This window comes from Podarcis muralis, chromosome 16, assembly GCF_964188315.1.
Source record: "Podarcis muralis chromosome 16, rPodMur119.hap1.1, whole genome shotgun sequence".
Lineage (NCBI taxonomy): Eukaryota > Metazoa > Chordata > Lepidosauria > Squamata > Lacertidae > Podarcis > Podarcis muralis.
The window spans coordinates 18,102,980-18,315,287 of NC_135670.1; the positions used below are offsets into that span (position 1 = coordinate 18,102,980).

General features: G+C 46.9%; 3 protein-coding genes and 1 long non-coding RNA gene across 15 annotated transcripts; 3 read left to right on the forward strand and 1 right to left on the reverse strand.

Annotated features, from left to right (window-relative positions):
• Positions 1–20,452: 20,452 nt before the first annotated feature.
• Positions 20,453–44,811, reverse strand: MEX3A (mex-3 RNA binding family member A). The gene is made up of 2 exons (XM_028710441.2): positions 43,976–44,811; positions 20,453–25,420 (listed from the first exon to the last, which is right to left on the reverse strand). Exons 1-2 carry the CDS (start codon positions 44,550–44,552, stop codon positions 24,315–24,317), a joined length of 1,683 nt encoding a protein of 560 aa, XP_028566274.2. The 5' UTR covers positions 44,553–44,811; the 3' UTR covers positions 20,453–24,314.
• Positions 44,812–49,952: 5,141 nt separating this feature from the next.
• LOC144325751 (uncharacterized) lies at positions 49,953–56,809 on the forward strand. The gene is made up of 3 exons (XR_013390940.1): positions 49,953–53,021; positions 54,621–54,976; positions 56,144–56,809. It is a non-coding gene; the product is annotated as an uncharacterized LOC144325751 (long non-coding RNA).
• Positions 56,810–86,905: 30,096 nt separating this feature from the next.
• Positions 86,906–131,653, forward strand: LMNA (lamin A/C). 2 transcript variants are annotated; one of them, XM_028709786.2, is made up of 12 exons: positions 86,906–87,396; positions 119,119–119,275; positions 120,997–121,122; positions 121,336–121,506; positions 122,741–122,866; positions 123,214–123,434; positions 123,732–123,945; positions 124,832–124,939; positions 125,120–125,239; positions 126,449–126,541; positions 129,199–129,447; positions 131,454–131,653. In XM_028709786.2, the coding sequence occupies exons 1-12, from the start codon at positions 87,047–87,049 to the stop codon at positions 131,478–131,480; spliced, it is 1,962 nt and encodes a 653-aa protein (XP_028565619.2). In that variant the 5' UTR covers positions 86,906–87,046; the 3' UTR covers positions 131,481–131,653. The 2 variants fall into 2 exon arrangements, with proteins under 2 accessions (XP_028565619.2, XP_028565620.2); XM_028709787.2 differs by lacking the exons at positions 129,199–129,447; positions 131,454–131,653 and adding an exon at positions 127,354–128,008.
• A 4,859-nt stretch (positions 131,654–136,512) lies between these two features.
• On the forward strand, positions 136,513–210,577 carry SEMA4A (semaphorin 4A). Of its 11 annotated transcripts, none has more exons than XM_077920838.1 (18): positions 136,513–136,629; positions 141,334–141,401; positions 147,763–147,928; positions 149,188–149,348; positions 176,615–176,779; positions 188,986–189,146; positions 190,837–190,899; positions 192,498–192,596; positions 193,636–193,747; positions 194,097–194,204; positions 194,443–194,573; positions 196,999–197,168; positions 197,804–197,954; positions 200,060–200,249; positions 201,290–201,405; positions 201,570–201,727; positions 204,685–204,803; positions 205,747–210,577. In XM_077920838.1, the coding sequence occupies exons 5-18, from the start codon at positions 176,683–176,685 to the stop codon at positions 206,415–206,417; spliced, it is 2,346 nt and encodes a 781-aa protein (XP_077776964.1). In that variant the 5' UTR covers positions 136,513–136,629; positions 141,334–141,401; positions 147,763–147,928; positions 149,188–149,348; positions 176,615–176,682; the 3' UTR covers positions 206,418–210,577. The 11 variants fall into 11 exon arrangements, with proteins under 11 accessions (XP_077776964.1, XP_028565608.2, XP_028565609.2 ...); XM_028709775.2 differs by lacking the exon at positions 136,513–136,629 and adding an exon at positions 161,757–161,850 and having other exon boundaries at positions 140,880–141,401; XM_028709776.2 differs by lacking the exon at positions 136,513–136,629 and having other exon boundaries at positions 140,880–141,401.
• The last annotated feature ends 1,731 nt before the right edge of the window (positions 210,578–212,308 follow it).

The following is a 212,308-nucleotide window of genomic DNA, read 5'->3' on the forward strand; positions in this document are numbered from 1 at the left end:
TAGGCATAAGCATCATTTAAACAAATGACACTTTTGAAAAATTGGGGCTGCACCCCTGCTCACATTGCTTGCCAACCTTGCTTATCACTACATCCCTTAGACCTCGCCAAACATCCTACCCTGCCTCCCCAGGTTACATCTTCTCAACCAACCACCCCTTCTCAGTAAGCAACAGCGAGAGACCAATGGAGATCCACCCCTGCTATAGCTGTCAACCGTCCCTTATTTGGCGGGAAACTCCCTTATCCCAACGCCGTGTCCCGCTGCTGTCCCTTATTGATGATGTCCCTTAAATTTCCCAGGTTTCATACTCGCCCGGCTCGTGAGGGAAGCAGCGGCTCGGGGTCCTCCACCGCGCGCGAGAGAGAAAGAGAGAGGGAGAGTGCACAAGCTGCGCATCTCCGTCTCTGCCTTTTCCCCCTCGGGGGTGCGTCATGAGGAGACAGGTGGCGGCGGGCGGGCAGGCAGCCCCTCTCTTGCCAGACTTCTGCCGTGCTACCAGGGGAAGCCAGAGGCAGCAGTGGCGGTGGTGGCTGAGGAGGCAGCCTGGGGGAGGAGGAAGAGGAGGGGATGGGGAGAGATGCAAAAGGGCGGCGCTTCCGCGGCGCCACAACCGCCTCATGCCGGGCTCGTGGGCGAGAGTCTCTCTCCCTCCCCCCCCCTCTCTCTCGGGTGAGGAAGGGCCGATGGAACTCCTTGCGCCAGGACGATGGCAGCCCCGACATGCTGCTTAGCATACCCTCCAACCAGTGCAGCTTCTGTATAAGCTAAGCCAAAATCCCTTATTTTGGCTGCTGATTCCTTATTTTCGAGGCTGCTGGTCCCTTATTTTCAAATCTGTAAGTTAACAGCTATGACCCCTGCTATCTCATTGGCTGCTACTGTACAACTTGCTCCACAGTGCACAGCAGCTGAGAGTGGTAGCAAAGCAAGAATGGAGAGCAGTTGCTGAGAAGCTGCTGTCCCGAGTGTTCCTCCATAGCTCATCTGGAATGATGCTTCCTCACGCTTTGCCATTGCGGGTCCTTTTCTTGGTGAGGAGAGCTATTTGCCATGCTGTAGTTCACAGCGCCACCTGTCTGTGCCCAAGCAAACTGCAGTGTGATGGCACCCTTAAGACAATATATAACAGGAGAAAACATTTGATTTGCACTTCACCTTACCCTGGAAAATCAGATAACTCAAAACAGCCTGTTACACACCTGCATTCACTGTTGGTATAGAAGCTCATTAGTGTAGATCCTTTTTGGTGGGTGTTTTGTTACATGTGTGGTGGTGTTTCGGTGGCTGTTCTCTAGTGCCACATCCGCTGCTTCTGTCTGCTCCTTACCTGGGCATAGCTTAGCCATTTTGTTCCCGGTTGTCCAGATGATACAAGTGTGCCTTTTCCCAGTAATTGTCACACACTGGAGGTGCATTTGGATTTCAGAAACATGATTTGGAGGAGCTGTTCTCTCAATATCGCCACATAGCATAGACCTGAATTGCAGGACATACTTTTGGCTTGTCTATTTTAAACACAGAGAACTTGCACAAAATAAATAAATAAAATAAAATAAAATAAAGTCAAATTGAAGGATACTCCCCAGCCCCCAAGCACAAGCAATGATTTTGTCTATTGTGAAACATGATAACTGGCTAGAAAACACTGGTTGTGTTCGCTATTGTGCACTTCCTGGGATCATTTACTTATTTACTTTAAAAGGTGTGTGCACCCAGGTGCAGAAAAAGTTGTGCACATGCTGGGAATGGGAAAAGGGGTGGGGAAGGTGGAGAAGGAGTGACTAAGGCAGCAGCGCAAAAAAACCCAACCAACCACCAGGCTAGATGAAGGATGTTTGCACACCATACCCTTAAAGCGCATTCAAACATAATAGCATAATGTATTGGTTGGAATGTCAGACCAGGATCTGGGAGACCAGGGTTCAAATCCCCCCATTACCATTAAGCTCAATGGGTGACTTTGGACCACTCATTGGCTCTCAGCCTAATCTACCACCTAGGGTTGTTTGGGGGATTAAATGAACACTACCTTGAGAAATCCTGCCAACCTAGCAGTTCGAAAGCACGTCAAAGTGCAAGTAGATAGGTACCGCTCCGGCGGGAAGGTAAACGGCGTTTCTGTGTGCTGCTCTGGTTCACCAGAAGCGGCTTCGTCATGCTGGCCACATGACCCAGAAGCTGTCTGCAGACAAACGCCGGCTCCCTCGGCCAATAAAGCGAGATGAGCGTGCAACCCCAGAGTCGGTCGCAACTGGACCTAATGGTCAGGGGTCCCTTTACCTTGAGGGGGGGGGAAGTTGAGATATAAATGCAATAAGTAAAGCAGATTCCCCCCTCCACAAAGAATCCTGGGAACTGTAGTTTAATCCGCACTCCGCTAAAACTCCCAGCACCCTAAACGGGCTACAGTTCCCAGGATTCTTTGAGGGATGGGGTGTGCTTTAAAGGAATTGTGTTTGTACGCAGCCTGACATTCTCTCTCTGTGCACTGCTGCAAGCAGCAAGTGGACGAATAGCAACAAATATCCGTGGAAAGCTAGTATGTCAGAGATGCACATACAGGGGTGGGGGGAACTAGATCATTTGTGGTCTGGTCTGAACAGGTCTAGCCTGGTTGTGATATAATGCTGTGTCCATTAGGTGGAGCCATTTTGCAGCTTTTTAAAAAGAGACAAAGGGAAAGAGACCTTGGGGCACCAGCGGCTAATGTCACCTTCTATATGTTACTGAACTACTAACCCAGGGGTCAGAAAACTTTTTCAGCAGGAGGCCGGTCCACTGTCCCTCAGACCTTGTGGAGGGCTGGACTATATTTTTTCGGGGGGGGGGGGAATGAATGAATTTCTATGCCCCACAAATAACCCAGAGATGCATTTTAAATAAAAGCACACATTCTACTCATGTAAAAACACGCTGATTCCCGGACCGTCCGCGGGCTGGATTTAGAAGGCGATTGGGCCGAATCCGGCCCCCGGGCCTCAGTTTGCCTACCCATGTACTAACCCTTGTCTGGGACAAATTGATTGATAAAAAATATTTATATACCACTATTCATTATATGGGACGCGGGTGGCACTGTGGGTAAAAGCCTCAGCGCCTAGGGCTTGCCGATCGAAAGGTTGGCGGTTCGAATCCCTGCAGCGGGGTGCGCTCCCGTTGTTCGGTCCCAGCGTCTGCCAACCTAGCAGTTCGAAAGCACTCCCGGGTGCAAGTAGATAAATAGGGACCGCTTACTAGTGGGAAGGTAAACGGCGTTTCCGTGTGCGGCTCTGGCTCGCCAGAGCAGCGATGTCACGCTGGCCACGTGACCCGGAAGTGTCTCCGGACAGCGCTGGCCCCCGGCCTCTTGAGTGAGATGGGCGCACAACCCTAGAGTCTGTCAAGACTGGCCCGTACGAGCAGGGGTACCTTTACCTTTACAATAAAACCCATATAGAATCGTTAAAATCAGAAATCAGCCAGCAGCTATTATGGAAATATGTATTCTTAACTGCCTGCATAATCCTGGCAAAACAGAAAAGTTTCCAGGAGTTGAAACAGAAGGTGCCTGCTGAATCTCTAGTGGCAGGGTATCCCACGGTACAGCACTGGGCCAACCACATGAAATGCTGCAAACACTGGTCCGTGGTGGATATCTCCCCTCCTGAGCCCCAATTATGATTTGAAAGGGAGGCATTGTGCTATCTTTGTGAGCCCCTGGGCAAGAAACCCTAAGATAAGAGCCCCTGCTGGATTTGCCAAGAACCCCAGCATTGGCCAGCCTGGTTCCTTGGAGAAAAGCAAGCTATGAACCCAGCAACAGGTGTCCAGATCGCCTTAGAGCCTGGAGGCTTCATATAGCCACTGTGACATCTTCCTCCTCCAGGAAAGTATCTAAACCCCATGTAAAGCGATCTAACCTGGCCATGACCTCTTGGGGCAATGAGTTCGGCGGGTTAATTGCACAATACGTCAATGAGAACTTGCTTCAGCAGTGCCCTATGGGGCTCTTTCAATTGTCTCCAAAACTTTTACATTGGTTGCCTCCTCAGCTGAGAGACAGCATTTGCCAAGATGGGGAGGTGCCAGGTTTTGGACTACAATCCCATCAGCTCCAGCCAGCCAGCAAGCCATCTGATGCCATGGCTGGTGGGAGTACGGGTGTGCTGACTGGGGCTGATGGGAGTTGTAGTCCAAAACGTATGGGGAGCAAGAGGTTGGGGAAGGCTAGTCAACACCCACTCAGGCTGCCTTCATCAGCCAGGATGGGCAAGGGTCAAGCAAACAAATTGGTGGTCTTGCATCCCTGAGAATGGCCCTACATCCGCCAGTTCTTGAGCAGGCCGCATCCTTAGGCTGCTCAAGAACTGAGAAGTAAGCATCAAAATAGGAGAAGCAGCTACCGAAGCTTCATCTTGCTCCTTTGCACCAAGAGGACTCAGAAACTCCCACGTGTGAAGGATTGTGGCCAGGACTTCCAAGCAATGCATTTATGGGTTTTTGTAAATTAAGCCCTTCTAACACCAGCTACTGTTGCTGGCCTCGTAAAAGAGATCAATTTACCTCTCTCTTTTTGCACCATGCTCACTGTCCTTTGTTCTTCCTCTCTTTATTTACTGTATTTGTTTTTATTATTATTATGCTGCCTTTCTGGGTAAACCGTCCCCTCCGGCTCAGATGATGACTTTGAGTTTTTGTTTAGCAAGCCCTTACCCTTTTCACATTCCTGGAACTCTCCCTGCTTTGAGTCAGTGTTTCGTCAGCCCGACTGGGTTCTGTTACTATCATCACCCATCTATATTTACAAGGTGAGGTCAGAGAAGGACCAGGAAGAGAGAGAGAGAGAGAGAGAGAGAGAGAGAGATTAGGTGTGTGTGTGTGTGTCTGAGAGCGAATTTGGCATTTCAATAAGTTGTGGCCATGTGGAAATGGGGGGATGATGAAGACTTGATAGATGGGAGGTTACCTATGAAGCTTTGACCTTGTGACGCTTCCCCTAAAGGTAAAGGTAAAGGGACCCCTGACCATTAGGTCCAGTCGTGACCGACTCTGGGGTTGCGGCGCTCATCTCACTTTATTGGCCGAGGGAGCCAGCGTACAGCTTCCGGGTCATGTGGCCAGCATGACTAAGCCGCCTCTGGCGAACCAGAGCAGCGCACGGAAACGCCGCTTACCTTCCCGCCGGAGCAGTACCTATTTATCTACTTGCACTTTGACGTGCTTTCAAACTGCTAGGTTGGCAGGAGCAGGGGCCGAGCAACAGGAGCTCACCCCGTCGTGGGGATTTGAACCGCGACCTTCCGATTGGCAAGTCCTAGGCTCTGTGGTTTATCCCACAGCACCACCCGCGTCCCTGATGCTTCCCCTTGAAGTCCACTATATATGTTCCTTGCATCTAGCGATGCCTGGAGATTCTTGAGGCTTGCGTAAACTGTACAAACCCAATGTAGTTTAAATAGCTTTGAGGTGTACTCAATGCTCATCCTACCCAATTCAAAGTGCTCACCTTAAAGCCCTACATGACTCAGGCTCCAAATACCCCAAAGACCGCCTCCTTCACTATAGACCCACTTGGGTGCTTAGGTCCTCAGAGGGGGCCCTCTTGGTCGTTCCATGACCCACAGAAGCTCAGGGGGTTGGCAGCTTGGGAGAGGGCATCCTCTGTGACAACCCCTAAGTTGTAAAACTCCCCACAGAGGTGTGTCTGCCTTCTTCACGAGACAGGTTTCAGCAAATTCAGCAGAGGTGCACTGCTTCACCCTGGTCTGAGACACAACATTTTAGGACCCACCTTATTTCTGTGATTGCAAGTTGTTTTAAATTGTTTTTAATGTTGAGTCTTAATGTTGTTAGCTGCCCTGAGACCTTGGGGTGGGTAAGTAGTAATAACAGTGACTGTCAAGCCACTAGCAGCAGCTCGCCACTCTGCCCACAGGGCAGTTGTTTTGGACAGGTTTTAATACCAGTATTGTGTTTTAATTGTTGTAAACCACCCTGGGATTTTAGGGTGAAGGGAGGTAATTAATTAATAACGATGGTGATGATAGTACCACCAGGGTCCGAGCCTCAGCAGAACGGAAAGTACTTCTCCCCACCGTAGCCACACAAGTCAGGCCCCCACTGTGCAGAGAAGCAGCCCTAGGGTCCTTCTGCCAAGCAGCTTCAATCGGACAGCCCTGGTCCCTCTGGCACGATGCTGTCTGGAAGCAGCCGGGCACCCGTGCCATGCCCACCATCTGCCCTAGCTGTGCCTCGAGCCAAGCGGTGATGTCAACACACCCAACAAACTCTCCACATGAAGGATGGGGGAGGGCAGGGAGGGATGAACTCATATTCTAAAAATCTTCAAAATATGTCATCACCTATTCCTGTGGAGGAGAAGGGGCAGCTGGGCTGGGCCCAGCCCCTTTTCCCTACCCTTAACCTTGGGCAATGTAGAAGTTCCTGCTTGGAGTAACTGGAAGTTGTTTCCCCAAAAGAGCAGAGCAGGTCTGGTTGCCTGGCCCCCTCCAGCCAGCCAAGACATTTTGTGGCCTGAGGTGAAGGACAAAGTGGTGCCTGCTCCCCAAGGGTTCCATTGGCAGCTGTGGAAGAAGCTAAAAAACATTTGACGTTGGAAAGTGAGGAAAGAGCTTCTTAAGCAGGAGCAGTCTACCTCAAGAGTGAGAGCTCGGGATCTCAGCAATCGGAGCTTTTGGGAAGGGATGGGCAAAGGATGTTGCAGTGGTAGAACACATGCGTTGTGAGCAGAAGGGTCAATTATTGGCATCTTGTGGCAGGGCTGGAGGAAGCAGCTTTTCTGAAACCTTGTTCTTTAACCTTTGGTCCAGCAGAGGCTGGTCCATTGGGGTAAATGGGGCACTGTCTCACCAGCTGCAGTCTGCACTCAGCCAGCCTCCTCTTTCCTATTTACAACAAGTGCAGGTTTATTTCCATATTGTGGAAGACCGTTGCTATTTGGTGGCATGGAACAGTGCTCCCTACATGCCCAGGAATCCTGTGGACCCAGGCCTTTAAGTGGTTGTTGATCTTGTTTATTTCAAAAATAGTTTCTCATAGTCAGTTATATGTTGTGAGGCCTCTCACCGCTGGCACCTGGTTTGCAAAATGTAAGAATTTTAGATAGAAAGGAGTATCTGTTAGCCTAAACCGGTTTTGAGTCCCCAGATGTTGTTGGACTACAACTCCCATCACCCCTGACCACTGGTCCTGCTAGGTAAGAATGATGGGAGTTGTAGTCCAACAACATCTGGATATCTATGGCTGAGAAAGGCTGGCCTAGGCAACGTTCTTTCATTTTGGTGGGAGCCCCATGTACAACCCCAACACCAGGTGTGGCTTGTGTAATAACCCCAACCAGTGTAGAAGTCCAAGGCCATCTCTCTTGGTCAGATCTTCAGAGCTGGAGAGCTTCAGAACTTGAGGACTTTGATGCAGGCTAGGTTTGGGAAGTGCTGTGGGCTGGCCACCGCTGCAGGAACCACATCCACTGCTAAGAGGAGATCCCAGCAAGCAGAGAGCGGAGACGTAAGGTTATGGCAATACCATGTAGCTTTCTTTGGGCTATTTAATAAAATACCCAGTCTTCACCCCATTTGTGTGTTTATTGTTCCAGATCCTAGGAATACCTCTGCCCCTTGACAGAAGAGCAGTGTGCGGCCCAGGCTGTTGGCTTCCTCTTCCTTAGGCCACATTTACACCAGGCACTTAAAGCACTAGGAAACCACTTTTAATAGTCATGGCCTTTCCCAAAGAATTATGGGAGGCTCCTGAGAGTTTTGAGCACACACACACACTCACTCCCCTCCCAGAGCTACAATTTTCAGAGTGGTTTTACAATCGATCCTTCTGCACAGGGAACTCTGGAAACTGCTGGAAGGGGATTAGGGGTCTCCTAGCAACTCTCAGCACCCTTAACAAACTACACTTCCCAGGATCCTCTGGGGGAAGCCATGACTGCTTAAAGTGGTATCACAGTGCTTTAAATGTATGGCGTGAATGTGGTCTTAGTCTCAAGTGTTCCCTTTGTGGAACTCAAGAGGACAAAGCTATAATTGGTTGCTTGGCTTTGCATGTCATTGGCTCTGGCTCCATCTGCTCTTGTGGGCATCAGCCACCACTGCTTGGGTCCACCACCCCTGAACACTGGCTAAACTGACTGGGGCTGATGGCAGTTGTCCTCCATCATCATCAGGTGGTGATGCCCCCACCCACCCAAAGTTGGAAGAACATTGGCTTAGATCAAGCATAGGCAAACTCGGCCCTCCAGATGTTTTGTGACTACAACTCCCATCATCCCTAGCTAACAGGACCAGTGGTCAGGGATGATGGGAGTTGTAGTCACAAAACATCTGGAGGGCCAAGTTTGCCTATGCCTGGCTTAGATGGACCAGCGACCTGACTCAGTATAAGACAGCATCCTTCATTTCCCAAATGTCTGCACACAATTCCCAAGCCACCAAGTGCAAGTTTACAATGTGTGCTTAGCAATTGGGACCTCACCGGAGTATCAAAATAACTGGTTAGGACAGCCTCTGCCAACCTAGTGCTTTGACAAAGCTCCCAACAGCCTTTGTCTCACACAAGCAATGTTGGCTGATGGGAGTTGTAGTCCAGCGATATCTGCAGGGGTAACAGCTGTTACACCATCATTGCATTGCAAAGCGGGGCAGGGGGAGCAAAGAGAGAATGGAAAAACTGAAGCAATGAAGACCAAGACCCTGCATTTCTTAAGTAATAATACTTTAATAAAATTAAGTTCTTAATGTAATTTAGCACATTTAATACAATAACCCTTTCCCTTCTTTGTTTTCCTACAAGTTGTGCAACATCATTATTTTCTTTTCTTTTTTTAACTTTTAAAAAATCTTCTCTTTACTATATGCCTCCGAACTCAAGACACTGAGTCTAACTAGTAATCATCTTCTTCTCTTTATGGATGGGTTAACATTTCTTAGCTTCTCTCTCTTCCTCTCTCGGGTTTTTACAGAGCGAGAGAGAGGAAGAAAGAAAGAAAGGGGTTGGGGAAAACCAGGTAACAACTGATAAAATAAAACCCAAACCCTGGATGGAATGCATGACCTGCTTCCAAGGACTGATTTCCTATGACAAAAAAGGAACACCAGAAACTGAGACAAGAATGGTCCAAGGTAAGACAGAACTGTTTACAGGTGGAGAATATATATCCTGCACTGTGTTGAAAAAGAAAATCGAAGTCCACAACAGCCCTCCAATACGTGCCCGAATATACGATGGAATAAATTGCTGGATTCAGCTAAGCTAAAGAGTTTGCTTTCTCTGTTGCACATCTGGGGGAGGCATCTTCATGGCAAAGTTATGCCAATTTAACTGGCATAACCGTTCTCCCACCCCCAGCTTTTATTCTGCAGTATAGTGAAGGTGCTGAGAGAGTTCCTACTTGTAGAATAGACCCATTATTCCCCAGGAAAAGGGTACGACAAGCACCTTCTCCCTAGGTAATCTGGGAACTGCATTAAAAATGGTTATTTTAAAGTCTGTAGCCATCTTTGCCAACCTTTTGCCCTCCTGCTGTTCTGGGAATCTTGGTCCAAAACAGTGGGAGGGCACCAGGTTGGCAAAAGCTGCTCAGCAGCAGAGAGCTGTTTGACCTTTGAAGTGGTGCTGAAATGGAACCAAGGTTCAGGATGGGGTGGAAAGGAATAGCAGAGTTCAGATGGGGAAGGAAAAATTCATTTGCAACTTCATGCAGAAAATGTCATTATATAAGCACCGAAACAGTTAAAATGAATGTTTCCCCCCAAAGAAGTGCAGATCCATTTTGACAGAAGGCAAACAACCTCACATTTCCTTTTAAGCCCAGACAGCTGCAGACTTGTCAAATGAAAGGCCAAAACAATTTGGGATGCAAAAATCCCATGGCTGGAGGTAAAAGCAGCTCCGATTTGGACCAGGCCTGTGGTGCAGGGGGATTTAACCCTTTGCTCCCTGCACAGATTCCTTGAGACAAATTCCAACCCTCCCTCCCAAAGCTGCTATTAGCCACTGATGAAATGCACAACTCAATGCAGCTTTGGGAAGGGGGTTGTCACAGACTTGGTATGGGGCCAAAAGATTTAACTTCCCCAATCTAAACTCGGATGCCCTCCTGAAGAGAATACCTTCTCACCCAGTGAGGCTCTCAGCAAATCCTTCTTAGTTGGTTGTGTTCTGGAGTTGTTTAGAAATGTGGAAGATTGTGGAAGAACTTTAGAAAGATTGATTTTTTCACTTGCAAGGATAAATCTGTCGCCATTGCAACAGTTCCAGAATATGCCCCAATGGATATATTCCCATTTGTGTCAACATTACTAGATTGGACTCTTGGGTTGTATCCAATGCTAGCCCGACTCAGAATAAACCCACTGAAATTAATAGATATGATTAACTTAGGTCCTTTAATTTCAAAGGGTTACTCTTGAGTAGAGCTTAGTAGAATACAACTCCTTGGTGATTATGGTGGAACTCCAGTTGTCTTCATTGGAATTCTCTTACTTGGTAACAAGGGGAAATATTATAGGTTTCATCAAATCCAGTACATGAATTCCACACTAATTTAAAAGGCAAAAGCAGTTCCTCCTAAATTGAAATTACTCTGGACCAATTCCTTAATGACATGAGTGAAATAATGGCTGCCATATCCAGTTCATCAATAACTGATTCCCCCGCTCGCCTGATGTCAGTGGCACCTATATTATACCCTAAATCAGATTCAGTTTACACTGAACAGACAACAAATCTGAATTCTCTCACATGACTCACAAGGTGAAATTCTGGTTCCAAATGCTGTACTTGACTTCCCTTCTACTTCAATAGCAACTGGGGAAAAATTGGATCTTACACGCCAGAAGTTTCACTGATGCTAATGAGATGTCTTAACAGTGTATACAAGTACTAACAAAAGTGGACCCTGGCTTTTAGTTATGACTAAAAAGAATAAAGAAAAAGGAATAGTAAAAATCAGAGCACAAATCATTCCCAAGAACTGTGAAATGTTAGCATCCGCTAGATCAACTCCTCCAAGTCACGGAAACCAGCAAAGAAATATGTTGGCCGTTCGTTTGACTGAAGCAAGGATGGCATCTGCTGACTAGTATACAAATATTAGAAACTATCTACTCTACAAATTTAAACCGGATTATCATCATGGTTTGTCCCACATGAAATCCTGGGGGAAAGGCCTTTAAGAGAGTTCTCAGCACCTTTGCAAAAATTGCATTTTTTGAGGTTCTTTGAAAATTTCCGGCAATTAAGCTGGTTTGCAACCGGTTTAAATTTGCTGTATAGACATAATGTAGTCCTTGCCAACTTAGTGCCCTCCAGAGGTTTGGGATGGCAACTGAGGAGTTGCAGCCCAAAACCTCTGGAGAGCACCAGGTTGGCGAAGAGTGGTGTGATCTATAAAGTGCATCTGAGTTTCAGTCCAGGGCATTATCTGTATCACCATTCAAGTATCAAACCAAAAGAACAAATTGAGGTAAAATAAAAGAGCAAGTAAACAAAAGAATGAAATAAAAACAAGGAGCTGGCCTGTCTCTTTTCTTGGTCTGCTAGTACAAATGCCAGCTGCCCAAACAAATCAAAGGAGATTCAGTAACCTAATCCTGTTCCAAACTGGATTCTGATAATAGGAAATGGTTTCCAAGATTGGATTCACAAATTAAAGGTTCCAGGGGATACAGCAGGGGTTTGTCAAACTGTTACCTCGCAAGTAATTGTTAAAAGAGATCAGGTGTACCCTCAGGTAAGAGAAAGCACTGCTAAGAACCCTAACCAACTTAAGCAGGACTAGCCTATTCAGAAAGAGGTTTGTGATGCCATTATCTGTACCAGTTTATAAGTCAATTTGATATGGAGGAATTGCTCAAGGTTCATACTGGCCTACTTGGAAATGAGAGAAGATGGGGTAACAAACATGCTAATTGAGACCAGGGGTGGGCAAACGGTAGGTAAGGACCTACTGGTAGACTACTGGGTGCTTTGCAGGAAATTGGCAAGGGACCTTGATTCCCAAAACTATGGCAACCACAAAAGGGCTATTCAATTAGACTGCTGAAACAAGGCAATTCTGGGAAACCAGGAATTAAACTTTATCCAAAAAGGAATTGTGAATGCAGTTCAAATTCCTGGGCTCAGTATGTGCTCAGGGGACCCAGTTCTTGAATTCTGTCTATGCATCTTTTGTACCTGGGACCTGGTGCATGGATCTTGGGTTTCTAAGGGGGGGGGGGGGAGCAAAAGAAGGCGATCTGATAAGAATGAGGTCTGAACCTGCACAAGGAGGAAAGATTTGAGAATGGGCAAGACACTCCAGAGCTGCCCAACCTGTGCTGGTTAATCCCTGGCCCAGATAGCGACACGACACTTGTATGCTCTGTGAAAAATGAGTCCAGTCTTGCTCCTGAAGTATCAACATCATGGAGCACAACAGCTCTTGAGGCTTGCCAAACCAAAGGCACCACCCACCTTGAGACTCTGCAGGTGCATCCCTCAATATCTGACTTCCCTTATTGCAGAACAAGAAAATGACTCGACCTAAAAGAAGCCACTCCTAAACTTCTCAGAGACTTAGTTCAAAACCACTCTAATAATAGTACCTATATACTTTAAAACTATGTTATTATTTATTATAATAATGTCATATAATATTGAAATATTTTGGAGCAGCAAAAGCTGCTGATCCCAGCTACCCCGGGAGATGATACTCGGCGCAATATGTTCTTCAGGTAAGAAGGCTCAGAATGTCTAGAAGGGAAGGAAGAGGCGGGCCGCTGACCACTCGGCAGGGGCATAGGTGACCTGGGGGCTCTTAAGCCCCTTGAAATCTTCACAGACACGAAGAATTCAATGTACACATTTGGGACCTTCACTGAGTATTGCTCAGTCTGTTCTAAGTGGTATACTCATCTCACTCCTAAAAATATCCAAATTCCATTCTCTGTCTGCTGGGCATAATTTTTCCTACAACTATGGGTCTGGCTTGTCAAAAGCACTGCGTTTTGTTGGGGAGCACAAAACTGGAGGGATCAGGGCTTGGGAGTGGGGAGGTCAAACTCTTATACACGAACACCCCAGATTTTCTTTTATACAAATGCTATACATGCCAGTTAATTAAATTGAAAAATGTTGCTAGAGAAAATGATCAAATCTGAAGGCACTCAAATTTGAGATCAGTGCCTAGGTCATATATATTTTTGTAGCCCTGGCATATAAGCTTGGAAGAGAGGCAGTTGGGGAAGGAGAGGCAGGGGCAGAATGGCTGTCAGCTTAACAGGACTGTCATCTGTTCAAATAAACCTTAGCTGATTGGAAGATGTAGGAGTTTTAGGGCTTATTCACACTAACCTTTTGCCCCACTATTTTCAGGCCTGTGTATTAAAACTCCATGGTGCATACTCCCCCCCCCCCCCCGTTTGCTCTGGAGCTTTCCCCACGAAAATCCACTCTTTAAAGCTGAATCGGAACAAATGACAATTCGGGTTTTCCATGGATTGGCATTTGCTCTGACTAAGCTTTAAACAGTGGGTTTTCACGGTGAAAGCTCTGGAGCAAAACAAAAGGGCACTTGGACATAGTTTTAAAGCATGGGCCGAAGCATGGAGGAACGGTAAGTGTGGATAAGCCCTTAATTGAGCCAATTACCTAAATTAAACCCCACAGCTTCTGGAAAGAGGCACTGGAGTCCCGCCTCCTGAAGTTTACTTAACAAAGCTGTTTTCCCACATGGTTCCACCTTCTACGCAGATAAACAGTGGGCAAGCCCATTTTAATCCAGGGTTGCCCTTAAAATTCCAGGGAAGTAATTTGTTGTTGTTGATGCTGCTGCTGCTGCTGCTACTGCTGCTATATATTCATCAAGAATGGAAATGGACAGGGCCAAACAGGTAAGGAATATCAGCTAAAGATTTCATCCACTTTGATCACTGAGCCCCAGTGCTCTGATATCAACCATGTTCAATCACCTAATTTAGATGTAGAATATAATAGCTATTTCAACCAGCGTGTTGCAAAGGCCTTCCAAAACTCTTTTGATATTTTTGAGAAATTTTCTTTCTTTTTTTTCTCTGAAGGAAAACACCAGCTTTTCCTTTAAAGAAAAACAAAACCTCATCCTCTCAAATGTTCCAATTTCTGTTCAAAACTCAAACCCTTCCTAGCACAGTGCTGGAAGTCAGAATTAAAAAGGATAAGTCTAATCTTTGTTTCCTTTCTAATGTATTGGATGGATATTCTTTAAAAGATCAACATAAAAAACCACCAAAACTTAATTCTTTTTTTAAAAAATACATATTATTAGATCCCACAATTTCCCCCCTATAAAAAAATAACATTGCAGCTTTGATTGACACAAAGTTACTAAACTGTGGTTCAAATTTCAGCTAAGGAATGTAGTACTGGGTGGGTGGGGGGACATAGCATTAGCAGGAAAATTAATAAAATGAAAACAAACCTGACCTTGGTTAAGAGTTTATTTTACATTCTGCTCAGTCTGGGATCGTCAGTTTCCTTATATTTTATATTGATATCATCTACTATTTATTTTTATTATTTTCTATAGGATTATAAGAAATACATTAGAAAGTTTTATACTTTTAGAAAGTTTTTTTTTTAATATACTTAGTGATTCCTCTTCCCTCCCTTTCTCCCTCTCTCTCTCTTTTTGGTTAAAAATTACAAAATGATTCTGTGAGCAAAGGCCAACAGAGCTGGGGTGTGTGTGGTTTTCTTACCTTAAGGATATTTTGTTGAAAGGCAGAAGACTCATAAATGTCCCTGTCCTCTAAGAAAAGTAGATTCTGGATACTCATGGCTTTTTAAAAAAACAAAGAAAAGTTTGCGAGCTCTATGGGGTTGCCAAGATAGTGCCATTCAGTTGTTGGGATTCCAGCTCCCATTAGGCCTATTCAGCATGGCCAATGGTCAGGATGATGGGAGTTGTGGTCTAGCAACATCTGGAGGGCATTATGTTGTCTGCCACCAGGAGGCATACATCTAAAACAAATGTCAGTTTCATACCAGTTTGTCATGGCTCCTGCCCCAGAGAATTATGGGGATTGCAGCGTGGTGAGGGTTTCTTACAATCCTGTAAATACAATTCCTAGCTCCCTGACACAAATAATATACAGTCTCCCAGGAAGAGTGAATGAAGGCTAATCTCACTTAAGTCTGTTGTGTAGAGATACACTTGGAGGGTTCTATGCTGCACAGTGCTGGGTACTCAATCACCAACAAAGTACATTGAATCTCTAGCAAAACAAGGCAATTGACCAGCAACATGTGGGAATAAACTGTTACCTGGATCATTACCCCTATGCTTTTAAGATTGTAAAAAATATATATTTAAAAATAAAAAATCAATGCACAAGCTTAAGAATTTTGTGGTAGGAAATTGCTTTTTGTCTTTCTAACACTCTCCACAGGGGCAGAGAAGGTCCTCTTTGGATGACTCAAAATACTTAGCCCACCAGTAAAGATGCAGGATAGATATAGACAACCATTTACAAAGCAGTAATTTACCATGGTGTGGGTGTTATTAGACAGCTAAGGGACTGGCAGAATTGTTTCATTTCCTGGATCCCCTGGATTTCTAATAGGAAATTATGGGGAAATTCTCCTTGCTGCTTGATATGGGACAACAGACCGCCAGGTGACCAGCAACAGAGACAGTGGCTGGCTGCCATTTTTATGTCTCTTTGCCCAGAGTCATGTTCTGTTCACCATTTCCCAGCTTCTGTGGTCGTACTCACCCTGCATCTACCTTCACGTTTAAAGGGAAAGGGTTGTGGTCCCTGGTCCAAAACTGTCCTGATAAAGACTGCATAGGAAGAGGCAGCAGCTGAGGAGAGTAGTGACAGGATCCTAAACTAGCTTAAAAACATACGGTCCTGCTCTGCTAAGCCAGGGCCGGACCCAAAAGGATGTCCTGAGTATTCATGCAAGCTAGACCATCTCGAATCCCACACCTGCCTGCTCATTAAAGAGGATGTATTGAGGGAAGATTTCTGGTACCCCAATGGGCCTGAAGAGAGCTCAGAGACAAGGACCTGCTTAGTGTTGGTCTGACAATTTGCCCACAAAGCCCTTGATTCTAACTCTGCAAACATGGACTCTATGACTCCACACCAGCCCTTGCCAACCTGGAGTCCTCCAGGGACTGTAATTCCTATGGAATTTGTACTCCAGGAACATTTGAAGGACACTAGGATGGCATAGGCTCATCTAAGCAGATCCACTAAGAGGCAAGTATGCCAACCCAGCTTCACCCAAATTTGTTCTATGCAGTTAAATTCTTAAGTGTGTGCTTATTTTTTAAACATCCAATAATAATGAAAATTGCATACCCAAGTGTTGGTGAGCTGAGGATGATTTTAAACCAAAGGCAAACATTTACAGTTTTAAAAGTGGCATTTCTTTTGTCCGATTTGTAATGTTCATCACTTTTAATCATTTTTAAATACAACTTTGTGATAACTATTTTTTTTCTGGGAAGGGCTATTCTTACTGTAACTACCCACTGATACATACACACACGCACGCACGAAAAAGAGGAAGGGGGAAAGAAAGAAACATATATTAAAAACACTTTTTAAGCAATACTCTGGATACAAATGTATTTTCAACCTACATATATTCTAAACATTCTAATCTTTTTAAGGATCACTTTATCATAAAATAAAATATCCTTTGTTCCTTATAATAAATTACCTAATAAAAAGTATTTTATTTAGCCCAGTTCCTTACTACATTTACATGTAATAAATGCATTTATTAAAATAGAAATATTAAATTATAAAGAAATGTTCTAATTTTTTTGTCTTCCCCCCTCTCCATTAAAAAAAACAACAACAACCAAAAACCTCAAACAACCAGGCATGTAAATGCATCATCATCATCATCATCAAGGCAAAAACAAATGAAAGGATTAAAAGATTGAAATGTTTGTTGCTGTTGACTTGATTCAGGAGGGTTTTGAGATTTAACAGTCATAGCCTTTGCATTGTTGGAGATTTTTAAAAAGTGTGTGAGAGAGAGCATGTGTGTGTGAGGGAGGGAGTGGGGAAGGGGCGGGGAGAAATCAACTTCCCACCAGCTAAAAATACTTCTGCAACTAGTCTGGCTAGGAGAGCCACTTCGATAATGTCTCCTCATTTAAATATAAATCCAAATTCATTTCATCATTTTAAATGCATTATAGTAATACTATTCTCTATATAATTTATATCCATGAAGCTGTTATCAGAGTATGATACTTGGAAATCCCCACCCCCAACCCCAATTACATTTCCTACCACCCTTTTACACAAACACACAGATACCTCAAACAATGGCTTCGAATCTGACCACAGATGTTGGCGATTAACCCCATTTGGGGAGAGCTGAAAGGAACAACCTGCTACTATGTCTCACACTGCTGAGAGATGGCATTCAAATTTGAACTTCCCGGGATTTATTTATTTATTTTTATATTTTTGCTAAAGGTTGAAATCCAAAAGGAAAAGATTCCATGTCAAATATAGCAAATTCTGATGCTGACAAAGTTTCAAAGATGTCAGCAATTTTAGGGCAGCATCCTTTAGGTTGATTAATTGGGTTTAAAAAATTAATCAACTAAAAAGGTGCCTTGATTATCTAGTTAAATTACTTTAGCGTTACCTTTAATACTAGTAACCTCTGAAAACTGGCAAGAAGAGGAAGGGCTGTTGTGGTCCAGTGGGGGAGCATCTGCTCTGCATGCGAAGGGTCCTGCGTTCAATTCCTGGCATCTCCACGTCCAGCTAGAAAACGACGCCCCACCTGAAACCCTGGAGTGTCGCTGCCAATCCTTAGCTAGGTAGACCAATGGTTTGACACAGTATAAGGCAGCTTTGTATTTAAACCAGCCCTTTATTCAGAACCATTGGGGCTAGCTAGAACATTAATTCATTTTGAGGGGAAGGATAATATCACAGTGGTGGAGCGCTTGCTTTGGCATGCAAGGGGTCCCAGGTTCAATCCCCAGCATCTCTGAAGGGGGCTGGAAAGACTCCCTGTTTGAAACCCCAAGAGAGCTGTTGTCAAGCTGTGAAGATAGTTAGCTAGTATAAAATCTAGCTCATTTTAAGGCTGCTGCCTATGTTCCTAAGAGCTATTCCCTCTTGTGTGAAAGAGAACAGGGACTGCCTCTTCTAATGCCATGACATGTATGTGCGTTTAAGTAAAAATACAGAAACCACTTTTTGTTCTCTAAAAGTAGTTTTTTTAAAGTTTCAAATCTATGCAGATTGAAACACATATGATTAATCAGCCAAGATTTCCTTAATCCGGTGACTGTGCTTTTTTATTCGTTTTAGTTGTAATATCTTTGCAACTTAAGATTTTGGAGCAAAGCTGATACAGTACCTTCAAAATGCTGCCTTTTGTTGCCAATAAACTGGTGCGTTTCAAAGAAGTTCTGAAAAATCTGATGTTCCAAAATCCACTTTTTGAATTTTCTCAAGATTACGATTGGTTCCAGAAGTTCAAATACCTTCCCGCCCCCTGTTGCCACCTACCTCACGGCATGCCATGGAAACGCTTGGAAATTTTAATTTTGCCAAGAAATCAAGGAAGTTTCTTCTCAAAATCTCAGAATCTTCCATTGGGACCCTGAATATTAAAATGGTGACAATCTTCTAGTCTCATCTGAAAACTTTTACAAAGACAAGTAGGAGAGGTGCCTTTGCAGATAAATCACATCACCCAATTACCACCCTGATGGGGTCCAAATGGCATGTCACTAGTTTGGGATTGTAGCTAGCTAAGCTGGCAAAATCAAATTTGGGCCGGGATAGGTGCTGTGGGTGCCTTTTCCAACAAAGGGCATTTTTAAATGGTATGCCCGCACTACCCATCTCTTGATCCACCTCTTTACTCTCAAGGTATATCAATACCATCCTATTATACTGGCTTTATATCACAGCCCCCCCCCCCGAATCGTAGAAACTGGGGTGCTGCTATCCAGGCCTGACTCCAGTTCTGGTACACTGCAGCCGCAAATGTCTTAATGCCCAAATGCCCAGTTTTTGTTCTCTAGGCTAAGAAAGATAGAAAGGTGGAAACAGAGCTGACTCTGTTGCATTTATGCATTTGGCAAGAAAAAAAAGTGGGAAGGCAGAGATCCCCATCAAATGAGCAGCCTAACCTGTGGCTGGTGTGAATTTTCAAGACACAGGTGCCCCCCCCCCCCACATGCTACAAGGTAGTGGTGATTATGAGTGGTGGAGCTTAATTCTTCCTCAGTGCAGCCCCATCTTATACTGGGATGCCTTCTACTGACCATTAGTCCATCTAGCCTAGTACTATACTGATTGGCAGCAACACTCCAGGGGCTCAGGCAAAGATTCCAGGGATTGAATTGGGGACCTTCTGTGTAGAAAGCACACCCTTCAGCACTTAGTTCTGGCCCCTGCAGACATCTTTACTTTGCGGGGGGGAGGGTGGTGTTTTCTTGACAATATCAGTGCAGATTTGGGGATTGGCACAGACTGGAATTTAAAAGCTCCCAAATGATCCAAGAGCTCATCTGATCATACTGGAAGAGTTGACTTTAAAAAAATTATTATTTTTTTTTAAAGCTATCGTAAGTTTTTGTCTATTGCTGGTGAATCAGACCAACAAGCCATCCCTACATACCTATCAAGGAAGATACATGTCAGAGGAAAAAATTAAGGTCATGGGCATTTTTCTTTTTTGATTTATATATATACATATATTAAAAAAAAGAAAAAGGAATCACACAAATGTATTCCCACCCAATTCCTGTAAGGGGTCCTGGGAATTTCAATGTGTGAGGGTCCTCCCCTCCCCCAACAACAGTATGCAGCCCCCCTCTCAGACCAGAGGTAGCTGTTGGGTTTGCAACTGAGGTTCTGCAATTTGGGGTTCTCTTCTCTCTCTCTCTCTCTTTTTCTGGCTACATTAAAAAATAACAGGGAGGGCAAGTGGGCGGAAATATATATATATATATATATTTATATTTATATATATTTTTTTAAAAGATGGGAGTTAAAATACTGCTATTAAACTAGAGTTGCTACATCAGGCTTTCTTTTAATATATATGTATATGTATATATAGATTAGATAGATAGATAAAAGGTTATTGGAACTAAGAAAAAGGGTCTTTTTTTTCTCTTTTAAAAAAATTAACTGAAAAGAGGCAAGACCTGCCTGGTTCATGAAGAACATTTGTTCTAAGACAGGATACATACCCCTTCCATTTCTAATTAGCAAGTGTGGATGTTGGTTTGGGTTTTATACTCTTATTTTCATCTTATTTTTTAAAGGGGGAATATCCATTGATTTTCACCATGCGTGCATGTGTGTTGGTGGGGGTGGGGAAGAGTGTTTCAAATGTTTGTTTTAATAAGAAAGACAATGGGGGGGAAAGAGGGTAGGAACAGATCCACATGCACCTCCCCTGCTCCCGGTCGCCATTCTTCCACCCTTTTACTACTCACCCCATAGGGCCAGAGCTAAAATCTGCCCCAACCTCCCAATAAGTATTTCCCCACGTAGGGAGACCTCTCCTCTTCCTCAGTTATCCTTTCTCCATTGCCTGGCATTAAAAGAATTAAAAAAAACATTGACCGAAAACTTTCTCACATTAACTACGAAACAGACTTCACTCCGCCAAGAACAACTAAATCCAAAGAATATATCCAGCCCCGAATGGGGCGCAACGTTGTCAGAGGGAGCACCATCAGACGGGGGGGGGGCCATCCTTCTGACCCCACCCTTTATTCCTTTGCCACAAAGTCTGGGACACCCTCTTGCTCATCCTCCTCCTCCTCCCCCTATCCCCTTTTATCTACATGAGTGGGAGAAGGCCAGGCAGCCCCCTCCCACACCAGGAACAAATGGAATCACGTCAGTATCCGTTCGTTTCCTTTTGCATTCTCTTTCTTTCTTTCTCCAAAAAAAGAAAAATGTATTTTTCTCTCCCCACCCTCCTCCCCCCAGCCCCCATTTCCTTTCCCCATTTCTCATACCAGGAGTCATACAGTCCTATTTGACAAAACAGGCACCAGAACTTTTCATTATTATTTTTTAAAGAAAAGGGGAAACTGTCAGAATTTGTGGTGTCCATGAAGGGACTTGTTTTTAAGAAGAAGGGGGTTGGGAAAGCTGGTGAGGCCAGTTACCAAGTATTTCAAAAGCCTTTGCAGGCTTTCAAAAGGAATGCATAGAAAGTTGTTTTGCTGGCATGCCAAGGGATGTGCCAAGGACGGAAGAGGGCAAGCCGCACACTTCACTTCCCACGTGGTGTGGAGATCAAGCTGCTTTGAAGGCAACTCCAGATGAATCTTGATGGCAAGGCCAGCCTTTGCCATCTGGAGGTACTGGGTTGGCCAAGGCTGACAAGGACACTTTTGCCAGATTTGGAAACTGAGAGGCTGAAGGCCACCTGAATCAGCTCCATCTCGTCCACTGGCAACCATCCACATTTGCTTTCATAGAGAAAAATTCACCCGAGTTTGTCATGAACGGATTTGGCATGCTTAAGTTCTAATTTTCCATGGTGGTTGACCCAATCCAGTTCAAGTTGTGGAACTGCCATCAGTCCAGCACCATTTAGAGGCAGTTATGTATTGGAATTTGAAAGGAGAGCAGGCAATTCATGTTGCCAAGCTCACCTGAATGTAAAAAAAAATGCAAATAATTTTGATTGGGGTGGTTTTTGTTTTTTGGAAAACACCCAGATGCCTGCACAAAACTGCAATGCAGAATGAAGCCACTTCAGCATCAAGGGTAGGTAGGAAGTCCCAAGTAAAACTGACAGTGTCCCCTTTAGCAGAGCATTGTCTTTTGAATGTTATGTTAAGAACCTAGGAGGTGATCGCCCTTCATCTTAACCCCTTCTTCTTCCAATTCCAGGACAATACATGTTTTGTCATCATTTAAAGCAACACCTTCACCCCCAGCTCCCTCCCTTCAGACATGGATTATAGTCACTTGTTACATTCAGCAGAATGCAGTTTGGGTTTTTGCCGAAATAAAAAAATGGTAGAGCTGCAGGGCTGTGTGTACTCTCTGAAAGTAGGGATAAAGTATAAGAGGTGGAATTTGGCATCATGAGAAATCAGGATCCAAGGAGGCTTCCCAATGGGACAACATGGGAGGGAGTATATGTAGCCACAGCCCAACCTCCTCTGGCCAAGGGATGAAGCTTTGGTGTTGCACATAGATAGCCCTGTGATTCCCAAGGCTAACAGCTATGTCAAATAATTTTTGCAAAATCTGGGGTGGAATCTGAAGGGATTCTGTTTAGCACAAGAGCACACCCAGCCCTGTCAGTGGATGACTTGAGGGCCATGTAGGACAAATCAATAGGACAGTATTCGGGGGGAAGAAAAAGAGGGGATGGCTTCCATCAGGAAGCATGTTATGTGATGATGAAAGTCATGTTTCCTGCAACGTATCATACAAGGATAAAAATTGAGAAGCTCTCATCTTCTAGAACCATCTATAAGAAGCTGCAAAGTTTCTTGTTTCCAACGTTTCCTTCTAAATAAGGGTCCAAGAAGTGTAAGCATATGTAAAAACGGGAATGGGAAGGAGAGCATATACCGTGTGTGTGTATGTGCGTGTGTACATACACACATGCACACACTTAATGCATATAACTCTGTTATTTTTAATCCACCCCTCTGAATCTTGGCAATTTGGCATCCATGTAGCAACTTGAAAAAACCTGACTACATTACGTTGCTGAGGGCGTTGAAATTGGCAGGGAAGCAAGTTTGAGCGCTTGTCTCTCCAATTCCCAACAGTTTGATAAAGTATCCTATGTAACAAAAGCAGGAGTCAAATGTCTTGAAATGATTAAGGATGTTTAACAAGGCAATTCAATATTATTTTTTCTTTCTTTTTTTTTGAGCATGTGTCTGTTTGCTTCATTGTGAAAAAAATATAATATATAAAACTAGGGCAACCTCAGGAAGATCCAGATGAGGACAGCAAAAAGAGGTTTTGGTCCATAAGGATATACTCTCATTTTATCTCTTTATTTGATTTTGTGTAACAAAAGTTTTGGTCCATTTTAAAAAGACGACAAAATTATATATAAACATGTTAATTCGTATATATATATTTTTTGCTTTCTGTCGGGTTGTGGGTTTGTTTTAAGTGGGCTTCGCTGCCAGTATTGCATGATCATCTTTCTTAGGTTTTGGTGCGAAATTGTCGTTGTTGAAATGAAGAGAAACAAAGGAAGGAAAAAACAAGGCTTGTCTTTTTGCATGAATGTTTGAAATTGCATCGCTTGGCAAGTGCGGGGAGCGAAATGCAGAAACCTGGATGTCAACCCTCACCAAATCCCCCTTGAGTGGGAATATGGAAGCGTTGATTTGTGGTGTGGGGGGTTTGTTTTTGGGAAATACCCTGTTAGTGACTCCTGATTCTTATTAGATGAATCCCTGCTCGAATAGGAAAAAGAAAAATCAAAGTTCAAGAGTTTTGTGGTGGCTCAGAAGATTCAAAATGGAAAAATAAAACGGTGGCCAGGAGGATTTTATCTCGGGGCTCTTCTAACACCCCCATTTCCCCATTTCACTGGCTCTAATATTATTTTTCATTTTAATTTTTTTTTCTTAGGAAAAAAATAGAGGAAAAAGAATATAAAGATCTTTAGCTGCTTCTTTTTCTTTTTAAGTGTTTTGAGGTAATACAGTTGTGCCCTCGTTTGATCAGGTTCCCAGAGGCTGATGGTTTCTCTCATTATTCTTTCTTGTTTCCCTTCCTGATTTACTTCTTTCTGAGCTTTTCATCCACCAGGCAGGTTGAAGGGCCCAGCAACTTCAGACCACGTTCAGACCAAGACCAAGGCTGGGTTTGCGGGATGAGAAGACGACCCCTGACCTGTCCAGTAATGACTTCTCTCTGTTGCCGGCAGAAACCACAGGCCCTGCCCCAAAATGCCACCACATCGTACCTCCCACGTTGCTTGAGAATCACTTGCGTGTGTGTTAAAGAGTTTCTCGATTTAAAAATGACACTACAGGCTTTATAGTGTAGTGATTACCTTCCCAAATATTCCTGGCTTCTCCATTTTAATTTTATCATCATCTTTATTATTTTCTTTAAAAATAACCCTACATTGCTCCTAAAATAATTTCTTTCTTCTCCTTTAAATTAATTTCATTTTGTTTTCCCCCCTAATTCGTTCATTCTTCAAATTATTTCATATCTGTATTTTTCTCTCGCTCTCTGCTGTCCCCTCCCTCCCGTCCTGTCACCCACTCCAGTTCCCCCTATGTTGTCTTTTCCCCCCTCTCTCAATCTCTCTCTCTCTCTCTCTTAAGAAAATATTCTAATGGCCTGAGTGGCTGCTGCATGGCACACGGGGCATTCTGGGTCAGTCCGCTCACAGATCCGCACGGCACACTCCATGCAGAAGAGGTTGTGGCCGCAGGGGACCAGAGCTGCCGTCACCTCACTCTCAAAGCACACCATGCACTCCCGGCTGCTGGAGATGGACGTCCGGGTGGCAGCAGAAGCACCCAGTTTGGAAAACCCTTGCAAAGGCTCCCCCTGAGACCTTCTAGGAAGCCCAGAGAGGGTAGGCTCTTGTATAGATGAGGATGGGGAGCGGTGCGAGTTGGGATGGATGGTGCCTGTATTGCTAGATCGCTGCTGCTTGGAGAAGAGGACCGAGACAGGGTTGGTGTTCTCCTGCCCAGCCCACAAAGGAGCACCAGACTCTGACACGCCGTAATACAGATCTTGTTTGTTGACACCATAGTTGGGGAAGAGGTAACTGTAATTGAAATCGTTTTGGTCATTCAGCCGGGGTGTCTCATAGGCAGGGTCCACAGAGCAGTCGCCAATGCACCCGAGGCTGTTCTGACGGAAGGTGGAGAGAGGCTTGCATCCAGGGGCTGGAGTGTGAACCCGCCAGGCCTCTGAGTATCGGTTCTCCATGCCCGAGTCAGGACTGCTGGACAGGAAGTCATTCTCGTTGTTGTATTCTAGGATCTTGCCTGTCCGGACGGCTATATGAGTTTCAATCTCCTCTCGGGCCCGCTCCACGTTGCCTGGGGCTCCCGTGATTTCGAAGACAGGGTCCCGGTCCCGGCTGGGTGTGATGATGTAGGTGTTGGTCTGCTGCTGGATCCGTTTGATGGTAGCTCCTTTAGGCCCCACCACTAAGCCTACCACGCGGTATGGGACCCGGACTCGGATGGTGACTTGCCCCGGCAAGGTTGGAGCACTGCCGAAGGTGGTGCCAGCCTTGTTACGAGAAGCGCGGATCATGGAGAAGTGCTCGGCTGCAGAAATAATTTCCCTCCTTGCCATGGCGACGTCCTCCCTCCGCCCAGTCACCATGAAGACAGGCTCTTCCCCACGTACTGGAGTCTTGATGTAGGTGTTAGTCTTTGCCCTCAGAGCTTTGATTTTGCAACCTTTAAAGACAGAAAAGAAACAAAGGATATACGAGTTAGTGGTAGGCCCAGTTTCGAAAGGCACTGAGGATATGTGCAATGTACAGTTCTGGCCACCACAAAGTCCTTAAAGATGACATTGAAGAATTGGAGAAGGGACAGAAAAGAGTAACCAAAATGATCAGTGCGCTGGAGCAATTACCCTAGAAGGAAAGGTTACAAACAATGTTCTGGGCTTTTTAGTTTAGCAAAAAGACAACTAACGGGCTCATGAAATGATGCGCCATGTGGAAAAATGGGAAAGAACATACTCTGTGGTAAGCCCTAAATTGTGGAACTCCCTCCCCACAGAGGTGAGTCTGGCACCTTCAATATTCCAGAGAATACTGAAGACACATCTCTTTACCCTGGCTTTTGACACGAAGTGTATATTTTCAGGACCCACCTTAATTTTATGATTGAAACTAGTTTTAAAGTGTTTTTAATAGGCCTCAGAGAAGATTATTTCTTCAGACAACAACTAAGGGGATTTGTTGGAGAAATGTGTGCTGATAACCACTATTCTATGTGGCTTTAGGAATGTAAGAAGAGTCTGTGCTGGATCAGACCAAAGATCCATCTATTCCAGTCTATGGGAAGGAGGGCATGAAGGCAGGAGCCCCCTCCCCAGCAACTAGTTTTCAATGGCAGACTGCCTCTCATGTTGGATGTTACACAGAATCCTTATGGGGATCGGACAAAGTTATGGAAGAGAGATTTTCAATCACCATTTGCCATGATAACAAAATCAAGTCTCCATGTTCAAAGATAGTTTGCCTCCAAATACCAGTGGCTGGGGTAGGTCACTGTGGGGAACCGGACTAGCTGACGCTTTGGTCTGATCCAGCAAGACAGTCTCTTGGAACGCTGTGAGTAAGGTAGCATTTCCCCCCTCTAGGGCTGGATCTAGACACATCAAAGAAGTGTTTCAGTTAAACATGTTGTAAATTTAAACAGGGAAAACAAGTAGAGAAAAATGGGAGTCCACATCACCATCTGGTGGCACAATGCTATATCGCATATACAACACATGTAAATTGCTTTTTCTTTACCAATCTAGCAGAGTCCTAGGTTACATTTCTCCTTTCCAGTGCTAACATTCCATGATTTGTTCCCCACAAGCAAAATGCATCCATATGATGTCATCATCAAAATGCTGCCCCATATTACTTTCTTACTAAATCTCTAGTTTCTTTTTCTATGGAAAATCTTATAATTCCCCCCCCCCATAGTAAATCTGGTTTAAACTGGAATGGGGAGGGGGTATATACTGGATTTTGATTGGGTTGATGTCATGTGGATGCTGTAAAAAGCACTGACTCCACAATAAACTACTGGGTGTAAGTGCCCTAAGTCCTTACTTTTGACTAACCCATGGAGGATCAGTGGCTACCAGGCATGTTAGCTATGTACTACCTCCAGTATTGGAACCAGTGCACCTCTGAATACCAGCAGCTGGGAATCTGGGAAGTTTGGAGAGATCACCTGGATGCAATTCTTTGCCCCATGTATGAGGCCATTTCAAGCACAACTCCATTTTATAAAAGGTCTGATGAATGCTAGTGGCAGAAAAAAGAAAATCCCACTGAACAAGGATGGGAAATCTGTGGCTCTCCAAATGTTGCTGGACTTCAACCCTCATCATACCTGATTATTAGCCATGTTGCCTGGGGGTTTATGGGAGCTGGAGAACAAGAACATTGTTAAACTACAACTCCCACAATCCCTGACCAGTGGCCCTGCTGGCAGTGGCTGATGGAAGCTGTAGTCCAGCAACTCCCAGAGGGCCAAAAGTTCCCCATCCCTGCCCTTATGGCACAACATCATTAAACAAAGAAATGAAAAGTAGGATGTTCCAAGACGAAATATTCTAGAGACAAAAACTTATTTCTTCCCTCCTCTGTATTCATGGAACTGGGATAAATAATTTATCCCAAGAAAGACTTGAGGTAAGGTATGTTTTCAGAAATCCCAGTCTAGATGGCAAGCACTGGCAGAAAGCCAGAGAGCCCCACTCACTGCTGCTTTGCGCCTTGGGAGGATACAAATGCAGTGCAGTTGGGGGGAGGGGGGAATGCTGCCCCTAATGGACTGATCTCTCTCTCTCTCACTGCACCGAAAGGATCAATTTCATTGGGGCCGGGAATCTGCATTGTGAAAATCTGCCGACGTCCAAGGCCTGTTTAGGAGACAAAACAGCGGCGACCCGATTCTTCTCCCCAGATGTGTTCAGCTAAGATAGACACGGAGGCCCTCCCTCATTTAATGGGTAGTAGTGGTGGTAGTGACTGAGTGGAGCTAGAGGGAGGAAGAGCAATGAAAGAGCCCTCGTGTAATAGGAAAGGTGAAACAAAGGGGTGATGGAGACGGGAGAGACAAAGGATGGGGAAGCCCATGCTGGGCGCAGATGGGAAGGAAACCAAGGCAGAGATGTAATTGGGGACAAATGTTGCTGCACAAGGCTCTCTGGGGAGGGGGGAGAAAGGGATGCAGGCAGGGTAAAAAATAAAAAAGAGGAGGGGGACGCTGCAGACCAAAAGGCAAAAGGGACCCTGACAAGGAGAGCGTAGAGGAGGAAAGGGGGAGGGGGAATCAAGGAACAGACAAAAGGAGGCAGGCAGGCAACCATGGGTGGGGGAGGCTGTGACTGGCCCAGAAACAGGACAAAGGGTGCCGCAGAGTCAGACAGATGGAGGGAACCCTTCCTCTTGAAACAGAGTTGGAGGGAGGGGAGACCCCCCCCCCACATGAAGGAAGCAAGAAGTACACATCCCTGCAGATTCTGCCCCATTCTCCCAGCCCAAGCAGGCACACTACTGAGTAGTAGGTGAGCTGAAGACAATATTGATGCCAACCTCTTTGCACGTGGAAGTGGTCTAGAGAAATTGTTAACTTTTCTTGCTAGGTTTTGCCTGGCAGGGCTGGAATCGTGAATGCTTGCCACCCTGTCATGTATGTTGTTTCTGCCATGTCCTAGGAAATTGCCTCAAAGTGGAATGAATAGGGTGCGGAGCTGCAAACATGACTTGATGGAGGAATGCTTGCAAGAACAAGTTTGCTGTGTTAAAAGTCCCCCATACTCCAAAGAAGCCTGAAGAATGGAATCCCTTTCCAAGTAATTGCACACCTGCAATGTGGCCCAAGTTACTAATTCAACTGGATTTTTGTAACCTAACCGTTTCAGAGCTTGTTTTCCTCTGCTGTGAATTTGGGCTGAATTGTTGGGGTAGGTTTTCCCACCCATTATATCCATACTCAGAACATATCTGCAGTACAGTCTTGAATGTATTTTATAGTCATTTCCATGCTCTGGGCATCTGTAGTTCTGATATAGGGGTTTGAGACTCTCTCGCCAAACTACAATTCCCAGGATACTGTACTTTGTGTTTTTGTGGGGAGGGACACATGACAACCAAATTGGTATAAAACCAATATACGTTGGTGGAGTAGATGTTCTCTCAACCTCAAGTGGAGCTGTGGGATCTTCCCCCACTTCTAAACAAGAACTCGTTAATTAAGGGCCTTGTTAATTATGGAAACCAAGCCATATAGCAAAGCTTTTTGAGTTCCAGCGTGCCAAAAAGCAAAGGAAAAAAATCATTCATAGAATCATAGAGTTGGAAGGGACCTCTAGGGTCATCTAGTCCAACCCCTTGCAATGTAGAAATCTCAGCACAGTGTCCCTCATCTAGTTTGAAACCATACCAGAGCCTGCTTAGCTAACAGTTTTATTACTGCACCACTAGGAGCATGAAAGTGAGAGAAATTGTGTGCACATCTGAATTGTTTGTTTCTCTGGACATCTCAAATGACCATGAAGACCTGTATGATTAGGCCTTGGTTCCTGGGGCCAATATAGATGCAATGGGAAGAGCATGATATATTTAAATACTAAACTACCCCTGTTATGTATCAAGTGAGTGTGTCTGTGCAAGTTTAAAAGCAAAAGGAGGTGAGGAATGCTGAACTCTCTCTACTTGGAGCTGGCAGAGAGGCTGTAGAGAAGCACACCATAAGATGGGGGCTCACATGTTTGCCCTGCCCCCATTTTAAGAACAGGACCCCACCCCCATTCCTGCTCCTATGTGGTTGGGGTAGTGCTAGGTCAGGACACACATAACAGCTGCCATCATGTCAAGTTTGGCCCTAAATGAAGTAGGTTGTACCATTTCAGGCTGCAGCTCATGTAACTGAATGCTCCCTGCACATAGAAACCTAGCATGTCAGGTAGAAATGAAGGCAGAGACCCTTCTACTTGACACAATAGTGCAGTAAGCCAAGCTTTGTAAATCCACAAGTTACTTTGCTGCATGAAATATCTTTTAAAATAATCTCATGAACTCCACGCTTGTCTCTATCTTGCCTTCTAAGGATGTTTGGACTCTCCAAAATTTCATCCGAACAAGTGCACTTAAATGCACTAATAAATGCATGCACATGGACACAAGCAATCTGTCACAGTCAGTTCGTACCTACAGCCAGAACAATTGTTAGGTTATACATTCTGATGTACAATTTGAAGTCTTTAAAAATAAAGACTTAAGATCGGTTTAATCATGTTTAGCAGGTGGAAATGTGAAATGACAAAGGGGGGGTGTCCTCCTGTAGTTGGAGAGCAAAGCTGTTGCAGTTATGCAGGAACTTCCCTGTTTTCCTGCACAATGTTGTCTACAGAAGTACACTATGAAACCTAATGTAAACACAAACACCAGTCAAAATCAGGATAAACAAACTCAGCATCAATAACAATAGTCTGGGAAAGGTTTTGTGTGTATGAAGGTTGGTGGAAGAACAAAGGAAATAGCTTGGTGGATTTTCCCAGGCAGTGAATTCCGAAGGATGGATGCTATAATGGGAAAGGCCCTGTGTCAGATCCCAGCCTCTTGCTCCTTGTAAATTTGGAGTTGCAAGGGGGTGGGGAGAGAGAGAGAGAGAGAGTTTGAGATACAAAGATAGAGAGAAGGATGAAATCAAACAGGAGACAAACAGAGGGGACAATACCAGCTTGACAGGGGCCCAGTTCAAGGGTAAAGCACCAGCATTGCATGCAGAATATCCCAGCTCAACTCCTTGACATCTCTATTTAAACAAACCTTAGGTGGCTAAGAAAGGAAATGCCTTTTCCTGCGACCTTGGGACAGCCACTGCCAGTTAGAGGAGGCAGCACTGGGCTAGTGACCTGGTTCTGCATTAGGCAGCTTCTTCTGTTCATAGAAATAAACAGGAAGGTGAAAATCAGCAGTGTGATCCTACATGGCTTGTCTCCAGCCTGGAAAGGCTAAAGATTACTCTTTTAAGGATCTAATTATTCATAGGTTCAAAGCAGTTACTTGCAAATTTAGCCAATGATGTTTGGACTTCCATTTTTCTTTGGTGAGTGAGGGAATGTATGTCTTGATTTATACTGTGGGCTGCTTGACACTGCAACAAAGTCAGATAGATAGGGAGCCTGAGGCGATCCTAGGGAGGTTGCAGCACCCCGATATTACCATGATGTTTTCAAACACCTGTTTGTCATATTCACACTTCATTTTTCTCAGTGTTCAGAATATATCTCAGGTGTGCATCCATTCTACAAAGTATAATCAAAATCCCTTTACTTGGCCAGACAGAGGCGGGCATCTTGAAAATCTTAACCCTGGCTTGCAGCACAGGCTGAATAATAATTAGAACGATTCCTTTATGAAATAAACATATCTAGGCAAGGGGGGGGAAAAATCCTATTATGCTCCTACAGACTTTGTAAAAATAAATAAAGGTTATATATATCTGCTGTACAGTTAACACATTTTTGGGGGGGGTTAAGCTAAACAAAACCTGGAGATGATGAAGATTATTATTATTATCATTAAAGCATGTGCTACAGATCGCCAGCCAACCATTGGAATATCTGTGCCTCACTGCATTGCCAGTGTAAACTGTTGTTGCATGAAAAAACGGCACTGCCAGCAGCAGCAGCAGCAGCAGCAGCAGCCAGGCGCGGATCTTGAATGTATCGCAGTACAGTAGAAAGTGGGTGTGTCGCTGTTGGGATGGTCATCTTGGACACATGTTTTCCATGCCCGACCAGGAAGGGGAGGGGGTGACAACAGGAAAGGAAGCTTGGGCAGGTGCAAAGTATAGGGGGAGGGGTCCTGAGGCAAAGGCGTTGGGTTGTTTTGGGGGGGGGGGAGGAAATTGAATTAAGCTGAGCTTCAGGAGACAATTTCCTACTGCCCTAGATTCTCAGCCAGGCTGATCTGCAGAACCAAGGTTTGCTTGAATTTACTAGAAATTTTACATGCTCATTCACGGACTTTTCTTCCTCCTCAGTGCACACTCCCCACTCTGGTCTGCCTCTGCGTGGTTTTGTTCACATTACTAAGAGGCACTCAAGTTGCCAATCTATTTTGGCTCTAGATCTACTGTATTGCAATGGGAAACATTGAATGAGTTGGGCCTGCCTCAGTGGGGCATCCGTTATTTCACTGGTCTCAGTGGGAGTTCTGGACCTGATTACCTGATGGAGGTATTGGGGCTGCTTGTGCACTGTGATTCTGCAAAAGCGCAGCATACAGTACTAGGTGCAAATTAACATTCCTAAGAATCTGAGCGCTCTCTCCTTCTTTTAAAGAAAGTTTCTGGCTGTTAGGGTTATGAGTATTTGCTTCATAGTGAAACTCAGATGGCTGGCAAATTGCTGGTTAAAGTTTTCAGAGGTTGGGAGACTCCAGAGTCCTCCATAGCTCCTTCCCATGACAAGAGGCAGCAGAATGCCCAACAGTAAAATGGTGAAATAAATTGTGTAAAATGAAGCAAGTTTGTCACTCAAATTTGCATTGCCAGGATGCAGAATGCAGCTTCTCTTGGTACAGACCTGCAGTTACTATGGCACAGAATACACACACACACTATCCAGAGCAATGGCCTTAATCTCTTCTGGAAATGAAGCCGTAATTTAAAAAGAACCCTCTCCTAGTGGAATAATCTCAGTGACTACCACAAGATCCATTGTTTGTAAAACATTGACTAATTTGTATGTTAAGCGGGGAGAAAAACAAAAACCAGGTCTGCCACTGAGTTGCAGCAGATCTCTGGTGTGTATACCAGTATGATAGCAGAGCTTTCAAAACACTGCTTTGTAGCTTTCATGCCTTAACCCAGGACTGTTGATTTCAAATGTGTTTATTCACTCACTGAGCAGATACCTGGAGGTCAGGCCTTTAACCCCCTCCCCCCAGTGTGCACAAATTGACACCAAATTAATAATCCCACTGTTTAGGGTTGCCAGGTGACTAGCTGCTGTAGCCCAGCTGACAGAAAAGAAATAGGTGAGACTCCTTTTCCCCACCCCAAAATACTTTTTTAAAAGTGGTGAACTGAATATATAGCTTTTGTTTTCGTTTCTATCTTGCAAAAGAACGCATTTGCAGCATATTACACTTCTTCCAATGATCTACTAAAAATCATTGGCCCCTGCTCTGTAGTGCCTGGGTCCTCCTCTGGGCTCTGCCCTAGTTTGATTTCAAGAATGGCGTGCACACATACACAAACAACACTGAACAATTATTGCATGTCACCTGTTTTTAATAATTTATAGCATCAATCTTCATGTGGTGGGTCAGAAGAACCCTCAAGTGGGTCACATCCTGGCTTCAGGCGGGTCACTGTCACACCATGACACTGCCACCATTTTCTTTGCACTTATTTTGGTATAAAGGTCTTTTGAGTTTTTTAAAAGAAGACAAAATGCAAAGGAAAAAGACAAGGAAACAAAACATACAGAAAAACACTAAGCACACAGGGAAGACAACTTATGATTACATTTACCTGGGAGTAAATCCCACTTAATACTATTTCCAAGGAAACATGCTTTGCATTGAGCTGTGCGGATAGGTTTGGAGTATGACCATACTATCTTTTCGGTACGGTTGTCCCATGAAATTTTGCTGCCTGAGGCAAATAACAAGATGGTGCCCCTTCCCAATTCAATGTATAGAAAAGCCACTGCACTAACACTGAAATCTGACTTCAGCACTGGTGACAGGTTAGCTGGTCAGATTAAGGGGCCTAGAACAGGCTGTGTGGCAACAAAAGGGAATTCAAGAAAAGCAATTGTGAGCTGCTGATACTCAGCAGCTTCTGCCACCTGAGGCAGATGCCTCACTCTGCCTTATAGTAGAGCTGGCCGTGGTTTTAGCCTGTGTCTAAATAAATAAATAAATACTGTCCACTCATATATTGCTTGACTATTAATACTCATTTAGCATCTACAGTACTATCTACAGCAGTGCATATTGTTTTTAATTCCTTCACTTTGGCGTCACATGTCTTTTATTGTTTTAGGATGATTGTTTATTGCTTTTGTGAACTGCTTTGGATATTTTTTATTTGTGTTTTCAATAGATGGATAAATAAAAGGTTGCAGCCAAGGGGTTGAAAGAGGCACAAAATTTTGAAGTTGACTGCCTCAGCCAGCATCAGGAGCTGGTGACCTCTGGCAGAGCCCAAGACGTCCAGGCCCACCTCAAGTGAATGAGTGGTTGCAGTGCTGAAGAGCCACTGCAGCTGCCCTCACCCCCTTGCTCTAGCCCTTGAAGGGACATAGTGAGGGCTGGGCCTACCAGGCTCAATTTTGGCCACCATGAAAGAAGGAAGAAACCTAATATGGGGGACCACCACTTGGAAGGAGAACAGGCAAGCACTGACCAAGTGGTGGCTGCTGCTTTTCTTCCTCAATGCTGCTGGGTCGTGTGCATGGTGGCTCTTGGGGCAGGTTTGCTGACAAGAAGGTCCCACGACCATTAATAGCATCCTGTTGGGCCCCCTCCAAAAAGATGGGGGCTAGCCCAAACTGTCAATTTATAGAACTGTGCTCTCCAGGAGTTGTTTGTTTTTTTTTAGGCTGGAGGTTTGCATCTTCTAGGCACAATACAGTGGTACCTCGGGTTACATATGCTTCAGGTTACATACACTTCAGGTTACAGACTTCACTAACCCAGAAATAGTACCTCGGGTTAAGAACTTTGCTTCAGGATGAGAACAGAAATTATGCAGCGGTGGCGCGGGAGTCCCCATTAGCTAAAGTTCAGGTTAAGAATGGACCTCTGGAACGAATTAAGTACTTAACCTGAGGTACTACTGTACCCTTTTTATCAGCTAAGAAAAAAAGAGGGTGGGGCATAAGAAGGTAAAGCAGAAAGACATGGAGAGGGCCTGAAAAATGGTGAGGAGAAAGAGAAGCAGGAAAATACAACCTTAAAATGAAATTAGTATAGCGAAAAGAAAAATGGATCCCAAGTTGCAGGTTAGAGTTAAAGATGGGTCGTGGTATGAAAATGCTGCTTTAGAGTGCATGTCAAGAAAGACAGCGCGATGAGAGGCTCTTTCTATCAGTTTCTGAGCCCCAAATATATTTCAGTCATTTGAGTAGCAGTTGGGGTGGCCCCTAAAACATCCCAATAAAGCTTTATGTCTGACACCTCTTTCATAACCCATCTGGAGGAAGACAAGAGCTGTTTTCATAAGGTGGAAGTGTATCACTTGCATGGGGCCTATGCTCTTGCACCCAAACATATACAGTCATACCTCATGTTGCGTCCACTTCAGGTTACGTTTTTTCAAGTTGCGTCCTGCGGCAACCCAGAAGTACCAGAACAGTTACTTCCGGGTTTTGCCACTCATGTATGCGCAGAAGCGCTAAATTGCGCCGTGCGCATACGCAGACACAGTGCTTCTGGATGCAAACGCTTCGAGTTGTGTACATGCCTTCAGGATGGATTACGTCTGCAACTCGAGGTTCCACTGTACAGCCTCCTAAACATGTGATTTGTGACTCTCCATTTTCCAGAGAGGAGCCTCAGGTTAAGTACTTAATTTGTTTCAGAGGTCTGTTCTTAACCTGAAACTGTTCTTAACCTGAAGCACCACTGTAGCTAATGGGGCCTCCCACTGCCGCCGCGCCGCCTGCACAATTTCTGTTCTCATCTTGAAGCAAAGTTCTTAACCCGAGGTAATATTTCTGGGTTAGCGGAGTCTGTAACTTGAAGTGTATGTTACCTGAAGCGTATGTAACCCGAGGTACCACTGTATGTGTTTGGGTGCACATGCATAGGTTCCTGAAAAGATTACCTCAGAACACGGGGAGCTTGCAGGGTGTAACCAGAGACAGGACATTCTCAATGGTGGTACCCTCTCAATTCCCTCCCAAGGGAAATCAGGAGGTCTCCCTCTTTACTTGAATTCAAAAAACGTCTAAAGACTTTCTTATATGTCCAGACTTTTGGCTGATAATTTTATGAAGTTTTTACTTTTGCCTGTCGTGTGTGCTGCTTTTAATTGTTCTTATGTAATTTTATTTCTGTGAGATGCCCTGGGCTCCCTTTGGAAGGGCAGGCTATGAATTTGATACATACAAACATACACACACCCCATGTGCTCATTAGTGAACAAAAAATGTATGAAAAGGGCCAAGCCCTCTGGGAAAGCTGATTTCACTCAGGCTCTCATATACAGGCATGCAAGAAAGCCATTAAAACCCAGCTACCATGTTCTGTGGGCAATTTTGAGGGACTGGTTTGGCCCTTCAGAACCTTCTGGAAGGGAATTGTGATCCAGCCTCTGATGTTGTGGTGCCTCCACATGAGGTAAACATGAGGTAAAAATGAAAATATAAGAGGGTCCCAGGACTCTTATGTTCTCAAACCCTCTCAGGACACAACTTCTATAGAGAATTGGGAGAGGGCTGAATAAATGGGAGCTGAGGAAAAGACTCAGAAAGGGCCAGAGACACATATAGAGGTCTGAGAAAACCAAATTAAAGTTGCAAGGTGAAGGAAATAACAGCCCCACCCTGCTGAAGCTAGTCCACCCTCAGAATTCTCTGTCAGGACCTCTTCTCAGAATTGATTCATACTTGACAACCCTATGCTCTTTTCTTTCTTTCTTTTGATATGCCGCCTTGCTGCCAAGTCAGTTCACAATTTTGAAATACTAAAACAAATGAATGGTATAAAATACAAAGCAACAGGCTTCTCTCAGGCAGACTGAGGACGAATCCACACCATACATTTAAAGTGCTATGATATCATTATAAACCAGGAGAATCCTGGGAGCTGTAGCCTGTTAAGGGTGCTGAGAGTTTTTAGGAGGCCACAAATTCCCCTCACAGAGTTACAACTCCCAGAGTTACCTGTGAAGAGGAATTGATTGCTGGGTGGGGTTTTGCCTGCTTGTTTTTTTTTTTGTTTGTTTGTTTTTTTTTTTGCTAATTCTACTTATTTTGCAGTGTGTGTAGATGTTTCGCTTTGCTGTAGGTATTCTGAGTATCAGCAGTTTTTCTTCCATTAAAGGAATATTTTGTGGTGTCCATGAGTTTCTGGGATTTCCCAGTGTGTCTCCAGGCTCATAAGTGTTGGGGGCCTGTTTTAAACAACAACCCCCCCCCAAAACACATACATTTAACAAATGTGAATTATCCATGTGACAAACCCAGGTTTTCAAACCTAAGTGTCAAACACATGGTTTTGCTTCACACATACACGTATATTACATACACTTCATTAGTGAACACTTGAAGTTTGGCAGCTGAAATGTATAAACTGACAAGTATTGTTTAAAGATAGTGTGAGGTGAAATGGAGGTTCTGCCTGTGACGACCCAGTTACACATGCAGTTCCTCACTTGATTTGCTATCATGTGTGAACCGTCTCATTCAGGAGCTAGTACTGGCAGCTTTCTGGTGGCAAGTTGGGAATTGCTATGTTACTATATGAACAACCATCCAGAATTCTCCTCAAGATGTGGAGAATGTACAACTGGCTCTCAGGTGTGACTCAGAGGCTCTGGTAAAAATCAGCTTTCTGGGACTTACTATCGTCAAAAAAGTTACATTTGTTGAAATACATGTGATAAAATTTGGCATGTATACCTAATAATAATAAGGTGTGAAGCAGGCAATAGTACTGTACTGTTATCTTTTCCTTGCTGTGACACATGGGATCTGATATACCAGGGGTGAGAAACAAATGCAAATGTTACTTTTGTACATTAGGGTATTTTCTTCACACGCTCACACACCCCTTGCTATCTTTCATTGAAGCAAGGAGGAGACATTATTAGAGTTCAAGGACACATTCCAGCAAGGCATTAAAACACTTAGGCTACAAAACAAAGCCAGTGAGAGTTTGGCTCCTGTGGAAAAAGTACCAGAAATAGAGGCTTAGGGGCCACATTTGTCCTCCAGGCCGGAGATTCCTCACTTCTACCTTACACGTATAGAAACCTGAAATAAGATTTGCCTATCTTTTTCTCATGAGCACCACTTAAATTTCTAGAAAAATAGGTCTCAGGATTCAAATTTGCTGGAAACGCCACTTGCCGATTTGGAATACACCCTTCACCAATCCCTAATGTGCAAGGACAACGTAAATATTCACTGTCAAAGGAAATGCATTTTACATATGTGAAGGAAATGCTCCCTGCACCTTCTCAACAGCACTTTCATCCATTTTTACCACATGCATTCTAGAGCTGAGTCTTGGCACTAGAAAAAAAAAAGCCAGGTCTAATTAAGCCAAGTACAAAATTACGCCAATTTTTGCAAGCCTCTAAACAACAACATTCTAAAACTTCTCCAGGCACCTTCCTCCAGCACAGACATGCCAGGAAGTTTGTCTAGAACTGGTGACATTTTTTCCCTTTTCCACTCTCTATACTAGATTTCACCAACCTGGTGCCCTCCAGATGTTTTTGGACTGCAACTTCCACCAGCTCATGCCAACATAGTATTGGTGCAACTCCCTCTCCCTCAAATAGAACTAGGGGAGTCCCACTCTAGTTGTGAGGGTTGCTGTAAAGTTAACCAAGATAGCATAGCTGAAACACTTTATAAATCCTAAGTATTATTGTTAAAGAAGAAAGCATTATTTTGTTGCAATCATGAGGTCTAGAAACATTTTTTTAAACGCCCCACACCCTGCTATTTGTGCAGTTCAATCCACTTGGTGTTGCACAGGAGTAAGCTCCAGGATTCTCCTGGGAAGTTCTCTGGTTTTGTGCTAGAGAACAACCACAGTTAAACTTAGCAATTTATTTGCCATACTACACAACTGCAGAAGAGGTGGCTCCTGTTAAAATTAGGTCATGGTATATAAATCACTGGTGCAGGTATGTGCAAAAGTGAGTGTGGGGAAAAAGCTAAGACCAAACCATGGTGACTTTGGCTGGCTGAAGCATCATTCACAGCCTGGCATGCTCCACCCATTATGCTGTGCAGAGAAATCAGGGTTTTGACTTGCAGTGGGCGGGAGTATAGTGCTACCAGCTTCAGCCACAATGCCAAGGAGGATAATTTCACCAACAGTATGGTTTCTGCTAAAAGTCAATGAAGTTACAGCTTTCCACATAACTCCACCACTTTGACTGAAACATTCTCTCTATATACTGTATTACATGACACTATCACCACATCATTAATCCATTGAGCTGAACAAAGGCCTCCTGCACTCAAAGTCATGCATCTCATGATGACTCCAGCAGTCCCTCTTAAAAAAATAGTGAGGTTCTTCTTTGGCTGTTCTTGACGCACCTGAATATCCAAGATGCTCTATGTGATCAGATAAAGAGCTATACTGCTTCAAAATGCTCACTAGATGGATGCAATGCAAAGACAAAGAGTTGTATTCAACGCTAGTTCTACTCAGAGTAGCCATGTTTATGTTACTAGACATGACTAACTTAGGGTCATTAATTTTAGTGGGTCTACTGAGTAGGACTTAGTTGACTACAACCCATAGCATGCCAGCAAGAAGGCAATGACAGAACCCTTCTCCTTTACATACTAGATTTCCACAGGGAGGGGTTTTACATGTTATCATGCTCAAGATTCACACAACCTTCATTCTGAAGGGACAGAGGGTTGCACTGCATGATTCTCCTAACGTTTAGCTCAGCCCATAAGATAACACATTCAGCCTCATGTTCCATCACCAGTTTTAAGACCAACCCAGAGCGCCCACTGTCTATGCACCAAGTCCATGCAGAAAGGCTACGTGGAGGGTTGCCTCACAGCAATGGAACTGTTTTTCTATAAAATGTCTATAAAATGTATTTCCCCCCAAAGGCTTGAAACTCCTCAATGGCTGTTAACTAGGTATTTGGTAAATTGAACCTGTTTCCACAAACATTTGCTTTTTGTGCATTTGTATATCTTTAACACCTTGTTTTTCCTTATGTACTATTTCCCTGCCCAGGAGCTGCTGAGCTGGAGCAGGGTGGAGATCAGGATGGATAATTAAAGAATTAATAATTAAATAAAGTGCCCTTGGCAGATGCCTGCACTCAGAATATGAACTTATCTTGCATCCTTTATAAATCCCGTAACTTGAAGGGCCGCGTTGTTTTGCTCCATGATTAAGTCGAGAGCATACAAGCAGCTCTTTTAAAAACACAGTTTCCATGGAGCGTGCATATGCTCCAAGCAGAACTTTGCCTCTCATGGTGCCTTTTGCACAAAACAGATCCATGCTTGGGTACCTCTCCCAAAAACCTAGATGGGGGGGTCACAGTTTTTGCTCATCAAAATAGCTACACCTGATTTTCATTTTTACATTTAGGGATGGAGGACTCCTGGACTCTTTATTCCTGAAGCCCAGGATGTGGGAATGGAAATCAACCCCATTGTCAATGTACTTTCAAGGGCAACAGGGAGGCAAATCAGTGGGTATTTATGCTGCTAATTAAAAATGCTATTTAGCAATGTCACTGAATGGCCCCCTTTAACATGTATGGTAAGCCATCCCAACACTGGATATTTTAACAATCTATGCTTTGATTGATGAAGAAAGCTACTTAAGCAAAGGAAAACCATGATTGTATTTAACCTGGGAGTAGATTAATGAAGGCCAAACATTTATTTTGAGCAAGCTGAATATTTGCATTTTTATACCCCTGTAGGTTTTTTTTAATAGCCCCCATCTTCTGCTTCAACTAGCCATGCCTAAATTTAGTTTTCTCACTCACTCACTCGAAGACTTCAAGCCAGTAGATATTCTAGTAATCCTCTGTTCTGTGGCAAAATCGAAAATGGAAGGGTTTCGTGGTAGCAAAACAAGATGCTGCTATTGTGCTCTCTGGGGTAACCCTGTTGACCCACACTCGATAGGCGGAGGGTGTGTGTGTGTTATTGGCACGGTATAGAGCAGTGTGCTTAGGAAGCCATGGTGTCTGCCTTTGGCAAAATGGATTGGTTAGATTTTCCAAAGATACCCAATAGCAGGCCCCATGAAGAACAATGGGGCTGAGAACCCTTTCTTTGTTGAGGTGAAGGGGGATGTGGTGGAGCCCTTTTCAGAGCCAGCCTTCAGGAACCTAGCCTTTCCTGAGCGATGCAGACACCGCGACTTCCATCCCAGGCCTTGTTAGTTTATCTGCTTTTGAGTTTCAGGTTTGGGGCAGTGCAAAAGTAGTCCCACTCCATGGGAAATAAAAGAAACAAAAAGATTTTGAGCAGTGCTGGTGCACGTGAACTGAGGAGCTGTCTCATACCTGTTTATTACGGTTCTAAAACTGTGGGAGGAAGCCCACTTCTCCTCTTGAGGAAAAACCATTAGTTTTCGCCAGCCCTTCTCTAAGCGCACTGCCGTATGCCATGCACACACCCCCTTCGCCTGCTGAGTGTGGGTCAGCAGGGTTACCCCAGAGAACACAACAGCAGCATCTTATTTTGCAGCTATGCAACCCTTCCATTTTGGATTTGGCTTAAAAGGCAATTTTATTTTAAAAACAACACACACACACACCTTTCCACACACCCCCTCTAAGAACCCAGCATAATTAAACAAAGAGAGGCCTATCTTTCGCTGCAATGCACCTCACAACAGTTCTTCGCCTGCGCCACCAGTGTTGAGCACCTGGGCAAAACAGGACTTGTGGTAGTGTGTCGATGTGGACAATGAACAAGATGAGGAAGAGGTGGGCACCTTCGGTGGGTGCACACCCACCCACCCACCCTTTCATGTGTTGCTCCATGCGACCTTGCTCTCCCCCCCCCCCCATTTTTCTTTGCAGAGGTTTTGAATGAACTCTAACTGACTTTGGGAATGGAGGAAAGGTTTGGTTTGCTTTATTCCCTGGGGAAGGTTGGAGATAGTGGCTTTACAACCAGGACAGTGCCGATACACAGTCTCAGAAAGGTGTTGCTCCCATGGATATGGGGGTGAAGGCTCATCTCTATGCTGCAGGGGCCCAGCTGCTGAGCCCCAAAGTCTCTAACAGTTTGTTTTGTTTGTAGGAGGAAGACCTGCCATTGCTAGCTCCATTGTTCTAATAACATGGCTCTGGTTTTTGCGGTGAATCATCCTTTCACTCCTCTGCCCCATAATCCTGCCCCCCTCTGCCACACAATTCGCAACTGAAACCCCATTTCCTTTCTTCCCTCCCGAGGCCCTATAAAACTTCCCCACTTATTGTGGTACATACAACTGGGAGTTGCAACCACATCTCCAGGGCTGACAACACACACACATGAGTATTAACAACAACAACTCAATGTGGAGACCCCCCCCTCCTTCTGAAACAAGGCAACTTTAGCAGACTCTGGCACCTTTGTGTTGACGAAGATGGGGGGGGGGGCGGTAGACAATTTACTGGCCATCTTCCTCCTGGGCTATGGATAGGACATAACACACACATGGGGTGTAATTTTTTTTTTTTTTTTAGGGCTCTCAGCTGTTGTCTATCATGTAGCCAGAGCACCACTTAAAAAAAGCCACAGGATAGAAAAGTGTTCATAAATGAAGACAAAAGGAGGGCTTCTAAAACATAAACTGTTGTCTCTACACAAGCACGCACACAAACACAGGCCACATATTTCTATAACAAGTTCAACTTTTATTAATCTGTTTTTCAATCCTTTATTAGGCTCCAAGCATTCGCCTCCTTTCTGCACACACACACACAGCCCTGCGCACCAGCCACTATTACAGTCCAGAAGAGAACCACACCCCCTTTTGCTTCCAGAAATGCACTCAACAAAAGGGGGGATTTTCTCAGCCTTCCCCACCGAGTCCCTAGCACCAGCCCATTGAAAATGGCAAGTGCACCAAATCTTCAAGACGGAAACTGTAATATTTGTAAGACCAGAGAGATACAATATAGATCTGGATGCAATTAAAAGTAACAGGCGTGTTTTCACAGTGTCTTGGGGGCACTTCAGATTTTGCATTTCCATTTTTGAAAAACAGAGCGAGAGACAAGACAAGACAGAAATCACACAGAGAGAGGGGAACTTTCTGCCATTTTCCCCTCCTATAAATTTAATGCATTTTATTTATTATCTAGCTTAGAGCGATAGAATCCCCAGTGCTTTTTATTTCTACAGTGCACTGTGCTGCTAGTAAAATGTATGGATTTGTGACCCTTTCTCAAAAGACATCCATTGCCTTTCCCCCCATGCCTAATGGAGAAGGACCCCACCCCCATTTCCACCCCCTGCAGTGGCCATTATTCATCTTAAGTGTGAGATGAGAAAATCTAGCAAGTGGCCCTGGAAATGATTTATACAAAGCAAAGGCAGATTCGAAGTGGGCGTGGGGGTGTGGTGTGTGAAACACTATTTAACTTTGCATCCACTGATATCCCCCTCTTCTAAGGCAGGTCAACATTAAGTGTCTCAGTGGGAACAAGAGTAGTGTTTTTTTTGCGAGGCTAGAGAAAAGGGCAAGTTGAACTTTTTTGAGAAGGGGGGGGGGGGAGAGAAGAGAGAAAGAGATGGCGGGTGGAGGAAAAGAAGAGGGATAAAGGAAAGTCTGAAAGAAACAGGAGCGACGGGGTAGAAGGGGGTGCAGCAGGGAGAGAGCTGGAAAGGCCGGATAAAAGAAAGGAGCAGAAAACGAAAGAGGGACGAGAAGGGCAACATCACCAGCGCAGGAAAGACGTGAGGTGGGGTGTGGGAGACAGGACAGAAGTGGGGTGCTGGGATGAAGGTTCTCAGACAAAACTGGGAAAGACGTGGCGGGGGGGGGGGAGCGAAGAGGCCAGAAAAACAAGTGCAGCGACGGTAGCAACAGCAGCAGGAGGAAAAGACTTACTGGAGGCACAAAGAAAGGAAGGAGGGAGGGAGGGCGAGGAGGCGAACATCAGTGGAGGGGGAGAACGGTGGGACTCGGGACAAAGGAGGGGCGGGAGGAAGAAAGAAGAAAGAAAGATGGAAGGAAAGATGGAACGAGGAAGAAAGATAAAGAGGGGGGAACCGGTGGGGAAAGAGAGAGAGAGAAAGTGAGAACTGGGAGGAAGAAGAGCGGAGGGGGGAGTGGCACTTGACAAAGACTGGAGAACAGAAAGAGAGGGAGAAAGCGGAGGGGGTGCGCAAGAAGAAAGAAGGACCCCCGTCCGGCGCAACGCCTGCCCAGCCAGCTAGCCAGCCTGGAGGCGGTGTGGGCGCGCTGCTGGCGGGCGGGCGGGCTGGGGTTGCGCAGACAATGGGCAACGCGGAGGAGCGCGGCCCCCTCCCCACTGCAGTCCCGTCCGGCGAGCCTCTCTCGCGCGCGGAGCGCTCACCTTGCCTGCCCACGATCTCGGCCACGTGCTCGGAGCTGGGCACCGGGACGCACTCGGTGGTGTTGGAGCTGCTCTTGAGGCGCAGCTCGGCTTCTTTGTACAGGACGCAGAGCTTGCCGGCCTCGGCGGCGCCGGTCGGGGGCGCGGGTGGCGGCGGCGGCGGAGGTGGGATCACGGCCACCGCCGAGGAGCCTTTGGGAGCCGCCTGCGACGGGGGCTGCTGCTGCTGCGCTGCTGAAGCTGGCGGAGGAGGAAGCGGCGGCGGTGGCGGCGGCTGTGGCAGGGGCGCTTGAGGCGGCTGGGGCTGCTGCTGCGGCGGGGGCGGCGCCGGGGGCTGCGCCGGCTGGTTGCTGCTACCGTCCTCCACCGCCCCGCCACCGACCCCCAGGGCCGAGGCGGAGGGCGCGGCGGCGGCCGAAGGCTCCCCCAAGCCCAGTAGGCAGAGCTGGTCCAGGGCCAGCTGCAGCGCCCGGTCATCCTCCAGCAGCGCCCTGTCCTTGCTGCTCCCTGGGAAGCAGCCCAGATCCCCGAAGCCCCCGTTCCTTTCCATTATCCCTGACACTACCAGGCTAGGCATGGCTAACAAAGGCTGGGGAGAGAGGGGGGTGGGGGGGCGCGGCGGCGGCGGCGGGATGGTGATGATGAGGATGGGGCTCGCTGCTGCTGCTGCCTTTGCTGCTGCTGCCGCTTGGATGGGGAGGGGGCGGGTGGGTGGGAGAGGAGGAGGAGGAGGGGGAAACAAAGAGCCTGCTAGAGAGGAGGGGGGAGAGGCACAAAGAGGTAGGGGGGAGGCGAGAGAAAGAAGGAGAGACCCCCGCCCACCTCCCCTCTTTTCCCTGCTGGCCAAGCCCCCTTTCTCCCTCCCCCCTCCCCTTCACCCCGACCCCTCTCTTTTTCTTTCTTGCCGATTCTCTCTCTCTCTCTCGGTTCCTTTGCTGTAACCTGATCCCTTCTGCCCAGTGTGGCTCTTGGGCGCACAAAGATCCCCCTCTCTTTCCCCTTTTTCTTTTTAAAATGCTCTTGCTGTGCTGTCGCGCAGACCCCGCCTGGCCGCCGAAGTGGGTGTGGAGATGGAGAGAAAGAAAGAGAGAGCTAGTCGGGGTGGGGGGGCGACGGCAAAAAAAAAAAAAAAGCAGGAGCGGGGGGGGGGGGAATCCGGCGGGATGGAAAAGCCCCCAAGTCACCCCCGAGCGCGCGCGTGCGAAGGAGCCAGCAAAAGGCACGGTGAAGGGAGCGCCTGAGTCCCGGCGAGGAGCAGGACGAGTCGATCGCGGCACCAGCAACAGCAGGAGAGGGGCGGAGGGAGAGCGAGAGAAGTCTCTTTTGTTTTAAATTCCCTGGCTGCAGCGTGAAACTGACACTCAGGAAGAGGGAGGCCCGGGGGCTGATGGGGGATGTAGTTCCGCGCGGCGGGGAAGGCGCACACACCCCCTTTTCTCGCTCTGGCGGCGGCCTGAGTGCGCTGCCGGGAGGGAAGGACGGGAGCGGGAAGAGGGGGGGAAATCGCGAAGGAAACAAAGAGAAGTTAAAGAGACTGAGGTGGAAGGGAGATAGGGAGAGGGCCACTGCTCAGTGCATGGAGAGCAAGCGGCTTTGCATGCCCGAAGGTGCCAGGTTCAATCTCCGGCTAGGGCCGGGAACAAGCTCCGCTTGAAACTCCCGGAGAGCAGTGCAGATGACACTGACCTCGGTGTGACGTAGTGTAAAGGAGCTTCCTGTTTAAATCAGCCCGTTGCTCAGAGCCATGCGGACTAGAAGCTTTTTATTTTGCGGGGAAGGGCCATAGCTCAGTAGCCGGGCGTCTGCTTTGCAGGCAGAAAGTCTCAGCTTCGGACCCCGACATCTCAAGGACAGATAGGGCTGGCCAAAATATAATAATAATAATAAAAATAAAAATTATAATAAATACTTTTTTTATTATTATTATTCCTGGAGAGCCACTAACAATAGTGTCAACGATCTTGAGCTAAATGGAGTAACGGCCCGGCTTGGCCGCATAAGGCAGCTTCCTGCGTTCCTGTAATGTAGAAATTTGGCCGACAGAAGCGAGAAGGCGGCACAAACCCTCTATGGCTCCTTTACTAGGAATCCCCTAGATGAGGACCTGATGGGAGAAGGGGTAGCGAGGGTTAACTAAGCCTGGGTAAAATCTCGCCCTTTGGCATTCCATCGGAATGGAGTCTAGTCCCGTCTTGCTGGGCCAGAGGGCACGTCCCCCCCCCCTCCAGACCAGGGTTCCTGTTTGCTTGGAGAGACCCACCTGAGCCCAGTGGAAAATGTGAGTGGCATGTGCAACGGGGCGGGGGGGGGGCATGGAAACACAGAGCTCCCTCTTTACCTGCCAACCCAACTTTGATGCAGGAAATCTTTGGAATTGTGTAGAAGCAACCTTTCAGTCAGTTGCATTTGAGTGGGGGTGTGGTGTGCACAAGGGTCCGAGTTGCTTTGCATGACCCTCATTCCGAGAATTGGCTTCAAAGGAAGCACTTTTAAAAATATTCCCACAAAGACACAGACATCATTTTCTGGCCTGGGTCAGAGCAACCCTGATTACCTTGATTCCACATTTTTCGTTAAAGGTACACCTCCAGTTTTGCATGGCCGTTGAGAGGAGAGGGGTGGGTGGGTCTGGTGTGGTGAAGCATTTGTGTGAAGACTCAAGAATTACTGGGAAATCTTTTAAGAGATGGTTACTCAGGCATGCGTCACTGGGTTCACAAGGGTAGCTTTTGCATCAGAATCAAACACAGCAAGCCCCAAACCAGCTTGTCGTGATTTAATGCAGCCTTTGCTGACCTGGTGGCCTCTAGATGCCTTGGACTGCAACAGCCCAGCTTCGCTGATATGGGCTGATGGGAATTGGAGTCCGAAACATCTGGAGGGCATTGAGTTATTAAATGGAACCATATTTTTTAACAATAAAATGGCAATTCTGATTCGCCACTGTGATACTTGCCAGGATCAAAATGGGACTACAGACTCTTGGGTCTGTATACTACTGTATATGCCACAGACAGAGGCAGTAATGCTTCTAATACCAGTTGCTGGAAACCACAAGGGGGAGAGTGCTCTTGTGCTTGGGTCCTGCTTACAGATTTCTCAGGCATCTGTTTGGCCATTTTGAGAACAGGATACTGGACTAGATGGACCCTCTTGGGCCTGATCCAACAGGGATGATCTTATGTCATTGTGACAATGCACTCCAAGAAAGGATAGTCATTGCCATTCACCAGTGAGGTCCAGCAAGGCTTTGGCTAGACTGCTTGAGTAGCCTCCTTCCAGGTTTCTCTGCTCTCCACTCCCAACCTCCTTTTTGGCTTCACTGTACCCATATTCAGACATGGCAATGGAGGTCTCTGGACTGCCTTGACTTCCTGCCCCACTACTGTCCCTACTGGCTGGAGGTGGGACTGCAGGCACTTTTATTATTCATTAGTCTTAAGTGCGAATACTAGTTGGGTTTTGTTTTGTTTTAAGTGGATGTGTGACATCAGGGCAACAGAGCACTTCAATTCACTTTAATTGTGCGAACCTAAATTTTCTGGTATGCACCCGAATCCCTCCTGCAAAATACCAACAGCCTGGAGGTGATCATGCAAACAGAATAAAAATACAGTGGTAAAAACATAGCACTGGTTAATACACTAATAAGACAACCATCTCAAGAATCACATCTATGGTTACACAGAAAGAAACAATAGCAGTGTATGGGTAGTGGTAACACATCACCCTCCCCCAAACATCGGGGGAGGGGGAGAGAGTATCTGAAACTGGCTCTGATTATGGAGAGCTCTCCCCAGCAAAGCCCTCCTGGCACTGACACTTTTTTGGTGCCAGTCAAAAAGGTTTTATTTTCCTGTACATTGGGACAATATCTACCTGGCTCTGCAGTCCCTCAGTGGGGACTGCCATCTTCCCCACCCTGCTCCTGCTGCGGCTGTTGGGGGGGACTGCTGTCTCCTCCACTTGGAGGACTGCTGCTGCTACAGAAGCAAAGAGGACTGCAGAGAATACTGCAAGGACCAGGTCCCTGGGCAGGCAGGCAAAGTGGGAACAGCTGCTGCCCCAGCTGGGCTGGGTCCAGCTGCTGGGGCAGTGTTACAAAGCCTACCTGCGTAGGGGGCGGGGCCACCCCGGTGGGGGGACACCAAAGGGGGTCATCCCTTGGGGATGGCCCTTTGGGGGTGAGGCAAGGGTGAGAGACAGTCCCCATGTGTTAATGTTATTAAGTAATTATTTTAATGTTTTTAGGCGTTTTAAATAGCTTTTAATCTATGTTTTTTTTAATTTTGATTTTGTTGGGGGTGGGATGGACATTTGGCTGGGGGTGGGGATTGGTTTAATTTTAGTATGATTGTAAATTATTATTAATTGGGTTTTTTGTTTGTTTGTTTCTACTGTTCTATTGGTTTGTTGTATGGTTTGTGTTCTACAGTGGTACCTCGCAAGATGAATGCCTCGCAAGACAAAAAACTCACTAGACGAAAGGGTTTTTTGTTTTTTGAGCTGCTTCGCAAGACGATTTTCCCTATGGGCTTGCTTCGCAAGACGGAATTTTCCCTATGGGCTTGCTTCGCAAGACGATTTTCCCTATGGGCTTGCTTCGCAAGACGGAAAGTTTGTTTCCTTTTTCTTAACACCGTTAATACAGTTGCGACTTGACTTCGAGGAGCAACTCATAGAACGCGGTGTGGTAGCCTTTTTTGAGGTTTTTAAAGACTTTGGTGATTTTTGAAGCTTTTCCAAAACTTTCCCGACACCGTGCTTTGCAAGACGAAAAAAATCGCAAGACAACAAAACTCGCGGAACGAATTAATTTCGTCTTGCGAGGCACCACTGTATTCTTAAGGGGAGAGGGTCAGGGCTGCCTGGGAGTGGGCCCCAGCCAACAAAATGACTGGGGCAGGTTCCACAAGGAGGGATGCACTGGGACACCCCATCTCAGTGATCACAGGTAGGAGGAGGACCATGTCATTTCTGAGGAGGCAGGTTTAGTCATTGTTTGAGGACTATCCCTGCTTCCGGGTCTGGTCTTGACCGGAAGTATACTGGAATTAGCAAGGGAGACCCACATGACCTTAAGGTGCTGCTGTGCAATGCCAGGTCAATGATTCACAAGACAGCTGTCATCCACGACTTGATCATGGATGGAGGACTTGACCTGGCATGTGTGACCGAGACTTGGTTGGATGAAGCAGGTGGTCCTGTTCTTGCCGCTGCTTGTCTGCCAGGTTTCTCTTACGCACAGCAACCCAGGTCATGGGGGGGGGGGGTTGCAGTGATTTTTATGAAGTCATTATCTTGCACCAGGTATCCTGTTGGTTTTCTGAGTGCATTTTCTGGAAGTTGGGCAATAGGGGCAGTACAGAATTCCTTTTGGTGTCCCAACCTCGCTGCTGCACCAAGGATTCCCTGCCCGAACTGCTTCAGGTCTGGCGGATATTCTCCTGGAGACACCTAGTTTGGTTGTCCTTGGGGATTTTAACACCCATGCCAACTCGACCTTACAAGGGGCCGCTTGGGACTTCATGGAAAGCATGGCCTACACGGAGTTGTCCCTGAATAACTTTGGCCTAACTCATAATTGCAGGCATGCCCTAGACCTGGTATTCACCTCTATGGATGTGGGTGATCTGACACTAAGTAAAAGCAAAACAAAAGAAGTGCCATTGTTGGATTACTTCCTGGTACAACTGGACTTTTCTGCGACCCTTACCCTCTGCAGGGAGGTGGGACAGATTCGGATGGTCCGCCCCCACCACTTAATGGATCCAAATGGCTTCCAGAGAGTGGTAGGCCAGGGGATGTTTTATCCCATGTTGTTGGCCTTTCAGCTGATTCCCTGGTGGCCCGCTGGAATGATGAGTTAACCAGGGCTATCAACTGTCTGGCTTCGAAGTACCCTCTCCCCAGAGCTGAGGGCGACGAAACAATTGCTGAGACGACTAGAGCACCGGTGGCAGAAAACTCAACCAGACACTGATTAGAGCTCAACGTCGAGCCTACCAAGTGGCGATAGCGACGGCGAAGAGGACCGTCTTCACCGCCTCTATTGCATCTGCAGAAAACAGCAGTAGGAAACTTTCAGGTGGTTCGCAATCTAATGGAACCACCACCACCATCGGGGCCTGGTAAGGACCCCAAGATTTCTTGCAATGATTTTGCAAAGTTTTTTGCAGATAAAGTTGCTCAGAATTGAAAGAGGTAGACTATACTGTGGGAGCAAGGCAGGGGCGGGAAAGTGCTGGAGTCCGGTCTAGTCAAGTTGCATGGGATCAGTTCCAATCTGTTACCTCTGAGGATGTGGACAGGCTGCTTGGATGAGTGAAATCGACCACCTGTCTCCTTGACCCTTGCCCATCCTGGCTCATAAAAGCAAGCTGGGAAGGGCTGGGCAATGGGCTTTCACAAAGGTGAAAGCTGTTTCCTAGTTCTGCTGGATCTCTCAGCGGCCTTTGATACCATCGACCATGACGTCCTTCTGAACCGTCTAAGGGAGCTGGAGGCACTGTTATACAGTAGTTCTGCTCCTTCCTCCTGGGCCATGTCCAGAAAGTGGTGTTAGGGTATGAGTGTTCAGACCCCTAGGCTCTCACTTGTGGGGTGCCTCAGGGTTCATTTATTGCATTTATATCCCACCTTTTTCTCCAAGGAGCTCAGTATGGAGTACATGGTGTCATTTAATCCCCACAACAACCCTGTGAGGCAGGTTAGGCTGAGAGGCAGTGACTGGCCTAAGGTCACCCTTGTGACCTTCATGGCCAAGTAGTTTTGAACTCTAGTCTCCCAGGTCGTAGTCAGATGCTAACCACTATGCCACCACTGGCCCCAGTTATGTGTTAGACCAGCAAGAGGAAAGGGCTATTGGCTTTGCACCCTACCTCCACTGCTGGAAGCAGTAATGCATTCAAATCCCAGCTGCTGGAAGCAGCTCAAAGTGAGAGTGCTCTTGCGCTCAGGTCCTGCTTATGGGCTTCTCATAAGCTTCTAGTTAGTGGCTATGAGAACAGGATGCTGGATTAGACGAGCCATTGGCTTGATCCAGCAGAGCTCTTCTTATTCTTAACAGGTCAGGGATAGGTAAAGGGAGAGTAAAAACAGGCCTGGTGCAAGATGTTTTGGTGCTCAAGGCAGAGCAATTGAAAGGACCCACCCACTCACTAACAGAGATCGCCACAGTCCATTGGGAAGCTGCACTCCCATTCATTCAATGTGCCATAAATTGATCCTGTGGGGTTTGTTCTTGTTTTTACGATTCTACAATTATTGAGGAGAGAAAAAATGTGTTTGAAAATCCTCATCGTTTGGGGTGTGGCCTTTTTGTTGTTGTTGTTACACTTGGCTTACTTTTCAGGTGGCCAAGAGTTGTTTGCCCATGTCCTTCCTTTGATAGTACAAATTTTCTCCCCAGTAGTCTATGCTCTGAGTTCCTGGGCTTTAAAGAAGACATCCAAAAAACAGACACACAACCAAACCTTTATTGTTATGGCCAATGACCAGCACTAAAGAAACTAAATGAGAAGCACATATTATCCAAATGTGCATGCTAAGATAAGAGAAACAAGTAAAACAAGGTAAATAAAAGATAAGTAAAATAAATAAGTAAAATAAGATGGGCATTGACATTTTGGAAGTTACAATCATGTCACAAACTCCAAAGAGGAAAATTACAAAACATGTATGGTCAGTCTCTGGTGGGTTTTGCTACAGCAACATGAAACTTAGCCACACTGAGAGTTATAGGTGCACACACAGCACCCTGGGCCACCTTGCAGCAATAAGGTAAGCTCAAATCTCCACCCCTGCCAAAATGCTAAAGAGGAAGGCATAAAAACTGGAATCTTCTTTCATTTATTTAGTTAATTTATGTACAGTACTGCTTTATATTCCAGTAGAAATGTCTTAAGGGGTTGACAAATCCCCTCAATAAGGAATCAATCTTTGAAATGCAATACAAATGCCGCATTCAGAAACAAACGTTGCTATTACTAATAATCATCACAATTGCACATATTAAGTAATGTAATTAAGTATCTTTCACGAGAGAAGAAAGCGTCTGAGAAAATTGGAGGGCAGATTTCACCACATCGCTAATTCACAGCGTGTGCTCTTCCCATTAGGTTATAGGCCCTCTCATCCACTTGTTTCCATGATCCATCTACTTATCTGTCTGCTGCTATATACTACAGTATATACTTGCAGTATATATATACTGCAAGGGGTGTTGGTTCTAAAATGGGATTCAGATTCCTCCCCAAGGAAACTGGCTGTTTATGCTGGTGAGTCCTGTCGGCAACTCTCTTACCCCTTCCCTCCCCAAGGCTGTAGGGGCAGTTATGTTCCCCCCTCTAAACCTTTGAAAACTGTGATGACCTTATCGAGATGGGCAACATTCAAAGAGGGGGTGGTCCAGAAATGATGTGTATGTGACACCCCAGCATTCTGCCGTATGTAGAATAATGCAAGTATGAAAGAGACCCCCTCTGCAACTCAGACTGGCATTTCCCCTCTTCCCCCAGCTGCCTTTTAAACATAAGTGTTGCTTTTGCACCCTTTTCCGAATGCAGAAGCTTAGGAAGGGCTGGGGGATGGAAAGGAAGCAAATGTATTTTTTCTTTCTTTATTGAAATGAGGGGGTGACTCAGGGATGGGAGGTTTGTTTTGTTGTTGGCAGTGGAAGGCTCCCCCCTTCCACTCCCCTTTGAGTCGAAACAGATGTCTCTCCCATAAAATGAGATTGTATGAGCTCATGGAGGAGAGAGAGAGAAAGAGAGAGTGAGGCAGAGAAGCAAGGACCCCCGCATCTCCCATTCAGACTCTGGGTGTGTTGCAGGTCCAGCTGGAGTCATTCTGCCCTGCATCTCCTTCTAGATGGAGAGGGATGGATGGAAGAGAAGTTATTGTTTGACTAAGCTGAAAACCCTGTAAATGCCCCTCTCTTCCTTGGCCTTCAACCGCTTCCCTTCTCATGTTTTCACTCTTGATTCTGCAGCCAAGGGTCTCAACTTAATAAGAGAATTAAGCAGACACTCTTCCATTCTACAAGGTAAGGCACTGCTACAGTTCTGTCTCTGGCTTGACAAGGGTGGTGTGGGTGGTTCCCTTGCACATGGAGCTGAGCTGGGGGGGGGGAGCAAAATGATGATGATGATGATGATGATGATGATGATGATAAATATTAATAATACCTATATTTATACAGGTACCTACTCAACGTACCAAAATGAATTATTGTAAAAATAAGAAATCTTTGAGGGGAGCGCCGATGAATTTTGTCCTCCCTCTGGGTGCCATATTACCAAAGTCTGTCACTTCTTAGTTTAGGAAAAGAGAAAGTCTTCCACTTTTCCCAGCTGGCCTGGTCACTGATCCTCATGGAAAAGCCAGCAAGAGTCTTGTGGCACCTTTAAAGGGCGATAAACCGTCAGATCCACCTGTACTACTTGGTGGTTTTTTGGTTTTTGTAACAAACTTAAGGCAACTACCCCTCCAGAACAAGAAGCTGGGAATCCAGTGGGCAGCATGCGGCAGCTCATTTCTGAATATCCGGAACTAGGCATGTGCTCCTTTAGAGCATAAGGACATAAGATACCATAACACTTGTGAGTGCTACTGGGAGCCAGGGCTATGGCATTCCCACAAATATTTCCAAAGGAAGCTTCACACACTATGGTTCTCCCCTCCCCACCCCCAGTTTTGAGAGCTGAGTTGGGAGGTTAGGGTAGAGGTATGCATCAAATACTTCTTGCATGTCATTAGAACCACTAACACGTGTTTCTGGGTGCATGTGTCATGCATGTGCATGCATGGAGAGCCAGGACTAGCCCCCTGTTCCCTGTCCTGTGTGTAAGGTAAAGGTAAAGGGACCCCTGACCATTAGGTCCAGTTGTGACCGACTCTAGGGTTGCGGCGCTCATCTCGCTTTACTGGCCGAGGGAGGCGGTGTACAGCTTCCGGGTCATGTGGCCAGCATGACTAAGCCGCTTCTGGAGAACCAGAGCAGCGCACGGAAACACCATTTACCTTCCCGCAGGAGCAGTACCTATTTATCTACTTGCACTTTGATGTGCTTTCGAACTGCTAGGTTGGCAGGAGCAGGGACCGAGCAACAGGAGCTCACCCCGTCGTGGGGATTCGAACCGCCGACCTTCTGATCGGCAAGTCCTCGGCTCTGTGGTTTAACCCACAGCGCCACCTGTTTGCAAATCCACATTTGCTGCTAAGCTATGCATGTTTAGGCCTTTGTATTGTAGCTGGATTTTAAGAAGTGCTTTTAAAACAAAACAAAACAAAAACATTCTCATCCTCTGGACTTGACTGTGGTTCCCCCCCTCTTTTTTCTTAGCTGCAGTATATAAAAATGTGCAAAGTAGAAAAAATGGCAGCGTACAACAGTGGTGAGAGCTTTGGACTTGGATATTGGGAGAGTGGGTGCCTTCAGATTGGTGGTCTGGCTGCAACAAGCCATTATTTGGACCGTGAGGACCCTTGGTGGTCTGGCTGCGACAAGCCATTATTTGGACTGTGAGGATCCTCACAATAAAAAGTATTTGAAAGTTGCCCCTCCTCAGCTTTCTCACACAAAAAGCCCCTAATGTGCAGGCAAGAAACTTACAAATTTTGCAACGTGTTTTTAAAACCTTAGAAAAACAAACAAACAAAAGCAGAACCAGGGGGATCAGAATGCAAGATCTGTTCTGAGATGTCCGGTGCTTTCGCAATCAGCAGCACGGAAAGTGGACCTTCCATGGTGCATACGGATGAGAAGAAAGGCAAGCAAGCAGGGTGCAGCAATATCTCCCAGCTTCTTGGCCTGATGGACACGGGGCGGGCTGTTCCCTGCCACCTCTGCCGTGGCGGCAGTCAGTCCACAGGCCGTCCAGACAGACAGCAGCTGCCGAGACCACAAGAGAGGAGGGCTGGCATTGAAACAACAAAGACAGCTGGAGAGGCAGTGCCAACTTTGTGATCCTAGCGGATGCCAACCTCTTTGTATTACAGGTAAGCTCTTGTTTCAAAGCTTAAGGCAGTCTTCCAGTGTCTCTCTGTGTGTGTTCCTTTGACGGGAAGTTCTAAGGACATAGGAAGCTGCCTTATATTGAGTCAGACCATTGGCCTATCTTGCTCGGTATTGCCTACACTGGTTGGCAGTGGCCAGGGCCGGCCCACACATGAGGCAAGGTGAGGTGACCGCGTCTGGCGGCAGAATCCACAGGGGCAGCAGATCCCGATGTAGATCTTTCTTTCCCTCACCCCTTCTTCCCTGGCAGAGAGGTGGACACCATTTTGGAGGCCCATCGCAGGTGCCAAAGTGTCTTGGGTCAGCCTTGGCGGTGGCTCTCCAGAGTTTGAGGCAGGGTTCTCTCTCAGCTCTACCTGGAAATGACGGGGATTGAACTTAGCAAATGCTCTACCACTGAGCTGTGGCCCTTCCCCTAGGAGCAGAATTTCTGTCTAGACATGCCAGAAATTTATGAATGTCATGTGTCTGTGCACCCAGTAATTTATCCCGGAATGTGCCTTGCTTACACGTTACACGAGTGTACATTCAATGTGTATGTGGGAGAGAGCGAGAACATTCCTGTCTGCAGTCGCTAGCTTCTTGCATGCCCCCTACATGTGTTCAGCATAACTTGGGCAAGAATGCACATGTAAGACCTGTACGCACATAGAGGATTCCTGGTGCTGGCTGCATATGTACCGTTTGCATGTAGAAAACACAGCTGAACGTGGACAGCAAGAGCCCATGAGTGAGATTCTGCTCATCCCTCTGCATGTGCTGATATGCATAATGTCCCAAGGTGACTAAATAATGGATTCTCTTCAACCCCTTCCTTAAACAGTGAGTGCAAGAAGATAATATTCCAATGCCCTCAATGTACATGGGCATTGACAACCGCAAAAGGAAAGCAAAATTGCCTTTCTGAAGGTGCTTGTGGCACAGAACCAGGCAGCAGGGGGAGAGAATGGAGGGATGAGGAAGTGGGGAAGGAAACCAAGTTGCTTTTTCTCATTCCTGTTTATCATGTTAGGGAGAAGTTAGCTCAGCCTTGTGTGACCTGGTGCCCTCCAGATGTTTGGGTTATGCTCTGCTGGCTGGGGCTGATGGGAGTTGTTGTGCAAAACATCTGGTTGTGGAAGGCTGAGGTGGCTTATTCCTCCACACAGCTGCCTGATGATTCTCACAAGGCCAGAGGTCCCCAGGAGTGTCTTACTTGCTCACAGACAGCATCTGTCCTCCTGGGAGTCTGGATTGGAGACAGCTTAGTAAGAGGACAACACCGGAGGAGCCCCAGAGGGTTGTGTGGTGCCAAGGTGAGAGAGGAGCCGAGGAAACACGTGGCGGGTGCCAGCTTTGTGCAAAAAAGAAGGGGCTTTCATTCTTGTTCATGGTCTCACCTGTTTATGTCTCACTTCTGTTGTAAAAGGGGCAGGAACCAGAGAGCCTTTAATGCTGGAGGTGGCAGACCCTGTGCTAACCTCTGCATTCTGCAAATGAGCAAAGGGGGAAGTAGGGATAGGACTGGCTCTTCCAATAGGCAACTTGAAGCAGCTGCCTCAGGCTTCCTCCATCCTCAAGCTAGCCTGCGGCCCTCAGGTACAGTAGTGGACCTGATCCTGTCCCCAGTGCTGAAAGAAGATTCCATGGCCAGGCCAGTCAGCCGTTGACATGGCACCATCTTGTTCTTTGCCCCAAGCACCAGCATGTTTGGGGCTAGCCCGGAGGAGGGGCAGCCCACACACCTCTTCTTCTTCTTCTTCTTCTTCTTCTTCTTCTTCTTCTTCTTCTTCTTCTTCTTCTTCTCCTTCTCCTCCTCCTCCTCCTTCTCCTCCTCCTCCTCCTTCTCCTCCTCCTCCTCCTCCTCCTCCTCCTCCTTTGTGTTTTTGGTAGTTCTTGTTTTTACCTGTAAGTTGTCTTGAGTCCTATCAGAGAAAAAGGCAGGGTATAAACAACTTCTTCTTCTTCTTCTTCTTCTTCTTCTTCTTCTTCTTCTTCTTCTTCTTCTACTTCACAAGATTGCTAGGGTAGCTATATCATTTCTCTGCTCAAAACGGACTAAATGCTTGTCCTGCAACCCTTGTTAGAATTAGTTATGAGCAAGATTTGTTCCTACCAAGCCATGAGTTACACTAACTATAGACTCCAAACCATGGTTTGTGTTTTAGATGTTCAGGCAAACTGGTTTCCTTCTTTCTGCACTTCCCTGAAGAACCCAAGGTACTGTCCCAAAGAACAGCATCTGAGGGTGAAGCAATGTGCCAAACCATGCTTAGTTGTAGTGGTTATAAAGCCAAGCCACTGTATTCCCCCAACCATGGTTTGCAACAGTTTCACGCTACAGTTTCAGATCCTGATTTGGCCATTCACAAACCTCAGCTTGTTAGGTGGCATTGCTTCAAGCATTATGACAAATTCCGTTTACGATATCACAATCCATCCCATTGTTTCAATCACAAATAACTAGGCTTGTTTGATTTCAGTGGGACCATCACAGCAAACTTCACCTGAATTGGGGCCACCCGCTCTCTCTACACTTCTTTTCCACCCTTCGAGCACCTGATTGTCTTTAGCAGCGAGGTGCTTATTTACGCTCACAAGGGGAAAGAAATGCACACCACAATACAAATTCTACTGGGGGGGGGGGTAGGAAGACACAAGAAAACACCTAGGATAAATATCTGCCATCTGGATGGGAAGGGTTGGACTGTGCCTTAATTTACCCTGATACAAGTTTGGTCATTGTGGAGGGGTTTTTAATAGCTTTATTTTATCCATTTGCGCTGTACTGTTTGGATATGGTGCATAATGGGGCAGGGGTTCAGTGTGGTGGGGCTGGGAAGCTAGGGTGTGTGTGTGCTTCATAGCCATGGCTGGAGAAGAGGTAGAGAAGGCAGGGCCCATTGTTCCAAATCGGCCAAGCTAGCGGTGATGGCAGAGGGAGTGATTAAACCTTCCTGCCCCCATCTCTCCCCGTAGGATTAATCTGATCCCCCTGACATTTCAGGTCCAGCTGCTTAGGAGGGTGAGTGTGCTAAAGACAGGTGTTGAGGAACAAAAATACGCGTGTGCAAACACACACACACACACACACACACACACTGGAGGGGGGGAGACAAGGAGAAGATTTGTTTCTCTCCCCCCATGCTTATGTGCCCCCTCCCTCCCATTGCACAAACAGAAAAGGTATATGCAATTATTATTGTCTAGATGGGGCCCATAGGGGAGGCTTGGTGGTGTAATGTTCCCACAAGGGACACGCAATTGCCTCTCTGCAACACCCCCAAAGGGAGCCCAGGAGTCTCTGGCATGCCAAGGCCCAAGAAGCACAAAGGAAAGAGATGTCAGAGGGGGGTGGGGGCTCAGAGTGGAGGAGAGAGAGAGACAGAGAGGGAGAAACTCCCCTTTTCCATCCTGGGCTTGTTCAACTAATCTCGGCTCCGTTTGAAGTGTGTGTTTATGTGTGTCGGAGAGAGCTTGAGAGTCACAAACGCAGGCCTAGGTGAGGTTGATTTTGCTAAATGACCACAGCGCCTGCTTGAGCGCCACTGAGCCATTCTGAGCCTCCTGAAGAAAAAAGGGTACATTTTGTCAGCCAGAACTAGGGTTGCCAGACAATTAGTGCTGACCTGAAGTCTCCAGGTCTGCCTGCTCCCCGGTAAAAGATGGAGGGCTTGACTCTCCAGGTGGGCAAGGGTGACTTATTATTTGTAATAGTATTTAAATTAAGAAGACTACGTGTGCTGCTTGCGAGCTTCAGCCTGGCAAGGGCTGGCTGCAAATTATTATATAGACTCTCAGAAGGTGGCGGGGTATGTGTGGGGTTTTGTTTTTGTTCTGGAAGGACATGCTCTCAGAGACTGGTTAATGTGTAACGTGTCTTGCTTATTGACATCTCTACTCTGTGACATCATCAATACCCACCATTGCTGAAGGCTGTCCCTCGGTCTCAGGTTTGAGCCCTGAAATCTCATGGTTTGACATGCTCCCTAGCTGGGATGCTGAGGTGGCGACATTCCCCCACCATTTCTTAGCTGGAATAGGGCGGAGCCTGGTTGTAGTAGTATCATCCTACTCCTCTCATCAAATATCACTATCACTAGGGTCACCTCCTCCCCTGTTGTGCATTGTTGGGGCCTCTTTGCTGTCTCAGGCCTTTGGCTGATTAGCATTCTATGGCCTTTTGAATCTGTTTGTGGGAGGGGGGTTGTTAGCTTGTTTTCGTTTTATTATTTTCTGTTCCCATATAGTCTTTTTATGTTGTGAACCACCCTGTTATCTTCGAATGAAGGGCAGTACAGTGGTACCTCGGGTTAAGAACTTAATTCGTTCTGGAGGTCCGTTCTTAACCTGAAACTGTTCTTAACCTGAAGCACCACTTTAGCTAATGGGGCCTCCTGCTGCCGCTGCGCCGCTGCTTAACGATTTCTGTTCTCATCCTGAAGCAAAGTTCTTAACCTGAGGTAATATTTCTGGGTTAGCGGAGTCTGCAACCTGAAGCGTATGTGACCTGAAATGTATGTAACCTGAGGTACCACTGTATACAAATTTTAACAACAAGAACAACAACATTTATATGAATAAATACACATTTATTCTGCAGATAGCCTGTGCGCCATGGATTCAAGCACCAGGAATGTGTTTGTTCTTTGGAGTAAAGACACCCTAAAATGTGCCATCGGCAGTTCATACCATGCCTTGACAGCCTCAGCGGCAGGGTATGTGCTGCATGGTGGGTGCCTTAGTGTTCATGTGTGTGCATTGATGGGTATATGTGCTGGAGGCAAAATACATCCATTTGGCGTGTAGAGATTTCATTTCCAGAACAGTCTCTCCCTAATTGTGATCCCGGTGTTGCAGGGAGTTGGACCAGATGACCCTTTGGGTACCTTCCAGTTCTGCAGTTCTATCATTTCTAAAGCTATGTACTACCTCAACCTATGTACCACCTACAGGTTCCATTTCCAGTGCTGGGGTTGGACTCTAGAACTTGTGAAGCAACTCTAGAGAGCATCTGAGCATAGGCAGAGTCCTATTCCCATAACAATGGCCAGTCCCCACATGCATCTGGGAGTAGAGGGGGAGCACTCCAGGGCAGAGTGTGTGGGCAGCAGGACACTCTTTTTGTGCTTTTAGAAAGAATTGCCAACTTCTGAACTGGTCTGTGTAGTGGCCAACTTTTGAACTTACCCTTTTAGGAGCAGTTTGATCTGCAGTTGAGTTTGGCTTCCACGACAATCTTCACTCTCTACAGATGAAACAACTCCTAGAGGCTGAGGAACAGTTCAATTTTGAGTTGCTCTGGTCACTAGGCAACCTTAGTTTGAAACAAATGATTGGTTTTAGAAGTAGCTGGAAGGCATTAAGCTGCCTACCCCCAAATTATTATGATCATTTTATTATTTAATGTGTTTATATCCTGTCTTTCTCCCAAGTGGGGATTCCAGAAAACTTACAGCATTTAAAAAAACAACAAAAATAGTTACATCAAAACACATTTAGTATCAGCAATGAACATCTGGTTTGCCCTGACAGCATCCCAGTGGTGGTCGTCATCATCTTTCCCTTCGTTTCCAAATACCTGCCTGCCTGAACAGGAAGGTATTGGCCTGCCAGCGGAAGGATAGCAAAGAGGGGGCCAGTCCAATCTTTCTTGGGAAGGAATTTCACAATCTGGGAGTGGCCACCGAAAAGGCTCTGTCTCAGCTCACTACCATTTGTGCCTCCAATGTTGATGGGAACAAGAGAAGGAGCTTAACAGCTGGGCAGGATTGTAAAGGGAGACATATTTCAGGTAGCCTGGGCCCAAGCTTTAGAGATCATAAATAGTACTTTGAATTGTCCTTGGAAATGCACGTGCACTCTGTAATCAGCCACAGCCAGCATTCTGGCTGCAGCATTCTGGACTAGCTGAAGCTTCCAAACACTTCAAACGCAGCCCCATGTAAAGTGCATTACAGTAGTCCAACCGGGATGTAACCAAAGCATGAATTAAATGTTTAAAAATGATGCCATGTGCATTTTTTAAAAGGATCTCAGTCTTCTGAGGCAGAAGTAAAGGAAGCTTGTGGGCTTCCCCAGACAGCCTGTTGATTGAGCATTAATCCTGATTTGCTCACACAAAGCTCACACAGAGGTTAGACTATGTCTGGTCTTTATTGAACATTCATCCAGATTTGCTGGTGCGATGGTTCTGGGTCCTCCCGTCTGCCTTTCGTTCAACTCACATTTTCCCTAACTGCAAAAAGGGTGTTTGAAAAACAACAGTGGATTTGCTGTGCCAGGAAGGCAGAGCCCTCTAATCCACTTTGATTGCGTGGACTTAAGTTTCCAGTACGTCCTTGAATCTCTTCCACAAAATCCTGAGTCTGGAGGTGACCTGTGTGATAACATGATAGGGGAATGGAAGTGGGGGCCAGATTCCTGAAGAAGTGTGCCCAGTAAATGCCAGCCCCATCGCTTGTGAGGGAGGGGGACACAGAGAGCTCTCCTACAGGCTCTGCTTGTTATAAATCACACCCACTTGGCCTTATTGATTTATAAATGGTGGGTGAAAATGGTTCTGTCATCTCACACTTCCTCCCCCTTCCTGGTGTGTCATTCGCTGGGAGATGCAGGTCACTGTGGCTCTCAGCAGCTTTTATGCAACCCATTTTGATTAAAGGACTGCAGGCTTTGATTAGGGATGTTCCAGGGCCTTAACTAGCTGATCAGCAGGCAGAAATGCAATACCTTGCTACCCTGACTTGCACACAGGAGAAGAGTTTGCCTGTTAGATTCCCGCCTATCGTACCAGCCTGCTGTTTGGAACAAATCAGGATTTTTTTAGATTAAATTTTGATAACTACAAACAGGTTACAGGAAAAAAAGAGGAAGAGCGAGGAGGGAGGATAAGTTTTTGCAATTGACAATAAAGAAATATAGGATACAGCTTTGCGATATACTGAGTAAAAAAACAGACCAAGAGGGAAAAGATGTGTACTCTGTAATTACAAAAGGATCCTGTGGCCGAAATAAAAACAATTACCATTTTTATTTCAGAAAAGAAGGTGAAAAAATAACTCTGAACTGCACTAAATTTAGACAGCAATGAGCTGTTGTGTTGGTGTTGCCACCTGTTGACAGCCATGTGAACTGCGGAGCGTGATGACAGTCTACATTTTTATGTATATAGGAAGATATTGTTTTCACTAGTTGTGAGATTTCCATGCCCCAAACAATTTTTGCAATAAGGGAATTCCTTTATTGGGGCGGCTTACCTCTGTTCAGCAACATGCAGCATTCTCCAGGGTGATTTATAGTGGAAAGTTACAGAGCTTTATTGCAGGTTGCTGGTAATTAGTGGAAATTGTCCATTTTAGCATTTTGGGAGCTTGAGGGTGAGGAAGGGTGTTTCCAGTTCATTGCTAGAGGCATATCTGTGGGTTGATGAGGGTGGGGCGTTCTTTGGCTCCACCTCCAGGCTCATAGAAACGCTGCTTCTTAAAGTTAAAAAGACTTAGCAAATCAAGGGATACAAAGAAGCATGAAAAATGAACATCTGTAACTCATAAGGACGAGTTCAGACCGGTATGTTTCTTTCCTTTCTGCCTAGAGATTTCTAATCACAAAATCTGAAAACATGTACTTATATAGATGTGCCCCACATAGCAAAAAAAGAATTAACACCCACCCACCCCAACACATACAATTTTACTAGTTGAGCCCTGTGGTAACCCAGATGGGCAGGGTATAAATAAAATTATTATTATTATTATTATTATTATTATTATTATTATTATTATTATTATTATTTATTCCCTTCAGCCAATTTGGTCATAAATCAAGCAACCATTTTCCCAACAACCATGTGGACTTGAAACTTGCTTTAAAGAAAGAAAGAAAGCAGAGATCACGCGAATGCCAAACCCTTCATTATATTTCGCAGCTCCATCTGGCACCCTTGCCCAACACACACAGAACCCGCATGGTCCTGGTGTCATCGTTGTCGAGCGCTTTACATTTCAGGAGGGTATGTTTTCCCCTTGCAAAATAAGAAACCATCTGGCAGCTTTGGGTGAGCTCAGCTGGCCCAGGGGAAGGCGTAAATTGAACTATTCTTCCCCCACCAGCTTGAGGGTGACTCAGCTTATGAGCTGCATGGGGGCGGTGGTGGGGAGGAGAGGGAGAGAGTCGCATTAATGACATTCAAAACCAGACCCTAGCGGCTGCTTTCCCTCTCACTTGGCTGGAGTTACTGGAGCCTCTTTGGCTGAGGCCTGGGCTGGTTGTGGGGCTTGACGCCACCTGCCAGTTGGTGGCCTGGCTGACGGGGCCTCCCTTGCGATCTCATTTCATTCACCAGGTTGCAACCGGAGAGGCCTGTGAGCGTTCCCAGTTTCCTCTAGGGATGGCTGATGTGAGCGCTCCCACAATGGAGCTGCAGTATGGGAGCACAGGACAGGCTGCCTCTCAAAATGGAGAGTCAGCAACTGGCAAACGTGAAATAAGAAAGCAACAGTCGTAGAATTACGTAGAATTAGAGTTGTAGAAACCCCAAGAGTCATCTGGTCCAACTCCTTCTATGGAGGAATTGCGGATAAAGAATACCTAACAGACAGAGGCCGTCTAACCCCTTTTTAAAAACCTCCAACAGAGGAGAGTCTACCACCTGCCAAGGGAGTCCTTTCCACTGTCAAATGGCTCCTATCCTCATGAAATTCTTCCTAATTTTTAGTCAGATTCTTTTTTTCTTGTCATTTGAATCCATTGGTTTGAGTCCTAACCAGCTTGCAGGTGGCACTGTAAACAAAGGCATCTTCTTCTTTTTGGCACCTTCTATGTGTATCTTCAACTCCTCTTCCACCCCTGGCACCACACAACCCTATGGGGCTCCTCTGGTGTTGCCCTCTTATTAAGCTGTCTCCGATCCAGACTCCCAGAAGGGTAAACACTGTCTGTGAGCACGCTCCTGGGGACCTCTGGCCTTGTGAGAATCATCAGGCAACTGTGTGGAGGAATAAGCCGCCTCAGCCTTCCACTGCCAGATGTTTTGCACTACAAGTCCTGTCAGCTTCATCCAGCATGGCATGCCCCAGACATCTGGATGGGACCAGGTTGCAGCTAACTTCTTCCTAACATGAAATGAGAATACCCCATAGCCAACTGAAATGAGAATACCCCATAGCCAAAGAAGTGGCTGGTGATTTCAGATCAGGCATGCAGATAATAACCTCCTTTGAGTATAGCCTCCTGACCACCGGCGTCTCTTCTCTCTGCCCAATTCCTCTCCTTTTTCTCTCTTGCTCTTATTCATTTGGACCAGTCAGGGCCTGAGTTGTTCCCTGCAGCAGTGAATGCCATGAGGAACCCAGAGTGGCAGAGTGAGAACATCTCCAATCTATGATGTCCTTACAGGAAGCCCATTCAGACTCTCAAGACCTGGTAGGACTATACCGAGACATTGGCATAGGCCAATCCAGACTATGTTTGACAAGGACAGCATACCTTGTCCTGAAAAATTCCCTTACCCTTGATTTTTGAGAGTTTGTATTTTACAACATGCAGCACAACAATGAGCTCTGTGTAACCTGAATGCTCCCATACTATATTGGAAACTGGCTGTTGGTCCAAAGAAAAGGCATTGAGTTAACTTGTGCCAGTAGCATTTTGTTTCCTTTTAAAACCATTACTCACCACTAGATGGTGGTATTCCTCTCTTTTGCAACCAGACATTGAAAGGTTTTGACTACCACTGCAATGTCTGTGATTGTGTGTGTGAGAAGGGGGGGGGTGTGTCCCTATTTTAATCAAAGAAATGTTGAAGGGTATGGAGTTATGCGACCCCTGAGCCCAGGAGATAAGTAACGGTACAACCTTTAGAAGACATCTGAAGGCAATACTGTATTGGGAAGGTGTTGTTTTTTTTTAAAAAGTGTGTGTGTGTGTGTGTGTGTGTGTGTGTGTGTGTGTGTGTGTGTTGAAAGCTGCCCAGAGTGGCTCGGGCAACCCAGTCAGACGGGCAAGGTATAAATAATGAAATAATGAAATTATTATTATAGAATAGGACATTCCTATTTTCATTGGAGAAATGCTGGAGGGTATGCAGTCATGGAATCCTAGGTGCTTCAGTTTGCCCTCATGGAGCTACAATTCCCAGAGTGGCTTAGCAATCAATCCCTCTTCACAAAGAACTCTGGGAATCATAGTGCTGGGAAGGGAACAGGGGCCTCTTACCAACTCTCTACATCCTTTTACAAACTGCAGCTCCCAGAATCCTTATCGGGAAGCCATTGCTGTTTAAAAGTGGTATCACAGTTCTTTTAATCTTTGGTGTAAATGTGGCTATTGGGAGCCTTTTCCTCCCTGAGTTTCTTAACCTTCCCAAACAGAGAAGCGTTAGAGGTTAAAGCTGTGTATGACCACTACTTTGATACTCACAGAAACAGTTTTGCCAAAAAAAAAAAAAAAGGCTTAATAGCTTTTCTGTCTGGATTTTCACCAGTTGAAGTATGGCAACCCTACAAAGTGGATGGCAGTGGGGAGGAAGCTGCCTTTCAAGTCAGCCAGACACGTGGCAGAAGATCTGATATTTTGCCTCTTTTTTCTTGAGAAAATAGTATGGGCAATTGGCAGCAAAAATCAGCAGGGAAGAGGGACGAATGAAGCACATGTACTGATTTTGCACGCAAGTCTGGGCTTGCAGTACAAAACTTGCCTTTTGGTGTAGTTTGGTGATGGAATTGCCTGATATGGATTGAAGGGGTTAGGTGTGCAGGTGGCTGATGAGAGGGCCAGCCCAAGACCTTTTGGCCCTTGAGGCAAACATACTGCATATATAAAAACAATCAAAAACCACAACAGATATAAAAACAGTAGAATCACAGAACTGCAGATTTGGAAGACACCCCAAGGACCATCCAGCTGAACCCCCAGCAGTTCAGGAATCAAAACTAAAGAATCCCTGCAGGTAGCCACCCAACCTTGGTTTAAAAAACTCCAAGGAAGGAGAGTCTACCAGCTTCCAAGGGAGCCTGTTCCACTGTCAAACAGCTCTTGCCATCAGAAAGTTCTTCCTAATGTTGAGTCGGAATCTCCTTTCTTGTAATTTGAGTCTGTTGGTTCAGGTTCTCCCTTCTGAAGCAGCAGAAGACAAGCCTGCTCCATCTTCCATGTGACAGCCCTTGAGATATTTGAAGGTGACTATCATATCTCCCCTCAGTTTCCTCTTCCCCAGGCTAAACATACCCAGCTCCCTCAACCCTTCCTTATAAGACGTGTTTTCCAGACCCTTGATCATCACCCTCCTCTGCACACCTTCCAGCTTGTCAACATCCTTCTTAAATACACAGTATTCCAGGTGTGTTCTGACCAAGGCAGAATAGAGCGGGACTATTATGTCCCTTGATTGGGACACTATATTTCTGTTGGGGCAGCTTAGAATTGCATGACTTTTTGTGTTGCTGCATCAAACTGCTGAATCTCTATCTCTATCTCTATCTCTATATCAATATATCTATATCTATCATCTCAAATCCGGTACGGATAGTGACATCATCCTGAGCAAATAAGTTCTGGCTTACTTGCCTTTGCGGAGCACATGATCAAGTCATAGATTTGCTCCTCTGTAGCAAATGAACAATTTGGGGCAGTCAGGGCACTGCCCTGTAAACTACCATGTGCAAACCACTCACTGCACTGTTCGCACACAGTAGTGCTCTTGCGCTGCTCCAGGGAAGCTCCCTGCAGACTGAGGGTGCTGTCTCCAGCAGTTGTTTTTGGAGTGTCGTGAAAGGGCAGCCAGTTGTTAGTAATAAGAACATATGAAGAGCCTGGTTGCTGGATCTGGCCAAAGGCCCATCCTGTCCAGCTCTCTGTTCTCACAGTGGTGTACTAGGTGCCATTTCTGGGGAGTCTGCAAGCAGGACCTGAGTGCAACAGTCTTCTCTCCACCTATGATCCCACTGCAACTGGTATTCAGAGGCAGAACATGGCCATCATGGCTAGTAGCCATTGGTACTGTGTTACGATTGCAGTCTTGGGCACTGTGCACTGTGACTTGGGGGGTGTTGGGGGTGGTATCCCTCCTCCATTCACCATATCTCCTCACCAGCCCTGATGGTTACATTTAACTAGGGATGGAGAAGAAATTTGATTCCGTTCATATTTAAAGATGGAATTATTAGTAGTATTAGTATTAGTATACCACCCTTCATCCAAAGATCTCAGGACGCTACATAAATGCACACTTTCCAAAACAATATGCAGACCAAAGCACAGCCATCCTCTGAAATTCACACCCTGAATTTTGCAGCTTTCTACACAAGTAATGCACTTACCAGGGTAAAGTGTGCATAGAAATAAATAGTGAAAAATCACATTTCAAAATGAAATCTGTTAGATTTGCACAAATGTGTACATTGGGGGGGGGACGCATTCGAAGATATGTACGTTATGGAGAAAACTGCTCTCCAACTCTGAAGAATTTTCACAGGAACTTCATTTCTTTAATTGCAAACTGATGCGGTGGTGTGGAGAAGTGAATTTAAGATTGGAAAGATGGGGAACTGAGAGAACCCAAAACTGACGAATCCTTCCATCCTTACTGGTGAAAAAGTATTGAATGGAGTTTCGCTGAATGTGCTTGTGTGGCCCCCCTCCCCGTCTTCCCCAGGCACATGACACTGTGCTCAGGAGACATGTGATGTGGTATATCGAAAACCAGATGCTTTGGGGTTTCCCTCTTGTCACTAAGGAAACCACCTCAAAGAGCCAGCAGACCAAAAAGAGAAGCCTCTGAGTCACTCAGCCACCCAGAGGAAGGAGCTGGGGATCAGCTCTTCGGGGCAGGGACTGGGACTGCTTTATTTTTAAACTCACATCTGATTTCCCCCAAAAAAGAGAAATTGATGGGGGTTTTTTGCAGAGGGAGGGAAGCAGCCATGAACGAAGGCTGCTCACTGCTTACAGAGTGCTCAAAATTACTAGGGCCCCCGGACAAAGCCAACCCCCCCCTTCTAATATTTCTGGGGTATACCTCTTGGACCACACAGTGCAGCACTATCTTGTTTGTTTAATAAAACTTATAAACTGCTTGATTGTCCTCTTTTAAAGCCATCAAAATGGGTTGCCATCATTGTCTCCTGTAGGAGAGAGTTCCATAGTTTGACTACGTCAAACTTTCTTTTATCCGTCTACTTCCAGCATTTAGCTTTCTGGGATGTCCACTAGTTCCAACATTGTGAGAGAGGGAGAAAAGCTTTTCTCTCTTCATTTTCTTCATGCCAGGCATAATTTAATAAACTACAGTCATGTTACCTCATTTTTATGATGAAAAATAATTGAAACAAATAAAACAATTGGGGAAATCTAGTGACGGGAAATAGGGGGAGAGGGCATTTCCTCTCACACAGTTCAGGATCCTAAGATACTTATTCCTTGATCCCTAGCATGCAATTTGCTCTTTTTCACAGCTGCCACGTACTGGGTTGAGGATTCCACTGAGTTGTCCACGACAATGAACCCAAGATCCCTTCTCTGGTCTGACCCCCAGCAGTGCAGATGCAGATTCACGCAGGATAAAGCTGTCCATGGCTACGACTTGTGATAGCCATGCTCTGCCTTCACAGTCGGAGGCAGCAATGCTCCTGAATACCAGCTGCTAGAAACCACAAGAGGGGGAATTGTTCCTGTGCATGGATCGTGCTTGCTGGTTTCCTGCAGGCATCTGGTTGGCCACTGTGAGAAAAGGATGCTGGACTAGTTGGGCCATTGTCCTGATACCCAGCAGGCTCTGCTTATGTTCTTACATTCAATTGCCATCCCTTCTCCTTTCTAGGATCCCTGTAAAGTTTTGGTTTTTTACAGGATCATGCCATTTCAGCAGCAACAAAGCAAGCAAGGAGCCCCAGAAGATTGGGGCTTCTTCTGTGATGGATCCAGCCTGTGTTCCAGCTTGCATTGGGCCTCCCCGCCCTTTCCTTGGCAGCTAAGAGGGGTGTACTTAGTTTTCGCAGCCATCGGGCAGGAAATGGTGCCAACGCAAGCCGTTTTGCTGCTTGCCAGCTCACATCTCCACATTTCTCTGCCTTGTGCAGCGATTAGAGAAGCCTGTGGCTGGGAGGAGAGTGGGATGAAAAAGAGGGGCGGGAATCTTTTTGCTGGAGGGTGTGATGAATGAAGATCCTTGATCCAAACACTCTGGAACGTTGTGGGGCAGGTTGGAGGAAGCAAATGCAAAATAGCCAACCCTTCACAGCAGCACTTCGCCCGCTTGGTGCCCTCCATAAGTTTTGAACTACAACTCCTTTCAGGCTCAGCTGGCACAGCCAGATAATACTGAGGCTGATGGTGGGCAGAGAGAGCATTCTGCAGGATGTAATGGATGCAATAATAAGAGCCAGTGTGGTGTAGTGGTTAGAGTGCCAGACTAGGAACTTGGAGACCAGAGTTCACATTCCTGTTCAGCCATGAAGCTCACTGGGTGACCTTGGGGGTCAGCCACTGCCTCAGCCTAACTCAAATAGAGAGAAGGAGAATGGTGTACACGACCTTGATCTCTTTGGAGAAAAAGTGGGATATAAATGTAATAAAATAATAATAAACTAAACAAAGAACAAAAATAATACTGTGCTGATGGTGGATTTATAATGGACCATTCATACACATCATTCTGCTTTATTTGCTCTATGATGCTTCCCGGATACTTCCACATTATGGCCACAAAAGCAGAACTCGCACACACCCCCACACACAACCAAACATTTTATTAATATTATTTATACATACATACATACATACATACATACATACATACATACCCCACCCATCTGGCTGGATTTCCCTAACCACTCTGGGTGGCTCCCAACAGAATATTAAAAACATGATAAAACATCAAACATTAAAAACTTCCCTAAACAGGCCTCCTTCAGATGTCTTCTAAAAGTCAGATAGTTGTTTATTTCCTTGACATCTGATGGGAGGGCGTTCCACAGGGCGGGCGCCACTATCAAAAAGGCCCTCTGCCTGGTTCCCTGTAACCTCACTTCTCGTACTGAGGGAACCGCCAGAAGGCCCTTGGAGCTGGACCTCAGTATCCAGGCTGAATGATGGGGGTGGAGACGCTCCTTCAGGTATACAGGACCGAGGCCATTTAGGGCTTTAACAGTCAGCACCAACACTCTGAATTGTGGTCAGAAATGTACTGGGAGCCAATTTAGATCTTTCAGGACTGGTATCACAGTGGTACCTCGGGCTACAGACACTTCAGGTTACAGACGCTTCAGGTTACAGACTCCGCTAACCCAGAAATAGTACCTCGGGTTAAGAACTTTGCTTCAGGATGAGAACAGAAATCGTGGCGCGGCAGTGGGAGGCCCCATTAGCTAAAGTCGTACCTCAGGTTAAGAACAGTTTCAGGTTAAGAACGGACCTCCAGAACGAATTAAGTTCTTAACCCGAGGTACCACTGTATATGGTCTTGGCAGCCACTCCCAGTCACCAGTCTAGCTGCCGCATTCTGGATTAGCTGTAGCTTGCGGTATACAAAGCTCCAGGATTCCTTCAAGAACCTATGGGACATGCACTGACTGGAAATGAAGCCACGTGGCTGACACTAAACTTTTGTATTGAAGGCTGGACCATATCTAACCTCCCTGATCGTAAATAAACACAATAAGAAAACATTTAAATGGCGTGTCTGGAGCTCCTCCCCCAGTGTGCACCGTCATCACCATACTGAGAATTTCGGCTTCCACTAAAAACAAAACCATAAAACGCACACAAAGTGTCTGGTTGTTATGGCTACAAATATAAACTTGAAAAACAAGGGAGTCCAGAGGGAGGGGCTGAGCAGTAGTTCAACGTCATGGTGGCCTCAGTCTCCTCCACAGTTTTTCCTGTGGCTTGCAAAAGCTGACTTTGAGAAACTTAAGCAAATATATGCACATAATTACATCGTTCGCATAGTGTGTGCAGGTTTTAGAATTCTACTTTTCTTTCTTTCGTACTCCCATAGTGGAAGAGGTTGATTATGTTGTGCCCTGCAGTGAACAAAAGTTTCCAGGATACAATTGGAAGGAGAGCCTCCGTTAAACTTTAAACACGGAAGAGTTTCTCCAAACTTGATCTTTTCTAAATCTGATCAGATACAATTCTCTCAGGGGTGCTTCCAGATGGGGCCTTAATATTCCAAATGGGTCACTTGGATATTGCAAATGGGTCATTGCAACCATTTTTTAACCGATCGGATTTCACCCTGGAAAGGGCAAATCCAGATTAAATGAGGGTGGATATGGACTGGCATTTAACAATATCATATGAATGCATGAGGAGCCCAGAAGATGCAGAGATTTAGTTATATATTAGGAAGCTCCTCTGGAAATGTCACAAACTCCAGGCTAGAGTCAGTTTATTTAAAGCATTTTACTCTGCTCTTTAGTCCTAAAGACCCTCAAAGTGGTTTACAAAGTGAAGTAATAAGACAGTTCCTGCCCAGAGGCATGCAAATTTTAAATGGCATAACACAGAAGGAAAAGGGAAGGAGGAGGAAAAAATATGCTCAGGCCCCAGTTATTTAAAGTCACAGATTTATAACAGCAAGCTGGGATGGAAACAGATGCGGGAGACTGATGGAATGGCTGCAGCTAGATGGCATTTGAGGAGGGCAGAAGGCAGCTGGTTTCTGAGCAGAGGTGAGGCAGCACCACCCTCTGAACTGGCTGTGAGAATGTAGGCAGCCATTGGGAGGCTGGCTAAAGGCAGGGGGCGATTGGTGGGGCAGTGCCCCACTCCCTGAACAGACAAGCCACTCCTGGCCCTCATGAGAAACACATCCATTGAGGGCCAATAGAGTACAGGTAGGGAATCATCTGGCCTGATGGACCGGATCCTCTTAGTCAGGCTTCCTCAACCATGGCCCTCCAGATGTTTTGAGATTACAGTTCCCATCATCCCTGACCACTGCTCCTGCTAGCTAGGGATCATGGGAGCTGTAGGCCAAAAACATCTGGAGGGCCAAGGTTGAGGAAGCCTGCTCTTAGTTATGTTTCTGCTGGCAGGCTAACATCTTCCCATTCAGACAGGCCTTTGGAAACTAAGGTGCCAACACTGCTGATCACTCGGCTGCTGCCAGAGCAAAATGGTATTTTAATGGCTAGTCTTAACATGTTCTGATGTATTTTAATTATTGTTTTTAACAAGTTTCCCCCCCCCCTTTGTATTTTATAAATGTTGAAAGCCACCTTGAATCCTAGCTTGCAGGAAAGGTGGGATTAACTGGATAAATAAAACAACAACATTCACTTCTCCCTCCCCACTGTGGGCCGGTTCGTTCAGCTGCCAACGCAGGGAGATAGCAACCAAGCAGGATTGAAACCTCGCCCCATTTTCACCAGCTGACTGAACAGGGAGATCCACTCTGCTTCCTGCAGGGTTTCGGGTGAAGAAGTGCACTCCTGCTTCCCTCATGCATTGGCTGCCTAAGAAGCCAATCCAGCTGTGTGTCTGCGTTCCCCATGCCTGACATAGAGAGATGCCGCATTTGGGAGATTCGTGGATATGTTCTTATTTTAACAGCAAACGTTTAAGGCCATGGCATACGTGTTGGAGGCAAAATGAAGGAGACCCAGATGCTGGAAACCACAGCAGGGCGGAGTTGCTGTTGTGTTCAAGTCCTGTTTGCAGGCTTTTCGTAATGGTCATCTGGCTGGCCAGTGTGAAAAGAGGATGCAGTACTAGATGGGCCATCCTCTTGTGTTCTTATTAGATGCTGGGCTAATATAGGTTAGCCCTGACTCCAAACCATTAAAAAAAAGCCACCAACTTGTATTTGCACTTAGATCCTTTCCACAGAGAAAAGTGGATATGGTTGGTGATACTTTGTTTTTTTCTGGTACTTAAAAAGCATATTCCTTAAAAGAGGAGAGCAGAGTTCTCCCATGCCTGGGAATACGTTCTTGTACATGGATCACGTTGTTTTAGCTACATAAGCTTGCTTAGGATTGCTAGGTATTTTGTGGAAGTGAGAAGTGTTTTCTAAAAGGAAGCTGGATTTCAATAGAAGAAGATGGTAGAAGATACAGCTGCTCTGGCCTAGCAAGACGTAGGAGAGGCTCTGGCTTGATTTGTTTTATTTTATTTTTTGCTTCCCACTTGGCTTGGCATTTTTTGGTAAGAATGAGTCACATCCACTGGCTTTGTGAATTGGCCCCCGTCCTGATCCTCTGCACTCTGAATTCACAGGGGAGATCTGGGAAGCAGATGGATGGGAAGGGTCTTGGCTAGGAGGAAAGTGTGGCATTGGGTGGGGTGACTTGAAACCCCGATAAGGAGACAGACAGACAGAGAGCAACGTTTGCTCTCTTATTTATTGAAAGTTGAATCCATCTTAGATGGAAACTGAATGAGAGCTGGCCAGAGCAAAAACCTGTTTTCCGTTAAGCACAGTGGAACAGTTTGTATTCCTGTGGCTTTGGCACATGGCCTTTCTTTCTTTCTTTCTTTCTTTCTTTCTTTCTTTCTTTCTTTCTTCCTTCCTTCCTTCCTTCCTTCCTTCCTTCCTTCCTTCCTTCTTTCCTTCTTTCCTTCTTTCCTTCTTTCCTTCCCTGTCTTGTTTCTTTTTTTTTTACAAGCATGCATGTCCCATATTCCATCTAATTCCTAATGACTTTGGTGTCCCATTTTACTGCAAACAGTGTGTGTGTGTATATATCTATGTGTGTATCCCTTCCAGCTGTGTTCCAAAGAACTGTTCTCTTCATCTGCCAAGGGCAGTTTGCAGAAATCCTCAACCCTCCAGCACGTTGTAAACATATGCATCCATCTCTCCATGTAAACATCATGCTCATTTTCTGCTGTATTTTTAATCAGTATGATCTACACATATATCAAAAGGGACTGGTAATATTTCTATACAATCAGCTCATGGGGGCGCCGTCTTGTGGTCTTCGGCCGCTCGAGGCAGTTGCCTCACCTTGCCTCCTGAGAGAGCTGGCTCTGATACAGTGGTACCTCTGGTTACGAACTTAATTCATTCCAGAGGTCCGTTCTTAAGCTGAAATCGTTCTTATCCTGAGGCATGCTTTCGCTAATGGGGCCTTCCATTGTGCACACGCCTCTGGCGCATGATTTCAGTTCACATCCAGGGGCAAAGTTCACAACCAGGAGCAGCTACTTCCAGGTTAGCGAAGCTCGTAACCTGAAGTGTTCGTAACCAGAGGTACCACTGTATTTATCCATATCTGGGCCGATTGTAATAGGCAGGCAGGCAAGTGGAGGCAGCTGAGAGCAGACAGAATGATACTAGGGCTGTGTCCCATTTGCCTTCATGGGCAGCCTCCACTGTCTGAATTCCAGTGAACTCCAGCTCAGTGGAAGAGCATCTGCTTTGCATGCAGCCAATCCCAGCTTCAGTTCCCCAAGGGTGCCTCCATCTAAACGGATCAAGGTGGATGGTGATGGGAAAGAGACCTTTTCCTGGTCTGAGATTTTGGAGGGAAGCTGCCAAGTCAGAGAAGACAACACGTTAGGAAGAACTTTCTGACACAGTAAAAGCTGTTTGACAGTGGAACAGTACTTTGGACTACTCTCCTTTCTTGGGGGATTTTAGGCAGAAGTTGGATGGCCATCTGTCAGAGATTCTTTACCTATGATTCCTGAAATGCAGGGATTGGACTGGATGACCCTTGAGCTCTCTTCCAACTCTACAATGCTATGATTCTAACATTGTTCTAGGTGGGCCAGCAGCCTTGTCTGGTGCAGGGCTACTTCCCCTGCTCTGAAATTCAGAAGCAGATCCTCCGGAGGCAAACTCCAAAGAGACTTCTTACTTTGACAAAGCTAAGCCCTGGTTTCTTTCAAGCCCTCTAATTTTCTTTTAATTGCTCCAGATCAGTTCCTGTCTGAATCTGCAGTTCCAGCTTGTTCCGCCCCCCACCCCCACCCCCGGGAAGTCAAGGGCAAATGAGAGCACTCTGGCTGGGCTTTTCAATCCCAACTGCTTTGGTTCCACAGTCGCTGTCTGCAAAGATGCTCCATTGTTCCAGACTCAAGACAGAAGCTGTTGTCTGTGCAAACAGGAGGATCACAATTCCCTCTTGCCTGGAATGTTCTTTGATTTGGCCCGGAAAGCAAAATGGGCCTGATTCCAAGCTGTTTCCAATCCAGGTGAAAACCTGTTGATACCTGAATGGTGAAGTCGGGTGCTTCCTGAGCCAACTTTTCCATCCCATGTTAGGTATTCCACCTGGCAGGAGCTGGCAAGATCCACAACGCTGTTGCATAATCCATGTTTTCTGTGCTGTGGTTTGTGGGTGCTGGGACTTGAACAAGGGGAGAGCTGTGAGAATGGGTACCATGTGGTGGTTGAAAGCATCAGCTGTGAGCCAGGAAGCTTCTGATTAGGAAGATAGTCAGAGTCAGACCATTGGTCCATCTAGCTCAATATTGTTGACATTGGCCATCAGCAACTCTCCAGTGTTTCAGACAAGGGTCTCTCCTAGCCCTACCTAAAGATGGTTGTGGCTTGAACATGGTAGATGCTCTACCATTGAGCTACGGTGTGCTCCCTAAACTTAAAGTAAGACTCTAGCCCTTATGTTTCCAAATGAAGGACCAAATTAAATAGGCAGCTGCCTTATGCAGAGGCAGGCTATTGACCTGCCTAGCTCAGTGTTGACATTGATTGGCAGCAGCTCTCCAGAGGGTTCCTTAAGCTCTTCCTGGAGATGCCAGGGATTGAACCTAGGACCTTCTGCATGCAAAACATGGGCTCAACCATTCTGCCACAACCTTGCTGCAGATGCATATGCTGTGCATATATTAGTGAAAATATATACTTATGGAAATGTGATATAGTAGGGGAACATGCCTACAAAAACACAGTGGAACCCCGGTTGTCGAACGCTTCAGAAGTCAAACGTTTTGACTTTTGAACACAGACAACTTGGAAGTGAATGCTTTCGTTTTCGAACGCACCTCAGAAGTTGAATGGCTTCTGAGGCTCGTTTCTCCATTTCTTCAATGGGTTTTGCCGACCGGCAATTGCGCCTCGGATGCCGAACGTTTTGAAAGTTGAACGGTCTTCCGGAACGGATTACGTTCGACAACCGAGGTTCCACTGTATGTATGGCAGAATAAATTTGCACCCGAGTGCTGAAGAATTTTTATGTTGACTTTAGATGGGGGTGGGGGAAGCATGTGGAAATGTGGAGAACTTTTTTTAAGACTAGAAAAAGAAGAAACCGAGAGAAACTGAAATTGGCAGATTCACCCACCCTTCTAACCACGGGGATTCCAGTTATTCAGAACAAACCCCAGAATGTGTAAGACCTGCTGCCAGTCCACCTCTGCAATCCTCCACATTGACTCAACCTGGATGGGCACAGAGCTCTGCCCATGAGCTGTCCTTCCACTTGTGGCAAGGCTCTGCGGCTATGTGGTTTCTTTCTTTCTTGGGGAGACAGGCATATTTGGGGAAGGTTTCTGAAAGTTGCAGAGAGGATGCTGAAAGCGTGGAGTCCGAGACTGGTTATGTAGGGAGGAGGAAAACGTTTCTGCTCATTGACAACTGGTGACTCATTCCTGCCATGAGTGAGATATATTAGATTACTCGTTCATAAAAGGCTGTGTGTGTGTCTGCGTGTGTGTGTGTGCGCGCATGCATGTTGCCATGGCGCCGGAATGAGTCACTCCCGTGCTGCTGGGAAACCAGATGTGGGTTTCCCCTTTATTTTTAATTAAGGTTTGGAAGGGATGTTTGGTCTCCTTGTTAGCAGCCTGGTTGATAGGTCTGCTTTAGCAGCAGAAGGAGAGGATAGTGTGGGCTGTACCATTACAGGCTGCTGAGGTGGGGGTGCATCATTTTTTTAATGCTCTCCCTCGGTTTGTTTTTTTGTTTTTTGAACACAACCCAGCAGCTACCATTTCCAGCAAGTAAAAAAATATTAACACACCAGGAAGTAAAGGTTTTTAGGTTAAGCCAGGCTGCTCTGCTAGTTTTTTGTTTTTCTTGCAGGGTTTTTTGTTTTGTTCTGCACATTGTGAATGAGTTAAAAAGAGAGAGAATGATCCCCTGCCACAGGCAGCCTGAAGTGGTACAGCCCTGCCATGCCATCGAATTCAGCTGCAATGTGTAGACTCAGCCACACCTTGGAACTGCTCAGGCTCAGTTTTATTTATTTTATTTTTATTTGATTCATGACATTTATACCCCGCTCGATTGCTTAAAAAACAAACAAACCACTCAAGGTGGTCTATGAAAAAGAATAAAATCAGTGAAAACAGTTAAAACAGTTAAAACAATTGGTGGTAAGGTAAAAACAGATTAAAACACATGCAAGCATTCTACATATCTGAGTGGGCTTATCTGAACAATAAAGGGTATTAGCAGGTACCAAAAAGAGTACAGTGATGTAAGTAGGCAGGGAGTTCCAAAGTGTAGGTGCTGCTACTGTAAAAGATGCTTTCACAGATAGAAATAAGGATATGTTTACAACATCCCTCTTATTATATGAAGGAAGGCTGTTTGACCACACACACAGGGGCACCAACCCCAGGTGTGTGCCCAGGCACCCACAAAACATTTTCTATGGGTGCCCGGCCTCACCCTGCCACTGGTTATTCTCACAGTGGCCAGCCAGATGCCTGTGGGAAGCCTGCAAGCAGGATCCGAGCGCAAGATCCCTCTCCTGTCCTGTGGCTTCTAGCAACAGGTATTCAGAAGCATTGCTGCCTCTGACCATAGAGGCAGAGCATAGCCATTGTGGTTGGTAGCCACTAATAGTGTGATCCTCCATGAATTTCCCGTGTCTTCTTTGAAAGCCATCCATGTTGGTGGCCATCCCTGACTCCTATGGGAACAAGCGCCATAGCTTAGTTATGCGCTGTGCCAGGAAGTCCTTTCTTTTATCTGTCCTGAATCCTCCTATAAATCAGCTTCACTGGATGTTCACTAAGAATAAGAATAAGAATAATAGTATTATGAGAGGGAGAAAAACCTTTCTCCATCCACTTTCTCCACACCATGCAGAATTGTATCAGATTCTGTCATTGTCGCCTCTTGCTTGCCTTTTTCTCTAAACGAAAATGTCCAAAATTGCCGAGTATACAGTGGTACGTCGGGTTACATACGCTTCAGGTTACATATGCTTCAGGTTACAGACTCCGCTAACCCAGAAATAGTGCTTCAGGTTAAGAACTTTGCTTCAGGATGAGAACAGAAATCGTGCTACGGTGGCAGCAGGGGGCCCAATAAGCTAAAGTGGTGCTTCAGGTGAAGAATAGTTTCAGGTTAAGAACGGACCTCCAGAACGAATTAAGTACTTAACCTGAGGTACCACTGTACAGCCCTTCCAAAGTAACTAACAAGAAAGAACAAAAGCAAAGAGTTGGTGAAACCAGCGCATTTTCAGAAAGGCGATTCCTGTAGACGTGACTGACATGTTAGCTTACGCCAGTGGTGGCCAATATGGTGCCCTCCAGATATCACTGGAATGCAGCCTCCACCATCTCTGACCTTTGACCATGCTTGCTGGGGCTGATGGGAGTTGGGAGTCCAACACCATCTGGAGCAAACTAGGGGGGTTACACACATTCCTGTTTTTTCAGTCATGGATATTTGTTGCCAGGGCCGGCCCACCCATGAGGCAAGGTTGAGACAACTGCCTAAGGCGGCAGGCTCCACAGGGACAGCAGATACGGATGTAGATATTTTTTTCCTCCCCAGTTCCTAATGTGGATCTTCACTAACCCCTTCCCTGGTGAGGAGTGGGGTGCCATTTTGTGGTTCGCCTCAGGTGCCACAATGTATTGAGCCGGCCCCGTTTTTGTTGTTATTCCATACACACCAGTGAGTAGAGTTTGATAGAATATAGGTGGGTTTCCGCTCCCTTCTTTCTCTCCCTTCCCTCAGTCACTCCTTCCCCCTCCCCTCTGCTGTTTTTTCCCCATTCTGGCAGGCAGGATGTGCACAGGTAGTTTTGTACCTGCATGTGGTGCTTTTGGGGAGTGGGGGTGTTAAAAAATGATGTGCTAATTCTCATATGCTGAGGAGGAGGATTGTCATGGGTGCCAGCACACAAAAAGAGAGAGAAGTGATGGTATTCTGTACCATCTTTGAGTGCTGCCACAAAAAAGCACTGACTGAATGTGCACACCTTAAAAAATAATGAAAACCCAAGTTTGCAAGAGGAAACTTTACCATTCCTTATTGTGTTTCACAATAGGAAAATGGGGGCTTGTGTCTCTGGAAAATCCAATTCTGTTTGTGTGGGGGGTTTTTCATTTTCATTTTTAAACTGAGGTCTTGCACAAAAGCTGTATATCTAGCTTTATATATATCTAGCTACAATGACCTGCTGTTTGATTTGGTGGGGTCATGGCTGGGTGCCAACATCCAGGAACATGAGGAGCTTCCCATAGGTCCCTGTAATCATTAACAGCACAACCACACACACACACAAACCCTCACCAAAAAATAAAATTAAAATCACTTCCGCAAATGATGAAATAAGGACAAAGAGGTCTTGTGCAGGACCATCTTATTAAATAAAATTTCTAAAGGGTGTATTGTGATTACGGTAGTTGAGGTAGTTCCTCCCTGCCCCGGACATTATTCTGTAGAGATCTTGACAGAACAGCTCTTCCAAACTGGGTTCACTGCAATGTGGGTGAGTTTTCAGCATGCAGCAGTTGGCATAAATTGCCTTCTTTCGTTTGTTCGTTTGATATTGAGGGCTATTGGATACAAAACGGCTAGGCTGTGCTGAGGCAAGGAGCAAATTGAAGTTGGGGTGCGGCCAGTGCTTTTTTTTTTTCCCTTAAAAAAATCTTTAGGGGTTGTTAAATGTTCGGAAAAGTCAGAAGCCCAAGGCAGTATTAGTTCCTCAACTACGTTTATTCAACATTGACAGTAAAAATGGCTCATAGGGGGGGAAAAACCCAAACTCACAGGACTTCACAATAAAAAGCCCCCAAAAGAACTGACTGTTGACAGTTGACAGTTAGAACATGCCTTGTAACATAAACAGTGTTAAACCCAATACAGTGGTACCTCGGGTTACATACGCTTCAGGTTACATACGCTTCAGGTTACAGACTCTGCTAACCCAGAAATAGTACCTCGGGTTAAGAACTTTGCTTCAGGATGAGAACAGAAATCATGCTCCGGCAGCGTGGCAGCAGCGGGAGGCCCCATTAGCTAAAGTGGTGCTTCAGGTTAAGAACAGTTTCAGGTTAAGAACGGACCTCCGGAACGAATTAAGTACTTAACCCGAGGTACCACTGTACATAAACACTCCTCCCCCCAACTTCCTAACAAAAGGAACAAACATAGTCATCAAGGTGTGCCGGCCTTTTCCACTCCCACTGGGACCATTGCAGTTCCTGTGCCCGAGTGGGTGACCCAGGAGGTTCCTCCGGTACCCGCGGTCTGAGTGGGGCGGTCAGCGAGACCGGCTCCAAAGGGGTCACTGCCGATGGAGCCACTGAGGATTCTGGCCTGAAGTCGTCCTGCTGGGGTAACTCAATCACCAGCAACCCGTCTGGTTCCCACCCTGGCCTGGGCACAGAATGTCCCAAAGTACCCATTTCTCTGTCCTCTGGTTCCGCTTGAAGTTCCATTTTCGGAGGTGCCCTGGCTCTGATCTGGTCAAGGTGTCTCTTCCAAACAATTCCCCCCTCCAAACCTACCTCATAGGAAACCGGACCTGTACAACGGGCAATGATACTGGGACCCAACCCTGTCCGGGCCCATAGTTTCGGACGTACACAGTGACCCCCGGGGAGAACTCTCTTGGAGCCCCCTGCACCACTGTGGCCATTCTCCAAGATGGCTTATATCGAAGTCCAGTAGCGGCCGACTATGACTGGTGGCCAATCTCGGACCTGGAGCAGTCACTTGTGCGATTGTGGGTGGTTGCGAAGACGTGGCAGGCATGGTCTCGTTTCCGGGACTATTTGCTGAGTCCAGTGTGGTGGTGAGGTCACGTTTATGACCTCCTTTGTCACGCTTATGACATTTCTTTGTCCTTTGGTCCAGTCCACTTCATCTCCTGCCCCCAAACTCCAAATCAGAATCTTGCCACCAGGCTTTATCTAGTGGTATCCCAATTTAGAATTCACTGGCCTGCCCCACCCAAATTGGGGGCCAGAAATCCCCCCTTTGCTAACTCCCAGCATCTCTGGAACGCTTTATGGAGCTAAACAAGGGGACATAACCCAGTAATTCTTGCTCCCCAATCCCACAAGACTTTGGGTGACCCTGACTGTTGCCCCCAGCATTGGAACTGCTTCCCCATCCCACCAGGCCATATTGGGGCACCCAAGGGGCAAAATCACTGGTGACCTTCATCTCACCCAACCCAACAGGAGTCTTCTGCACTTCTGATGCACATAGACACACCTCTTATTGGAGCTTTCCTTGCATGTTCTCCCCACTGCAGGAAACACTGCCAGACTGCTTTCTTCCTCCATCACAAATCCAGCAGGAGCCTGTGCCCCCCCCCCCCGTTTTCTCCTTGGGTGAACAAGAAACCACTGTCTCTTTCATGGGTACACAGTGTTGTAAACAAAAATTGCCCTTTTCCCTTATGGGGTATCCAAGAGCCCATATAGAGTCCTTACATAGGTTTCCTATTGGTAGGAGAAAATAACAGAGGCCAACCAGAGAATATTGAGAAGCAAAGCAGCTAATAAGCTTGATCTTTATTGATCTGTTGCAACAGGGTGCTCCCCTCACCCGCAGGAGAGGAGGAGGACGCAGAAAAATGGTGTACAAGGCCTTATAAAGACTTTTGAAATTGCCACCCTGTAGATGAAGACCACCCCAGAAACATCATAGAAGGGGTGTAACCTAAGACCACCCCTCAGATACATCACACCTACATCACAGAAAAGGCGGTCTAAAACAGAAATTTGAATATTGTTTTTCTCCTGTTGTTGTTTATCTCCTGTCTGGCAGGTTACTTGATTGGATTGCCTGGGGAGCCCGCCATTCTTTTGTAGTGATAAATACTTAGTTCTTGGGCCAGGTCACAGGCTCACACCCTATTCATATCTTAAATGTGTCCTTAAGACAGGATTTGTGAGGAAAGAGACAATGGGGAGGTTTCCCACTTTGACCTTGCAGAGAAAACATTTGGTCAGTTTAGGAATCAAAATGGTTCCAGGTTGGCCTTCCTGTGCTGATCTATGTATGTGCTTGGTTGGTACACTTATGAACATTACCATATATCTAAGACCATAAAATTCCTATCACAATTGGAAACTGCTGCCTTCCTTGCAGGTGCTGGCTTCTCCCTCCACCTCTCAGGAGCAACTTCCAATCCTGCAGGAGCTGATTATTCCAGCCCATTCATCCTGCTGTAAGGCTCCCTTGCCTCCAGCTACTGACTTGCAATCTGTGCCCCCCCCCACACACCCCTAGGTCATTTCTAGCCCCTTGCAGCATCTCACCAGGCGTTCCTCCCGCCGCGGAGGGGGTCACACTTTTCTCCCCAAGGAGACTTTCCATTTACTCTGCTTGCAACCTCTTCACCCGCTGCTCAAACAGCTGGAGCTGCTGCTGGATCATGGTGTCAAACAACTGGCTCCACTCTCTCAAGTTGTTTGCTCCGCTGACCCCTCAACAGCTTTAGCTGTTCAAGGAGTGTTGCTGTTCCTCCCTCCATTTTGTCTCCAGACACCCTTTGCTTGCAGGCCTTTTCTGCCTGAAAACACAGATCCCACATCTGACACCAGTGTTGCTGGCCACCCAGATCTCTGCTGAGCGGTGCATGGAATTCCAGGGCTCTTGGTGCTTAACCAGGGTTTGTTATCTCTTTGGAAAATTAAGGCACAACAGAGGCTATAGTGTCTTTATGAAATATGGTACTTTGCTCCATATTTGTCTCTTAATGACACCTCTGTCATCCAACCTTCCTGAGCAGTAAAACCGGCATAGGCATCTTCCCTTAATGCTCCAAATATTAGTTAAATTACAACATTTACTAACTTAAGAGGATCTGCTCCCTGCCCCCAAACTCATAACATCACCATCCATGCACTTTTTAAAGTGAACATTCCCTAGTAGTTGCTGACAGAGATTTATATGGTGCTTTTGCCCATCAATTGTTCAACTTACCCTTTTCAATCTTCGTAACACAATTTAGTTCCCACCAGCTGTTTAGATTTTGTTGGGGGCAAACTTGATTCCCAGCAAGGGTTTTGTATAAGAGGAAAATTAATCCAAGCTTGTTTCTGCAGCTCCAGAGGAGAGGACCTGAACCAATGGGTTCAAATGACAAGAAGGGAGCTTCTGAGTAAACGTTAGGATAGGGCTGCCATATGTCCAGATTTCCCCGGACATCACTGTGATTTCAAAGATGGAATTGATGTTTTTGCTTTTTGAAATATGGCAACCCTACGTTAGGTGGTGGACTCTTTAGCTGTGATTCCTGCATTGCAGGGGGTTGAGCTAGATGACCGAGAGCCAGTGTGGTGTAGTGGTTAAGAGCGGTAGTCTCATAATCTGGGGAACCGGGTTCGCATCTCCGCTCCTCCACATGCAGCTGCTGGGTGACCTTGGGCCAGTCACACTTCTTTGAAGTCTCTCAGCCCCACTCACCTCACAGAGCGTTTGTTGTGGGGGAGGAAGGGAAAGGAGAATGTTAGCCGCTTTGAGACTCCTTAAAGGGAGTGAAAGGCGGGATATCAAATCCAAACTCCTCCTCTTCTTCTTCTTCTTCTTCTTCTTCTTCTTCTTCTTCTTCTTCTTCTTGCGGTCCCTTCCAGCTCTACAGTTCTATGATTTTATGATTCTAACTCTCCAAAGCACCTTATTCCCAGAACTGTAACTCAGAGGAAAGATCTAGCTGGCTGGATTGGAAACCTAACAGTATGATTTCCAAATGTCTCTGTTTACTAGTGAAATAAGAATAAAAATGGGGTCCCTTCAAGGGGTTCAGCTTCTTAAGGAAGACTGGACCTTCGGAGAGAGCGTACCTTTTAAGGCTCAAACCGGACGGGAAATGAACAGAGACCAGACCAGGATATACAAAAGCAAAGTGGCTATAAGCCTGGTCTTTATTAAAGCTGTTGCAACAGGGTGCTCCCCCCCCCCCACAGGAGTGGGGGAGGGAACCAGGACAAAGGTATGCAAGCCCTTATATCAGGGCTCAGCAAACTGTCCCTCACACCTTGTGGGAGGCTGGACTATATTTTTTTTGGGGGGGGAAATAATGAACAAATTCCTATGCCCCACAAATAACCCAGAGATGCATTTTAAATAAAAAGACACATTCTACTCATGTAAAAACACGCTGATTCCTGGACCATCCGTGGGCCAGATTGAGAAGGCGATTGGGCCGAATCCGGCCCCCGGGCCTTAATTTGCCTATCTGTGCCTTATATAGACATTTTAAATGGCCTGTCCCGGAGCCCAAGACCACCACCCAGATACATCATACCTACATCACAGAAGAGGCAGTCTACAGCAGAAAACCTGTCTTCCAGGTTACCTGAGAATGATAACTGATTACATTATTTGGGCTCGCCCTATTCATATCTTAAATGTGCCCTTAAGACAGGATTTGTGAAAGAGACAATGGGGAGATTTCCCATTTCCTTGGACCTTGCAGAGAAATATTTGAGGTCATTTTGGGAGAGAGAAAATGGTTTCAGGAGTTTTCTGTGGGTTTCAGACATGTGGTTTACATATTTGTACGTGTTTGCTTGGTACATATATGTACAGTACAGATAGATGTTCATAAAATACCTTAAAATTCTTATAACACTAAGGACAGTACCTGGTAAATCATCTTGTTTCTTTTCCTTTTGGGGAAGGCCGTATGAACATTTTGCCAGACTTCCTCGCCATTCTTCATATTTTCACTTCCCTTTTCCTCAGATCTCAAATTAAATCTGTGAGGTGTGTGTGTGTGTGTGTGTGTGTGTGTGTGTATATATATATGCTTGAGCAGTGATTTTGGATCCCTGCATCCAAAGCTGTGGATATGCTTGGAATCTGACTCCTTGTCACAGCTTTATGTGGATGTAAGCTCCATTGAACCTAGTGAAACTGAATAGGCTCCATCTTTTGCCCTATACATTTAAAGCACCGTGGTACCACTTTAAGCCATCATGTCTTCCCCCAAAGAATCCTGGGAAATGTAGTTTGTTAAGGGTGCTGCGAGTTGCTAGGAGGTCCCTATTCCCTCCACAGAGCTATAATTTTCCGAGTGGTTTAATAACCAATCACTCTTCCCAGGAAATTCTGGGAATTGTAGCTCCGTGAAGAGACAATTTCTCCCAAGCGAAGGCATATTTGCATACCAAAATTATACTAGATGAATTATAACGATTTACCATCCCTACCCCACCCCACCCTGGAATTGTGGGAATTATTGTTTAGTGAGTGTGCTGGCCTTTTCTATTACTGATTTGGTCCCCTTCAGAAAACTACAACTCCCAGGGGGTCCCTGAGGAAAGGGAAACGACTCTTAGACAAATTAAACCAGCCCCATCTTTTGGGCACTGAGGACAAAGCAGTTTTAAAGTTTCACTTGCCCCCCCCCCCCCCCGCCGGCGCCCTGCTCCAGTGCCAAAAAGCGCACTATAGCACCTGAAGATGGCAGCCTCTCAAGGCTACCTACAAGCCAAGTGAGAAAAGGCAGAAACCTTTAGCAGGGTTGACCCAGCGTGGACTGTCATTGGCTGCAGAATGGAGGCTGCAATGAGAGTCCTGATAATTTGGAGCAAATTGTTCCAGCTGCGGGGCTTCCAACTACAGTTAAAGCACATCTCTCACACACTAAACAGTCTCTGCACTGCCAGCCTCTGAATCCTGGAGCAGTAGTGAAGGCTGCTGGGAACTGTATCCCTGTGACAGGTAAACTACCGTTTCCAGGAGTCTTGGGAGTGTTTAAAATGCATGGTGTGCGGCTGTAGCGTGGAGTCGTCTTCTCTTTCAGTTCTTGCTACTGGTCAGGGGTGGAGAATGGGTTCTGGCCCTTTTAATGTGGAGAGTTGAGAAAGGAAAGCTTCTTAGCTCCTTTAACGAGAGGGGTAAGTACACCGGCCTGCTCTCCCGGGGGTTTCCAGAGATGCATCTATTTTGGTAATGTGGATCTGCTTTTGGGGCTGCGGTATAAGGTGTTTTTTCTTTGTTTTTATTTTGGAGTGGGGAGATCCAGAGTAGCACTCCCGCCAACCATGCTGTCCTCTAGATATCTTCGCCACCCCCTTTCAGTGTAAGACCTGCACCGTTTGCATTCCTGCTTCCCATACCCGCACAGAAACAACTGGCCCTTATTTATTTGTTGCATTCACCACACCGCACCATTTTATTCTCCAAGGAGCTCGAGGGGGCGCACATGGTTCTCCCCCTCCCACCTCCTCACTTAATCCCCAACAACCCTGCGAGGTAAGCTAGGCTGAGAGCCGGCGACTGGGAGCTTCCCTATGAATGGGGGATTCGAACCCTAGCCTGGATAGCTCAGAGCGTGATGCTGCAGTTAATGCCAAGGTTGCCGGTTCGATCCCCGTATGGGGCAGCTGCATGCACCTTCCTGCATTGCAGGGGGTTGGACTAGATGGTGCTTCCAACGAACCCAGCCTTTCTCAACCTTGGGTCCACATACGCTGTTGGACTACAGCTCCCATCATCCCTGACCACCTTCTCTGCTAGCTTGGGATGGTGGGCGCTGCATTCCAGCGCCGTCTGAGAAAAGGCCGCTCTAACCACTAGGCGCACAGGCTCCTTGCTCTCTGGGTCGTCGAAACACCCTGAGCGGAGGGGAAGGCAAAGCAGATCGGGAGGAAGGAGGCGGACGAAGACGGGAAGCATCTGAGAATGTGATGAAAACCCAGTCCTGGGCAGTTTTCCTTTAACTATGCAAATAAGGGGCTGGCTCTATTTGCCTAGCCCCTCCCCTCCTCCTTCCCGGCCTCCCCCGCCTTTTCCCAAAGCTATATGAGCTGCCCTCCAAGCCCGTGACTCAGACCGCCTGTCACTTGGAGAGCCGAGGTGCGTTGGAATTTTGCTGTTTCCTCCAGTGCCTCCTCCGCCGCCGCTTCTCTCGTCCTCCGCGTTCGCCAGGGCCCGAACCCCCGCCTGCGCCATGGAGACCCCCGGCCAGAAGAGGAGCACCCGGAGCGGGGGCACCTCGACCCCGCTCTCGCCGGCCCGCATCACCCGCCTGCAGGAGAAGGAGGATTTGCAGGAGCTGAACGACCGCCTGGCCATCTACATCGACAAGGTGCGCTCCCTCGAGTCCGAGAACGCCGGGCTCCGGCTGCGCATCACCGAGTCCGAGGAGGAGGTGAGCCGCGAGGTCACGGGCATCAAGTCGGCCTACGAGGCGGAGCTGGCCGACGCCCGCAAGACGCTCGACTCGGTGGCCAAGGAGCGGGCGCGCCTCCAGCTGGAGCTGAGCAAAGTCCGCGAGGAGTTCAAGGAGCTCAAGGCCAGGTAGGGCGCCCGGGAAGGGGCTGGCTAGGGGCGCTCGCCCGGGGACCCGGGGTGGGGGTGGAGGGAACCCTCCTTGGTCCAAACAGCGTTTTCCTCAGCTCCCCTCCCCCCTCAAAAAAGAAAAGAGAAAATCCCACAAACACCTCTGCACGATTTGGAGTACGTAGTCAGGATTGCGTCAAAAGCGTAAGCCCAGTGGATGGTGGCCCACAAGGATTTTGGGCAGGGACCAAAGCGGGCATGGAAGCTGGCAGCCATCATATGAGCTGGGAGGGCAAAAAATGTCATTCTCCAGCTGGGAAGACTGCGACTCTGTTGTGGGCACAAGAGGAGGCGGCATATTCTTCCCCAAGCCCACGTTCAGGCTTGACAATGAACACTTTCTTTTCCTCTTTTGTGGGCAATTGGTTGTGCGGTTGGCATTGTGGTATCTGTCGCGGCTGCCTGGAATTCCCAGTTTGGCAGTGGAAAGTTTACCTCTGTGGTATGTGGCCAGCATATCTTAAACAATAGTTGGATGGATCCCCCAAACTTAGAAAGGGAGCTGGAGGCAAGGACCCCAGCTTTATTCTCCTTGGCACTGTAGCTGTGTTCTGTTCAGAATATCTTGGAGTAATCAGAATTTTTTTAAAAACTGTCTTAAATTTCCACCAGCGGCCATCAAAATTAATATTTTGTATCCATGTCTTGGTTTTGGGTGCAATGGGGAGCAAGCACAGTGGATGGCTTTGGTGCCGGCAATGAGGCCACGCACAATAGTCTCCATTAAGATTGCATAAATTGCCCCCTCCTTGTGTTGACCAGATTACGGGGTCCTCAGTGTGGTGCTCTCCAGATGTTTGACTCCAGCTCCCTTCAGCCCTAGTCAGCATGGCCAGCGGAGAGGAACAATGGGTGTTCTAGTCCAAGAACATCTGGAGGGCACCACATTGCCTACTCCATTGAAATGAATGGGCATGGCTAAGGTGGCTCCATTCATTTCCGTGGGTTCACTCTGAGTAAGGCTTGGTTGAAAACAACTCAAGCTGGCTTAAAACACAGCTGGGTCATTTGTTTTCTCAATTTGGAGCCAAGCTGGTTTGGGGGAAAGTGCATTAAAATGCAATATTTCACAAGAAATGTCAGGATAGATATGGATTGTGGCTCGTGTTGCGCGCACACCGCTTCCCTTACCAGCAGCTAGGAGCGCATTGAGTGCAGACTTGAATGAGTGTGTATACTGTACACAGCTTAGTCTCCACTCCAAATTGGGCAAGGACTATTTGTGTTTGTGGTTGTCTCATGAATTGTCTGAATGGTTTGCCAAAAGCCTCTGTGTGGCAGATCACCGTTGGGTTTGGGGGCCGCAGGAAATGTCAGCAAGCTCTTGGGGCAGACTGTGGGATAGGTGCTTCTCTTATCAAGGCACACCCTTCATTCTCTTGGAGGATTCCCTGGACTTAGCAAGTTCTATCTTCAGTAGAACCAAACTATGTTTGCTGCTCTGCTGGTTGGAGAGGAGAACATTCTGTTCTGAAGTGCCCACCTATGACCACTTATACTCAAGCCGAACCCTTTTCCATCCAGGGGTGCATCTGATTTAACAAACTGCTTGCTGAATTTGCGCCCGTTCTGACCTTCATTGTCTCCGTTTTAGATTTTTCCTACGCAGCCTTTTCTGTGTTGGCTCAAATAGTCGATTCGGGTGTGGTGGAGGAATTATGCGATTATATATTTTTTCCACTCCGCTCATCCTAAATTTCTGCAACTGGAATAAATGGTGCACATTGGGCAGATTGCGCCACACGCTTAGTTACTGTGCGTTGGCTGCATTTTTGTGGTGGGCCCGGGGGTGGGGAATGCATCTCCTCCACGTTTCTTAGGCATGTGCTGGAGAATGTGAGTTCAGACTTGCAGAGAAACAGGGTGTGCAGAGGGGAAGACCTGGTGGTCATAGCAAAGGAGCAGGAACTATAGCGAGTAGCAGTCTGTTGTCCCGTCCCCGTCCCCCCGCCGCTTCCTCACCACCTCTAGTTTCTAAATAGTTTTTTGTGTTCTCTCAGTGCTGAGTTGTTGTATTTTTTGGTGTGGTTTTTTTTTTGCTCTTGAACCAGGAGGACTAGGAACTTCAAAACTCAACATGGTTTTTTGTTTTAAAGGAACCAAGGTGCAGCTGTAGTAACTGTGTTCTGCCATGCATGGTTTGATAGTGCTGTGCTTGCATGCTGAACAACTGTACCCTCTTTCCTCCTGCCTTCCCTGCCAGTATTCGGCTTCAGGAGGTAACTGAACTCTGATAGGCAGCAGGGAGTGTGGAGGCTACAGCAGCCTTATGCCAAAGTCTGCAGGCCAGTCTCGTTTTCCTACAGCTTTTGGCTTTGCTGTGGCTTCCTAGCCTTCTCTGCTGCGAAGCCTTAGAAGTGAGGGCGGGGGGGGGGGGGGTGAGTCGTTGGGTCCTTTCTGAGTAAATTGCAGAGTCCCTTTCCCAGAAATAATGCCTTTTGCAGATGCCGCCTGCATGCAGCTCAGTTTTATATTTAACCTCCATGTGTCCCATTGCAGATCCCGCTTTAGATAACTTTGTGCTCATCTCAATGGCAATGCGAGCCTGTCTCCATTTAGATCCTGGGTCTGTTGTGCTATGTGTGGCAGAATCATTTTAAAAGGCTGCAGCACTAGGTGCTGAGCGGCTGTTCTTTATGTGGGCATTTTTTTGAGGGGGGGGAGAGGCTGCATTCCCCCCCCACTTGTAAGTACTCCATAAAGCACTTCAAAAAACAAGCCTGAACATAAGTTTCATAAATGCATGCATGTAGCATACTAGGATAAAGTTGCAGATTACCCAAGATAACCTCCCCCAGCCTGTTTCACCCTCCAGATGTTTTGGACAACAACTCCCATCAGCCCCAGTCAGTGCAGCCATTGCAGCACCGATGGGAGTTGTAGTTCCAGACGTCTGGAGGACGCCAGCTGGGGAAGGCGGGTGAATCTGCCTTGCCTCAGATTACCTCTGAAGTACTCGGATGAACTTCCCAGGTTGTGACTCAAGCTCCCTGGGTGGCCTTGCAGCCCAGACCCACATGCGTAATTTTCACATCTAAGCCCCATTTATTTCAGAGGGGTTTGCTCCCAGCTGTCTGTGCTCAGTGTTGCAGCCTTAGTTGGTCTTTAGCTTGGTCCCTCATCTGCCAATTTGGGATGATAGGCCAATATTTCTATCTGATAAGGCTGTGGTGCAGGTTACTAAAACAATGTCTGCAAAGCATTTTACAGATTTGAAATGCACTGTGTGAATGACAACTGAAATAATAATAATAATAGTAGTAGTAGTAGTAGTCGGAGACTGGGCAAGGAATGGTTTGCAGTTAATTCCACCCAAGTTGCTGCAGCGCAAGGGTTTTTGTTGGCTTGTTTGCCTGCATAAACCCATGCTTTCTGGCCAAGCTTTTATAAAGACCTGCCTGGTCATCTGGTGTTGATTCCTGATCACCCCAAGTGAGCTGTAGGACTTAATATCCCTTACTGCAGAGCTTCCAAACTTTTCATGTTGGTGACACGCATTTTAGACATGCATCATTTCGCCACACAGTAATTCAGTTTTACTAGCAAAGCAGAGGTTAAACTAACCCCTTTCCATCCCCGGGAGAAGCACAGGGAGCTACATGTGCACTTGAGACACAGGAGGTAGGGACATTACAGGTGTGTCTTTTATTCTTCTCTGCCCCCAACCTGGTTGAAGATTCATCGGCATTGGTATGCTGCAGCTGATATGATTCATACTGCAAACCTCAGATTATGGCTTGATGGCAGTTTGGTGTGTTCATGGGGTGTCTAACCACAGTTGCCACTTCTTTAATATGCCCCTGTGCTTAACTACAATTTAATGCAAAAAGAAATGGTTGTTGTCAACTGCAGTTGTATGTTCTGTAGCTTTGCTTCTCTTCTGTAGGAGTAGACAAACTCAGAGCAGCAGGAAATAATTTTGGAAGTCCCGTCTAGCTGCCAGGTGTCTGTTTTGTCAGCCATTGTGCTGTGCCCCAGAAGCAGGCAGGCTTTGCAGCCCACGCGTCGGGTCTTGACAACCGTGTGCTTTGTGCCACAAACAGCAGCACATGGGGCCCTTTTGCGCCTCCTCCCGTGGGGCGCCGGCTACCTGTCTTTCTGTTTTTGCAAGGCTGGTTGCAAAAGGTTTTCCTTTGCAATTAACCTGTTTGCCTGCCTGCCTCGTCCGACAGCTCGGCAATAGCGGTTGCCAGGGGAGGCAGCAAATGTTTTGAGACTGCAAACAAGAGGCAGTGTGAGTCAGCCGAAGGGAAACTACAATCGTAATTTATTGATTTCGAAGGACAAATAGAAATTCCCTGGTGGAGCGGGGGGGGGGGGGGAGAGCTAGACATTGCGTGGGGGTGAGGCAGCTGGAGGGCCCCGCCTGTGGTCGGAAGCAAAGTCCTCTACCTTGCAAGCTGTTCCCCTTTTAGTGGTAGCTTTACAAAGATCAAAGCACGCTGCGTGACGAAGTCTCCCCATCCGTAACAATTGTTTCCCCTTTGAATATATCGCTCGCATTGGAGTCTCTAGAATTCTTGATTCACCAGCTTTCAGTTCCTTTCCATTTATGCCTTCCACTTTGATGTTTGGTGAATAATAATAATAATAATAATATCATCACAGTTTTGCATTGCACTTGCCCTGTCTCAGGAATGGATTTTCTCTTTTTGACTAGCCTGTGGATCCCCCTCGGGGTGACTTTTTAGTAGTTAGGGTGCCTTACTTGCATTGCATGCTAGGCCCCACAGAGTGCAACGGGGCATACAAGTAGGCATTCAATAATATCCAGGAGTACATTAATCTGGAGGCTGGGTGGAAACAGCCACTCAGTATCTCTGCCACCCAGACTCGGCTTGCACCCTGGCAAGGCAACTATCAGCCTTGTGCAGCTGGATTTCTTCTCTTAACCGTTGTCCAAGACTCTTGTTTGAAAGCAGAGAGGCAAACAAATGGTTCCCGCGGGTAGGAAGCTGGGTAGGATGTGGTCTGTCTCTTCGAGGGTGGTGTGCCCCTAGTTTCTGATGCTTTTGTTAGCTTTCTCCAGCTTATCATTGTGACCATGAGAACCAGAAGCGAATACATCAGGACTTGGCGACAAGCACGTATTCTGGCATTCTCCATCAAGTAGCTGAGTGGAGAGGAGCCCACTTTAATTTTTCTTCCCTTTTTGCCACTGCCAAATCAGTTGGCTCTTGGGGGTCTGCATCAGGCCTCCCTCCTGGGTGAGAGGTTAGCCACCCTTGCCATAATCAATAGCCCATCGTAACTTTGATCATGTTGAAATACCCACCTGTGCCTGGGCACAAATGGGAGACATTCGTCCCAATTAGAGTGCGGTGGCAGATACACAGCGGATCATGCTAGTTTTCAACCTTTAATTTTTGACTCAGTAAAAAAAATGAGCTTCTTTGCAGCTCTTCCCTATAACAGCAGATAGTCTTCCCAACTCTCTTGCTTACCTTAACACCACAATGCACCACACACAGCCTCCCACCCATTCCAGAGATCTTCCCTGTGGCCACACTGATCTTCAGCTTCCTTAAAGTAATTCTTACCCCAGCAACATTTCTTGAATGACCCTTCCCCTTTGGCAACATCAACATTCAGGCAGAATAGCCCCCTTGAGTAGTGGCTGGCGAAGGAGGTAACCAGGACTCCCAAACAGGCCAGTACAAGTTATATCTTGGTGAACCGCTCGCTGCCAGAGTTCTTGGTTGCCTAGAGAGTCAGACCGGCAGCTCAGTTGCTTAGAGCGTGGTACTGATAACGCCAAGGTTGCAGGTTCGATTCCCATACGGGAATCCCATATGGGTTGCATATTCCTGCATTGTAGTAAGTGGACTAGATGATTCTCGGGGTCCCTTCTAACTCCACAATTCTGTGATCTATGATCTGTGTTGGAGGACTGTGTTTTTTGAGGACTTTTGGGGCACGTCCAGGTATGAGCTACAAGAAAGGAACACAAGGAAGCTCCAAACAGCCATAGGCTGAGTTGTCATTAAACAGCCTGGAGAGAGGCCAGAGTGGCTGAGCAGGTTTGCTGCAGCAACAAAGCCCCTGTGGTTCTAAAGGAGCTTTGTAGTTAACTTGGTGGGGAGCAAAAATTTGTTCATGTATGCTCAGAGGCACTTTTTCTTTGTTGGCATGCTCTATGCCTTGAGCCCTAACACTTGAATCAGGTTCCAGGCTCCCCTTAAATCTTAGGGCCATGTGCACTGTACTTTGAATGCCTTGTTCTATTTGGTCCAAAGGCCCAGCCTTCTGTTTCCAGCAGTGGTTAGCCAGAAGCGTCCAGGGAGCTTATATGCTGGGCATAAAAGGGTGTGTGGCTTCCTCTTGTCTATCCCCAGCATCTGATATCCAGGTATATTGTGCTCATATTATAACCTCTTGCTTGCTCACCTGTGGTGAGTAAGGATTGTTTCCAGGTGAGCAGGCAAGGAAGTTTTACTAAACCTGATGAAGCTGGCTGCTCCTCAACTCCTGCCCCTGTTTTCAGGCTGTCAATTTGCCAGAAATGCCTTATGTTGGTATGGGTGGGCAGTGATACTGAAATAAATTGGCTTTGTATGTAAGTCAGACTTTGACTCTTACCACCAATTGCTGTTTATCAGACCCTCCCCTATGTGGCTTTGTTTGTTCAGCATGATGTATGGAATGGCCTGAAGCTGGGTGGTAGAATACAAGTTTTCCATGGATCAGCTGGGTCTCAAAACAGAAGTGGAACATAGGAAACTTCCTCATGCAGAGTCAGATCATTGATCCATCTAGCTCAGGGTTTCCCAAACTTGGGTCGCTAGCTGTTTTTGGACTACAACTCCCATAATCCCCAGCTTGCAGGACCAGTGGTCAGGGATGATGGGAACTGTAGTCCAAAAACAGCTGGAGATCCTGATCTAGCTCATTGTTGTCTACACTGACTGGGTAGTGGCGCTCCAGGGTTTCCAACAGGGCTCTGTCACAGCCCTACCTGGAGATGCCAGGGATCAAACCTGGGACATGCAGACCACCGGAAAGCCATCATTGCTGCTGTCAGCCAGAATAGACAATTCCAGGCATGGTGGGCCACTGGCCAGACCTGATAAGAGGCACCTTCTTCTGTTTGTCTTGGTTGCATGTGTCACCTTTTTGCAAAATTCTACCTGGAACGTGCGACATTCTTTAAAATGCAATTACCTGTAACAGATGTAAAAAGCGCAGGAAAGGCCCCATAGCTTGTGGTTTGTGGGCATGGGTGAGTGTCGCCATTCTACAGGGAAGCTGATCAATGCAAGATGCACCCCTTCCCCTCTTGGGTATCTGTAGCAGGTTAGAGCAACACTGAATAAATTTGAATCATGCCCTGCGTGTACAAAGTTGCATTTGTCTTTGCAAGTACCCTGCAAAGAGTTTAGGACTGGAGTGCATGATTTGGACAAGGCTGTCAGGATTGGAACCGGCATCTCTATGTGCTACTCTTGGATTCTAATCTCCTCCCTGCAGTAAGAGTGAATGGGTTTTATGTGCTACGTACTCTGCCTTCCTAAAAACCTCACCGGGATGCATGTTAAAAGCCAGGCAGTAAGGGAGCCTGGAAAAGTATGAAAGCTAGGCAGCAGGGGAGCCTGGTAAAGGCATGGCACTTCAAGTCTTATGCCAGTCCCCAGGCAGAAATGGCTACAGATCTTTGACATGGCACAGACAAAGCCAGGGCAGCCCTGCACCCCTCACGTGTGCCTAACGGGTGAGGCTTCCCATCAGCCCCTGCTCTCGGCATCTTCTAGTGGGCCAATGGGAACTAGGGATGCTGCTGTGGAAGCTCTGGATTGGCCACTCCATAGAAACCAGCCAGCGGTTTGGATTTGAAAGGGCGGAGCACATGCTTGGCACTCTGTGCCAGAACCGTTTCTGACTCATGGCTGTGGCCAACGCCCTTCTGCTCCGGCAAGAAGCGTTTATTCCAAGGATTTGGGATTCTTGGTGGCTTGTTGCTGGCAATCCAAGATCCTGCCTGTTCACGTGCCGTTTTTAAGCAAGGCGGGTTGGTGGTGTTGTGTGTGTTCCCTCCAGTGCCCCTTCTGGCGCCTCCTTCCTCAGAGAGGCGAAACGTGACATTCAGCCATAACGATGGGCTTGGCAAAATCTCTTTCCTGGCAGTTTGAATCCATAATCCAATGCCTTGAGTGCATTCTGGGGCAAACATGGCTGGTCATGGGTGGGGGAATTCAGCCGCTGAAAACCAAATCCTGTGGGAAGGAATGGTTCCCCTATGCAAAACTTTGGTTTGGATTGTGCATTTCCTTCCCTCTTATATGCCAGGAACCTTGACAAAATATCATCCCACCATCACCATGCCACAATTTTCGGAAGCTCCTGTTTGTGTCTCTTGTTTACCTTCCCTCACAAAGCCTTGATGCTGCCTGTTTATTTTCATGCCAAGAATAAATTCCTCGAAGCACTTAACTTGCCACCTTTTCATCCCTGAGGTTTCTCTGAGCCCAGGGCCCTGTTCTCTTCCTTTATACTGTATAGACAATAGAATGAGGCTGCATGTGTGCCATCGGGCCAAGGCATCACTCACAGGAGCCCTTCTCAGGTAGCTTCACCTGCCGCAGTTTCAGAACTTGCTCCCCCCCAGGTTCTGTTACACCACTGGCAGCAAAGGGCCATAGCTCTGTGGTAGAACATCAGCTTCGCATGCAGAAGGCCCCTGGTTTAATTCCCAAGATCTCCAGGTAGGTCTATGAGAGATCCCAGTCAGAAAACCTGGAAAGTGAATGTCTGTTTAATTTAACAATGGATCCAGTTTGCGCTTTGCTGAGAACTGCTGCTCCGAGACAAGGAACATGATAGTACGTAACGTCTACAATTGGTATCAATATCTGCCCATGAGTTGTTAAAATAACACCTCTATGTGATATTAGACACATGGAATGAATGGGAAGAAGCAAGGGAGGTCTAGGAAGTTCCTTTGAATTATACAAGAAAAGAAAGAAAAAGCACCCTTGGGAGGCTGTAACTTTGACTGGAAGAGCGGTAGGGTGAGGGCGATGCTTAATTTTTTATCCGATTGGCTGCTGTTCTGCTCATTCCTTCAGCCCTTCTTCCACATGCCAGGGTTTCAGATGCATATTTTAGCCCTAAGCATTCAGCTGGAGCCCTGCAGGGGCACAAGCAGCCAGCGTAGGGGGCTAGATCTTGGGGCATGAAGGAACTGTGAGGAGAGGGTTAAGCAGCCCCTCCCCTGCTCTGCCTCCTGTTTGATGCTGCTCTTCATTTAATAATTCACCAAAGCCATTAAGAATTCATTGTGACGCATTTGGGTGCCATGGCACTGCTTGCCCCTGAGTTACAGTGGTTCTGTAGCAAGTGTAATATGTAGTCTGCGTCCTCCCAATACAGTCAATAAAATTTATTAGCTGGTACAGGAGCTACATTATTTTAAAAAGTTAACCTCCTGAATGCCCCCTTCTCCCACACATAGACAAAATCAGGGTAGTTATTTGCCCATGACAAATAGCAGGAAACGAGGAAACCAACCTTTTACTAACAATAATAGAGTAGTAGTAATAGTAGTAGTAATAAATAAAATATACAAAATAAAAAAGCAGTTTGTAGCTCTCCCAGTCCTTGCCTGAGCAGCTTCCTCGATGGCTTTTGGGTGGGGCTCTTGTTCAGATCCTAATTGATTCCTTCTGCTTTCTTCCCCTTGCATCCAAAACCACACTTTGGAACAGCCAGTTCTTTACCAGGGATCTGCTGCCCTCACGTTTCAGCGGGTGAAGAGGAGAGAGGGGCCCGGGGTGGGAGTGTAGAGAGAGCTTTCTTGTGTTTCCTGACTCCTCCATTCTTCAAAGCTGTGCCTATTTACCTTCTCAGAGAGACAGAAATGTCCGAGTGCAATTCTGGAGATCCTTTCTCATTGCCCCTTTGGGTTGCATCCACACTTACTAAGTTTTGCAGAATGTGGATCTTTAATATGTCATCCTCACTCTAAAAAAATATTAATCCCAGCATGGGAAGGTAGCTCAGACCATAGCCAACGAGTCCCTTATTTTGACTCCGTAATTCCAGAAGGTCATTGATTATTCTCCATCTTCTCTGTGGCCCTGAGAACAGAACGGTTGTTTTGGTTTCTGAGAGTCCCAGCTCCTTATTAAAGCCAAGATTGCAGTTCTCATTATAAAGGTGTGAATGCATTCAGACCGTTCTCCCTGGAAGAATAAATGTTGGAGGAGACAGGCTCGCCAGCATTATCTCGGGGCAGGTTTCCTCCCATCGTGGTACCCTCATCTTTATCTCTCTTTATCTGGAGAGAAGAACAGAGAGCTGGTGGAATACCATCCACTGCATATCATGAGATTTTGCTCCCACCTGCACAGAGAAACTTCCTGAGACCTCTGCTGAGTTTCGAAAAGTTTGTTTTTAAAAAGCTTCCAGCCTTTTTTGTTGTTTGGAAATGCTTGGAAGCACGCCATGAGTAGTTTGCAAAAGCCTGAAAGTGTTGTGAAGTGACAGCAGCTGCTTTTGTGTCACATTTCTGCTACCTGCAACAGATTTCCCCCATAATTAACGTGACACTGAATTTGGAGGTTGGCATATGTGTGCGGAAGCCTGGGAGAAGAAGCTCATCCCTCTGGGATGTTTTGCAGCCTGCAAGGAGCTGGGCCCGAGACTCGCACTGTTGGCCAGCCCTTCCAGGTAATCGTGCCTCCAGCTGCTTCTTTGTTTGAATGGCTTGTGGGTCTGTTCTGCTCAGGAGGCTTAATAGGATGGGGAGCCAGCATTATAATGGATGACAGCTTTCCCCAACCTCACATGCACCCCTAAATGTTTTGGACCTCAACTCCCATCAGCCTCAGCCAGCCTGGCTGTCCTTGTTGCGTTTGCTGGGAGTTGCAGTCCAGAACATCTGGCAGGGGACACAGGTCCCCCAATCTCTTCTATAATGGGACACATACTACTAGGACCCGGGAGACGAGGGGTCAAATCGCTGCATCTCAGCCTAACCTACCTTGCAGGCTTACTCTGGGTATTAATTGAGGAAGGGGGAGAACCATGAATGCCACCTTGAGCTCCTTGGAGAAAAAAGTGGGATACAAATGCAACACATAATAATAGCACATTGTGGGTGCTGCCAAGCAGGACATGCTGTGTCAATAGGTTGGTCTCTTGGCACCTAGAACTAAAAAGGTACACTGCCTCTGGGCAAGGAGGTTCTACTCATGGTGAATGGTGGCTTCCCTACTTGGAGCAGAAGGTAGCCATTCCTAAGACAGTGTAGGCTATGTAAGGGAAAATGCAGGAAGACCAGTTTTCACCCCCACCCCACCCCAATATCTGCATCCTTTCAAAGGCAACAGAAATGTTGCATTACCTATTTCAGAGCTTTTGCCATTCCTGCCCCAAACTGATGTGATTCTCCCCCCCCCCCCGCCGTCTGTGGCGAACACAAGACGTTGCCTTATATGGAGTCAAACCAAGTGTCCAACTAGCTCAGTAAGGGCCATGCTGACTCTCCAGGGGACCTCCCCAGTGTTACCTGGGGCTTGAACCCAGGACTTCTTGCATTCCAAAAGCTTTATAGGAGTTTACAGAGCTCTCTCTCCCTTTGGGGTGATTTCTTCCCCTGTGTGACGCATGGGACAAGCATGCTTCCTTCCCGCAGAAACGGACTCTGCTCTCTTGCTGGGTTTGAATGAGCCAATTGGCTACGAGAGGCTTTCTTGCAGAAGTTTGAGCTCTCGGAGCGTGTTGATTTTTCTTTTTCTTTTTCCACATTGGAAAGCTCTTAAGGAGCGGTCTGGCTCGTGCAGAGTTGTGCAGATGAACTGTCTCATTTCTCCAAGGAGCCTGGTGTCCACACCATACCTGAAAAGCACCTTTAAAGCACCCGGCTTCCCCCAAGTAATCTTGGCAACTGTACTTTGCTAAAGGTGCTGGGAGCTGCAAACTACAGTTCCCAGGTATCTTTGAAGGCAGCTGTGTATGGTGTTATGGATGTCACCTAAGACAACCAAATGTAGTCTGGCGCAGTGTTCAAAACTCCCATTGTTCTAGGCGCATTTTGCAACGGGAAATTTCATTAGCGCGAGCCATTTCTGAGCTCTGGGCACAGTACTGCGCCTAAGATTTCTGATTAAAACTGCAGAGTGGAAGGAAAGGACGGACTTTTTCTGCCTCACCACTTCCAGCTACAGTACTCTCTGAAGACTGGAGAAGAGACCCTCTTAAGAATATTTGGGGTGAGTGGGAGGGGAAGGCTAGAGCATGTGAAAAAATGAGCATAATATTTTAGCTGCAGTTCATTCATTTTCAGCTTTGTATTTTGGTTATTGGGGGGGGGGGAGTGCACCTAGTCATTCCGTTGTTTCGCCCATAACCCTAGAATTAAGGTGCCATTTATCTCCTAGCTTTCATATCTCAGTTTCTAGTACTGGTCTGGTGTTGAGATGCAAAGGTGGTGGTGTTGAAAGTCTGCTGCATTAAAACCTGCATTAAGCAGTTTTAAAAGAAGTGGGAGGTTAAACGATCTTGGCAGAGCCTCCAGAGTCCGTGACAAGGGAGAGAAGGTGGCGATGGTAAACTGAGCAGAGAAATTCTGCAGGAAGCAGCAATGCCACCACAGGTGAGTGTTTTCAGTCTCTCCTTGACATTGTCACCATATATATTTGAAGCACCTTGATACCATTTTAAAACAGCTATGGCTTCCTTCCCAGAATCCTGGGAGCTGTAGTTTGCCAAGAGGTGTTTAAAGACCCCTGTTTCCCTCATAGTTATGGTTCCTGGAGTTCCTTGTGAAGAGAATTCCTGTTAAACTGTTAAACTACTCTGGGAGTACTACTCTTCCAAACAACTCCTAGCACCCTTAGCAAACTCCAGCTCCCAGAATTCTTTGGGGGAAGCTGTGTTTAAAGTGGCATTACAGTGCTTTTAAATTTTTATTATTTTATTTTGACAAAGTAATAATCATTCCATTGTAACTATCCAACCTCCCAAAATGTCAACACCTCTTGCAATGGTTTGACCCTTTTCCATTTTAACAGTACAAATTCCACAAACACCTTCCATATCTCCTCAATCATTTCTCCTGCATATTCCCCAACTTACCTTAATGGCCCATGTTAATTTATCATTAATAGCTATATCCCACACCTCTTTATAGCATTCTTCCATTCTATATTCTGCTTGCCCCTTCCACTTCCTAGCTATAATAATTTGTGCAAGCTGTCAATAAATTTGCGAGCAAGTCCTTCATAGCCTGCGAATCTTCCACCCCATCATAAATTGATAATGCTATCTCTAGACTTTCGGTCAGCTTTAATCCAGTTTCTGTTATTTCCTTAAACACCCTTTGCCAGAAAAATTGTACATGTTTATACCCCACCACATGTGAGCATAATTCCTGGTTTCCTGGCATCCCCTCCAACATAACACTGATTATTCCTTGTTTATTTGATTTAATCTGACTGGTGTTAAATACCACTTCCAAACTAATTTATAATAATTTTCTTCTTATAGACAACATTTTCAATGTACGATTCTCCCATATTTCTCCCCAGCTTTGACTATATCTGCCCTGTTGTCTCCTTTTCCCACACCTCTTTCAGTTGATCTTCTTGATCCTCCATTTCTACTAATGTTCTATAAATTTCACTGGTTTCGCACCATACATTTAAAAGGGGAAACAGTGCTTTAAATATATGGTGTGAATGTGACCTAATGGCAGGAGCAGGTAGCCCAGGCACAGGTTGTTTGCTTCAAGATCTAGGCCTTTGTCTCTACACAGACACACTTCTCAGCAGTTGAGGTCCTTTCAGGAGACAAGGGAGCGAGTGAGGAGAAGGAAGCAATGTTGGTTGTGTGTGTGTGTGTGTGTGTGTGTGTGTGAAATTGTTGGCTTCTGGCTATGTAAGGGGGGTGTTATATATCCACAGTGGGCATGTTTCAATTGGCAGGATGTGAGTCAGAGCAACAGATTATCCCGCACAGCTCTGAAGATTTGGTTGGGGATGAGGACTTGGCTCATTTTCTCGGGGAGGGGGGTGGGAGAAGAGGGTGGCAATGGCAGGCCTGTGATTAGAGGGACAGAGTATAGAGCAGGCATAGGCAAACTCGGCCCTCCAGATGTTTTGGGACTACAACTCCCATCACCCCTGACCACTGGTCCTGTTAGCTAGGGATGATGGGAGTTGTAGTCCCAAAATATCTGGAGGGCCGAGTTTGCCTATGCCTGGTATAGAGGCTCGGGTGGAGGGAGGGAGGGTGGAGAGAGAATTTTGCTTCCTCCCACTTTCTTTTGCCAAGTGCTTACTTCAACACCCTTTTACCAACATACTCAAATGGAACATCCATGTATAAGAGCAGTATTTCCAGAGAACCAGCTGTTAGTTCTCTGTTGGGACTGGGTTTCATGAAGCCAGGTTGCTTGTAGGACTGAGTGCCACTTGAGCAGCTGATCTGACCACAGGTTTGTGTGTTTGTGTGGTTTGTTCCATGTGTGTGCTGCTTGCTGCGTGAGGAGTCTCCGGTGACTTACAAAATAAGGGTTCAGGGTCTCCCACAGCTTCCACCTGCAAGCACAGGATTCGGCATCTCAAAAGCACCTTGGCTTTCCTCCAAAGAGCAAGATTTCTAGGATGCGGCTTTGCTCAAAAACTTCTGAGTAAGGTCTGGTGGGAGATTGTAGGGCTGCCTTGCTGCCTTCTCTGCTCCTCAACTCCCAGCCCATGACTAGCCAGGCAGATTTTTGCAGAATGAGCAGGTGATGTGCAGGACCAGATGGCATCCCCCTTCCACACCTACCTCATTCCTGCTACTGGCACTGGCAGCTGAAGCATAAGCACATAGGAGCTTGCTGGATCAGGCCACTGGCCCATCTAGTCCAGCATTCTGTTCCCAAAGCAGCCAACCAGATGCAGGACCTGAGCAAAAGAGCATTCTCCTCCACTCTCTGCCTCATTCCAGGACCGGCCCTGGTGAATTCCGTCATTTGCATAATTTTTGCAGGTTGCGGAATTCTGCTTTCCTTGATGGGGCGTCTGGATGGTTCAAAGCTCTTGCTAATGCAGCATCTCTTGCTAATGCACCAGGCCAGAAAGTTCTTCTAATCTGCAAGGGAGCTGGCAGTGCATCTCCCACCTGCCTTATGATGGGTGGAGGGGCTATCAGTCCTCAGATCTCAACTCCCACTGTGTTTATTTCAAAGTAGCTGCAGAGAGACTCTCTGATAGCAACTGGAGCCTCCTCCCCTTGCCCAGCTGCTTTGAAGTTTTAAAACACACACGCACACACACACACACACACACACACACACACACACACACCCTCCCTCCCTCCCTGTTGGGAGAGCTGACCTCCTGCACTAGGGTTGTTTCAACACCCAGACTGACTTGTTCTCTGGTTGTGCTTTCTTCAACTTGGTGGAACCATGCTCTTGACAGTCAAGATTGAGCTGTGTGAGCAAGTGGCCTATTATGGAACTATGTGGACAAATACCTTTGCCTTGATCTGCTAAGATAAAAAAGGCCTTTCCCCAAGCATTCTTCTCCATTTTGCACAGTCTGTGCTTCTGTCTGTCTTTCATCCATAGCCTACATGCCTCTTGCATTCAGTCTACCCAAATCCCAGCAGCAGCAGAAGGGTTTTTAAATGACTTGTAGATCTTGAGCTATCCACCTGTCCCACAATTGCTGCTTCTCTTTCTCCTCCTTCAATGGGTCCCTTGTGTCAGCCGGAACAACCGGCTGCTTTCCTTCTTTCTCTTCTCCTTCGCAGCTGTGGCAACTTTGGAATGCACCAACTTGTGTCCTAGTGAGGGTTTCTGTGTCTCTGGTGGTAGCTCCAACCTTGGGAATCCAGGGGTGGAATCTCCTAGATAGGGAGTGGAACGTTGTTGGGAGTGGAAGGTACTACACCAGGGCAGAGCATGGACAAGGTGGGTACCCCAGGGTGCAGCCCAGATGGTTCATGAGGAAAGAGAGTGACTAGCAAAGCTCTCAAGCCAGGCAGAAAAACAGAGTGCCCTCGTGGTTTCTCACTTTGCCTGGCAATTTTAGTCCTCCTGAGACATGGAGGAAGGCAGTAAGACCCTTGAAAGCACAGGTCAAAATCTTGACACCTGGCTAGATCACATTATTTGGGGCTGTGGAAGTTTCCTGACTGAAACTCAACTGAGACTGCTTCTAGTGTTGCCCAGTTCCACATGGGAGGCAAGTGCTGTAGCTATGGAGGGGTAGCCATTTATATATATTTTTTGCCCTGGGTGAAGCCTCCAGAGGGGTGCCGTTGAGTCTCCCAGCCTGCGTGTGTGTGGTGTGGTGTGTGTGTATGCAAATGTGCAAACAGAGTCTTTGACCCTGGTGAAATAAAGCCTAGTTTTGCCCCTAATGGACACACAGCTGTGCAACCCCCCCATCACCCTGTGTTCTGCCCATACTATAAGGATGGGGAACCTTGGACCCAGGTGACAAATGTGGCCTCCAGCCTTTCTATCTGGCCCTCAGGACTCTCCCTTGGCCACATACCCTCCTGAACCACGGCCCTCACTTTGCAACCGGTATGATTACACCCGACTTCAATGTGTCCTTGAACTCTGACACTGCATCTTGCTTGTTTGGGCGGAGGAGGAAACAGAAGTGTCTTTGAAAGTGTGTAATAAAACCTATCCTACTGTTCAAATTCACATCGGTTGCCCTGCCTACTTTTGCCTCTGGCCCCACCCACTCACATGTGGCCTCTGGAAGGTTGCAATTAAGGGAACGTGGCCTTAGAACGTGTCTGATTCCGTGCTCTTTTTCAGATAGCTTTGAGCTGGTATACTTTTCAAAAAGGCAATGTTAAAAGGCAGCGACTTCTCCCTGGAAAGGAAGGGATTGCTTTCTCTGGCCTCCGCTGCTTACTTCCTCCAGCGTGGTCAGGAGCCAAAGCGGCCGCCGGCCTGGACATGTGATCCGACACCCATGAATGCCACTTTGGGGAGTGGCTCTCTTGGCAGTGAGGCTGGGGAACCGGGCTGCCTACCCAGCAGCAAAGCTCTGCGCTGCCACGTTGGGCCAGCTGCCAATCTGGCTCAGTTGCGTCTGAAACCGTTGCTTTGTGCATCCACATTTTGTTTTGCACCAAAGATGGGAAGGGGGAAGGGACTCAGATTTGGTACTGAAAAGAGACTTCGCCAAATGCATGCAAGCTCAGAATGCATGCAGTTAGTGCATGGCAGGGACAACCTATAGCCTTCTGAACGTTGCTAGACTCCGACTTTTCATAATCCTTGACTGTTGTCCATGCTAGCTGGGTATGGTTGGTGTTGGCATCCGAAACAAACCAATAGCCACAAAGCTGAGACAGTGCAGGGGAAGCAAAACAACAACCACTGGAGTTCCCTTCTCTCTCCCCCCCCCCCCCGCCTGGGAGTTCAAGTCCAACAATACCTGGAGGGCTGCAGGTCCCTGAGCTAACATCTTTCATTAGGTACTTGCAATACAGCTGTTTATAGATAACTACACCAATTACACTGGCATGTGGATAAGAGGAAAAGAGCTACATGAGTCCCGAAGCTTTTCCTTGCCATCAGTGGCTACGTTCTCCCTCCACTTTGGGAAGCAGTGTTGTTGTGCTTGGGTTCTGCTTGTGGATGTCCCATTGGGGACATCTGGTTGGCCACTGAGAACAGGGTGCAGGACTAGATGGGGCCCCCTTTGGCCAGATCCAGCAGCCAGTTCTTCTTAAGCCACAGTTGTTGAGCCATGTGAACCAGGAGGGAATTGCCCTCTGGTCCCTGGCCTTGAGTGTGTGGAGTCTTCCCAAGATCTTTCTGAAAGTTTAGACTTCCTTGCGGATTAGACCTTGACTCTTGTGTGGGCTGAACCAGTTCCTTTGTCTACCCAGACCATCCTTAGCTATCTTGGGGGATGCTTAAGAGGTGTGCACAGTTTTTACAAGTACTTTCTGCCTTGCCCCCCACCCTCTAGCTCCTGCAAGCTTGATGAAATAATCAACACACATGAGTAAAGCTGCATGTTTTGATAGCTGATTAATCCAAAGTTATAAGTGAGCGTGACCCCATTTTTATATTTTAAATTGTATTAGGACTTATAAAGAAAAAAATACAAAACTTACTATCAAATCTCTTGTCCCTTTTTGTGTCCAAACTAAGACTTTGGTCTAAATACAATAAAAACATAAAGAGTGAGTAATAAAGAAGAAGAAATAGAAAAGAGGTTAAAAGAGAGAAAATAAAATTCAGAAGGTAGGGGGACTTCCCATTTTTCGTCCGTCCACTATATATAAACAATATTCACTTCATTCACTCCAATATAACACCCACATCATTTTTAGATACTGAGGGCAAACTTTATTCATATAAAGAAACTGCCTTCTACTGACTCAGACCATTGGGCCATCTAGCTGAGTATTGCCTACACGGACTGGCAGCTGCACTCCAGGGTCTCAGGCAGGGAGGCTTTCCCAGCAGCACCTGGCAATGCCAGAGACTGAGCCAGGGACCGTCTGCAGAGAAAGTATGCAGCCCACTACTGAGTGATCGGTTGAGGGGCATATTAAAAATGTCCTATCCTTCTAGCACAAAGAGGTAACTTAGACCACATTCGCACCATAAATTTAACGTGCTGCGTTACCATTTTAAAGTTAGGTCTCCTTCCCCCCCCCATAAAAATTATAATACTGTGAAGTATAGCGTGTTATGGGTGCAAAGAGTTGTTGTCCCCCTCCCAGAGCTGCAATTCCCAGAGTTCCCTGGGAAGAGGGATGGATTGTTAAACCACTCTAGGAATTGTATCTCTGCAAGAGGAATAACAACTCTGAACACCATTAACAAATTACACTTCCCAGGATTTTGAGGGGAGAAGCAATGACTGTTTAAAGTGATAGAGAGCTTTAAATGTATGGTGCAAATGTAGCCTTAAAAAGGACGAAATGGTCTCACTTCCTTTAATACCTAGAAAGCACCTGCATTTGGGTTTTTGCTAACGAGCACATTTATGGAAATGGAATCGATCTGATTGGGAAAGAGTCGGGGAACACAGTTCGGTTAGAAATGTCCTTGTTAAGCCCCGTGATTGTCAGATGTGGGCAAGAGGAAGGAAGGTGTCCTTTCTGGCATGGTGGGTATTAATAGAACCAATAAAAACATATTGTGAAGAACCGGCAACGGACCAACGTGGGGGAACGCAGCCAGGTTGGTCTGCTCTCGCCTGTCTCTTGAGCATGTGCCAGAGCTTTGTGCCAACCAGCAAGAAAACTCTGCTCTGTTTACAGTCTCCAGCAGAAGGCCAGCCCCAAATTCTTGCAACGTGGCAAAGTGCCCGCCACACCCTGGGGACAGCCCCCCTCCAGGAAAGAGGCTCCCACACACTGGGTGCCGTGCCAGCTGCAGATGGTGGCACGCCTTGGCGTGGAAAGAGGGTCGCCCACAAGGCTGAGGAAGAAAGGGCCAGCAAGGTGACCTTTCTGACTTGAGCGAGAGCCAGCTCTTTTTGCAGCAAGATCAAGGAACCAGCATTGTGCTCCTGAAAATATTTTCCGCGTCTCTCACTTTCCTGAGAAGTTGGATGTTTGGTTGTCATGTGGGCAGGAGCTATTTATGCAGTGCCCTTGCGAGAGGATAATCACCTGAGTCACATGACATTTTCACAACACAGTGTTTAAGCATGTGCAGAGTGTTCTCGGAACGTCACCGCTGTGGTGGTGCGAGGTCTCCCTGCTGCCTTCCAAAAGAGATAGGAGGGCAATAAACAATAACACTGGCCATGATATTTTTACGTGAAAATGAGAAAAAATAAACCTGGGTCCACCCACCTCTGCCTTCAATGGTGATCAGGCAGATTCTTCTTTAATACTTTCAAGCTGGGCATGAAGGCAATGGTTTGACCGCATTTTATATCCTCAGTATCTATATTCTGAACGTCTGTTATTCAGAGGTAAACAGCTCTTGAGCATGGAGGTTTAGTTAATGGCTAATGGGATGCCTGTCAACCATCTCTCCTTAATGAATTTGCCTAATCCTGTTCTAAATTTATGCCCACCATTTCTGGCAGCTGCCCATATGGCAATTCTGGGCACATGGCTGTTCCTATTTCTGACCCAGGCAGCGGAGCAGTGGTCTTTCCAGCCCTCAGTGCCACGTCAATCAATCCCACTGCAGCCAACATCTCCCCCTTTTAAAGGGGTGGTGACTCATTCATCCCAAAACCTAGCCAAAAGCTGCCTTCTGTTGCAGCTGCCAGGCTTCTTTCTCTGCTTGCAAAGCTCACCCAGCTCCCTCTGCCTCATGCAAAACAGAACCAGCGCTCTCTTTGGCCTGCACTGTAAATAATTATCCGGGGTTTCTATCTGCAAGCCAAAATAATAAAAAGCTGTCTTCTGTTGTGCCTAGGCTGGGTGAGGCAGATCTGTTCAAACAGAGGCCTCACAATACCTCCTATTATATCTTGGAGCAGAATAGATTTCAGCTGCTGGGAGGGTGGATTCAAAAGCCTTACCCAGCCTGGCGGAGAAGCTTTCGGGACCCTTTGAACTGTGCCATTGAGCGGAGGAGTGGAAAGGAGGGTTCACATTACAGGCTGGTGTGTACTACACCTTACTGAGTCAGGCAGTTGGAGATGCCAGCAGGAACTGGTAACCTGGAATTTTCTGCATGCAAAGCGTGCCCTCTGTGGCTCTTCTCCAATAGCACATGAGCCTGTACTAGGCTTAAATTGTAGCATTGGTTCATCTAACACAGTATTCTCACCTCCAGCTTCTCTCAACCCGGTGCCCTCTTGTTCTGGACTGCAACTCTCATCAGCCCTAGCCAGCATTGGACTCCAGGCCCCGACAACTGGCCTGGCTTAGTAGTCTAGAGAACATCTGGATGGCACCAGGCTGAATGAGGCTGGTCTACTCTGTCGTTCAGACAGAAGGGGCACCCCAGCTCTGCCATATGCAAACTTTGTAGGTGCCACAGCTGCATGCAAAGTGTATGGCTCTGCTTGTGAGCTATGGTGCCCATGCAAATATTAGTAAGCAAATATTCTGCCCATAAAGTTCAATATTTTACTTTGTTTTGAATATTCAGGTTGCTGAGGTGTGTATGTGTGTTTGCAGAAAGTGAGATTTATTTTACTTTGGCTAGGGAGTGGGAAAATCCCTGGGTAGGTCTATCAATTTACTAGCGCAGTAAAAATTACCAATAGCTATTATCTGCAAGAGCTTTGAACCTTTGTTGAAAGGCAGTCTGCCTCTCGATTACCTGGTTGCCAAGGGTACAGAAGTGGGGTAGCTGTTGCTGCCGTGCCATGCTTGAGAGCGCCCCAGAAGGAATCTGGCTTCAGGATGCTGGGAGAGATGGGACTTTGCATTGTTCTAGCAAGGTGGCCTTTACATTATGAGGAGTGTCAGTGCACCGCTGGTAAGAGATGTGGAGTGTAAAAATGTGACTTGAGGCGACAGAGTTTGATAGCCAAGGGAAGCGGCTTGAATGTTGGTTTCTGAAATGAGTGTCGGATATTGTACTTTGATGGCTCAGTTAAGGAACATTTTGTGAAGCTGGCAGCATGCACGCATGTGTAAGTTGACAGCAACCTACTGCCTTGATTGCTCCCATATACCCGTGTTAGTGACTTGGAGCCAACCTTTTAAAAAGCCTCTTTGTTGGGTTGCTTGGACGTGAGTGACACTGAGGGCCTGTTCCCAGGTCTTTGCACTGTGCCGACCTAGACCCCCTCTGACTGTTTAGGGCTAGGACTCCCATCAGCCCCAGCGAGTGCATATGTATGATGGGAGTTGCAGCCCAAGACAACTGTGCTGGCCCGGGACTCATGGGAATTGCTGTCCAAAACATCTGGAGGGCACCAGGTGAGCAAAGGCTGCGTCACCCTCCTCAGCCAGAGAGCCTTTCGTTGACTTCTGGGCAGGAATTATTCTAGGCCTACAACTTGATACTGGCTTTGAAGAATATGCCGAACCTCTCCAGCTTGCAGGGGCCATTTTGGATGCAAGGCTTTTGCAAAACCTGAGCTGGCACCCTGAGGTTGTGTAGAGGCTCTCTTGCGAATCCAGGGTATCGTGGATTCCACTGGGAAAGTTCTGAAAGTGGCAGGGTTGGCAATGGGAGGGACGGAGCATGTGTACACAGGCTGTAAGCCATGTGAATTGTGGGCAGGTTGGCAAGCAAGGGCAGCTGCTGTTTCCTCCCTGTTTTGGCAAGGACGTTGGGAAGTTACCGGCTCCTTTGCTAGCAAGGGAAGAGTGTGTGTGTGTGTGTGTGTGTGTGTGTGTGTGTGGTGGCAGGGCGGGGCCAGAGCCCAAGGCCTTCGTCTCTCACCAAGTGGCACACACACTCTCCAGTCTGCTGATTTTCATTTGCTTCCTTGAAGTGAACAGAGAACCCCATTGATCTCATGGCATCTTGGAAGACTGGGGGGGGGGGCATGTCCCGAGATGGCGTCTGACCCAGATCAGCTAGGAACGAGCTGGAATTGTGCAACGGCTCTGCACAGTAGCAGAACTGGCCCTCCCTCGCTTCAACCTCTAGAAGCCTGCACTCATTGCAACAGATGGGGAGCAGTGGGGATTTTGAGTTGCATCTGAGTTGGCTTTCCCGAGGGCATGTCTGTAGAGGGCTCTCCCCACTTCCTATGGGCAGTATGCACCCATTCCCAAACTTACTTGATCCCTGGCGTGAGATCCTTTTGTCACAACAACCCTGTGCTGGGTAGGTTTGGCTGTAAAGGAGTACCAGCCCCAAGGCCACCTTGTGAGGGATTTTTCATGTCACCATTTTCTAAATAAACAAGCAATTTGGTGGGTTGTTTGTTACATAGGCGCTCTCCCTCTCTACTTATCCCTTTTGAGCTTCATGGATCAAAAGGCACCTGGCTCTGGGTCTCAAGTGTCAAAGAGGCTGTTGCCATACGTGGTTCGCTACATTAAACTCCCCGAAAGTCCCCAACTTTTGCGAAGAACCAGACTTGGATGAGGCTGCCTTCCAGCAAGTGTGGGGCAGCCCTCCGGACGTTGTGGGGTTCCCAGTTCCCACCAGCCCCTGGAGCAGCATGACCCACGGTCGGGGACGGCGGGAGTTGCAATGCAACAGGTTCCCCCATCCTTGCACCCAGGAGACGACTTTACAGAGGCGCGCGCTGTGAGCGGCGGCGGCGGCCCGGGGCCTCTCGCATCCAGCTGCGGTTTCGGAGGCTTGTCACTGCGGCCGCGCGGGTTTGGGGCGCCTTTCGAACCGGAAAAAGAGCGACCGCCCGGCGCCTCGAGGGAGTGTGCGCAGCGGCGAGCTCCGCTTCGCGGTGCCTCTTTGCGCTATGGGGCCAGGGAGGCCTGCGGGCCTGCTTCGGCGTTGGCGTTTGGGCTGGAGGGCTGCCTGTCTGGCTGCTTTACTCAGCCGAAAGGAATGTCCCTCGCCTGCCTCCCAGCAGTTGCGTTTTTCGTGCTGGCACCGAGGTTTCCTGCGACGCAAAGCTGCTCAACTTTCTCTCTCTCTCTTACACAAAAAGCAGAGAGAGAGATCACTCGGCCTCGTTTTCTTGTGTGCGTAAAAGAAAGAAAGGAAAACTCCAAACTGGCATTTCGCTCAGACGGCTCGCGGCCTCCCAATGTCTGCTTAATGGCCATGGTTTGGCGCGCGCAAAAGGCCGTCCGTCCCTTTGAGTCATTTCTTCCCGAGGCGTCATTGCGCGGGGGCCGGAGAGCGCCTCGAGTCCCGTGTCCCTTCCCGGCCCCGCTCGCGCCATCTGCGGCGTTGCCAGGGCCAGGCCGGCCCGACTTCCATTTGCGGACGGAGCGGCGGGGATGACTCAGCCCCGCCGGGTGGGGCCGGAACAGAGGCGTTGGCCGGGGAGTGGGAGGCGGGGAGACGATTCCAGCCAAGACTTCGCTTATTGTTCCTTTCCCTCCCTCAATGTACTATTTAATATCGCGTTTCCTGTGCTTGATAAATTGAAGCAAGCCGCAGCTGCACGGATTGCTTGCGCATTTTCTTACAGTAACACTAAAGATTATACGCAGACGGTGTTATATTGTTATACTTGTATATATATTTACAGGCCTCCTAGTTTTCAGCAAAAGAGCAGGGAATTATTATTTTTAACCCTGGAGCTTCAGGCGTCTCCTCTCGCCCTCTAAACGGATTCCGTGTGATCCGCAGGATTCGTACAAGAATCTAGTATTCTTTCTTTATTTTTGGCGGGGCGGGGAAGCTTCTAGTCCTCATTAAAATTGAGACTGTTTTGCAAATGTGAGGAGGGGCACCCTTTAAAGATTAGAAACGAACAGACAAAGGCGCTTAGTTACGCATGAGTATATTGGCTTGTGTTGCAAGACAACAGTTTAATCTAGTTTAGTGTATCCACCATGTGCTGTGTCTGCTGTTCATGAAAATGGCATGCGACTAAAACAAGTCACTAGTCTGCAGACCTCCCTTATTCCCTTTTCTGGCTTGAAAGCAAACCATGGCAAGTTGTCAAAATACAGGCAGTGTTCTGTCGCAGCACAGGTGGAGGCATCCGAGGCTAAAACTTCCTAAAGAGACTTGTGAAACTTTTACAGTGGTACCTCGGGTTACATACACTTCAGGTTACATATGCTTCAGGTTACAGACTCCACTAACCCAGAAATAGTGCTTCAGGATGAGAACAGAAATCGTGCTCTGCTGGCGTGGCAGCAGCAGGAGGACCCATTAGCTAAAGTGGTGCTTCAGGTTAAGAACAGTTGCAGGTTAAGTACGGACCTCCGGAACGAATTAAGTATTTAACCTGAGGTACCACTGTAAAAGTTGCTCTCGTTTTTGGCACTGCAAAAACCCATTTAAATTTGGGTTTGTTTCCTGCTGTGACCTCTGGGTGCAAGACCCCTCTTTGCCTGTGCTTTTGATCAGCTGAAGATGAAGCTTCTATCTATGAATAGATCTGTGCTGCTTTTATTTGTGAGGGATTGCTTGTTGCACATCAGATCTTTGAATTTAGCCCCTCCCCCTTTTAAACTTTTGCCTAATTCTCCACCTCCACCTCCTTAATCTTCAATGAAAACAGCAGAATTTTTTTATTTTTATTTTTTTGCTTCCCTCCCTTTCTTGAGGGTTCAGGGGCTCCACATGCAATTGGAAATCTGGAAGGTGAGAGCCGCAAATCCCCTTTTTCTGGGGCCTTTTGGGCGTGGCCCTTGCTGTATCAGTGGCAGCAAACATCGTTTCTCGCCTTCAATAGGGCCACGCCCTCAATCCTGAATCCTGTCCAGCTGGCTCTGACAGAAGGCTGGTGGCGCTTGCTCACGTTTCTGTCCCACGCGGCACATCCCTGGTGGCTTGGCAGTGGTGCCCTTGGTACCGAAAAAGAATGGGTGAGTCAGAGCCACTCGGATGGGCCTGGGTCGCAACCGCTTCTCTCCAGAAACAACAGGATCTCCCATGCCCTGTCCCTTTCCTGCTTTTGATGGGATTCTTTTCCAGAGACACCACCAGGGATGTCAAAAGCCCAAACTCTGCCAGCTCTCCTTCCCTTTTGATTCAATTTTATGTGCTTGTTCCTGGCAAGTGTTTTGTTCCAATCCACGCATCCCACCCCCTCCTCCGTCATATCCCTGCCGTGCCAAAAAAGGTGTTTGCTCATGGAGCAACTTGCACCAGAAGGCACTGTGGCCCCCCTGCAGCAAAAATTCTGTTAGCAGAACCTGGTGCCGGATTGTACCTCCTGTGTAACATCTGACTTTCTGGGACAGAAACAACAACAACAAAAACAACCATTCATAAAGCATCGAAAAATTTCTAAGCACTGGACAAACGTTAAAAACCAAGACAGTTTCTGCCACGCATGAACAATCTAATAGATCTGAACAACACAAAAGGAAAAAGAGTGTGGAGGGAAGAGGGGAGGGAAGCAAATTCAGGTACAGTGGCACCTCGGGTTAAGTACTTAATTCGTTCCCGAGGTCCGTTCTTAACCTGAAACTGTTCTTAACCTGAAGCACCACTTTAGCTAAATGGAGCCTCCTGCTGCTGCCGCGCCGCCAGAGCACGATTTCTGTTCTCACCCTGAAGCAAAGTTCTTAACCTGAGGTAATATTTCTGCATTAGCGCAGTCTGTAGAAGCATATGTAACCTGAAGCGTATGTAAACCAAGGTACCAGTTTAATGGCTATTACACGGTTACATAGTTGAACAATTGGAATGGCTGCTGAGGATATTTAGGAGAGGAGAAATCAAAGGGCACTTGCTTTCAGCTGATTCTACTGGAAGGGGCTTTACTGGGGGTTGTCGGGGGGCTCGAGGATAGATGTTGAAGGGCATGAGTCCAAATGATTGTCTAGTTGGAGGGCTACCTTGGGAAGGGAGATGGCGGAGTCAGCCAGAGTGTCTCTCTAGCCCCCAGTTGCCTGCCAGTGAGTCCCCCATCTTCACACCCGCTATTCCTTCTGCCCCCCACCTCCTGATGGCACCATCGGTGGGCCTGATCTGGCCCAATGGCTGTACGGTTGCTGATCCTTCCTCTGCGTTGCAGCAAAGGAGGTGCAGCTAGAATGAATCAAAAGGCGAGGTGGACGAGGGCTCTCTGCCAAGAGCTTTGCTAGGGTGCTGAGCCTCGAAGACATTTCTGTGCTAACCGGTCAATTGGTTTTTGGCAGCAGGTCTACTGAGTGGCGGGAAGGAAACCCACTGATTGTTTGAGATTAAGCTTGGATGGTCTGTTTGGTGCCAGCTTTATAAACTTAGCCAGGAGGGAAATCTCCCCAACTCAAGAAGAACCTAAAATAGAAACTAGTAGTTTCTCCGCCCGCCTCCCCCCTTTACAATTTGCCTCATGATTAGGAAACTAATGATTTCAATCTCTGTGGCTAAGCTGGGGAGATGCTGTTTCCCTTTTCAGGTCTGGAGGAGAATCCACCTGTTCTGGTGTAGCCACACAAAAGGAAAATGGCTGATTTTTGACTTGTGCTGGAAATGCTTTTGAAGAAATAGAACCGGGGTGGCTGCAGGGGGTCCCCATTTCAGAGAACACACCTCTTGATAGGCAAGCAGTGTAGTTTTGATGCCGATTTAGGAGATAATCCTAATCATGAGGATTAGGAATGCCTCTTGCCTTTTTTGCAAAATGGAACTTAAGGTTCTCTGGCCAGGCAAAATACCGATGTGCTACAAAAACAGAGTTTGCCGTGCTCAGTGGAATCTTGTCTGTGCAAAAAGTCTCGATTTCCTCTGCTGATAAGCAGTGCCTGGTGGCCTTTTGCAACCTGGTTTGTCATTTCTTTGCCTTTTTTTTTTTAAAAAAAAAAAAAGCCAAGCTTGAATGTCGGAGGGGAGCATTCCTGTAGAACTACTGTTCATGCCATATTTGTCCTAGATGCTGACCTGGAATGTTACTTGCGACTAAGAGGAGGAAAATAAACAGAGGAAAGTGAACTGTTGAGAGCGAAGTTATTTTATTTAACTTCTTTAATTTCACTTTTCTTCTTGCTAGTAATGCTGTTGTTTTTGCTCATAAAGTTGAGCTTCAAGGCTGTACTAAGAAATCACATAATACAACAGACCACAGACTGTCTATAAAAGCAATTGTAGATTAATTGGCACCTGTATGAACTTGCATTCAAATAGGGAGCCACTGTGTCTCTGGGATTTCCCTTGGCTCCCGACAAATCCAGCCTGGCCTCCCTCTACATTTTCTGACATGTGACAGGATACATTGCCCAGCAAAACCAAATGCTGTTAGGGTATTCTGTCTTCTCGTCTCCTGTCACCATGCTTTAAAGAAATATCCAGTTTTACACTCTTAAAAGTGCTGCATTGTATTATTTTAATGTACACTCATTCTCCCCTTCTAAAAAAAAGGAGAGTCAGTTATTTAGGCATTGAAAAACTCTTCAGTAGAGGGGGCTTTGTGCTGTTTCCAGCTAAACAGTGCTGTTCGGAGCCTGCTTCTGCTGGTAAAATTCAGAAAGCTGGTTTCCCTGGAAGGCAATCCAGGAGGGAAGTTGGTCTGCCCAGACAAAAGTGTACAGGGATGTGGACTTCCAGAACTAGCCTCTCCGAACTATGCTTGTATTTCATTACATCCTGCATAGAATTGTGTTCTTGCTATTATTTGTCCGGATACAAATACATGCTTCTGTTACCCTGTTTTCTGTTGACAAGCAAGATTTCAGGTTGGGTGTCTCCCTTCCCCAGATCAGACAAGCAGTCTAGTTTGAAGGGAGGAAAATTTTACAGATCTTTGATTGTGGCTCAGTGGAAAGAGCGCACACAAGTGGGGTTTCTGGCTCAGCATTTCCTCAGGATTGGGAAAGGCCCCTGGGGAATCTGCTCTTTGTTGTTGCAGTAAACAGGGCTGGGCGAAACTGACTCACCTGCCTATGAACGAACCTCGCCAGCTCTGCATTTCTGCTTTTAGCTAGAGGCTCCATAGCTTGGAGAGCCCATCCTGTGACCCTCAAATCCCTCAGGTATCCGGTTCCCAAATGGTAAAGGTAACCAGTCACTGGTGAGGGATGAGCAAATCTTCCCATTTCAATTTTATTTATGTATTTTTAAAATATTTATATGCCGCCCTTCATTTGAGGATCACAGGGCTGTTTACAACATTAAAAACACAAAAACACACATTGTAGTAACAAACAAAACAATAACAACAACATCATACACACCCCAAGTGTAAAAGGTCATGGATTGATTAATTAGCCAAAGCCCTGGAATATTTTTGCCTGGAGCCTAATGGGATGTAACAAAGGTTCAAGGTGAATCTTCCTGGGGAGAGCATTCCACAAATGGGGAGCCACCACAGAAAAGGCCTGTTCTTGTGCTGCCACCCTCCAGACCACTCGTGGAGGTGGCACACAAACAAGGGCGTCGGAGGGTGATCACAGAGGTGGATGATCAAAGGTGTGATATACTCAAACCATCTTAATCCTGTCTTTTAAAATCAGGAATGTGTGTTAGATTTTTCTGTGCTCTGTTTCATGCTGGTCTTAATGCATGGTGTTTATTTGTTGTTACAAGTGGGGTTAGGCTACCTCGGTTTTTTAAAAAGCAACTAATATGTTTAGTAATAATAAGCACTCTGCACATGCTCTGAGTGACTTGTGAATCCCCATAGCCTGCTGCCCTGTCAACCAAACGTTGGAGATGAGCTCAGCTGTGGAATTTGATCGGCTAAGAGGGACTCCCTTGTTCATAACATTCCAGCCAGGCAGGATGCTTCTGTCTACATACAGCTCTGCCTTTTCTTTAGTATGCCTCCCCCCAGCCGTCATCTGTTTGGTGGGTGATGCTTTTTTAAGCAGCTGTGTTTCTGTCTCTTGGTCTTCTGTCTTCCTTGGCAGGGGAGGGGAAAGAAAGAAAATAAAGCAAAATATAATGGAATGTAAGCGAGTAATGGAAACTTGGATCTGAGCTGACGACCAACGTTTGGATTTTCTCTTGCCTCAGCCTTATTTATAGCTTTCTCCGTCTCCCTCCTTTTAATATATATATATATCTATAACCCAAATAAAAAGATCTTGAGGCCCAGTTTTCCCTCTTCTTGGAGTAGGAGTTTTCTTTATCTGGTATGTTATGGCTCCTGTGAAATTATTTGCTGGCCTTTTTAATTAGATTTGTAATCTCCCTTCACACCATCTCATATTACATTTTCTCCTCCTTCAAGGAACTAAAACCAGCTTAAATGTTTCAACACCCCCAGCTACCCTCACAACAACCATGAGAGGTAAGCCAGGCTGACAATGTTGATTAGTCCACAAGGTCAACTAGGGAGCTTTGCAGCTTAGCACCACCCATCTCTCCCTCTTAGGCCACCTGCAACTGGTTGGTGTAAGAACTTTCCTGCACCACTTTCCCAAAGATGCTCAGGTTGTGGTGAGCTCCCAGCCAGTCTAGGAGACCCAAAATCTCCCTGTTTAGAACTGGGGAACATGAAAAGCTCCATCAAAGTGTTTAAGGGCTGTCGGCCAACCAGATTATCTGCTAATACACCCCTTGATTAATTAAATTTGCATACAGTGGTACCTTGCTTCTCAAACTTAATCCGTTCCGGACGTCCGTTCCAAAACCAAGGTGCGCTTTCCCATAGAAAGTAATGCAAAATGGTTTAATCCGTTCCAGACTTTTAACAACAACCCCTAAAACAGCAATTTAACATGAATTTTACTATCTAAAAAGACCATTGATCCATAAAATGAAAGCAATAAGCAATGTACTGTAGTCACACAATCAATCAGTAGCTGAACTGGGTTCCACACAGTCACAAAAACAAAACAATAAGAGCCTCAAAAACAAAAAAGCAAAATAAATAGCAAAATCACAGACCTCAGTGTAACACTCAAATCAGAAGCATAACACTCAAAACGGAGCACATTCAGCTTCCAAAAAATGTTTGCAAACAGGACACTTACTTCCAGGTTTGCAGTGTTTGGGTTCCAAGTTGTTTGAGTACCAAGGCGTTTGAGAACCAAAGTACCACTGTATTGCCAAAACTTCTAAATACACACATTAACCTCTCTCTTTTTAAAGGCAGTTAAGAAAATGTGACGTTTAATATGTAAGGGGCTACACCTCTGTGTTAGAAGGAAAGTCCTCCTTTAGTCTTTCATATTTTTCTCCCTTTTATCTGTGACAGTAACACACGAAAACCAAAGTAGTCATGGAAAACTAACCTGTGCCTTCAACTTCTAAAATTGACCTTGGTAGATTAATCAACAAAAGCTTTAGTGGATTCATCTAAAACAGTGTTATACATATTTCTATACACATTTGCAAGAGGATAGGGTCACAGTGGCCCACATCAGCCTTCACAATGTGTTGGACGGCAAAAGTTGTAACCTGGGCACCTGGTTGCAGAACGCTTGTCTGTGCCGCATTGCATGTCTCTGTTTCCTCCCTTCCTGGGGGCAGGGGAAGGCTAAGTGGAGACATGAGGAGAGTTTATAAAACTACACTTGTGGCAAAAGTGGATAGATAGAAATTCTCATAATTGGTTGTTTTAGTGAAATGTGAGGTTCAGGGGCAGAAAACAGAATTTTCTGGAAATGTGATGGCTGCTGGCTCAGAGTGCCTTCAAAAAGGGACTAGGCAACTTCACAGAGGCGGGAAACTGTTGTTGTTGATTGATGTTGTTTCTTATAGAACCTCCAAGTCCAGAGGCAGTCTAGATGTGGATACCAGTTGCTAAGGGTGAACAGCAGGGACAGGCTGCTGGCTCCATACCTTTGTTGGAGGTCTTCCTTAAGAGCAGGCATAGGCAAACTCGGCCCTCCAGCTGTTTTGGGGACTACAAATCCCATCATCCCTAGCTAACAGGACCAGTGGTCTGGGATGATGGGAATTGTAGTCTCAAAACATCTGGAGGGCCCAGTTTGCCTATGACTGCTTAAGAGCATCTGACAAGCTACCGTTTGAAATGGGATGCTTGACTCTGTGTCAAGCATCCCATTTGTGTCCTGATCCAGCAAAGCTCATTGTGTCTTGTTGATCTTGCCTCTTAAGAACTTTGCGTTGCATTTTCTGCTTTCTTACGCATTATATTATGAAATCGTACTCATTGCAGACTGACTTACAAAGAAAACAGACAACCATTTTATTACTTCCATAATGATTTTGTCATTTGCCATTTTTATAATAACAAATCATCGGGGCTTGGGGTTTTTTTTTTTGTACCTTGGTCCGTGAAGAAGACAAGCCTCTCTCCAGTCTGGATTAACAGCTGTGCCTTCTTCTTTTCCTTGTTTTAGGAACACCAAGAAGGAAGGGGAGCTGCTGACCGCTCAAGCCCGCTTGAAGGATGTCGAGGCCTTGCTGAACTCCAAGGAAGCAGCACTCACCACCGCCTTGGGAGAGAAGCGCAACTTGGAGAATGAGCTCCGTGATCTGCGGGGGCAACTGGCCAAGGTGAGGACCACCAACTTAGCAGTCTCCTTCTCTCTTATCTTACATTTTTCTGCAACGGACTTTAATTTCGCCACTGGTGGCTTGTGAAGTTGACCCTAGATCAGGCATGGCCAAACTTGGCCCTCCAGCAGGGATGATGGGAGTTGTAGTCCAAAAACAGCTGGAGGGGCCAAGTTTGGCCATGCCTGCCCTAGATGGTGTAATCTTTAAGAATGTGGAAGACCTTTGCTGGCTCAGACCAAAATGCTGTCTGGGCCAGCTTTCTGTTCCGGCAGCTGCCGGCCAGTTTGCCTCTTAGCGCACCCACATAGGGCCCGGAGGGTGACTGTTGGTTGCCTGTTAATTGACCTCAGTGTCTGACAATCAGGGTAGACTGCCTTGGGTCTTGGAGGTTCCACTTAGCTTTCATGGTTAACCGCTGCAGATAGATCTCCTGCTCTTCCACGAGTTCATCCTAACCTCCTTTTAAAAAGAAAGCAATCTCACCTGGCCAATTGGGTTGTGCTTTCTTTGGTCTGCCAGCCCATTCCATTGAGTGACTTTCAGTTCTTCAGTTATGGGAGAGGGAGGAGGAAGCTGGCTCCCCCTCCCTCTCCCCACCCCATAGTGAATTCATAAACCCCTGCCTTCATCAACCCTAGTCCATAATTGTACCGGAACCTTTTTTGGGGTGGGTGGGTGGGAAGTGGGAAGCACTGGAGGTTAGGAAATCTATCCCATGAAGATTTAAAACGGCCGGCAGATGGCAGCACAACCTGCCATCTGGGCAAGGCAGTCCTTTAAACCCAACAATCCCTCTTGGATTTTAAAGCAGATTCATGCTTCCAGGTGAAAGCATGTGGGGTAGACCTCCTGGCTGTCGGTGCTACTTCAGACTGTCGTGGGCAGGAGGATATGTGGTGAAGCACCCTCCCCAGTACACACACAAAGCTGTTACTCACCCCCTCCCATCTGGAAAGCTTCACTTCCAGGGAGGACTGTACCACATGTCTTTTCTGTATGCTAGGAAGCTGCTTTCAGCAGAAGCTTCTGAGCGCAATAGACGGCCTGGCTTTGCAGAGGGCAGCTTCACCTATGACCCATCAGAGTGCCAAGCCAGGGCTGGCCCCTATTCTTGGGCTGGTTTTTGGAATCCCAGCAAAGTGGAAATGCACCTGGGTGCTCCCAGAGATTTCCCAGCCCATCTGAGAGACAGTGCTTGAGGAATATGGCAGTCCCTGGCCCAGCCACAGCTTCAGTCTGCCACCAGTATATAATTTATTCATTTCACAAACTGCATATACCGCTTGATTGTAAGGAAAAACCTCGAAGCGGTTTGCAGAAAGAATGAAACAATGAAGTTGCTATTAAAAACCGCTTTTTAAAACATTAGAATAAAGTCAAAGAGGAACTAAATACCAGATTGAAACACAGGTCAATGTACTGCAAATCTGGACAGGCTTACCGGAACAAAAACAATTTTAGCAGGCATTGAAAAGAGTACAGTGAAGGCGTCTGCCAATGCCAACAGGCAGAGAATTCCACAGTCCTACTACACTAAAAGATTGATTTCTTACAAATGTGGAATGAGTATTATGTGGCATCTGTAACAGGGCCAGTTCCATGGATTCAAGTGCTCGGGTGGACATATATAAAGGCCGCCACGTTTCATCCCATTGACATACTTCTCCCATTCTCTCTTTTTTTCATACCACCCCGTCTCCCTGCCAATCCACCCACAGGCGGAAGCTGCTTTGGCTGAGGCCAAGAAGCAACTTCAGGACGAGATGCTGCGACGGGTGGATGCGGAGAACAGACTGCAGACTCTGAGGGAGGAGCTCGAATTCCAGAAGAACATCTATGGCGAGGTGAGTGGGGCAGCCTGCAAAAAACAGCACATACCCTCACCAACCAACCCCCTGGGCTTGACCACAATTCCTGTCCCTGCATTGTAAGGCTGAAGGTTGTTTGGGGAAGCCCAGAAGCAGCACCCGAGCACAAGACCCCCCCCCCCCGCCCCTGGCTTCCAGCCATTAATAGCCTTCGTCCCCCATGACTCTTCCTTCCGCCTTCTCCTGCAGGAGCTTCGCGAGAGCAAACGCCGCCACGAGACCCGCCTGGTGGAGATCGACAACGGGCGCCAGCGGGAGTTCGAGAGCAAGCTGGCTGATGCCCTGCATGATCTGAGGGCCCAGCACGAAATGCAAGTCAGGCTGTACAAGGAAGAGCTGGAGAAGACTTACGGCTCCAAGGTACCACCCTGGCCTTAAACTCCTTACCTTTGGCCAGAGAGATGGAGCCTTTTTACACTACTTTTGGTGCCAACCTATTTGTTTATTTCCTCCGGTTTGCGCTGCAGTGGCAGCCTGCTCCTAAGAGACTGTGGAGCTATTCAGGGCTGGCACACCTGTGAGGCAGTCGCCTCAGGTGGCAGATTGGGCCTCCACCTCCACCCGCCTGCTCCTCTCCAGCCTCCTGGGGGCAGGCTGCAGGAGAGGGGGAGGAGAAGAAGGAGAAGGCACCATGACAGCATTGTCTGTCTTGCCTCAAGTGGCAAAACATCCTGGACCAGCCCTGCTTTCCCTTTTTTCCCTTCTCCACCCAACCAGCCCCAGCTAAAAAGCTAGAATTAAAGTCCAGGAGTTAACACTATTTCTCATTTAGGTCCTGTTTGGTGTAGGAAATGTGAGGAGTTCAAGTTTTTGAAGTACAGGCAGTGACCCCTTTTGTGCGGGGGCCACATTACACACTGTGTGGGTCTGCTTGCTCTGCCCTTCTCTGCTTCTGCCACCTTCCTGGTTGCAGCAGTGCGCACGTGCATGGTCGCACGTCAGTCGGCCGCTGCCTGCATTCACAGGACTGCTCTTCCAATGGTCCTGGGTGGTTCTCCCCATTTTGCAGGCTGGGTGCGAGGGCTGTGAGGGAGTGGATTGCAGCAGCCCTGTAGTGTAGTCTACGGATAGTCGCGTGTCTTGGATGCGGCACTGAGCTTGAGAGAAGAGTGGTTTGCAACAACCCTGCATTGTGGGGCCATATCTAATACACGATCATAATCACTATTTCCCTCTCTCTCTTACTCACCCTCTTGTACAACAATCAGGGCTGTTAAATATTGTTTTGAAACACTGCATTGAAATACCATCACCGCTCCCAGATAGCCATTTTTCGTCAGTGGCTGGTTTGGATTTCCAGAAGTAAAAAAACCCAGAAACCACCTCCACTTGCAGTGCAGGTTAAAGATATTAAACTGTGTTCCCAACCCACTGCAAACTAATGTCCAGTGCTGGCTGGGGGCTGATGGGAGCTGTAGTCCAAGATGGCCATGCTGGCTGGGGGATGTTGGGAGTTGTGGTTCAAAGCATCCAGAAGGTTGGTGAAGGCTGCTTTAGACGAAGGCAGCCCATGTCCCAGAAAGTTCCTTTCTGTCCTCCTTTCTGGAGCGCCCAGTTTCTTCTGTGCCTCATCGCGGCCCATCTTCCTTTTCAGCTGGATAACGCCAAGCAGTCAGCCGAGCGGAACAGCAGCATGGCGGGGGCAGCCCATGAAGAGTTGCAGCAGACTCGCATCCGCATCGACAGCCTGTCGGCGCAGCTGAGCCAGCTGCAGAAGCAGGTGAGGGATTGGGAAGGGTCACAGGGACAGGCGGCCAGTGCTGTGCTCTCTGTTTTAAGTGCTGTTGGCTCCCTGGACGACGCTGCGGCACTGCTGAATGTCTTTGCCCAGGGTGCTCTAAATTGAGGCTTATTCCTCCAGCTGAGTAACGGCTACATTGCACTGAAACGCTGCCCACTTAACTCTTAAGGGGTTTTGAGCGAAGCCCTTTCTGATTTCCAACCCTGTAGAGTAAGAATGAGCACCACCACCCTGTGAGGATCTAGTGAATTTCTAGCCCACCTCCATGCCCCTTATGCCGTTGGCCTGCTCCACCTACCAGCTCCTCTCTTATTCCTCCTTCCCAGCTCTCTGCCAAGGAAGCGAAGCTGCGTGACCTGGAGGACGCTCTTGCCCGGGAGCGCGACACCAGCCGCCGCATCCTGTCTGAAAAGGAGCGGGAGATGGCAGAAATGCGGGCCCGCATGCAGCAGCAGCTGGATGAGTATCAGGAGCTGCTGGACATCAAGCTAGCCCTAGACATGGAGATTAATGCCTACCGCAAGCTTCTGGAAGGAGAAGAGGAGAGGTAGGTTCAGGGCTGGGAAAGCTGACCCAGGGGGGCTGGCGTCAAAACACAGTGGTCTCCCTCGGACGGTGGCCTCCTGTTCTTTCTGTGTTGGAGGGTCCGGCTGTAGGTTGAGTGGAGAGTTTGGTAAATGGGTCTGCTCTTGGAAAAGAACAGAACGAAGAGGCAGGATGCTGAATTAGATGGGCCATTGGGCTGATCCAGCAGGGCTCTTATGTTCTTAGTTTCAGCTCCTGCATGCATCTGAAGACAAGTCACCTTGACGCCCTCTCCTCTCTCTCCTCTCCCCACCCCCAGGCTGCGTCTCTCCCCCAGCCCCACCTCCCAGAAGGGGGGCACCAGGACACGCATCTCCCACTCTTCTATGCAAAGCTCTTCCAAGAAGCGGAAGCTGGAGGATGGAGAGAGCCGCACTAGCTATTCCCACCATGCCCGGACCAGCGGCCGCGTAGCTGTGGAGGAAATAGACCTGGCAGGGAAGTTTGTCCGCCTGAGGAACAAGTCGAATGAGGTGGGTAACCTTGTGGTGGGGATGGGAGAGGGGGAGTGCCTTGCTGCTTGGCAGAAATCCTGGGGTGGTCAGGAGGAAGAGGAGGGGCATGTTCAGCTGCACATAAGGCAGATCTTGATGAGCTTTTCAGTCCTCGGCCGCATTCAAAATTCACCAGGTGCCAGGCGCATTTTGCGCCATCAGCTTAGTCTCAGTGCTGCTGTTGTAGAACTCATGAGGGGTGGGGAAAGGGCTAGAATTATTTGTCTCTGCTTGCCATTGCCTCTGGCGCCACCTGCTGTTGGGCTCCTTGCCTTCCGTCCTACCAGGCCCAATGGGCATCAGCTGCCGCTTTTGTTTAGATATCCTAGCATCAACCAACGAAGGAATACAGAGAATAGAACCTCATCAAGCACAACTCTCTATAAGAAATAGGAGTATATTGTACACTGAATTATCTCAATGCAACTCAGAATAACATGAGTTTAAAGAATATATATATCAACAGTCTCAGATCCATCTTGAAGAGATCTATACAATCTTAAAGATTACTATTCAATTTGGACCGACCTGAAGAAGGGTATCGAAAGAATTTTATCCGAATGTCTCATTGTCTGAGTCCTCCTCATACAGTTTCTCAACTACAAGATTTAACACAGAGAATCTGTACCCTGGTCTTCATTCGAATTACATTACATTCGAACTCTTGAACCTGGTGACAGTATATATCTCTTCAAGTTTGATCTGAGGATGTATATATTATTTAAGTTCACATTATTCTGAGTTGACCCTCCAGATATGAACTTAATTCGTTCCGGGGGTCTGTACATACCCCAAAAAGTCCACATCCGGAGGCGCCTCTTCTGTGCACACTTACCATGGCCATCTCTCTTCTGTGTTTTTTTAGGACCAGTCCCTGGGAAACTGGCAGATCAAGCGCCAGAATGGAGACGAGGCCCCCATCTCCTACAGGTTCCCCCCCAAGTTCACCTTGAAAGCAGGCCAGCTGGTTACGGTGAGTAGCTGCGAGCCTCGTGCAAAGCAGAAGTGCATAATTCCCAGGACGGGGCCAGCGACTGCGTGAGGAGGAGGATGGATGTGGCGCAGCCCCCTGAACCTCCTTCAATATGCAGCACTGTTGTATGTTGGCATCTCCCTTGTTGACTTCTCTTCTTCCTCTCTGTCCCCACTTAAGATCTGGGCCTCTGGTGCCGGGGTGACCCACAACCCTCCTAGTGATATGGTGTGGAAAAACCAGAGCTCATGGGGAACTGGAGACAGCTTGCGCACCGCTCTTCTCACCTCTACTGGAGAGGTAAGGCACCCTGTGGTGGATGATTGGGGCCGCTATTCCTCAGTGAGGCCAGAGCTGTTGCTGTTCAAAGCCCAGGACTCCGTTACATTGTCCTTTGCTTACAGCTCTCACGTTCCCCTCTTCCTCCTGTTATGTCTGTGAATTTATTGGGGGGGGGGCAACCTTTTTCATCCAAAGGACGCATTTCCTCATGGGGTGAGCAGAGCAAACAAAATGGGTGGAGCCACTGGTGTGACACATTCCTCTGTACAGTTGGCTAGGTTAAATAAACACATGCACATCTCCCCCCATCCTCCTCATATCCTTATCAGGGATCCATTCCTGCCAGGCAAAAGAGAGCCAGTGTGGTGTAGTGCAGTGTTTCCCAACCTTGTGCCTCCAGCTGTTTTTGGACTACAATTCCCATCATCCCTTGCCACTGGTCTTGCTAGTCAGGGATGATGGGAGTTGTAGTTCAAAAACAGCTGGAGGCACAAGGTTGGGAAACACTGGTGTAGTGGTTAAGAGTGGTGGACTCGTAATCTGGTGAACCGGGTTCGTGTCTCTGCTCCTCCACATGCAGTTGCTGGGTGACCTTGGGCTAATCACACTTCTCTCTGAAGTCTCTCAGCCCCACTCACCTCACAGAGTGTTTGTTGTGGGGAGGAAGGGAAAGGAGAATGTTAGCTGCTTTGAGACTCCTTAGGGTGGTGGTAAAGTGGGATATCAAATCCAAATTCTTCTTCTTCTTCTTCTTCTTCTTCTTCTTCTTCTTCTTCTTCTTCTTCTTCTTCTTCTTCTTCTCCTCCTCCTCCTCCTCCTCCTCCTCCTCCTCCTCCAAGTGTGGGTGGTGAGTATGGCCTGGAGTGCCCCACCTCTTAATTTAAATTATAGGATACTACTCTGGTCACTTCAACACCATCTATCTAGAGCAGGTGGCTTCCCCCAAAGAATTATGGGAACTGTAGTTTGTGAAGGGTGCTGGGAACTGCCACTTAGCTATAGTTCCCAGTGTGGATGTGACTCCTCTGTTGACTGTTACATGCCCATTTTTAAAAAGAGGTTTAAGAGACGGTGACAATTTAACTGCTCCCAAACCCCTCTTCCCAGTACCAAGACCAGGTTATTGTCCTCTCTGTCCTCCTGACGGCCTCTTTGACATAAAGCCCAGTTGAAAGAGCAAAGTGCCAGCAACTCACCTGACATCCTTTCTTTTTTTCCCCTCCACAGGAAGTGGCCATGCGGAAGCTGGTGCGCACTGTGATTGTCAATGACGATGATGAAGATGATGAGGATGAAGATGGGCGCCACCACCACCACCATGTGAGTTTTCTGGGGTTCTCTGCTAGCAGGGGCAGCGGCTGCAGAGCAGGCATGACTTACCCTCTCACTGAAGGCTTCCATGCGCTACTGCAATGCTCCTAATAAAGGAGGGCATTAAAAGCCCACGGAAGCACGATAGGATCCTGCTCTTGCCTGGGGCCTCTCCCCCCGTCTCTTCCTGTATTTTAGCACATCCCTGTACTCTGTATTAGCTTGGTCTGTCCTGATTCCTGTGCTCCTTTGATTTTTTTTTTCCTTTTATTTTTTTTAATAAAATTTTTATTAGGGTTTTTACATTACAAAATAGAAAAAGAAAAAAGAAAAAATACAAAATAAAAGTAGTTAAAAACAATCAATCTTTTCATCACATTATTTTTCATTTACTTGTTTCCTGGACCTCCTCATACCTCCCTTTTTTGTATTCCAGTTCAATTTACTAGCTCAGCAGTTTCTTTCCCTCTTTATTCTACCCAGATCTTTAATCTTAAATTATTATAACATTAAATTTTTACTTATAAAAAACCATTTTTTCATATTCTTTTATACCATTAGCTAGAAACCACTTAATTTCTGTGCTCCTTTGATTTGGTCTATAATTTTTGTTAGCTTTCTCTCTTACCCCAAAGTACAAAAGAAAAACCACAAACCATAGGCAAACATGGTTTTTTGCACAATAGCCCACCGACAAGATGAATACAGTGCTGAAACATGCATTTCTCCTATATTTCATAGTATGACATGTACATTAATTTGGTACAAATCGTGGGGGGATATTACCAGGTGCTGAACCACATTCTCCGCTTTCCTTGCAGGTTTGAAACCCATATTTTAAACTGAAGATCCCTGGTCCAAGACTGTATTTCAGTCAGTTACACCCAATGCTGTGGAGACTGACCTTCCAATCTCTTGTCTATTAGTCAATAAAGTAAAATCAAACTGAGAAAATAGAAATGAATCCTGTTTACACCGTCCTCTCATTAATTTTAACTTATGAGACAATTTCTGTAATAGGAAAAGTTGCTAAACTTCTACAACCAACAATTTTAGAGCCCCATTTTAAAACAGCTGCATTGGTTGCCAGTTCGTTGCTAGGCCCAATTCAAAGGTGCTCATGTTAGCACTGAAAGCCCTAAATAACTTAGGTCCCAGATACCTGGAAGACCACCTCCTTCCTTACAGACCCTCTCTGGTGTTAAAATCAGATGAGTTGGGCCCTCTTGCTAGTTCCACATCCCCCAGAAGTTTGGTGGTGTCCCCAGAGAGGGCCTTTTTTGTGGCAGCCCCTGAGTTTGCATGGTCAAAGTTTGCTCCCACCAGAGTTTAGAAATGTTTGCACCGCAACCATGAGCTTGGTTAGCTCTTCTTTGCTGTGCACAAGGAACACGAGCAAACTCAGGGATGGCCTCGCCTTGCACCCCAGAGATCAATTTGTTTAAAGTCTAAACTTATTCTTAATTTCACCCCCAAGACTATACATAAATTTAGAGCCAAATTTCATGCTTTTAACTAAACCAATTTGAAATGCCCATTCCACACAGTCAAGCGTCTGAAAGATGCTAAGGATGTTTCTGCTTACTACTACTACTAACAATAATACTTATCAATACTTAATATTATTAATTTCCAAAAGGAGACCAAACTGGGATAAAGCCAGTTTGGTCCACATGGATGTAATCACCTATAATTCATTTTAAGCAACTGTCAAGGACAGAAGTGAAACTCTTATAGTGTCTTTGCTGGGAGGGGGGGTGACATTTGGCGTACTGCCTGCCTGCAACTCCCAAGCCTACCCCGAGCCGTCGGGGGAAGGGGGGAGCTGCGGCGCTTTGCCGGCGGCATTCCCCCCCCACCCCCTTCATTTTTACAGGTGGGGGAGGCTTGAGAGTGGCGGGCGGGCAGCACACCGAATGTCCGACATGGGCGGCTCACTCCGGCACCCAAGCAGCTATTCCGTGCCTGGGAGGGCACCCGCCCCGCCCCGCCCCACCCCCCTCGGAAGCGCATCTGCCCTGGGCAGAGCGGGCATATGCTCTGCCGCTGCAGCCACCCACAGCCAATGCAGAATTGAACCCTCCCCTTCCCTCCATCAGCTGATATCACATTGCTCTCATTTGATGGACAGGTAATTGAGGTATAGGGGAATTGGCCTCTTCAGCCAAATTAGACCCCCTGGTGGACCAAATGTTCTCCACCCTTTTAATTCCTCCCGTATATCACCTTCCTGCTTCTAAAGGATTGCTAAAAAGATATTAATTTGCATACTTTTTTAAATATTCCCTTTCAAATCTCCCCATCCATAGGGTTAATTTCTCCTCTGAAAAGCTTTCTAAATATCTGCTGCAAAATTTTCAATTGCACACTGTTAGGCACATACGCAGATCCCAAATCATAACCTAGTGCATGGCTTTTGCTTTTTCCCTTCAGAAGAATAAATAAAACGTCCGTTGCTATCCTTCAAAACTTTTTTCCCGCTTCTAATCGAAAGTTTCGGTGATTCTGTCTCTGCGTTGGAGATGGGGAAGCTGTGTCACTCCCGACAGTGGACTGCAACCACCATCCTGCCTGGAGCCGAGCGTCTCAGCAGCCCCAGGCAGGCCGATTGGTTCCCCATCCCTGTTCTCTGTGTGGTTCAGCTTCTGATCTTCCTCCTCCTCTAGAGCCACTGCAGCGGCTCTGGCGACCCAGGCGAGTACAACCTGCGTTCCCGCACTGTGCTTTGCGGCACCTGCGGGCAGCCGGCAGACAAGGGGGCCAGTACCACCAACGCTGCGACCAGCACCCTGTCCTCTGGCTCTTCCTCTTCCAGCCTCACCATCACGCGCAGCTACCGTACTGGAGGCAGCAGCCTTGGGGAGAACCTGCTCCCCCGGACCTACATCCTGGGCAATTCCAGCCCACGCCAGCAGGTCAGTGGGTTGGGCTATTGGGGGCCAGAGTTTAGGGGAATTCAGCAGGGAGGGAGTCCCATCATTAACTGTAGCATCTGATGTGGCATTGTCAACTGTTAACGTCTGGAGACCCTTGAAAACACACAAGGACAAGTGTGAAATAACATTCCCCAAATGCTTCCAGCAAGACCCTAGCAGAACAGCAAACAAAGATCCAGTTACAGATAGGTAGCCGTGTTGGTCTGCCATAGTCAAAACAAAAAAATTTCCTTGTTTACAGTGTCAATGTGAGACTCTTCTTTTAAATAAAACCCACAGGTGTGTATCTGAAGAAGTGTGCATGCACACGAAAGCTCATACCAAGAACTAACTTAGTTGGTCTTTAAGGTGCTACTGGAAGGAATTTTTTTTGTTTTGAGCAAACAAAGAGTAAGCATTGGGCACAGCCCAACTTGGTGTGGACCCATGGAAGTTAAAGGGCATGGCTCTCTTAGGCCCATCAATTTCAGTGGGTTTACTCTGAGTAGAACCTATTTCACTACAACCCTACGTGTCCATTATCACTGCGGAGAATTTGTCTAACTTTAAAAAGGCCTCACAAGGCTTTCCCCAAACGACAGATGCTGTCCATTTGCATTTCTCTATATGAATGAAATCGGTCAGTTTTGCCATGAATGCTTCTACCATGTTTCTGCACCTGTTTGTTAAGCGATGGTGGATTAAGACTGTTGGAGGCGACTGAAATGTGGCAGCTGTTTTAACAAACCAGATCAGGTTGCTTGAGGTGCATAGAAATTCCCAAGTGATGTGCACAGGGGACTTGGTGATAACGAGAATGACTAGAGATTGGGGAGAAAGTTGGTTCACCTTTTTATACAAACCCACCTAATTCACAGTTTGGGGGGGTGCAAATTTGATACACGGCTACCCTTTGAAATTTGTGTTTGTCTGAATCTTGCAATTGACAACCAAAAAAATGTGTACAAAGCTGTGTATAAATGGGAAAGATGGGAGCAGTGTGGTGCAGTGGTTAGTGTTGAACTAGGACCTGGGAGACCAGAGTTAAAATCTTCCCCTGGCTGTGTGACTGGGCCAGTCACTGCCTCTCAGCCAAACCTGTCCAAAAGGGTTGTTGGGATTAAATGAGGAAGGAGAGAACCATGTAAAGCACTTTTAGCTCCTTGGAGAAAACGGTGGGATATAAATGCAATAAATAATACATAAAATGCAAATGTTAATGCAAATAAAATTAAAATTATATTAAGGAGAATTGCTTGCCAAGTGTGGATTTTAGGGGAAATTCCATACAAAAGAATGTATCAAGAGAAATGCTTATGAATTTCTTTGAGGTTACTTTAAAGAAAGAAAACTGATGTCCAAATGTGGACAACTAAATTTAATATTTGAAAAATAAAATCTGGAACTGACGGATTTGTCCGTCCCTAAGAATAATGCAGGGTCAGACTTAACTGAGCTGCCCACTGTCTTCCAGAAACTCTCAATCTTATTGCAACGCCACATAGTACAGGCGCCATCAGTTTCAGACTTCAAACACTTTCAGCATCTATCTCAACTGCTATGAATTTTTGCTAAAGAAAAAGGGATTTGATGCCGGCAATAAAAATATTGTATTGACTAAACAGTGAAACTACTTGCCCTCTTGCAAGAATAAAGGACTAGGCATGATTTGCAATAACCATTGGGTTATTTCAGGGCAATGAGGGAGAGTCCAACTTTCTCCCTGTGGTGTTGGAATTCCATGTCTCTCCTCAGTCACCTTCTGAACTATAAAAAAAACCCCAAATTCTGTATCCTTTCCTTGGAGGGGAAGGTGCTGAACCTGCAGGAGAACATTGGCTAAGTCATCACGATTTCTTTCCTCAGAATTTTGACTGAGTCTATATGTATATTTTAATGTATGGGTTTTTTGTGGGTGGGGGTTTGAGTTCCCTTTGTTAAAAAAAGCTTCTAATCAGTTTAAATATTATTAATAAAAATCTTTCTCTCTGTGTGTCTCCCTCCAGGGCCCTCAAAACTGCAGCATCATGTAAACCTGCCGCTGCTCCCTGACAACGCTCACAGCCTGCTAGACAAAAAGCAACTTATTCCTTACATGCACAGAAGAAACGTTTATAAAAGGAGTTATTTTCTACTGCAGGAATTTATACTTTATTATTACATATCGAGATATATAAAAATATATATAAATGCTAAAGATGCTTCAGGGGTTTTTTAAGAATTTTTTTTTTCTATAACAAAAAAAAAAGCTTTAAAAAAAACCACAACCAAGCCAAAGAAATTTGAGTTATTGGTGCCAAAAAGGAGGGGGGAAATGTTTTACTTTAATATCTCCTTAACATAGGGGTGTGTATATGTACAGAGATATATATAGAGATTTTTCATTGGAATACCAAAGGTTTCTGTATGTAAAAGGAAAAAAGATAAACAGCCAGCAGAGACGAGGCCCTCTTGGTTTCATATTCTCCCCTAGGGACAAACTCTGAGAGGGATTTTTGCACTTGCTGTTTCCCTGTGGGATACACTAAAGATGAATTATACTCATAAGCCACTCTTGGCTAACAGCAGCTGTAACCCACAGTTAGCCCCCACACCTGAGGTAAAACAGTTTGACTCTCATAGAGACACCCTCTTGGTTCAGAGTGGAGCCTTGTTTACAGTGTCAATGTGAGACTCTTCTTTTAAATAAAACCCACATTAATTTCAGTCTAAATTCTGGTCTGAGATCCTGGACAGGAAATGTACCATACTTTAATCCAATGTCTGTTGTCAGGCTGTTTTACTCGATGCTGATGAGGCCCTCTAAGGCAGTTACAATGCAAAACAGCCCTTAAACTGACCGGGATTATAAATCCACTTCATCTTAAAATTTAGTTTGCACCCCTACTTTTCACCCACTCAGAATAAATACAAAATAATCGCCGGTGTGAGTGAACCAAATTCAGATGGACTGCATCCACATTTGTGCCTTTAAATGAAGAAATCTAGATTTAGCACTTCCCACCACGCAAAACAGCTCATATACTATACTTGTCCCGATGTGTACTTTTGATGCCCCTCCTGACAGTTTTGGGGGTGCACATGACAACTTAACACCCACTTTTGCTTCAAGGAAATGTTTTGGCTCAAATATTGAAACCACCTTCCTTTGGCAAACAAGCATGTAGGATTCCCGCATTGTAAGAGAAGGCTGTTGGCAGCTGGGGCTTGACAGCTGTCCGGTCCAAAAACAATTCTCTCCAAAGCTTTTTCTCTCTGCCTCTCTGCCTTGCTTTGCTCGAGTTGCAGCTGCTGTTATCCCTCCTCCCCTCCTCCTTACAGCCAACTGCTATGCTATAATAGCCAATATAAATGCTGTTGGGTTGACATTTATGTACTGTATTGTTCTTTGGCGGCGCTTTGAGGGAGAAAGGGGTGGGTGGGCGTGTATCGGGTGGTATCCGCGATGTGCCTTGGCAAGGATGGTCTTCGCCAGACTGGCAGCCCAGAAGCAAAGGACGGCAGCTCCTTGCTGAAAGATGGCTGCCGTAGCTAGTGCTCTTGTTTTGGTTGCCTTTTTAAGGGCTACGGGAAGGTGTAGTGAACGTTCGGGGAAAAGTGCCTTTTGATTTCAGTTCCGGGACCAGCTTTTTTTCTGTGCCTGAGTTTGACTACGATGCCCTAAACGGGCTGTTGAGCTACAAAGCTTCCTAGCCAAAGCACCAAGTAGGTTTGGGGAGTTTTGTAGGTCTTTTTAGCTCCCACCCCTTTGTGAAATCAGAGCAGCCGATGCACAGTCAGGGAAGCCGCAGCGCCCAGCAACAGAGTCTCCTCTCTCCAAAGAGGGGCCGCCCCACGGAGCTTTTTCTCCCATTGATGCGCATGGGGCAGCCCCTGTCAGCCTTGAGGCCCTTGTTTGTCTCCGACTAAGTCTGGATTCCCACCATGGTCTTCTGTTGGTGGGGTCCTGTCTGCAGAGATTGTTTCTCTTCCCTGCCCAGCCGAGGATTCAAAAAGGCCACCTTCTCTTGCAGCAGACAGTTGGGTCTCCTCAGTTTTCAGATGTGTGTCTCACGTTAAGTTTGGAAGACACACCGGATCAAAGTCACCTAAGGGTGCAGTGAAGTCTCAACACAGGCAGGGTCAGGCACAGAGAATCTTGGTCCAAAACGTGATCCAGAAACAAGGTCAATAGCGCAGAGAGAGTTCAGCAAGGTGGGGGGATGAGGCCTGTGTTGCTTCTAGCAAATGGAAGGCCCAGATGGGGGCCTTGTATACTCTGGCCTCCCAAACACATTCTTAACAGGCCGTGAAGGAGTATCACAGACCCCCTACTTGTGAGTAGGCCTAGGACTCTGGGTCTGTAAGCACATCCTGCATGGTTCCTCTCTAGCCTGGACCTAACATGGCATGGCAACTCCCATAATCCACAACCATGGGCTGTACTGTCTGGGGCTGATGGGAGTCCCAACACCACCTGGAGAGCATGGGCCCGGTTGAATTGTGATCTCTTTTGTGAGCTGTACATACAGACTGGCAATATTGGGTGCTCTGAGAAAGATCCCATTTGATCCCTTCAGCCAGAGCCATCTGGTCACTTCTCAAGGATCCACAAATTTGCTGAGCTTAATAGGACCTAGAGAAATCTTCAGAGTTTTGAGGGAGTTCTGAAGGGGCCCTAGCCTCTGCCCCTCTCACATGTGTGTGTCTCAGACAGGGATCCCCCCTTCACCCTTGAACAGCAGCCACTTTCCCTGTGGCCCACAGTTCAAATCTTTATTTCCCTTGTAGACAGTTTTTAAAAAATGCTCTCCACTGTGGAACTAGAGTGAGGTGTGTGATGGGACCGGGGGGCACCTTTTCCATGCACACATATATCCTTGCATGCGGCTTTGGATTGCAGGCAAATAACTTTCCTCAGGAACCTCTGGGCAGCTTCGTTTGCCAGTAGCTTGCCAGTAGCTTGCAATGCACCCTCCTCGATGGGGCAGCAGCGTAGCAAAACCCATGCTGTGTGTTGCAATGCGCCTGTTCTCTTGCCTTAATTCGGGTGGGGGTAGGGCATGGTGCAAAATTAAAACACTAAACCGAAAACGTGCCTGCCTGCTGCCAGCTGCAATCTTGCTTCTCGTTTGTTTTTTGTCTTTGCAAGAGTTTCACCCCGATTCAACACCCACCCATGTCATTGCTCTCTTTCTCTCAGATGCCCCCGTCTCTAGCAAGACTCAACAACCCAAAACAATTCTCCAGGGGGGAGCCAGTGCTTTTGTTAGGGAGTTTTTTGTGCTGTTGACCTCTGCTGCGGCCTGCGTTTGCTGTTCATGTGGCAGTAGTGCTCCTGTATTTTCTTAAACCAAATACACTTAAAAAATGTCTACCAAACCAGCCTTTTGTGTCTTCCTTCATTTTTGCGCCGGACACCATTGTGGTATCTTAATCTATGGTACGAAGCTGGGAAGTGGGGCTTCACGGCCTTTAATGTAAGTGGGCTTTCCTTGGAGAGCGGGGCCTTGGCTCCTTGCCCTTGCCAGTTCATGAGAAAAGGGTGGTCCGTATTTCCTCACCAGTGACCTCCTGGGGGCCTGCACACTAGAAACTGGCAAAAAGTGAGGGGGGGGGGTGAGAGGCAAAAGGAGATCCACAAGAGGAGAAATGCTCCTGAAGTAGATTACAGTGGTACCTCGGGTTACATACACTTCAGGTTACATACACTTCAGGTTACAGACTCTGCTAACCCAGAAATATTACCTCAGGTTAAGAACTCTGCTTCAGGATGGAACAGAAATTGTGCTCCGGCGGCGCGGCAGCAGCAGGAGGCCCCATTAGCTAAAGTGGTGCTTCAGGTTAAGCACAGTTTCAGGTTAAGAACGGACCTCTGGAACGAATTAAGTACTTAACCCGAGGTACCACTGTACATCGCTAGGCTGATGTCAGACTCTGCCTAGGCATCAATTTACCAAAACCAGCAACAACATAATACAGCTTTGCAGCATCCCTAGACTGTCCTTTGACTCGCAGAATGAATATCTAATGCAGGGTGAGGAAATCATTTTCAGTCAGGGCGACCTCGAGAAGAACCTCCCAAAAGCCGAACAGGAGGAGGCCGCAGCGGGGGTCAGCTACATACCCCAGCCACGCAAAGTAACAAAGGCACTTGAGCATATTGTGGACTGTCAGTCAGTCAGATGGGCACTACCATCCACTGACTTGTAAAGACAAATTGCAATGATTTTTGGTCAATAACAAACAAAAGGGACGTGGGTGGCGCTGTGGGTTAAAGCCTCAGCACCTAGGACTTGCCGATCGAAAGGTCGGCAGTTCGAATCCCCGTGGCGGGGTGCGCTCCCGTCGTTCGGTCCCAGCGCCTGCCAACCTAGCAGTTCGAAAGCACCTTCGGGTGCAAGTAGATAAATAGGGACCGCTTACCAGCGGGAAGGTAAACGGCGTTCCGTGTGCTGTGCTGGCTCGCCAGATGCAGCTTGTCACGCTGGCCACGTGACCCGGAAGTGTCTGCGGACAGCGCTGGCTCCCGGCCTATAGAGTGAGATGAGCGCACAACCCTAGAGTCTGGCAAGACTGGCCCGTACGGGCAGGGGTACCTTTACCTTTACCTTAACAAACAAAAGCTGATTATTTTTAAAAATAAGCTAATGATCACAGCAAGTACTGTATTGGCCTGAATATAAGCCACACTCCCCCCCCCCCTCTCCAAATTCCAACCGTGAAAAGTTAAGGTGCTGCTTAGATTCACGACCTTGCAAAAATTGGCTTTTACAGGACTTCCGGTGAGGCAAGATGGCGGGCGCCATGGCAGCGCGTAGCTCCTAGGACCACCAGCATAAAACACAATTTTAAGGGAGCGGCTTATATTCGGGTATTGCCTTTTTTTCTCTCCCCCCCCCCCCTTAATTTTAAAGGTGCGGCTTATCTGCAGGTGTGGCTTATATTCAGGCCAATACGGTAGAACTTCAGATATTTTGGCCACTTGTGTGGCAATAAATTCATCAGTCCCCTTGAGGAAGGAACTCAGGAGGCTTTCTGAAGATTAAGCAGAAAACTTGCCATGAAGAGGATATATTATGTGTTCTTTGAGCCCCTGATGGAAACATCCAGAAAAGAACATGAGAGATTGGCCTCTGCACAGTTAACACGAACCACGTCTGTCTGGGTCTTGGGCCAATCTGCCATCTAAAATATGTGAAGGTAAGACACTGAAATGAGCCTATAAAATGGTTCTTCTATACTTGGGTATTCTTATAAAAATGTTAAATATGGCATACTGTGATTAGAAGCGCACCCAGGTCAGGCCTAACGACCATGGATGGTACCAGGTTCAATCAATTCTTGACGGTTAAAAAGGATTTCACACAGTGGTGCTCTGGGACGCCCATAAATGTTAATTAACGTTCTAGAAAGCCACCAAGCCAAATTAAATTTTTATGACGGCTTTTAATTTTATATTTATAATCATTTCTGAAACGGCTGTGAGTGAGCTGGCACAGGGTGAAACCTGCTCCAGTTACAGTTCTGCCCCCGCCCAAACCCCCAACCTGGAGAAGCTTTTAACCAGGAGGAGGAGAAACTCAGGCCTCCAGATCCTCCATGATGTTGAACTCAAACCCCATCAGCCCAAACTAAGGATGGAAGAGAAATTAAATTCAGTTCACATTGAACAATGACCCTACCCAATTCCAGCTTTCCAAAACAATATCTGCACTGCAAAGGCAGACATCATTTGACAATCGCAATAAATTCTTCCTTCAGTGTCATTGGCCCAGTATTGTGGGTAGGGTTGCCACATGTCTGGAATTTCCCAGACATAACTGGAATACTGCTGTCGGAAGTAGTGTCTAGGCAGAAATTGCAAAAAATGTCCGGGAGAAAATCCGGGTGCATATATAGCAACTCACGTCGGCAGTGACGTTTTTGGTGATTTTCCTTTAAATTAGCTCCAAAACGTTATTTATTTTTTGCAATTTTGCCAAAGATGATCAACAGCTTTGCTCCCAAAAGCTCAAGAACTTTTGTGTCTGGATTTTCACTTTTTGAAATACGGCAACCCTAATTGTGGCAAACTCTTCCATGCCTCGTGGATGTCTTCCACTACAATCTCTATTAAGCACAGTCAGCAAAATGACAGGAAGATCTGTGTACACCATGAGCGAGAAGGCCCCTCTCCCACCACCCCCAGTTGCCTTAGGGATGTTCCAGCTTAGAGCTTTGAACATACAGTATATATTACAGACCAGGGGTCAGCAAACTTTTTCAGCAGGGGGTCGGTCCACTGTCCCTCAGACCTTGTGGGGGGCCGGACTATTTTTTTTTGGGGGGGGTGAATGAATTCCTATGCCCCACAAATAACCCAGAGATGCATTTTAAATAAAAGCACACATTCTACTCATGTAAAAACACCAGGCAGGCCCCACAAATAACCCAGAGATGCATTTTAAATAAAAGGGCACATTCTACTCATGTAAAAACATGCTGATTCCCGGACCGTCCGAAGGCCGGATTTAGAAGGCGATTGGGCTGGATCTGGCCCCCGGGCCTTAAGTTTCCCTACCCATGTTATAGACTGTCCCTTGTGCATTTAGAAGTTGTGGCCACTAGAGGTCAGGATTGCCTTCTCCAAGGCTTCATTCTGTAAAGCTGCCACCAGGAACCTGGTGCCCTCCAGATATTTTGGAGCACAACTCCGTTGGACTGTAGTCCAAAATATTTTGAAGGCTCTAAGGTGGCAAAGGCTGATACAAAGGGATCTGGAAGTGCTTCCAGATGGTGCCTGTCATGATTGTTATGCTGTTCTCCAGCAAACCTTAAGAATGTAAGTAACTTTGGACCAGGCCAATGGCTCATCTAGTCCAACGCCCTGTTCTCACAGTGGCCAACCAGATGCCTGTGGGAAACCTGCAAGCAATTCACGAGTGTAAGAGCCCTCTCTCCTCCTGCAGTTTCCAGCACCTGGTATTCAGAAGCATTTCTGCTTCCAACCCTGTTTTCCCTATGATATAAATTAGGGTATGTGTCTTCCCAGTGCAAATTCAATTCCAAGTCTCACAGTTCAGCAATCTACACAACACCATGTCGCTTCAGGGTAGGCTAGCACCCTGATATGCTAGCAAGCATCACACCACACCAAAGCTTGGTCTCTGTAATGCAAGCACCATGACTTTTATTTATTTTTTTAATGTTTATTTTGCTCTTTAGCTGAAAAGGGGCTCCCAGAATGGCATACAAATGCCTTCAAGCTTACAGCCTAAAAGACATGGCACAAAAGGAAAAGCGATGGGGAGGGAGGAGGGTAAAAGAAAAAAAAAGCTCAGAGGCTAATTATTAGAGTCACAGTAATTGAATCCTAGAATAGAGTTGAAAGTGATCCCAAGCGTCAGAGGCTGGATCTAGACACATTAAAAAAAAGCATTTCGAGAAAATGCGTCATAAATGTCATAGTGGGAAATCACGTTGGCGAAAGATGGGACTCCGCAGCGCCATCTGGTGTCACAGTGTTATAACGCATATAAAGCGCCTTTTCTTTACTAACGTAGCTGAGTCCTTAGTTAAGTTCTTGTAAAGGCCGCCAGGGTTGGAAGGATATGGAGAGGAGGAGCCAAAATTTGCTGGACGTTTGGCAGGTTTTATGGAGAGGTTCTGCATCTCCAGCTCCCCTGATGTAATGGATGCTGCTAGGTGACTTAAATGGAAAGTCAGGTGGTGGTGGTGGTAAGGGAAACACTATTAGGTTTTTTACCTTGCACTGTCTCTGCTGCATGCTTGTGGGGGCGGGGCCAGAGGCAATAGTGGGTGGAGCAACAGATCTACTTGTGACTCTGGTGGGCTGGTGAGGAGTGGGGTCTGGTGAGAGTCCAAAGGGTCAGATGACAAGGCCTCCTGAGCCATACTGGACCCATGAGCTGGTCATTTCCTGGCCTGATATGCGGGCTGGGAACAATCAGGGCCACTGAGCTCTGACTTGCAGCATGAAAATATTATAGTGTTTTTTAACAGCATAAACAACAAATGAACAGGAAATTACGGTGCACAAGAGAATGGGACAGATGTTCAGAACACTGAACATCTCATTGGAAGGATGATAAAGGGCATGGCAAAATTTGGTTACCAGTTGGAAGTTTGCCCACAGCAAATAAGTGCCCCTCCAGCCTCACTGGAGAGGCTTCATCTTGGCATGTTCAAATATATCAGGTAGGGAAGAGACACATTTGTGATCTGAGCTTTCTGTTTCCAGAGAAATAAAGCCATGCTTAGGAGCAGGGAATGAGGGCCAACAAATCTATTCACTTCAGTTTCTCTCTGTTTTTCATTTTTCCAGTCGAAGGTTCAGTTCTCCACAGTTCTGCAGCATCTTGGAGATTTTTTTAAAAAATCATTGCGAAAAGTTGTCAGCATTTCAGTGCCTATTTCTCCAAATATACATGTTTTGAGATGCAGTTTTGGCTAATGCACACACTCCGTCCAACAATGTATTCTTATATAATGATATTTTTGACTGTTACTTTCACGGACGTATGTGTTTTAAGGCACACTTTCCAATAATTAGGCATTTTTATACAAACTGACTGGAGAACTGCATCACAACATTTGGGGAAGTGCAAAGTTTGATGAATACTGTAATTATGTTTTGCTTTGCACAAGTGTTTTAGAAGTGCAAATCAGGTCGCTTCTCACTAAAACCCAAACAAAACCGAATCTCTCCTTCATCCCTAGAAGCAGACAGGCAATGCCGGTTCAGATATTAGGAAAGCTTTAGCCAACTGCATGCCCTCCAGCACAGCCATGGTGACTGGGGCTGATGGGAGCTGCAGTCCAAAGGAGGAGACCCGGTTAGCAAAGCCCAACACAGAAGCCAGTGGGGATGACGGGAACAAAGTTTGCAATAGCTGAGGGTGGGGTCGCCTTGCACAGCTCTTTCTTCTGCCCTGTGACTTGCAAAGGTGGAATAAATTATCCAAAACAGGCAAAAGTGCAGACTCAGTTATGCAAAAGAAGAGCAACAATATATGTGTGCATAATTTATAGCATCCTACAAGATCAGGCTTTTCTTGCTGCAGCATTTGAATGGCCTTGACCAGCCTTACCAAGCTGCTGTTCTTCAGATCTTGCTGGACTAGCGAACCCACCATCCCTGAACTTTCGCCATGCCGCCTGGGGGCTGACGGACAGTGAAGCCACAAAACGTCTGGAGGGCACCAGCTTGGGGTCCTGCATTTTAGGGGGTTGGACTAGATGACCCTGGTGGTGGGTGGCCTCTTCTGCTCCTTGCTTTCGAGGGCCCAGCCCCTGTTGTCTGTTTGCCGGTCCTGACTTGGAATCTGCTGCTGCTCACTTAATAGGCTGCGATCATATGATGTGGCACCTCCTGCTTTTCATGGTCCAGAAAACACCACTGAGAAGGCCTGTTGTTTGATTCCTCTCTCCTCCCCTCCCCTTTGCCCCAAGAAACTCACAAGCTACTTTGGGACCGTTTATCTAAAAGCCAAAGATAAAACCCTTTGTGGCCGAGCCTTCCTCATAAATCCTGGCCTGGATTTGGCAGCCTTGGGACGGGATTGCATGTGTGTGTGTGTCGTGTGTGCGACTGACTCCCCAGCTTATGTGATAAACGGCGAGTTGGAGGTTGGCTCTTACAGAGTTCTGGAGTGTTTATCTCGCTGGCGAAGTTGCGCAAGGCTTTTCAAGGAGCCACCAAGGGAGCATGGATGTGCCAGGCGGCAGAGCCCGGTTGGCAGGCAACTTGGCAGCGAGTTCACAGCAGCGCTAATTCTCCCAGGGTGGCTAAGAAGGAGGGACTGTTTAAAGTCCGCGGTCAATCGGTTTCGCAAAGGAAAAGGGGAGCCAAGAGGAAGCTCGCCTCCCACACACCCTTTGCAGCCTCTGTTTTCATTTTTCCAGCTGTGCAAAGAGCAAACGCCTCCAAGGGACCGAAAACTGGACCCAAGACCAGCCCGCAGACCAGCCACGTGAGTTTGTTGGGGATGCCTCCGGGAATCCTGTCATATGAAATCTGTGCCCTTTGCGAAAAAGCACTAACTTTTCTTCCTTTGCAGGAGGGCTTGGCTTTGTTTTCGGGCAAGTTCCAATGTGTTTGTACCGTTCTCCGCACAGATGGAGCGCAGATGGAATGCAGTCTGTGCAGTTTCCACAGACGGGCCCCGAATGTGTGGATGTGGTGGGGAAGAGGCTGTCTTGGCTCTCCATGCAAACCCATGGGGTTCACAGCGATGCGCAAGCAAGCCTCAGCACCCAGACTTGCACAGGAGTGGGGTGTGGGGGGACCAGCTGCAAAATCTGTTGTGCAAGGTCTGCAGTTCAGCGGCAGAGCCTTAAGTTCAGTCTCTGACATCTGAAAAACATCCCGGAAAGCTGCTACAGTTCGGTGTAGCCATTTCTGAGCTTGACTGGCGAATGGTCCAACTTGATCCGACGATCTGACTTGGTACAGTTTACGTGGCGCATCACCTGCAGTGCAAAACAACGCACTCACTGGCACGGCTGTGGCATCAGGGTGCGCAAAAGGGTTTGAAGGAGTGGCATGGCTGAGCAGAAGGATGCTAGGTTTCAAACTCCTGTGTGCTTGAAGCCTGCTTGCACTTAGCGCATGAGAAAGATTGCTGTAAGCTACAGTATAACGCACCTGCTGCCATCAAATTCTAATTTGGTGTGGGCTGTCAGACCTTTGGGTTTCATCTGCGGGCGGGGGGGGGGGGACGGACACTTCCGCAATGCTGCAAGTGTGGGGGGAAGTCTGCCTGGTGAAATCCAAGAAGCCAGGAGGAGGAGAGGACTGAGCTGGATTTTAAATGTTGGTGATTCTATTCAGAAGCTTGCTTTGCAGAGACAATGGGGATATCCTCTTCCCTGCCCCCCTTTAATTCCTGTAGCAGCAGGACTGTGGTGTGGTGGATGCTGGAGGTCACATCTGTTTTGACCTCCTTCCTGTAGAGCAGGCAAGGCCGGCTGAGATTTATGCACAGACCTGCTCCTTCCTTGCAAGATCTGAGCCCATCTTGCAGCTCATGTTTAGTAAAGCCTTGCTTCATTTCCTTGTAAATAAGCTCCGTTGCAACACCTAGCCCAAACCATGGCTTTCATTTAGGCACATTATATAACGCAGCACGAAAGCCAGCTAGCTTCTCTCGGGAAGGTGTGTCTTTGTTGCGAGCTTTGAGAGAGGGGTGAGTTTTGGGAAAGACTGCTTGGATTTTGCTGCTGCAAATGAACCCTTTCATAGCATGACCCAGCTTGAAGTCCAAGCTTCTTAAGCCCATGAGCTCAAAGTATGTTAAGCCACGGAGAGCTCCGTGGGAAGAGGCCAGCTCTGAATCCTGGCAAAGTGGGGCAAGGGGCTTGCTCCTTTACTGCCACTTAGGGGCTGATTCCATTACCGCCTACTTACCTCGTGTTGTGGGCTCCCATGACAAGTTTTTGAAGCTGCACTCATATGCCGTTAGCCGCCTTCCCTATCGATCCTGTAGCTTCTTGACAAATTCTGCTGTGTTTGGGGTGTGTGTGTGTGTGTGTGTGTGTGTGTGTGTTTCTCAAGCCAGTTTCAGTCCAGCTAGAAAACTGAATGTGGTAATGGGGACATTTCCTTCGCACATGCGCAGGCGATGCTTCAATGAGTAGGAGTTTTGTGGGGGAAATTGGGGGGCAGGGAAACCCCAAAATGGTCATGTGGGGTGTGTGAAGACACATCTGCCCCCTCTTTGATGTGAACATCGTTGTGCAAATGTAGCTTGAAATGCATCTGGGGTGTGTGTGTGTGTGTGTGTGTGTGTGTGTGTGACCTCACTAATGGACACACACTCTTTAACCAGTTAGCTTAAACATTACAGAACTGGTGGTTACCTGCCTAGATATCTGGGAGCAGAGCAGGCCACAAACAGATCATGGGGTGAATGTGAACATACCCTTACAGAGAAGCAGCAGCTTGGTGTTGCAGCTTTTTTTGCAGAGGTAGACCCTGTGCTAAGGTGAGAATTGCAAGTCTTCACATCTTTCACTCCAAGGAATACCTAGGGGCTGGCGAAACCAGCCCCTGCTTGGTGGAACAGCATCCCTCCCCAAAATCACCTATGGAGTTGATTGACATATAGGTGGGTGGCAATGTGTAGCAGAAGCTTCCCATCCTTTTCACACTGTGGCACAAAAGTGTGCAGTTTGGGGGGGCTCTTCTTTCTTGCCTTGCCCTCACGTAAGATGCTTCGAGTACTGTACTTGGGCCACGTAAAATAAAGTAATTCCTACTGAGGCTATTGTGGTAAAGTGATTTTTCCCCCTGGTGGGGCTGCCAGGGGTGCAAGGGATCCTAAGTGTGCCTTTGCTTTTACTTAATAAACCATTGGTAAAATTTGCCAGCCAGCCCTTTAAAAAACAGCTGTGTAATGGGCACATGTTCCATGGTTCCCACACCACCATGCAGGTGGAATGATGGGGCAAGTTGTTAAAGAGTCAAGAAACCTGAGAACATAGAAAGTTGCCTTCTGCAGAGTCCGCCCATCCAGCTTAGTTTTCTTGACTTTTGACTGGCAGTGGGGTATCTCCAGGATGTTGGTCTGGAGGCAAATCAAATCAAATCCCTTTATTGTCGTCACAGTATAAAACATTTCAAGTTACTGGGATAATTAAAAGGGCAAGGGTGAAGCTGCCAAGGGTCATAAGGTCACACTGTGATCGTGTGCACTTAGATATTCTGCTTCACCCTTGGTCAGGAGTCTTTCCCAGCATCAGCTGGGTTGAACCTGGGACTTTATGCATACGAAGAAGACTGTGACAAACTGTTGGTCCACCTAGCTCAGGGTTGTCTGTGCAGATTGGCAATAATAATAATTTATTATTCATACCCCATCCATCTGGCTGGGTTTCCCCAGCCACTCTGGGCAGCTCCCAACAGAATATTTAAAACATAATAAAACATCAAACATTAAAATTTTCCTGATACAGGGCTGCCTTCAGATGTCTTCTAAAAGTCAGATAGTTGATTATTTCCTTGACATCTGATGGGAGGGCATTCCACCAGGGCAGGGGCCACTGCCGATAAGGCCCTCTATCTGGTTCCCTGTAACCTCACTTCTCGTAGTGAGGGAACTGCCAGAAGGCCCTCAGAGCTGGACCTCACTGTCCAGGCTGAACGATGGGGGTGGAGATGCTCCTTCAGGTATACAGGATCAAGGCCGTTTAGGGCTTTAAAGGTCAGCACCAACACTTTGAATTGTGCTCAGAAACATACTGGGAGCCAATGTAGGTCTTTCAGGACCAGTGTTATATATGGTCTTGGCAGCCACTTCCAATCACCAGTCTAGCAGCCACATTCTGGATTAGTTGTTGTTTCTGGGTCACCTTCAAAGGTAGCCCCATGTAGAGCGCATTGCAGTAGTCCAAGCGGGAGATAACCAGAGCATGCACCACTCTGGGGAGACAGTCTGCGGGCAATGGCTCTTCGGGTTTTCAGGCAGGCAGCTTTTCCAGTTCCACCCTTACCGGAAGGAGAACTTCTCCCCCACATCCCACCATGCAGATGGGGCAAGACATTAGGAAACTGTAGGGGAGGTGGGGGGTTGAGAGCTGCCAGCCCTACCAGAAGGGGTGAGGGAGAGAGGAAGAGAGACAACAGTGTGATACAGCAAAAAAAGCTAATGCTATTCTAGGCTGCATCAACAGAAGTATAGTGTCCTGATCAAGGGAAGCAATAGTCCTGCTTTATTATGCCTTGGTCAGACCACACTTGGAATACGGTGGTACCTCGGGTTAAGAACTTAATTCGTTCTGTATGTCCGTTCTTAACCTGAAACTGTTCTTAACCTGAAGCACCACTTTAGCTAATGGGGCCTCCTGCTGCTGCCGCGCCGCCAGAGCATGATTTATGTTCTCATCCTGAAGCAAAGTTCTTAAACCGAGGTACTATTTCTGGGTTAGCGGAGTCTGTAACCTAAAGCGTCTGTAACCTGAAGCGTATGTATGTACTGTGTCCAGTTCTGGGCACCACAATTTCAGAAGGATCTTGACAAGCTGGGAGTGTGGGCAAAGGAGGGCAACCAAGATGATCAAGGGTCTGGAAACCAAGCCTTATGAGGAACTGTTGAGGGAGATGGGCATGTTTAGCCTGACAAAGAGGAGACTGAGAGGAGCTACAACGGCCATCTTCAAATATCTAAAGGGCTGTCACATGGAAGATGGAGCAGGCTTGTTTTCTCCTGCTCTGGAGGGTAGGACCCATATCAATGGATTCAACTTACATGAAAGGAGCAGACTCCCATGAGAGGTGGTGGCCTCTCCTTCCTTGGAAGCAGAGGTTGGGTGGCCTTAACTGGGATTCCTGCATTGCAGGGGGTTGGACTAGAGGACCCTCGGGGTCCCTTCCCACTCTGCAATTCTATGAGTCTATGAGAGTGTCTGTGCGTGTGGAAAGAAATAAAGAGATTCCAGATGGATGTGTTTGCGTGGTGGGTGGATTATCAGCGCAACGAAAGTGGCTGCTGCGTTTCCACTTCAACCCAGTTTGTCCTGTACATTTTCCTGTCAGACCCGAAGATTTGTTTTGTTCCACGGTTTTTATCTTTCCTAAGACGTTATCTCTCCTTTCATTTCCGGCCCTGGGCAAGAAGCATCTTCGTAGGCTGGGTTGCGGCCTAGAGAGTGTGAGAGAGAGAAGCCTTGATTGCTGTTGCTGCTGCTTCTTTTTAAAGGAAAAATATGCACCACACTCCAGCCACTTTCCTCCTTTGCTGAGGCTCCTTTAAGATTCAGGGCTGGGTGCTTGCAGCAGGCTTTGTCAGGCCCACCCCAGGGCCCACCCACCCCATCGCAGATGCTGACAGTTGCTCCCCCAACCCCAATGGCCTCTGGAGCCTCCTGGCCCTGTTCTTCCTCTGCTTGACCCTTCTGAACAAAAACAGGGGGGGAGGACATGCAGCTGTATCCTTCCCTTCCCTTTGGGTAGTTTTGTTGATTTGGCACTGGGGGAGAGGGCTGGCGATTGGGCCAGATGGCATGGCGAGGAGGAGGGGACCCCACAGAGAGTTTTGTGTCCGGCAGTGACCAGGCAGAACCCCACCACTGGAGCATGAAGGCAGCAACCCTCACCCCCAGTTTGCCCCCAGCAATGGGTAGTTAGAGGTAGAGTGCCTCTTAACGCGGAGGTTCAGTTTCAGTATCATGGCTGATAAGGGTTAATAGACTTATTATGTCTTCTTTTTTTTAAGCGATGGGTGAGGAACCTTAGGCCTGAGGTGTCTGTCAAGGCCTTCTAGGCCCTCCAAACTCTGCCCAGGCTACTTTCCTCACTGACTTTGCTTCACACCCTCCTGGAGTGTCTTTGATCCTGCCTTTTGCTTGCCTCGATGGAGGATAGAAAAGTGGTGTGTGTGTGTGTGTGTGTTTTGTGTGTGTGTGGAAACTAGCCTTCTGTAGAAAGGTGGACAAACTACCCTAGAAGCATAGGAGCCAACTCCTAGGGGCCATGAGTACTTCGGCCTCCACAATAAAGTATTTGAGGGAGCCGGGCCCCCACAAAGTTGATGGGCGTTCCCATTCAAATGGTGTGTATGCACTGCGTCATGTGATCAATTATATGGGGTGGGGCTTACCTGGGCCCCCACAGTATTTTATTCAAGTTAGCACCCCTGCCCAGAAGGAGTGTGACATGTCCCCCACCAGAGGTACTACCCCTCCCCTAATACCCTAAATATTACCAGGAATATCCAAGGCTTCCTTCCACTGACTTGCAGCCTTAGTCCCTCTGTCCCATCACTGTCTGGGCTGTGCATCAACTGCAGCCCCTCCCTGGGGTCAGAGGCAAGAGGGTCTTTCCTATCCTTGAAAGCGGTATACAATTACGCATGGTGTGCAGCTGGATCAGTGAAGAGCCCGGGAGATAGCTGGTTGATTCTTTTGTTTGTTTGTTTACCTCCCCCCCCCCCTTTCTTGAATCTGATCCCCAAGGGCAAAGAAATTCAAGTATTAAAAAACATGGATCTTACCAGTAAGAAACTGTACTAATTCTCTCTGAAAGTAAAGCTTGCGGTCATAGAATCGGACAGTAAGTTATCCTTGGCAATCTATAATGCGAATACAGTGGTACCTCGGGTTAAGTACTTAATTCGTTCCAGAGGTCCGTTCTTAACCTGAAACTGTTCTTAACCTGAAGCACCACTTTAGCTAATGGGGCCTCCCACTGCCGCCGTGCGATTTCTGTTCTCATCCTGAAGCAAAGTTCTTAACCTGAGGTACTATTTCTGGGTTAGCGGAGTCTGTAACGTGACGCGTATGTAACCTGAAGCGTATGTAACCCGAGGTACCACTGTATATTGCTTTGCATTTCAGAGCCCTGCATTTCATGGTGCGAATGTGGAGGGGTCCGCACACTCAAATCTCCCCCTGAAAAGTCCCAGCTGCAAGTCCTCACAGGGGATGAAGAAGAGCCACTACGTCTGTAATCCCAGCCATCGGTCGTATGATGAACTAATCAGCCAGGCGGGTGATAACCCTTGTGAGTTGGATACATCTTGAAAGGGGACTGAAGAAAGCCTTTTAATCTTGGCACCTTGTTGTGGAAGGCAAGGGGGGCCCTGTTCCCCCATTTCCTTCCCTTCCAAATATACACGGATCTGTCAGGCTCTTTGGTTGGATTCCCAGGTACAAAATGCAATAATGGAAGGTCCCTCCGGCACAACAGAGAGAACTCCCAGCATGGCAGGGTGGGGCAGTTCTGGATTAGCCCTCCCCCAGACGCAGTTGTCCGCTATGTTCATGCAGAAGGTCGCTAGTTCAATCCCTGGCATCTCCAGGTAGGGCTTAGAGAGAGAGAGAGACACCTGCCTGAAACCCTGGAGAATTATTTATTTATTCCTTAAAAAAACCCGTATTTCACAAGAAACACTTGCAATGCAAGAAACTCTGCCAAGTAGGCAAACCATTTCAGGCACCCCATAACAAATAAAACACAGGCGAAAGAACAGGCAATATATTTGCCAAAAACAAACAATCCCTCCAAAAAAATTAAATTATATTTATGTTTTATTTGTACACATACAGATAAAATATTGTACTTCTTTTGTAATGATCTTGTCTTTTGGGGAAAAAATTTAAAGGGGGCTTTTCTGGTGCCAAGTTGGTATCAGAGGGTACAGAGGTGCCCACGAACTCCACTTTGGGGACCCTAGCATTAGTATCAATAAAGCCTTTGCAGCTGCTCAGGTCTTTAGGAGAGGGGGAAATTGAAACATCATCTGCCTGTGCAATGCACGAGTGGTCTTTGTGTGATGAATTGCACTTCAGTTTCAGTTGAATATTGCACGTGCTTGATTTCGTTTATTTGTAAGCCGCCAACAAATGCGGGGAAGGCTAAAAATACCGAGTCGAAAAATGCATATATATAATTAAAGTAATTATCTTCTGCACAGTGGGCTCTTCTTCCTCGCTCCCCCAATAAAAACAAGCACCTGCTATCCCTTTGCAAAGAATCTGCAGGTGGTTTGGGGATCCAGGATGCTTATGTTGCCCGTTCATAACTGGGCATGGAATTGTGACTCGGGGAAAACATGATTTACTCCGCACGCTCAGTGTGAAGCTTGATCAAAGGAAACTGCCGGGATCAGATCATTCGCCTTGTTCTGGGCGTGTCGGGGACAAGGGCTGCCTTCATGAGCTGCTCTAAAGCCTTGTTGGCTGCTACAGGGAAACATCTGGCTGGGCGGCAGATTTCGTCGGAGAGAAGGCGATGAATTCATATTCTTCTTTCTCTCTCAGCAGCCACACGATGAGCCCCCTGTGGGGGATGAGCACCCCCATCTGTCCGTCGGTCCGACCCCCACATCTGGAACTTGAACCGGGAATCTCTCGCAGGTCCTTTCTGCACGGCTGACGCTGGAGAGATCTCAAGAGCAGGAGCCCCTGGACCGCTGCTGGAGGTAAGCCGTCGCTATGGCAACGCCAGGGATGTTCGCGGAGCTAGGCTGGCTGTTATGACACAGGGATATGCTTTGACGGAGGGGGTTTTCCTCTCCGCACGGCTGGGAAGAGCAGGTCGGTTTTGTAGCAACCGCGACTGGACCTGATCTGGGGAGAGTCTGGCGTTGTGCTTCCGATACAACCGAGCCAAGACAGTGGAGATCTGGGTTACGCTGAGCCACCAGGTAACATTTCCCCGTCCGAAAGCCATAATTTCTCGTGGAATAATGAGAGGCGTGTGAGTGAGAACATGTGTGTCTTTGGTTTGGCGGGAGCTTCCTTGTTGAAAGCATCAGAAGCAGACACAGAGCATAGAAGCATTGCTCTCTTTCTCCCTTCTGAGTGGGCTTCCCAGCCAGGAAACCCTTTAGAGATGTAAATGGAGTGAGACAGGCGTGGATACCCGGCTTTTTCCGCCTTCGCCGGAACCCTGTAAATGAATGAACCAATTCCACACTGGTTCATTTGCAAAGATCTAATGAGGAAGAATTTAAATGCACGTGCGTCGCATGTCGGGGAGTTTCCCCACACATTATGTTAAGTTGCGATTGTTGCATGAAATTAAGCGCCGGTGGATTTTCCCCTTCCACTGTCTCTCTGCATGATGTTCTGGGTGGATTCCGAAGGAAGTTGGCTTTCCATTTCATGCTTGGGTAGCCGGAGCTGGAATTATGAGGCAGGGGAATGAAGGATGCGGAGGAGAGGAGCAGGTTTAATTTGATAAAGGCTGGGGCTCCTGCATCTGGTCGGATGTGGGAAAATGAAGACAGAGCTGAGTCTGGAATCTTTCCTCCCTGGAGCATCTCTGTGCTTGCAGGAAGAATCCAGCTCTCTCAGCCACATGGTCTGAGATGGTCATGTAAAGCTGTGTGGGGTGTCAGATATGTGGGTCAGAGAGTGGGCACATCTATCTATATCTATCTAGATCAGGCATCCCCAAACTCGGCCCTCCAGATGTTTTGGGACTACAACTCCCATCGTCCCTAGCTAACAGGACCAGTGGTCAGGGATGATGGGAACTGTAGTCCCGAAACATCTGGAGGGCCGAGTTTGAGGATGCCTGATCTAGATATAAAATTGTCAAGCACTGCAGTCAGTGGGGGCAGATGATGCAGACTTTTATAGGGGGCAGAATTCACACCAGAGAACCCTTGAGATGAAGTATATGTATGCTGGGGTGGGGGGAAACCAGCACAATCTGCCCCCCAAATTCTTTTATGGAGGGAAGGGCTCTTGGAACAAGGGAAAATCTGACTGTCCTGTTGACCAGGAAGGAGAGAAAGGGGTACGTGAGCCAGCCCTATCCAATGATCCTCTGGGACATACTCTGTGCTCTTGCTTTGCACAATGCCCCCTGCCCTTGAACTCTATGATTCCTCAGAGCCCTTTATGGGCTTTGGGCTGATTCAAGCAACGGTTTGTGAACCAGGTTCTAAAAGGCTCTTGGTGACTGTAGTGTTGGCTATCAGGATCAGTAATTGCAGGCACCAGCAGAGAGGTGTTTCCAGCGCTCTCAGTGCCCTGGCAGGAGAAGCCAGGCTTTACTACATCAGGGAAGGGGTAAGAATGCTAGAGTTGGAAACGGGGCTTCCCACAGGTGGGGAGGGCGGCTGCTACAGGCACTTCCGATCTGGCTGAGACTGGCTCACAAGCTGCTGTGTGCATTGGCAGTTGTAGTGAAGCTAACAAGGAGCTTCCTCAGGCTTTGCCTGGAGGTTACTCACTTCCATTCCCCTCTTTGCTGGTGGTGGAACTGAAACTTGAAATTAGTCGGTTGGTCAGTCGAATCTGGTAGGTTTGTAAGTTAGGGTGTTGTGAGCCCTGATTTGGGTCTATTTTCATAACTCAAACAGAGATAGATTATGAACTGAATATTTTCAGTTCAGAATATTTTCCGTGCATGTTACAGGACGAAGAGCAGATCAACACCATACTTTTAAAGCACATTGAATGCACCTTTAAAGCACATGGCTTCCCCAAAAGAACACTGGGAACTGTAGTTCCCCCTGCTTGCAGAGCTATAGTTCCCAGCATCCTTAAGAGGCTGCAGCTCCCAGGATCCTTTGGGAGGAACCATGTGCTTTAAATGTGTTTTGGATGTGTGGTGTGGATCTGCCCTAAGCAGCCAATTCCCACTACCATTGCACATGCTCAGTTGTTTGCTGCCCTTTAATTTCTAAAGGAAATGAAAACATCCCATTTGCACGTGAGGAGTGTTGATTTCGCTCGAAATATTTGCCAAAGGGATCCAATCCGTTTGAGCTGTGGCTCCCTGCCAAAATACCATTGCAAACCTGCAGGCCTCCAGGCCTTTTGATTCGGCCCTTTTCTAGGCCATACCCTTTCCTCAGACCACACCCCTTACCAGCCCTGTTCTACCCCATCCTCAAGTGCTTTTGCCTGGCCGGAATGTGCCCTTGAGTTGCGGGAGCATCTCATTTCCTTAAGGCGAAGGCTAGACAAACACCTGACTTCAGCTGAGCGTAGGGCAAGAGTCACATCCGTAGCTCCACCCACTTTTAGCCTCTTGCCTTAATAAAAATAAAAATAAAAATAATAAAATTTTATTTATATCCCGCCCTCTCCAGCCGAAGCCGGGCTCAGAGCGGCTAACAACAATAAAAGTAACACAGCATTCTAAAATCAATTCAGTCTAAAATCATTCAAAATCAAATTAATGGTAACCATTGGGCTAGAGTTCTGTGAGACTGTGCCTTGGCCAAAGGCCTGGTGGAACAGCTCTATCTTGCAGGCCCTGTGGAAAGATGTCAAGTCCCGCAGGGCCCTAGTCTCTTCTGACAGAGCGTTCCACCAGGTCGGGGCCACAGCCGAAAAAGCCCTGGCTCTGGTTGAGGCCAGCCTAACTTCTCTGTGGCCTGGGACCTCCAAGATGTTTTTGTTTGAAGACCGTAAGGTCCTCCGTGGGACATACCAGGAGAGGCGGTCCCGTAGGTACGAGGGTCCTAGGCCGTATAGGGCTTTAAAGGTTAAAACCAGCACCTTAAACCTGATCCTGTACTCCATCGGGAGCCAGTGCAGCTGGTATAGCACTAGGTGAATGTGATCTGCGGCAAGGACCCCGTAAGGAGTCTCGCCGCTGCATTCTGCACCTGCTGGAGTTTCTGGGTCAGTCTCAAGGGCAGCCCCACGTAGAGTGAGTTACAATAATCAAGTCTGCCTTGCCCCAAACTGGCAGGTAGCCCCCAGACGGCTGCAGAGGAGGCAATGTGGCCCTCGGGCTGGAAGCGCATGTAATAATAAGCAGTCCGGGAAGGGTGAATCAGGAGATGTGACGCTGCAACGCGAGGGGAGGAAAAGAGCAGCATGTGACGTGTGCAGCCTTTGCAAGATGCATTTGGGTAACGCAAGCACGAAGCTCCGAAGATACTTTGAAGCCCTCTAATAGGAGAGGGTTTTCCTCATGGTTTATTATGCTGGATTCGTAACACAGTGAGCAAATGGTGAGGAGGTTGTTTCGCTCATCCCTTCTCATTACAGAGCTGAGCGCTCTCGCTCTCTTCTGTGCAGGATCTGCCCATCAGCTGCCTTTCCCCCCCCCCCCTTCATGGGAGGGGGATGGAGAATAACAGGGGCTTCCCCTCTGCAAGAAGGCCGTCCTTCCTTCCATTATGGATATATTACTATCTATTCTATGGGTATAACAACCAGCATTTGCGCATCGTATTGGAAGTGCAGCAGGCTCCTGTCACCCTTAAACCAGTTCTGGTCTTGCTGTTATCCCCATATTCCAGGTGGAAGACTGAGGCATAGTTCCCAGTGCAAGGGAACCTTGTTTGTAGCAGAGGCAGGGTTGCCAACATTTTTATTGGCCCTTGTTCCTCTCCCTTTAGCAGCAGAAATTAAATAGCTGCTGGCATGCTGAAATCTAGCAGGCGGACCTCTTCCAGGCATGGAGGTTTTCAATGGGGAAAGGCTTCAAACCTGATAAATTGATGCATGCTGACAGCTGCCAAGGGCACAAAAGGGGAGCCAGATTTCTTCTTTTTGCAAGACTTGGCATTTGCACCAGGGGACTCTGAAGTTTGTGGCCACACTACCAAGCCCTTTGAATCTGAACTTGCAGGAATACCCCCCCGAAGGCTAAAAATACACTAGCTGAAAACTTTGAGCTGAGCCTTGATGGTTTGCCCTGGGAAGGAGGAATGCCTTTTAACGTCCTTTCCTGTGGCAGGGGCCCAGCCCAAAACAATGGCAAGTGGTTCAAAATGCTGTGCGGCCCTGTTTCTCGGCCAACGGTGCACGGCAGACTGTGAAATCCGGCCGGGGCTAACCTAGTTTTCCTGCGTTACTACAAGGAACTTTCTGTCTTGCTTCTGGGACAGGCTCTGCTCCCTTCCCCCCGCCAACCTCTGAGCTCCCCCCCCCCCCCCGCCTTCCAGACAATGTGCTCAGCGATTCACATCCTCCATGAGGCCTTCTCAGAGGAAAAGCAGGGGCTGGTGTGGGGCTGGGTTGCCGCCAAAGCTCAGGGCATTTGGCCTTCATCTGACAAGGAGCACAATGCAAACCCCTCACCCCACTTACGGTGTCAGAGAGATGGCGAAGTCTGGAGTCCGCGCTGTTCCCATCCAGGTGGACACTGAGTTAGGGATGCTTCTGAAATTCCCCTCATCTGACTTTTGGATTGGATTGGAGAGTTCTGGGTGGCATTAGAAACCCTCCTTTTGTCCTATTTATATACAATGTCCAAACCATGCTCAGTCTGCTATCCCTTTCAGTTCCTCTGGGACTTTCTCCCCCAGTCCTCTGAAAGTGTATGTTGCAATACACAAAACACCAACTCTGGACAAGGGCCGTAGCCCAATGATCTGGGAGAGCATGAGACTTTTAATCTCAGGCTTGTGGGTTCGAGCCCCACGTTGGGCTAAAGGTTACTGCATTGCAGGGGGTTGCACTCTCGTGGTCCCTTCCAACTCTACAATTCTATGATTCTGTGCAGAAGGGCCTCGGTTCCATCCCCAATGGCATCTCCAAGTAGGGCTTGGGAAAAGTCTCTGTACGAAACCCAGGCAAGTCACTGCCAGCCAGTGCAGGCACTACTGAGCTAGAGGGACCAATGATCTGACTTGGTAAACAGCTTCCAGACCATCTTGGTATGAGGACACTGCAACCACATCAAAATTCATTGGGTGCAGTTAAAAAAAAAAGGCTGCAGCTGAAAAGTTGTGGCACAGGGTCCAAATCTGGAATGAACTTGAGAAATCATTCTAGTTCAACCAGCATTTGAGAGGCATGGAACGCTGGGCAGATCAAGAAAGGAATGGGTTGCAAATTTGCCGATATGCATGTATATATTCTCATTTGACTAAGGCTGGAGCGGACAAAAACATTTTTTCTTTACCCAGACAATTGGAAGCAGTTTGAAATCGGAATGACTCTGTGTTCATGGTTTGTGCTGGAAGGGTTCCCAAGCTTTATTGCACCCGGAGGCATATTTTGAAATCTAAGGAGCTGGTGTGGGCTGCTGCCCATTTCACAGACAAAAGAATATCTTGTGATACTCAGGACCCTTCCCCCAAAGCAAAGCACTAAACCCCACCCCCTGCCCCAAATAAAGCACAGACAAAACAGCAAGCAACACCTCTCCCGAAAGATTGCATTTGGTCCCTGGACTAAATGCCCTCATTACTAAATGCCCCTCATTTAGAAAGTCTCTGCATGCAGAAATATAGCCTGCCATGTTCCAGCTTTGCCTCTTCCCTGAAGCACTTGTTTTCTGTGTGTGGGGAGGAATTCTTTGCAGAGAGTGTTCCATCAAATGAGATCTTCCCCCTCTTCATTCAGAAGTGGTACAGCTTGGACACAGGTTGAGAACTCCATGAAAATGAGACTCAAGTGAGAAGGAGATATGGTGGATGCCTGACTCTGTAGAGCAGGAGTGAGGGACCTTTAGCCTGCCAGATGAGGCTGAACTAAAACTCCCATCAGTCTCAGGAAGCATGTGCAATGGCCAAGGATGACGGGAGTTGTGGTCCAGCAACATCTGGGGGGGGGGCTTAGATTCCCCACACCTTCCGTAGAATGTACTAGTCGAGAGCAATGGAGTTGAAATGGGCAGTGTCAATACCATCTGTGGAACTCACCTTCAAGAGTTAAAAGAAAGTCCTTCTTCACAAAGCACTTAGTTAGACTATGGAACTCCCTCCCACAGGAGGCAGTGGTGGCCACCGACTTGGATGGCTTCAAAAGAGGATTGTTCAGATTCATGGAGGAGAGTCGGCTAACGATGGCTCCTAGCCAGGATGTCTATGCTCTGCCGCCACAGTTGGAAGAAGTAATGCTTCTGAAAACCAGTCACTGGAAGCCACAGGAGGGGAGAAAACTCTTATGCTCAGGTCCTGTTTACTGGTTTCCCCTCATATCTTTGGTTGGTCACCATGAGAACAGGATGCCAGACTAGATGGGCCAATGGCCTTAAGTTCTTATTCTCCACTTTCCCCTTGATTTCGCTAACCAGCCAGGTGCAAAAAGCCACAAGAGCGCGTTTCCTCACAAGTGTTGAGAACCTTTTGAATGTTCGCCAAGGAAGGGACGCTCCCCCCCACCCCTGCAAAAAAAAGGGGGGAGTATGGTATAATAGAGTCTCATGACAAAATAATTACAGTGTTTGATCAATTCCAGGAGATCAGCATTGGAGCCAAAACTGAGACACACGTGAGTGGTGATGGGCACAATTAGTTTTAGCCTTGATAAAGTGCGTAGGGTGATCGTCACTCCATCCGGTTTCCTCTACCTGGGAGCAGCTCTACAGGGTCTTTTTTTTGTTTTGTTTTTTTAAAAACACAGATGTGTTCTGTGAGATTCTTTCACCCACAGATGCCCATCCTGAGACCTTCTGCATACAAATCCAGCAATCTACAGCTGCACCACGGCTCTCTGCAAAGGGTCCTTATATACTAAATTATAATGATGATGATGATGTTGATGATGATTTATTTATACCCCATCCAGCCACTCTGGGCAGCTCCCAATAGAATATTAAAAACACAATCAAACATCAAACATTAAAAACGTCCCTAAACAGGGTAGCCTTCAGATGTCTTCTAAAAGTCAGATAGTTGTTTATTTCCTTGACATCTGATGGGAGGGCGTTCCACAGGGCGGACCCCACTACCGAGAAGGCCCTCTGCCTGGTTCCGTGTAACCTCACTTCTCGCAGTGAGGGAACTGCCAGAAGGACCTCGGAGCTGGACCTCAGTGTCCAGGCTGAACGATGGGGGTGGAGACGCTCCTTCAGGTATACTGGGCCGAGGGCGATACCCCCACCTGCCGAATTCCTCTCGCCAGGTCCCAAGATCTCTACCAGGTCTCTTGAGGCTCAATCTTTGAGTTTCCTGAGACGGAGCTAAGGGCGGGGTCTCAGTTTTGGGGGAGGAGCCTGATGGGGAGTGGCAGCGGGTAGCACTAGCACTCTCAAGGGAGGAGCTTGGTGGTGATGGACACGAAGTGAAGAGGGAAAGCTCTCTGACCAAGCAGAGAATTGCCTGTTCCCTTGGCAGTATACCTAAGGACTGATCCCTGAATTTGTGTCAGTAGTGCTCTTGTGCTGAACCGTCTGGAATGCCAGAGGATCTGGGTGTCTGCCGGCCTGTTCTCCCACATGGTGCCCTCCCTCCCCGCCTGTCTTTCTTCCCCATATTTGAAGCACACCCATGTTTTTGTTTGCTTGTGTTGTGCTGATGGATCCACTACTGTTGAAACTCCCAGGGTTGGGTTGAACGAAAGATTTCCCCCTAGCTGAGATATTTCTTCTGATAACCTGCTAGGTGAGATACGCCCACCCACCTAAGCCCCACTTTGGGGTGCAGTGAGTGGAGGCATTCCAGCCGAGGTTCCAAAAGAGAGCATGAGCCAGTCAACATAACGGCACTTATTTATTTTACTGTATTTTGTAAAATTTGTACGCCGCTTAATTGCAAGGGGAAAAACCCTTGAAGAGGTTTGCCAAAAGAATGAACAGTAAAACTATCAATAAAAACTGCTATTTGAAACATTCAAAAAGTAATTAAAATTCACAATGAGCCTCGTTAAAACACCTGTCAACGTTCTGCATATCTGAGTAGGCTTGCCTGACCAAAAGCTCTTTCAGCATTCCTCACCTTCCCTTGCCTTTTTTTGGTTTTAGAATTGCCCCCCACCCCACTCTTCCTACATGATTGATTCAGATCAGTTTGTTAAACATGGATGCCTCTGGGAAGCTCCAGGGCCAACCGGAAGGTGGGCGGAGAGACAGGGGACTCTTTTGTGTTTGGGCCCAGAGTCAGCAGAGGCCCCAAAACCTGCACTTTATTTTTAATTATTTTAAAAAGCAAGTTTCTAGTCCTCATAGAACAAAAGTTATGAAGCAAAATTTTCAGGTGCCGTTTGAAGCGATTGCTTTGTGAGGAAGGAGCCCGCTGCTGTGTTTTTAGACAATGCGTAAACTGACAGATAAAACTGATGCAGGGAATTGGACTAGATGACCCAGATCCCTTCCAATTGTAAAATTCTATGATTCTGTCGAGAAAGATCAGTCTTACACACGCACCAGGAAGACCTCAAAGCAGCTTCAAAATGGACCAGGAAGTCCAGATGATGGAGAAAGGGCATAATGGTTTGTTTGGGGTCTTGCTTGGTGAGTCTGTCTCTTTCTCTAGATTCAGACAGTGGAGAAGGGATTGCCTAGTTTATTTTGAAGCTGGGTTTTTTTTTTGGGGGGGGGGGTTAATCTTCCCTGAAAATGAAATTGCGGCCTGGAGAACAGAATTCCTGTGACTTGAGCAAAATTGTGTCCACCCAAAACCAAAAGGCAGGAGCAAAGACAGGCAGTCTTGCTGTTTCGAATTCAGGTTTGATTTTATTCAGATTTTCCATTCATATATGCATGTTTATTTCTTTTCTACCAACATATGCATTTTATGCACGCCTTCCCCTAATATAGGCATCTTGCACACATTATTTGCTTGGAGAACTAAATCCCAGGATTTGGGGAAGTGTGAGTTTCAAAGGATAGCTGAGTTTTGGTTTACCTTGCATTTCGGGAAGTGCAGATTAGGTGGGTTCCCCCTTAAAATATGAACCAACCCAAATCTCTCTCCCTCTTCCCCACTCTGTCTTCAGAAGCAGCAGGGTGTTTGGAAACTGTCCATCATCACAATTCTATTTAGAACTTAAGAGTGTTTAATCAGATGAACACTTGCGTCCTGATTGTGCGCATGTTTTCTTAGGAGCAAGTGTATACAAGATTGATGTCAAACAGGAAAAGTTGTCTTTCCTGTCTGTCTTTCATCCTTGGACATGGGATTGTGGCTGTAAACTTATCTGGAGTAGGGATGTGGGGGAAATTTGATTCAGATCTCATTTGAAGCTGTATCAGTCAAATTCACACTATCTGAAACAGTACTGACAGTCCTGTATAGGGAAGCTTTTAATGTATGATGTTTTACTGTGTTTGGTGTTTAAATTTGTTGGAAGCTGCCCAGAGTGGCTGCCCAGATAGGTACAACAACAACAACAACAACAAGCAAAACACCGTTGTCCTTTGAAATTTTCACGTACAGTGGTACCTTGGGTTACAGATGCTTCAGGTTACAGGCTCCGCTATCTCAGAAATAGTACCTTGGGTTAAGAACTTTGCTTCAGGATGAGAGCAGAAATCGCGCAGCGGCGGCAGCAGGAGGCCCCATTAGCTAAAGTGGTACCTCAGGTTAAGAACAGTTTCAGGTTAAGAACGGACCTCCAGAACGAATTAAGTTCTTAACTTGAGGTACCACTGTATCTGAAATTATTATGCAGTTCACCAACCGAGAAATGCTTACAAAAACGCATCTATTAGGGGAAAGTGTGAGTAAAAATGAATACATTGTGTTAGAGGAAATTTGCTTGCAGAATGTGTACATTAGTTAAAACAGCATATAAAAATGTGTTTATTGGGAGAAATTTGCAGTAGAATGCTGATGAATTTTCCTGACATGTTGCTGCAAAATGTGGAGGCCTGAGTTTAAGACTGGAAAAATGAGAACCCAGGAGAACTGAAATGGACAGATCCTTTCTGTCCTTACACTGGAGTAAACCCCACTGAAGTCTGTAGAATTGCTTCTCCCCAAAAGGCCGAACAGCGACAGCATCATTTCTTTCCAGGGGGACGTACCAGAAGACAGGGCCTTAAGACTCTGGGGCAGGTGGCATTTATGGCATGAAACATTTGGAGAATGGTAGGAAGAGCCAAAGCTCAGCGGTAGAGCTCATGTTTTGCCTGGGGTCTCCAGGCTAGGTCTAGGAATGCCACCTTCCTGCAACGCTGGAGAGGTTTTATTTTCACCCTTTTAGTTGATGAGCTGTTTCACAAGCGTTTTGTTTTGGTTAACATGCCCCAATCTTCATGGCATCAGGCTGATCAACTTGATTTTTGCATGATCTTTTGAGGAGCATGCATGACCTCTTTTTCGAAGCCATAGGCTATTCAAAACCTAATCTTGTGTTGGTGGGGAGTCCATCTGGAGTGGGTGACTTCCAACTTTTAAAAACACATGTCATTGTTGCTCAAGTTGCTTCCCAGTGCTGCTGCCATTGGTTGCCACTGGTTGATGTCACAGACAAGATGAGCACCAAAGGGTTGGGTCTTAGTGACAGGGGTCAGAGCAAGGATAGCTGCAAAGCAGGGGAGCAAAGCAGGCGGAAGACAGAGAAATGAGCCTGAGGGAAGGGTAAGTGGTGAAGGAGAAGAACTTGTGGCCGGACAGGGGAAAGAGCAATTTAGCTTGGGGAGGTAGGCAAAGAGGATGTGGGGGCCTGGGGAAAAGGCATTTAAAAGGATGAGCAAAGAAGGCAGAAATATTTGCCCTGTAGATTTCTCCGCCCCCCCCCTGCAAAAAAACCAGCAGGTTCTGGGTCTATTCTGGAAATGCTGCTGCCCTCCCTTCAGAAACCATGTTTTAGGTGAGGAGGACGATTTCTCCTCCTGCAGGAGTACATTTTTTTCATCCATTTGCATATGTTCTTTGTAGTATGCTGATTTATTTTTCCTTTGGGGATATGTGTGTTACTAATCCTCCACACTGAGAGCTCGTTTTGGTTGCGAAGGCAGTTGCGGATTCTCCAAACATATAAGCAACATTGTCCAGGGATCTTCTCTGCATCTCCACTCTGCTAAATCCATCCAGAGCATTCTGTGGGTGGCATCTGAGAGGCTTGTGGTTTAGGGTTTGTTTCTGAGCTTCCCATAGACAAGCGCTGGAACCATAAGGGAGGCCTCTGATAAAGGAGGCGTCTAACTACCCAAGAGCCATGATTTCTGTTGCCATAAATTGGCTGTCTTTAGGATTCCGTAGGACATTCCTTGGATTCCCAATGTGGTGCCCATGGGCATCATGGCACCCTCGAAACCCAACCCCCCCCCCACTTGGTACATGAGTAGGCCCACTAAATCTCCCAATTTTGTAAAAGTTGGGTTTCATTTATTTTATTTTTGTGGATGGCACTGGGATGGCTGGAAAGTTTATATATACAGCCTTGTCCAGCCTCCTTACCTACTTTCTCCACAATGCCTCTGGGCCCCACATGCGAGTCTCCTTTGTTTTGTTGCATGGTGTGTCTTTTGTTTGGTTTGGTTTTATTTTGCTTGGTTTGTAGGTATTGTTCTTTTAGGATGATTGTTCAGTTGAGGGGAGTGTTTGTTTTGGGGGTGGGTTGCCTGCTTTAGTGGGCTCTGTGTTACTTGCTTTGGAGGGTGTGTAGGGTTTTGTTTTGTTTTTAACCTAGGCTGATCCACACTTACCTTTTGCCTCTATTTTCATGTACAGAGCCACACTTTAAAGCTCCGTATACAATTGCTCTTTGTTTTGCTCTAGAGCTTTCCTAACAATAAACTGTTCTTTAGTGCTCAATCAGACCAAACAGCAATTCGGGTTTTCCACATGTAGCTGTTTGCTTCGATTCAACTTTAAAGAGCAAGTTTTTGCAGGAAAAGCTCAGGAGCAAAAAAGAAAAAGAAAAAGGGAGCTCAGACACAGAACTTTAAGACTCGAACTGAGTCTGGAAAGAGCAGAGCAAAAGGTAGGTGTGAAAAAGCCCCTAGTTTTGTTGTGTGGATGTGTCTGAACATCACCACTTATTTGTCTGTGAAATGGGTATTTTGTGCTGCCCATGCCTGTTTCTTAGATTTCCAAAGCCCCACAAGCCCCACAAAAGAGGTGAAGACCCCTGACTCTTTGGGCCTCCATTCATTGATATAACAGCCTTTTACTGGAATCCTTTTGTAAGCTGTATTTTGAATTAACATGTTCTACAAAATGTGGGAGAATTGGGAGGGGGGGAGAGAGACTCACGCAGCTAAAGCTTTGAAAACAACCCGTCCTTCTGTTTTTCAGAGAGAATTCTGGAACTGAGTCGTTGCTCTTCTTGTGTGTCCTTGATCTTACTGTGCCTAGAGACGCAGCTGTCAAATGAACAGGGGTTTATGAGGTAATTAACGGTGATGGGGTGGAGAGAAACAGATCCTTAGTTGTGACGCTATTGTCTTCTCATTTTGAAATAAGAATAGTTATAATAATACAGCCAAACTTCCCCCCTCCCTGGTGAGGCTGTCATGTGAAGATGGATCATGCATGGTTCGTTTATTTACCTGATCGGTTTCTTTTTATAGAAAATAAACACACACACACACCATTTTTGTTCAGCTCTAGTTACCTTGGCTTGCCAACTTTTGTCCTTGCCTCTGCTCCTGTGCTGTTTGAAACAGCTTGACACACTCGCAGAAATTAAACAGGTGCAGCTTTTCCTCTTATAGCTTCCTCTCTCCATGCCAGGGAAAACTTTTGCCTGCTGAATTTGTGCGTGGAGCAGGCAGAGGAGCAGGACGAACAAAGCAGTGCGAAAAAAGTTGACTACCTGAACGCCAGGCCAAACAGGAAGGTGTGAGAACAGTTCTGAATGGCTTTCCTTTCTAAAGGCCCCTCCAGGGAAAGGGAGTTCCATGCTTATGGGACAACTGCTGGAAATCCTCTAAGAAGTGGGAATCTGGTGGATGTGGGGTGTGTTCATGTGACCACACTGAAGCTGTCCATCCCCCTGGTGCATTTCACAGCTCTCCCTTCCCCAACCTGTTCACATCAGCACAGCTTCATTAATGTCAGAATCATTCCTTTGGTGCTCACCTTAGCAGGTGAGGTCTTCGCGCGCCCCCCCCCACAGGTGTTCCCACTTTGGCTGGAGACCAAATAGGAATGGCTTAAGGACTCCAACTGCTCTGAAGCTGGTTTGATAAACAATGCGTCAGATGGTGTTATGTTATTTTAGAACAAAGCACAGGATACATATGAATTTTGGGTTGTATTCTGCGAGCACAGAACAGAAACCCAGCCCTGGGAGCACAGTGAATGCACAGCAAACAGGAATGTGGAAACAGCCTTGGTCCGCAATCTGATCCCTGGCACTGACCCACCCAAGTGCTTCAGGAAGGCCTTCACGGGAACTTTCTCAGTCCAAAAGCAGCTCAATATCCCCCTCCTTGAGTGGTGTGCGAAGCAGTTTGTGAGAGGCGGGCACCGCCTTTGCTGCTGAAGAAAAGGCCCCTGGATGTGTTGAGACTCGCTGCCTCTGTTGCTCCACCAAGGAGAGAGAACGAGAGGATGGGGTGGACTTTCTGGTTTCCTGACTCACAGCGAGTGACAGCAGCAGCCCGCTCTCTCTGGGGAGAGCATTCTGGGCACTTTCCAGTCGGAACGGGGTTCCAGCAAAGGCACAGCTCTGGAGGAGGAGGAAGAGGAAGAAGAGAGCCATTTATTTGCAAGAAAACAGACTGGAGTTTCCTTCAGCCAGGAAGCCAGGTCTTCTGCTGGGAGAGCTGCCTGGGGAGATCGTGGCTGAGGGGGAATTTTGCCTGCCTTGGTCCAAGAGGCTACTGGAGAACTGGTTTGGCCCAGAAGCCATCATTGCAGCAGCCAGCCAGCCAAGGCCTCCATTGCCAAAGGGTGGATTCATTTGCTATTCCACAGAAGGATGCCCACAAATGCAGCCTGGCCTCCACACCCTCCCGGAAAGGTAACAGATGCCCCCTCCTCTTCCCCAGTCTTCGTAGGGTGTGCAAGTTTGACGTTTGTGTTTGGTGGCGCTGTCAGGGCAGGACTTATGGCAGAGGTCCAGGGCCCCACTCAGCAAGAGGGCCTGCCAAATGCAGCAGGGCCGGCCTGCCACACTTCAAGGTGCGCTGCCATCTAAACAAGAGCATGCTTTTAAATCCAGAGTCTGAAATGACCCCGGTGCACCACTGTCCATGTTGCCAAGTCACAGGGTTTGAGTTCTAGGTGGCTTTTGGTCTGGCATGGGAGGAAGACTGGACTTCATGGTAATGGTCTCTCTTTCCTGAGCCAGCTGTGGGATTTGTGGGAGGGGGCCGCAGCCAATGCACCCTCCTCAAGGGAGCCCCTTCCACCTACAAAGTGCAGGCAGGCATGTGATCTGAGGGTTCCTGAACCTTGCAATGCTGAGGGAGGAAGGCTGTCGATGGCCACGTTGGCTCTGCTCTGCTTCCACAGTCGGAGGCAGTAATGCTTCTGAATGCCACTTGTGGGTGGGAGAAAGTGCTCTTGTTCGCGTGTCCTCCTTGGGTGTTTCCTATTGGAGATCTGATTGGCCACTGTGAGGACAGGATGCTGGGCTAGATGGACCACTGACCTGATCCTGCAGGCACTTCTTATGCTTTTATGATAATGGAGGGTGGGAGGGCTGTCCTTTTCCCAGTCCTAGCAAACATCTGGTGTCCCCCTTCATTGTGGCATTTTTTTGTCCACCTGGGGCCTTCCAGATGTTGTGGACTGCAGCTTCCATCAGCCTCAGTGGTCAGAGGTGATGACAAATGGTCATTTCCAGAGGATAATGCTGGGGGATGTCGTTCAGCCCCATGGTGCCTTCAGTGCGGAGTTCCTCAGTGTTCAAACTTATCGCCCATGCTGTTTAACTGCAGCTACATGAAACCACTGAGTGGGGTCATCTGGAGTTTTGGAGTACATTGTCAGCAATATGCTGGTGACTCATAGTTCTACTTCTCCTTTTCTTCTGCAGCTGTGGCTGTGAATGTGGTGGACCATTGTTTTGCCTTGGTCATGAACTGGATGAGAGTCAATAAACTGAAGCTCAATCCAGATACGACTGAAGCACTATTAGTGGGTGGTTCCCTAGACCAGATGGATGGGAGATGGCCTGCTCTTGATGAGGTTACACTTCCTCTGAAGGAGCAGGTATGTAGCTTGGGGGTGGATGTGGATCCATTTCTGTCGCTTGAGGCTCAAGTGACCTTGAGGGCACAGAGTGCCTTCCATCAGCTTCGGCTGGTGGCCCAGCTACGCCCCATCTGTTGTCTATGCTCTGGTAACTTGTAGGTTACATTATGGCAATGTGTATTGCTGTGTACATTGGGCTGCCTCTGAAGATGGTTCGGAAACTTCAGCCAGTGCAGAATTTGGCGGCTCACTGGTTGCTCACTGGTGCAAAACTGTTTGAGCATATAATGCCATTCCTAGTCCAAATGCACTGGCTGCCAAATAGTTTCTGGGCCCAATTCAAAGTACTGGTCTTGACCTATAAAGCCTTAAATGGCTCAGGACCGTAATACCCCAAGGACCGCCTCTCCCCTTATGAACTGGACCCTGAGATCAGCATCCGATGCCCTTCTTTGTGTGCCTCCTACACAAGAGGTCTGGAGGGTGGCAACACAAGAAGGGGCCTTTTCTGTGGTGGCTCCCTGTTGGTGGAATGCCCTCACCAGGGAGACTCGCCTGACGCTTTCACTACATATCTTTCAGCGCCTGTCGAAAGCATCCCTCTTCACCCAGACTTATGGCTAATTAAACCATCTGTGGCCTTTTAAATGTTTTTGAAGGGGCTGTTATTGTTTTTTCTTTTTGGGGTGTTATTATTTTATGTTTTTTGTGTTTTCATCCTGTAAATTGCCCTGTGATCTTTGGATGAAGGGCAGTGTGTAAATTTAATAAATGAGAAAAATAAGAAAAATCCATCTATATGGGTTCTTTCCCTTTCTGTATAAAGTTAAGGGTGCAGCGGGGATTCTGGGCCACGTTCATACCATACATTTATAGTACTATGATGCTGCTTTAAACAGTCATGGCTTCTCCCCACCCCCCACCCAAAGAATTCTGGGTACAGAGAGTTGTCAGGAGGCCCCCTATTCCTCTCCCTGAGGTACAATCCCCGGAGTTCCCTATGAAAGGGGATTGACTGCTAAACCACTCTGGAAAAATGTAGCTCTGTGAGGAGAACAGAGGTCTCCTAACAACTCTCAGCACTCTTCATGAACTACAGTTCCCATCATCCTTTGAGAGGAGACCCTGACTGTTCAAAGTTGTATATAAGTGCTTTAAATGTATGATGTGAATGTGGCCCTAGTGTGTAGGTAGCCATTAGTACAGAGCCATAGGGTAAAATTTATTCTAGGTTGGCGTAGAATACAGACGTGACTTCATCTAGAAACCTCATTTCCCCCTTCTCCTACTTCTGCTTGGGCTCTGTAAACTCCCTACCCACGCTCCCACTGTGGGCATGCCACTTCTCAGAAGCGTCACACTATTTGCCCATCTGTTCAGTAATTTTGTTATTACTAAGCAGACGGCCCCAAAATATGGTGAATCTGGCTCCCCTTTGCTTATGCTCCCAGTTATGTCAGTGCAGATATTCTAGATTTGCCCAATTCAGTTGTAGAGTTTGTCATAATGTTGTGCGTAAGCCCCCTGCCCCTGCTGGAAAAAAAGCTGTACAACTGTGGCTGTTTAGAACTGCCTTTTCTTTAGGGTTGTTTTCTGAGTACATTGGCAATTATGCTGTGTACTACTTTTCTGGTATCCTTTGAATGCTGCGTTTTTTACAGCTGCTGTTCATGAACTTTGAGCACAGAAAAAGTCGGAATCACAAGACAAGATAGTTTTGGGCTTGGCAGAAGCAGCTGGGAGAGTCAATGACCTCTCAAACTTTTCCCCTTCTGGATTTAACACTTAATTTAATGCCCAAGGAAAATATAAAACAAGGGTTGTTTTATAACCACAAAGTCCAGGCATCAGAGTGTATGGGAACAAGTAGGAGGAGAGGGAAATAAGATGGAGAGAGACGAAAAACTAGGCTGCCAATTTTACTAACTGGTTCAGGGATGAGTAGGTCCCTTGCTCTTCAGCAAAGGAAATGTGCCAAATGTGGCATGTTTCCTCTCTTCCAAATAGGCCACAGTTATTCCCATTTTGTGAAAGTATCAGAGAGGATCATTTGGCCAGGACTGTACAGGGCAGTCTTTGTCAACCTAGTGCCCTCTAGATGTTTTGGATTGCAAGCCCCCATCCAAAACATCTGAAGGGCACCAGGTTGGCAAAGGCTGATAGGAGTCCTTGACAGATTTGCAGCACCAGCAAAAGGAACCTAAGTTTTTTCCAGGGCTAGGTATCTGCCTCAAGGTTTAAAGTTTGAAAGCTGAGAGAAAGGATGAGTGTGAGAAAATGCATGTAGTGTTTTCATGCACCTGAGCTTCACATTTGCTTTTGGGCTTCTCTGATGCTATTTATGTAAACACGTGACTGTAGTTAACGCAGCAAAAGGGTCTATATAACAAGAAGAAGTGTTTTGGCCAATGTATCAGAAGCTCCAGGGGATGGCCAGGAAATTCATGGCTTTGCTGCCCTCTGGATGTTGTGAACTACATCTTCCACCAGCCTGGCTGCCATGTGGAGATGATTTAATACATGTACATTATCGTTACATTTAAAGCATTTATATCTTGCATTTGTGCCTTGATATGAGCCACCAACAATAGACAGATACTGAACCTGACCCACACTGACATTGGCTGTAGCTTCAAAAACTTGTGCTTGAGCCTTGCTTTTTCCTCCTCCCTCTCATTCCTTTCTCCTCGTGTGCCATGCCTTTTTAGATTGTGAGCCTGCAGGCCGTGACCCTCTTGGAAGTGATTTTTGTAAGCTGCTCTTGAGAGCCTTTGTGGCTAAGGGACGTGGCATAAACGCTGTGATTCAATGAATCGATAACGCCTGGATGAACGGTCTTAATTGTTATAAGGAGGGAGGCAGCCCCCTCTCTCCCTGCAATCCCAGGTTCAGACACGGGCCCCAGCCTAATTCTGCTGGCCCAGCTCAAGTTCTCCATTCATATGACAAGTGAATGCTAAGCAGAAGTGGAGTTTGGTGCCTTGTGGGTGAAAATGTCCCCGGGTGATGATGGCGAGAGCTCTGGTGTGTGTTTCTGTTTCTGCGGTGCTTGACTAGAAAGAGCCTCAGTGTTAGGGCTGCTCTTACTGAAAGAGAAGAGGATGGGCATGGAGAAAGCACCAGAAGGAGGGAGTGATGGAAGTGTGGCTGAGGGGACACGTGGGGAGCCAGCCTGTTCCCTGGGAAGAACAGCGGATCTGGGCAGGAGAAGAAAAGAGGTACCCAGAGCAGAAGGAAGCCTATCCATGTGCTGTTTCAATTCTGGGGGAAGAATGAGAAGTGCTAGAAAAAGAGATGTGGGAACGCACCATGAACACCTCCCTTGTTCTCTTATCCTGGCAATGGTGTCCACCTGAAAGGTGCCAGTACTGAGTTCCAATGAGTCCTAGCTGGGGGGGGGGGGAGCCCTTGGAAGGATATATATTTTTGTTGGCTGTGATATGATAAATGCATTTCTCGTCTGCAGTACGTAAGTGCAGCCCACTCTCTTCTCCCTACAGAGGTTTAGGAGTGGTTCAAAAACCTGCCAGATTTGTCTGACCAGGACGAAAGAGGACTTGCAACAGAGGACCTACAGGGCTGGGCTGGCTTCAGCCTCTCGCCTCCTCAAGAGATGGGAACACCAGTTTAGGTTTATCTCTCCGTTTCTCGTTTTTCCAGTCTTAAGATGGAAAGGACACACTCTGCATCAGTTGAATTTCTTTTTTAAAAAGTGATGAAAATTTGTCAGGTTTGCACCATGCATTCCTCCTAATATGCACATTTTTAACGGGAACGTTTAGGGGACTTGCCTAGCCCCCCATGTCCACTGGCTGCACACTGCTGGTGTCAGCACACTAAAGTCCTGATTCCTACATCATATGGAAGGTACGTCCTGATGAAATGCGTTCTGTGGGAGGCTTTATCTTGTGGAGCATAATGATCTATTGCCTCTCTATGGAATGAGGTGATCTTTTAGGTATTGCGGCCCTGAGCGGAATAAGACAGCACCACAGCTTGGACTTGCTGCAAAAGCAAATCAAATCACGAAGCCCTCAAAACAAATTACCAAAAATTAACAAAGATATTCAAATCAAAAATTTCCAAGCATAAATAATTCACTACGCTAATTTCTTTTAAGCGTTTCCCCCTGTCTCTTCCTGGCTTTGGATGTGGCAAAGTCATGAATCATGTCGGCGTAATTCAAAGATCTAACAAATTGAATCTCTGCAGCACTCAGGAAGGGATAAAGCAGCGAGGTGCTCTTGAGGCATGGTGGATCAGAAGCCTTTCTTTTTTAAAAAAAATCCTTTTAAAAAAGGAACATTCCCCACTATAGTGATTGATCATTCATCTCAAATACAGACGCAATGCAGTTTCAACATTTGGGGGAGTAATTTTCCATCACAGCTGAAAGCCCTAAATCCAAACACATCTGCTTTCATCGCCTTTTCTCTCAATATCCGAGAAGGATGTGAATTTGACAATGGCTGAAATGCTTTCATTAAAATCTCCTGGAAGGTTGTCTGGGTATTTCATGCACAGATGTTCAGTCTGCACATATGGGGTGAAAATTTTGTCAGGACACGGAAACCTTTGTCAATATTGGCCTAAGCCTTCCCCTGATGTTCTAGAGCTCTCTTCAGTTCATTGGGGATTGAAGAATCTGAAGACAGTTTTGTGACTGAGATCTCACCCACACTTCCGCTTGTCCTGTGTCTAGAAAGCACAGATCCGGGGAGTTTTCGGGTTGCCCTGCCACTTTCCCTGGGGAAACCCAGTTGAGGTTTGCTCTGATTCAGCGGTAAAGATTGGGCTTTCCCAGGGAAAGCAGTGGGACAAGCAGAAGTCTGAATGAGCCTTCAATTTGTGGGCGGCAGCATCGTCACATGTCTTCTGCGGTGTGTGGCTGATTTATTCTTTTGGTTTGTGCTCCTTCAGCCCCCAGTCTTGTCATCAGAACTGCCCCACTATTTCCTAAGGAACATTTTCTAGACTCCCCAGTAGGTTTACAGCAGTGAAAGCTCAGCTTGAGCACTTTGGAAGCCTAGGTGGCTTTTGCTGAATGGATCAAGTATGTCACACAAAATACCAGCCTCCAAAGTGTCCATTCTGTCCCTTTAGGATCCTTGCAACTGCCTTTTGAGATTCCCCATCCTTGTTTCTCCCTAGTGCTTTGAGATTGTTGTGGTGTACATAGCTTTGCTGTTCTCCCTGAGCAGAGGTGTACCTGGCTTTGATGAAACAGTCCCCCACCAGGGGCACAAAAATCACCTATCCGACTATGATGTTTATGATGCATATTTGTGGGGCAATCAAACATGATGGAAGCTTCTCATCTCTCTTGCACAGTGGCACATAGGCGTGCATTTTTTTTTACCCTTCCTCCTCATCTCGTCCTCATGCATGCAGGACGCTTAGAGCACTTGGATTTTATAAAAAGTACCGTATTTTTCGCCCTATAGGACGCACTTTTCCCCCTCCAAAAATGATGGGGAAATCTGTGTGCGTCCTATGGGGCGAATACAGGCTTTCGCTGAAGCTTGGAGAGCGAGAGGGGTCGGTGCGCACCGACCCCTCTCGCTCTCAAGGCTTCAGGAAGCTATCAGCAAGCCTGGGGAGCCCGCGGGAGTTCCCGCAGGGCTCCCTACGCTGCGGATAGCAGCCTGCCGCCCGGCGCGCGGGACACCCTGAAGCAAAGCGCCCCTCGCCCCGGGCAGATATCCGCAGCCTGGGGAGCCCTGCGGGAGTTCCTGCAGGGCTCCCTAGGCAGCGGATAGCAGCCTGCTGCACAGAGCGCGGGGCAAACTGAAGCAGAGCGCCCCGCGTTTCAGGCAGACATCGGCCAGCCCCACAAGCTCGGGGGACAGCGGGGAGGCGGAGCGCCGCTATACGCCTGTTCCCCGACCTGGTTTGGTTTCCCCGACCTGGTTTTGTGGGGGAAATAAAGGGGGGAAATTTCCTTTATCCCCCCCCCCCAAAAAAAAACTAGGTGCGTCCTATGGGACGGAGCGTCCTATGGGACAAAAATACGGTAGTAATTTCTACTTTGGCTATTGTGGTAAAGTGATTTTTGGGGGTGGGGTGGGGACACCTTGTCAAAGGTGCAAGGACCCAAGTGACTGGTTCATGGAGAGAAATACTTGTATCTTTCTTGAACAAGTACACACACACACCCAAATAAAATTGCTTCCATGCACCAGTTCACAGCACACTAGCCAGCAATGGTATGTTTAGGAACCAAAGCATCCCTGAATAGGTACTACCGGCCTTGGCCATAGCTTTGGCTACAATGGAGACTGATGCCTTTTCTGTTTTTTGAGCCGCCAGAGGGAAGTTTCTCCCCTGTGTGGCAACTGATGCTTCTGAAGGTCACGAAATGTTCAACTGGTCTGTTGTGTAGCACATAACACAATATGACAGTCAGCTGGTCTTCATGTGACAGATCTGGCACTGATTTAACAGACACTGAAAAAGACCTCTCAGCCTTTACTCTTATTAACAATGGCTATTAGATTCTTCTTTGCTGGCAGTGCGATTAATTCCTTTGGAATGGTATCTGACAGACTCTTCCACAGTTGGCTTGCTCCCTGATGTGAAGCATAGGGACACAGGAAGCTAATTGCCTTATACTGACTGGCAGCAGCTTGCCAGGGTTTAAGGGAAGGGCTTCTCCTAACCTTACCTGAAGACGCCCTGAGTTTTTGTATGAGATTCCCCCCGACAAAAAAGTCATAGCACAGAATGTTACAGAACTCCAATGGCGTGCTTTGTAAGTAAATAAGTTAACACAAAAACAAAGTAAGTCAAATCATAGGAAGGCGACCAAAAACCATTTTTAACACTTAAAAAAAAATCATTTGGCAACTACTAACGATAATCAATGAAATTGTTCCTGTGAAAATTACTTCAGAGTATAGTAGTCTGCAAGAAAATAGGACAACATAAAATTACAGTATTTCTTCTAAAAAAACTTCAAATTTGGTTTTTTGCGGGAGGTAAATATTTTAATGGTGATGTTGTATAAAGGGCAACCAGCTTTCCCATGATTTGCTTCTATAATCATTCGAGATTCTTGCTCTTAGAGAAGATGTTATTTTTCTCATTATAGTCAAATCCCAAACGTTATTAAGCCAGGAGAGGGCCTTCTCTGTGGGAGCCCGTAATCGTGGAACTTCCCACAGAGAAGTGTGTCTGGCCCCTTCATTATAAAGCTTCCAGCAAATGCCAAAGACTTACCTCTTTACCCTGGCTTTTGACACTTGAGAGAAGTCTGAAGGGTAACTACATTCCAATCCACATATATTAATCTGAGAGGTACAAATTAGATTACTTTGAAATGTGAACCGCATGCAATTCTGATCCGCAGAAGGCCCCAGGGTCAGACCCCAATGGCGTCTTTAGGTAGGGCTGGGAGAGTTCATACCTTCCAACATTCCTCAGATGAAAATTGGAATATTTCTTTCTCTTCCCCTCCCAAATTTCCTATCTGAAGAAGGGTGATTGTCACCGTTACTACACCAATGGGACATACATAGCACAGCCAGCCACCCACCCACCGTCTTGAACCCCTTAATCCCGATTTTATTTTATTATTTGATAGATTTGCAAAAAGAAGAACACACACCAATAAATGAATTTTAGAAAGGGACAGGATTAGACATGGACACACAAAGAATTAAGAAGAAGATGAAGAAGAAGAAGAAGATGATGATGATGAAGAAGAAGAAGAAGAAGAAGGGGCATGACTTGTTATATCAACATGCTCATGTATAACAGATGCATAAAAAGGGGTCTAGGAATGGAAAGGTGTGGCAACCTGGCCATGCAAAAAAAGGGTTCCGTACGAAATTTGAAAACAGAAAATGAAACGACGATGCGCTCCTAATACATCACTGTCACTTTTTGGAACTAGACTTGGGTAATTCTGGAGCTCCAAAATATGGAAGGAAATGCAAATGAGGGGTGTGTCGGAAGCAGCCCCAGCTGACTGCTTCCGTTCACCCGGTAGCAGGGCTTCCATAGCTCTTCCTTGCACAACTGCTGGCTTCCCCCACCGCCTGCTTTCAAGTCATATGAAGGCTGCTGAGGCTCAGCAAAGAAGAAGCAGCTGACCCTTGCAGGCGGGCTCTGGCGATGCCAGGAAATGAGGATGACTCGGCTCTGGCTGGACCTTATCACCAGCCTGTCCTGCCTCTGTCAGCCACTTGTCACCTGGCGGCTTCTGTAACACCCAGAGCAGCAGCAGCAGCAGCAGCAGGAGGAGGGACAGGCAGCTGACTCAGCACTTCAAGGGCCAGGCCTGAAAGGTATTATGGGATGGGAGAAAGATGCTAATTTGGATATGTCTTGCAACATCGGTGCTACTACTACTAACATCATTTGCATCTCTCTATGTGTGTTTACCCCTCTCTTAAATAATTATAAAAGCACATAAGCAACATTACAGGAACCATTGCCCTAATATTTTGCTTGGGTTTTAGAGTTCTTAGCAGGTGCACTCCCCCATCTAGCTTGGAATCCTGGCCCCACTGCTAGGGGACCTTTTGCCCTGTGGTCCCAATCCAGGCCAGGGCTCCTGCACCCGTGGTTTACTCTAGAACCCATTCGTGCAATTACTCAGTGCAGGAAAGGTGTCTTGTCAAGAGCTTGGCCCTTAACTGTGTTTGCAACTTGAGCTGTTGTAGGCGTAATTCCACTTTGTCAGATTGTGCATTTGATTATAGTCTAGCCCGCGGCACACGACATGTGGGGTAGTGGCTAGCGTGTTGGGAATAGGACTGGAGGGAGGCAAAGGCTCAGCTTGGCGTCATCTCCAAGGGAAAAGCTCCAAGCAGTTGAAGACAAGGGTGGACTTAAGGCAGGGGCACAGTGGCCAAATATAATGGGCTGCAGGGCCATTGCTCATCTGCATAAAATTACTTGTCTGTAATTAAGGTAATTTGAGGACATGTTTGATAAACGTGGCAGGTGCCGATGCCAGAGTTGCCAGACAGGTTGCTCTTATGCTACAGTATTGTTTTCATTATCCAACAGGGCGTTGTAATCTTGCAACACAAGGCAAATTCCTTGGGATGCTTTGGGATTACTTCTGGGCCTTCCAGGGGCAATTTAATTGGCTAAGCATCTGTGTCAAGCTTTGGTCACCTGAAGGCATAAGTTTCAGCGGATGGACAAAAAGCTCCAACCTAAACCAAGAAGGAGAATTGGGGGACCAGCTTAGACAAAGGCATGGATGTATGAGCTGGACTGCATAATGCTCAAGCAATCTCCTGGCATGTGCCAATAATTTTGGAGGAGTTGCCAGTTTGAACAGAGAAACCGATAGGTGAAGGGCTGTCTTCTTGACCTTACCTCTCTTCCTGTTTGCTCTAAGTAAACTGGCTGGAGCAGGTAAAATGAGGGAGACTTTCTCCAGCACCTGGTACCCCTCTATTGTTTACAGAATCACAGAATTGTAGAGTTGGAAGGGACCACGAGGATCATCTAGTCCAACCCTCTGCAGTGCAGGAATCTTTAAGAAACAAGAAGGCAAATTACTCCCTCTGATTTCGCAAATACCCTTGTGGTCCGATGCAATTCCTAAGCATTTCTGGTCACTGGTTTGCCAACAATGAAAAGAATTTACAATACTGTATTGAATGTCCAGTCCGTCTGTGCCAAATATTGAAAAAATAATAAAGGATTGAAAAAGTAAAAAAAAAAAATGAAAGAAGACATTCTTTACAGCTTATGGTGGATAAGCTTTAAACCAGCCTTCTTGTACCATGATGGGAGCCATAGCCCAAAACAGCTGAAGAACACCAGGTGGCAAAGACTGCTCTGAATTTTGTGCCAGTACCAGACCACATGGGAAGCTTATGACTTCTGATTCCCTCCTAGGTTTTTGCTACCATTTGTTTTCAGTGGATCTTTCCAACAGTCCCAGGATTAGTGGCACCTCCTTGTTTGGTGCCTTGCAGAACTCTCCACTCCCTGCAATCTTCACCTAGGGCATGATAAACTTGTCCCTTAAGTCTTCCTCTTTTCTGCATATTTTTATTGCGAAAGTTTTTACCCTATAGAAGAATGAGAGATTCCAAACATGAAAGTGTGAAACATTAATCTGGCAAATAAGATGCACGGCTAATGCTCAAATTGAAGTAAATCAGATGCAAGCAACATCTCTTCTCTCTCCCTCCCCCCCCCAAAAAAAAATTGGTACCTGCAGTTACAACATTTCAGTTTCATCTGCCCAGGTACTATCAAAGCAGAGTGAGAGTCACATAATTGTTTGCATTTACAGCAAATAAATGCTTTGTAGCATTTATTCAAGCAAATATCACAGTCCAATATGAAACAATGTGGGGGCAATCCCAGCACAGGTATATGTAAGAAAAACCTAACTTCACAGCCTCTCCAGCAGTTATAGCCCTAAGAGCAAGAAATGTGTGCCAGGCGCAGAGAGGTAAGATCCCATTGATGGATCCAATTTAAATGGCATTCTCTGGCCATTGCAGAAATTGATTTAACTAGTTGCTTATGCCATATATCAGTGCAGCACTCATATGTGATAGACTGCTCAATATCACATTTCCAAAGCACTTTCAGAGAAAATGAAAAGAGCTGGTTGTCTCGTCATTTAATAAAGAATATATTTTTGGGACCAGACCCTTACCTTAGTACTGTGTTCATATTCTAACATCAAGAGCTCAAAGCTGCTGAGCTCTCAGTGCTATATCTTTGCTTGATTTATTGCTAATAAAATGACTGTCAAGAATGTGAAGTTAATTGACATGCATGCCTTGAGGTTTCGTGGGAAGTCCCTCTATGGATAAAGGGTGTTTATATTTATAAAGATCTCTTACTTGGTGCAAGCTTCTATCATACCAGTCCCTAAGCTGGACAAATTTACTGTGAAGACACAGAGAGAACCTTCTGACAATAAGAGCTGTCGACAGTGGAACAGTCTCCCTCAGGAGATTGTGGACTCCCCTTCCTTGGAGGTTTTTAATCAGAGGTGGGATAGCCATCTGTCATGGATGCTTTAGCTAAGATTCCTGCGTTGCAAGGGGTTGGACTAGATGACCCTTGGGGTATCTTCCAACTCTACAATTCTATGACCCAGGGCTGGATCAAGACCTTTAGAAGTCCTAACCAATGAAAGGATTATTTTAGCCCCCCCCCCCCGTGTAATTCAAAATTTAATGTATTTAATGTATTCTTAATCTTTGTTGGATTCCCCAGAGTGGCTGGGGAAACCCAGCCAGATGGGTGGCGTACAAATAATAAAAATAAAAAATAAATAAAAACAATACTAAACCATGAAATATAATTTTATTTTTCAAAATGACACAAAACTGACATGTATGCTGAAATGTACATGCATAGATGCCACATGTAACACAGGACAGGATCTGGCTTCCTTACTCTGGTTCGATGTACATTAGTGGGGCATCCCCTGGTTTATTTCAGGATGAGTAATAAAAAGAGAACAGAAAAACGGGGGGAGATTTCAATTACAATTCTGGTTTCCCCCACGATTCCTATTTTAGTGTTTTCCTTTTCGAAATATCAAATGTCAAGCTTTTTGCAAAGTTTCTCATTTGGGGGGAGGGGGGGTTGCCCTAAGCACGTGCTCAGTCTATTGTTGGGTAATCTATCTCTGGAGAGACCCCTTCCATGAAATTGTCTCTCCACTCCTTCCAAACCAGGCCAGTGGTTTTGGTAAACTGATTTCAGATCCAGTCTAAACTGCAGAGTTAATTCAGAATTAAGATTCTGCTTTCTTCTTTGGTTAATTCCATTCCCAGCCGTGGTCTCTGCGTTGCATTGTGTAGAAAGGCCTCCTCTTTTCCTTCCTGCTTCACTGAAACAACCACAAGCAGAAACACTCTGAGGATGCCATCATGGCAGCAAAATACCACACACAGTATTTAGAAATCTGCCTTCTGATCAGCCAACCCAGTTCCGCTCCAGACAAGCAGTTGGCCAAATACGTTCTCTTTCTGGTGGTTGACTTCCTCTTTTCTCCTCTTCTGCTTTAACAGCTACCAAGCTAGCTGCCCCTCCGCCACTCTCAACCAACCCAGCTACTGCCGTCTGCGAATAACCAGCCATGAACTCCGGACAGTCGTCCCACCTCTTGGGCTGCCTCTTGATGTTCGCGGCTGCTCTGGCCACAGATCAGATGCCAAGGCTAACCTTCCGGAAAGGTGAGTAACTCAAGGGACAGGGATAGCAGCAGCAGCACCCAGGGGGAGATACTGAAAGGGGGCTTTGAAAGAGAACGAGGGAGATTTGGAAGAGGGAAGGCAACCTGGGTTGAGAGGAGTGTTTTCGATGATTGCACTGCTTATGAATGCAAGCTTGGAAATGAGTACTGAGAGCTGAATTTCCACACAGGGTTTGAGTAGGGTTCTTTCCAAAAAAACCCCAAACCAAGCATGAGTAGGTTTCTAGTCCTCATGGTGGCAAAGATAGGCTTGCAACTGCAGCAATGACAGTTCTGCTGTACTTGTCTTATGACTTGCACTCTCCCTCACTGAAGCGGCCTCCCAGAACACCTCCCCAAAACTCGTTTTAGGGTTCTATCCAACTAAGGCTGTGCCAGCATTGCCACCTTAGAGCACTGTGAAGTTGTTTGTTTCTCTGGGGAATTTCACAGCTCTTTCTCCTCTAGCTGTTTGCATCAGCACGTTCACATCATTAGCGGGTCAGATTCATTTCTGTTTGTTTACATACCACAGGGGCATTGACGGCAGAGATGTCTTTTCCCTATGCATAGTTCCCATAGTTCCCTGTGAAGAGGGACTGATCATTAACTGCTCTTGAGAACTGTAGCTCTGTGAGGGGAATAGGGGCCTCCTAAAAACTCCCAGCACCCTGTACAAACTACGGCTCCCAGAATTCTTTGGGGGAAGCCTTGACTGTTTAAGGGGTGTCACAGTGCTTTAAATGTACTGTGTGAATGTAGCCTGACATTATCCTTGAAGGCCAAGCCTCTCTCACAGTGGGAGGACAGTTTGGCTCTCCAGAAGGGGGGCAAACAGGCCAGGCTAAACTGCCACTGGCTCCCCTTCTTCGCTTGGGCCTTGCACCTCATGCCTGACTCATATGTCAGCAGAGCAGCGTGGGATGTCTTCTTTCCATGGCACTGCTAAGACACTTATTTCTAAAAACCATATTAGGGCAATGTCTTTATTAGCCCAAATGAAGTGTCCTCACAAAACATTCTGGGGCACAATGTATGTGCTCTTCCAATGAGCAATCAGTTGAGGGGCACATTTAAAAAATGAAGGAACATGCTTAAAATGGCCTCCCCTTCTAACACAATTAGGCAACGTAGGCCCCACTGATACCATACATTTAAATTATTATTTTTTATTGGATTTATATGCTGCCCTATACCCGCAGGGTGGTTCACAGAATAAAATCATAATATAAAACCGCAAAATACATAATCAAAATAAAAACAACAACCCAATAACCCCACCCCCAAAAGGTCATAGGATGTCAAGGGGCAGAGGGTGTTAAATCGCTGACAGCAGCAGTTAAGAGGCCCTTATTGCCCACAATTGTTGCAGCTCCCTGTGAAGGGGAATGGATTGTTAAACCACTCTGGGAACTGTAGTTCTGTGAGGGGGATAGGGGCCTCCTAACAACTCTCAGCAACCTTAACAAGCTATGTCTCCCAGGATTATTTAGGGGAAGCCATGACTGTTTTAAATGTATGGTGTGGCTGTGGCCAAAGAGACAGTGCCCCTGTCTAAGGCCAGCTGGCGAGTTTATGGTGTCAGAGGTCAGATTCAAACAAGGGCCGCCTTGATATTTTCACCGCTACAGCCACACCACAGTTCCATATGCACCAGCTCATATGTGTCCGTGTCCATACACGTTTGTTGTGCACCAGTGTGGCATAGTGGTGACAGTGGTGAACCTGGAACTGAGAGGACCCCAGGTTCGAATCCGTGAAGCTCAGTGAGGTGACCTTGGAGCAGTTCCCCATCTCTCAGCCACACAGGATCCGTTGGGAAGACCAAACTGAGGAATTTGCTGCTGTAGGATGCAATGGTGTCCCATCAGCTTTAGAAGGGCAAATCAACGGAGGCATAGGAGTCTCTTCCTAGGAGCTGAGGTTCCTTTGGCCCCTCCAATAAAATATTTGAGGTGGCCAGCCCTCCCCTCCTGAAGTTGATGTGTTGTGTGATTGATTATGCAGGGCAGGGCTTACCTGGGCTCCCCCAATATTTTATTCAAGTTGGCACCCCTATGTAGAGGATAAGGTTATCGAAGGGTCCAGTCCCGGAGGTGGTGTGCCTTTGGTTCCCAGTTGCTGGGGAACATGAGTGGGGAGAATGGCTGCTTTTGCACTCGGGTCTTGCTTTCAGGCTCCCCAGAAGAGGCATCTGGTTGGCCACTGTGTGCATCCAGAGAGAAAGAGAGAGATAGGCATGCATACTGCCTTGAACTCATCAATGGCTGAAGAGCAGTAATTTTTATCCCAGTCGACATCTGCATTGGATTTTACATTGTTTTTAGATATGTCTTTATTGTTAAATCACTTTGGGAAGTTTCAGGGCAAGTGTTTCCTAAATGAAATGAAATGAAATGTCATAAATGAATAGATGGTACTATTGCGCACTGCCCCAATCTCAGAGCAGTGAGCGACTCCAGGCACTTACCCAGAGTTTGATTTCTTTAGGAATGAAGGACAGCAGAGACTGGGGTGTCCTTAGGAGATATAGTTTTATTCACACATATATACAAGCTGAGCATGGGGTGGAGTGGGGGCTCAAAGTGTTAACATCCCACCAGATCTTGCCTCCTCAGCCAAAACTCCCACATACAAATTCATGGAGGATAAAGATCCACAATACCTCTGCTCTGCCTCCATGGTCGGAGGCAACAATGGTTCTGAATCCCACAGGAGGGGAGAGGGATCTTGGGATCAGGTCCTGCCAGCAGATTTCCCACAGGCATCTGAGTGGGAACAGGACAATGGACTAGATGGGCCACTGGCCTGTTCCAGCAGGCTCTGCTTGTGTTCATATGTTCTTACACAAAGCCCTTCCATTGGCTTATTGTTCCTTTTCCTAGGATGATGGTGGCATCCAGCTGGGTGAGGGGTGTGTGGGAAATGCCCAGGTTCGCCTGGCGCCTTCATTATATATTTTTAGGCAATAGGCATAAACGTTCCTCTTCAACCAGGCCTTTGGCTGATTGACACCCTACAGCCATTTAATTGTATCTGTGGGAAGGTGGGGGCTATTGTTTTGTTGTTTTGGTTTAATTATTTACTGTGTTTTATCTTGTATTTTATTCTGTGATCCACCCTGTGATCTTTTGGTGAAGGGCAGTATATAAATAAAATAATAAACACAATACCTGGAGAGCATCATCACCAGGTCGCTGATGAGAATTCTTTACCGGCCATCTGAAGTCATGATCTGGTCTGACTGGTTCAGCTCACCTTGGGTTGCTCGGAGCAGACTCCATTGAGATGAATGGACATGACCAACTTTGCTCCATGAATCTCAGCAGATCTGCTCTGAGTAGTGCTAGCAGTGGCCCCAATCCTCTGCCTATACGCTCATTGCTCAAACAGATGCATGTTTGTGGTACGCAAGTGAGCGGAGGGGCTTCCTTCTTCCTCACTGGCTTAATTTAGCAGCCCACAGCTCTGGCCACTCAACTGCTCTGTGCAAAGGAAACTTATCAAGCGGCCGGAGGGTGGGAGGAAGACGGAGTGGTGGCAGCAGTTCCTTTGTCAACCCAAAATAGAGCCAGTGTGGTAAAAGCAGCATCTTCCGGCAGTAATTACTCGGACATCTGTGCTGCCGACGTGTAGGAAACAAACAGCAGCTGCTGCCTCTCCAGCCCATTGATTCCTTCTCTCCAATCGTTTTTTGCTGTGAGATGGAGACTGGAGTGGGTCAGAAAGAGAAAAGTAGGCATGGGCTGGTTGTGGACTAGAGAGGAAGCTGCTGCAGACTAAGTCCAACCCTGTACCATGGACCTATGGCTCTTCCCCTCCGAATCAAGCAAGGCTCTAGACCACATGTTTCTGAATAAAGGGCTGCTTTTAATAAGAAGCTGCCTTGCACAAAATCAGACCGTTGCTCTGTCTAGCTGTCAGGACTGTCAAGACAGACTGGTAGTGGCTCTCCATGGTTTCAGGCAGTGGTCTTTTCTGGCCCTACCTGGAGATGCCAGAGATTGAAGCTGGGACTTTGTGCATACAAAGCAGATGTTCTGTCATTGCACTATGACACCCCCTCCCCCACCCAACCTGGACCTAGGGAAACTCCATGGATGCTCTCCAATGCAAACTAAGTGCACTTAAACCTCTGGAAGCCAATGTACACAAGACCGTTTCAGGCCTAAAGCCAAAATTCCTGTGGGTTTTTTGGGAGGAGGAGGAGGGAGGGAGGGGAGGACCCTAAAAATACACTTGTACATGGGTGGGTGTCGGGGAGAGGGTATTTTTTAAATTTAATTTAAATGTGGGTTACATAATCTGAACTTCCAACTCAAACTAAATCCTCAAAGTGGAGATTAATATATATATCATTGTGCACACACCTCCAGAGCATGAGAAATTTTGGGAAGGACCTTGGCTTGATGGGAGAGCATATGTGTTTAGCCAACTGAAGGTCCCATGTTTTAAAACCCTGATATCTCCAAGTAGTGCTATGAGAGATCCCATCTGAAACCCTGGATTGCTGCTGCCAGTCAAGTAAATAGGATGAATGACCAGTCCAGATGGATGAATGGGCCGTTCCAGTAAAAGGAATCTTCCTATTTACAGTAAATCAGCCTTTTTGTTCAGAAACGTGGACTAGAAACATACAGTACTTTATTTTGAGGGGATGGACCCCATAGTTCTGGGGCTGAGCATCTAATACCTCCACTGCATGCAGAAGCTCCTAGTTTCAATCCCTGGCATTTACTGGCACAGCTAGGAACGTCACTTGTCTGGAATTCTGGATAGATGATGATGATGCAACTTGGATAGTCCTGAGATAAATGGAACATGGAACAATGGTCTTTCTAAGTTCCTATGCCTTTGGGAAGGGCCACAGCTCAGGAGTAGAGCATCTGCACTGCATTCAGAAAGTCCCATCTTCAATGCCCAGCATCTCCAAGTATTGCTAGGGGGAAAATGCTGCCTGAAACCTCAGAGAGCCACTGCCAGTGATTGTAGGCCATGCTGAGCTAGATGGACTAATGGTCAGACAGACTCAGGATAAGACAGCTTCCCATTTTCCTAAATTCCAGTGGTGCTGCACTTACTCAGGCTTGGTGCCCTTTGGAATGAGACAGCTGGGGGCTCGCTGCCAGTTTATAACTCTGAGAGCCATTTACAGATATACCAGTTGTGTGGAGGGGATAGAGGCACCCAGCCAATGTCTGCTGCTCCCATATCACACTTTAGGGTGACCGCCAGCACCCTAAGAACCCCAAACTCTGCTCTCTGTGTCTGTTCTCAGTCTGGACCGTCTTCCCTTTGCACAGACCCCTGGAGGACATCCTTTGCTTTTCAGATGGCAGGAGAAGAGCTGCTTCAGAACATTAAAAATAGGAATGGTCCTGTATCCAGAAACAATTGGCTAGCAATTTAGTTCCCATGGCAACATATTGCCAGGCTATTGACACTCTGTCAAATCCAGGTGTTGCCTCAGGATATTGCTGCACTGATAGCCCTGCTCACATGACAACATGCGTGTGCTTGTATGCATATTTTAAGAATGCTCCCAAAAATCTCACTTGATTTTCTTGCTAGATTTCTTCTTTCTGAAGGGATACCCAGGAATTACCACTTGTTCTTTTAATTTTAATAAAAAAACTTGAAGCTTGTAATGTTCCTGCGCAGAGGTTGTCTCATACCATTGTTCCATCTAGCTCAGTATCATCTACATTGACTAGCAGCAACATTCCCAGGATTTCAGGCATGGGTGTTTCTGAGCCCTACCTGGAGATGCCATCAGAGACTGAACCTGGGACCTTCTGCATGCAAGGCAGATGGTCTACCACTGAGCTACGTCCCTCCATTTGTGCTTCCCCTCACTGCCTTGCCATGCTACTGATGTGCATGTTGGCTTTAAGAAAATATTGCAAGGTTGCAATCTCAATGGGATTGTGTGCACAAGTGCTTAACATTCTATTTTGTGTGAAGTTTATGCAAGTCCACAGGAGTGTATGTGCGCACATCAGTAAAACGCATGCAAGAAATGCACAGTCACACCAGGTTTGCTTCTTTGCATTGTTTTGGTGGCTCAGTGCATACTTGTGTGATGTTACTATAGCACAGGGCAATGAGAAATGCAAATTGGACTGTTTTTCTCCAATTATGGAGTTAATTTTAGGACATCTCCAACTTAAATCAGAATCCAGGTGGACTGGAAGGCTGAGCAGAGTCATCTCACTGGCTCTGCTCAGAAAGGAGGAGAAGGGGGTCTGTTTGCTCCATTGCTAGAAAAGTCAAGGAGAAGAACTAAAAGCTAAATCAAAGAGGGAGCTCTTAGTCTCTGTTTCTATATGTTGGGAGGGGGTGCATGCTCCTAGGTGTGCTTGGTCCCCAAACCGACCACTGCAGCCCTTGGGGCCTCCAAAAGTTTGCCTACCCTTGCTCTTGCAGGCCAGCTCAGTGTTTTAATTCTAATCTGAACTGCATCTCACCACTTCCTTCCTCTAAGGTTGTGGTGGGTTTTCATTCAGAGAAGTACTGACAGTGTCAGCTCAGAGTGAATATTGCTGCAGATGTTGGCAAGTATTGTTGGTGTGTTCATTGGCTGAAGGGCCCGAACGGATGCATGGGCAGCTAGAGACCCCAGGGCACAACTATAGCCCCAGTGGCTTCCACAGGAACCTAGGAACTTGCCTTCTATAAATTCACCTGGTTCAGTATTGTCTGCCCTAACTACCAGCAGCTCCCTCAGGGTTGCACATGGGGGTCGTCGTCCCCCCATCTTGCTTGGAAATGCCATGGGACAAACCTTCTGCACATAGAAAAGATGCCCTACCACTGAGTTATAGTCCTTTTCATTTGGATCTTGACACAACCTGTGGGAAAGGACCATAGCTCAGTGGGAGAGCCCTTGCAGGCAGAAGGTCCCAGGTTCAATCCCCTACATCCTAGGGGTAGGACTAGGAGAGGCCCTGCCTGAAACTCTGTAGAGTCATTGCCATCCACCATAGACAATGCTGAGATAGATGAGCCATCTCTGTCTAAGTAGGCTTCCTAAGTCTCTGTGTCCTTGTGCATAGGCCTGATCCCAAGCAAATGTGACTCTGACTCCAGTGTTCAGGAAGCCATAGAAAGCTTGTGGCGATATGTTACTGTTTGGGGTGGGGGCTGCCTAAGTAGGGAGGGGACAGTCACATAGATTCTGTTAACAATGTTCTCTCTATATACCCCTTTCCTGCCGCAAAGTCCAAGTGTTCTAACGTTGCATTTCCTAATCCCTACCCTTGATAAATCACTCTCTCCCTTTATTTATTTGCTTTCTAGATTCTAGGTTGGAAACCTCCAACCAAATTTCCTGGGCAGCTGTTTTGCCCATCTTTGCCTTTGGGGGGTGGGGGACTTAGCATATAAATTATCCTAGAATTGTAGAGTCAGAAGGCACCATGAGGATCATTTAGTCCAACCCCCTGCAATGCAGGGATTTGCATCTGTCCCATACAGGGATTGAACATGCAACCGTGGCTTTATCAGCACCATGCTCTAACCAGCTGAGCTGGCATTGTGACGTCAATGCATCTTGTCCTTACTGCTGGCGCATGGAAATGCTTGGGCAGTGAAGTAGGATGCTGGCCCTGCCCTCACTTCTCCATCAGGTCACCATGGCTCTGCAAAGTTAAACGGGTAATTCCCAACCTGTCTGTGGGTGCAAAGGGCCCCCTCTCAAAAAGGAGGAACCTATTCCCGGACTCTGCCTTTCCGCCTACAGCCCATCAACCACCATTGGGGCATGTGGTTAATCCTGCCCTGTGGGTGCATTGGGTGCAGTCAAATTCTGTTGCAGCATTTCCTGTGCGCAGAGGAGGAGGCCCACAGTGACTGTGGTAGAGATGGATGCAAAATTCAGTTCCGTTCACATTTAAAGGCCAGCTGACCTAATCTGAACTTTCTGAAATGAGATGTGAACGGAAAGGCAGCCATCCTTTGAAATTCGCACTTTGCCGAATTTTGCTATTTATTTTCTCTTTACATTTATATCCTACCTTCCTCCGAGGAGCCCAAGGTGTGACATACATAGTTCTCTTCCTCCCCATGTTATCATCACAAGAGCCCTGTGAGGTAGGTTAGACTAAGAGTGAATTACCAGCCCAGGTTCACCCAGCAAGCTTCATGGCTGAGTGGGGATTTGAACCCTGGTGCCTTAGTCCAACAATCTAACCACTTCACCACACTGGCTCCGGGGAATATAGTTCTCCAGCCAAGTAATGTGTACAAAAAGGCACACACTGGTGTATAATGTCCACATAATGCCTATACAGGTGAAAATAACAAACAAAATGCATTGTATGAGGGAAGTTTGCTTGCAAAAGTGTGTACATTAGACCAGACTGCAAAAATGTGTTTATTAGGAGATATGCACACTAAAATGCTGATTAACTTCTGTGAATATTTTTTTTTAAAATCTGCAAATTGCTGTGGAAATGTGGAAAAGTAAACAGGGTGGTGCATCATGTTTTGCCGCCTGAGGTGAAACGGGAAGGTGCTGCTACTGCCACCTTGCTGCCTCCCTTACCTGAGTCACATGGCAGTGCCTGTGAAGTGGCAGTGGTAGGTTCTGGTGATATCTTGCCGGAAGCTTCCACCACTGCTGCCACCACTTCTCTGTCACTGGCAGGGGTGGGCAGGATGCTCTTGGGGCACAGCCTCAGCATGCCGCATGGGTGGCCGAGCCCTGAAAGGAAATTTTAAGATTGGAAGAACAGGAAACTTAGAGAACAAAATTGACAGATTTGCCCAACTCTCACCTGGGATAGCTTCTTTCCAAACAGAAATCACACAAAGAAACACTTGTTTTCAGAAAAAGAGCTGAGTAAAGAAAGGAGGGGTCTGACCTGAGGGAGGAAGGAAGCCTAATGGAGCCCTTATGAGCATGTTTCAGTTAACTATCAAGCCATTTCCTGATGGCAGGAGGCAGGGTGTTAATTATAGGAAATGGATCTCATTCAGGACATGTTACTTTAAAAGGGACTGTCAAGATTGCAAGCACACATTTTACTCAAACTCAGTTTCCTGTTAAGCTACTGAAGAGTTTGGGGTGATGATCTAATTTCACTGCATTCAGGGCCGTCTTACCCATAGGCCATAGTGGTGCGGGGCGCCAGGGTGCTGGGCTCTCAGGGGCACCAGGCCAGGAGTCTGGAGCTGGAGTCTGGAGAAGCAGCCATGGCAGCGGGCGATGGCCAGGGGAGAAGAGGGGAGCCCCAGGGCGCCCCCCCCCCCGCTCCTCCAGAAATGGTGCCCTGCGAGGCTGGCGGCAGGAGTTCCCGGCGCCTTCCTCTGCTGCGTTTGCCCTGGCTGGGCCTGGCCTTGGCACTGGTGGCGGCCTTGCTGGCCGCAAAGTACTATCAGGACTTGGTGGTGGCCCAGCAGCAGATACCAGCGGAGGCAGCCTCACCATGGGGGAAGGAGAAATCTTTGTGAGGCATCTGCAGGAAGGGATGCTAGAAGTTGGGGCTTCTTGGGGGGCAGCGAAGGGGAGAATAAGCAAAGTCAGGGCTGGTCTCGTGTGGCTGAGAAGTTGGCGGGCAAAAAAAGGCATTTCGGGGGTGCCTTTTGTTTTGCATTTGTGGAGCCTTTTGTTTTGCAATCTGTATAGTGCAGTCCCGGAGCTGCCTGTTCAGAAGGGAAGCCTCATGACTTCCAAGTAAAGTGTGTATCACATTGCAACTTCACAGTGCCGTCCTCTCCCAAGTCCCGTGTGGGATTCTTCAGCGGGATATACCAGTGAATAGGCTGGTAGCCTGAGGTTTGCGATTGTACGTGTGCTTGGGAGCAAGTCCGCTTGAATACCACGGGGTGCACTTCTGCGTAGACATGCATACGCTTGCAATGTAAATATACCTTGCGTAGCATTTAATGAATGTAGGCAATTAACAGCCACAGGGATGGGATCGCCGTCATTGCACATCTTCCGTAACACTAGTCATCCAATGAAGCACAATGGTGGGAGATTCATAGGCACAAATTTATTCACCCAGTACAATCCAGATGTTGTTGAACTACAACTCCCACCAACCCAAGCCATCGGATATGGGGGGCTGGTAGGAGCTAATGCGAATTGTACTCCAACAACATAATATGGGGTGCGCCACAATATCTGCCCCTGCGGTACATAGTTAAACTATGAGATTTGTTGCCACAAGATGTGATGATGGCTACAGACTTAGATGATGTGTGTGACATGTTCATGAAAGGCATGTTGTGGCTTTTAGCTATAACAGCTACCTAGAAACCTCTGTGTTTGTCCGAATGCCAGTTGCTGTGGTGGCTGTCTTGTCATGGTTGTGGGCTTCCTAGAGTATCTGGTGTGTGGTGCAGAACTAGATTTAAGTATTTCCAGGTGGGAAGTGCCAGGCACTGCCCAGGAATTTGAGGAAAACAAAAGCCCTTTGGAGGTTTTAAAGCAGGGGTTGGATAGCCGTCTGTCATGGATGCTTGAGATTCCTGCATTGCAGAGGGTTGGACTAGATGACTCTTGGTGCCCCTTCCAACTCCACAATTCTATGATCTCCATTGCCAGAGGCAGCATGCCTCTGAGACTGTGTGCACACCATACTTCAAAGCACATTTAACGTGCGCACGCACTACAAGAATCCTGGGAACTGAAGGATGCTTGAAAATGCCACTCTGATGTGTAACTACAGTTAACAGGATTCTTTTTGCATGGGCGGGTGCTTCAGAAGTGCTTTAAATGTTTGGTGTGTATGCAGCCAGAATATGAGTTACTGGGGAAAGACAGAGAGAGGGCTTTGGTGCTCACGTTCTGCACAAGGGCTTCCCATAAACATCTGGGATGGTCACTGTAGGAACTGAATGCTTGACTAGATGGGCTCTTAGTCTGATGCTGCAGAGCTCTTCCTGAGTGAGGATATCCCATAATTCTTCTTGACATATAAGCATTGTTTTTAGGTTAACAGGGAAACATTACTGGTGGTTCTTTTCCTCAGTACTGTGAATGAGGTGCCCGGCTTTGCTCAGTTCAGATGCTGACGTCTCGGGCTGCTTTGTTGCCCTGGGCTAGGGGGGGGGCGGATCTTTGCACCTCGGCCCCGCATATGCTTAAGACAGCCCTGACTGCATTCACTTCCTCCTTGTTAGAATGAAAAGTGTGGACATTCATTGCACTTTGCTTGCTTCCCCATTTCCACATCCAGCAGCCTCAGGATGGCTGCAGCGGGCAAGGATTGGCATGGAGCAGGTTATGGCTACATGAACACCCTGCTTTTCTCATTAGGGACTCGTGGTGACATATATGGTTCTCTTCCTCCCAGTTTATCCCCACAGCAACCCTGTGAGGAAGGCTAGGGTGAGAGATAAGTCAAGGTCACCCAGTGAGCTTCATGGCTGAGAAGGGGTTTGAACCCAGGCTTTTGAGCTCTTAGTCTGACAACTCTAATCAACACATTTCACTAGCTCACGTGGCTGCCAAGATTTGGTTTCTTCTTTTTCTCCCTAGTATTTTTTCACTTGCTCACCAAAAAAATGGTCACAGATCCAGACTTAGAAAATTCTCAACCTTTTGTCAAAGACAAAACTTTTAATAATAAGAATACCTAGCTGTTGCTGCTTTCAAACTTAACACTTCTCATCATTGTAAACCTACCGACACCCTTGTAAGGTAGGCCAATTATTATCCCCATTTTTTGCACAGGGAGGGTGCAACCTGTACAGGCTGTGGTCTGTACTTTGAGAGTGAATGAAGTCAAGCAGACCAGCTAAACCAGCCCTCCTTCCTCTTTACTGCCCCTGCCACCAGAGTAGACACAGAACGTGTGTGTGTGTGTGTGTGTGTGTGTGACAAAGAAGCTTGACCCTCTCCACCCAGCTCAGTCCCCTGATGGAGATGCAAATCTCCTGCTTTCCAGTCTTCCACTTGATCAGTTCATGAGCGGGGGCGGGGGGGGGGGTTATGACCTCCCCTCCTCACTGATTTGCACAGCTCAGCTGGGAAAAAGGGTTGTGTGTGCTGTGTATGCGTGTGAGAAAGACAGAAAGTGGTTTGTGTGACCACACCAACTTTTGGCCATGTCTACCCCAGAAAGCTGGCTATGGGTAGATGATGCTGCCCCACCCCCCACAAAGATTATTAGCCACCCATAACTTTAGGGGTCACAATAATTTCTGAAGAGGTGTTCTAAAAATAAATGAACCTAACCATCTTTTCTCCTCCCTCAGGGGATTCCAGCCGAATAGTTTTCTCATTCCACCGAAAGGGGGTTCAGAATTACGACACTTTTCTCCTGAGCAAAGACGGGGCAACTCTCTATGTGGGAGCCAGAGATGCTATCCTTGCTCTTGACATCGGCAGCCCTGACTCCATCAGGCTGAAGGGTGAGGTGAGTAGGAAATGGGGATTTGAGATAAGATGTGCTGGAGGAAAATGAGGGGGGTGGGTCTGACATGGTGTTCTGGTGATGACAAGCCTTCTGCCCCCTCTCACATAGCTACCACCTCATCTCTTTAGAAAGCTCAACCCCGGGGGGGGGGGGGTGTGATTTCTTTGAATCCCAAAGAAATACAAGGAGAAGCAGGGCTAGGCACCAATTCCCCTTCTCATTTCCTCAAGATCAGCGCGACTTACCGTACTTTTGCCCAGCAAAGCCTGCCGTTATAAGATCATGAACCAAAGGGTCCTAGGCTCATGAGGGGGAAGAATGCTCTTTGAGTTTAGCCGCAAGAACTAATTTCCTAGAATTTCTTTAGACTCAGATAGAAAATAAGAGGAAAGAGTGCAAAGGTGAAAGCAGAACAGTACGTCAAAAACAAACGAAGCAGTTCAAGCCAGGTCTAGCTAAACTGTTTCGGTTCCTTACAGGCAGGTTTCTGGACACCTCAAGTACAGGAATCTTATGTGGGGGTTCCGTTCCGGGGGATTGTGCCTAAAGGCAAAACTGCGTATAGTCAAGACATAGGGTTCAATGGTGGATGGGATTGCCAAACTCTTTCCCACCCCAGATGCCCTGCCCCTTGCCACCACCTTCTTAATTCCCCTTTTTTTGTGTGCCAAGCCTGTAAAGCTGAATGCGCACAAGTTAAATGCATGTAAGTTAAGAGCTTACTGTGTAGAGTTTAAAAAAAAATTATTACTTGTACCCTGCCCATCTCAATGAGTTTCCCCAGCCACTCTGGGCTGCTTTCAATAGAATATAAAAGAACCCACCAAAATATCAGATGTTAAAAGCTTCCTGATGCAGAACTGTCTTCAGATGTCTATGGAAGGTCATATAATGATTTATCTCCTTGACATCTGATGGGAGGGCATTCCACAGGGCAGGCACCACTACCGAGAAGGCCCTCTGCCTGGTTCCCTGTAGCTTTGCTTCTCGCAGTGAGGGAACCGCCAGAAGGCCCTCAGAGCAGGACCTAAGTGTCCAGGTTGAACTATGGGGGTGGAGGCCCTCTGCACTCATGGTCCAACGCATTGAGGACCACAGGATTATATAACAACAGCCCTCTTTTAAAAAGGTGCCATCCCAGGTCCTGTTTAACCAGCAGAATTAGCCAGCTGACCACCTTCACCAAAATAATGTCCAGAGGCCAGAGACAGGTGGCTGTAAGGTGGGAATAAGCCACCTACTGAAAACCGCAACATTATCTCAATTTGTGGACAGGACTTCTCCGTTTACAGATAATAGAGGACTAGGAAGACTCAAGTATCTTAAAAGGGGCAGACTGGGGATAGCAGAAATGTGCCACAACTGGCACTTTTCCAAATGTTGTGGTGCCGTTTCTCTAAGTGGGCATAAAGAAGCATGTATTGGGACAGGGAGGGGAAGGGAAATAACATGCAAAAAATGTACTATATTATTAGAGGAAACGGCATACTGCAATTTGCTTATCAGCCCTAGAATGCTGACAAATTTCACGAGGGCATTAAAAAAAACAACGCAAAGGGATATGCAAATGTGGAGAATTGAATTTTAGACTGGAAAAATCAGAAACTCAGAGAATTACTACTACTACTACTACTACTACTACTACTACTACTACTACTACTATCTAAGTCTTTCCCTTTTCCTGTGATAGATACTGTGGGGCCCCACAGCCACAAAAAAGGTTGAGTGTGTCTTCAAGAAGAAAAGCAATGAGGTAAGATATGTCTATGTCTCTCTGTGTGTGAAGCTTTATTTCCTTGCTTAGGAATTATAACTTAGTCTGTATGTGTGTCTGCATGCTGCAAATATAAAAGCAGACCCTGAATGGGGTGGGGGTTGAATCAGGGCTGGTGGACATGATGCTGACGAAGGGGGAGCTTAACTCTTTCCTCCTGCATTTGGCTGGTTTTGGTTCCTACCTCCACTCCAAAACTGCTGCCTGACCCATGGGCTGGGGGTGGGGGTAAGATATAGGAAACTCAGTTGTGCAAGAAGAAGCAGCATAAAACCAGGAGTGGTTCTGCTTGCAGGTCTCCTGTGCTATGTCTAGTGTGCCCTCAAATTGGTATTTTCTGTGGGACCAGGCGAGGGAGGAACAAATCAGTCCAGACATATACTTAACACACCCTAAAATGGCTTCAGGGTTGTGGGATCTACTCTGGGTGGGTGGGGGGTTGCCTGTTTTTTGGGGATGAGGGGATTACTTGCTCTCTCAGATCCACTGGTGCCAGGTGCAAACCATGTACATTGACAGTTAAGAGAATTTTGAGCCCAGGAGTTTGTTTTGAGTGCTAGAACTGAATAGAGAACACAGTCCATAAACACACACACACATGAGAGAGAGAGAGAGAGAGAGAGAGAGAGAGAGAGAGAGAGAGAGCGCCCTTCCTGGTCTGCTTGCTCTGCCCCCCCCCCCTTTCTTCATACCAACAGTATAATTTAAGGGGTGGGTGGGGGTCTTTGTTCCTGCCATTGTTAAACTGTTGAGAATCAGAAATCCTTGCCGATGTATTTCAAATCACCCAGGGCACTTGTCAAAGCAGAATTATGCACAAGTGTCACTCCCCCTGGTGGATAGTTTATTCATTTGCTTATTGGGGAATTTATAGCTTGTCTTTGGACAAGACCCTCAAGGAGCAGTAATGAAAACCAAACAGACAGTCTTGACTGTAAACTGATTAAACAAAGGGGAGAGAGAGAGAGAGAGAGAGAGAGAGAGAGAGAGAGAGAGAAGGGGGCGGGCAGCAGCCTCCCATACTTGAAACTAAAAGCCAAAGCTTGTCTGGATAAATAGAAGTTTGGGGTCTATATAAAGCTCTTGAATCTGTCAGACCTGAGCAGGTAATTCGTGCCATAACTGTTGGGAGCCACCACCAAAAGGCATTCTTCTGGAGTGCCTCCCAATCCTAACAGATGGGATTTGCTAGATTTTGAAGAGCAGGATGCTGCCTCTGTCTCATGGCCCCTGAGCTTGCACAGCCTCCTGAGCCAGGTGAGACTCATTGGAAGAGGAAGAGTTACCCCAGGAAAGCAGCTGTAAGAAGGGCCCATAGCCCTGGAGACAGAGCACATGCCTCCCATGCAGAGGAACTGCAGGCTCCATGTTTTAAGGAAACAAATAATGCAGGTATTACCTCTTAACCACTTCAAAAACCCATTCGAATTTGCAAGCGGAAAAGGGGCTGCTTTCGTGTGCATTCTGTACACTGTAGGACACAGTTGTGCGTTTCAACAACCTCCTGGTGGAAACTTCCTATGGGATGTAAATTTAAGTGGCACCTGAATCTTGATTTCCCCTCTTCATCTCCACAGACAGAATGTTTCAATTTCATCCGTGTCCTGGTGCAGCTGAACGACACACACCTTTACGCCTGCGGGACGTACGCTTTCAGCCCCACCTGCACTTATGTTGTGAGTTCCTGGGGCACAGAGGGAAGGGGGCAGGCTCCACCAGGCTAGCAACTAAGCAAGGGGTAGCCAAGGTGGTGCCCTCTGCCAGTTGTTGGACTCCAGCTCCCATCATTCCCAACCACTGGCTATGCTGGATGGCGTTGATGGGATTTGTGGTCCAACATCTGCAGGGTGCCACATTGGCTAGTTCCGGACTGGCGAAAACTTCTGCATCCTTTGTGATGTTGCATCTAATCTCCAAGGGAGCACCCATTGGATTTCCAGACTGCTATGCTGCACCCCTGAACTATAACTGCCTCGAGAGACCCAATGGATGCCTTGTACCACCTGCCCACCCCTGAACTGGAGCAGCCTAGTAACTAAGAGGCTGAGGCAAAAAACCAGAGATCCCTGGTTTGAATCTTGCTTTGCCATGAAGTCGCTAGATGAACCTTAGGCAAGCTGTTCCTGCACACATCTCAACTCCCCCATCTGCAGCATGGAGAGAACAATAAAAGTTTGGTTGATTCTTAGAGCTCTCCCATCAGATGTCAAGGAAATAAACAACTATTGGACTTTTAGAAGACATCTGAAGGCAGCCCTATTTAGGGAAGTTTTTAATGTTTGATGTTTTATTGTGCTTTTAATATTCTATTGGGAGCCACCCAGAGTGGCTGGGGAAACCCAGCCAGATAGACGGGGTAGAAATAATAAATGATGATGATGAAGTTGATGAAAAAATCAAATGAAACCAAAACAAAAAAAGCTTACTGAACATTTGTGAACTAGTCAAGCATTCCTGCTTGACCTAACCTAACCTCCAAAGGTGTTTAGAGGATCAGAACAAAGCAAGGGATACACATAAGGCACCCAGAGCGTCCTAGAGGAAGAAAAGACCCATGCCCAAAATGCAATAAATATAATTATGCAAAAAGAATTATGCAAAACTATATTAGGAAGAAATGACATTTCCCAAATTGTGCAGCAAATAGGGATGCTTGCTTTTTGAAGGATGCTTTCCAATATATTCTTTTCCCCCTTTCTTTCCCTGGCTTGCTAGGACCTGGAAAATTTTACCCTGGCGACTGATGTAAATGGCAAACCTCTCCTCCTGGAAGGGAAGGGCATTTGCCCCTTTGACCCTCAACATCAGAATACAGCAATTGTAGTCGGTGAGCCCTTGTAACACCCCAGAATCATTGCCTGTCCCCCACGACACATTACTAAAGGCTCTAATCCAGCCTTCCCCTCCAGATGTTTTGGACTACAACTCCCATGAGCCCCCACCAGCTGGCAATAGAGGCCTGTGCTGTGCCCGGACCCATGCTGGTGCCTTTCCCAGGGATGTGCACTGGAGATGAGATGCCCATTCTGAGATTTAACTGTTATGGGCCCTGGGGAGGGAGCTGAAGGGTGGGGAAGTTAGCAAAGCATACTGACTGGCAGTGAATTACCAGAACTCCAGAAAACAGGGACTGTTCCTGAGAAGGAATCATCTTGTTTCCTGCCTTTACTCTGCAGATGGCGAACTTTACACGGGTACCAGGAACAACTTTCAAGGCAACGAGGCCATCATCACTCGCACCCTGGGCAGCAGGACTGTTTTGAAGACAGATAACTGGCTGCATGGTAAGAGCACAACCGGAGGACTGGGGAAGGGGGAAGGGTCTTAGTCCAACCCCCAACTAGAATCCAGTGACTCCCACCATCCACCATGGCCTGGTCGCCTAGGCAACTGATAAGTTAATGGATTGGTACCCAGAGAAGATGCATCTCCTAGGCAACAAGCTTTCGCCTGGGGATTCACGCCAGCTGAGTCAAGAACTGGGAGGGCAAAGGGGATCTCATGTCTGGCTTCCTTCTCCAGGTGATGCAGCTTTTGTGGCCTCCTTCAACATCCCAGTCGACGACAAGGTCTACTTTTTCTTTGGGGAAACAGCTAAGGAGTTTGACTTCTTTGAGAAACTGACCGTCTCCAGGGTGGCTCGTGTCTGCAAGGTGAGCCGTCTCAAGAATCAAGGGAGCTTTTGAGCTGGGACTTGCTTGGGCTCAGCCCCAGGAATATATTTTCCATGGCAAAGCTTTAGCTCTTGAATGTCTGAAGGAGTAACACATGAGCATGTGCAGAGTGGCTGTCCCTTGCCTTCATTCATCACATATCTGGGATTGGAAAAGAGGGTTACCCAAGAAGGAACTGGAGCCAGAATTTAATTTTAATTATTTTGCTAACATATTGGAAAGGATTTTCCTTTACAAAAAAAGACCACAATAAGGCCAAGGTTGGTAGTTTGGAGCAAGGAGACATAATAGAGATTTATTCCCTTTTGGACAATAGTGGACTGCCAATGTTTTTCCCTTCCCCTCTCGTAATGCTTGAATTATAAGAAGCAGATTTGGGGCAGACAAATGAAAGGACGAAGTGTAATTTGAGAATCCACTGGCACAAGACGTACTGATGGCTGGTAGCTTAAATAGTTTTTAGTTTTGGATTTTTTAAAAAAAATATTGGACAAGTTCACAGAGGCTAGGTCAGCCAGTGGCAATTACATAGGACTTCTGTGTTCAGTCTCCCTCTGAATATCAGATGCTTTCATGCCCTTGCTCCTATCCATCCTTCCTGAAATCTCTTAACTGGAGACCAGAACATAAGGGGAGCTTCTGCTAAATCTGAAGGGATGCCTTTCTAGGGTTGCTTTCCCAAAACTGATGCCCGCCAGATGTTAGTAGTAGTAGTAGTAGTAGTAGTAAAAGTATCATCATCATCATCATCATCATCATTGCATTTATTAGCCTTCACCAGCAGGTCAAAGGGCAGGTCGCAACAATTTAAAATTCAGAATTAAAGATAGGAAAAGCAATTAGGGGTGTTGTACTACTACTGCCATTATCACTGTCCATTGGCTGTACAGTTAGGGCCAGTGACTCCAGCATTGCAGCATGTTCCTTTGAATCCCTTCCAACTCTACAATTTTATTACAGTGGTACCTCGGGTTACAGATGTTTCAGGTTACAGACTCCACTAACCCAGAAATACCGTAGTACCTCGGGTTAAGAACTTTGCTTCAGGATGAGAACAGAAATTGTGCAGCGGCGGTGCAGCGACAGCAGGAGGCCCCATTAGCTAAAGTGGTGCTTCAGGTTAAGAACAGTTTCAGGTTAAGAACGGACCCCCGGAACGAATTAAGTTCTTAACCCGAGATACCACTGTATTCTGTGAGCATTTGTAGGGTTGCAAGCTATGGAAGGTTGATCTAATGACTCTAGCATAGGGATATCAAAAACCGCTGGTGAAAGTTGAAAAGGAAGTGAAAATTGCTGCAATCTGTGCTTCCGTCTGTGGCCAGGAATGGAAATCAGTCAGGTGAATTCTGTTCGTACTTGTTCACATAATTTTGTTGGGTTTTTTGAAGCACACAAACAATACATAATGAATGGCTCATTAAACATTGTTTTAACGTTCCTCTTTTACATTGCGATGAATGTAACTTCGCAATTTACATAACTTACACTAAACAGCAGACAGCAAGATGAATAACATAGTAGTTGGTGAAATCTGAACTGCAGTGGAATGGAAGCAGCGCTGATTGTGACAAAATGCAGTTTGGAGGGGAAATCGCTGCTTTCTTACATCCCAATGCCAGCATCTTGCTGTTTCTCTCAGTGGTCAACCAGACTCCTCTGGGAAGCCCAGAAGCAGGGCATCCATGTAGGGAACAGCTAGGGACTGAACCTGAGACCTGGCTCCAGATCATAGGTGGCAAACTTCGCGCAGGCACAATGAACAACTTTCCAAGTGTGTATTATAAATAGTTAAATAAATGGGAAGAAAAGTCACATTGCACATCCTCAGTGTAAGGACTAAGCATATGCTTTTACCCCTGTTGTTGTTTAATACATCGTGATTCAGGTTTCATTATACAAACAAGGTCAAAATCAAGAGAAAAATGTGCAACATTGCATAAAACTGTAAAACAAAGCAAACAGTAACATTGACAGGATTAATACAGACAACCAGCAATCTGATTATCCCGAGAGAGCCATCAGACAATTCAGGGGCTACTTAGGGACCTGAGGGTGAAGGGGAGGTTAATAATAATAATAATCCGTTCTGGAAGACTGTTCAACTTCCGAAATGTTAGAAAACCAAGGCGCACAGGGCGCTCTGCAAAGTCCATGAAGAAAATTGGAAAAAAACTCAGCGGAAGCCATTGGACTTCTGAGGCGCGTTCAAAAATGGAAGCATTTACTTCCGGGTTTCACCATTCAGAAACCAAAACGTTCGGCTTCCAAGATGTTCAGCGACCGAGATACCACTGTCTACTCCTTCAATTGGTCTGCTATCAGGCCAACAGTGAGTAAGCGAGGAAGGGGTTAAATTGTCTCCCTGGTTTGTTAGTGATGCTTGCTTTTCCATCCTCCCTAGAATGATGTTGGAGGAGACAAGGTGTTGCAAAGGAAATGGACCACATTTCTGAAAGCTCAGCTGTCTTGCACCCAGCAGGGGCAGTTCCCTTATACCGTCATCCAACACATGTTTGCCCTCCCACAGCCAGGAGGTGGTGCTGATTTCTACGGTGTCTTCGGTTCTCAGTGGTAAGGCTGTGAGGGTCTTAGTCTTAGTGAGGGTGGGGGAGAAATTTGGGTTGGTCTGCATTTTAACGGGAACCTCCCTAATCTGCACTTCCCCAAACATTAAATAAAACATTAAATTGGTATCTGAAGAAGTGTGCATGCACATGAAAGCTTATACCCCAAACTTAGTTGGTCTCTAAGGTGCTACTGGACAATTTTTCAATTCTTTTCTTTTTTATTAAATTAATTGGAAACACAAATATCCTTCAAAACTTGTGCTTTTCTAAATTTTGCAATGTTGTTCTCCAGCCCCAAATTGCATATCTTGCTGACAGCAAGAAGCCAAAAGGAATTATATTAGGCAAAATTGTTTATAAAAAAATGTGTGTCGGGAGAACTGCACACTAAAATGCTGACAAATGCTTGTACAGACCTTTTTAGAAAAATATAATAAGGCAAACTGATGTGCAAATGCAACAAGCTAAACTTGAGACTGGAAAAATGAGAAACTGAGAAAAGTTGAAATTGACAGATCATCCACTCTTACTTCAGAATTCATTTTTGGTCTAGCATTGTGCTAATTGGAGATAAATAAATGTGCCTCAGAGAATATGCAAAATTCTAGTGGGGCAACTACCTTGTATATTTCTTTGCAGGCAGGCAGGAAATCTTGGGAGCTCAGCGGTGTGTGCCTTCAGGCACGATGCTATCAAAAAAGCCTTTGATGGGAAATACAAAGAGTTGAACAAGGACTGTTCCCGATGGATGACCTACAATGGCCAGGCCATGAACCCTCGTCCTGGCAGTGTATGTATTGCTCCTAGCATTCTCCTTGCATTGAAGCCAGGGTCTGCCTTGCCCTCTTCTTAATCAAGTTTGATCTAAACTTTCCTGCCTTTAAATGTAGTTCTTGCACCAAATTGAACAGCCCCTAGAAAGGCAGCCATAACTCCCTGGTAAACTGAAGAGGCAACTGTTCCCCAGGTTGGAATGGATGTTCTTCCCATCAGCAATACTCCTGGGCCAAATCCAGTGGTTTATCCAAAACAAATCATGTAGCTAAAAAGGGCAATACGTGGGCCGTGTTGTCCTAAGGTTTGTTGTCCCCTCTGTACCTTTCTCTTTGCCTCTCCATATGCTTGGACTGGTGGTAACATGGCAGAAGGTGTTATGTATCCAGCATGCCTGGAATTTTGCTGCCATAAAATGGTTTGCACTGTTGGTCATGAGTTCACCTGGAGGGGTTGTTGTGCAACAATGTCAAAGTAATGTCAGGTTAGGAGAGTATCTCACTGTACCTGGAATAGTGCTGATGCCAACTGAATAGTGGTGACCTCCCAGTTCACCTAGATCAGCTGTGGACTTTTTCCAAGGTCTATCAAGATCAGAGGGACGCGGGTGGCGCTGTGGGTAAATCCTCAGCGCCTAGGGCTTGCCGATCGCTTGGTCGGTGGTTCGAATCCCCGCGGCGGGGTGAGCTCCCGTCTGCGGTCCCAGCTCCTGCCCACCTAGCAGTTCAAAAGCACCCTAAAAAGTGCAAGTAGATAAATAAGGTACCGCTTTCTAGCGGGAAGGTAAACGGCGTTTCCGTGTGCTGCGCTGGTGCAGGCTCGCCAGAGCAGCGTCGTCACACTGGCCACGTGACCCGGAAGTGTCCTCAGATGGCGCCGGCTCCTGGCCTCTAGAGTGAGATGAGCGCACAACCCTAGAGTCGGACACGACTGGCCTTCGGGCAGGGGTACCTTTACCTTTACCTTTATCAAGATCAGGGTGTAGAGACGAAAGGTTCCTTCCATGATGTTGATCTATTTCTTCTGCAATAGTTGCAGGATAAGATTTTATTCCTTCTGTTGTCCTGCCCAGTTCCAGCCCTTTTCTCTCTTATGGCATTTGGTCAGCTGTAGGTGTCCTTTGGAGGGTCCCCAAAGCTTTCGATTCAGAACACAGAGCAATTCAAGGCTCTATATGTCCTTCCAACTCCCAGCACCTTCCAGATTCACAGACACTTTAGCCCTGGCTGTCATCTTCATAACTACAAGATCATGTCACCCCTAGCCAGGTGAAGGGGTGGGGGAAACCCACTCAGTTGTTTCTGTGACAAAACACCAACATATTTGCACATGCAGATAAGCTACTTGGCCAGGGTATATTGTCTTAACCAAAAGACTGGATTGACCAGTTCAGCAGGTTCACTCTGCTATATTCTAAGCTCCTCATTACTAAATCACAGGCTTGGTGGGACCCACAGATATAATCCAGAGCAACCCGACAAGCCTACAACAATATTTTAATTATTACGGAAATAACTAAGTGGTGCTCCTGGTCACCCTGTTGGCTTTTTGCGGCACCATAGCTCAGGGCCAGCTTTGCCTGGAAAAAGGCCCCAGGTTCAATCCCTGGCATCTCCAGGCAAGGCTGGGAAAGACCCCTGCCTGAATCTCTGGCTGCAGGTGGCTGCAAGTCAGTATAGATCCGGGGTAGCTGACGTGATGCTCTCCAGAAGTCGTTGGGTGACAGCTTCCAACATCGCAAACCACTGGCCATTCTGAGGGCAGCCGCTCAGTACAGGAGTACCTTGGTTCTTGAACTTAATCCGTTCTGGGAGTCCGTTTGACTCCCAAACCCATTCGACAACCAAGGCACAGCTTCCGGTTGGCTGCAGGAGCTTCCTGCACTCACTTGGAAGCCATGGAAGCTGCATCGAACGTTCGGCTTCCGAAAACATTCGCAAACCAGAACACTTACTTCTGGGTTTGCGGCGTTTGGGAGCCGAATTGTTCAGGAGCCAAGCCTTTCGAGTACCGAGATACCACTGTATAGTTTTACAGTAAAAAGCTAGAAGAACCAATCGTCTGACTCAGTCAAAGGCAGCTTCCTATCTTTTATAATGTTTGAGCTTCTTCTCCCTGCAGTGCTCTGTCGGCCCATCTTCAGACAAAGCTCTGACGTTCATGAAAGACCACTACCTGATGGATGAGAAGATTGAGCCGACCCATAACCAACCTCTGCTGGTGAAGCAAAACGTTAAATACACCCGGATTGTGGTGCACCAAACTCAGAACAGCTTGGGACATCCCTACAATGTGATGTTTCTTGGGACAGGTATGGGTGGTTGTTGTTTGCTTTGGTGGTAGAGATTGAGCTAATTGCTTTGTCACCTCGTTATTCCCTTTGACCCAACAAGGGCTGCAACATTTAACCAACTGATGAGCTGAACAGCATTGATCGCAAGCATTTTGATTAATAATAATAATAATAATAATAATAATAATAATAATAATAATAATTTATTTATACCCTGCCCATCTGGCTGGGTTTCCCCAGCCACTATGAGCAGCTTCCAACAGAGTATTAAACAGAATAAAACTTCAAACGTTAACAACTTCCCTAAACAGGGCTGCCTTCAGATGTCTTCTAAAAGTCAGATAGTTGTTTATTTCCTTGACATCTGGTGGGAGGGCATTCCACAGGGTGGGCGCCACCACTCCCAGAAGCTAGCTACGTGTCACGTCCATCGTGTCAAAGGTCACCAGATAATGTGCTAAAGGTTCATAGAATCATAGAAGCGCAGAGTTGGAAGGGACCCAAAGGGACCCTGCAATGTAGGAACCACAACCTTCTCCCATGAGAAGCTGGGAAAGCTGATGGTGGGATTGCAGACGCCTTTGTCCATCTTTCCAAGCCTCACCCATCTTAGCTCTTTCTGCTCAGGGCCTAATTTCCCCTTGAAGTCAGGAGGGGCAGCACGAGAGAACAGCCCCCCCCCGCCCCCCCAGTCCTGTGCCTTACTTTCTATCAGTCAACAGAAAGGCAACGCCCTGCCACACAGTTAGGGCTCTGAAAGTGGAAGTGAACCTCATGTATGAGGGAGGGTGGACTGCAAAAGGGGAAGAGGTCAGTTTCCCTCACCCACATGCATGGGCATAGCCAGGATCTTTGTGGGGGGGGGTTTCAGGCCTTTTGTTAGGGGGGGCAGAATCTCAGTTAACTATGTAGGGGGCAGCTGCCCCTCCCCACCCCTTGGCTATGACTATGCCTACATGCCCCTTTTGGGGACATAGAGCCCTTGATGGGGGCAGGCCTGCATTTTAACAAACCGTTCCGCCAGCACTATGTCTCACTTGATGCCTTGTCTTCCACAGACAAAGGTGCCCTTCACAAAGCCGTGGTCGTCGGCACCGAGGCTCACATCATTGAGGAGATCCAGCTGTTTGAGAAGCCAGAGGCGGTCCAAAACCTGCTGCTCTCCCCTGAAAAGGTGGGCTTCCTTTCTTGCATAGGATTGGGGCAACATACTTTTAAGGGGCCGTATCTCATAAAAAACAAAACAAAACGCAGACATCCATCTCATAGCTACACAAAGAGAGAAACAAGAATAAGAATGATAATGACCATGATCTTCCTCTGCCTGTGCCTTCTTAGGGGATTCTGTATGTGGGCTATTCCACGGGAGTCCTGCAAGTGCCCTTGGCAAACTGCAGCATCTACACCACCTGTGCCAACTGTGTTTTAGCGCGAGATCCTTACTGCGGCTGGGATGGGCAGAAGTGCCGAGATATCTGGGGTGCTACAGAGAACTTGTGAGTATTTGCAGTATCCCTCAGGGATTGTCGCATTAAAAAATAACAGGGCCCCCAAATACGTGCATGATAACTGACACAATCCATTCATAATGTGGTGTTAGCAGTCCCTTCCTAGCTTATGCTGTGCTAAATTTCACATCTGTAGTGTGAAAGAAGCCCATAGCTTCATGGAACCTCTGTGTCCAGAAGCAAGCCATCACTGAATACCAGATGCCAGGAACCAACGGCAGGGAACTTCCTTACTTGGAAGCTTCCTAGAAGCATCCGATTGGCTGCTGTGAGAAATGTGATAGTGGGGTAGACGAACTGAAATATACTCGGAGTTGAGTGTGGATTTCATGCTCTTTATTCAGCTCATAGTAGTAAGGAATGCCAGTTCCCCCGAAATGTCTGTTTTATATACACAATGGGCCCCACGTGATTGGCTAATTCCGGGATTCTCCTGTAGGCCAATCAGGTTGTGGATTCACTTCCACCTGGAGTTGGATTGGGTGGCTCCTGCGGACCAATCAGACTGCTGCATTCTGGATCCTATTGTTCTAGGACCAATCAGACTGCTACATTTTGGATCCTATTCACTCAGGACATAACAAGGACCCAACTCAGTCTGATACAACATGGCTCAGCTTAATTGCTCCCTAAATGCTAATGGTGTTGTGGTGGCACTGGAGCCTGCGATTTTGGGTTGTGGTGCTCCTTTTGTGAAGCACCCCAGATATAGGTTAATACCCTCTCATCCCACCCCCCGCCCACCTCCCCTTGTTATTTATTTATTTTTCTTAGGTTTATACCCCCACCTTTTGTCTGTCATGGAACCCAAGGTGGTGTACATGTGGTTAGGGAGAATACTTGCCTTGCATGTAGAAAGTTTCAAATTCAATCCTTAACATCTCCAGGTAGGACAGGGATAAAACTCCCTGTCTGAAGCCCTGTGAAGTCGCTGCCCAAATCAGTGCAGACATTACTGAACAAGTAATAACAATATAATCATAATCATAATTTATTACTTATATACGGCCCATCTGACTGGGTTGCTCCGGCCACACTGGGCAGCTTCCAACAAAAATACAGTGCGGAGGGGATCAAACATTAGAAGCCTCCCGAAACAGGGCTGCCTTCAGATGTCTACAGAAAGTTATATGATTATTTAACTTCTTGACATCTGATGGGAGGACGTTCCACAGGGAGGGTGCCACTACTGAGAACGCCCTCTGCCTGGTTCCCTGTAACTTCACATCTTGCAGTGAGGGAACTGCTAGAAGTGCCCTTGGAGCTGGATCTCTGTTCCTTGCCTAGACAGTGGGGGGTGGAGACGCTCCTTCATATATACAGAGCTGAGGCCATTTAGGGCTTTAAAGGTCAGCACCAACGCTTTGAATTGTGCTCGGAAGCATACTGGGAGCCAATGTAATTATTTTAGGACCCGTGTTATGTGGCCTGGTGGCTGCTCCCAGTCACCAGTCTGGCAGCCGCATTCTGGATTAGTTTAGTTTCCGAGACACCTTCAAAGGTGGCCATACATAGAACACACTGCAGTAGTCCAGTTGGGAGATAACCAGAGCATGTACCACTTTGGCAAGACAGTAGCCAGGAAGGTGGGGTCTCAGCCAGCATACAAGATAGAATTGGTAGACAGATGGACTAAAAGCCTGTATAAAGGAGCTTTCTATGTTTGTATGGGTCATAGGCACTCACCTATCCAGGTACTGTCCAGACCTGTCCCACACCTGCTTCAGCAAGGTGGCACGAACCTTCTCTCCCTTAGCATTTAACAACTTAGAGAAGTAGCCATCTCTCTCTGAAATAAAATACAAATTTTGAGAGAAGTCTGTCGACTACTGTAACCCACAAGAGCTAACTGGGCTCTCCATGGACAGTCACACAGTCTAATTCCAAATGCCATGTGCTGAAGACAAAATGCAGGGCTTCGTGCTCCATCTGTGGGTTTCTTAGAGGCCTCTAGTTGGCCACAGCAGAAAACATTGGATTGGTCTGCTTAGTAGGGATGAGGGAGAAATGTGACTTGATTCAAAACACTTTTTTAATGAGAATCTATCTAATACATGCTTGCCTAATACATGAGAACTGAAACGCACGTATCTTTCAACATTCACGCTTCTCCAGATTTTGTTATGCAGTTCTCCAGCCAAAACATGCTTACAAGAATAAAGGCTTCTATTAGTGAAAAGAATGTGCTAGAATGCATTAAATTAGGGAAATTATTGCAAAAAATGCATATACTAGGCAAAATCGCATGCACATGAAAATTAGTATGAGTTATCATGTAGACTTGTGAGAGGAAATTGCTGTTTTTTTAAAAAGTATTTATGCTTTTCCAGTTTATATATTTCACTAATTTTACAATCATTTTAACATTTCAAAACTTGACTTCATCCCCCCTCTTTCTGTGGTTCCTTAAATTTATTTTTAATATCTTCTGCATATCCAAATTAACTTAATTTGCTCATTTATTCATCTACTTTAAATATATACTCTTATAAAATGGCAGGTTATTACAATAATCCTGCCAATGTTCTTATCTGTTTACAATTTATCTGTAAATATTCAATAAACCATTTCCATTCTTTTATAAAAATTTTGTTATCTTGATTTCTTATTCTTCCGGTAAGTTTCGCCATTTCTGCATATTCCATAAGTTTTTTGTATCCATTCTTCCCTTGCTGGGACTTCTTCTTTCCATTTTTGGGCGAGTAACATTCTTGCCTCTGTAGTAGCATTCATGAATAAGTTTCTATACATTTTAGGTAGTTCTGTCCCTATAATTCCCAAAAGAATCTCAATTGGGGAAATTGCAATCTGATGTGGAAATGGGGAAAATTGAATTTAAAATGGGGAAACTGAGAAAAATCAAAAGGGGCAGATTTGTCCTTCCCCGCTTCTTAGCACCATCCAGTAAGGCAGTTCTTACTTTCCTGTCTTCTCTTTGTTCCCAGGAATGACTTGGTGCAGAATATCGAGACAGGGAAGCCAGATCCTGGGTGCCAGCCCAAGAGCGGAATTGGCAGAGCCATACCAAGGACTCAGAATGGCCCTGAAAGCAGTTTGCTAACAAGTTTAGTATGAGCCTTGCAGAGTTTGATTGATCGGCGAAGGTTCTTCCCCTGTTCGGAAACAAAAGGCCTTGTACTTCCCAAGGCTGTTTGTTGCTTTGCGAAAGCAATGCATTTGAAAGCAAGATGCCCGTTTGCTAAAGCCACACACAAGTTTCGTTTGGGAGGACCATCCAAGAAAATGATAGGGGAGGGGAATGTGTGTTAGGAATCCCAATGGCTGTGGTCGACTATCTTTGCAACCTCTGCTGCTCCGAAGGATTTTAGATGCATTTCAAGCAAGGAGGAGAAATTTGCTAGACTATGTTGGGGGCAGTGATCTGTCTATGACAGAAGGGTAGGAGAGGTTTTGGGGTAGCAAACTGTCTTGTGCACCCATGTTCACTGTGTTTTCCAGCTGCCTAGGGACAGTCCCTGGTTGTTGTTCTTATTTTGTCTTTAAGGGAGATTTTGGTAATGGTTTTTTAAAAAAGAAAAACTTAGCATGTCCACAGTGTGTGTTCCATCAGATTCCAGCTCCCTCCCCTCCGAGGTGAATCCTTTTTGAGCAAATTCAACTAGCCAGTAATGCTAGCAGAAGCCTGTGAAACAGGGCTCTCCTCCCACCCACTGCACCCCCCAAAAAAAAATTGGCTGGAGGGGTCAGGAGGAGAGAGGAGATTGTTGCATCAGGCAAGCAGAAACATTTGCACTGATGGAGCAATCCCTTAGAGCTATGTTTAAGGGCGTGAGATGCAGCTGTGTGCACTAGTGCGCATGCAAACCAATGCATGTGCATGAACGCTAGAGTGTCCAGCAGTGTGTAGCCAGCCATCAAGCCCACATGGTGACTCTTGAAATGTGAACAGGCATGCTATAAGTACAAATGATGCATCCTTATTTTTTTATCTGTGAAATGGTGGAGAGCATGAATCACAGCTTTGTTTCTCTTCCTATAAATTTCAGTTATGACCGCTTCGTTCAACACCATGGTGAGGCTGCCCTGCCCGCAGGCTTCCGCTCTGGCCAACTACTCGTGGAACTACCCAGACAGGAAGATTCCGGACAGGCTGATCCTAGAGGACGACAAGGCCCTAGTCATCATTGTGCACGAGGAGACGTTGGGTCTCTATGAGTGCTGGGCCAGCGAGAACGGCTACCAGCAATCTGTGGCGCGCTACCACGTGAGGACCCACGACTCCCCTGCCAGGGTGGACAGAGCCCGCGAATCCTATGCTGACGGAGAGCCAGTGGGGGAGTATCGCTCCTACTGGGTCCAGTTTGTCACTGTGACGGTGCTGCTGTCAATGACCTTGGCCGTCGTGGTAGCGTTGGCCTTTTTCTCCTACCACGACAAGCTGAAAGCGAGGAGCAAAGTGCAGGGCTGCAGCAGCCTCCCTGACGCCAGTAAGGCCTCCGGGCAAGAGAAGGTCCCTCTCAACAGCAGCCAGATCCCCCCGCAAAGCAGCGAATACCAGATGCAGGGCCCTTGCCAGGAAGCTGCCGACAGCTCCAAAACCTGCTGCGTTGAAGTGGGGGGGCCCTTTCAGGACATCGACGCTGACAACAACCGCTTGGACTCGGGCTTGGCCAACGGGGACGACTCTAGAGCGGCCGTGGCAGCGGAGGGGATCTAGCCTGGCCTACCTCGTCCCCCGCCAGCTGTTGCCAGGAGCAACCGTTAGCGATTGCAGCAAATTCACACAGGCAACCTGACAAAAACAAAAAAACCAGAAGTCTTAGCACTACTGTGGTGCTCTTTTGAAACACCACCAGAAAACACAGAGTTACCTCTGATTTCAGTATTTTCCCCCTCCCTGTTTTCTGGTCTGTTCAATGCCACGTAAAACCCAGGGCTTAGTGTTGCACCGCTGGCTGAATCCCTGTCGTGCTTTCGTGTCCCCACCTCCATCCATCAGGTGCTGGGCCAGCATCCCCAAACGTTCACTCACTGCCAAATCCACAAACCTCTCTGTGAAGTTTTTACCAAAACCTGGAATGCGGAGTCCCCTCGCTGACTCCTGGTCTCCAGAGCTGTTGGGTTTTGGAGATGCTCAGGAGTGAAGGGCAGGTGTGGCAAGGAGTGGTTGGGTCAGGGCTGTTTGCTCCATGGAGAGGTAGCAGCCTGGATGTCATGCATCCTAGATGACAACCATAGAGAGAGAGAGGTTACAGAGGATGTTACTGAGAGGGTGGCAGTTCTTAAGGTCACGGCGATGCAAGACTGGGCTTCCTATGCAGAAGGGCAGCTCAGTGATCATTGTGAGGCAGCTCTACAAAGTATAGTGGCACTGTTGGGGCCACAGAATGGGGATACTGAGAGGACAGAGCCACAGGGCATTCTGTGCAAGGTTCCCTGGAGCAGAGGGGCCCTTGTGCGTTGTTGTGCCCAATGTGGTTCTCAGTTTTCCTTTGCAATTAAGCCAGGCCTGCCTCTGACTCGCATTTGTGGATGAAGAGGGTGTGGCAGGTCTCCATTTTGCCTGCTTTAAATTAAAAAGGAAACAGAAGTGGGTAGGTGGGAGGTGTTTGGAAGGTCTTTCTGTGTCCTGCAAGGAGCGCTCAAGAGCAGAGGAAATAGCCTTACAGTGAGTCGGACCACTGGTCCGTCCTGCTCAGTAACACTGACTAGGGTATCAGAAGGGGTGCTCTCAATCCTATGCAGAGATGTCAGGGACTGAGCCTGGGACAGAATGGTCTGCCACTGAGCTGTGCCCTCTATAGCTTACCTAAGGAGTCTTTCTCCACACCTTGCGAAACCACTAGAGGCCCCTTTCACCTGTTTATAGCAGGTCTTCGTGCTCTGCTCTATAATATACATACTTGCGTAGCTGGGCCATTGAAATTCTGTGCCAAAAAGCAAAAGGAAATCTTGGTTCACTGCCACAATTTTGGTCCTTTTTTCCTTTTAAATAGGCACAACATGTTTGCATAGTTTATGTTGGTTTTCTGGGTTGAGTGGGCCAGGAGAATTAGCTATGCAAGGCCTGAAGGGTGTCTCCCCACCCCTTGAACTCTTCCGCACATACCTACCCCCCTCCAGCTTCTACAATTTCCACAGGCATCACTCACATACTTTTTCAGGCATGGCCTTTGCAACCATAAGGACTAGATTCTTGTCCCCCTTTCTACTTCCTAAAGCAGAACCTGTGAGTCTTTGAAAGATGGTCCCTGCCCTCAGCATACCACGTTCTCTGTACGTTCTTCCAGAACTAGAGCATGCAACACATAAGAGCTACCCACATGTGGAGGCCATTTTAAATTGCTTGGGTAAAGCGGTGGGCTCCCTTACACCATGGGTGGGCAACATGGTGCTACGGGTGATGGGAATTGTAGTCCAACCACACTTGGAAGGCACCACATTGGCTATACCTGCCCTGCAGCTCGGGCAACTTCCACCATCTTCTTTGCTGTGCTGTAGCACCAATTGTCTGATTCCATGTGGGATACTCTCCTTACGGGAACAACTCCCCTGTAAGGCGGTTTTATTCTGGCAGCCAATTGGTCCTCATGCTGATGCTTACTGTGAGAAGACTCATTGCTAACTCCTCCCCCTTTTCAGTTGCAAAGTGCTTTACATGCGTTTGGCCTCACAGCCCCCCCCCCCCGTGAGGCAGGTCAGTATTATTCCTCTTCGACACATGGGCAGCAAAAGGAGTTTGCCCAACGCCCTGCACAGAGCCAAATCGCGTCTCCGCTTGACACAGGTGCCTTGGCTGACTTGGCAGAGGGATGCCTGAGGGGACTCCCCCTTCCCCATTTGCTTTTCTCCTCCTCCAAAGTCAGCCAGAGACAACTCCCTAGAAGTTTTTTGTGCGCCCCCCCCCCCCAATATCTTTCTTTTCCCGTTTATGTTGCTCTGCTGACCTCTAGTGAGCAAAACTGCATTCACAGACGCTTTCAAGCCTTCCTTTTGCTCCTACAACTTTCCTCTGTTGACCTATTTGCTCTGCTTGTGGACAGACATTGGTTGCTGGAGGAAGGGAGGTGTGTGAAACTAAATTTGTCCCGAGTTCTAAGCCTGTCTGTACGGCCATTGCCTTGGGCATGCAAAACTACTTGCAGTATTCCTTGTTTTAGAATTGCATTGTTTTTGTTGGTCTAAAAGAAGAATTATTTGAATTGGAGACTTCCAAGGTCCAGTGATTCTGCTAGCGCGCTAATGCTGTGGACTCAGCGATGTGGACATGCCTCGAAGGAAGACACATACGTTGCCACTGAAGGCTGTTTCATGTGTTATACAGTAGCAACCAACTGTACACTTTGGGGAGAGGAAAGGCTTGCTCCACGATGACCATACCTGCACGATTAATCTTTTAGCAAATAAAAGTCTTTGTCGTGTCCATGTTTTGCCTTTTTAGGTGTGTCTTTAAAACGTCTTTGGCCTGCACTGAAGAAAACATGATGTATGAAGAGGACCTGAGTTCGAATGGCGCGTTGTTTCTTCCAAGCAGCAGCTATTGGCATGCCTTGTACACACCTTTCCTCTTTGTGTGTACATATATGTGTCTGTGTGTCTTTGTATGCAAGAGAGTGATGTTCTTAACTGTTGTGTTGGAGTGGCACCTCTCCCCAAAGGAGGGATAGGTGGGAAATCCTAGTCGGTACACCTTCTCACCAGCTAATTAATTTAACTATATCAATTGATAATTGGCCATTGAGTTGCGGGGGAAGCAAAATCTTTAAATGTATACTTTAAAAAACAACTACAGGTACTGCCCTAAATGTTTTAATGTGACCGAAGTGGAATATAGGAGACTTTTCCCAGAGGAAGGAATATTTATATCGCTTAGTCTGTCCCCACAACTTCTCAGGTTTTTGCCTATTTATCCTTCCCTTCTGAAGAATAAGCAAAAGCACTCCCATGTTTGCAGAGCCATCAAATTGCGGAGTTGGAACCATCCACTCCAACTCCCTGCAAAGCAGGATATCACAGCTCTTTGCACACACCATACTGCTGCTGTGTACACACTATATACCTAGAATCCTGGGAACTGCAGTTTACACCTCAGAGAGCTACAATTCCCAGCACTCTTGACTGCAGTTCCCAGGATTCATTGGGGGGGGGGGTAGGGTGTCCATTAAATGTCTGGTGTGTACACAGCCGGTGGCGAGTTGAGAGAGTTGCTCATCACCAAATGAGGATTTTTAAAGAGCTGCTTTTTCTTCCCATGCTCCTTGAGATCCAGATGATGCCCCCCTCCTCACCCCACAACAAAATTCATTTTACCAAGATGGGGGTGGGGATTATGGCTCTATCAGCTGCTGTTAAATTGGAGTGACTGAGGCTGGAGAGAGAGATAAAATTGTCAGTTGAAAAATCATTTTCTGTGGTAGCCTTTGCCTCATGCCTTCTGGATGTTTTGGACTCCCAGCTTCATGCTTTTCCTGGCTGGGGCTGATGGGAGTTGGAGTCTGAAATGGCCACTCTGTCAGGGGCTGGTTAGAGTCCAAAACATCTGAAAGGCACCAGGTAAGCAAAGGCTGGCATGCACAGGCACACATTTCTTCCCCAGTTGCCTCTGGTCAGACAGACTTTTGAAAACAGGAAAATAAAATAAACTATTTTCTGCTTGGCTGGAGCCAGAAATGGGGAGCACCTCAAGCAAGGACCCCCCCTTTCAAATTGCTCTTCAGAAAAACACATAACCTCTCTCCAGCCTGATTTGATCTCCTCAATGGAGGAAAATGCATGTCCAACAGGGTGTTTTGTCTGTTGTTCATTGTGTTGTTTATAACTTGTTTTTTTAAATGTGTTTATATGTACTATTTTTATTAAAAAGTTTCATGCATTGTGGTATTAGTGGTTAATAACTCTTGATTATTGTATCAGATTCTCATCTTGGGGCAGATGTCAGAGGCAATACCTGAGTCAGAAGGCTCATTATCCATACTTGCCTTTCCTCTGCTTTTTCCAGGCACAATTTAAAGCTCCATATCTGAGTGCCCTTCTTTGTTCCGGAAGCAAAACGTTGACATTTGCTCCAATTCAGCTTTAAAGAGCAGCTTTTCATGGGGAAAACTCAAGTCAAAAAAGGGCAGGAAAGCTTGGACCCTGAGCATTAAAGCATAGCTAAACCCTTAGTCCTCCTCACACCCTCCACTACCTGCAGCCACTAAGCTTGCCAGATATCAGGTGTGGTATGCAATTTTAGGCTTCTCGTTCTCAGGGTCTGTGAGGAAGGCCTCAAATTGCAAGGTGAAAGGGCAGCTGGGCTCTGCCTTCACCCTGATCTCGGGGCAGTGCTGCTACACAATGATGAACAAGCTCACCTCCAAAGACATCTCTCACCTGAGCTATTTTTCTAGAAAAAGAGGTGCTGGAGCTCCCCATGAACACCTCCCTTGTTCTTTTTTATAATGGCAATGGCCCCCACCTCAATTCTGGAAAGTTCACGCAGGGGGGGAAGCTGTGTTTCTCACTACCTCAACAACAATTATCTCAAGTCCCTCCTGGCCAGGCCTCACTTGAGACCCAGAGCACCATGGTGCCCCTCAATGTGATCTCCCACCACAGCCTATCTCAATTTTATTTAAAACTTCAGTGCACTTAATCAAAGGGACACTTGCAGCCTGATCCATTTTGTTTTAAAATCCAATCAATTATCTTGGTCCTTTTAAAACAGGCCAAATGTCTGCAATATCAGGTTGCTCAGCTTGGGTTTTTTCTAATAGCCTTTGGAGGTATGTGTGTGTGGTAAAAAAAACCTTTGATTTTTTTTAAAAAGCATTTGTCGTTTGCTTCTCCCCCTCGCAGAAGTGTTTGTGGTGAGATTGTTCCAAAATTAAAGATCTACGGACAATGGGTTTTCATATAAAAACCAAGAAGGCAGCCTATCCACCTTCTTCTTTAGTGCTTTTGAATTTATGAGTGGACACTGCTAGGGAATTGAAAAAATAAAGAACTTATTTCACATTGCCTAACAGCAGCCTGGGCATCAGTAGCCTATTTTTGGAAGATCTAGCTAATTGGGATTATTGGCATACCAATACTTAGAATCATAGAGTTGGAAGAGACCACAAGGGCCATCGAGTCCAGCCAAGCAGGAAACACCATCAGAGCACTCCTGACATATGGTTGTCAAGCCTCTGCTTAAAGACCTCCAAAGAAGGAGACTCCACCACACTCCTTGGCAGCAAATTCCACTGTCGAACAGCTCTTACTGTCAGGAAGTTCTTCCTAATGTTTCGGTGGAATCTTGTAGTTTGGATCCATTGCTCCTTGTCCGCTTCTCTAGAGCAGCAGAAAACAACCTTTCTCCCTCCTCTATATGACATCCTTTTATATATTTGAACATGGCTATCATATCACCCCTTAACCTCCTCTTCTCCAGGCTAAACATGCCCAGCTCCCTTAGCCATTCCTCATAAGGCATCGTTTCCAGGCCTTTGACCATTTTGGTTGCCCTCCTCTGGACACGTTCCAGTTTGTCAGTGTCCTTCTTGAACTGTGGTGCCCAGAACTGGACACAGTACTCCAGGTGAGGTCTGACCAGAGCAGAATACAGTGGCACTATTACTTCCCTTG

What these genes read in the sequence shown, in the direction of transcription:
- MEX3A (XM_028710441.2), bottom strand. Translation starts at nt 44,552, where the DNA reads ATGCCTAGCCTGGTAGTGTCAGGGATAATGGAAAGGAACGGGGGCTTC. An exon ending in CGAGATCGTGGGCAGGCAAG is followed by an intron (nt 25,421 to 43,975) that starts GTGAGCGCTCCG and finishes CTGTCTTTAAAG; the next exon opens with GTTGCAAAATCAAAGCTCTG.
- LMNA (XM_028709786.2), top strand. Translation starts at nt 87,047, where the DNA reads ATGGAGACCCCCGGCCAGAAGAGGAGCACCCGGAGCGGGGGCACCTCG. An exon ending in AGAAGACTTACGGCTCCAAG is followed by an intron (nt 121,507 to 122,740) that starts GTACCACCCTGG and finishes CTTCCTTTTCAG; the next exon opens with CTGGATAACGCCAAGCAGTC. An exon ending in CTGGAAGGAGAAGAGGAGAG is followed by an intron (nt 123,435 to 123,731) that starts GTAGGTTCAGGG and finishes CCCCACCCCCAG; the next exon opens with GCTGCGTCTCTCCCCCAGCC.
- SEMA4A (XM_077920838.1), top strand. Translation starts at nt 176,683, where the DNA reads ATGAACTCCGGACAGTCGTCCCACCTCTTGGGCTGCCTCTTGATGTTC. An exon ending in AAGGCTAACCTTCCGGAAAG is followed by an intron (nt 176,780 to 188,985) that starts GTGAGTAACTCA and finishes CTCCTCCCTCAG; the next exon opens with GGGATTCCAGCCGAATAGTT. An exon ending in GGTGTCTTCGGTTCTCAGTG is followed by an intron (nt 197,169 to 197,803) that starts GTAAGGCTGTGA and finishes ATTTCTTTGCAG; the next exon opens with GCAGGCAGGAAATCTTGGGA.